Below are 238,704 nucleotides of genomic sequence, written 5' to 3'. Positions count from 1 at the left end.
CAATTTTGCATTTCAAACAATACACTTTAAGCTGTTCTGTGCTGGAAAAAAATATCCCAGTTCACTGGGATCCTAAAACACTCACAGATTGCTGCTCACTGTTTCCATGTGCTGTAATAAGATGGCCCAGTCGCCACAGCAAATATTTAATGGAGTCAGGTAAGTCTTGTTCTAAAAGCAACAAGTGATACTGTGTTATATAGAAGTACTTAACTAAAGTACATGCTTTTTTTGGAACCAGTTGGATCCCTTGCTGCCATAATGAGGACATTTTTACCTTTTTTCCAGTAGTGCAATAACACAGAAAAAGAAATCAGATGTAGAATAGCACGTCACAAGAAAAAGCTATAGAAATCATTCACTTCATACCTCCAAAATTAAAGATACAGCCAAGTGAAAAAGAAAGTTTTCACAGTCCTTAGAAAAATTAAGCACATCCTAATTTACACAGTAAGTACACACAAAGTGTAAGCAGCACCTCTGTAAAAGCAGAGGTTTCATCGGTTTGCTGCTCTGGAGCATTTAGGAGTATGTTACAGGTGTCCAGGGAGTGGACGTAACAGCAAATATCAGACTGTGCCATGCTCAGGCAAAACGCAAAAAAACGCCTAAAGATACATTAAAGACCTCAGTTAGCATGTCAGATATTACAGTTCATGACAGTACATTTGGAAAAAAGACTGAACAAGAGTGGCTTGTTTGTTGCCAGGAGAAAACCTCTTCTCTCTCAAAGAACATCATGCATCTGAGCAAACCACAAGACACAAAACAATGTACTTTGGGCAAATGAGGCCAGAGTGGAGATGTTTGGCTTTAATGCACAGTCCCACATTTGGTGAAAAGCAAACACAGAACATCAGCAAAAACACTTCATACCAACTGTCACGTACGGTGATGAAGTAGTGATGATTTGGGCTTGTTTTGCAGCCACAGGACTAGGGCAAGGGCACCTGACCATGAACTCCTCCAGGTCAAGTATTCTGGAGTGAAACGTGAGGTCTGACAGCTAAAGCTTGGCCTAAACTGGGTCATTCATCACCTATGGTGAGATTTGAGGTAAAGCTATGTGAGATCACCAGTGGTAATAGGATTCAGCACTTTGGAGATGAACTTCATAGAAACGTATCCAGTAATCTTTGTAATGTTTTAGCTCATGCTCACCCTGTCTGCTGTATTACACTTAATATTCTAGACCTAAATAAACCTTTAGTTTCTGACTTTGGCTCTCCATGTTTTACTCCACTGCTCTTCTTCCTCTCCTACCTTTATCCAAAACTAAAATCTGTACCTCAACCTCCTCTCCTTGCCCTCTTTCTCACATTAAAACAGGGGTTTATCAGTAGGTGACATCACAGTGGCTATGTCTGTCTTTTTTATACAGTCAGTGTTAACACCAATTTTGGTTAAGAACTGGATCTTCATTATCAAAGTAATGCAAGCTGTGCAATACAGTAACACTGCAAGTTAGTAATTCTTTCAGATGATGCTCAGCGAGGGGAAGCATCGTCAGCTGCAGATTCTGTGTTTAGCAGATTGTTTAAGATAAAACTGTATTTAAACCACACCACAGTACATTACAGGTTGGATTGCAGAGCTGTGTGCAAGATTCTGACATCTAGATTTGCTGCTTGTTTATTGCAAGCTCTGTGACAAACTAAATGAAAAGTATAAAATAGCCACAAACTAAGGAGCGGGCAACCATATTTATGTATTTACATCCACACTTCTAATTTATACCTTTACAGTCCAGCTGTAAGAGCCCTAAACACTAATTAAAGCTCTGCGGAGGTCTCTATTACAGCCTCTACAGAAAATGCTACAATGAGTCAAAATCACTAAAATGAGGGTGGAGATGCAGAATGCAGAGCTACATCAGTCGTTGGTCTGACTTTTTCATGAAAGCCTCAAATGCTCTTTGGCCTTTTGTGTTCCCCTCCCAGGTTTTTATTTTTTATTATTTTATATTTTAAACCTGGGATAGGGGCCCAAAATAGGTTGCAGGCTTCCCAGCAGAACACAAGCTAGCAACATGTAATCCTGGGTCCCACAGTAAGACGGGGGATATGAGATTTTAATAAAAAATCCTTGCTTTAATTTGAAGCGAGTGGTCAGATCTGTTGGGCTCCTCCAATGATTCTGTGTAATGCAGCCTGATGAGGCGGCTGGCTTGCTGCAGGTTGTTTATGAGACTCGCTCAAAACATCTGAGTCTCATTTTGGCCAAATAAAACAATGCTGTGCTTCACTGTCAAATGCATGGCAAACATAAGGGTGTGAGTGTGTGTGCATGTGCAAGTGCGTGACTAGGACTGTGTGTGTGTGTGTGTGTGTGTGTGTGTGTGTGTGTGTGTGTGTGTGTGTGTGTGTGTGTGTGTGTGTGTGTGTGTGTGTGTCCAAAAGCAGAGAATATGGTTGTCATTAAAATGACTGAATATGAGGGCGAGGTCCCTTTGGAGGGGTGGGTAGCTGCACATCTGGAGCATAGACACACACATATGCACAAACCTGGGATTTTAGCTGATGTTACTTTCCAGCGCCTCACGCCGATGTTGCCTCATCTACCTTTGACTACATCTCTCCTGGGAATCAAACCAGCATCCTCTCTAACTTCTTTCTGAAACCACAGACAAACAACTCTTTGTTCTAACCACAGACTTAACAATTACAAAAGCGCACACGCTCAGACCGTCACACACCTTTTCTGTCATTGTCTGACTAAACTCCTGTTCACACTCTGCCTTTCACTCACACGCGCGTGGAAAGATGTCTTCAGATGTGGGTGTGATGCTAGTACACAGTGATTAGTGACCAAGCACACTGTGTTGTATGTTTTCAGCTCCCCTCCTCTGTTTTGGTTACCAGCCCGGTCTGCTAAGCCTCACTAAGCAGTTCTGGTGTCCAGAGAAGAAACACAAGACCTGAACATATCATATACAGTGAACTTGCTTGTGACTCGGAGTATTGTCCTCACTCCATATTGTCAGTCTTCATACAGTAAATTCCCAGTCTAAATAAGCTGCTGTTCAGCATACAAAAGAAGAAAGACGTTACAGACACAAAAATCATATGCAGTAAGCTCTTTGAGCTCATGCTTAGTAGGTATTAAGCAAGATATTCATAAGCAGCCCATATTGACTGGCAGTTGATCGTATGGTGCTGCAACTCCTGGAGAAAACTGTACTCTCTCAAACGCTGCTAAAAATATTCTGGGAAAGAGAAATCAGATCTGGTGAAAACTGGGACGAGACAGACAAAATGAGCTGAGGTCAGGGCCTAATTTCGACATAAATGTATTAAATGAGAGCACGTGGAAGCCTCAAGTTCAACATGTTGTCTGCTATTCATTCGTACCTTGGAATTTGTTCTGTTCAGGAAATACAGGTTTGCATATTAAATGAACAAAAAAAACAATTACAACAATGCACTGATCTTTTTTTGTGAGCAGGGCACAGTAAGTATGTAGTGTGAACGACAGTAATTAACTCAAATAATTACCACTATTGTTGCATGTACAGTGTGCAAAAGTCTTGAGAAACCCCCCATTCCTTTATATTTTGCAAGGAAAATAAGAAATAAGGGCAGGAGTTTATTAAAATATGGGCAAGCTTGAGTCAGTCAGAATTTGATGTGACCACTTTTACGTTTTCTTCTCTGGCACTGTGTTTGGAATCACATCTCACAGTAATTTGTATTAAGAACTGCAGTAGTTTTTCTTTGTGTACAGGTTGTGATCAGCTGACCCGTGCTGCTGATGCTGCTCTAAGGTTTGCTGCTCCTTGTGGATTTACACAACTGAATTAAATAAAATGTAAGCAGATGCTTCACAAGCTACCTTTTCTGATTTCCGTCCTCTGCACTGACAGTATACCGTCAATGCTGTCTTTATACTACACAATATATAGTTGGTATGAAGGTGGATGTCAGTGAATGAATCTTTGCATCATCAGCTTAAACTGAAATTCTGCTACACTTGATGTAACCCAACTAACCATGAACACCATAACCTCTCTCCACCAGTCCACGCTCTCAAACACAGAGCCTTATTGTAAACTCACCACAGCACGACAAGCTAACATGTTTATCCTGCACTCAACTCCCAACAACATTCATGCAATTTTTTAGAAGCACTAAACGAGCAGAACTTCATATACAGATCAGATAACTGATTTAAAAATGAGGACATGCACCCATGAGCAGTCCTTACCTTTAAATCTAGTCCTGTCTTTCTCACAGATGTCTCCATTTCTGAATGAAGTTAGCTCCCTGGGAGCTACAGCAGCTGGACCTTTAACTAGCAGACATGCTGTGCAACAATCTGCACAGAAACAACTTCTGGACATCGGAACCAAAAAAGCCGCGCTAGATCATGCCAGCCCACTTTAACCAGTAAGTGCCGTTATAAGTTGAATGTAAGGAGTAGAAAGTACAGATATTTGTGATATTTCTATGTTGAAAATTCAACTCAAGTAATGAAGTATTTATAATTTCTTACTGTAGACATTCACTGTTGTACCACTCTCCTGACCTTCTCCTTGGACACTCAGGGTGATTTGCATTTCACATTTTGGATTCATCATTGGATTAATCACCCAGTTCTTGTGTAACTTGGTATGCCTCACTCTTTTCTCCCTGTTTACCTTCTTAAGAATGGTTTCTTAACAGTTATCCCTCCACTGAGGCCATTTCTGATGAGCCTTAAACAAAGAGTAGATGGAGCAACTAGTCCCAGATGCATCTCTCAGGCCTTTGCTGGATTTTTTTCTCCTATTTCTTAACAACATACATTTCAGATACTGTTCATCTGCAGTAGGTATTTTTCAGCCTTCCACTTCTGCTTTTTAATTTCTTAAAGTTTTTAGCTATTAGTTCTCACCAAGGAATCGCAAAGAACAAGGTATCACCTTATTGATGCAAAAATAGTCTTATATAGTGCTGAATATATCATCATGTTAATTGCATAAGCTCTTTGTGTTTGTTTCAGTGCTGTGTTGGCCTTTTTTGCGTTTTGCTTTTAAAAGACAGATAAAAATGATAACTTAGAGACTAATTTTATGACTATTAGATGGATGCACATGAAACAGACAAAGCTTGCTGAAAGGCAGAGACCAATTTATTAGTTTAGAAATTGGTGGAGACCAGTTTCAAAACTAAAAGTAGGTGAACACGGTGTGTTAGCATGCCACTATCATCTTAAAACCTTGCCGTATGGCCCTAAAATCTGATGCAGGAAATTGTTCCGTGATCATTTTGCTAGATCTTAGCGCAGCCTTCGATACCAACGACCACAAAATCCTACTCAACAGGCTGAAGGTTCTGGCCGGTATATCTGGCACCGCCTTAGACTGGTTTTCTTCCTATTTATCAGACAGGACCTTTTCTGTTAGGACTGATAGGTTCTCCTCTAACACTGCTGCCCTAACCTGCGGGGTTCCACAGGGTTCAGTTTTGGGACCATTATTATTTTCTTTTTATATGCTTCCTTTAGCTGGCATTATTCAGTCTTTTAGTGACCTGTCTTATCATTTCTATGCCGATGACATTCAGCTGTATATGTCCTTTAAGCCTCATCAGCTGGATAGGCTGTCCACCCTAGTCCAGGCTTTAACTCAAATCTCTGATTGGCTTTCTAACAATTACCTTGTTTTAAACATGAACAAGACAGAGACCATGATCATAGCTCCTCCTGATCTATATTCTAAAATCAGTCAGGTTCTTGCCCCTTTCTGTTCTTCTGCTAAGCCAATATTCGAAATCTTGGAGTAATATTTGACTCTTCTTTGGGCCTTGACTCACACGTAAAATCTCTGTCTTGTTCCTGTTTCTTTCATTTAAGGAATATTTCTAAACTGCGACATATGGTCTCCTTAGCTGAACTGGAAAAAATTGTCCATGCATTTGTGTCATCATGTTTAGATTATTGTAATTCCCTGTTTACCAGCTTGGATAAATCATCTCTTTCTCGCCTCCAAGCTATACAAAACGCAGCAGCCAGACTACTAACTCGCTCTAGCAAGCGAGCTCACATTACTCCTATTTTATATTCTTTACATTGGCTCCCAATAGATTTTAGAATTCGTTTTAAAATTATTGTTTTAACGTACAGAGCACTAAATGGCCAAGCCCCAGATTATTTATCCAAGCTTCTCACAAAATACACTACTGCTCGCCGTCTCCGCTCACAGACTCAGAGTTTGTTGGTTGCTCCCAGAACACGTCGGAAGAAGAAAGGGGACAGAGCCTTTCAGGCTGTGGCACCAAGGCTGTGGAACAGTCTACCTCTACAACTACGTTTGGTTGACTCTGTGGAATCCTTTAAAAAGCAGTTAAAAACTTTACTATTTAAACAAGCTTTCTGTTGACCAATTCTTTTTACATTTTTATATTTTTAATTTACATTTAAACTCTATATTGTGTATATTGTGCATTTTTGCTATTTATCGTACTGTTTATTTTAATCTCTGTGTGCAGCGCTTTGTGACTACTTGTCTATGAAAAGCGCTTAATAAATATACTTTACTTACTTACTTACTAAAATGGATTAAAAAAAAAATCTGTTTAATCACCTGCAAGGACAATAAAGCATCCTGTTGCTGCTCAGTGTTCCCGCTACTGCTGTTATTTGGAGCATCTGTGACTCTGGCTGTTATTAAGTGAAAGGATAAGAGCTTCCTCTCAGAGCAACAGCAATGAAACCCAGATGTAAACAACGTGGCTCAGTCCCATATACCTAGAAATGAAGATTTTTACAACATCTTTACAGGTATTTACATCACTTCAATCAAAATAACACTAGAGTCTGCATAAGCAGAACCGTGATGGAAAAGTAATCTGTGTTTGTTTGCAGGACAGCTATGAAGTTCAAACTGAAGAAAAAGACAAATGAGCTGCTGTGGTTATGGTAAAGATTAGGCAGCTAAAATAATACTGTTAAGGTTGGGATGCTTAATGCTGTGATGACAGAGTGATGTAATGATATGGATGACTAAGCTGCATATAAGTTTAAAAAAGGGAAAGGAAAGGAAAGGAAAGGAAAGGAAAGGATGGGGTCCAGACCCCTGATCCCAGCAGCTGCTGTTGTTTTGTAGGTCAGCATTACATCAGTAGGTTTATGGAAAAGGCTGAGCATCACTTCTCTACTTGACCTACTTAAAGAATGTTAGTGTTAGATGACATACAATACTCCCCCGGCTTCCCAGCACTCACTCACTCACTTCCTATCCAATGCAAAGCGACACACACTGTTTTGTCATCTTGTTTTATTAGCATTTGCTGAAAGACCACATAATTTAGGAAGCAGGACCTTAAAATGGTTTTGACTAACTGAAGTTCTGGAAGGAAAACTTTGGCAAGAGGGATTGTTTTGAATTTTCAAACCCTTTCTGATTAGTTTTACGTTCGTGATTATTTTACTAATATTTTTTCATCCAATCCTACGGGCGCTTGCCAGCTGGGGCTTTGGTAAAGTATCTGCACAGTTCATTGAGGTTGTTATTAGCAAAGAATGAAATACAGTTTCTAGAACCTCATACATTCATTCATAAAAGTAACATTTCAGAAGTTCACTGTTTATTTTCGACAAAGTGCTAGAAAAAAAACGCAGCCCACGCTTTTCACCTCTTATTCAAAGAGTGGCAGGGCTGTTGGAACCCCGGGTGTCAGAGCTCGTCGCGATCACGGTCAATTTAACATGCCAGCTGTCTTTTTGCAAAGAATTACGGTTTTAACATCTTATAAAAAACAGTGACAAACCCAAAAGAGTCTGAACAGTTTGAACTCAAATGCATTTTGAAAGAATTTATAGGTCTGGTTGAATTTATAGCATCCATATGTTGGGGGATTTTACAGTGAATGGATGTGGTGAGGACTCTGGGTGTGTGTGTGTGTGTGTCATGCAGAGGTTAAGTGGTATGGTTCTGGCCTCTCACGCAGCAGCTTTCCAACATGGGTCATGTCTTTTTCTTCACCTTAAACCACATTGGGCATACACACACACAGATCCTCAGTTCTGAACATATAGCACATATGAGATCATGAAGAGTGTAGAGCTGGCCTGAGAGTAAATGTTGGACTGACAGTATGAGTTATGAATCAAAGGATGTGTCCAAATTACGCATGTGTGCTGTCACTGTGGCAACAAAGCTGCCATGCACTTGTTCATACACTTCTAATTAGCCATATCCAGCATTTAATTTCCTGATGACATCATGATGAAAGATTTGTCTCTCAGGAAACTTTGTTGGTATTCACAAATCCAGATTGAAATGTGCCACATAAAACGGCCAGCACAAGGACAGAGTGTATTCAGCCAAAACTGGAGGAGATTCAGAGCTCTCCATGAACATCTGCTAAGAAGAGACTAATAAATGCCTATATGGCTTTTATATGTTGGGGTACTAAAAATCTAAGGAACCCAGAATAAGCTATTGATGAAGTTCTTTAGTGGAGTGCTATAGTGGAGTGCCCACTCAGGGTCAGGGACGAGTTCCTGCCCCAAGTTGAAGAATTTAAGTATCTCAGGGTCTTGTTCATGAGTGATGGGAGAAGGGAGCGGAAGATCGACAGACGGATTGGTGCTGCAGTGATGCGGAAGCTGTGCCGGTCTGTTGTGGTGAAGAGAGAGCTGACTGTAAAAGCGAAGCTCTCAATTTACCAGTCAATCTACGTCCCTACCCTCACCTATGGTCACGAGCTGTGGGTAGTGACAGAACGAACTAGATACAAGCGGAAGGGTGGCTGGCCACTCCCTTAGAGATAGGGTGAGAAGTTCGGCCATCTGGGAGGGGCTCAGAGTAGAGCTGCTCATCCTCCACATCGAAAGGAGAGAGCTGAGGTTGTTCGGGCATCTGACGAGGATGCCTCCTGGGTGAGGTGATCCAGGCATGTCCCACCGGGAGGAGGCCCTGGGGCAGACCCAGGACACGCTGGAGGAGGTGGCTGGGGAGAGGGAGATCTGGGCGTCTCTGTTTGGGCTGCTGCCCCTGCGACCCGGCCCCAGATAAGCAGAAGAACATGGATGGATGGATGGATGGATGAAGTGCTTTACCAGAAAATAAGCTTTTTAGACAATGAAAAGTGGACAGTGTCAGCAAGTGAAAAGAATAAGAACGAGAGGTATTAGGCTACTACTTCTCAAAAAAAAACCCGCTTTGAAAACACATCATATGTCAGTGAGTAAAGAAATCATGCTGGATATCTATACTGATATGGACTAGGCAATGTGTTATGAACAAAAGGATGCTACATGGTTTAATGGAAATGAAAGGGCTGAAGTGAAAAAATGATGCAGAAGGCTAGTCCATTTCATTGCAGCAACTAAAAATGGTACTCATTAGCTTGCATAGCCCCCACGTGCTTGTGTGCATGCCTGACAACATCAGGGTATGCTCCTAATCATAATGTTCAGGGCGATCTTCTCCCAGATGAGCTCCTGGACAGTTTGAGGTGCAACATGACGATGTCAGATGGACTGAAACATGATGTCCCAGAGGTGTTCAGCTGGATGTAGGTCAGGTGAGCGTGGAGGTCAGTCAATGGTATCAATCCTTTATCTTTCAGGAACTGCGAGCATACTCTTGCCAAATGAGGCCGGGTACTGATGTGCCATCGTGGAGGAGATGAACTACCTGTGTGACCTCTGTACAGCTGAGGCATCAGCTCCTGCAACCAGTCACACTGAACACAGCAAAATGCAAAGCTGGTGAAAAAACAGTGAGAAAAGATAAGGAGGGATAAAATGTCAGTGTCTTCCAACTGTAACATCATTTCTGTTTTGATGACAGGGTCTTTGTTGCCCCTCCAGTGCACCTGTTGTTAATTTTATTAAGGTGTTAATGTATGCTAAAGCATTTTGATACAGTGTTTTATGACAGAATTCGGATAATTCAGACTTATGAGTAGTTTTTGGGACGTGCCTAGCTAAGTAGAGTAAATTGAAAGTAAAGTATAGCTACCATTAGCTTTGTAAAAGCTAACTACATATGGGGTGCTTGTATAGTTCTTTGGCAACATCAGATCTAACGTTTTTAGGAAGTTCATAGAATTTTGTTAGCAGTTAAGCTCTCAGTTGCATGTGATAGGCTAACTTTTTAAAACAGTGCAGTCCATCTTTTTGCTATTCTTTGAAAATGTGTGCCAGCTAGAATGAAGAAATTGTGATCAGCTGATTAAAGAACAGAATGAACCTCATCGTTAAGAGTCCACAGTCTGCGTCAACAGCCATATTTCAGTGTATTTAACAGCTTGTTGTTATGGCCTAAAGTGAATATAAATAAACCCTAGTTTTATCCAAACATCAGTGTGTACATGATGCTGCCAGAGATGTATACAAGTTTCACAGAGGCTGTGTAGATAGTTCATTCTGTCCACCTCATTAAAACTGTTTATAACAGACACTGAGAGATGAAGCATACTCAAAATTACTGAATCAACATTAAAATTGATACCTTCAAAATCCTCATTAACAATGGCTGTGGAAACCTTTCTAAAATAACAGGAAGCTCTTTTTTGCAAAATCACAAGTATAAATAAAATGGCACATGGTCACCATAATGTCAACAATTACCAATTTAGGACAACTAACAGCTGTGTTACCCTGAGTATTCATAAACCACAGTTGCAAGCAGCTGCACACGGACAGGCTGATGTGTGTTTGTGTATTTTTAGACGCAGCGCAAGATCATGTGTGCAATGGACATCTGGGTATGACGTGAACATTTGATTAAGCCCATTAAAGTGACACATGGCTATAATTTGCGTTTACACTGGCAACACCTGTGTGGGTGTGGGTGATTTTAACTGAGACCCAACATTATGAAGTGATATTTTGAGGCTCACAACCTTTTTTTTTTTTTTTTTAATAGTTTTTGCCACCAGAGAACAGTTTAGGATGGTAGTTAATATTTTTTCCCAGATGGATTTTAAATAGATTTTGATGTCGATTGTGGTTTTAGAGTGTGTAACACTCAAAAGCTGAGGAAGGATTTATTTATTTCCAGATGAGTGGCCCATGAACATCTGTTCATTAGCATTATAACCTCCGTAAGGTTCAAATACTTAAAGTGACAGATGCAAAACTGCATGACATAACCTGTCATAACCTTATAAAAGTGCATTTACAGATTATATCATGTAATCTGTACATCTATTATTTGAATATTATCCATCAGATATTTGTTCACATGCTCAGCACCTGTCCACACTGTGACTGGATTTAAATTTGCTGGATAAATTGCCAAGAGAGTGCACAAAAGGAGTTGCAGACCTGCATTCATTGCTATTTTTTCCAACTTGCTGCTGTACCTAAATGTCAAAAGAGTGGCAACATATGTGATTGTTTGCAGATTTGCTGTCCAAGACCCTCTATTGGACGGCTAAAGGTAGGATAAGGAGTAAGAAAGGCCACCTTTGAAAGATGAGCAGTGTTGGGTGTAATGCATTTCAAATTAAAGTGCAAACTGCATTCACCTCAGAAACAGCTGCATTGTACAGCTAACATAGCTTAAGCTCTTTGCTAGCATCTGCGCAGACAGCATGCTAACACAAAGCTAGCCAAGAACTCAAAATAATAATAAAGTTAAGTGAATGAAGACCGAGATTGTTTTGTTCTTTTTTGTTCTTTGCGCTGGTTTTCATCTTCATCTTCGTGTTGTCGATTTTGTGTTGTACTTCACCCGTTGCCTACTGGTGGTGGTCAGAGGGCCCGGTGGCGCCAGTGTCTGGCAGCCTCGCCTCTGTCAGTGTGCCCCAGGGTGGCTGTGGCTACAACGTAGCTTGCCATCACCAGTGTGTGAATGTGCGTGTGAATGGGTGAATGACTGGATATGTAAAGCGCTTTGGGGTCCTTAGGGACTAGAAAAGCGCTATATAAATACAGGCCATTTACCATTTACCATTTTGTAACTTAAAAGCTTAAAGAAAGATCACATGTGTGTCCTCATTAGGATATGTATTTGTGTTGGTGTGTAAAACGGTAGCCTACGGTTTATGTGTAATGCATTACTTTTTTTGAGTAATGAACACATGAAGATCACACTTTAGATTAGTCATAGAGGCATGGGTCATATTTGCTCTTTTCTTATTTGCATGCATTTTATTTTTTACTCAGTAGCAAAAAAACCCACGTCTTTCAAAGTTTGAACAATCTTTGGTTTTTGATAAGAATCCACCCTCTAACAAAAATAACTGCAACATCGAAGATCTTCTTGGTTACTACAGTGAAAGTCCTTACTCATCACACTGCCACAAAAGTATTGGCATTATGCAACGGCTGATGTTGTATTTTGTTGTTTCCTTGCTTATCAATGTGATTGCAAGGGAGGCATCAGAGAGAACAGAGTCACTCGTTCAGCCGCATAACACCTGTGAGACACACTGTAGCGGTTCCTATGCTCAGATGCATTTACATTTATACTTTGCGTCAGCATGGGGTTTCCTTTGTCTAGATAAGTTCTTCAAACACAAAAGTTTGTGATAAAATGTGTAAATGAGATCTGAGTGACCATTGAAGGGACAATTGCAGTTGATAGACTTATAATAATATATAGTAATAAAACCATATATGTACTTTCACGTTTCAGAACACTGCGAAGTGAGTTTGAATAATATTAGAAATAATTGTAATACATTAGAGTTACAGTCAATCCCACTCCCACTGCCCACAATCCTGTCTCTTTTCTAAACACTTCTCTTGAGCTTGATGGAAAAGTCAAGACAAACGAAACGTGACTGTGAAGTCAAAGAAGACAAAAAGAAAACAAAAATCTGCTCAGAGAATTTGGCTGCTCATGCACTAGGCTACATAATTATGCCGTGGCAGGTGTTCTTGATGTGGCTCGAGAGCGGTGAACCTAAAAGCACCTCTCAGATACTTCACCCTGTGCACACTGCGGTGTTTTATGCAGGTCATAAAGACGGTAACCTGGTGAGAAATGTGACTTCATTACCAACATCGGAATTACCGGTCACAAACCAACTCTCATGCTCATTGCTCATCCTGCCATTTAATATGATTTTATGAAAGCAATTGTTACATGTATGAAAAATAAATAGGCAAGTGTTAGGTTTAGAAATCTTTCACCATATGCTTACAAGTCATCCAAGTTTCAGTAAAAGCTAGACACTGTGCTCTATTCAAACACTACAATGCTGTGTTATGTTGATCTGTTCATAAGTGTATGCTTATAATAACTTAAAAATCTCTACAGAACTTGCTGAACAAATGCTGGCGTGGTTGTGCTTGGGTCTTGTTTACTCGATACAGGCTGTGAATGTTAAATGCTGCTCGTGTGAGGAGTTTTGGGACGGCACGATCTCCTGTTGTTCATAGAATGATGCTCCTGTGTATGTCCAGACTAAAGGAGGAAGCCCCAACGAGTATTTAAAGCATTCAGAGAATTTGACAGACTCCCACACTCAAAAAAATCTGTTGTTGGATGAACACAATTTAATCATGGCACCTTTTTCCACGTGATTTAACCAAGTACAATAACCCATTTTTGACCATGTCAAACCAACACATTTGGCATTTCGTGGTTTAATGTAATCAGATTATGTTGGATCAACGTAGTATACTTGCATTGACTTGAAGTGATTTCAATGAAATCTTGTTGTTTGAACAACTACTTTGTTAATCAAGGCAATTACTGCTAGTCTTGCTTAATGAACCAATATGGGGGTTGATGATTTCATAGAGACAAACAACCATTTGCACTTACATTCATGGGTAATTTAGAATCACCAATTAAACTAACTCTAATTACACACTGCAAACCAGCCAGATTGTGGATTTGAACCCAGGCCCTTCTTGCTGTGAGGCAACAGCACTAACCATCACACCACCAAGCTGTCAATCCAGGCTTAACAAAAGTAGGAAAGCTATGATTACAAGGCTTGATGCAGAATTTCTGTACGTTTTTGTTCTTGACAGGTGAAACCACAATAAATAGCGATAACATGCACGTGGTGTGGGTGTAGTTGTCTGCCTCTTAAAACTCCAGTGATTTTCCTGCAGTTTGACATCTAATGTGATCTTGTGAATTTCATGAGTCCAGCAACTAACCACTCTTACTAGAATGTATCATGACATCTCAACAAGAACAAATTAAGTTGCTGAATTTCATGCAGATGCTACATGATTTAATTACGTTCACCATAGAAACATGAAATTATTTAGTTCAAATTACAAGTTTGAATCTTGTACATGTAACAACCACCCAATTTAATTTATTTGAGTGCATCGTGGATGCCACTCAGACACTTCTGGGTCATTACACTGTTAATCCTGCATGTTTCCAACCCTCATGCTGCAAGTTTGCAACCCAAGCTTTCTGTTACACATTTGTCGTATCAAGTACTCAAACCAGGAGAACTTTGATGTTATCGTCAGGGGTTATTTTCTCAAATGTGGCAAAGCTCCTGCAGAACCGTTAAACTGTAGATGCTTAACTGTTTTCACAGACTGAGCGGCACTTCTCGTGACTCGTCTGTTAGCGTGACATGTGAAAATTGGTTGACTGTCCCTTTAATGGTGACTATCTACTATATCCCTTGCAACCACAGTGGCTGTGGTCAGACGGACGTGTTTCTAAAAGTATAATGTGGCCAGAATGATAGAAATAGGGTTACTTTCTAGTATATTTCTCAGCCAGAAGACAAATAGAGCAGAATAAAAATATTTTTCTTGTGTCACTGTAACTTCAGTGCGGAAACAAATCTCCTTCATCAGACTGTTCACTTCTGACACAACTGAAATGAACCCTGTCCAAACCACAGCCGTCTTTCTGAGATGTAATATCCCTGTTATATATTTAGCTACTATTTGCACACTGCCAACTCTCCACTTGACATTCATGATGGAGCCAGATGCGGCTGATAGATTTGTGATATCCGAAAGCAGAACCCCGAGGATGTGGAGATGGATGGACGGAGGAAGGAGGTGAAGGGGGAACACAATGGGTTTGGGAGAAGGGGAAGACGGAGGCTCTCTCGAGACTGTGAGGGAGGGGGGGATTTGTGTGTGTGTGTGTGTGTGTGTTGGTGGGGAGGGGGATTTTCCTTCACCTCTCTATCTCCCATCCTCTCATTCTCATTGCAGCCTTGCTCTTTCTGTCCCTCCTCCTTGATTTAACACGTAGCTTTCCTTATCTCTAAGACACACACAAACACACACACATACATACATACACATACACATCTGCACACACACACACACAGATGAGGTTTTGTCTGGAGGAGGCAGCAATGTGAGTAAGAGCAACAGCTGCAGGGATTAGAGACAAGGGAGGGAAAAGGACGAGGGCGTGTGAGTGTGAGAGTGTGTGTGTGTGTGTGTGTGTGTAGAGTCTGGACGAGAGAAAATGTTGCAAAGTGAGGTGTGTGTGAATTTATAAGTGTGTGTGTGCAAGAGAAAATACAAAAAAGTGGTTGTGGGTGAGAAAGACAACAGAAAAGAGAACGAACAAACTTGTGTGTTAATTCAAATATGTGTGTGTGTGTGTGTGTGTGTGTGTGTGTGTGTGTGTGTGTGTGTGTGTGTGTGTGTGTGTGTGTGTGTGTGTGTGTGTGTTAGCAGCTCCACCACAGACCCTGTACATCTCACAGATCTATAGCAAGTGCCTATATAATGGTTTGTTTCAGCTGGGGGGGTTTGTGGTTTAGTGAGCAGTGAGTGGGAGATGTGTGTGTATGTGTGAAAGCATGTACTTTGTTGCTGGAAACACCTGTAATTTCACTCAGCCAAACATCAACAATGTCGCAGCGCAGAGATGTAATCAGCTCTCGTCTGCGGCAGCTCACTTCTCTCTGCAGAAGTTTGTGTTTGTCAGGAGAACGTCAGAAAAAAAAGAAAGAAAAACCTGGGTGTGATGAGAATACAGAACAGCTGGTATTTTGCCAAAAATCACAAATAAACATCTGGAGCGTGGATTTCTGCCATTAGACGATTATCTGTTTTTAATCATAACTACAAGGGGAGTGGGGATAACGGCTACAAATGTTACTCAGCGGACGTTTGCATGTTTAATGAGTCTGATACAGAGTGCGATGATTTCCTGAATTTAGTGAAACTGGAAACTGGAGCTTTTGTTTGGCTATGTTCACCTAAAGTCACCAAAAGGTCCACTGAGTAAGTAGTTCATATGATTAGATAGGATTCCTTACTGAGAGGTGAAACTGGTTCTTGTAGTCTTGAAGTTATCGGAGAAAAATGCGATTCCATGACAACTGGACAAACACAAGTTGGACGAATAAATGAAATCGCTCAAAATCTGTTAAAAGTGTCTAATTTTCCACAACCTAAGATGTTTGTTTTATTTGGCCTTATTTTATTCAACTCTAAAGCTATTTTGTTTAATACCACAAAGACAAGCATCACTTTGAAACTTCCCTAATGAGTGAGCTAATTATTAGCTCTAGGTGAAATTTTTACATGTTTGCAATCTATGTCTTGCTTTTCATTATTTTAAGCTTTCTGTTGGATTACTTCTTCTTCAGCTCAGTGTGATGGGGTCTTTCTGTGTGGAGTGAGCGTATTCTCTCTGTTCCTGTGTGGGTTTCTTCAGGCTCTCAGGTTTCCTCCCACAGTCCAGAAATATGCATGTCAGACTAATAGATGATTCTAAAACGAGTATAGGTAAATGTGAGAAAACAACCACAAAGGCCATTTGCACAAGCTATGATAAGGTCCTATCTGTGTAGAAGTTAAGTGGCCTCTCTCGGTGCATGGAAAACATGACGTCGTGTCACCACCAAAGATAATGTTAGCACAAAAATATTGACTCTTGTTTTGAGCTTCTAGTGCTGACAATCAGGTGCCTGATTAGCAGCACCTCGGAGCATGGAGCCTGCTACAGCGGTCAGCTGGTGTTTGCTACAAGTATGCCATGTTCACTGATCTGGATAGGGCCAGTGCCATAGGGTGACTTCAAGCTGGTGTTCTGCAAAACCCAGCTGCAGCATATCCTGGTCTGAGCCTTCATACCATCTCCAAATTGAAGACCAACTTTTAACATAACAGGGAATGTCAGAGACAGGCCATGAAGTGAGAGTCCCAAGAAGATGAGATCCACAAGACGACCGTTTCATCACTCTGCCAGCACCTAGGAACCATAGACTGCAGTCAATGTTTGCAGAATGATAAGGCCAACGGCTCTCTGCCCAGACAATCCACAACAGACTAGACGCAGCCAATGACCAGTCCCAAAGGGTTGCCAGGAGGCCTGCCATAGCTGCCTTTCATTGTTAGGCCCGTTTGCGCTGGAACCTGAACATGTGGAGAAACATTATGTTCAGTGATGTGTCCAGATTCAGTCTATGGTAGTTGGAACGTAGGGTCAAATTGTGGAGAAAACACTGAGCATGCTATGCTGATTGTTGCACCAATAGGGTAGCAGCTCTTGGTGGAGGCAGTTTTAATGGTACGGGGCAGCAGTGGAAAAGGCTTGTCATCACTGGAAGCATTACAGGAAGAGATTCTGCAACCACTGGCAATTTCATATCTCCACAGTCTGGGAACAAACTCGGTCTTCCAACATGAAAACGCTCACCCCCACAGAGTTGGGATTATCAGAGACTAACTCCAGACTTTGGGATGACCTGCCTGCAGTTCTGACCTCAACCCCATTGAACACTTGTGGGATCAGCTTGGGTGTGCCGTTTGTGCCAGAGCGACAACCACACTCATTGTGATGAATTCTGACCCACATATTACAACAGAGGCCCCTGATTGTCGAATAAATAAATTGTTAAATTGCCAATATGTCTTGTTTCTTCAAACTTCAATCATCCAATCCAATAAATGTTGAACAAGAGTCAACAGCAGAATACATTGTTAGGCATTAGCAGAGAAGATCTGGCAAGTTTTTCATGGGCACAACTCACATACTCAACTCTGCTGCTCAACCCACAAATGCATTTTCCTTACAAATGTGAAAAATCTGATAGATCATAGAAATATGATAAGTGCCTCTCACCTCACTCACACTAAAGTAAAAATAGGACAGCAGCCTCCTTGTGATTAGGAAAAATTTGTGGTTGCTCGGTGATTGCACTGAATGTTTTTTCATATTTGGGGACAGATGACACACAGCTGGTCGCCCAGAGGTTGAGCATGCAACACTTGACCATTGTTGATCCAGGCTATTGCACAGGTTGCCTGTCTCCAAGCAATCATGGTCCCACTTGGATTCACTGCAGTCACTCTCAGACAAAGTGGTTAAGGTTTGCAAATAAATAAAATGGTCATATTGTAACAACACGTTGCAGACGGCAACAGATTTGCAATTTTCACCAGTTTATCAGAGTTAATAGCTGAATTATCACAAACAAATTGCATGTATTTGTCATCCATTTTATTCTTGTTTTATTCCTGTCTTGAAGCACCAAAGTAGTTTTGAAGATGGCAACTGACTGATGGTTGCAGCCCCGTCTCCAAAACGTCCTCGTCCAAGGACATTATGCATTATTTCAAATATTTAAACATAGCGTATAAAGTACTGTGTTTAGGCCTGGTAGGGGTTTTTTGCAAACAGACAAACTGTGATGATAACATACTCCCTGTGTCATCCCTGTGCAGTACCATAAAAGTATCTGTCCTGAGGTACACTTCAAATAAAACACAGAGCTTACTTCCTGTTCTTGTAATAACACACTCAAAGTGCAGACAGACAAGATCCCATGCAACACAAACAAGAACAAGACCTCCATCACCGCAAACAAGCAGACCAGTGGGGAGAAGGTGCTTTGACACACTGATGGAAGCGGAAAACCATGAGTGAAAGTCTAGTTTATTTAGATGAAAATATGCACAATTTTTCCTGCGACCATCATTACGTGTTGCTCTGGGACTGTTTAGCTTGGGGGAACAGCTCAGTGAGGGAGTCATCAAAACAGGAAGTGCTTTATGTAGCTGAAACATTCCATTTTTAACTCTCACACAGGCTAGCTAAAATAAATAACACAGTCAGACCCAACAGACCCAGGAGATGACAGGCTGGGGTTAGTGTATTTAAAGTACATATATGTGTGGCTTCTACAGTGTGTGTGTATGTGTGTGCTGTCCAGCAAGCACGCTTTAGTATGTGTGAAGCTGTTGTGCACATTCTTGCATGGGCTTGCAGGTGTGCATGTGAGTTCATGTGTGTTTGTGTGTGCATACCAGCCTCCCTCCTGGCTCTGCAGAGGCCCTCGGGTCTCCTGAAGTCATTTCCTCTTTGATGGGGGACCTTGACTCGTTGCCTGCACACACATAGAATAACAGTCCCCTAGACAAAGGTGGAGTCTAGGACTTCAGTCTTCTAAAATGATCCATAGGATGCAATTAGATCAACAATAAAATTAATGTAGAGTAGAAACAACTAAATTAACTGTCCTAAATGAAAACCGTCACATCTGTCCAGTAGTTCCAGTAGTCTAGCAGCAGTAGCACACTTATTAAAAATAACACAAGTTCCTAAAAAGGTTAGTTAAAGAATTGACTCTACTCTGCTTTAAAACCTCCTAAGACCTGAACTCTTTTGTGGCATGCATTTTTAATTTCTCTTTGCTATTTGGGCTGATTGGGACCTGATGAATGTAAAAACAAAGAATTAACAGATTTTTTTTTCCCTGATTTTTTTTTTCTGAGACAAATGAGAGTCACATATGAGGGCATTCGTTTCAAATTTCGATAGAACAGTGGCGGTATAATGTCCTCGTAAGTGGATATCAGGCCCTTGTAGGGCAAAATTGTGTATTTTGGTCTAGGTAAGTTAACTTTGCGTTTTAGCTTGATTGCCAGGAAAAACCCAGCAAGAAATGACAAGGTGACAGAATTTACCTTGTTATAGCTCCCAGCAACAATGCTCACCGAAATGGTATTAACCAGCTGAAAAAGCACTTTGTGCAACACACACACACAAACACACATACTGTCCAGTTAAAAGGGTTAGCTCAGTTAGTCTAGCATAAACACTGTGAAAAGTAAAACAAAGCTAACCTGGCTACACTCAAAATTTAGCACGCTATATGTTCTTTACTTCATTCTTACAGTTGTATTTATTTATTTATGTAAAACAGTACTATATTCACTCTGTCACTACAGAGTGAGTTTTTTGTTTTATCCTTTGGAGAAAGCCAAGCTAGCTGTTAGCCACTGTTTGCAGTGTTTATATTATAATTAGCTTGCCTTCTCCTTCACACAGCTACATGTTTAACAAAGTGACTCTTCCTTCACTGTGAAAATAAAGGGATACACATTAATTACATAACTGTAATAGATACAATGTTCATGTTCTACATTTAAGTTGTATGTTCCCCAAATATCCCATGCACAAGCTGATTTTTCTTCTTCTCTTCTCTGGCCTAAAATGAAATGATCGTGCTATAAATATAATAAAGTTACAAATATTCAAGCTTCTCACAGATTGCTCTAACTCTCAGTTCAATCCAGCTTATGTGATTCACTATTCTCCTGGTTTCTGGGTCCAATAACTACTGGAGTCTTCACACAACTACTTTATATATCAAACAAAATCTCAGCTGCATTCTGGATATGATTTTTTTTTCCTGCACACATATGTGGATGTACTCTGTGACCCCTACTATTAGGAGTTTTTTTGTGCACCAGTCATTCTGTGTGCAGTATAAAATAGTCTGTGTGCCTGTTTATATTTATGGATGTGCAGATGCTTCTTATTAGTCACAGTGACAGCAGACTACTGAGACCCAGCCACTCCCAAGTGACCAGCTGAGTGATGGTGATGACTGAGCTGTGGTCAGCGCTGATGTGGACATAAAGCTGCGTGCTTCTGTGCCTTAAACTTTCTTTTTCTTATTCTTTCTTTCTTTTTTAACCTATGGGCATAGTCAGATTAGCTACTTTTGCATCCTTCTCTGGTGTTTTCACATATGAACTACAGTTTGAACGTCTTCCTTAGTTGACCACATATCTCCACTTTGCGTCATACTACCATTTGCTGATGCAACAAAAACTGATAACCACATCCCCTTTCTGTTTCCACTTAAATTTCTGGTCACAATTTTTACCGGCTATACTTAATTATTATCACTAACCCGTCATTCATAACCATATCGCTAACACTAACTAATGTACTCCAAAATAATATATTCATGTGAAAGAAGAGCTGTCACAGCACTTTATGCAATCCTGGGAAAAATTAAACACATCCGTACTGCTTCCACACAAATTCTGAGGATGCTGATTAATTGATGATCAGCAAAAGCAAAAGTAGACATTATTGCACTTTTCTGATCTGGAGCCCTTGGGTTTGTGTGTTAACTCTGTGCTAAAATCTCCCTAGGAGTGGATGCCCCAGCAAATTTGTTCATTCTCAGTTAGCATGTTAGATCAGAAAAAGACAAGTGTGACTAGCCTGAAAAGGGTTTGAAAGGACTGCCAGGAGAACATGAGAGTTCAGAAACAATGTCATTTTACAAATGGGAGAAAATTGGAGATGTTTGGCTATAATGCACTGCACAAACACCTCATACTGAGTCCAGCACGGTGATGGAGGAGTGATGATTTTGGCTTGTTTTCTAGCCACAAGCTTTTGGTACCTTGCAGTCACTTTAGTCGACCATGTAGTTCTAGAATCAGATGTGAGGCCATCTGCCAACAGCTAAAGTTGGGGCCAAACTGGACCATGATCATGCAACAAGACAAACATCAGGATTACAGCAGCAAAACTACAACATCATGACTGAAAAAGGAAAGAATCCAGGTGCTGCATGGGCCCAGTCACAGTCCAGACCTCAATCTGATTAAAATACTGAGGTGGGACCTGAAGAGGGCTGCACATAAATGAATCCTACAAAGCTCAATGACCTGAAGCAACCTTGTAAATAATAGTGGGCCAAAACGCCACTGATAAAGTTACAAGTTATTACTGCTAAAGGTGATTCTAAGCTACTTAATCATGTGGTGTACTTAGTTTGACTGCACAGAATCCTTATAAAGCCTTTGACTGTATCCAGCAGTTAAACCAACACCCTTTATGATATTTAGACTCAACAACTGCAAAAAAAGAACCAACAGTAATAGAAATGTGGGGGGAAAAACTCCCAATTTTATCATCTGAGTAAGAATATGAGTCAGATATCATCATTGCTGGAGCATTGCTTTGTCATCATGCACACGTTTAACAGCTTTTGAAAAGAGCCCCATCCTTAGTAGTGAAACTGTTCAGTTTTAGGTTGGAAGACACAGACATTATATGGATAGCAGTTGTTGAATGAACACCAGTAAGAGCAACCCAGAGATTGTAAAGGTTTCCTGCAGAGTAGCTATAGCCAAAAACAAACAAAAAAACCATGGGTGAACAAAGCAATTTGCTCGCCCACTATCCCCCTTGGTGCAATCCGAGCGGGTCGCCCACCCTGCAGAAAAACGATTTCCATGAATGTAGCAGCAGTAGTAGCAGAAGTAGTAGTAGATCACCATAGCAGACAGCATGTTGAACACAGGTCAAACCAAGAAGTCAGAGCGGAGGAGGGTTTTTTTTCCTATCCCAGAATTCCTTACAACCCACACGCACATCCTACAATGACAGCCATCGAGTTCAGCTGCGAGAAAATAAAAAGCGTGAAGGAAAGAGTTTTTGAAAGTGATGACAGAGATTAATGCCCTCTTTGGGGTAGCTTTACATAGGAGAGGTGGCGGGACAGCAAAGGAGTCAGAATGATTTGCTCCACCGGCGTTTATATAATTATGTGATGTTTTGGTGCTAATTGCTCCAGGAAATTACAGTCAGATTAAAAATGGAGAGCAGCGGGTAGCAGTGGTGCTTTTCTATTGTGTCTAAAATGAGACCAATTTGTCATTTTCAACATTCTCTGCAGAATGGGAAAAAAGATATTTAAAAAAGAAAAAAACAAACAAAGAAAGAAAAAAAGAAAAAAAGAGTTATGATCTTTGCCATCTTCTTGTGAGGGGAGGTGGGGGACCCTCGGGAGGCCCTCACTAATCTTTAATTCCATTTCCCCAAAAAAGACGTTCCTATTTTTACCCGCGCCTCGATGATCCCCAGAGGGAAAGCACCCGCTCTGGGCTGTTTGGTTTTCCCGCAGATATGTCGTCCCTCAAGAAAACCCAAAATAAACATGCGGAAAACCACGAGGATAAATTTGGCTGCTTGTGCGGAAAAGCTTGGAGTCTCCGTGATTGTGCTCTCACATGCTTCTTTAAGGAAAGAAGAAGGAGACAGATAGCTGAGAGGCAGAGGCGGAGATGAGAGGAACAAACAGAAAAATGGAGAAAAGCTGGGAACACATGGAAATGGGTGACATATAAAGGGCGGGGGCTGATGGGGGAATGTGGGGGACAAAAGTTTGTCTCGGAAGACTTTACCGTGGACTGAGCACTGGAAAAGTATACACCTTTCAAACTAATCCCACGGATGAGAGCCGTCCTGAACAGGATGATTATTATTGCAATATATGACCAAGCAGAACACATAAAATAAAATCAATCTTTCACTAAAATGAACAAGAAAGAACAGAAAAAGAAAGGTTACCTCATGTCACTGGAAGATTTCCATCCCCCATTTCTGGAAAACAAGAAGAAAGAAATGTAAGTCGTCAGATTCAACTAAAAATAGGCGTTCCTGTTGTGTACTTTGGAATTCCTGTTTATATGACCTCTGATCTGCACTATATCTGCCTTTGATAGGAAATAAGCCTCGTGCTCTACCAAAGGGACACGAATACCACCCTGTCGGGATGGTCGACAGGAAAGAGTCTCTGGAGGGGCGAGTTTCGATGGTGTGAGAGTTTAAAGATGAAAAAACACTCAGCTGGAGGAAAATAATGAGGTCTGCATTTGGTAAGTAAAAAAAGATGTTTACTGTATGCACTGAATCCATCCATCTGTCTGCTCCACCCAAGGCTTGAACTTTTCTTTCTGAACAAACAGAGCCTCTCGTAGCACATGATTCAAACAGCGAAGAGGAGAGTTAAATACCTTTAAACGGATCTTTACGCCAGCTTTGAAAGGGGTCTCTCTGTAGTGTAGATGGGGAACATTTTTTTTGTGCGGAGGATTTTTTTTTTTAAACAGGAAAAAGTCTTGACATTTTCAGTACAAAAAAAATGCATTCAGTCTAGTTTGACATCGAGGTTGGAAAGATCAAATTTGCAAAGATGGGAGGATCTGATAATCACTCATACTGTTTACTCTTCTTATCGGTATAAAAGCTGCTCTGCTCTCTTGTTTCCAGACCAACACGTCAACACCGTCTGACTTTTCAGTCAACTTTGACTTCAACAACTTCAAATTCAAACAACTGAAGCAAGTCCAAGTTCACGTCACGGAACATAGGAAAACATTCACCACAAAATTTAAGGAAGCAAGAAGAAGAAGAGGAAGAAGAACATTTGTCTGGTCTTATCAGCTGAGACCCCGAGACCCATAATTCAATCAAAAATGTGAAGCAAAACAGCCATCAAGAGATACAAAACAATCATAATGACAAATGAATTCACCTAAGTAAATAAATAAATCATCAAAAGTAGGTACTAAACTGCAAAAATGTGAACTTCATAGATACACCCTGAACATGTTACACGCAGGGCATCGGTTCACAAAGTACCTTTGTGAGAACTCATTGGAGTTTTACACCATCAGAGTGATAAGATTCTATAAAAGGTCAATTTGAGAGTTTAGATTTAAGATTTAGGCTCAATTTTGTAAAATTTAATGTTGTTGTCATTGCTTTAAAAAAATGATGCAAACTCTCTTCCTTAGAAAAACGAAGTACAGTTCACTAACCTTTGTTTTCTTAGTTCGTAGGGGTCGTGTTCATTATGAGTGGAGAGCACTTGGAGTAACTTGATTTTTCTGAGTGAGCAATATTAAATGAATGAGTTCAGCTGTCCAGATTTCTGGACTCCACATTAACGTCAGTGTTTTGATCACTGCCAGGCTGGATTTTTGGAGTTTAATTTAGGTTGGGGATTTTAACCTCAGTGCCTCTTTTTGGAGACACATTCAAGGAGCCATTCCAAGACCTGCAGGACCGGCACTTCCAGGTCAGCTGCCCCCACCCCCGGACAGCAATACATTTGAAAAATTGATCAAGTTATCAAGGTATACAAAGGTATTGTAATTTTCTTTCTTTCTTTTTTAATTAGGTAAGGGTATGTTAGGTTAACTGGGTCCATTAACTTGGAACTTACTGTTATTTGTGATGTGAGGAGAATGCAAACACACTCAGCCAACATCTCTGCTTAAAATCTGGGAATTCAGAAAAAAGAGATGGTTTATGACTGAGCTGACCTGTTGTTCCCCATATCCCATAATAACGTCTCCACCTGCTGCTGGGTGTCACTTTGTTTTTCTTTTTTTTTTTTTATAGTTTTGCTTTACTTCTAAGTAGTTTTGCCTTCTTGTGTTACCATGGTTATTTTGACTTTTTACCCCTTCCAGAGTCTGGTCAGGATTTTGTTTCCATAAGTGTCAGATTTATTTAAACCAAGTGGTGAGTCGCTTTGGTTTCATTGTTATTCGGAGGAGGAGGAGGAGTAGAGGGAGAGAAGGACGAGGAAGAGAAGAAGAGGAGTGTTTGGGGTTTGGTCCTAGTCCCTTGTGGTAATATTTAATAACAAACATTAAAAATACCACAGAAATCCTTCACCACATTCCCACGCTCCGACTGGCCAGAACATACACGCACATAAGCGTGCAACCACACGCGCACACACGTACCCCGCATACATACCAACGGTGACTTTTCTGCCTCTGGATGTACTTATTAACATACCCGTGCAATATAAAATGAATTCATATTCATATGCGTGCACGCACGCATCTGCAGACACACAAACTACAGCGCGCACATGATTATTACAACCTGCAGTTGACATTAAACTGCACGTGTGAGTGTTAAACACAGCTACACAAACAGCCAACACACAAACTAAGCGTGCAACACACTGGTTAATGTCAGAGTCGGTAAACACACAGAGGACAGGGACAGAGGACTGTCCCAGAAGTGGGAAATAACAACAGTGATACAACAAAATGTTTTAAAAATGATATCTCCAACCCACCCACACACACTGTTAAATATCCCACACATTATAAAGTGTGCGCAGAAGAGGTTTCACCCCCGTTTTCCTGTGCTCCACGTGGTTTTAAACGATCACAACCTCATCAGTGATTATCACCCATTAAACTACTATTAGATCTGTTATTATTAGTGCTGCTCTGACTCTAGTGTGTGTGTATGTGTGTGTGTGTTCATCATGTCGCCAGTGGCTTTCTGACCTCGTCTCGAGGTTTTGGTGATCCCAGCCAGAGATTCCTTTCCATCCCTCCCTCCCCTCCGTGTTTCACATGTGCGTCAGCAGCGTTACCGCAGCCTCTTTCTGTAACCCCGCGATCATTCTCGTTTTAAACACCCCACCCTCTTGTTTTCACCCGACACATCTCTTTCTCTCCCTCCTTCCTCTTTCTTCTATTTAATTAAATTATTATTTTTTCATTCCCCCTCTCCAAAAAAAAGGAAAAAAAAGCCAGCCCTCAAAACTTTGTTTCACATTTGCAACACTTGGCTGAAGCTCTTCCTCAGACCAATATGCAGTGGATGACAGATCCAGTCTGCAGCTTTATCATGAAATCGAAACATGCAGCCACAGTGAGCCTGAGGAAGAACACCCGCCACACAAAAACTGCCGGTGCTTTCAACTCAAAGTGGGATTTTTCCCTGTTCACTGTATACTATGCGAAGTCAAGTGATCAAAATGGGAAATAGGTGCAGCGATTTATTGAATTGTGCAAACATACAGGGAAATACAGTTCAGTATAGATGGTAAAAACAGAATTTACACAAATCAAACAAGGTTGAACGTCAGTATTTGGTATCATCCCCCTTATTCTTCCTGTAATACAAGGATGGGGGAACTCCAGGCCTCAAGGGCCGGTGTCCTGCAGGTTTTAGATATCACCCTGGGTCAACAGACCTGAATCAAATGATTAGTTCATTACCAGGCCTCTGGAGAAATTCAAGGCATGTTGAGGAGGTCATATAGCCATTTGAATCAGCTGTGTTGGATCAAGGACACGTCTAAAACCTGCAGGACACCGGCACTCGAGGCCTGGAGTTGGACACCCCTGCTGTAATGTCTTTAAGTAGTCTGCAGGAATAGTTCTCCAGGCTTCTTGAAGGCCAATCAAAGTTCAAAGGCCAATCCATGACTGATAGTGTTCTGTTGTGTGTTTCTCTATCCTGGTATGCTTTTACTGCAATATCAGCATGTGGGCTGCTGCCCTAAAGCATGACAAGACCAGTGTAATAACTTTATTGATAAGCTGTCACAGAGCTCAGTCTTGTTCGAGATGGAGGAAATTTGAAGACATTTAATGAAAAATGTCAGTGAAAGATTCACCAGGATAGGAGAGGCTGCTGAGGCTGTTTGGCCGAACAGAAAAGTACCGCAGTGCAATGGCAGGAGATGTCTTTGAAGCTGTTTAGTAGACAGCCAGGGGTAGCATATATAAAGGAAACAGAATTACACCAAGGATTGAGCCCTGAGGAACCCCAGAAAGGGGGAGCACAGCTCATTGTAAATATGAATCCTGAAGTATCTGTCACATAGGTATCATTTGAGAAGTGCCAGTTGATATAAAGGAACCTGCATAATCTGTTGAGAGGAATGGCACAATCAGTGGTGTAGATTCATCTAAAGAAACACATGATATGTTTTTGCATCAGGCAGCTATTAACAAAGAGTCTATTTAAAATGGAGTCTTTGGTAAGTTGTCTCTTTAGTGTAGACAGAACACTATTTCATCACTTAAACTCAGCGTGAAGTGGCTTAACGAATGAAAAGCGTTCCTCGGAAAATGATCAGGTACAAGGACAGAACTGAAAGTGAATAAAAAAAGAGGCCAATGTCCGAATGAAAACATTCAGAAAGCCTCATGAACTATCGCTCAAGACTACTTTAAAAATGACAAGCAAGTCCTTGGAAGCAAGACATAAAGAAACCTTATGTTTGCAAGAATAAAGGTTTTCGCTGCTCAGTTGCTTCTGCTGCCCTCAAGTAGCTACAAATCAAATCAGATGACTGGAGCAAATCCAGCTTTGCTATAGTTTTCACAGAACCTTAAAGACGCACAAAGTCTTTCATTTTAACTCGTCTTCCTCTCAAGCCACAACTTCGCTCAGGTAAAGGGATAGTACAGGGAAAAAAAGGCCTGGCTAATTATAAACTAATTAAACTCTTCTTATTTTGCTCACTTACTGAAATGAACCAGCTGGTTAAAACTGTAAAAGCAGCATGAGGAACGAAATCTTTAGAGCTCACACACCTGGGCGGTCGTGGTGTGTTAAATTTAATATTTAAAAGTGCAAGGTCATGCAAATTAGGGGCCTGAGAAACTGTGAGAAACATGAGGCATAAATATAAAAGTCATAATAAGGCTCGACCTCTTGTGCATTTGTCTGCCGCGACAGCTGTGAATCTCGGACATTTGGCCGGAGAAACAAGAATCTTATTCACTAAAACACTCCTCCTCCTCTGGGAAAAGCTGCACAGCACGGCACAATGGGGATGTGAAAATGAGACATGTAAGAAATACTGGAGGTGACTCCCTTCTGGGGCTGGACAGATAAATGGAGCCAATATTTTCTTTTTCTTTTTTTTGCTTTGTGGATTTTTTTAAAGTTGTTTTCATATATATATATATATATATATATATATATATATATATATATATATATATATATATATATATATATATATATATATGGAGCATATATATATATATGCTCCATGATTTGCAGCCAGTGATTTCTAATATATCTCCTTTCTTATTGTCAACACGAAAACACGAAAAACACACTGAATTTCCATTTTGTGTGTATGGACAGTCTGACTTAGTGCTTTTACTGCTTTTGAACTCTACTTCAAATGATTAAAACCATCTGTGGAGGACTCCCTGTGTGCTCAGTGACAAGCTGCTTTACTATGATGAATGTCATTTATTTTAAGTTGGTTCTACACACACCAACTCAGAGCCACAAATAACAATCCGTATAATCTGCTTTGCAAAATACCCCCCAACAAAAAAAAAAACCTTTTTAAACAAGTTCTATTTTTTTTTCTTTTTTTTTTTTTGGAGTACTGATTCATTGCAGTATTACAACATTCTCTGACATTCCAGTAAAGAGCATCTGGACACGTCACCATGTGCAGGATGTGACTAACGAAGCTCAGCAGGGATACCAATAACACAGTGTGTGTGTTCATGCCATGGCATGTCTCTATGTGTATCATGACTCTTTCCCAACACGGCTATGTGCAGCAATTATGCAGGAATGTGACTGTAGAAACACTTGAGACGCCTGGCTTCTCAGACTCATCCATAAACTGCAGCTCTCTTCACATGAGCCATGAAAGCCGGCGAGATAATAGTCAATCAACACACTACAGAGTGAGCTATTAGCATCTGGTTAGCGGTCCAGCGGAGAACTTAATATGGGAGAAGCCGTTATTATGAAAACCGCAATGAGCGCAAACATGGTGGAAGCATTTGTGGCAGCTTCGCTGTGAGGTTATTTCAAGGCTGAGAACACAATCATTCAGCCACTGGGAGCTGTGTCATTAACATAAACAAAGACAAATACCAGATTAAGCAGACAGCTGTCATAAAAAAAGCCTTTCCTAATTTTTGTCACGAGAGTGATTTCGTTTAAAGAGCTTAGCTTTTAGGATCTCAACTGCTCAGCCAGCAGCTGTTCTCATTAGAGGTGGGTGGATCGAGCCAAAAACAATATCAGTGCCAATACTGGTACTGGTATTGGATCGATACTAGCGTGATAGGATCAGTGTTGTGTTTCTAGCCTCTATGCTCAGTTTTCAGTGGGAGAAACATTTTGTCACTCATCCAAGTGACTTCTTCAGTCTCAGCTGACTCCAGGTTTCCCCAACGTTATAAAGTGAGGTCATCATTAATCATTAATATGCCAATTGACATGGCCATTGATCATCAACTACTGATCATCGATCAAAGCCCAATGATCGGTGGCCTTGAGTACCATTCACAGAGAGTTGGGGAATGGCTGCAAAGATGGTGAAAGATCTCCTCAATTCAGACCAGCGTTCCTCCCTGTCCAGCATGTGTACATCCTCATCAGTGAACTGGTTTGGTGTGATTGCAGAGTCCTGGCCTGACCAGTTAGCTCTTCTCCATCGTCCATCTGCTTCGCCAGAGGTTGTTTGGTTTTCCCGATGTAGAAATCATGGCAATCCTGCTGGCACTTAACAGCATACACTATGTTACTCTGCCAAAAAAGTTATTGGCGCAGCGTGTTTTGGGGTTTAAAAACCACAGAAATGCGGTGTTTAGAAAAAATGTGTCTCAGCTGTTCAGATACTCCTGAAAGGCACTATGAAAAATGTCTGAACGTTTTTTGTGTTGACTGTCACGTCTATGTTATCTATAGTCTATAGCACATAAACAACAGAAGTTGACCCAAAGTGCTTTAGAGATAGCGGCACATTTACATTCCAGTTTCAAGATAAATAAAAAGCTCAAAAGGTGTGTTTTGATGTATTCATTTTTCTGGAAAACCTAAATGACAAAGATTTAATTTTCAATAAAATGTGTTCAGATTTTGCAAATTCATGATGATTAATCTAATAAATCATGACACACTGCTCTCCCCTACATAAGCTGCCTTTAGAGGTTAAAAGTATCGGTACTGGTATCGGTAATATTGGCCCAGCATTTACTCAGACTGCTATCAAAATGTGCGGCATCGCACAGCACTGCTCGTCATTCCCGGGGGGTCACATGGAATGAGACTGTCCTAATGAAGTCTGGATGACTGTCATCACAGGCAGGCCAAAGCATCCTGCCATCCTTTGTCTCCTGCTCACGCTCACCTTGGTCATGCAGAGGCTGGCAATAAACTAAAGCATTTGTTTCATCGTGGTTGGGTGGAGTTTGTCACAAGAGGGGCGAATACGTTTGTGATCAAAGAGAAACTTAAAATGAGCCTCCCGGCTCTCCCTGAGTGGGAAGCCCTACTTATCTTGTTCCTTACATCTACTGCCCTTCTTCCTTTCATCGTGCCACAGCTGCTGTCTTATCATTAGATAAGGCAATCCGTCAGGGAGAGAAGTGAACGTAACACAGATCAGTCACGAGGAATGGCGCTGTGCAGATGAAAGGGAAAAAATGAAAGTGGTCATTTTTGGGGACAGCAGCAATTTGGTCATCACTCTGAGGTGACAAAGACATGTAAAGGTACTTGATTAAAAAAATCATGCGCATCTTTAATGCGCGTTAAGAAAATGGAAAACAGCTTCTCACTGAGGCTGTCACTAATCAGGATGTAGGTGAAGACGTTAAAGTGTCCAAAAGCTGAAAGGAAAATGGAAGAAAAAGTAGCTGAAATACATTAAATTTAATGATCCTTTGACTTTATCGGAGACGTGAAATCGGAATATTGTTCTATATTCGGTATGATTATTTCCACATACAGAATGACCCACTTCGATGAGTCTATCAGCCGCTCAGGACTACAGCAGCATCTTTGCGCCCTCTACCGGCCAAAGAAGTGTACAGCCATGTGGTAATAAACGAGGCAGTCCCACACTGTTCTTTGTTTAGTAGCTGAATTTTCTGGCTTTATTAAGTAAATTAAATACAATTATTTTAATTAATTCACTTATTTCCCCCAACATCAAGTGGAGGATAAAATGACAGAATATCAACAAACTTCACTCATGGAAAAGAAATATTGCTCATTAAATAGTTCCATATTTCTCAATGAGCAGTGGACACAGAAGAGCTTTGCAAGCTTGTTTGTCGATTTATTTCACTTTGAGTATAAGTGACTGTAATTAAGTGGATTAATAAAAATAAATGGCAAGTCTGGGGGTCTCTGGTAATTATAGTAAAATCAGTTAACTTTAAAAAAACTTGCATATGTGCCTTAAAGTATCACCCCATACACGTGCTCTGATGACATGCAGGGACTAATTTGTGCCTTTTTAAAAACAAAAAAAACAAATAGCATTTTAACTTTGCAGGGTTTTTTTTCACAATGATGGAAAAATTGAATTGAGGTAAAAGGAATTTGAATTATGCTGTTCCAAATTTTTTTCAAATGTGAAAACTGATGTATTTCTAGGGAAAAAAAATTGTTTTCATTCATCAGCATTAAGTTAGAAATAAGAGATGTTTTCTTCTACAGCACGACACAAAGAAGCAAGGACACGAGGGCTGTTTTGCGTCACTATGTACAGCTGTTTTATTTGTGTGATTTCCCCAAAACATTATCAGTATTTTACTAAATACAATGCATTTAATCAAAGTACAATGGATCAACTTCAAAGAGAAGAGCAAATAGAAAAGAGCAAAAAACAAAATAAAAGGTGGTGATTCATACCACACAGAGACATTAGTTCATGTATGTATAACACTATCTGTCTTTACATAAGGCTATTGATGGTGCCATCAACAGCAGCGCCCTGGCAACTGTGTATTCTGAAAAAGACAAATTTCTGCTCAAAGCACTGAGATCTGCTGAGTTTTACTGCATGGTGGTGTGCATGTGTGAAAGTAAAAGTACTTATTTTGGGACTCTGGTGAGATCAATTATTACTTAAACTTTTATTTTTATTCTACACGAAATACGCAGACCTACATAATAGATCGTTATCTACTGGAAACCCTTTAAAAAGAGTTTTAATCAAGCCAAATTAGATTAAATTTTTTTAAATCAGACTCCAAAATGTTTTTTTTTCTTGCTTGTTTTTCTGTTTGCTTTAACTCTAAAGTGTCGTCTGAAAGGGGAATAAATAAAGAATCACAACTAGCTGAAACACTGACATAGCACACCCTGTGGAGGATGCGCACCTTCCACATGCACATCGTAAAACCGATTGTGGAAATAAAGGGAGGGTTGGGGAGGGCTACTCGATAAAACTCAACTGTCCTCTATAGAACATCGTGTATTCTGGTTAAAACCCCTGATATTGTCCCAAAATAAGGCTGTGGGTTCTAGGCACACCAAGGTACAACTGAGCTGAGAAATATGTGCATTTATGTTTCTTTTCTCTCTTTTTTTTAAAGACATGAAACTTTCTAAATGGATGAATGAAAAACCTACTCACTTCTAAGCACCTGGCTAGCCCAGGTCTTACTATGGAGATTACAGGTTTTAAAAAAATAAAACTTGATGACTAATTATTTTTTACATTTTTTTTAAACATATGTTTTGCAGAGCATTTGGAGACAAAAACACAAGTGCATCATTGGCAAAAAACTGCTGGTGAGGGAAAAGAAGTGGGCACAAGTGTGCATGTGTTTGAGTGTGTGTCATGTGTTCACTGTCTTTTTACAGTCAGTTACAAATGGGTGCATATTGACCTTTGAGTGCAGCTTTTTCAGTGTGTGTGTGTGTGTGTCTGTGTCTGTGTAAGCGCATATTGAAAGAGGTAGCAAAGAAATGCAACAGATGACAATCTGTTTAGAGTGAAATCCATCTGTTAGACAACAGAAAAGCTGGCTTTCTATCTGTCCGCTCTCCTTAGGTTCAAACACAGGCAACATATGAATCAGAGTCACAGCCTGTTGTTCAGAATACAGCTCGTTTAAGTGTAAACTAAGACTAATCCTAATAATGGTTTTAAGGACACTATATGACATCAATCAGGAGGCAAATTGAATGAAGCATCTGCCAAAAGGTTTCCATCAGCAACAGATGAGGATACTAAATGAACCTTAGAAAACCAAAAGCACATGCTGTGAGCTGAAACATGACCCATTAATTTCTAGAATGCCACAGTGAAGTCTCGCTAAGTCATTCATATCATATATTTCTAAATGCCTGCTTTAATTAGAAAGCTAAGTGAGAGCAGCACATAGCTGAAGCATTCATAGTTAGAAGAAGGCAGAAGTGCTGGGCTGGTGCAGGTGTGTGATACTTTGATGCAAAAGAACCCAAAACTGTTACTGTATCTAAAATAGGATCCCAATGTTGTAAACCCTTATCAGACAACTGAAGGGCACTAGAGAAAAAGAAAACACACGCACACACAAACACACACAGACAGTAACGGGAAAACAAGCTGTTCGAGGGTCACTGTGGTGGGTGTTATTTTTTTACATTTTGAATGTTAGGGGGGAAACAATGTTGTCAAAGTCGAACTACATTTCTCATTATCTGAGCTGAAGCTGACAACATTTACATAAGTTTGACTGAGAGGTTTCTGACTGTGTGGGATGAATTCATCAACAACAGTGGGTCAGTAGAGACAAACATCTGTTAGCGTATTATTTTGATTAACTGAAGAGCAGACTCAAGTGGGACCAGCTTCCTCTTGTTTCGCAAAGCTCAGATTCTTTTGGTTTGTTTGTAAAGTTTGCACTTAGGTTCTCTGGCTTTATGCTACTTTCATACAACAAGCCATGAGACTCGATTCCAGACTGCTCATAATGAACTGTCTCTATTTTGACATGCGATCAATTAGCCTCATGAAACTCAAGCTTTTCAAGTATATTTTGATTTAAAATCACTCATTTGTATTTTGTCCCTGCTTTGTCTTTGATTAACTGCTCTCAACTTTACCTTTTATGCATTCTGTGACTTTGTTGTTTAAATGAATAGTCGGGGCAGCGTGATGCTTGCTTTCTTGCAATGGTATAAATGAGATTCATACCACTCTCATGTCTGTATGCCTAATATAAAGCTACATCCTGGAGACAGTTACCTTAAAGTGGACCTGTGATGCTTATTTCCAGCCCCATATTTTTATTGTTGGACTGTACTGAGTAGTTGGCATGATTCACGGTTAAAAAAAAGAACATCCTTTATTTTAGCTTATACTTGTCCTTGGTGCAGCGCCACAGTTCATCCTGTTCGAAACATTCCTTTCCTCTAAGGGAACCCTCCCCCTAAGCTAACTTTCTTCTGATTGGTTGCCCCTCATAGACACACATAGTGTGTACAGCAACTAGGTGAAGCTTACACCAAGACCAAAGGCATCATACAGATCTAGGAGTATAAAAACAGAGTCGAGGTTTTGGCTCACAATGATTACTTGTACATAAGCCATTCATTATTTGAAGCTTCGGCCATATTTAATATGAGTAGCTTCCATCATAAGTGTATATATAAATGATACCAAGCCCCACCCCCCAAACGAATAGAGAAAACATAACAGGTCCACTTTAACAGCAACGTTTGTATGGGTGGAGGTAAAATATGGAGCTTATATAACTTTACATCTTGTTACAGAAACAAAGTCACCATTTAATATTTGCACCAAGCCAAAGTGGTATTAATCAAACGTCTAACTTGCTTCATGAAAGCAAGAAAATGTACTTCCATAAATGTTAAACTTGTCACTATTATTTTGCTGAGTTTATGACACATCTCTCTTCAGAATTTTTATAAACTGTTTTTAGGTCCCGCACACCTCGCAGTAGAGCCTGACTGATACAGGATATTCAAGGTCGATTCTAAAATCGAGTGGTATGAAAATCCAATATTCCAAAATATCGGCTGATTATTTTTTTTTCGTATGCACGATACACACAACTTTCCTGAACATTTGTTATGTGTAGTTATTTATTTACTTGTTCACCTTCTATCCAGCTCACCTCAGATCAGCCGCGTGTTATTTGTGCCAAGTGCCCTCTGGTGGAAAAACTATGTAATATCACCATTCGCAACATGGCTGAAGGGTGTTTCTTCTGTTTCTTCTTTCCATTTCTATTTTCAATTAAAAATGCAGATAACAAAAAATAGCAAATACAGTCCAATAATATCGCCTTGCCAATAAATCAGTCAGGCTCTACCTCTCAGTCATTTCAAAGTTCTGTTATACGATGCTTCTTCCACTTCAGACTACAAAACGTCACCAATCGAGTCAGCTGTTGTGCTTGGTAAAGGGGACTTTGTAAAGTTACCGTTTCATCAAAATTATGTCTGTTCCACCAATAAGTTGCTCATTTAGATATTTACCTAAACAAATGGGTTTTTTTTCTGTCCTGGGTAAAACAATAATAATAATTATAATAATTTAAAAAACATAAATCTGCTCTTTGAGACATAAAAAGAATCCAAAAGAATTCTGGCACTTTCTGCTGCTCTGAATGTAGCCTCACTTTCATGCATCATTTTTAACATGCATCTATACACTTAGGTGAGAAAGTGGAGCTAATGAGGCCTCAGATTAGAGTGAGTTTAAAATTTGTAGGCTTATATAGAAATTTGAAGTAAAAAAAAAATAGATATCATCCAGCATTTTTTAAAAAAAGAGATAAAAAGGAATATACTGTACAAATGCACCAAAAAACTTCTAAATTAGTGTTAACGTAAAAATGGATGTTTTATATTAAGCACAATCATGCTGCGACAAAAATATATATATTTATAAATTTATGTGCAGAAGGGAGAGGTAGTATGTTTGGCTAAACGCACTGCTAAAGCTTAGCGGTGCGTCGTCCGTTTACAGAGACAGAGAGACGACAAAGTCCGAAGAAAAAAGAGAGCAAAGCAGAGATGACAGCAAGTGAGTAAAGAGAAAAAAAACAAGAGAGTGTGAAAGTTAACATTGAGAAACATTGGGATCCACTGGCCTACTCACAACAGGATTCTACCTAACAACCTTTTTACAACAATTGGCAACTAGTTTCCTGTATATCTTATGAACGAACACTGCAAAGGTTGCTGAGGAGAGAGTTGTAGTGTGTGTGTTTATATTGGTGTGTGCTGAGTATATCTGTGGTATGAGTTTATGTTTGGTTCCCTTCAAGGCTATTGTGAAAAGTTGTCCTGTACATTACTGAGGTATCTGTTAAATGTTTCCAGCTGAGTGAGGTTGCTGTAAGTAAGGCTACTGAGGTGGAGCTGCTGACCTGGGTTGAAGGGAGGAGGGGTAATGGTGCGAGAGACTTGAGCATTGTTTGGATTCTTTTAAACGCTAACGGCCTCTAGCATCAGCTACAACTATTAGGTTAAAATGTATAAGCCAGATGTTTCATGTTTAACCCTAAATATAGACATTAATAATGGCAAGTAGGGCTTCTCCAGAGAGGAGTCAGCATCCAGCAGCAGCATAGCAAAGTTAAATAGGGAATCCTTACAAGTGAGCAGACTCTCGCACCATCACCCTCTCCTTCATTCCTTTTGAAACAGATGATGTAGATGTAAATGTAAAAAGTCTGTCAACAACTGTTCTTTAGCAAATGACGATTACTTTAAAACAAAACAAAACAAATCTGAATTTAAACAGCTGCGATGCGAGAGGCAGAGCAGTGACAAAGGTAACATCCCGCTTTGGATTTTAACAGGCGACGTATCAGTCAGTCAGTGCACACTTTACAGTGTGTCACTAAGTCTGCACATCTGTGGCAATTCTCTTTTTAAAAAATCTTTTATCTCCTTTAATCCTCTATACAGATTCTACACAGTCTTCTAGAGGTCCACTCCAAAGGTTTCCTGGGTCGAGTCGGACAGAGGAGCCATTCTCGGTTGTCATCTCCACATTTGAGCGACCTGTACAATTCCACAGCAGTTGTGGCCCCTAAAACTTACACTCCCATCAGCCCTTGGTGCACCACAGTTTTCCAAAGTAGAGCTTGACTCGCTGCTGAGTTAAAGCTATGAAGAGTAATCCTGCTGTAACTGGTTATTGCAGAACAAGAGGTGGTTAGATGGTTGATGAAAAAAGAGGCACGCCCATGCTGTAGCTGCAACAGTTTGCGTTGGCTAAATCCTGTGAAAGTCAGTTGAGGCAGTGTTAGTTTATCACATGAGGGTTTGAAGAAGGAGATGTTTTTGTTTTTCTATACAGAGTTGGGGACTGCCTCTCCGTTCACAAAGAAATGATCCAGCTCCAGGTGGAAAACAGCGACACTGACTTCTTTCCTTCCATTAACAAAAATCAGTGTCAGTGTTCCTTCCCTTCCCCGTATGTGAGGATGAAGCCACTATGTGAGTTAAAAAAAAGCTATTCCATCTTCACTCACTTGATATAAGGGGGAAAAAAAGGGAAGAAGAAGCTTGTTCTTGGAAAACGGCTCCAGGAGTCCGCTTTGCTCATCTTTGCTTCACTAAAACGACACTGCAGCGCAGCAAGCCAAGCGCCAGCAAGACGGCAAACTCTGACACGCAATACAAGTGACAGTCTTGAAAAGAACAAAATTAAATCAGTAAATAAAATCAGATGTTCACCAAAATGAAAAGATTATGAATATACTGTATAATTGTCAAGAGCTTATCGATTGACTTTAGAAGGAGAGAGAAAAAGACATACATCCATAAGCCTGAAATGGACAGAGAAGACATTTACTAGTGAGAAGTTACTGAGCTGTTGGACACGTTTCAAAGGCCGCCAGTGTGTTAGGATGCTTACACCAACTGTGTGTATACTGTGTAGACGGAATGCTCAAAAACAAATGCCACTGGGAATGTTTAATCATATGAAGTGTTTGTAATTATAAAACATCTTTTTTTCAAAGTCTCATTGATGTTTGTCCACTATTTGAGACTATATTGGCCAATTCAGTAGGAAGAAGGTTACCTGTTTATAACAGGTGTTTCTTTAGCTGTGGTGGTATTTTACTAATATAAAACAGGTACAATTCTTTTCACTTAATGTCAAAAAGACAAAAAGCCAGCAGTCTTCTCCGGTTCTCCCTGAAACAGCTCAGCAACCTGTCCAGAATTGCCACTTCTGTCCGTTCTAGCAGAATAAAACATAAGAGTTCAACTCCTAATTGCATATAGCAGAGCATCTCGCCATTAACAAGTGAATTCTCTTCGTATATTATCCTACGTTAAATTCTAAATATGTACAGAATTAGCAAGTGGTATTTACAAAGTTTGTCCACAAGGGGGTGGTCCAGGTCTGCATGAGGGTGAGCAAACACTGTGTCAACAGAAATGTGATGTATGATATGTAGTGATGTTGAAAATTAACATTCTAAACCTCGCTTATGTGGCTGGTGTTGAAATGATACAAATGTGATAAAAAGATATGAGGCTTGAGTTTATCTTTTGTACAAAAAAAGAAAATCTTTCTCGTGCTTTGTATCGCTACTCTGCTACTAAGAGCATCTTCAGGATTTCATTCACAACATTAAACTACTGTATATTGCTACTGTTCTGACTTTGGGGGAAAAAAACAATCAGACAAACTAAAGCTAAGGCAGATATTTTCACACCAATGAGTCTGCATTTGAAATGTATTAATTATGACCCCTAATGTAATTTCTTTGATCAGATAAGCTTAGAAAACAAAGTCTCGCATTAATTATTATTTCAAAAAGTCCCTCTTTTAGCTTCCTCCTGCTGTTATTTAGTATGATTAGAAATCACAGTGATGCCTAGAGCTTCAAAAACAATCTCTGTCTCATGATTGTACGCTTACGCCGCACACATCGTAAACACCAAGTACACAATATCATCAGACAAACTTTTCCCTGAGGCAACAGCTGGTAGCTGGTTTCTCTCCAACTACGCAGCTCTGTCTTAGCAGCAATCTAACCAGCTGAACAAATACTTTTGGATAGTCACTATCCATGCAACATGAAGTTGTGTTTGCGTATGTCACTCTACAAACTTCACAGGTCCAAAAAAATGCTTCCCTGCACTAGACCCTCAGTCAGAGCCTGTACACACACCCCCCAGTGGTCCATCAATATTCTCCCTCTCTGTACACATATCTCGCGAATAAAAGGACTCCTCACACGCTTCTCAGTGTGTGTGTGTATTTGCCTTTTGAAATATGACATATACGCACACACACACACGCACACACACACACACACACACGCACACACACACACACACAACAGAGGAGAGGCCTTCAAATCCTCTACATAGTACAATAGTCAGAACTATTTGCTTCCATGGAAGCAACCATGTTTTCCTATGTATGTCAGCTTATACGTATCATTTATATTTATATAGATTTATACATACATTCTTTTTTACTGAATTCCTTTTTGTCCTGTGAAAAAGGAATTCCATCATCTGTAGCACCTCCCTCCATTTATCCAACCTCGTTTCCTCCTTCCTTCCCACCATTCCCATCCTGACGCTTTCCTACTTAAATGTCCTTCTTCAGTCTATTACATTATCTGAGACTACATGCACAGATTCACAGGGAAACACGCCTCCTCCACTCTCACTTTGTATTTCTATGAGATTACTGTAAGCTTGCCGATGGCTTCTGATATTTAATATATTTGGATGTCTTTGCTTTTGAAAACTGTAAACCAACAAGAGTTAATAGCTATCTAAACCGAGTTTATCACCCAGCATGGGTAATGAAAGTAAATCTGTGCATTTGCTCCTGTGTATTGTGGCAGTGGCCTGAACATGGTGCAATGTTACAAAGAGGATGAGACATTTGTGTCCATCCAACTGTCTCCACTGCAGGAAAAGTGGCAGGAATCTAGTAGTTTTTGAGGAAAGGCCGTCATGATTAAGGGGTGATTTTTCGAGTTTGGGGATGGAGAGAGGACCAGGATGTCAATGAGTCTGGATCTGTGTGATGTAATGAAATCTGATTCTGTACAGTGTTTGCAAATCCAGAAGCAAAAATAAAATCTGATTATCCAAGTGCAACAGAAAGCAAGAACCTGTTTAGTGTGTTTCATTTTTGTAAATCCAGAGGTCCAGTTGTCTGAGTCTTGTAGCTTGAGGTTAGGAGGATGAAGAGATGATGAAGAGGTGAAGATTACTGTCTACCTGTCAGATTATCCATCTTTCTCCCACATGCCCAGGTTTTTATGAGGGCAGTGGCGTTCTTGGGGAAAAGGCAGCAGGGGTTGGTTACTCATCCTTTGTGTTACGAGCGTGTGAATGCATACACGCAGGCCTCCTCCACCGCTATGACACCTCGCTGCCAAACACTTCCAGCACCAGCGGGGTCAGCTGCATGCTGTGCTCGGGCTGGAAGGAGAGCGAGCGGTACTGCTTGGAGTGCTCCTCATTCAGGCTGCGCAGGTCAGCCAGCTTCTGGATCATCTTGGCGTAGAGCAGACGTCCACCTGGGTGGTTGACTCGGATGTAGGCCTGCAGCACTTCGGACAGGTGGTCCTGGAGCTGCTCGATGCGGGTGTGGTCTTGGACACCGGGACGATCTGACATGGGAGAACAAAGAGGGTGGAGGGAGTGGAGAGGTGGGGACGTGGACGGAAAGGCAGAATCAGACAGAAGCACAGAGAAAATTAAAGAGGGAGCAGCAAGGTGAGATTGGAGACGGGAGGTGTGGGTGGATGGAACGAGAAAGAAAACATATGTCAGAACATTTAATTGTTTTGTTTTTGAAAATACTGAACTTAAATGTTAAGTAGTAATGCTACCAGCCTACAGACATGGAGGCTGGTATCATGCTCCCTGTTAATAAAAAGTTTGATTTGATCATAAAATTTATGTAATTATCATATCAATTACTTAACACTGTTGCCTACTTCTTTCTCATTTCTTTTGTATTGTGTTTCTAAACATTGGACAGTGTTAAATATGTTCCTCATGCTCGACTCAGACTTCAGGATCTTTATATACAGGTGTACAAGACGTGATTAATGACGTGGCAGAATGTCTCTTTTCAGGAATGTTTGCTGTTATCTTCACTCTGCAATATCCTCCCTGCACTCAGCAGAGACAGCTGACGCACAGACGCTCTTACTGTCTCTTCTTGTCTTTGTTTTAAGAAAAATGCACTAGTGTGCATTTCACATTGAACCATAAACAGTTTTTTCATAGATTGTACAACAATGTTGCTGCTCTAACAGAAAACATTTACCTGCTTTGTATAAAATGTTGTGCTAAAGTCTTGAGCCATCCCTCAGATTTTCTTGTAAGTTTAATAGTTTACCCAATCAACAATGACCTATCAAGCATTCAAGCATAAAAAAGGCCTACATAATTCTAGCACCAACAAAGTGATTCATCAGAAGATATTATCCATCAACCCAGTATCACAGCAAAACATGTAATAGACACGCCAGTACATCGAGTCCATTTCACACTTTGCCTCTTTAAAACATGAAATGGACAAACATGCAGAACCTGTGTCACCAGCAGGGGGACATAAGATATTTAAAGCAAAGAAGTAAGTAATGAACAAAAAATGTATAAAGTGCACTTCAAGGTCCTTAATCATCAGAAACGACTAAATAGGAAATTTAAAAAAAATAGGAAAGAAAGCTTGCCTTGAGATTTCAGGCTGTGTTTAAGAATAAAAGTTTTCATACCAAATACTGACCTTCAAGTTTTTCTGTGTGTGTTTGCAGATGTTTTAAAAGAATTACTCCACCTAGTTCCCTAGTTCCTAATGAGGGTTGTCTTAAAACTTTTGCACAGTATTGTATATGAGCAGGTTTATAAAACGAACTGTCTGCTCTCAGTTAGTGTCTGAGACATGTAAGGGCCACGGTGATGGGATGTTCTGGGTCTTGATCACGTCTGCCACTCCTCTTGTTAGTCTTTCTTATTACTGAATAAATATATTTTGAACCTTTTTCTTTTCTGTGCTTAGAAATCTGCACCACAGAGTTTGTACTGTAACTAAAGATGTGTAGATAACAAGTTTTTATTGGATTACTTTCAACATAATAGCAACAGACAGCAAGGACATAACTAATGATTTTTTTCCCTCCCTCAAAGAATTTAATTTCTAACTGCGGCTGCTTTCTAAGTGCTGTTGCTTTGATACAAATACTGTGTCCCTGAGGCTCTCGAGTCTCAAGGAAAACAAAACAAACTGTTTTTGAAATGGTGTACATTCTCTTCAAATGACCCTGCTGCTTGACAGATTCTTTCTGCGATTCAGGGATTTGATACTCCTTACTCAAACTTGTCATTTACAGCGTGCAAACTTCTGCTTCCCACGCTGTGTTGTAACTTCATGCTTTAATGTACTGAACAGCACATTTGATCTTCCAGGAAAAGCTTTTTCTTGTGTTACTGGCAGCACACGACTATAGGAGGAATCTAGGTCGGAAAGAGAATGCGACACACACCCTGCGCCATGCTGTTCACACTTTGATGATACGGTGTTGTTAGTAGTGAAACGAACCACTAACCATCTCTAATCTCTATTCTCAATCTTTAAAGCATGGCTCAGCTGGAAATACTCCAAGACAATGAAGGCATGAACGAACACACAAACAGCAGCGGCAGTACCTGGGGAGAGCAGGCAGATGGCCATCAGCAGCACGTGCTCCTCCTCGTGCAGGTTGAGTTTCTTCAGACCGACTTGGAATTTCACCAGTGGCTCCAACAGCTCCAGAGTGTGACCCGCTGTGAAGGATGACACACACTCACTGTTAGTACATTGTGCTTATGAATGAAAACACACCTGGTCTCCATGTGTATTTCTATTTTGTGGACAGAGAACATCGCTACCTGCCCTTCATGTACGAGTGAATAAGCACAGAGTGTGCGCTTGTGTGTGGCTGAAAATACCTGAAATCGAAACCTCACAGTAATGTGCAAGTGTGCGTAAAAAGCCGAGTGTGGGGGATCCTTGTAAGACTGTTATATAAACTGGGAGAAAAATAATCCCAGCTGTGTCACCAGCTTCAACAATTAACACTCTATACCTGGGAGTGTGTAAAGCTATGATTCACCAGTGCCTCCAGAGCAGTGACTCAAGAAGAGGAGTCCATGTTTTGAGAGTATATATAACAGATAAGCATGGTCTCTTACACGCTCTGTACATGCTTCTTTATACTAAGTAAATACATAAACATGAAATGCAGTCACCGATGCTTTAGTTCTACTGTGCAGCTACTACATGAATGAGAGGGAACCAACCCTTTGTCACATCGGTGATGCAATACTTAAAGTCAGGTCCTCCGCAGCTCCAGGACATGTCTTCCAGACTGAATGACTGGTTTGAACGCAGCATGATGATCTCAATGGCACTTGACTTTAAAAGAGCGATCTGGTCCTCTGCTGTCAGGTCTCTGTACAACACACACAGTTACAGATAAAAGCATGAGTCACACTACACTGTTTCAGTCAGGCACAAGTACTGTCAAATCAGTGAATCTGGACCTGGGACAGAAGAAGAAGGTGTTTTCTTTGGTTTACTTTACTTTTTGAAGCTCTGAGAGAAATAGTGCCTTCATAATGCATTAACCATATAAAGTTATACATGTATAACTTCATGAATAACTCATACAAGACCAAATAAAATAATAATAGATTATCATAAATTGTTAATTAATTATGGGTAAATATATTTAAAATACAGTTTTAACTGTAAAGTGTTTTGTTAAAAAACAAAAAGCCAAAGAAACAAATAGTGCATGTAGTAAGTTTGGAAATGGGTCAGAGTGTACTGTTATATAGCGGTACACGTGCACGGTAACAAACACTGGCTGCAAACAAACTTTACATTTTAATTGATGCAAATTAAGCGTGACAATAAAAAACCCAAAACTTTCTCGTTCCCAGAATACACATGACCCTGTTCCATCTGACGAGTTCCACTTAACCACCTATATACACAAATGACTGTACGTCTGTGAAGTAGAGAGATAGTAGAACAAGAAATAAAACAATGTATTTAACAGGTACTTTAGCAACAGAGATCTTCGCAAACAGAACTAAAAGTATGTGCATCTGCATTCACTGATGCAAGCACATGCAAATGTAAGAGAACCACAGACCTTTTATCTACACTGTTCATGCCATCACTGCTGAATGAAATCAGATTTTTTTTCTTTGTTTTTACATACCAAGGATCTAAACACTATTTAAATGTTTCTATAATTATGCCTACAGAAAGAAAAGAAAAAAAGAAAGTTGACAAAGAAATCCCAAACTTCTTCATTTGGGCCTCACAGCATACAGCTTACTCATGAGGAAATGCAAATAAAGCTAGGCATCCATGAGCCATTATTGTTTCCCAAGATGCAGACATGTATGCGTTATGCACACCCATGTGAGAGATACAGTATTTCATGTTTATTCTTCTGTTTCATCGTCTCTGTATGTGCATACATTTACAAATTTATCTCTGCTCTGCATGTATTTATAAAGCTACAGCCTGTTCTGGAGTATTCTTGGAAGAGCATGTTTGTTTGGGGGTTGATAATAGCATCTCGCCTTACTCGGTAATGCCCAGCAAACAACTGGGCCCTTCATGTGGGTGGGGCATCGTCTATGTGCTACCCATTAGATGCACCAGAATTTACAACGCATTGGGAAAGTATTGACAGTGCTTCACCTGTTCTACATTTTATCATGTTACAGTCTTATTTCAAAATTAATTAAATTCATTTGCCACCTCAAAACTTTGGTGAAAAGAGCCCATAGTGAAAAAGTGAAGAAAGTTTGCTTGAAATTCTTGCAAATTTAATTTTAAAAATAAAAATATAAAATGGATATACTGTAACGAGTCCATTAAAAAAAACATATCAGAAACTTAGTTAATGGCATTGAGAATAAGATTGCTAGAATATTAGCGGCTTTAAGGTATGAGACGTCTAGCAATCAGAGCCCTTCTGAGCCCAGCAATTTTCCTGCTTATCTCTAATTGGATCAGATTAAGCAGTCTGCTTTGTCTCTAAGACATTTCAATTACATTCACAACAAAGTATTCAAATTATATGTTCAGTCAGATTACTGAATAATCTGCCAATTACTTTATTGCTCTCATGTCTATGGAAATGTGTGGAAAATTGAAATCTATGTGGGAAAAAAGAAACTGAAAATGTTCTTTAGAATCTTCCAGAGCCAAATAAGCAGATTCAGTTAATCCGTACATGTTGGAAGTTAGAATGGCCAAATTTTTAGCATTTATGTTTATGTTTTGTTAGTGAATCAAATGATTAATCTACCAAAATAGCTGATCAGCTATTTCATCAGTGCAACGCAAATAAAGCTCCCATTATATAGTGTTTAGCAACTGTTGGTAAATTATGGCAAATTAGATGAATCCATCTTTTTAAAAATATTAGTTACAAAAATAACAAAATGCTTTAATGTACTTTCTTGGCAAATCTCATTAGAGGCTGTAACTGGTACCTGAAGCCTGGGATCATCTTGGCAAAGCCTATAACCTTCTGAATGCTGTAGGACACCAGGTCAGCCAGGTGGGGCAGCATGGAAAGTTTTGTGTCCTCTTCACTGGAGTCTGGACTACTTGCGCCATCTTGGTACATCATTAACAGGTTGCTGAAGTTCATTTTGGTGTCCACTGATTCTGCTCAAGGAGGGGATTAGGAGACAAGTTGATAAAGGAGGAAGGGGGGAAAAGGGAACAGGGCGGGGAAGGAAGGGAGGGATTACAAGAAAACATTTAGAACAGACAGAAATAGCAAAGAGCAAGTTACCGGTTACACAGGGGAGATGGCAAATGAGTTCACCTTGAACCGATGAGTTTAAATAATAAATGTGCCAAAGACTTTTAAGTAATTTAATGAAAGGTATTAAATGTATTCTGTTTGGCCGATATGGCAAAGAAGCAACAAATTCTAAAAAAGATTGATGTTTCACACACAGCAGCTCAAGATCAGTACAATCACTACAGCTTCACTGTGGCGCATCAGTGATTCAGTATATGACTAACAGTGGGCACAAGCACCCCTCATATTTCTTGTAACTGCAAATATGAGTATTCCTTTATTGGGTCTGTTTGTTTTCCACAGTGGGTATGATCCAGGAGCTCACTGACAATGCAGCTGGTGTGATACAATCGCAAAATGGAGCTTAGTTATTATTATTTTTAATCAACAGATCTCTTCACAGCTGTGTCCTTGTGTCCTAACCCTGATTGATAAAACACACAAGAGAAGAGGGACCCTTTATTGTCTCACCAGGTGAGTGGTTGAATGAGTCAGACGAGGCATCAGAGAGTGAGTGAAGAGAGGCAGCTCTGCTGGCACTGCGTGTAACCGGGCCTTCGCGTACCGGGGGCTGCAAACACACACGGAAACACAAGTATTAATATCACCCAGTGCTGCTGTGCTTGTTTTCATGGGCTCCAAAAGTCCAAGTAATCACAACACACCACAGGTCTGTGTCACAGGAGCAGGGACTGCTGGAACTGTTCTTTTTCTATTTGAGGTTTTACTCAGAATAGCAGTCGCAATAATAAAGTAATAAAGTTTCACATAATAGAATTAGAAATGTCAGGTTTGCTGCACAGTGTGCATGAACACACCGTGTTCTGAAAATGTACTGTATGTACTGGGGTTGCCAAAAAAACAAAGAACAAGCAAAAACAAGCAAAAACAGCCCCTGCCTCACCAGCAGCTGATGTAATCGCATCACTGAAGAACACTTTGATGAATTTCAATAAAGCCCGCGTTTCAACAACAGTGAGCTATTAAACAGCTAACCTGGTCGGCACACATGGCACAACACTGTTAGTGACTTTTTAACGGTGATGAGTAGCTCTATTTTTGTATATAAAACAATAACATTACCAAAAAGTACCAAAATCATGTTCTCAAATTCTCATTACTCATTCAAAAATGTTTGCTTCATTGTTACTTATAATTATTTTCTGTGAAAAATATGCATAAGTGGAAACTGTGATTAAAGTATGTCACCTCACATATACATGTCCAGCTAAAGTCAGTGTAATTGTGTAAGAGTTAACGCTCAGTAATAATGAATGGGGGTCTTGCTGTGGTGTTAACACATTGTGCAAAAGCACTGCAGCACCCTCACAGCAATTCCTGATGTTTTACTGCAGACAAATTTAATCTAATCATATTCATTAGGCACAAAGTAAAAGACAGCTCTGATTCCATGCTTTCATCCTGTGTGTACCAGGTCATGACACATGACACCTGGTACACCCATAGTCAGTTTTACAGTTTCTCCTCCCCCATGGCCGTTCATGCTAAATCAATGGAACTAAGTAGTACATAAACAATTACATGACAGAAATGTTTCTGTCATTAACCATCTATAGAAATATAGAAACTTTATGTTTTAGAAATACAGGATACTCTGGGCAGTGAGCTACTTTTTTCTGTAATTTTGCACATTTTTCATGTTGAAACCTGAGACATGCAGTTAAAATTGCACATCTCAGTGATTTCATGTGTAGTTAAACATCTTTGCACTGAAAGAGAGGAGATTTTCCCTTATCCCATAGTCTTAAGGTCAAACTGGGCTTTATGTGGCCCATGACGCCAGAGTGCCAGAGAGGTTTTTGTTATGTTTTCTTTCTTTTGAAGGCGATAGCAGCTCGTCCATCTCTTTCAGTTTAATTATTCATTTTTTAAAAACTTTAACAATTTTCCTTCCATGTCTCTTTTTTTCAAACCAGACACTTTTTACTTTCCCACACCCCTTGGACTTTTTCAGGAGAACTTAACAAGTGGGGGCTTGTCTCAGATTTTAACCCAGGACCTCTGGCAGGTGTGAAGAAAGAAAGCAACTTTTCACAGGACTAACCCTAAAGCGTGTGAAGTCAGAATAGGAGGCATCGTAGGTCTTGTGGTGAGCTTCCACCAGGCAGGAGATGATCCGAGCCTGTTCCTCGTTCAGCCGGGGCCTCATGGCCTCTCGGGCTGCCTCCTCCTCTTTTCTCTTCATTATCATGTCCCTTTTCCGTTGAACCTCTTCATCTGTCAGTATGACTACAATGGAAGATAGAATAAAAGACACATTAAAACATTTTACAAAGAAATTATGAAAAAGAAGCAAAATCAAGTTAGGAGTTAAAGGAAAGCAATTCCTGTGTGGTACCTTAGATAATAGTTAAGGCATCATTACCAACTTTCATAGATGAAATCTGAGAAAGTCAGCAATAAAAGTAGCTAAGGGGGATATAATGTAAGCCCCAAATATTTCCATCCCAGGTTACATTACCATTGCATCGCTTCAAGTTGGCAAGCCGTTGTCATGTCTCCTGTCTTTTCATTCAGATGATGCGGTTAATGTTAGATATTTAAGTGCCTTTTTCCTTATTCATGCGGCCCGACAGAAGCTGCAGGCAGTGCGGCGCAGTGGTGCAGAACAGAATAGACTTACTGCTTATAATGACTCTTGACTAGATGAGACGGTTGCTTGGGAATTCCTGGGTTTGCACGCACACGTCTTAGAGCCTTACATTGCTTTCTAATCATAGACTATCAAAACATATTATTTACTACAGATTGCCGCTGACCTGCATCTGTCTGCTTTGGATTTTAAACATGATATACAATGACAGATGGCCGTGAATCCTCTGACAAAATCTGACCCTTTGACTAGGCAAACCGTGATAGATGGCGCTGATAAAATTGTATTAGAAAATAAGATCACTGTCAACATTTCCTGAAGTGGCTAATCTCTGGTTTTACATTAAAATAAAATGGTCCTGCCACAAGGGATTCATAAATACCATATTTGATACATGGGTTTGTAAGTTTATGTAACATCTTGTCAGAAGTTTTTTTCCCCCCCCTAAAAAACACGAATAAATTGCAAAATGACACATTGCAGTAAATTACACAAAAATGCCAGCAATGGTAGCAAAAATGATACAAATTAAACTGATCATTAATTTCTTTTTTTTTTAATTAAACAAAAGGTTCAATAAACACTCCAGTTTCAGTTTCTCTTTTAAATGATCATCTGGATATTTGTCGAATTGAAGTGGCACCTGATTGTAATTTAAATTATTGAAGATAACGTTTTCAGAAATGATAAAAATACTGGTAAATATTTTTACAGTTAGTATTTGTGTTATCTGAAGTTGGAGCCCATGGGTCACTGTGGTCACTGCTGAAGCATTCCACTGACCTATGAATGCCTTGGCCCATATTATACCTTTGACTCTGCGCCATAGTAAACGATTACCCATGAAGAGCTCAACTGGGCAGACAGACAGTGTGATTGCCAGACAGACTGCGACTGCCAAGAAGAGACAGACTGTCATGGCTGAAGCCCAAAAAGATGAGGTTGCAATCTGACAGCTACAGAAAAACTGTTTTGTTTACGTTTTATGCACAATTAATTTAGTCTAATCACATTATGCTGTTTTGTTTTTTTTTATTGTTTAGTATTTATAGCATGTGCAGTTTTTAAAAGACAGGGAACTTTTGTAATTCAGCTGTAGCCTTTCTAATTTTAAATACATCTTTGGATCAAAGGTACAAGGATAGCAAATATTTATGTACTTTACAGCTTAAGAGACCAATTATATGTCATGGCTGACTGTAAATTAAATAGAACTCAGAAAACACACACTTCATCTTGAATACTGGTTGTTTCCCTGGAAGTTGTAAATAACTAATTTTAAAGTGAACTTTCTGTAATTGCACCCTGGACTGCAACCACAGAAGCAGCGTTACATAATCAAATGATTGGGTGATGCAGAGACCAACGACAACAACAAATACTACTACTTGAAGCTTAAAAAGGCAATTCAATAAACTTGACTGCTTAGCTAACTAGGTTTTACTAGGCTTTCATCTCTTTTAACTGACTGTAATTAATTAGGCTTTGGCTACACTCCAGTGTCCATCCAGTCACAAGCCAGGACTGTCTTGAACCACTCCTTGTGGTGAAGACATCCAAATAACTCAATCATGAATGGGCACAATTTGGTCAAAGTTTGGCACCAGCCGTCAAAGAAGCTATTCTAAAGCCCAGAACATGATTGAACCGGTTTCCAGCCAAGTTTGAGCACTGGATGGAACCATTAAGGCTTTCCACAAAAAACAACCGACCATCAAAGAAACATCTTGACCACCCCACAGCACTTGGCAGGCAGCAGCAGTTTACCAAAAGAAAGTTTGCTGTTTGGAAAGCCAGTGATTGGATGTGGTGAAGTGCCCAGAGTGGCAGAGGAGAGCAAAGAGAGAAAGGCCGAAAGAAAGAAAGGCAAACTGTGATGGGGGCAATTAATTAAAATCCAACAAGTTTTGGTCAACACCGGTCCTGTTCCCTGGCAATGAGCGAGCAGCAGAGTGCCCCTGTGGTGGAGGCCCAGAGGTTCCCAGCAGGCTTATTCATTAACCAGCCAACCAACCACTTAAACACAATTGAGACTTCTAATACTCCAATTTGGTGAGATATATGTCAAGGTGGTTCTGGTAACCAATACTGTTGCAGCACTTACGCCCTGGATGTGATGGATGAAGGGAAATTCAGGTCAGATAGATATCAGAGCATCGGAACATGCTGACTGTGATGCCAAATACATGGTGGCAGGAAGCCGTGCGGTATAAACACTGTTGTGTCTACGCAGCAAATTTAAAAAAAAAAAAAAATGTAACTGATGTGGGCACTAACCTAACTGCTCATGCACCTGGGCCTCTTATCAAAGAAAACATCAGGATTTGTTTTACTTTTGCAATAAAGCTGTTGGTTAAGTTACAGCACAACCAAATATACCAAAGAGTTTCAACGGAAAACAAATTATTTATTTGCATATCCAACTTGCGAGCATAAAGACAAAACTGAAAACTCAGTCATATTTAGAGAGGAAATAGCCCATTAGATTCATTCTATAATTCTATGCCGATGAAGCTGGGAGATCAAGCTTTTAGTTTTGGATCCACACCATTTCCCTCTGTTTAACATGTTTGGTCCACAAAGTGAGCATCTGGCAATTCTGGTTACATCGAACAAGAGTAAAGGTTGTCAAAGGGACAGAATACAAAAACATCAGAGAAAGGGTGAAGAATTTAAATTAGGGAACTGATGGGCTTGGCAACAGCAGGCGAGAATCCAGCCACCTAAATGGTCGAATGTTTCAGAAATTCTCCTTAACTTCTAATCCTGTTACAAATAAGCACCCGCCCAAGGATAAGCACACAAACATACACAAACACTGCAAGTATTATGACACACACACACACACACACACACACACATGCACACGCACACACACACACACACACAGGCATGAGGGGAGGGGTGTCCTGGCATCCACCTAACCTCTGTCAAATAAGGACAGCATAGGGGTGTTTACTACGAACTCAGCTGGCACAGCTACCAGAGGGCAAACACACACACGGAGCTCTAATCTGAATGGCGGTGAAGCTTAGACAAAGCCGTCAGTATAAAGAGGATAGAATACAGAGACAGAAACACATACACACCAAAACTGATGCTAAATGAACTGTGTGAATGAAAAGACTTTCATTTATTACATGTTATCCTGAAAAACAAAAGAAAAAAAATCCTGAAACCTAATCCTTATATTATTTTATTTCCATGGAAATAAAAGCTGACAAAGACATATTATTTTATTATGAAAATACTTTTGAGTCAGAAGTTTTAACGCAACCGCAGCAAGGCCGCCTGATGAAATAAATCACAAACAGCTGGGATTGGCGCATAAGAACCGCATGGAGATATATGCGCAGAACGAGTTATCAGAGTTATCTTCTTTGTCATACAAGCAAAATTACCCTAAAAACAATGGTTTTAAAACAACTACGAGCACTTGTTTGTTCTCCTTTATCAACTCGACATGTCACTTTAAATAAATAAAAAATAAATAAATGTTTGAGTAGACAGAATGCTGTATCTGGCTCTGTGTTGGGATCAATTTGAATTTTCAGTAATCTGCGGGTATGTTATCACAACAAAGACACATCAGTAAAGATAACTGTACTCTTTTATAACTGGAGGTACACACAGCAGTCCATATACACTTTGATCTTATCTTCTAGATAGCAAAGTGATTGTTTTCATAGTACATTCTTGTTCTATGTATGTATGTTGCTGAAGCTCCAAGGTAATTGGTGCATACACTACATAATTTTTATTCAATTCAATTTTATTTATACAGCGCCAAATCACAACAACAGTTGCCTCAAGGTGCTTTATATTGCAAGGTAGACCCTACAATAATACATACAGAGAAAACCCAACAACCATATGACCCCCTATGAGCAAGCACTTTAGTGACAGTGGGAAGGAAAGACTCCCTTTTAACAGGAAGAAACCTCCAGCAAAACCAGGCTCAGGGAGGGGCTGAAGGCTGCAGTGACCAGTTGGGGTGAGAGAAGGAAGACAGGAATTTATCCTGTACAAGACTGCATGCATTTTTGCAGTCTTGTACATGTTATCTATTGATAATATATTAATATTTTTAACAGTTACTCTATTCACAGAATGCTAATACTCTGATTTGATTCAGTCGTGTGAACTGGGCTTTAGTGTCAAGCTTGCTAGCATACAGTCCTGCTACATTTCTTTTCAGTGTCAGTGACACAATTGCAGTTGGTATTAATACGTATCTTCTATAACAGATTTATCATTACCAAAGATCTGAGGCTTTAACATAGCATACAACAGATATTTATTTGGAAAAATTGCTTCGCAGGCACAATAGAGACAAGCAGAGCAGCTGTAATTCCCAGTAGTGAATACAGTGGGCTTCGTTTTCCCCACAAACCTGTGTATAAGCTCTGACAAAGAGACCATTTTATCCACATAAGAGTCCCTGTCGCTCTCTCACTTCTCGCTCTCTCTTCGCTCTTCTTTCATTTGACACAAACAGACACTGCAGTGTAGTACGGCTATTTATGGTGAACACGGTGGCAATCATCAGTCTGAATTGTGCATCATCTCTCTTACACACACACACACACACACACACACACACACACACACACACACACACACACACACACACACACACACACAGTCTTTTTGTGAATGAAATGAAAGCTCTACAATTCCGTCTCTTTGAAGAAAGCGAGCAATTGCTGCAAAGTACTTTAACCCCTCCTGGCTTCCTTCCTTCCTTCCTTCCTTCCCACTTGCTCTCTTATTTACCTCTTGTCATCTACAACTTGTTACAATTATGCTCATGCAGTGATGCTGGTGGTACTTTCTATTACTATATAGTTAGTTTTAATGTGACTGAAATGCACACTGGCTTGTAACATTAAAGTCCCTATTTTACATTTAAATAAGTTGGATGCAGGACCGCTGATGTAAGCACTGTATAATATGATCATTTGTAAACATGCAAAATAACTATGATAGCCATTGCGCATCAAATGCTATTTTGTGTTAACAAAAGGTGAGGTGATGGCTCATTTTCCCTTGACAGCACCTTCTTCTTGTGTTACACCCAGGCCTGCTGCTGCATGCATAACCAATACAGTTAAATGCAGAACACTATCAAACTGAAAATATAAGAGAATATTACTTCAGTAACTGATTACAATGCTTTAATACTACCAACTAAACTTCACTAACTACAGAACCCCTAATCTGGAAGGCTATAAGGAGAATTAACAACATTATTAAGTTCAGCAACAATCTGACCCACGACTGAGTTTGCCATATGGTGCAAACCTTATGATATCTACTTCCTATAAATCTGATCAATTTACACCAAAACCATTTATGCTATTGGCTGATTTTCCATCCCAGATACAGAAATAAAATAATTATTACAGATCAATTGTCTTTTGTGCAGCGGTGGCCTTGGTTTCTAATTTAAGCAGTGACACGGAAGCAGCATCAGACCAGCTGCTCAGTATCTCAGATACTAACATGAATATTACATCAAAGGTAAGTCAAGCAGGAGCAAAGCTGTTAATTCTCGCTTTAATATCAGCCTCAGTATCACTCTGCAAAGGCATATATCAAAGTCCAGCACAAACATCGAATAATAGTATGATTTTTAATCATAATCTTGATCTTGAAGCTGTCATAATTTTTCCATCTATAGTGCATATAATTTATAATAATATAATTTATAATAATAATATAATTTCAGTGTATCTTACTAAAAGTGAAGAACATGTTTCCTATTGGTTTTATTGGTTGTAGTGTCCATCTCTAGAGCAGATAAAACTTCCCCACAGTTGAATACATAAACCAGCAGGTTTCACTCTTCATTTGATACCCAGCCCAGTAACTTACAACTAATCATTAAAAAAAGGATCACTTACATACAAGATACTTTGGTCATGTATTTACATGTCAAGCAATGGCACCAACAACATAAGTACTGTTAGACTATTAGAGGTCATAAATATCAACTTACACTCTTTCATCATGCCGATGTCAATGCAGCGTTTAAGACGACAGGCCTGGCAGTGACGCCGGTTGTCCTTAGTGATGGTGCAGCTCCCGTTAAACGGACAGGTGAAAGAAGCTTTACGTTTCATGCTGCGCCTATGAAGAGCCACAAAGAATCAGTTACTCATTTGGGATCATTTATTATTTATAACATAAGCGATATACTACTAAAAACAGCCATTTCTGGTGATAACCCAGCTACAGATGAACTGTACATACTACTGAAATGTAGACATCCAAAATTTAAAATTTAAAAAGAGAAGGCCTAAAGCCTAAAGATTAAATCCATTTTATACTGTACAGGTATACTCTGTGGTGCCAAAAACATCATTTGCTGGGGCATGAATAAAAAAAATCCTTTTAGTTTCACAACATGTCTGAAACTGGGACATTTGGTCTTTTAAGTCGTGTGGGTTACATTGTGAAACTTCTGTGATGAGACTAAGATCTGATTTGAAGACAAAGATAAGAAACACAATACAGATTAATTGAGTTGTTTCCGAGCAGTTTTTGTGGTTTGGTGTGGCACCTTGTGGGGAAGCCACTGCTTCTGTAACAATGGGTGTTGGTTAGCAACAGTGTTTAAGTGGGTGGTGCGCAACAAAGTAACATCCACATAAATACCAAGAGGCAATGTTTCCCAGCAGAATATTCCATTGTAACAAGACGGTCATTTACTTCAGCTGCCAGTGATTTTCATGCTGTGGCTGAATAGTATACATACATTTAAATATCACTGTTTGAGTAATGGGTGAGAAAAAGTAGAAGAGAGATGAAAAGAGAGGAAGAAAATGAAAAATAACAGGACTGTGGTGAACACTGAATAATTTATAATCTTCTGAAAGCACTGCAATTGTGGTCATGCAGACAAAGTGTACCTCAGCGTCAACAACAATGCACTCCTCATTAACATGCAGGCAGTAATATCTACAGTTATGATGTAAATCATGATCATGATGTGATCATTTTCTTTTCCCATAAGCTATTGAATATACAACTTCATTCATTTTAAACTAGCAAGACCCAAAAGTATATAACAGAAGGTCTCTTTGCTGTTTGAAAGTAAAAACATAACAGCTTTTATTTCTTATCTCCAACTTCTTATTTCTAAGTTTCACTATTTTTAACTTGATTAATGGTCCTCTTGGCAGAAATGTGCAAACAACATTATCAAGGGGGCAAACAAACCCCAAAACCAGAGACTGAAATACCCAGCAGGATGTATTCACATTGCCTGGACCCAGAAACACCCTACACTCAGCAGAAACATACACCAAAACGCAAAACAGACAACATGCAAAAACATCAACTGAAGTATGAAACTCACCTGAAGAACCCTTTGCAGCCCTCACAGGTCATGGCATTGAAGTGGAAGCCAGTGGCCTTGTCCCCACAGACGCCACAGATCCGGGGGGCATTGCGATCGAACTCCTCCGGCCCGACCACTGACGTCGTCACCGTCATGGGCTCCATCACTAAGGAGAAAAGGGAAAAGACAGTAGAGGTTACCACTGTGGCTCCACGCTGTCTTGGTCACAAAAACTCAAAAAGACATTAAAGTCAGCATAAATACTCTAAGCATAAAAAGCCAACCTCAAACAAAGCTTAAAAATCTCTTTGCCTGTGTCTTGTGTGGGAGTCTTTGACTGTGTGCTCGACAGAGAGGTGAAGTGTGTATTTTTCTCTCTTATACAAACAGGTGTTGGGATATTAGCATATTTAGCAAAAGGCATTGACAGCCACACTCTGCATTGTGCAGCTATTGGCTGAATGAGTCTGCAAGGACAGCCACAGCCACAACCACACACGCGCACACACACACACACACACACACACACACACACACACACACACACACACACACACACACACACACACACACACACACACACGTCTCAAGAATTTCCAAATTACTGTGTTAATGGCAAAAAGAATTAATGACAGAACAGCGTACATTTGAAGAGGCCGTGAAAAGACTGATGCATTTAATACTGCCAAGAAGAAACATTCTCTGCCATCGAAATTATTCCAGCACATACACCATCTGGCTTTCCTCTGAGAGATATGCAGGAGTAGTGTAACAAAAAGTTACTGGCAACTGTGACCAAAATAATACCAGCAACAGTCTTTTTTTTCTCCAAATGCAACTTTGTCTAAAGTCTGACTAAGACCAAGACTTTCTGGACGACAGTGCCCCTATTTATAGATTTTGTGGGGTTGAGGATTTTAAAATGATAGACACCAAATCTCCCCCCTTATGAACCAGCGTGTAAACTAGCACGATCGCCCACAATCATCACGAAAACACCATTTAAAGGAAAAATGTTTGGAGGAATGGTGCTCCACCTATCACCGTATGGGTTTCCAGAGATTTGAAGAATCAATGACAAGAATCACTAAAGCTGTTTTTGTGGCACACTAACTTAATAAATCACTTGATGTTTTTCATTTAATTTAATTCCCCATTCATCCGTGCATTGATTAAAGTATTGTATTTTCATCAAGTCAACTCATTTGGCTTAATGGTTAATATTTCTTGTTCTCTTTGTGTTAAGAAGATGTCATTTTTATTTATTCACTGTTTTCGCAGTGCACATATGACAAACACCCCGCTACTTATGCAAGTCTTAAAAAGCATTAAAACAGAACATAAACTTTTTACCGTCTTTCATGTTCATTCTATGACATGTTTATTGCGCCTTTAGACTCAAATTTAATTTCTCTTTAAACTTTTTATGATTCTGTCTTCTTGTGTTGCCTTTGTAATAATCGTATAGATAGTGGTGTTGACTTCCAAGAGTAAAATTTGAAACATGTTGAAATTAATTTGATTTTTAAGAATAAAGTTCTTGAAAAAAGTGAAACAAAACTGTAGAAAATACAAGGAAAAAAACAAAGATGGAGATTTCAATGTGACATATAAATGAGTAGTGTGTTGGAGCCTGCTGATAAACAGCACTACAGAGGGGGAGGTCAAGTTAGGGGAAGACAACAAAATGAGGACAAAGAGAGGAGGGGGCTGCATGCACTAAACTAAGGCGCAGCAGGAGTCACGTGGCTGCAGAATATAGCCGGGGGGAGCTGACGTTCATAGAAGTAGGGCTCTGATTGAGTCAAACGAGGACAAAGAGTTAGGAGGAGCTGGAGCTAAACAGCGATGGAAGAGAGCGATAAGGAAGGAGGGGAAGGGGTGAGACGGCATAGGTGAGAGCACAAGTGAAAGATAAAGATAAATATAATCAGAGTCCATTAGGTCTCATTACATCCAGGCTAGTGGGAAGCTGTAACACCAGTTCCCAGGAAAACATAAACCCACAGACACGTGAGCTGGGAGCTTCTGGCTGTGAAGGCATCACTCCACTTACCCAGAATACACTGCAGTGGGAGTGCAGGTCACACACCGGCAAACATACACACATACTTAATACTGGAGGAATATTACTTTAACACGTGTTCACCATCTAAACCTGGCTCTTAGTATCGGTGTTTACATACCAGTGATTTCCTCTAACAGTGCGTGTGCATGTGTGTGTGTGTGTGTTGGGGTGGTTGGATAGGACAGATCTGCACACACACACATACACACAAACACACACACAGACACAAGATCTCCACCATTAGTCATCCTGTCACAAAAACAGCTTTGTTTACTGATGTAGCAGCAGGTGAATAATGAAATAATTAGAGAAGGTAAAGCAGGGAGACAGTGTGTCAAACCTCTCAACAGATCTGCAAAAACACCATAACAACCCGCACTTTCATTAATAGTGCTGATTAACAACAATGCGATTCAGCCGCAGGTATGTAATTAACAACTCAAACGGTACTTCTCCTTTAAACACTTTTTTCCCTTTTGTGTTTTCTCTCGTTTATCATTTGTAACACTGCTTAATAACTCCCATTTTATTTATTCACAGCGAGCATGATTAACTGATAGAGATGACAGCCCTTTTTTCTTCTTTTTTTTTCTCTTGTCCCTCTCCTTTTTTCTTTTTCTTTTTACCTGGCAGGCAATTCAATCTCTACTCTTCTCTCATCCTGTTACTGAAACCACCTTAATCTCATCATCATTATCTTCCCTTTAAAACAGCAGTTAGATCTGCAAATCACTTTTTCCACAAATCTGGAATCATACTTGAAATGTGTGATAACTAAGATCAGCATAATTGATGGAATAGTGCTACTGCGGTCTGCCAGAAGTCTTTGTGCTTTGTTTGGATTCATTTTAGCAATTTTCAGGGTTTTGCACGCTTACTAGGTATAAGCTGGTATAACATTTACACCCATAAAACAAACTGAACTGGATTAAGGGAGTTAACACAGGCAATATTTCTGGACAAAACAGTTCAGCTGTGAATAATGGATTCCTCTTGGATTCATAATGTCTGGACACTGGAGGACTGATTTATTAAAGTTTTTACACGACTAAGGTCCCATTATCTCTGTATGTAAGCTGATTCATTCACATATAAAGAACTAACTATGAATACAATTTTGCCATGTTGTCTTTAATTTTTGTAAAGAAATATATGAATGTGAATATCTGACTCAGTCACCCTATATTATTTTTATACCTCAGTTACTTTAAGTTTCTTACTATTTATATTTAAACTATCAAGACGTAGAATGAATAATATCTGAGGGTCCCTAATCAGTCTAGTTAATCAACTGAAGTTAGCAATCAGATAAAACAACACTCACGTTTAGCAGTAGGAAAAATGATGTGAGACATTTCTAACTGTAGAGGCTGACTTATTAAACAAAACAACTGACAGATGTGCTGTGGATAATAACAGTTATCAGCCACAGTCTTAGTGTCAATATGACTATGTCTCTAAGTTCTTTTTTGACAGAACCTAGAGATACCGTGCATAAAGACGAAAGGAGGTCAAGGGTGAGCTAGTTTTTCCATAGGCTATTTCCATGTATAAGTGAATCTATGCTGTTTTTGAAATGAAAGCCCACCCCTGCTCACCACACTATTAGAGCCGTGTGACTCCCATCTCACTGTAAATACTCAGTAACAGAATTCAATGGTAAATCAAGAGTGTACCAAACAATCATTTTACTAAATGTTATCCAGAAGATTCATTAAAATTTCATGTCCCGGGTGTGTACATACGTAGACTGAGGCATGAAAATAAACCAAAAAAGGTCTGATCTTATTTATGCATCACATCATCTTGAATTTAATGACTTAAATAAAACAGAAAGACTCAAACAGGACACCAGTTCTAGAATCTCACTGTTCTTTTAAGGACTTCTCAAGTATATAAATATATAGGAATATAAGCCAATTTACATTTTTCGTGGCTTCTTTTTTTCCTCTTCTTTTTTGTAATTAACACTCCAGCATCAGCTGTAAACACACATGTCCACAATGCCTCTGAGGGCCATACAAATGACATCTAATGTCAACAGATGAAATATGTAGTGAGGGGGGATAAACAGGCTGGATTACAGTAGCTGTTTATGCTGATGCTGATGCAATTTTCCTCCGTGAAGCAGTGGGCAGTGCAGCTGAGAGCCATCTAGTCTTGTTAAAAATTCAGCAATCCCCTCATCGTATGTAAAAACTAGTTCCACGAAGCAGGCTTTAAAAGCCCATCGCAGTGCACCGTACAGAACAAACACTCACCAAAAGGACATTTGAAATTCTTTACTGAATCACTACTTTATGTGTTTGTGTGCTCATAATATAAAATACACTGAAGCTTTTTCAAAAGCGGCAGTGCCACACAGCTTTTAAAAACAACATCTATTAAAGACGCAGGCAGTAAAGGTCAGCGCTGCAGTACACCTGTGGTGATTACATGAGGGTGTTCGCTTCCAGTTGTAAAACCACATTTTTGATTACTTTATTAATCATGCACCTCAATGCACTTACGCTTAATTATATATGTTTCTAAAAATTGTTTTTACAGCCTATGATGTTAACACATGAGAAGAAAAGAAATCTTTTACCTGTGAAATGGATGAAAGAAAAAAAAACAACTAAAAGAGCTATGGGTGATGATAAAATTGAAGACCAATAAATACAACCTCTTGCGTAGGAAAACACTCTACTGGAATAAAGCCCGCCCACAACAGTTCGCCACAGGGTGGGTACGGTTATACCCTCCTTCAAGGCTGCATGCAGTTTTCTTGTGAATTTTTATCTGCTTTTCTTTTACTCCAGCCCCCTTCTGTGCCCCTTGGAGGCTGGCCAAACTACCGTACCGCATATGTCTTCAGGCTTCCCTTCTATCATAAATCACACTTTTTACTTAGAAAGACCTTTATATCCTACATGCTGCTAAAACAGCAAGACCACACGGTTGTGGAGGAAGAAATAGAAATGTGCCACATCCTGAATAATAATGAGAATCAGTGTGTATTGTATATACTGTTTAATACACTTCAGAGGAGCATGGATTGTCAGCTTGTATTGTGTGTGTGGCTCTCAGTTCAATGTAACATGGACGTGCGCTGACTTAACTGCCCCCCCGCAATCAAACATCATCACCATGATTGAACATTTTGTCACTACAACACTGAGCTGAAGCCTGATAATGATTCATGAAGATCTGGTAGCCTTTGCCCTAATGTGCTATGAAACAATAAGTTAGCTTAGTGTTTTAAAGGCACTAAAAATATCCCATAATACTATCTTAGGAGATTTTGTTGTTTGTTGTTAGCTGTTCATCCATCTATCCATTTTCTCCAGTGCTTATTAAACATGGGGCTTTAGTGATGCTGGAGTGCATTTCATCCGTCATAAGGTGAAAGGTGGGGTACACCATGGAAAGTTTCAAGATTTTGCCCAGACATGCCATCTAAGCTCCAAAGGGGAGTTCTTCTAGTAACAGTGACTGAAATACATGCACAGATTAACAAAGACTTAGGTGGAACAGTAAGGCAGACTGGCTTTCTTATAAAATCTTAAAGTCAATAAAAATGTTTGACTTGTTTGATCAGAATCATAACACACCACATGCTGCTGTAGTGTTTTACAGATACTGAAGCTTAAAGCTGGCCCTAACTGAGCACCCGAGTTCACTTCGCCCAACGAGCAAGTGCAGCACAGCAGATAAACTTAATTCCTACCACCTACACTGCTGCTGCTGACCTTTGACTATCTGGTGTAAACATCAAGAAAAAAGAACAATAAAGGGATCAATAAAGTATTACAGTATTACACTCTTTGAGTGACTGGTTGAAAAATAACTTTTACCACACAAACACTAACTCCTGAACTTCAGAATACTTGAAGCTCCTGAAAAGATGCATAAAATTAGAGATGCACAGTCCAACACCAGTGTAACTCCTACCAGACTCAATGTGGACACAACATGTTAATGAACCACGGTAACAATAAAGTCTAAACCAGTGTTAATTTCAATTGACAGCAAGCAACTTTCAATGGTTAAAAACATGACAAACCTTTACACTTTATATTTTAATTAACTGAGCCTTAGATTTGCTCTACTATAATCTTATGATATTCAGTCGACTAAAACTAGAGTAAAATATTGTCAAAATTTGCTATCAAAATTAACCAGAATCTATTTGACAATATTTTACTCCGAATCACAACTATGCACTGCACTTTGTAATCCCATTTTAAAATTACGAAGCAGTATATCAACATATGGGTTTGACTGTCCTGTATTTGTTGCATGCTCACTGAGGTTCCTCTTCCTCTCTGCTGTCTAAGGTGGGGCATTCTTAATAACAACGTTGGGTTAAATAGTTCAACAAAATACTTTCCATCAGCATTTTCTTCTGGTTAACAAAATCTTGCAAGGCTTAAGAGGGGCCTAACCTTTTCCCTCCAAATAGTTTCATTTCAAAGCTGAGCAGAAAAAAGTTTTCTCTTGTTCTTTATATGATATAGTGTGAACTCCTCTATACGCGGCACTACAGGGAACATGGCCTACTTTTACTACCAGCTGCCTCACTGTGGGCCTCACTAGAAGCTAACTGCCATAAACTCTAGTCCACTACATCACAACAGAGCAGCAGCTGAGCCGGAGCTTTAACTCGTACACATACTCAAAAATCCCACAACTCGAAAAATAAATGACTACTTCTAATGTTTCCTCACTCTGGTGATACACAGAGACTTCTGGCTGTGTCACCTCAGGGCCTGGTTTTGTTTACTGAGCTGGAAAGTGAGAAACTACAAGTCAAATTCTGTTTGACAAGGTGGGTTTTCTCTTTAAAAATTTCAGTCCAAAGACATTTGATTCCCATTTGGCTCCATGAATCCTGGACATCAAAACATACAGAGGGAGGTGGGTGATTTTATGATCTTATATCAAAGACAATCTTGACATATGATCTATGTTTTAGACACATTATGAAATAAATTGCAGTGCTGTCAAAACATTCTCCTTCAAAAGGAACAAGAAGAAAGACTGTTTGTGACAGAAGCAGGCTGACCTTCAATGCAAACACTAGGTAAATAGTGGATAGAAAGACAACCATAGGTAGAGGTATGATGGTGCTATCTGATAAGCAGAATCAGAATTTCAGTGATCTCAGAAATCAAGCACAGTGGAGGATGAAGTGCCAAAGGACTCATCACACAGGCTTAGAGAACGATCGGCAACTGCCTGGCAACTGCCTGGCAACCACCGGTCTCTATGGAAAAATGAGTGTCTATTGCCGACCGGTCTCTGGGTCTATGTGACTGGGGCCTAAAGGGCCAATATTATGGGGGAAATAAACAAACAAACAAACTCAAAGCAGCAGGTACGTTTAATGAATGTAGACACTTTAGAATGTAGAAACTAGTCAATCAATTCTTGAGTTATGCCCAAACATTGTTTGATAACAGAAAACTGAAAGTTTCAGACAAATTGAGAAAACTAATTCTGTTCAAGGCTACTCTAGATGGCTTCAAACTGACAAGAATAAATGGTCTGATCACACTAAAACACAATACCTCTGACTTTTGAGGAATGGAGGCTGTAAGGATTTAAAATAAACATGTGAACTGAATTCAATTTTTTTGCTCAACAAGCAAAATATTCCACTGACAACTAAAATAACAAGAAAATAATTTAACATGTAGAAATAACATGCACAGACACATAACAATAACATGAGTAAATTATCATCCAAGGCATGGATGTCAGCATTAATAAACTACAATGGGCTTGATTAAAGTAAGGTAAAAAATCGGCGTCACAAGATGTCAAACATTATGATTTTACACAAACAGATGCCTGAACATTGAACGCAATGAAAGCAAAGGAAGTTCTCGTCCTTCAGTGTGTCCAGGTCAGTTTGAAAGATACTAACTGGGGCTGCATGATTACGGCCAAAATGACTATCATGCTTATTATGATCAGTATTGAAACCACAATTACTGGTCATGTTTATTCATTGATTTTAGTGACAAAATGTTATTGTTGCACCCAATTGTGACACTGCTGTCACAATTATTGGACTACAGTGTGACTAATGTACAAATCTTTGCATCAAAATAAAATTTGTCTCCCTTATTAACTCTCTCAGGCTCAAATTAAGTTTTAGTTACAGGACAAATCTGATATTTGGGGAAAATTATCAAAAAAAAAAAAAACCTCATAAAATATGTATGTGGGGTAATCAGGTTGTTAGTTTTTAACTGTTGCAAATCGGCAACGCCTGCCTGGAGAGGGTTAAGCTAAATTTTGTACATATCTTAGGAGAAAACTATAAATAATTTTTTAAATTGCACCAAAATCTTAAACAAAACTAAACAGTCATTTACTCGCTTTCACTTTTTAATTGCATTACATTCCAGCTAATTAAAACAACTTTGCAGACACATCAGTAATTGTACCAGCTTGCAAATGAAACTCGTAGCAAAGTACTCCCCAGCTGTGAGATCCCTCTCCACTTCCCCTGCATGCTCTTGCACACAGTACAGGTACTGCTACTTTGGAAAAAATAATTGCTTTTGTCCAGCATGCTGACCATTTTCCAGAAGAATGGAGACAAAATATTTGTCCAAATGGAATATGGCTGTGTTGGTGATTTCTCTCCGTCTTTGTGAGCTGGACTGCTATGCAGACTCCTCTTTCTTAGAGACGACTGAGTTGATTTTGAATGATTTGCGTTATTAACCATTGCATTGCTTTTCTTGGCCTTCAGGCATAAATTATCCAGCAGTTTGTGGTGTGTTTTCAGTCAGTTGAATAAGTTGTGTTGCTTTACAGTTGAGACACAACTCTTCAAAACTCTTTGGATGATAACAATAAATGATGGTTCTTTTCCAGAGACAAGCTCTTCACTTTCTACTGTTGTAGACATTTGGATTTTTTGTATATCTGTCTTTTAATGCAGAGTTACTCATCAAGACTGTGTCCAAGAAACTTGGACAGCTGTAATTGGCACATACAACCCTGTGGTCAGGTACTCAGACTCAATTTAATTGTGGGAAATTAAAATTGAGATTAGGACTAAAATTCAATTAATTGTGCAGCCTAGTACTAATGGAGGCCCTTAGAAATTTTAATTGACGCAACAACAAAGTCTTGATCTTCCTGCTGTCAGAGCAAACTCAAACTTAAAAGTACTCAGTGAACACGTTGCAAAACCAGAGCATGTTCTTATCCCCTTTATATGTGCCTACTTGCCAGCATGGTACATGCTGAGCGTGTGCACAAGTTAGTAGGTCAGTTTGTTTTATTATTTTTTTTTATTACAGGTACCACAAAGATGGGGGCTGAAAGAAGATGTGCTGGGAAAATACAGGTGAGCACTTAGTTTACTCAGGTGGAGGCCCACGAACAATAGAGTACACACATCCTTGTGGCAAACACACTCACATTCTAACATTGGAACAACCCAGAACAACCCAGCCGTACAAATGAATAGATTAGTCACGCAGAAAATATGCTGGTATACACTAAGCATAGGCAGGATGTGGAAACATGAAAAATGACCAACCAATCAAAATATAATTCCTCAGAAAGTGGCTTTGAACATCGCGTGTTTGTTGGTGCCACACTGTTTTGGTCTGAGTAATTTAGAAACTGCTGATCTGCTGCAATTTTCCAACCATCACTAGTGTTTACAGAGAATGAACTAGAAAAAAGTGAATATCCAGCAGCCGTTCTACGTGTAAAAAATGCCTTATTGATGTCAGGGGTCAGTGGAGAATGGGGAGACTGATCCGAGCTGATAGAAAAGCAACAGTTACTCAAATAATCACTCAGTACAACCAAGCTATGCACCAGAACATCTCACGTTGAAGCAACTGGGCTACAGGAGCCACTGCTGTCATAACAGGAAACTGAGGTTACAATTCACACACGTTCATCAAAACTGGACAAAAGAAATTGAAAAATGTTGCCCAGTCTAATGAGTCTCGGTTTCTGCTGCTGGTCATGATGAGTCATAAACAACAATGACATCATGGATCCATTCTGCCTTGTATTAACATTTCATATTGTTGTTGCTTTTGCAGAGGGTATTTCCCTTATTCTGAATGCATTTAAGTCACAAGACTTAAGACAAAAACATTTTATTCTTTCACTATCGCATTTAAATAAAAATGTGTTGAGACGCTGGTCAAGACCAGAGTAAACGATTCCTGTTTTATTCACCCAATTCAAAGTGATTACGTGTGCTGTAATTAAAATGTGGTATCTGGTTAAATTCAAATTCCATCTACTTAAGACAATATTCAAATCTGTTTTGACCCAGGTCTGGCCTCTTTCTGTGTTCCCTCTCCTGCCACCAATCCACAACAGCAGCTTTGAACTTTAGACCTTGTTTTCTAGGCGGAGGACGAAAACGAACAGGCTGGGCTGTTGGGCTGTTGGCAGACTGACAGGGAGACGAAGAGGGAGGAGCGAGAGAAAGAGAGGGTGAGACAGAGAGGAGCTTGTAAAGAAAGGAATGAAGTCATGAAAAAAAATGAAAGCAGGGAATTAAGTAATGAAAGGAGAAAGTGAAAAAGGGAGAGACAGATGGAAACTGAAGGAGTAAAAGAGGAAAGAAAAAGTAGTATTTGAGAACACAGCGAAGGCCCACTGCTGAAAATATAACAGAAAATAATGAGGCAGTCGAGTGTGGATAAAGAGAAGGAAACAATGAAGATGATTTCTTTCCATTACTCACTGCATGAGCTTTCTTGCGGTAGCACCCTCAGGGCCAAATTTTGCAAATGTTTTCCACACAACTTATAGTTCTTCAGATATGTTAGTCAGGAAATTGTCCTCATAGTTTACAGCTGTCTTTTTTGGAGCCACAGGGTGTCACGTGGTGTGTCCAGCACTGGATGTGGAAGCTTGATTTTGCTGGCTTAGTGAGAAATGTAGCTGTGATGTACACACTGGCAAGGAGACCATTTATTTTGCACAAATCTTATCCACTTTTGTTTAGAGGGCATACGGGGTTACTTACACTCATGTCTGGGTAAAATGCAAAATGCCCAAAAGAGATCTGGGATAAAACAGAGGCTCTTTGCACAATATGTAGCTTACTCTTTCAACTGACAAGACACTTGCACACATGATGAGCTAAGGCTTCGTTATTAGTGATCAATATATTCTTATCATCTGCTGACCTGGAACATGTGAATAATGGCAAACAGCAGCTGATTGAGCTGTCATGCAGAGTCAGAGTACAGCTACAGTGTGGAAAACAGAGCCACATACAAACAGATAACGACGCAAGCAACAAATCTGTTTCAACTGTAAGATAGTTCTGCTGTTTTCAATAATGTCAGCATACATGGCGGTCCCTACTTCTGGATTATTTCCGAAATTGATTAAGTAGTGGGTCTTGTCAAAATACTACATCAAAAGAAATAACATGCGATTCTATTCAGAATTTTAGGACTGACTAAAGCATCTCTTATACTTTTAAACACAGCTGATTGCTAGCTTACAAAGCTAAAACAACATATACATAAAACTGTACAAACTACACTTTACAAAAGGGTCTTTGTCAAGCAGCTGAGTGGATATCAACATAGACATTATGCTATTTAAATTACCCATTGTTTCTGTTACAGACAAAATGGCTGTACCATATTAATAATGCCCCTGCCTTCCCTTAAAGCTGGGCCAAGTAAAGCAAATAGCACGTTAATAAAGGCTGCACTTAAGGCCAGATCACTGCTGACGTAAACTGTGATCTAGTGGAGAGATCTGATGGCAGGGCAAAAATGGTAGCAAGCACTGGACATACACCAGTGTTTGCTACATAGATATGTTTGCACAGTAGAAAATGATGTGTGGGAAATAACAAAAAAACCCGACAAGCTTTTAAAGATTAGACAGTAAATTAAAATGTTCTTCTGCATTGGATGTGTACTATTTTTGTGTTTTAAAAGCACATGGAGTATGATTAAATAAGAACAAAGCCTGTTTTCTACCACGGCACCTTTTAAGGATAAACACAGCAAAGTGCAAAGGAAATGCTGTACATTACATTTTGACTTAAGCATTATGACACATCCGCGTAATGCATTACATCCATAACAAAAGACCACAGAACAATGGAAAGTAGCTTATGCCTTCTTTCACAATGTCATTATCAGACTTGGCACACATTTGCTCAACTTCTTATTCCCATTCACTTCTAGATATGGGTTCCATTACGTAAAGCCAAATCTACTGCCGCTCATCTGAAATTGCTGTGGGTTTTATAGACATCTGTACTGCTTTCCAGTGTTTGCCTAAAGTGAATGGTAACTTCTAATGAGGCATTTCATTGCTTTGCAATGTCTATTCATGTTATCAGTGTCAACAGTTAGTGGAAAATGACTTAGCACTTACATTTTTATTACTGTTACCAGAAAGATAAAACACAGTGATTTAGGAGGGCTTCTAAACATTAGACCTGCAGACAATTTTACATTTTTCATAAACTCCCCTCAAAGCATGTTAGGTTCCACAGGACCCAGTCCTAGTTTATATCGGTTTCATCTGGAAAGGACTTTACTGATTACCTTCAAATCACTATGTAGTGACTCTATATCTCGGAAGTGCGAACATCTTACACCTCCCAGATGACTCAGACTACATAATCAATTACAGTTAAAAGGTTACAGGCTTAAAATAAAGGATCGTGCTTTTTCTGTTTTAGCCCCAATTCTGTGGAACAAACATTACTTATTTAACACCAGCATGATCAGTTCCTCATTTCAAAAAGCTTTCAAAGACCCACCAATACACAGTGGCCTTTGTATAACTTGCATTACTTGTTCTTTTCACTTATTTTATATGTATCAAAAGTTGATTATTATTTGTATTATTTTTAGTAGCACTAGTAGTAGTAGCAGTAGTAGTTTACCTATTTGCATAACAAGTCAAAGATCCCCAGTTCAAACCCAGGAGGAGACACAGAAAATCAGGAAGGGCACCTGCTGTAAAATCATGCCAAATCAAACATGTAGAACTGCCCACTATAGTGGTTCTCAGCAAGTAAGGGAACAGCAGAAATTAGCTGCTTCTTTTATTATTAGTTATATTGTTAAAGGACGCTCCAGTGATAAGGCAGCCAATGAAGAGCTTTGACTGGAGGACTTTGTCTGTGTTGGTCTAATTAAAATATAGATTCTGTATACAAAGTTACACTATACAGTGCATTTTTGAAAGCTGAATGTTGAAAGTGTAATCAGTAAAATTTATACATATAAGGGCGTACAAAACAGACAGGTTTCCATACTATTATTATTCTATCAGTTTACTGAACATTGACTCAACTAAACCCCTGAAAAATACCACATAGCACAATCTGCCTAAAGAACACAAAAACGAAACCTCAATCAATGGACTTTTTGAACTGCCAGTATAATAAATAATATAATTATTAAAGTCCTATTTGCCTATGTATCTCTGTTTTTGTTATTTTGTTTTTGAATTTTGGATAAGTTTTGCCTGGACTCATTAAGGCTAATTGTTTGTTTCATTAAAATGGGTGCCGATTTCCCTGCAATATAAAGGAATAATAATAGCCAAACATGCCTCATAAACTTGCTCTGTGTGAGTCAGACATTACTCATGTAGCATGGGTTCATGGCTGTTTTATGAGAACAAAACAACAATAAATTCAGAAAGAAATACTTTCTATTTAGCATCTCATATCTGTGGGGAGAAAAGACAGATAAAACTGTAACTTTGATGCAAATCCCAAGGATACCGCAGTGTTTGTCACGGTTTTGGGTCATTTTGACCCAGCATTTTCTGTTTCTTATGTTTTGGTGTTTTTCTGTATTATGATTTATGTCTGATTCTTTAGCTATCCTGTTTTGACGAGTATTATAAATTGATGTTTCAGTTTGGTTCTGGTCATGAGTTTAGTTTGATGTTAATTCTTCTTTTAGTCTCTGTCGTCCCTGGGTTCCATGTGTTATATTCTTTCAGTCTGCCTCTCAGTGTCAAGTCTGCGTCTTTGTGATTTGTTTCGTGTTTTCTGTTTTATTTTGATAGTCCCAGTCTGATGTCAGTGTGTTCAGTTTTACTTCTCCCCTGTCTCGTTAGTCTAATTTCTCCCAGCTGTGTCTCCCTCCTGTTTCCCATTCCCTGATTACTCCCCTGTGTATATAAGCCCTGTGTTCTCCTTTGTTCTCTGTCGCGTTGTCCCCTTACAATGCTGTGTGCCTTCTTGAGTTTCCAGGTTTCCCTGAGTTTTTGTTATTAGTTCTTAGTTTCTAGTGTGGTTTTGTTTTTTGCAAGTTTATGTTTTTGTGGAAATCTTTCTACTGCAATAAAGTAGCCTCTCTCAGTTAACCCTTTGAGTTCGAGTCCTGCATTTGGGTCTACATCCTGCCTGCCACACAGCTGCACTGTGACATTGTTGCTTGACTTAAATCAGCAAGACAAATGCATTTTGATAGAAAGCAAACAATATGACACCTAACCTAACCTAAGAGCACTGTCAATAAGAGAGGCTTGTTCTTTTCCCTTCAAACAGATAAACACAATAGCTTACAGTCAATACTCCAAAAAGAAAAAGAAAACACCCCAGGGACAAAAATATTAATTCAACTCTTCCTATGCTTTCCTTCCTCTACAAGAACTCTGCAGCTACTTCAATAACATTTATTGATATTCCCTTACTCCCACGGCAAGCATCTTCCTTTGCATCCTGACTATTTCCTTTAGTACTCCTATCACATCGGTAACTTCCCTTTATTTCTCTTCCTCTCTTATTAACAAGAGGTTTGCATACTGGAATCAGAGCAGAGTAATGTAGCCTGTGGCCACGTCAACGATGTCACAAAGTTAAGGACGAGCAAGGTAAAGCCTGAAGGTTAATGCTTAACCTGATAATAAGGCTCAGCAGGGAGAGTGGGAAACCTCATAAATATAGCCAAAGTCATGACCGCAAGGGAATTAGGCAGGAGAAAATAGCAACGTAATGACAACAGAAATATACAAGTAAAAGCAAGAGATGGGATGATAAAATGGCAATGCAATAAAAAGGAAATAAGCATGAATACTTAACTGTAAGGGAGGTGCCTATTAACAGATAAAAGGAAGCCGGAAAAAGGAAACAAATGATGAAAAAAAAGAAAAAAGTGAATGAGACAAATAACAGGTGCAAATGTGGGGAAAGAGTGAAAGGAGGAAAAAAAAAGCTAATGAAAACCAAAATAAACATGAGGATTCCCTGAACTCAGCAGGAACCTGACAAGAAACAACTGCTGCACAAACATTCCCAACACTTTGACTTGAGCAATAATTTCAGTGACATCATTAGATCAAAGGAGTGTGTAAATGCTCCTAAAAGTTCAATGAAGCTGCTGGAAACTGTTTTATAATCCACAATTTGGTTAATTTTTCAAGAAAGTTAAATTAGAAAAATGTGTTAGCCATCACAACAAAGGCTTCATTCAAATGCATGGATGCAGATGGAGACCTTTGATGTAGCTTTTACTACAGCAATTGTTGAACTCTTGAGATAAATAAGCTAGCAACTGCTTGTGTTTTGGCGGCACCACAACCTTTTTATATAATGCCTGTTTATAGTACGATGGAGAGTAAATAAGCAGAAAAATCTTTAATCTGTATATTGACGATAAACATACCTCCTTTGTCATGTTGGAGTGTGATGTAGTGAGCATGTAAATGCAAAGACTGAGAAGCAGAATACAAACAAAAAGTGAGCCATTTATTCAGGCTTGAAAGCCCATCGGTAACAAACAAAAGTGAAAAAACATGAGGATAAGTAGCTCAACTGACGTGAGAAAAACAAAAAGCAGGGAGCACGAAAGCTTAAAAAAATCCCAAAAAACAGTTCAGGGGGCTGGCCTTGAAGGACACCCTCTGGTGGCTTGGCTGGAGGCTGGTGTTGAAAGAGCTGATGGAACGCAAGAGCCCCACTTTCACCTGCAAAAGAGAGAAAAGTGGGAACAAAGGCTGGAGGCTCCTCATCCACTTAATGTGACTGCCAAAGAAGTGGCAGCATCGGAGCTGAAATGGTGGGAAGCACAGAGTCCGTGAGCCCCAGAGCCAAGTCCAGCAAGGCAGATGCCAGATAGAGTGAGCTGACAGAGGTCACTGGCTGCTAATTCCAATTCCACCTGAAGCACCCGAAGCTGGTTAGTTGGAGGAGCAATGTGGAGTTGGCTTGCTGCAATAGAGGGAAGGGAGCTGGCTGGCATGAAGCTAAACTAACCAAACCTCATCAACAGTGATTCAGGTGGTGGGGTAGGAACTGGGAAGGCAGTCTTTTGCAGCAATAACTGAGAGTAGCTGGGGTGCTGCAGTGATGGCAGAAAGCCATCACTGCAGCAAAGGGTTGGCCACCTTCTGCGAGGTCATGGACGCAAAAAAGTCTTTACAAAATTTCGTGAGTATAATTAACATAATCTGGATTAGCGGAAACTGCCCAGTTAATCTGGATCCTAACTGACTTCTTCTCTGTGAACAAATCAGATGACCATCCACAAAGCCCAATAATCCAGAATAAAAGCTCCTGAAAGTTACTGAGCATTTGAGTTCATCATCTAGTCACAGTGTGATGTAGTGGGGACTAGGGATGGGTACCGGTATCCGGTGCCATTATGGCACCGGTTCTGACATAAACAGTAGTAATCAGACCGAAAAGCAGCGCACATTTCGGTAGTTTATTTCGGTGCTTTTTTTTCCTGAGATGTCATACACTTTGGATTCTAGCCATTTTACCTTTCCAAGGATAGTAGGCAGGCCCAGGTACCTACGTTCTTTTAGAGCAGAGCTACAGATTAAAAATATCCAAGGCAAAGCGGTCAAAAGTCTGGCTGTACTTCACAGCAAAAGATGCAAACTCAGCACCCTGCAACAAGTGCTTTAAGGTGATACTGTGCAAAGGAGGTTACACCTCGAATCTGATGAAACACCTGGCGACGCATAGCGTTTTTTTAAAAGCCGAGAAATGCACTGTATTTGATAGCTTGCTGCAAGACCTCACACCGAGCACATCTACTGCGGTGCCTGTTATCGGACCCGGAGTTAGCAACATCCCCCAAGAACCCGAAGAGGAGAGTCCTGGCCCCTAGCCCTGCCAGTGTAGCAGAAATGATGACGGATGATGATGGCAGCAGCAGCCATTCTTCTCTGCGTGAGTAGCTTAATGTTGTTTGTGTGTAATTCACGTTGAGTACGCTAACCACGTTATTAAATTAATGCATGTAAGGTGAACTAGCAAACACCGTCGTAGTTACATGCGGCTGTCTTCTTGTTTGATGGCAGATACTCCCTTCACCCTGGCCAAAAAGGCTAAAATGACCAAAGAAAAAGTGGAAAATAGTTAAACATGAGAGGTTTTTGGACAAAGTTTGTGTTTTTTCCATTGTTTACGCACTGCTTCCAGCCAAGAGTGATACCATATATGCCCTATAGCTGCAGAAAAGGCTAACATTGTTATCTTTTTACAAAAAAAACAGCTGAACATGAGAGGTTTTTGGACAAAGTTTGTGTTCTCCATTCTTTAAGCACCGGTTCGAGCACCGGTTCGAGCACTGTTTAAGCACCGGCACCGTTTCAAAAGTACCGGTATTGGATAAAACCTAAACGATACCCATCCCTATTGGGGACTCAATTGCAAAGATGGAGAGAGGTGGAGTATAAACAAAAAGTGAGTCATTTATTTAGGCCAGAAAGTCTATTGATAACAAAGAAAACTGAAAATACCAAGAGGACAACTACAGCATTAGGACTCTCAAGGAATGAGTTGGAAACAAACAACAAACTGAGGGTTTAAATCAGGGAGAAGTGGAAACAAAATAGTAACACAGCTGAAAGTAATCAGAGATTAAAAAAGGGAAGTAAAAGTAAATGAGGCACAAGAGACAAACGAATACCAAAATAAAATAGGAGCACTAAGTGCACCTAACACAGACAGACACTTAACAAAAACATGAGGGGGGCAGGACAAACTGAAGCTCAAGGAATAAAAGATAAACTATAACCATGAACCGAACACAGACAGCTCAAATGAAGCTTATGCTTCATTTCTGATCTTTAATTACTCATCTGCCTGCTTTCCTGGGTGTTCAGATGCTTTTCTGTTCTTTACATGACTACAGCTTACCCACGCTGTCAATCTCAATACTGTAACCATTACTCCAATCATTTTCTCGCCCGCTTTATTTGAATAGAATAGAAGAATAGAGTAGAAGAATAGAATAGAATAGCCCTTTATTGTAATTTTACACGTACAACAAATTTGTGGGTGCTCCACAACAACTGTGCTGGAATAAAATATAAATAGTAGACAGCAGGAATAAATAACAAACAGGAGAATATATACAAAAATATGAGAAAGGAACACAATAGAGATCAGCCTCCACTTCACATGGTTTAAATCTGTGCTCTCTGTCATTCTCCCTTTCAGACTCTTTTGTGCAACCCACCTCCTCCTCCTCATCTCCACCTCAGACATCTCAGCCAGAGCTCTATTTAAGCCTCAGTCTTCATCTTCGCCACCACTAGCGTCTAGACTCCGGGGGGTCCTGTCCTAAATCCTATCACTGCTGGGATTATGTTCTGCCATGATGGGTCATTGGAGTCTAACTGCCAAATACATGAATTTCTCTATCTCGATAAATTATATTCAATTCTTCCTAGTGAGCTCTTCTTATTGAACTAAAACCAGAGAGTATAACATAAAGAAGCCAACAAGTAAGGACCTATAAATACCAAACCTCGGGAACGAAACCCTGGATCCATGACAACTTCTGATTCATAATGTGGTCCAAGTTAACGTATTAAATGATTTTAAAAATCCAGATAAATCCCCATAACTATAGTTACAGGAGATTCATTTTAATAGGGTAAATAAAATCAGCATTATACGAGAGAATATCAGGGATTTCTTATTAGTAGACAACTTGAATTAAAGCAGTAATAATAGATTGTTTGGGCCTTGGGGCCGCAGGACAACCTGTAAACATAACATTCACATATTATCACCTCATAAAGTTGATAAAGCACATGCATTATTAGTTGCCTACAGCTTTCCTACACATCCAGAAGGAAAGGAATTACATTATCATAATTCTTTCAGGCCACCTGGTAATTGTAAAGTGTAGTAATCACTTGCTTTTAATTCCTGAACCACGAAAAACTCAATACTATGTTCGGAAGCTAATTACTAACTTTGTTTGCATGCTATTTGTGTCTTGCCAGTTTGTGACAGTTGAGTTTTTGCTGAAAACAGTTCTGGAAACGGACTGAGTGCAGTGCACTGAGAATAAATCCAAATTTTAAAAAACGTCATCTATGCTTGACGAAATATTAGTATTCTGATCCATCATTTCTATAAAAAATTAGTTATTGCAGCTTTATCTGTAGCATGTAAATATGACAGACAACCACAGGCAAGTATCCTAAAATCACCTGGAGTCGTGTAAGCCGAATAAAGAGGTACTTGAGTTGGTGACTACTCTGCTCGGGTAAAATTCCCCTCATAAACTAAGGGTGCAAGTCACATGATAATGGAAAGCCATGGGGCAGCAAACATTAGATGTGAAGAATTTCCTAAGCCCCAAACAGCCTGAGGAGACCACGGTTAGTCTTTTTAAATGAAGACAAACTGAAGTTCAGATGTGCATTTTTGGATCAACATGTTTGCAAGGTAAAAATTCTACCAAATTGCTCTGACACATCTGTGTTAACTTAAGGAAATAAAATAGGAGTTGACTCATCAAGACTCCCTCATTAATTCTCTATTCATTAACTGCACTATATAGTTTTTGTGGCCTTACAACCATTTCACTTCACAGAGAGTTAAGCAGCATAATAGAAGTGTTTCCCACATATTGTTACTATTTGGACAGATTACTTAAGAAAGACTGCGGCTTAAATTCATGTCAGATGTAGTGATGCACAATATAATGGCAAGCCCTGCATGCATCAGCAACTTATGATTCCTGGTATATAACTGTACAGAAATAAAGAGAAAATGTCGGTTGTGTTGAAAAGAATGCATAGAAAGAAAGCAATATCACTGCCATTATGAGGGGTTAAATCTTGTTTGCATGCCAAAGTTGGAAACTCCAAAAACCAGTCCCAAAGAAAGTTTGAAAAAATAAACAAAATAGTTTTTGAAATTTAAAAAAAATAACAAATACAATAACGTAAGGTTCCTTTGGCCACTGCCAAACTCTCAGTGTCAAAATTAAAACGCAACAGGCCAAAACTAACATATGAGCTTACTGACGTGCAGGTTGCTCAATGTTGACAAAGACTAAATGAACTTTGTCTTACTGAACTGACAGAACCGTTTTTGGGATTCAAAACAAACTCATCAGGACGGCGTCCTCTGCAGCCATATTAAAGGGTTGCTGAGAAATTTGTGGCTGGTGTTTGTTTACCGCACCGTTTCTGCAAAGATGAAGGCATAACGCATGCACTAAACACGGAGCGAGACTTTGTAAGGGTTACTTACTGTTAATTTCCTTTCGAAACAAAAGTGTATTTAATTACAGTGTTTCTTGTAAAGAACTGCTACATTTAACAAAAACATGTTCTTTTTTTTATTTAAAAAAAAAAAAGCAAACCGTTTAGGAGGGTGGATGATAGACTATGACATCAATGGCCATTGACAGTCCCTACTAGGGATGGGTATCGTTTAGGTTTTATCCGATACCGGTGCCAAACCGGTACTTTTGAAACGGTGCCGGTGCTTAAACGGTGCTTAAACCGGTGCTTAAAGAATGGAGAACACAAAATTGGTCCAAAAACCTCTCATGTTTAGCTGTTTTTTGTAAAAAGATAACAATGTTAGCCTTTTCTGCAGCTATAGGGCATATATGGTATCACTCTTGGCTGGAAGCAGTGCTTAATCAATGGAAAAAACACAAACTTTGTCCAAAAACCTCTCATGTTTAACTGTTTTCCACTTTTTCTTTGGTCATTTTAACCTTTTTGGCCAGGGTGAAGGGAGCATCTGCCGTCAAACAAGAAGACAGCCGCATGTAGCTATGATGATGTTTGCTAGTTCACCTTACATGCATTAATTTAATAACGTGGTTAGCGTACTCAACGTGAATTACACACGAACAACATTAAGCTACTCACGCAGAGAAGAATGGCTGCTGCTGCCATCATCATCCTCATCATTTCTGCTACACTGGCAGGGCTCGGGGCCAGGACTCTACTCTTCAGGTTTTTGGGGGATGTTGCTAACTCCGGGTCCGATAACAGGCACCACACCCGCAGTAGATGTGCTCGGTGTGAGGTCTCGCAGCAAGCTTTCAAATACGGCGCATTTCTCGGCTTTTAAAAAAACCGCTATGCGTCGCCAGGCGTTTCATCGGATTCGAGGTGTTACCTCCTTTGCACAGTATCACAGTATCACCTTAAAGCACTTGTTGCAGGGTGCTGGGTTTGCATCTTTTGCTGTGAAGTACAGCCAGACTTTTGACCGCTTTGCCTTGGATATTTTTGATCTGTAGCTCTGCTCTAAAAGAACGTACGTGCCTGGCCCCGCCTACTATCCTCGGCAACGTAAAATGATTGGCTAAAATCTAAAGTCATCACAGCTCAGGAAAAAAAAGCACCGAAATAAAGCACCGAAATGTGCGCTGCTTTTCGGTCTGGTTACTACCGTTTATGTCAGAACCGGTGCCATCATGGCACCGGACACCGGTACTCATCCCTAGTCCCTACTCATCTCCCATTATAATTTATTAACTGGAAATTTTCCGAACAGGAAGCTTCTGCATACATTCAGTAAGTCCCTACACAGACAGGCCTAGAAAAAAGTTGACAACTGCCTGGCAACCACTGCTTGCAAAGGAAAAATTAAAATTCCCCAGCCAGTGAGTTGTTGCTGGAAGTAGTCAAGTCAATTGTGGAGTCCCAATTTCCATTGCACTTGTTCGACATCATGGTAGTTAGTCAGCAAATTAAAATACAAAGAAGTTAGCATCTTCCATGCAAACTATAGGCAACCGTGCCAATCTGCCTCCAATCAGCCCCCTCTTTGTGACTAACGTTAACCAGCTGTTGCTGGTTGAAATCAGTTGTTGATTTATTTATTTATTTATTAAAATAGTTGCTGGAGGCAGCAACCTCCAGCAATTACTCGCCAACTGTTTTGGAAGTATATATTTTTAATAATGGTGACCAGGACCAGGACGGTTGGGAGTTTGAACTGCTCTCTAGGCGTCTGAGATGCAAAGCAAATGAATATGTATTCCCTCAAGTTCTGCCTCTTTTCCTGTCGTTGATTTGGGGTAGCCCTGCTGCTCCATCCTCCTTTCCATTTTCCCATGCTGTTAAAAATCACTATATTTACAATATCAACATTACTGATCTCGTCCAATGAGCTTGATGCCCACGTCGTCTCCATCAGCTCTCCACCAGTCATGAGACGATGGGGAGGGGTTCCTGTCCCTAATGTCTACTTTTATATGTAACTGGTCTATGGCGTCCCTTTTCATCAGTCTAACCTCCAAAATTAGTTTTCAAAAGGCTATATTTGTCATACACTAACAAACAGAAATGCAGGCAGAATAAGGTTATTGTTTACACAAATTAGATTATATTTTTATCATTACTTGACAACAGGAAAGGTTCTTTAAATTTAAAAAAAAAGAGTTTTGAGTTGGATTTCATGGGGAAATATTACTCTATTTAGTCTTGAAAGCTTAGCAAGCTGATTGTGTTGGGTGGGGGTACACTGTATGTGTAGGAACTGCTACCAGCCAAAAGTACAAGATAAGCCAGCCCGGTATGCAACTCTAGCTTGCAGCTCCTTTTATTCTCTTTAAAGGCAGAAAGGTGAATTCCTTTGTGTATTATCTCGTTGCGTTAACAAAAACAGGCAGTGGAATGAGAAGAAAGAGGCCCACAGAAACAGTCAAAATCCCAACATTCATTATGATAAACACAGGTATTATCTGGACAACTAACAGTCAAAAATGCAGTGTCTCAGCTATGTGTTAATTATGTGCTGTAAATGAAAAACACATTCACTTATACACACTCAAACTAGACCAAAAACACGCCTCCTACATGCCTTCTTGTCATCCTCAGACTTGACACCCCGGGCACGTGGGGTGGTCCTGTGTACAGCTGCCAGATCCTTTGTTGAGTAGGTAATAGTTATAATGGCAGCATTAAGCCAAGTATCAGTTTATCTTCCACCACAGCATTGTGTGAGGACTCCTCCCAACTTGTCTAGACTGCCAAGTATGCAGATGTAAATCAATACCCCCATCACTACCACAAACACCACCAAATGAACTCAAAAGTTCACATTTAAACTTCTCATGAATCAGAAGTGCAGTTAACAGGGTGCTCTCAGCGAGCATTACAACACAAGAACAAGTGCTCAGGACAAAAAATAAATAAATAAATAAATAAAAAACAAACAGATAACACAGGAAGGACAGACAGATGTAAGAGCACAACCCCATAAGAAACTGGTGACTGTAACAGAGGACAGGGTTCAGGGTCAGGAAAGGGGTTAGGAAAATAAAAACTGAAGTGAAGGATCTTGAGTCTGTCCTTGAAAACAGACTCTTTCACATTCCCTGATGTGGTTGGCAAGCTGTTAAAAGAAGAGTCGCTCAGAAGGAGCCGGGTATGGCACTCAGCTAAGCAGAAGTGCCTCTCACTAAAGGAGAAGAGCCTGACTTTTCCAAGATCATAGTAGTGAAAGGGCAGTTTCTCCTTTTCTAAACCTCATTTCAGAATGCCTCTGTGATTGTTTTTTTTTTTGGTATCAACAATCTGTGGCCGACATAGCAAAATGTTACATGGTTTCTAATAAACAAGCAACTTTTTGTTTTGTGAAGCAAGAGGCAAGTGTCACTTTCACATGTGACACAACAACCTTGAAGTGTAAACACATAGGCTTAAATTTTTAATGCGTCTAATTCAAGCAAGGTATTACAGATAAGCGCATGGATACCTGATCATTTACTCGCTCTCTCTGCCTCACACACACACACACACACACACGCACACACACACGCACACGCACACGCACACACACGCACACCTGTGGGGACTAAGGATCAAGCAGCCTCTGGGAGTCCATTAGTCCAAAGTAGGTTGACGGAAAAAGAAACAGAAGGTGCATGTTTCACTTTCTGAACAACAACAAAATTTTAAAGGTGGCTATTTTACATATATACATTTACATATATTTTACAAAAGCCATTTGGTTACTTGTGGATTTTTCATTCATTATTTATTAAACAATGAAATTCAGTTTCAGTCAGTTAAAGCACATTTTTCCGTGTGCCTGTACTTCTCTATTTTGAGATAGAGTCACTTTGTATATGGCCATATCTTGTCCTAACACGTCTTCCTCTATTGGAAGGATCTATTTCTGTAAATAAATATATTTTTCAAGATTTTATTAAATTAAATTGACTGTGTTTGATGTGGCAACAGGCAGTTAAAAGGTGCAAAAAATGAAGCCCTGCTATATAGAAATATGGCTGTAAAACAAATAAAGCACAAAGAAGAAAATTAGGGTAGCAACATTGTGATGAATGACCAAAATGAACAAAAAATAAAAACAATGTTTCTTATAGGAAAAAAACAATGTATAGAGTTTACAGCTAAGGAGCTAATGACAACTCTGTGCTTTTCACTGAACTCTTTATAAACCTGCCTATCACAGGTTAACAGGTAAGATTATAATTATTCAACAAAATATAGCCTGCTTGCGACAGGTGCAATAACAGTGGTTTACTTCTGTCAAAAATCTGGCAGGTTTTCTAAAGAGTAAATGCCACTCTCTACAATGGCTTATGCTGTGAAAGCTTCAATCATGGAGAGAAAGAAGCGCTTACAGTGGAGCGATCAAACCAGAGATTAGTCACTATAATGAAAGGAGAGGCTCTCGCAGGCGGCTTAACGGGGTGCAAATGGTTTCTTAAAAGAGTTCCTTCAAATCCAAATGCAGACACAAGTATCTACTCAAACCCTGTTATCCAATTCAATTCCAGTTCATGTGTCATTTGAATTAGCTCAGTAAAAGCTGTTGGTGATCTAATAATACTCCATTCCTTTCTACTTAGTTCGAAAGATTTTAATGCCATCTTCCATATCAGTCTATCCAGCGTCTGTCCAAGAAGGGCCAAATAAATATTCATTGCTTTATTTTTCTTCCTGTCAGTAGTTTGCTTTGTGATCAAGAACTGTCTCTCCAAAAACCATGCCTGATTTTAATGTAGCTTTTATCCCCTTTAAAGTCATCTTGTGCACTTGCCCCATAACTCCTGCAAATTTTTTATTATTAATGTCTGGCTCTCTTCAACAGTGTGTCTTTTGTCCCGTCTCCCTTCCCTAATACCCAACTGGTCACGGCAGACCACTACCCTTCCCTGAGCTCGGTGACAGTGCGAAGGAAAAACTGATGAGCAGGAGGAACCCTCAGACACAACCACGTGCTTGCTCATAGCTAAAAAACAGATCGACCCTAAATTTCATCAATCTTTCAAGCTAACAAGTATCAATACTAGGTAGAGATCTGCGAATTACTGATTTTTTTAAGAACTCCCCGCATTAAGTATTGTAAGAACTATGAGCGTTTCACAATACATGTTTTGGTTCATGCAAAGTGAAAGGAACATTGGGATAAGTTCATAAAAAATATTTCAAGTAAAAACCACAGTCTGCCCCATCATAAAATTACACCAAATGTGAAAACAAAAAAAGATACTCTTTTTCCACCCACTACCTGGCATCCATTTATGAGCGAAAATAACAGGGTTTAGTGGAAAACAACAGCGTCTGACAGAGAAAATGACTCATCTCTCACTCCATCCCTCCATCTCTCACTCTCCATGTTCCTCTTTTTTCTCATTACCAGCTTGAGCACATCCTGTACATAAAAACAAAGCTCAACTTGAATGAGAACATAGACCCTAATACTCTACCCAGCATACTACCTCTGTTCGCAGAAGCAATTGAGCAGTCGGAGGAAAAAAAAGGTTAAATAACACAGTGTCTTAATTATATATTATACAGCACACATACACGCATTTAAACAAAAAAAAAAAAAGAACTAAAAACATTTTTTATATAACCATATTTCCACATATAATATATGAAGTGGTGGCATGAAGTCTGCATTGCTTGCCAAAGTTTTTCATGTAGTTGTGGCAGTTTGCCTCCACCATCAGCTGATTTATTCTGACGTTAGTAACAGCTAGTGGGAGGATCTACTGGGAGAGTTTGACTAGATAAGATTCATTTTCCTCCCTCATATAAGCCTCGTGCGAAGGTCAGGCTCCTGCTAAAGTACAATTATTGCTGAGAAAGTGCAAAAAAAATAAATAAATAAATAAAAGATAAGAAAGTGGCTCAGGTAACTGGCAAGCCTAGCAGATGTTGGAGCCTGATTAAAGCTTAAGCTCTTACATTATTCCAAGGGTAGAGGGAAATGAGACCCCTCAGACTCCAGCCTGTTGGTATCATCTGACAAGACTGTATATATCTCCAGGACACAAAATTTTGCATAGTGCTATATTTTTGGATTTTTGAACTCGAAAAATTGCACAAATTGATGCAGATCTAAAAGACTGTCAGCTTGAATGTCTATACATATTAATAAATTGAAATTTATTTGTTATCTTTGGTTGAATATATAAAATATGCTGAAGAAATGGGAACAAACTGCGTGGTTTTGACAAAGTTGGTTCTTTGCTAAATTCTCTGCTTCAACCCTTAAGTTTGGCGCCTTTCTGAGGCCTGAATGATTCATATTTAAGTGGGGGGAAAAAAACCCAGAAAGTCTTTAGGTTTCTAAAAGAAAATTTTGAAAGACCTTCAGAAAACCTTGAAAACTACTGCTCAAGAAACACTTTAGAAATATTACAAGAAGATCTGGTCCCTTGGAAAAAAAAATGTAAGTATCTGTAGCATGGCTTTTGTACAGTACTGTACTTTTTTTATTTTATTTTTTTATTTAACCTTTATTTAACCAGAACGATCCCATTGAGATTAAAAACCTCTTTTTCAAGGGAGACCTGGCCAAGATAGGCAGCAGCAAGTGTCTCACAGTTACAGAAATGACTCAATTAAACACAGGCAGCAACAACACACATGCAAAAATAAATGAAAAAATAAAATAAAATAAAATTCAGTAAAATTCAAATAAAAATAAAAAATCAGTTAAAATGACAATCAATCTAATTGAAACAGTTGCATGTTATGGACTTGGCCTCAAGGATTCGTAGTTTAGATTTAAAAGCACTTAATGAAATGAATTCAGTCATTTTCCATTCGTTCTGCAGTTTGTTCCAAGCCAAAGGTGCTAAACGGACAAAAGCTCTTTTACCAAATTCAGTTCGGACAAATGGAACAGAAAGCAACAAGTAACCATGCGGACGAAGAGAATACCGACCAGCATGTTTCACTGCAAGCAGGGAACATATATAAGAAGGCAGCAACCCAAGTATCGCCTTATATATAAAACTGTGTAAATAAGAGTTCCTCCAACTTGCCAAAGCAGGCCATCCTACCTGAGAGTATAACTCACAGTGGTAAGTCTGAGATTTACGGTTAGTGATGAACCTAAGAGAAGCATGATACACAGTATCAACCATTCGAAGACACTGAGCAGAAGCATTCATATATAGAATATCTCCATAATCCAGCACAGGCAAAAATGTTGCAGCAACAAGCCGCTTCTTTGTATTAAAAGAGAAACACAACTTATTTTGAAAATAAAATCTCAGTTTTAACTTCAGGTTTTTCACAAGATTCTCTACATGTGGTTTGAAGGTGAGCAAGTCATCCTTGTATTCAGTAAAAAAAAAACACTTAAATTTTACAGCATTTGCTTTTTGTTAATTATATCTTGTGGACAGATTAAAAACAGTGGGGGAAAAAAAAGTAGGATTTTAGTAATATGATAGGCTGGCACATCAAATGTAGCACATTTTGCAAATATTTTGTACTCCGTCATCTACAGACTCCAGCTCTAACAGAGGCCGGCTCAACACACACACTGCAGCACTTTGACATTACAAAACCTCAACCAACTCTGGTGGGGCAAGGAATATAACTTGGTCTTTTCAAAATACCCAAGTCTGTCCAGTTTTGGGTAACTGAGGCTTTCTCCTGTTTTCCAGTCCCTGAGACATAAACATTAACATCAGCAGCAGCACTGCTGCATAAATGCTTTCAGATTAACGCACTGAATTGAAAACAAGAAAAACTCTCTTGGAAAAAAAAAGGTTCACCCTCATCAATCTTACTTCAAATGTCAGCTCAAATGGCAAAGGGCAGGAATCAGCAGTTGGGCACACTACATCAAGAAAGTCCAAATCTATTGCCATTTTACTGGATAAAGAAAACAACAGTTTGACGACAGCAAATAAGAAACTCTAGAACCACATCTGATGTAATATAATGTAACGGTATTAGATTCACAGAGACTAAGGACAATGAATAATCTGTGTGTATGCGTAGGTGTGCCTGTGTGTGCACACTGGTGTTTTTGGGGGGTTTTTTAAACAGCATGTGAAGGACACTTGTAAGATGCTCGTTTATCGTAAAACCCCACTTAAAATAAAGGAGATCCAGATTGCAAACAGCAGGACGTCTTTCAACAAGCATGTGTGTGCATGTGTTTGCAAGCGCATGCTCTACGGCACGACGTCAGTTTTGGCTTTTTCTGGCAACTAACTAAATAACCTAGTCTGTGTCAACACCCTGGTTGCTGGCCCTGTCATGCACAATTTCATGGTTTGAAAAATGAAGTAAGACTTACATGAAGATTTATTTAAAAAGGCTTTGGGCATGAAAGGAAATAAAAGAGAATGTGAGAGGGGCAAGATAAGTAGCACCAAAACAAATTTGTGCTTGATTAAAAAAATATATTCTGCCCTTCATCTGTTTTAGTGGAAGCCTTCTGACACTCAGGTAGAGGTGCCTTTTGCTCATATTGCTTACACATTTAATCAAATGTCACAGGGCACTTCCATAAAGAGCCAAATACTCATGTGACATTTGCCACCTGGACAGGCAGGCAGTGGGGGGAGAGTGAAAAACAACGTTTTCACTTCACTCACAGGCTCCAACGCTCACTATAAAAGCCACCGAAAGAGCTCAGGGGACTCTCACTGACACTTTGTGATGCTGCATCACAAGGGGAATTTTGGTTTTAAAAACTAATTGTGCCAAGCTTTGCCTGAGCAAGTTAAAATTACTTCATCAACGATGTCAGTTTCCTCATTTAATTAGAATGCTGTGTTTCTCTCCTGCAAGTTTCACTTTGTGCTGCTGCAGCTTTTAGATTACACTGACAGCATTCAGTTAAAAAACCGAAACTGATCTACCAAGGCTGTGGTTAGTGCCATAATGCGGATAGATTTTCCGTTTGGCAAGTAAATCAGAGAAGGCTTTCTGCCGCTCTGGTGGGTAAATGTTTATACTGAACCTGATATGTGATAAAAGGCTCAGAGAATCACATGCAGATATGCTGCTTCTGTTTTTGTGTGTGTCATGATTTGAAACAAAAACACACAGCTTTTTGTAACCTTTATCTGTAATGCCACGCCCTCTTGGCTTTGATTAACTAGCACTGTAACACTAGCAACGAGTGTTGAGTAGGGCGAGTCATTGTCGAACACTGCACCGTGAGGTGCAGGTGGCCAAAATTCATTCACCATGCAAATTCATTTTAACATTGAGTGCTAAGCACATTCAACAGAACTTGGAAATTAAAACTTTTTGAGTTGTATTCAAGTTTGTCTAAAATTGTCCTCTGGCAGTGTGATTGGTTGTTTGTGTCAGAGGACACCTGTCCATCACATGGCTATCTTTAAGTTTTTATTTTGCCTAATTGCTTTTAAAGAGGATAAAAGGTTTAAAAAACAATGCTCATTGTCCATGTAAACAAACAGTCAGACAATCCTTTTAATGCTGTATGACCGCATTTGTTGTTATTCTGTTTTGTTTTTTTTAACTTTTAAACTGTTTTTATGACTGTTAAAAGATGTTTATCGATTGTGCCGTAGTATTTAGCTTGAATTTCTTTTGATCTTTAAATGGCATTTCCTTCTGCTGAGAAAAGCCACTCCTTTTCTTTTTCTTTTTTTAAAGGCATCTTTCTCTTACAGAGATTTCATTGAAGTTGTGCCATCTGCCACTGCTTTTATGGATTACTTTCTTGACATTAGTTCAGTAAGTGAGAGCTCACAGAGAAGAGATCAGAAGGGGGGGGGGGATTTGTGGCATAACAGACAAAGACGCACCCTTAAAGTTACACAAGGAGCCTCATCAACAAAAGATTTTACCATTTGAACATAAACAACTACGGGCGGCTGTCAAAATAGGATACGTAAATCTAAATCTGTGAAGGAACTCTGAAAGTGCAGGTCTGTCAAACAGGACGACTATTTTCTAAACAGGAGGTCGACATCACCACATGTGAGAGTAGAATCTGATTTTGAGTGGCAGCTTTGAGTCTGCGGTAACCAGTACAACTGTAAACAAGTGGGATATGGGAGGGAACAGGCTGGGCTAAATGGTGAGCGTGCAGACGTTTAGTCCTGCTTTCTTGACGCCTGCAAATGTGCTTGAATTAATGGATTTGTATCTGTTTGTGCATGCAGATGCATGTGTAAGTTCATATACCAAAAACAGCAGCCGCAAGGTCTACAGCAAATCATTACATACACAAAGAATTGCAGAATACAAAAACCACAACCACACAACAACATGGGGAGAACACGAAGAAACTGTGGGGAGAAGAGAAGCTAGAGGGAAACGATTAACTCTGTTTAGACTCGTGTGTGTTGTTTGTTGCTTGGTTTTTCTTCTCTGGGTTACTGACCGCATATCCAAGAAAAAACAAAACCGCTTTCTCCCGGTTTCAATGTCTCTCTGAACACACACAGACACACACACACACACACACACACGCAATAATGCACACGCAGACATACAAAAGTATGTACACTGAAATTCAGCTTTACGTTGTTTTTGCAAACACAACACAAGCCTGATGCACAGTGTCCTGCTAAAATACTCAGCTGATTGAGATGTCCAGCCCCAAATATGAATAGCTGTTGAATATTTATCAATTTTACTACAACAGTGCCAACAGCATTGGAGCCTTTTGGATCTTTGTACATAACAGACAACTGTCTGTTATATGCAAAATGAGGCAGATTACTTTTAATAGCAATCTAATAATAATGATTAGATTTATTTATTGCATTCATGGGAAATAAGCTAGAAAAAGGAGCACTGATTAGGAAGTTCTTGGCAGAGTAATTCTTGTCCATCAGCACACACTGCATAACCGATTAAGTTTATCAGTGTCGCTGCCCCCTCATTAGGGCAGATCTGATCTACAACCCTGGTGGTCTTAAACAGTCTGGGAAGCAAGAAAAATGTTTGTTTTGTTTTTTTGTTGATCAACAGAGCATTTTCTGTTTTATGTTATCGAATAATGGCAGTCCTTTAACATAGCTGGCAGACAGCAGGGGAAAAAAAGGGACAGAAGAAAAAGCATCACTCGTTGATGATCATCAGGAAAAATTAATCTGTACACCAAGGTCTGTGGGATTTTGTAGGAACAAAAATAAATCAGGTCATCAGCAGTCTGGGGTTGCTTGCTAGGTGTTTAGCAAAGGTTACCATGGCAATAAAGAAAGGAAAAAAACACCTTTGTGAAACTGAAAGACCAGAGATAAACCTGGAGATACTTCGCTAAACTCCAAATCCTACAGGTCTTCTTAACATCAAAGAAACATTTTTTCGTCTATATACATTATGAAGAGATTTTCTCTTGCTAGACTACATCACTGTTCCCCAGTGATATTTATCATATTATGGCCTGTAATTAGTGTGAACAATTTCTTTTGGTATTTTTTACAATTAATCAAACACCAAAATCAAAAGTATTCCATAGTTAACAGAACCTAACACTCAAGCAGCCAAACAGCAAAATCCAAAATTGTATAACTATACACACATCATCAGCATTACACTTTTTCAGCCAAAAAAACAACATACAGTGATATGCATAACACTAAACACACCTGTATACATTAGTCAGTGATATATCATGATGTCACTTCCTTGTAGAGGTTGGTGATAAAATAATAAATTGCGCAAAAATGTTCCTCAATAGCAATATTAAACATGCTCAGTGCTCGAGTTCATCTAATCTATAAATGGCTAGCAACAAAAAAGGCCAATGACAACGAGAATAGCACTGTGTGCTGAACGAATCAAGTAGAGTCACTTCATGTCAGGTTAACAGCATAGGAGTGGGCGGCAAGAGCATACGTGCTAATGTTTGGGCTGCTGCACACTAGTACATTAGGAGTGAGAGTTCAGGAGGATAGAAATAGTTTGGCCATTTAAAGTCCGAAAAAGAGAACTTAAAGCATTTGCTTAGTCAGAATTAACAGTTTAGTTTACTATATGTACTCATGTTTTCTATTTTAAAAACAGTTGTACAACGTTGCAGTACATATATCATGTTCAACCTTTGACAGAAAATAAATATTTAAAATAAATATTTTCATATGAATACACTTATGTACCACTTGTTTAAACACAACAAAAAGTGACTGACACACGGTGACTTAACTGTAGACACACCAATCAGGTTTAAGAGCTATAAAACAGCAACACGCGCGTTAATTGGGTGTAGTGATTAAAAAAAATAAGCACAATTTTGAAAACGACCTAAATTAAGTAATCTCAGGACAGGACAATCACCTTTATGCATTCAACTGAGCGTAACAATTAACTCCTTTACATCAGTAAAGACAGCAAGCGTCAAAATGAAGAGCTAAACATCTGATTCATAGGCCAATATGTAGAAATAATATCAGCTAAGTTACAAGGTATTTGTGGAATGACAACGTTATGTAACTGCTGCTGAATCCAGTCAAAGCTGCCATCAGGGAGTCTGGATGGAAAAGAAATATGAGCCCGAGTTCAATTTGGGTTCTTCAGATGTTTTCCTTTTTAAAATTGAGTTGACTTCACTTCTGACCATGGGCCAGGATCACAATATACATACATATACTTTATTACATATGTATGCTGCAGCTGAAACACACAAAAAAGTAATTAAAAAAAGAGACCTTCTCATATTACAAAAAAACAACAAAAAAAAAACGTGACCACACTCTCTTTTAATAAAGTAGAGCATCACTTAGATGCTATGCAGATAATGCTATTTTCATCCATAACCCATAATAACTAGAACTGAGGAGCCAGACCTTCAAACAAGTACAGCACTTAATATAAATCTACAGCGGAGATAGACACTGACGACTAACGTTTATGGCCTTCCTGCTTGCTTCAAGAGCCTCTCTACTTAAGTAAAACATAGGACATTCTCATTTTCCGACCTCCTAATATATAAACGTACCTGCATGCTGGGTTTTGGCATCGACTCTAATGTGAAAACCATATGAGACCCAAGGCTTAACAAAACAGCTGCTGCAAACCACCACCACAGGGGAAAACTTAACTAATTTACCTACACACATTCAAACATTAATCATGACATTACCAACTACACAATGACTCACAATTGTGTGCTTTTCAACCTGTCAAACTGCAGTTTGTATCCATACATCATTTCACCCATTTAATGAGAGCTGTCATCTGAGAAGAGGTTGTAAGGACAGCGGATGCTGTCCGCTGTACAAATTGATTTTTCCCTAAACCAAATTTTTGATGTGTAAAATACAGATAAGTGGTATAAGTGAAACAGATTTCATACAGCTTAATTAAGATTTTTTCTTTTCTGCTGCATGTCTACTGTATTCCTTGTATGTTATGGCCCACATGCTTTGTTCTGTACTCAGTGGACGAGTTATAACAACATGTCTGGAATTTCATATGCGTCCGTTTTGCACCGTTCAATCATAACACTATAATTTGCCCAATAAATAAATAAAGTATTTGTTACCTTGAATCTGTTTTCTGAAACTTCTCTGGCCTAACTACTGCCTGGTGGCATACTCACTATCACAAAACTTGCCTCCATTGTCTGCCTCACTGTGGTGCAAATAATTTCCTTTCCAATTTCCTTTCTAAGGTGAATTAAAATACCTCACCTCCCTGCTGCCCCTGGCTCCCAGCCAGCCCAGAGGCCTCTGAGGCTGGATGACGGGGGCGAAAGCCTCTACCTAACCCTGACTCTGTATCATTCATTTTCTCTCTTAGGATCTTTGTGAAATTTATGATCCATTAGGAAAAAGCAATAAAAATGAGTTAACACTGTCCAAACCTCTGTAACAGCATTTTATGTTTGCTGCTTAAGTACACTTTTTTCAAATAAGAAGAACATTCGTGAAATAAGTAATGATATATTTTTACTCTGTATGATACATCCCATCAGAAGTGTGCTAATCCGTCCTGGTGACGCTCTACCAGAACTCTACTCTGTGTCTGCTTTAGGACTTGGTTTCATTCTGGTTTCCAGCAAGTGGGACTGAGGACAGGCGACCTAACTTGACCAGTGTAAAACATTCCACTGTTTTGCCACAATAGTTAAAAAACACACTGGTTGTTTTTGCTCCATGCTGAATAACACTGGAATCTCATAAAACTCAGAACTGTGCATAATTAAAGGGCATTCAGTTGCTACTCTGTTCACCTAATATGGATGGAGAAAACTACAGCAAAATGCTAAAATAACACAATGTGTCACTGTTAAATACTACTGAACATAAATTTTTTCCTTCTTCATTGTGACACCAACACATCTTTACAATGTCCAGCCTCTATCATGCATGCCAATCAACCCACTGCTGCATCTGTTTGAAGAGAGACCCGTCCAGGGATAACAATTCATGGCTTTCCATTGGCTCTGTGTTGCACGAACACGTGAGAGAGTCAATGTGGTGTGCTAGCAAAAACTGAAAATTGCCTAAAAACTGCAGGGAAATGATGGAGAAGTTAAAAATATAAAGTACTGTGTAAAAGTCTTGAGTTAACCATCCTTTCTTTCCATTTCTATCTTTGTTCCATTCACTGCTTCAATGTTGAGGTCTAGGCTCTGGGGAGGCCAGTCCATGACTGATAGTGTTTGGTTGTATGTTTTCCTATTCAGGCATGCTTTTCCTCCTGCATTGGCAGTGTGATTGGGATCACTGTCATGCTGAACACCACTGTTGTCAACCAAATTCCAGTTATTATTGCATGGTGGATGAAAATCTGGTACGTTCCTGCGTTCATAACTCCATCAATTTTGAAATGCACCATGACACAGCCTCCACCATGTTTCACAGATGGCTGTGCAAACTCACTGCTGTACCTCTCTCCTGACCTTTAGATCCATCACTCCATGGGACGTGTTACCACTGATTTTCAGTCCAGTTGTCTGTAATTTGGCATCTTTTGTTTTCGAGTCAACTGAACCAATGTAATGGAAACAACTGTTGTGTTTTTGTTACAGGCTACTAGGAAGAATGACTAAAGATAAGACTGCTTCTTTGCCAGGTTGTCCATTATGTGTAGACACAACACTGGTTTAACGTTCAGTGGTCAAGTGACTAAACACACACACACACACACACACACACACACACACAAAATATTTCTCTGGAAGTGGTCAGATACAATTATTATACAGCACCTTATTTGCACAGCACTATAATTCCCTAATGTGATTTCTGCTGTTTAAATGTATTTTCTTCGTTGGTTTGTAATTTGTTTTTCCTCAACCAACAAAAAACAGGTTTTTGTCATTTGTTGAAAAATTTGAATCGTTTGATCACTTTTTACACAATGACTAAAAATATCCTTCCTTCCAGGCAATGGCTTTTCCGTTTTAGTGATCTTCCTGAAACTAGGCCTCACACAGCTAATTTGTATAAATGACTTCCTGGTAGACGTGTGCACAAAGAGTGACCAAAATGGCCATCTGAAGTAGCTAGGTGCGCCTGCCCACTGAGCAAAGTTGAAAACAAAAGGAACCATCTAGTGCAGTAAATATATTACATAACGGCAAATGGTGTAAGCTGACCAAAAGGACACAATAATGGCAATGTGAGAACACATTAAAATACACACACACACACACACACACACACACACACACACACACACACACACACACACACACACACACTCAGGAAGTGAATCTGCAAAACAGAGAGAAAGGAAAATCTGAGACTGAGAAAAACAGTGATGGGGAAGTAGCAGGAGGTGACAAAAAACTGGGAGAATTGTACATGGTGTGGAGAAAGTGTGGGGTTACTACACAACAGCTGTGTCAGTTTTAAGGATACAAACTGGATACCTCATGCACAAACATATAAACAGTGTGGACAAAATCAAACAGGAGCATTTTCTTTGCGAAACACGAGCTCGGAATACACACAAACACACACACACACAGACTCCGGCACAGCTGCCAGATCCAGGAATGTCGGATCTTGCAGACACCCACAGCCGCCGACACTGAAATAAATGTCATCCACATAGACTCAGGCTAAAGTATGTCACAAACACACACAAGCACAGGAAACATCATGAACGGGCAGACACCAAAATATAGTCATCCATCAACACAAATCTTGCTAAATGCTCAGAATGTGCAAAAAATAAAAATAAAATAAATAAATAAATGTATGGGACACAAACCATATGCACTAACTAATTTTGAAAAGGCAGGAAAAGGGTGGTAGTTTTGACACCAGTAGCTGACAAGCTTTAGTTATCTGTCAGCATGTGTAGCAGAGAGATAAATAAGTAGACAGAATCAGCAGCCTGCTTGATTTACAGTTTTCTACTTCATAAAAAATATTACTGTTAGCATAGTGCAAATATGAACATAATCGTAGCCTTTCTTCAGATTTCTATTTCCTAGAATAGAAATTTTCTCTCTTTGGCTTTAAATGTAAACCCTTACCGCTCCTGATCTTGCCAAACATCATAACAGTGCCATCATTTCAGACATGTGTGGGATAATTCAGTAATAGCAGGGTATGAGGTACAAAGCAGAAAATAAAACAATAGTGAAAGAAACTGATATATAAGATATGTGCATTATTAAATTCTTTGTGGTGCGTTTTGTATTTAGTTTTTTTACACTTTAAAAATGCGCAGTTATGCTCAATCACAGCTGCAAGTAATAAGTAATGACACTTTATTTCCTTCTAATTTGACTTCAGTCACAAAACTGCCACCAAACAACACATACCAGTAAGCCTGTCTACAAAGACAGCATTTTAGGCAGTTTTATAATTACTGGCGCTATTGGCTTTGCTTCATGAGAACAGCCTTGGTGGCCTGAGCCATCTTTTACTTCTTCACACACCTCCTGCTGTTTGCTGCCGACTAACCCCGTCTATACTTCTATGGCTGTGTTCTCTATCCAACTTTGTTACCCAGCTCAAAGAGCATAATGGGTAAACAAAAACAACAAAATATTCCAGCAACTCCATAAAAATTATAATACCACAAAACTAGGGACAAAAAGGGGACTTTAAGATTCATTTATATGTTTGAAACAGAAAGACCTTAGTCAACTGAAAATGTACTGTTTCACATAATATTGCAAATATTCAGAGAATACTTGGTTAAAATAGAGCACACTTATTTAAATAACAAAGGCAAGTGTAATAAAAGCAGCATCTAAGTGGCTACACACACATATATACACACACACACATCTCAGTTTCTTTTATAGAGTTCAAGTTGCATCATTTTCTAAAATAAATCATTTGGTGATGGCAGCATACAGTATACATACGTTAAAGAAAGAGGCTGCCAAGAGTGTCTCCGCAGCAGTCCACTGTACTCTCTGGAGAGCATACTACAAGCCTCTATCAGTGTAGCACTAAAACAAATGTGACCCAAGCAGACTCCAGCTACTGGCAGAAGCAAACAGAGCCTTAAACGGTACAAAATGCAGCGCAATGAGCGATGGAAAATAGCAACAGGACAGAGAGAAACCGGGGCAAAGAAAAACAAAAATTGTAAAACGCTGGCAGAAGAAAAAGAAAAGAAGAAACAACAAAAAAACAATGACAGAAGAAAAGGCAGAGACTGCATGATGTAGCGAGACAGAGCACATTTAAAGACATATTAAGGCTTTACTGCTAACAGGAATCTGACATAAGGACAACTTTGTAACCAAACTGAAACACACACACACACATACAAAGAAAAAAAAAAAACCAGGGAAAGCTGCTTTGAATTAAACCCATCCTGTATTCATTTGCTAGTGGAGAAGTATGCAAATAAAAATCTCTTACCACCTGTGGAACTAATTAACATAACACCACCATAGGAAAAACTCCTTTTCGAGATCCATTCTTAATCTGTTTGTTTCTCCCATTTAATTCAAAATAAATATTATTATATTATATTATATTATATTATATTATATTATATTATATTATAAGTATTAATGCAAGCCACAATTTATATTGTCTGATTATTCAAGACAAAGTTCTAACTATAAAGTTTATTCTTTGAAGAAAAAAAAAAACAGTTTTCCCGACACCTTCTTAAAAAATATGAATTTTATTAATGATTTTGACAACACTTTAGAAGAAGAGTTTCAGAGCTGGAGCTCACTGGAGAGTTAAGAGGCTCCAGCCATCACCATAACAATGTGAGCTCTTTGAGCAATAATGTGGACGAGCTTAGTGATCTGATTGAGACCCAGAGGGCTTACAGAGTGTACTCCAATGTGTTTCATGGAGGAGTTGCTACACTAACATTTCCTAAACGACAGTGTGACCGTACCTGGCTTCAGGATTTTTCGGGTGGAAAGAAACATTAATCTGAGCAGTAAGAAGAAAAATGTGGGAAGAAACGCTGTTTGTCTAAATCAATACAACATTTGGATTCCTCTTTCATCTGATGCAGAGGTCATCCTACTAACTGTGGTGAATAATTATGGACATTAAATGGATACATCTGTAACAACATTCTCAATTCAGCTGCCATAAAAACAGATCCAAGAAAACTTATTTTACTGTTTTATATTTAGGTTGAAATTTATTGATCTCATTGCTTTTACTTTTTTAGCTTTTTTTTTTTTTTAAAAAAAACTTATTTTAAACATTGACATCAATCATCACAGAATTTCACAAGCTGCTATTTCAAACTATTTTAGAAACTCTTGAACAATTTGGAATGGCAAAGAAACAAACAGAAAATACGAGTAAAAACAAAATCCAACTATAAAGAGCCGTAACTGACTATTACATGCCATAATATAATACTCTGAATAAGAGAAAATAATAGTGAGAGAGTGTGTGTTTCCCTGTGACTGTGTGTAAAAACACAGAATAAAAGTGCTCTGCCTCTGAGCCAAGATATGCTTTGTCTTTACTTGTTCTGCTGGCATCTGCCTGCTGTTTTAAATTTACACTGAATCCAAAGTGCTTATGTACACGTGTCAAAAAATATGCACGAAAGCAGAAGTAGTGAGAAGAAGGACATAATCACACCAGTAGTAATGACCACCATAGAACCTGTGTGCACATATACAGTGGATTGCTTGGTCATCCACTGCCCTTCTTGATGACTAATTATCTGACAAACAGGATGAGATGGGCGGAGTCTTCTGTAAGGGGCCCGTTAAGCAACAGCCAATCGTCTTCAGTGGGCTTGTCTCTCTGTCTCTGTGCTATGGTAGCATCAGGAAAGTGGAAATAAGAAATCGAGAATGAAAAAAAAAAGGGGGCTCAGAAGAAGGGTTAGCAGCTCAGTGAAAGCCCCTTACAGTGGGCCTCCGTAGACAGACACAGTAGGAGAGAACCATAAGACAGAAGCCTGAATCTCATTTGAGTGCTCAGAGTTTCATCCTCCAACATTTCTCTGCAACAGTCAGAAATGCTACGATCCTTTTAAAATGAAATACTGACATGATGAAAATGATATGATGTTACCCCTTTGAGGGACAGCTGAAGCCAACTGAAGCACTGAAGGCTTGGTGTTAAGAGCTGTCCGTCACTCTCCCTGTGTCTTCTGTTAAATAATAGTCCAGTTAGCCATATTCTCATGCACTCTCTGAAACACATGTGCTCCTCGGTTTAATGAGTGACTACAGTAATGAGCCAGTCGTGCTTTTAGTGTGGCTGTAAAACACAACCAAGTGAAGTCTCACATCAGTCTAATTAAAAAGCCCAAAGTTTAAATCAATGGAAAGTGTGTCTAATCTTCCACAGAGGAGGCAGCGATGGTAACAAAAAGCTTTTTTGCTGCTTTAAGAAATATCTTTTGCATTTTAAGTTTGGCTGCCTGACTTTAATTAAAATGAATCAAAGACACTGAATGATTTGTGCATGTCAGGATAAAGAGTCACAATTTGATTCCTTCTTTTAAAGAGTGTGTATCTTGTCCTCCAGCATGAGCTGTAGAAATAAACTGTGACTGGCTTATTTTTGCCAGCCTGTGGACAAAGTTTTTATTGCACAGACTGAATCTATGGCTGATGGACTGCTTTTCTGCTAGCTTCAATACCATTTGTACATATATCGCATCTCATCAACATTCAAAGCACAAAATGTGACGCAGAACCTCTAAAAGTCTGTTCCATGCTCGGGGGTGGGCAGGAAAACAGAAATGTGTGGATTAATTCTGTAATATCCTACAGCAGTACAATGTCTGACATAAAACACTCAAGTAATTCAGTTCCATCACTCCTTACTCACCTGTTGTCTAAGCTTATAAAGCATTTGTCTCTTTCTATATTTACAGGTATAAAGAATTATATGTTGCAATAAGTATATGTTTCTTGTATCGGGTGTTTGCTACTTATTATTTTAGACCTTGGCACGTTTTTAATCACCTGAACACCAATCTACCTCTGCAAAGACAGGATAGTGATTTTAGTTTCCTGTTGTCCTCTGGGCACATTAAACTGTGCAGGCCATGCTAAAACAAATGCAAGCCCGTGTTTTATTTTAAATCAGTCTAACAGGTAAGTGGATGATGCTGTACGTTAAATTGACTGATCTTAGATCTTTACCTGAAGACATAATTTCACCACCGCAGCAAATTTTCCAACTATTCAACAAAGGTACGGCCACTTTCAATTTAATTTAAATTGATCTGGCTGAAGGAAATGTCCAAGACCAAGAATCAGTAATAAATGTTTTGTTTAAAGCCAGAGTGCACAAACACTGAATGGTTGTTTGTTTTTCTACTAATACTTGGCCAAACATGGAAGCATCATTGAGTCGACTTTGCAACCCGAGCAGCTCGTACAAAAAAAAAAAAAAAAATCCTATGCCTGCCGTGATGGACACATGTTAACAAAGATGACACCGAACAAAAAACAAAGTCAAAAACGAAACAGCTTCAGCAAACAAAGTCAACACCACCAATCTGTTTCAATACTTGAAGCACAATCATATTGCATAATATCTTATGGGCAGGGATAGCTCAGTAGGTAGCGTGGTCACCCCATGATCGGAAGGTCGAGGTGTTCGAATCCACTGAACGGCTACTCTGATTTACCCTGAGCAAGGTACCATCCCTACACACTGCTCCCCAGGAGCTAGATTGGTGGCTGCCCACTGCTTCACTGAGTGAATGGGTTAAATGCAGAGAGGAATTTCCCCACGGGGATCAATAAAGTATACATTATTATTATTATAAAAAACCCCACCTTGATAGATAGATAGATAGATAATACAAAGTAGCAACACATTTATAGTACAAATGTACAAATGTTGTCAGTGAACAATCATTCAGTCAATTCAAGGCAAAATGTAATTGGGATTTTAATTTACTGCCCAGCCCTAGCAAGCTCTAACTTCAACTCATGCTGTCCTGTTATTATTATTATTATTATTATTTCATTTAACAGTAGCTCCACCACCAGAATTTTAATCTGTCGCTATGGCAGCGTGCAGTCTGATTTTTCTGTTAAATGAAAAAAAATATTCGGTTACTGTGACCTCTGACGAAAAACCCTCACCCAATATTCAACCATCCCTGCAATCTTGAAAACTACATCAAATTAAAATGGCTCCTGACAAAGCATTTTATAATCCCTGAGAAAAGAATTTCCAGCAAGAGCACAGAGGAACTGCTTGTCTCTTGATTGGAGATCTATTATCCAAATAGCTTTTTATTTCCAGTGGTACAAGCATTTTTGCCTTGTGGGAATTGCATTAGTGTTATGCAAAGTTGCCCTTGACCACAACATAGTGCACAGAGCCTGTGATCTACGCCACTGTTTACCAACATTCAGTGTGGGATCCAGAGAAGTTGCAGCTCTGTGAGTGCTACTTGCATGGTAGCCTGTGACCTTAGGCTGTGAGGTCAGCTGCTATTGACGTTTATCTCGCCAAATCCCTTAGGGCTTCAAACAAGACCTAATCAGACTAACCACAACACCAGAACCTCTCCTGCATTTATGTTGTAGCTACACAATTACCTCTCATAAGGAATCCATTAGCCCCTGTTGAGCATGTTCGCATTAAAAAGGGAGTAGGAGAGGAGATGTGGCTATGGGAATAAAGGAAAATCTATTACATGTGAACACCACGAAGCAGAAAAATATCTGTTTTCCTCAACTGAATTTCCAATTTATCATTCATAGCAGAAATCCAACTGCTGGCAGGCTTATGGAAGTTCTTAAATTTTGCAACTACAAAACACCTGGTGTCTTTTAGTCCTTTCCCTTGGGGAAAAAACTTTGCCACACAGGAAGTGATGTGTTTGTTTTTTAAAAAACAAACAACAAAAAAACAGAGGAGATAGTGGTTGGTGTGACCACCAGAGCAGCAGAAGAAAAAAAGAGAAAAGACATTATATTGAGTTTTTTAACTGAACAGAAAAAGGTCAGAGAGAAAACACTGAAAGCATTAACTACAATATATGGACAAATTAAAACACAAGAATGAGAACACTGCTACTGTCAGTATACTTTAAATTTGTGTCCACATACCTTTGACGGTATTATAAATGCTACCTAATAATAGCCTGATTCATTCATGTGTGGTAAAGGCCAGCAAGTGCTTATCTCTCTAAGCCCAAAGATGTCCGCAACACACCATCCTGATCTAATGACGGTGGTTGAGCTAACCGGTACTGCTATTGGCTAAAGTGAAGGACATGATATTTCGATCTGCTCTGCATTGTCCCCTTTTTTCTGATGATGTTGCACTGTTGGTCTCCTGTATGGTAGCAAGCTCTTCAGCATGAATTTTGCTGCACATGCAAGTGCGTAAACAAGGAAAACTATTTTTTGCGACCATGACTGACTCAAGCTGTAACGCTCTGAGAAGCAAAAAGATTAAAAATTAAAAATCGAGCAGAAGAACCTCGTCTCTGTATCTCTACTGGGATTGTGCCGATGGATGATGACAACTGTCAAACCAGTGGTGACAGTTTGCTATAGTTTTATGCATTTCCACTTACAAAATACTTGAATCACAGTAATGTTTTTCACACCAGTTGATATTGATATATATCATCATATAAATCAAATCACTATTTCTGTCAAGCTTAAAGATTCCTTGTTACTCCTAAGATATGAGGTTAATTTAATTTATTTTTGTCAGAATTTGGACATGATAAATATACTGCAAGACATTTACAACTGTAGGTATATATAATAAACTAAACTCTTAATTCCGACCAGTCAAAGGCTTCAAATGTTACAGAAGCATACAAACAAAATGGGAAAATAACTCCTTTGGTCAATTCCAAACAAATAACATGAACATGATATAATGCAAATTAAAATCTCAAGAGACTACTTTTATTATTTCCCTTATGGTCCAGGGTAAGCAAGCAATCAGCAAATTTAATGGATACTTTAAAAAATGTACAGGAAGTGCATCACTGTCTCAGTGACATAGACAATGAGGCTCATATATGGATGTACAACTTAACCACAAATCCATCTGGCAGCAAAGTAGAAGAAGACACAGCTATTCAACTGTCTCTCTATGCCTCAGCTGTGAAAATGCCCTCTGAAAGAAGTGACTTTGGCCAGGGAGTTGGCAAAGAGTGTCAATTACTTTAATCAGCCACTTAAATTCAACATGTGCTTACTGGCACCATGTCTTTTCAATATAGTAGTCTGCTACATTTGCGAAATCACTGTCTCTTTGTGTTATCATTTATTGTTTTGCTTTATTATTTTATCACCAAGCCCTACTTGCAACACAGATGCAACATGTCTGCTGGTTGTGCAGAGCCTATTGTCCAACCTTAATCGCTAATTTTAAAAGCTAGAGTGCCCAGGTTAAATGTAAGATTAATTAGTACAATTAAATCAAGGACATAGTCATTTTATTCAACAAGTTTGATCACTATTTGAATGAAGCAGCTTTAGAAAAATAACACTATTGCTTCTGCATGTGTTTTAATCAGTAAGGAGATGAGCAGAAGTATTCAGTTGAACTCACACCAGCAAATGGCCAATTCTCCAAATCAGACCCAAAAGTTTTTGTGTACAACATGCCGAATAAATCCCCCCAAAAAACAAACCCTTAAACAATCACCAAGTGTTGTTGAAAAATGCTGACAACCAGGGTATGGGGTTACCATCTAATACATACCCTGATATTAAAAACTGATTTTTATAGGACTGATTTCAACCTGGGGATTTGGTTTTATTTTGATTATATAATGAGCCTTCCCTCTAAAGTTTTATATTTTTAAAGTGATTGATTTTCTATCCCCATCAGAGCAATGACTCTGCTTATCTTATCTTCAATGTTTTTACCCAAGATCACTTTCAACATGTAAGAAAAGTGGTTGTGCCCGCATTGCCACGAGACTTTAGTACACAAATCACAGATGACTTGACCGGCATAAAGTTACACAAAAAAATGTAACACGCACTAACAAGTACGTGTGCAATTGCACATGTATGTACATGTGCATTTCATATTCCTGGGAATTTCAAAACAGCACTCTCCACCTTGAAGACTCTATGCATCTGTTATCATTTTACAAGTTGCCTGTAACTCTGCGAGTACAAACCTCTCAAGCACAATGTGCCCCACTAAGCACCTCATTACAGAAGAAAGGTTCTCTGTATCCCGCTAAGGTAATAGGTGGGAGGTAGGATCCTTTAAATGATGGAAATAACACTGCAAAGCGGCAGAAATTACGGTTTCTGCTTCTATTCAAATTCATCTCAACTTCTAGCTTCTCCCATACTCATAGAAGTGTAATAAAGTGTAATAAAGCGAACACAGATCAAGTGCATAAAGTGAACACTGATCAAGTGCATGATGAATCTTTGCTAAACCCTGTGATAAGTGTACCATCTCACCCTATGTGAGTCGATAGAGGTATATGGTATAGGTTGCACCCTGCAACCTTAAATTTGATAAGGTGTTAAGAAAATAGATAGATGAATCGTTCCTGGCAATATGAGCGTAAGCAGCCAAGAAATCATGTCATTGCACAGGCTAGCATTGTGTTTTTCCTCGGGACAAAGGAGACCAACAAGCAGGTAAGATCAGAAGAGCTAGGCAAAAAAAAAAAAAAAAAAACAGATGTACAAATAATGCAACAAAACCATAATATGACAAATTACCAGCTCATTTTCTTTATTTTAGCATTAACTTTCTGATGCCCTGGTTGCCTTGGCATGAAAAGACGTACAGAGACTTTAGCACTAAAAATAAAGCAAAACAGCTATATAAACAAATGATAATTAAGTCAAGGAAACCACTCTCTGCGAGGGTGGAAACATCCCAAGAAATGTGTCCTGCTCTTCCAGCAAGTAAAACATTTACCTCTTCTTATTTAAAGCAAGCCTAACAGTTTGTTGTTAAATTGAAACACATAAGAAACACAAATTAAATGATGGGCACTAAGGACTAAGGATGAAAGACGCACAGGTTTCAGGATAGTTAAAGTTTACTTTGTGAAAAACAAACACTGAAATTAATCACCGGATGGTGTAGCCTTGACCTTTTAGTGGCTCTTATCTGCTAATGCATATTTAACACATAAAATAGAATGGGACAGCAGACTCAGACAACATGTCACCTTACTGAAGTCTATGCATGTCTACTCTGCTCCCCTTGGCTCCATGCTAATCTGTCCCTTTGTCTTTTCCCTGCAGTCTCCTCAGCACCAGAGGCTGACAACCTCTGAGAAGGAAAGTATGCAACTCCGTAAATTATTGATGTGTCTAAAGCCACATCAATAATCCGCTTGCTGTTTTGCACACCGGGCTAACACATGTTCATTTTAATGCAGTGTAATAAAGGATAGGGATTTGCGCATTGGCCCTGCTGCTGGCCTGCAGGGGAGGCGAACATACACATGTGGAATGTGGAGTAACAATAACACAACACACAAAACGACACCGGGATGAGGCGAGTGGAGAAGCGGCAGAGCTTCACAAATATCCCGAACACGGCACAGCGAGCAAACAAAGCGAAAAGCTTATTTTTAAAAAAAAAAAATATATATATAGATTTCATTTTGTTTGCTCGTGTTTAACTGATAAGAATCGCCACGCATGCTAAGCGAAGCTGTGATGCACCACAAAACCAAGCCAGTGAGCTCCGTCTTACCTGATGTTGCATATCAACCTTCACTTTTGTACAGTAGCAGAGAGGTGCCCAGATGTTGCAGCCAGGTCACTAACTAGTGGAGCTAAAGGTGAACAATTTTCCCCCGCGTTGAAAAACTTTGCCCTCTGTATAAAACAAAAACTGTAAACAGAGAAAGAAAAAAAAAAGACAAGTGAATTAAGCAGGACTGTCTAACGGTCAGTCGGAGAGGTGGGAGTTGGGTAACGTTACCGCTGACGTGCCGTTATTTCGTGCATGGAAACACTGTAGCGCCAAACGTCATTCTATAAATCTGGCGATTTTAACGACCTGACGTGCTCGAGGTAAACACGTCCAGAGGAAGGGGCTTTGGACTTTTTCCACAGTCATTTCACGGGCTCGTGTGTGAGGAACACAAGTTACACATGATGCAACGCTTCATTCAAACTAAACTTTGCAACACGTCCACGCCGCTTTGCCATTAAACGCTGTTTTGTTTGCCCGAACAGGACTTGGAGCGTACAACCAAGTGCTTACGTGTAGCCAGAAAATCTAGCAAACTGAGCATTTGCGATACCACCGGAGGTTGCATGGCGTGTACATGTGTCGGTACATATTCAACTGACACATAATTAAAAAGACTCTTTTTTTTGCCCCTTTCCTTTTCCTTCACACACAAGCGGGCTGAACCTGATCGAGGACCGGACTCGGGGTAGTAAAAGAAAAAGAAGAAAAAACAGCGGTACCAGCGGTCACACACCGCCAAAGTGTCCTTTAATTTTCACACGCCACGCTTATTACTGAAGATATTGTTGTGTTACAGTAGCGGGACGGCTGTGAAAATGGCCTCTCTACAATGGCATTACACCTAGACTCACTGGACGCATTGTTTGTGTCAGCTGCATGTCAAAATAATGCAGACCGCTAGAGAGCAATGACAACAGCTAACGTTAACGGCAGCACCACTTTGCTGGCCTGAAAAGCGCGTGTACCACTCGGCTTGAAAAGCAGTTTTAAGCTAAACGAAACGAGAGGGGGGAAATGGCCTAAGTATAATGCTACAAAAGTGTTATAACACGTCAGACAGCGCGAGGCACGCCCAAAGGTACGGGAAAGTCTAAAATAACTTACATTAGTCCATGCGAAAAGCAACGTAGGCAGACGCTCCGTTAGTCCAGTTTTTTTCAGATCTGTATCAACATAGATGGACAGCACTTCTCCATAGTCCCGCCCCACACGGTTTAGCAGTCGGGCATATCTATACATATATATAATCCCCCTCCCCAGATGTCCAATCACAACTCTCCACTCTGGAATAGTGTCTTTTCCCATTGGTCGAGAAGCTTATCAGTCTCGTGCTGAGTTTCCAGCTGTCTCCGTACCATATAGGGGTGTGTCGTGACGTAGCTGACGGTCCGATAGATAGTAAACAATTGCGGCAGAAATAAACCTCAAGAATATAAACTGAAATAAGGGGTAAAGTCGAAAAAAGTAAGGGCAGCTTTTAAAGTTCAGGGCGTTTAGCTGTATGAATCTATAAAGATGTATACTAAATATACTACATATGTTTTGACCAATTCACGGGTGTGTGTATGTGTGGGTGGGGAGGTCTGTTTTAATACCGTTGCATTTGAAGCTTAAATGTGCCTTTTAAGTCCGCATTTCTCATCATGAATCATATATGGTTCACCTATACATAATATATGAAAGTTCCAGCTTCTTCTTCCCTTTGTGCTCGCTCTGTACTGGAAACTGGTGGTAGCTGATAGTATACCCATGATGACGGGATAACGGCTTAGCTTAGAAAACATTTTGACTGACTCGCCTATTGGTATGTCTCCATAATTTACCGTATATAGGGACACACGCCAAAGCTAATTTGTTTACTGGGTGAAAGAATTCTGTGGGAATGATAGGGCCTTGTGGTGCTATTCTGTGTCACCCCTGGGAGGTTACTGTAGCACATCAATCACCACATCGCCCACTCTGTAATTAGAACTGATTCTCTTCTTTTAGCTATCTCTTGCCATTTCCCTGGATGGCTCAGGGTATCACTCTGTATGACTTGGTTTATGTTATTTATTTATTTGCTTGATCTCATTGCTTTATGAAAATCACATGAGCTGGATTTCAGTCCTTCCAACCTATGCCAAGCTGGCACTGACAACAAGCCAGTTACATAAATCCATAAGTTTCTGTATATGTGGGACTGAAAGCACTGATACCATGTGAGCATACTGATAGCTTGAACTTTTCTGTAGAAGTAGGAAATTTTTAGCATTTGGCATACGGAAACTTGTTGTGCTGTGTTTTTGCAGCAGACCATGCTAACTTTCTCTGCTCTGTGCCCCTGCAATTGCTGATAGACCTCCTGTCTTAATACACCTACATGCATTACGTGTTCTTAGATGCACTGTAACACTGAGATATTTCTCTACAGAAGTAGCCACTGTGGTATCTCGATGCATTTACATGTCTTTGCGTCACAGTGTGATATGTGCCTAAGCCACTTCTGCATCCTGTACACTATAGACCCATGCTGCAACTTACTGAAACATCTTTCACAAGTGTCATTTATCAGTATGTTGACACCATTAACGCCTGATGACACACAGGTTGAGGCTGTGCAGGTCAGTCTAGCTGCCGGAGGTCAAAGGTATTCACGCTTTCCTGTTTAACCTTTCAATTCAAATGTAAGTAAACACTAACACATTGCTCTTCTCCTTCTTATAGGTGCGACTGAGCATGTCAATACACTATCTCGGTGAGTCATTCAGTCATACAGTTTATATATATATATATATATATATACACACACATATGTGTGTGTACATGTATATGTGGCATTATTCTGTCAAAGCCTGATGTCGGCTTGATTACTGCATTGAAAATCTTTACTTTTAAGCTCTGCGCCATGAGGATAGTCAGCAGTGAATGGCACTGTAAAGGTCATTCGAGCTGACGACTGCAGATGCTCATACTTCTATTCACGTCACTCTCCATTTTTAAGAGCAATTGAATTGTATTGCCTACTTGTAGTTTAGTGGTCATTTTCTGCAAATAAGGAAAAGGCCACCTTGGTTAAAATGATCTGTATGGTTGGATATCACATAAGGGAGGGAGATCAAAGCTTTTCTATTTGTTTCCAGCTTTTTCATTTAAATATTAACTGGGTTAGGCAATCTCCATTTACTAACCAAATATGGATGTCAAAAAAACTAATGTTTACTGAAAAATATAATGGAATCCTTCAAAACTGGATATGTGGTTCCTATCGCCAAATAGCCTTTGTAACTGCAATAAATGCATTATTCAAATTTACAGCAGCATGGCTGCTCCCATTTGGCTGATAACAGTAATGTTTCTTCTTCCCCCCTCTGACTTTCCTATCTCAATCAAGCGGTGCATGAATCAGTGCAGTCTGCCAGCTTTAACAGGGCAAATATATATGCATGTACATTCATAAACCAATATACGTGACAATCACGTGTACGGGATATTTCCTCTGTACAGCGTTGCCTGTGTGTGCATGTGCTGGAATCTAGGCCATCCCTTGTTGCTTTGTGTCTGAGAGGCGGATCAGTCTATACGATGGGCAGCGAGGCATATGGGCGTGTTTATGTCAGGGGCATGCGCACAAGTGACTTAGTCTTCCTCTGGGTTTGTGTGTGCATGAGAGGGAGAACGAAAAAGAGAGAGAGAGAGAGAAAGTGAGCGTGTATCACATGAGATGCCTGGATTTTCTCGGGGTGTTTTCACTGTGCAAACACACTACAGCAATAGGAGCAGAAGAAACACGAGGACTCCTCATAGCTCTCTCTTCCTCAATAGTTTCCTTCCTAGAACTCGGAATGTCTCCATCTCACTTTAATGCCCCCACCTACTAACCAACGCACACACACATACACACACAGCACTCTCTCCCACTCACAGGGTGAGTCTAGAAAACAGCTGGAAAAGCAAATAGTTGCAGGCAGCCCTGGCCCACTGGCTCTTATATATGACTGGACCTTTACTTGGATGAATGCAGTCCTCACACTGGTTTTTCAGCTGCAGTCAGAAGGCACAAAGACCAGCGCAATTGCACAAACCTAAAGGAATGCTGCAGTACTTGGCAAACACACTCTTTGATCAGCTTCACAGTGTGCAGCCAGAAGATTGGTTGCTGTGTCCCCTGAGTGAGCCACAAGATTCTCAGGGATGTTTTGGCACCTACACGGCCGCACACAGGAACACACTGTACGGGGAAAGGAGCGGTCTCAGTAACAATCAGGCCCTTTCCTCTGTCCCCATTTTAAGATTTTTTTATGCTCCTTGGCTCTGCCTCATCCTTCAGCTCTTCGACAATGTCATCACAAGCCTCCAACATCAATAAACTGGACCCAATATTCACAACAAATTTGCTGCATTCTTTCCATTCAGACACGAGGAAATTTGAGAGCTGAGCAAAAGTGGAACATGGGGTCAGTAAGTCAGCAAATTATTTTTGCCACTCCTGCATAGACCACGCTTTGTTAGCATAGTCTGCTCTGATTAGAATTTACAAGCCTGAACTGTAATGTTATTGGGACTAGATTACAGTCATGTAAATGGAAATCCATTTTACAGTTTTATTCAACCAGAAAACAGTTAAAAATAAGGCAACAGCGACTTGAAATGTGCTACATTTCATGGTAATCCATCTTAATGTTGAGACATTTCAGTCGCAATCACTAATGTCATTCTTGGGGTAAGACTAAAGCCCATGAATCACCAGAGTAAGCAGGACTGACTTATTTATTTCCTCTGTTTATAAATATCAGTATAATATATTACTCATGTCCGTATTATAACAAGCCATATTTCTTGTGGACAGTCTTCTTAGCTAAGTTCTTCTGCCCTGTATTGAACACGGTCCAGCAAGAGTGCAGTGTAGAAATGCAGCGAATGTGTTATCAGTGTAGCTTTGTCAGAAATCAGGGAGGACCTTACAGAAATCAGAGCCGCCGTGCAATCTGTCCATCCATCTGCCATACTCAAGTCTGGCACTGCGTTTCAACATAATTATGAAACTCGAGGAGTATTTCTCTCATACACAGCAGATAGTGCCTATTCAGCACCTTGCCCATTGTGCCCAGACCACACTGTTTAAATTCTTACAAACCACATAAAGGAAGTTTTGAATCTTGAGATTAGTGGTACCAAGTAAAAGCTCCGACCGCCAAAATCCCACTGACGCTGCAGTCCACTTTATGGAACATAAACAAGAACCAATCGAGCCGCAGAAAATGTGAAACTTGACCTGTTGTTTCTTTTCAGAGTTTTAAGTTTCTTTTTGATGACATGTTTTCTACATGCGCCAGTTTTACTTACTCATCTGGTTACATGTTATGTAAATGGTTGGCTTTTTTTTAACAAAGAGGAACCTATTCTGTTTATTTGACTCTGTTTTTTAAAAAGTGGTTTTTGTTCTGTTTACAAAATACAAAAAGCATTTACAAATGTGAGATTTTTCTTGTCTGACATGTCTGACACACCAGGTATTTATTTTACCAGTTCAAACAATTTGCTTCTTCTTTTTTAGATGCTGTTTTTTTCACCTTCAGGTTCCAACAGGGACATAGAATGTGCTCTATACAAGCAATAATAATATTGATAATAATAATAATGAAAAAATAAACAAAAAAGCACACACAAAAATATTTAAATATCTCTTAAAATTGCATTTGAACTTTTAATTAGTTGTAGTAAATGATTCCCTTTATCATTTAAATTCATTGTCAATGGAGATTTTTTTGTAGAAACCTGCATTATATATGTTTCAACACAATTTTACAATAAAATGGAATGAAATATCTAAATCATAATACTTCATAATATAATTTACTTTGAATTCATTAATATCATCAACAATTTTCCCTGTTTGTGGATATGAAAAGGAAAGAACCAGCAGAACACATGCAACTGGTTCCCCCCCAAAATAATGATTATGCTGAAGACATAAATGTCTCAAAACTATTGTGTAAATGTGATGCAAATATCTTTATAGAGTTACTGTAACAGTCATTCTTGCACTTTCCTTTTTCTCAGAATACATCCGTGTCTCACATTTCCTCAGGAAGTGATGCACTACAAAATATGTCGCCTGTGTAAACTGCACATTTAGACACACTCAAGCACTCCTTTCTGTGCCCCTGGAGCTCATTTTATTTGTTCACAATCTGAGAAATCCAATATGTTACGTTACTGTATTGCCACTTGGCTGACGAGCGTGGAGGGGTGGGGTTATTTGATGGATTATTTCCAGTCTTTTCAGCTCCTCAGGAAGCGTTTAATGTGAAGTGGCTGGGTGGGAGAGAGAGCGCAAGCACTTCCAGCCAGAGTGCGAGCAGTCCACTGCGAACACCTACACAGTCATAAATCACCTCTATCATAACACACCACCTGTGTACAGACAGAGTCTGCAAAAATAGTTTCCATCTGCGCTTAAAAGAGAATTTTATTTTATTTTATTGGTCAAATGATGGAATAATTATTGTAGAATTCTTCAATGTGGAAAAAACACAGGCTGCTGTAACACTATAGGCTGGTGTAGGAGTGTAGAGCTTAAGTAAAACCATATAACACCAATATCAGAGAGCGCTTAAAGCTGTATTTATAAATAAAAAGAATTTATACTTTTGCATCAATGCCTAATACACATAAATGTTGAAGTAGTTGGGATATAGGTTGACTGAATAGAAGCAGGAGGATGAAAACACAGAAGACTGTTCTTTAAAAAACAGATTTCTTACATTTTGCTACTAACAGTTATTTTAATTGAACCCTCAGAAAAGAATTATTCTTTGGTGTAATTACTAACAAGCTTTGGGTTTGTAATACTTGTGATAAAGAGCTCAAAGTGAAATGTTTTAAATAGTTCAAATGTTTAAAACCAAAACACTCGGAAAGCACCTGGCTGAAAAAATGCACAAGATCGCTATGAATACAAATATTTTGCAAAAACCCTGAGCTACAAAAACATTACAAAGTAAAGTAAAACCACACAAATGTCTCGGAGTAAAATAGCTTTCCAGAAAAGTAGTGCAGTTTAAGTATAGCTTAAGATAGGGCTTAATTGTAGTATTTGAATGTGTTTAACTACATGTCACCACTGCTTCAGTCAGATTTAAATTATTTGGCGAATTCACCAACATTTATGTTGATTTATGCAAATCAATTAGGAACAAATGATCAGAACTGTCAGATATTTAACGTGATAATTCTGATAAACACCAAATAACGACTTGAAGAAATTTATCAGTAATTTCTTTTATACATTATTTTCAGTAATGTAAGTATTAATAAAGATGCTGTGTTTGTAATAAAAAAAAAACCTCTCCTTGCCTTGTGTACCCAAATATGTATTCGAAGGCAAATAAAATAAGTCATAAAACAATAAATACAAAAGGAAACATCTATGTTGAAGTTAAACAACACTAAAACAAAGTAAATATTGCACTAAACAATAAGTTTGTTCTATATAGATTGTTTTTCTTTAGATTTAAAAATATAGTCTGCCAAGATTCAATTAACCTTAAAAATTTGTTTTATAATACATCTTCTTGTTCACATATTATATTGATTTAAAAAATATATAAGCAAATAATAACAGAAAACTAAAAAATATAATCATTTGAAAAAAGAAAAAAAAGAAGATATACATTGTACTTATAAGGGCTGCATCTTACCACATTATAACATATTAATCATAACCTGGCTAAAACCACAGAGGAAAGAGAAGTGAGGCCCTGGTCCAGAGCCGAGTCTCTAGAGTGAGAAACAGACATCCTTAACCGGCAGTATATACATATATATATATATGTGTATATATATATATATATATATATATATATATATATATATATATATATATATATATATATATATCTGTTTGGTATGGTATTCATTAAAGATGTATTCCTTAATAAAGGAATAATAAAGGATATTCCTTCATTATATATATATATATATATATATATATATATATATATATGTAGAGAGAGAGAGAGACTGGCCAGAAAAGCTTCAGAGGGGAAAAGAAAAACCAAAAATGGAATGAAATGGAAGAAAAGCAGCTCCCACATTTCACACATAGCTCTAAGACGTTCTGTGTAGAAATGAGAAAGATTTCTACAGATTTTAGATTGAGTGAAAGTATCCACGTTTTCCAGCTGTGGCAGTGGTGGTAGAGAGTCGGGATCATTTACACGGAGGAAAGTGTTGAGGACAGATAAATGACAGTTTGAGATTCTTGGGTGAAAAGAAATAGGAGGGAATGTGGTAGTTTGGGATACTAAAGTTGAAGATTTATGTGGGAAGCAAAGAACATTATCACCCTGTTTTACGAGGTTATGCCATGCCCTGTGGATACCGCTTGAACAGAGCAACTTCCTCTGATGGCAGGACACTGAGCCGAAGAAAAGGCTCACAGTGATGCAAAGACTATTTACAGAAGAAGCCTTCAGTTAGTATTCTCTTTATATTGGAGCTATCTATTGAGCTGTCGTAGGAACAGCTTTGCCTGTTGTACAGAAGAGCTAACCAAGCCAATTCACCTGCTGGGAGGTGCTTTAAGAAGAGCGGAGTGAAATATCACCACATAATCTCAAAACATATGCAGCTAGATTACCAAAAATCAGTAAAGCCTTGTGCTTGAAACACAAACTGATTTTTCTCAGTCAATACATGTTTTATTGCCTCTCTAATTTACTCGATAAATTAAAGTGTCAGTTAAATTTTTGGCTTAACTTAAGACTAGGTAAGATCAATTCTAGAAAAGCACAAGACCATTGCATGTGGTTAAGTCCACACATTTAAAACAACATCTTAGGTTTCTTTTAGAGCTGTGGTAATGTGGACTTCAACTGATTCTCTATCTAAAGTATGTGCACAAACATAAAGGAGAAGTTTCTGGGTGGGGAGGGAGAAGTCACAAAAAGAGAGACTGCACACAGTGCAGATGGATGAGACAATGGACTGCCGCGTCATCATTCGACAACCCTGATCAATGTCAAGCGGTTGCACAACACCAAACCCCCTCTCTTTTGTCCTCCTTTCTTGCTTCATCTCCTGTCACCCCGCAGGCTTGCGCTCGGTCCATGGAGGAGAAGTAATTACAGAAAGTTATTCTTTCTGAAGCCAAAATAAGAAAGATCCCAAACCGCTATGATGTGGTGACAATAAGAAATGAGAAGAAAACAGAAAATCTTTAAATGGATCATTTTGTCAACATTCGCAAAGTTCAAAGAGCCCTCCAAAGCCTCATCTCTCATCCTACAGCATTATATACTGCATTGCTACATTAGGTAAAGACTTTTAGTGTTTTTGTTGTTTTTTTCAATGCAGGGTTTCCCTTCTTTCTCAGCTGTTTTCATTCCTGTCACTCCTCCCTCTCCCACCGGTCCATCATGACCTCCACTGTACTCCTAAATGGAAGGGTGGAAGCCCACATCTCAGCTTCAAATGACTTCATCTGTATTTGAAAACACTGAATATCCCCCCCACACACACACACAAGAAACACAAGATATGGGACATGCCAGCCTAACTAATGCACTCTTCCGCGTCCAAATTGCTCACGTTCCCTTTCTTTAATTGCCGCACATCTTCCAAAAAGTCCACGTGCTGCGTAACAGCGTAATGGAATACCCGCCGTGTCAGAGGCCAAAATGGAGTGCCAGTGTTGGCTAGAAGCCCGCAGATGACATACTTTCTCATGAGCCCGAATAAGCCTGATAACTCCAGCTATAAACTTCATATATAAAAAAAATGGGGGTTGTCTTTTTAGAACTGAAGCTAGAGAACAGAGCAGCAGGGCGAGACCCCTTCTTTTCCAGCTGTATTATTCGCCCTTACTCGTGTTATTTTTCTCATGACATTTTTGTCCCTTTTTTTGATGTGATTTCACTGAACTATGAAATCATACACTTTGACTACTGGCAATTTCCTACCACTAAAATTCCTGTTTTTATGTACTATCCCACACATCCCACACTGGTTTCCCCACAGCTGGAAACTGGCAGCAGGTTTCAAAAATGAGATGGTGCCATTTTCCTTACAAGTTCTTCTTCGCCCTACTATTGTTGGACATGTTGTTTGTTTGTTCTTTATGTCATTGGCGCAGAGGCTCCTGCTGGTTTGCTTTTCCCTCCACTGAAGGTTAGGCAGTGTCTATTTGTCTTTGCCCCTCGTTTTTCCTTCTACAGTCCATGGAAATGATCACGACTCTCTACCACCTCTGCCACAGCTGGAAAACGTACGCTTTCACTCATTCTAAGTGCACAAAAGTTAATGAAACAACTGGAAATCTTTGTCATTTCTACACAGAATGTCAAGTGCTGTTTTCTAGCATAAGCTGCAGATTATTCATGAGCAGATCCAGGTAACACACATCACAATACTCTAAAGCACGTACTTAGCTCCAGGGGTTAAACTGAGCACAGAACATGTGACTCTAGGAACATACACATCCGAAAACAAACATGTGGGAGGAATTGTTACTCTGTTTGGCCATTAGGGTTTAAATTAAATTGCAGTGATCTGATATAACTAAGTCCAAACTGAAAGCAATAATAATAATAATAATAATATGAAATAAATGCATTGAATTACACTTAAATTTCCACGGCTTTTTAACATCACATTGCTGGGATGCTACATGGTGCTACTGATAGAAGTCTAAAATACAATGTCAGGGAAGATTATGAAAGTGAATCACCTGACAAACAGTTTTAGCTTTTGTAATGTGAAAATATTTTATTGTTTATTGACTTTTGTAGAACAGTAAACAACTTTAAGAAGTCTTAAGTTGAACTTTTCACTATTATTCTATATTATTATTATATTTTTATTCTATATTCTGATGGGGTTTTGTGTGTGTGTGTGTGTGGGGGGGGGGGGGGGGGGGTTACCACAATTAGTCTAATGACAAAAAAATCCATGTCTTATTTATAATTGAAATAATCCCTAGATGAAGACATAACTTCATTTTTGACAGTACTGTTTTAGACCTTTGCATGTGTGCAAACAAATGCCTGATGCATATTACAGCAGTACATATGGTTGGACGCCTCAGGATATGTTTCCACATGTTTGGCGGCATACACCAGGATGTCTGTGTGTGGCCAGGCATACTCCACCGAAGTACAGGCTGTCTTGTGCTGCTGATGTTTTGCTCTCCTTCTAAGACAACAGGTGTAAATCTGGATAAGCCCGAATGCTTTCTCCATTATCCTGTATAATTTCCACAGAGGGGAAAAAAGAGAGAAAGGAAGATCTGAGGAGGCATGAAAGGCTTGAAAAATCTCTGGCTTTCCCCAGCTGTGCAGCCAAATGAAGAGACAAGACGTGCATGAGCACACACGCTCGTATGCATATTTACAGTGTGTGTAAGTCCATAAATTTATACTTTGTGCATGAGTGGTGTGTGTTTATCCCATTAAAATAAAAGAACATCAGAAGAAAATCATAAACTGGAAACGCTGAAAAGCGTAAAGCCTCAGAGCCAGGGTTATACATAGAAAATTACACACTGGCGTACCAACACCGCCTTTCTTGAGCTTGGACATGCAAACACTGAAATTCTCCACAAACACGATTCCTACTGAGACAGCCAGTGCACGCAGCATTATTCCTTAACATCCCGGCTTAGTATTTACTCAACCGATGAAGGTCTGCCTGCCACTGCTGCTATCTGACCACCAAACTGTTATGTAATTGCAAGGCGGCTCTATTTTAATTTTTTAAACCTCTACTTTTAAAAGGCTTTGAGGTAAAACCAGGAGAAGCATGATTGTTGAAAGTCTCCAGGCAAAGCAATAAGCTCCCTGACAAGCTCAGGTTAAATGTTTAATGTGAGGGGGAAAAGGGAACTGTGTGTGTGTGTGTGTGTGTGTGTGCGTGTGTGTGTGTGTGTGTGTGTGTGTGTGTGTGTGTGTGTGTGTGTGTGTGTGTGTGTGTGTGTGTGTGTGCAGGCATGAGTGACAGGTGGGACATAATAAAGCAAGCTCAGTCAGTCGGTAAGTGACTGTTTGAGGCAGTGTTTCCATTGTCAGGTTTTGACAAAAGCATTTTAAAGCTGAGAGAAAATAAAACTCTTGCGTGTAAACATTCGAAGGTCGGTGTGGGACGGAGCGTCCGCTGTATCGACCCCTATTTGGTTCAGACTCATTTGGCTTACATTTTAAATGTTCAGCTTAAGAACTTGACTTGAGAGGGAGAAAAGGAGCAGGACTGTTAGGCCCCTAGACACTGCTGCTGTCTCCCTGAGTTGTCATGGGTAAATGTTTGACTAAGAGTGTCCCTGCTTGTCATATTTTCTGCATGCTAGCGTGCAGTGGAGGCCTGTGAGAGGGGAGCAGACTGTAAGCAGTGTAAGCAGGAGTAAGCATGCAAGCTAAGCTAAATTTTTTAATTATCATTTAAGTTCACACCAGGGTATGTACGCATACACTCCTGTTTCCGGATGTGAAACACACTTTTAGACACACTTTTTATTTCGCACTATTTATCACACACTTGTATACTCTGTATTTGCTTATTCATGCTCTTATTTATTGTATTTACCTAACCATAGGGACTGTGTACACAAGGTCAGTCTACACATATCTGCATATTTGGCTACACTTAACATGAATGACTAACATCATATAAGTGCTTTTTCTAATTTGATGACCATGCATTTAAATACTGAGTCTACTTATTATGGGGTTTTTTTTTTCATTCACTTTGGTTGAATTCTTGATTGACAGTTAATTCTGTTAAAACAATAAAAACTTCATAAATGTTGGTTTTTGTGCAAATCAACAAAATAAATACAATTTAAACAATTATTGGTTGTATCCATGGTATTGTAATTAAAGCTCCAAAGGAGCCTACCATTATTTCAGTCTATCATCCATGTCATTGCATGGAGTATAACCCATCTAATTCTCAAAGTCTGCTGAGGCCAAGGCATTTATAGTTTTTCTTGAAAAACAAACAAACAAACTTCTTTTAGCACTAAGAACACAGTTCAGTCCTGTGAAAAACAAAGAACACCCCATGATTCAATAGCTCGTAGAACCACCGTTCACAACAACAACTTGCATTATATGTTTTCTTTATGAGCTGGAATAGGCTCCAGCTCCACCGAATTGGCTAAACAGAAGAAAATGGATGGATGGATAGATTGTTGATTCTTTTCTTTTCCAGGTCTATTCACGGTAGATTTGCTGCCATCCTTGAGATCATTGCCCTATTACATGATCCAGTTTCAGCCAAGTTTTCGCTGTTGGATAGATGGCCTCCTCACATTTGACTCCTCTGGTATACAGAGGATTTTATGGTTCACTCAAAGACTGCATGGTGCTGAGGTCCTGTGGGACAAAATAAGCTCAACTCCTAACCCCTCCACTACCATGCTTGACAGTTAGTTTGTTGCATTTGGTTTTGATTTCCACTTTGATCTCGTCTGTCCAAAGGACATTGTTACAAAACTCTTGTGTGGTTTTTTTTGCAACTTTGCAAAGTGATGATCAATTAATCAAATACACTTGATTAGCAATACCTGATTTACTATTTTCTACAGAAGAAGAAAGAGTGAAAAGGGTAGTATTTCACAGGACTGCACACAGTCCTGTGAAATACTACCCTGTAAAAAAACTCTCTTTTTTTTACATGTTTGTAAGTTCTCATTTGCTTTTCAAAGTAGAATATAAAGCCACAACTGTTTGACTGTTTGACTCAATGGTCAAAGAATAGCTGATATTGTCTAAATAAAGTGTTAAACTGCTCACATTCTATTATTTGCACAGAATAAAATGTCTAATTCTTTCACAGCATTTGCAAATGCTTTTACAGAAATGTGTAAAATGTGAATGATTGTCCAAATATAACTTTTAAAATCTGCCAAGCCCTACAGTGTATGAATATTCTAAAACATCCTTAGATGTTTCTTTTCCATAAAACCTTTTTTTCCAACAGCTTATAGACCCTAAAACCTACAAAATACCGTTTTGAGAGAATGGCAGGGACTACATACATCTTCTAATTTCCTAAATGTCTTATATGACATGTTTTACCTGGCGCTGATTCCCTAATGTAGAAGACTATAATTTAAGGATTAGTGTATAATCTATCACAGTGAATAAATCCAACTATTCATTTTATTCCATCCATGGGTTTCCTGCATTATCCAATTTAGGGAGGCCCTGGAGCCGGGTGCATAGGGTGAAAGGAAGGATACACCCTGCACAAATTGCTAACATACTGTAAGGCAGTTAATAATATTAAAGGGGAAATAATGAAACAAGATTTTTCCTTTAGTGAACAGCACTTATAGTGACACAGTCATAGTAATGATTTACTCGGTCACATTTACACAGGGAAAAATTTTTTTACACTATCATGTCATCCAAAACAAAAGAAATAAATCTTGTTCCACAGCAATATTTGTTTTTATTTCTTATGCCTTAAAATAATAATAAGAAGAAAAACATGTATTCTTTTAAAACTTTGCTTTTGGATTTCGCGTAATTAATTTTGTCCTGGACAGAAAAGCAAAGCTTAAAAAGACTAATAATGTCTCTACCTTTAATCTAGGCAATCATTCTATAACACTCTAAAAATACACACATTTACATATACACTGGAACACACATTATGCCATTAGTGACTTTGTAAACAGAATACACCATCTAAACCAAGTCAGCATCGACTACTGCATGCTACTGCAACTGCAATAATTTATAACAGTCACAAAACAGTGCAGGGAATCACTGAACATCCCGTCATTCTTCTACCTTTGGCTACAAATTCTCATAAACTTCACACTTAATGCTGTCCTTCTGTAAAGTATTACCTAAAAACACGACAAATAAACAATTTGTTATCTTAAATGCTGTTGTCTCACTTCCCCATCGTTATTCCTCTTCCTTCCCCATGGGCAGGATGTGCTTATCTGACCAGGATCCTCCATGATTGCAAATTGTTGCATGTTTTGCAGTCGTCAATTTCATGACTTACGCCTGTAGAATGCTTTGACCACAAAATACAAATACTACCAATAATTGCTCTTGGAGTCTTTCGTCACATTCTGCGATCATTTTGAGATTTGAGCCAAAGCAACTGGGAAAAACACTAAGCTTAAATGAGTTACGAATGAATAATGTGTGAGCATGACTGAGCTACTCAGATAAACATTTTACATGGGACACCAAGGGGTGATGACATGTGGTGGTGTGGCGAGGGGAAGACAACAAATTATATAAAGATGCAGACGGTGCAGAGGATGGTTGCGGGATGCACATCACATTACAAGAGAAGTAGGTGTGAAGTTGATGACAGTCTGCGGCCAGAGTGAAAGCAATATTTTGTGACTTAAGTATACCTCTGCACATAGAAGGCTTATGCTTTATTTCATTTTGATAGTGTATGTATTTTTATGTGGTGTAGTGCAGCATAATTTTCAGCTTGGTTGTTATTTTTTATGTTTTGTTTTTTTTTGATACTATACTATACACAAAAACGTTGTTGTGCTTTAAAAAGCAGATTGTAAGTAAGTAAGTAAGTAAAATTTTATTTGCATAGCACCTTTCATGACAGAAATCACAAAGTGCTTCACAGAAAAGCTAAAACATAAAAATAGAAATCAACCTAAAGCAAGTTTAAAAAGATGGGGTTTTGGCTGTTTTTTAAATGAAACTACTGAGTCCACAGATCTCAGGCTTAAAGGAAGGGAGTTCCAGAGTCTGGGGGCCACAGTTACAAACGCTCTATCGCCTTTCGTTTTTAGCCTTGTATGTTGGACGGCCAGCAAGCCCTGATCACATGACCTCAGGGACCTGCTGGGGATGTACTGATGTAAAAGATCTCTGATATAGGTTGGTGCTTGTCCATGCAGAGCCCTGAATGTCAAAGTCAAAATCTTGAAGTGGGTTCTGAATTTTATGGGGAGCCAGTGCAACTGGCCAGTGCAGGGGTGTAACGTGGGAGTATTTAGAAGATTTGGTCAGAAGCTTTGCGGCAGCGTTCTGAACAACTTGCAAATGATCCACAGAGGCTTTACTTAAACAAGTGAACAAAGAATTGCAATAATCCAAACGAGATGAGACAAATGCATGGATTTTCCATTTCTAGTTCTGAGCGTGAAACAATGGGACTCAGCTTAGCAATATTTTTTAAATGATAAAAACAGGAGCGAACCAATAAATTAGCATGAGTGTCCAAAGTCAGAGCTGAGTCAAAAGTTACACCAAGGTTCCTGATAGAAGGTTTGGCAAATGTAGCTAGAAGGCCTAAGTTTTCCATAACCAAAGGTACCAATTTTTTGGGAGCACAAACAAGGAATTCAGTTTTCTCCTCATTTAGCTGAAGAAAGTTATCAGCCATCCATCCCCTAATGGAATCTAAGCACCTATGCAAAATCAGTGGTTTGGAAACATCTTGGGGCTTAAAGGAGATATACAACTGAATATCATCTGCATAGCAGTGGTAAGAAATATCTTTAAAAGTGCTCAATAAGTGCTGAAGAGGGAGTATATACAGCAAAAACAATAAAGGCCCCAAAACAGAGCCCTGTGGCACACCATATTCAAGAGAAGTAAAAGAGGACTTGTATTTAGAATTAGCAACTGAAAAAGATCGTTCACACAGATAAGATGCCAACCAGTCCAAAGCAGACCCTGATATACCCACCCAATGTCTCAGCCTATCTAGCAAAATGTGATGGTCAACAGTATCAAAGGCAGAGGTCAGGTCCAATATCAGCAGGACAGAGCATTCCCCTGCATCATAATTCATCAGGATGTCACTGGGGACTCTAATAAGTGCAGTTTCAGTAGAGTGTGCTTTACGAAAACCAGACTGGAATTTATCCAGAATGCTGTATATGTCTAGAACAGCTATAAGCTGCTTAGCAACAACCTTTTCTAAAATCTTAGCAATGAATGGTAATTTTGAAATTGGTCTGTAGCTGCTAAGAAGAGAAGCATCAAGCTTAGGTTTTTTTTAACAGTGGGTGAATGACAGCATGTAAAGCCATGTCCTCATGAAATCAGTGTCTCAACAGTATTCACTTGTGTTTAGAAAAATGTCTTTAATTTCAAAATGAAAGGAAATTCTTCTCCAGACTTCTGAAAAGCCTGAATAACTAGCTTTTTGATTGCACTTCATCTTCAAGGTCTCTTGCAATACAAGTTAGTTTTATATATCCATGTGTATTTAAGCTGGCAGCCAGAATAATTAAAAAGAGTAAAATGGGATTAAAGACGTTAGTATTTTGTCACTAATTTAATTTTCATTACACGTTACATTGCATTGGAAACCTCAAAAGAAACTTAGTTGGACTAGAGTGGAAAGTTATGGTCTCATAATAGCTAACGTGCAATCCAGAGGTTTTTCCCTTTCAGCAAGAAACACTGACTTCTTGTCATTTATGAGCTTAAAAAAAGAAACATCTTTCATCTTGTCTGACATTCTAACATTATTCATGGCTTACAAATCAAGAGCATAAAGTCCAGTGTGTGGCCGCAGAAGTCTTTAAAGTTCTAAAATAAGACCATTAACACTATACTTCTGTTTGCAAACCACCTGCAAAAAACCTGGAATGAATTACAGCCCAGGACCATCTAAGCCAATCAGACAAGCAGGATCCCAGGAGGACGCCAGCAGCTTTCTTTGTGAAAGCGTGATTTAAATTACCACAAGTGGAACTAACTAAATATAAATTCTTCTAAACTTTAGGAAAGAGCGTGACTAAATATTCATATCTCAAGATCCACTAAACTACTGTTCCAGTGAACAATCAATCTTTGGGGAAGAAGTTTCTTCAAACAAAGATGGAGTCATGCTTTAAATCTTACTTTAAAATTGAAAGGTAAAACTGTAGTCATCTATGTGGGAAATCAATGATACAACACTCTATTACTGTAAAGGCCACAGATTAGTTAGATATTTTGGGAGACTCTGGCTTATTGAATGTGTATGATGCATTTGAAGCTATATTAAGATAGCAGCCAGTTTTTAGCTTAGCTTAAAATATTAATTTGTTCTTGGTATGCAGAATTGGCCAGTTTGTCTACGTCCAAAGGTTAAACAAAACTGCTCCTAGCACATCAGAAGCTCAATTATCAACAAGGAATATGTTACTTACCTAATCCAAACAGCAAGTTTAAAAACAAGTGTCTGGTCATTCTGTATTTAGCATAGTGATGATCGGATAGACTCATTGCCAGCATGACTGGAGGTGGAGGGTTAAAAATGGAAGGTTAAATATATACTGGCCATACCAATGTTCACTGTACAAAAGAATTTAATTAAATTTAAAAGACAGTTTTGTAAAGACTGTGTTTTAAAGTTTTCGAGTTACACTCCTAGTCTTGTACATGCAAGCTTACTGTCACAGCCAAAACATTTAAAGGTACAGTGTGTAATATCTCAACACTCGATGTCAATAGATTACGGAATGCAGTCAACTTAATTTTTTTCTCAGCTCCCCAAACACCTCTGGCTGCTGTTTATCTGTAGCAAGTGTAAGTTGACAGTCCACTGTTACAAAACTCAGTTCACAACTATGCATTTGATTTACAGGTACAAAATATTTATGACCACAATTTGAGCCCATACGCTACGTCCGGATAAACAGAATCAACCATTTGGGATTTACTTACCTGGATGATTGAGCATGCATCAAGACTTCCTTTGAAGTGGATCTAACATTTTTGGACTTAAATAAACTCTCATGTACAATTTGTAATCAGACTGTTTATCGGATAGAAAGTGTGGTTTTTAGATAACTCAAACCTAACATTAGGTAGAATATTAGCTTACAATCGGTTGTTGTTGTTTAGCTGGCTTGTTGTCAGGTGCCCAGAGATGGTAGGGTCGCATCTCTAATCTGCTGACAATAAGTTGTTGTTTTTTAAAGTATTTTTATGCATATTTTCATGTAACAGAGCCCAGACTTTAGTTCAGGAGATAAAGCTTGAGCTGAGTAGGATGACATTTTATCCAGATTCAGGTCACATTGTGTCTTTCCTTTGCCTTTTTGCTTCTTTGATGAAGGGGACCCCTTCATTAATAAAATTAAGCACTATGCCAGGGACACCTCATGCAATCCTCACCACACCTGTAAATCGCTGAAAAAAAGGGGAATAATTCTTCATAGACCTGGCACTCTGTACACAGTGTGCTGTTGCCAAGTTCAGTTTAATCTCCACACCTTAATTATAAAAAATGACTATGTCTGACTTTGGTTACTGGGGAAACTGCATGCTGGCTAATGGAACATGGGGCACCATTAAAAAAGATAGTTCCTTTCCTGCTAACTCAAAAAGTTTTCAGTAAAAAATGTGTGTACCTGAATTCACAAAAAGCTGTAAGAATGGGCTGATTGATGATGGTGTGACTACAGTGAAGGGCAGCATTGACCGACTCACCTTCCTCAGAAACCCAAAGGTCACGGAGGCTGTCTGAGCTAACATTGGCAATACCTGTCACTAATCTCAGGTGCTCCGAGCAGTTGTTATGCAGCACGACACCACATCAGCCTCCCAAGTGACAAAAACCCTGCAGCCATTCATTTATTTTTCATAGTCTTACAAAAGTGTCATTTCATGTTTGGCTGAAGATAACTTTAAACATGTAAAAGTAATTCCCCTTATTTTTACTGACAGACGTCAGTGTGTCTATTTCATTGTAGAATATAGAACTACCAAGGGAAGGGAATCAAGCACCAGTTTTTGTAGACAGGATCATATGTGTCTCCTCATTAGGAAATGGATTTGTGTCGGTGTGGGACTGCAGCCTGTAGCTTTATATTGTTAAATGGTAATTATGAGGCAATATGTTTCAGGTCATTATACAGAAAAATGTGATTAGTGCATTACTTTTAAGAATAAGTGATATCAACAATGGAATCAGAATGACTAAATTCTTAGCAATTCCCATGCCTTGAACTACTGCAGTGGAGCAGCAATTTTAACACTATCCTGGCCACTTATGGTATATACTGTGTGTGTTATATTGCAGGGGGCAGTATTACAGATCTTGTGAAGCAGTGTAGCATACCAGGTTCAAAAACAAGCAAAGGATAAGATTCACTGGAAAATTAGCTCGTTTGGCAAAAATATATTTTTGCTTGTTTTGATCCAAATGGCCTTTTTTGTGTGATAGTAACTAATATTCAAATGCTGATTTGCAAAACGATTGTCAGAATAATACTCTGATGTGTCTTCTTGCCTTAGACACCTTCCCTTATGACTCCATTTCATTTGTAAGGCACGCTCACTATGTTACACACACACACACACACACACACACACACACACACACACACACACACACTGAATCCTTGCTTACAGTGTGAGCCTGTCTGTGGGAGTTCTTCTCAGTACAGTATGCAGTCTGTGGGTTTTATCAGAGGCGTCCCACCTGGAGGGAGTCTGGAGGCAAAAACACAGCTTCAGACAGATTTAGAGCTCTTTCTGCTCCACAGGAATGAACGAGCGGTGTTTGTCTTGCACCGTGTTTGAATAGTTCTCTTTTTGGGAGCGAGCCTCCCATTGGAAAGTGGCTCCTGGGGTGTGAGGATGCATAATGATGCCGTTGGATAAAAGTTTTGCATCTGTAAAATGGTGACAGAACACACAAAAGCAACAAAAAGATTATAATTAAAGGAAAGCAAAGTATTTCTGCACTTTTTCATTATTATTATTCAGTGAAAAGTTAGCCTTGCATAATCTTTGACATGCCAAAGAGGTTTTTTTCATCCTATGAATAACAATGTTAAAATGTGTTTTGCAGAATTCCAGCCTTTAATGAGTAAGAGAAATGACAAAGGCCTCAATGAAAAAACATTTTTTAAAAAGAAAGTTGGAGTCAAGCATGTTCCTGGTTTGTTAGCTATTAATCTCCCCATGCAAGGCTTTCCCCATAACTTTTTAGCACCTTGTTTAATGTTGGGTAAAGAGGACACTTAAGAAAAGATGGGACGCATAAATGTTCCAGTTTAAGAATCAAAATCAGAGCAGTCTGAATTGCAATTCTGGGCATATCCAGTCATATATTTTCTGTGGATGGATGAGGAAGACATGTGTTCGGCAGCTGTCACTACTGAGAACTGTGTATCTTCTTAAAATACAGTGAAGGGCCAAAAATAGGTCACATGCCTGTTTCTGAGGCTGATATGTGCCTCAGATTTAATTTAGTCAGGCTGACTAAGATTAAAACCAAAATTAAGCCTGGCACAAAAGCCTCACCTAATGTGGTTATTCTTTTTTTTCTTTAACACGTTTAAAATGCACGCATATATGCTTTTTTAATGACTTGTCAAAAGTGCCTGTGGTTACAATCAGAACACGTCTGTTTATAGTCTGTTTATAGGTATGCCACATTATAATGATTGCTCTTGCTCGCTCTCTCTCTCTGATATATCTATGTATCAATGGAGGGAAACCAAATCAGGTGACATCTCTATGAGCAGATTCATGAAGCCTCAGAATAAACTTATAGCACATTCAATTAATGTGATAAATGATCATTATAAATCCACAGTTCTCTGTGATCACTCTGAATGCAGTGGAGCTCAGATTAATATTGCCCCTCTTCATGGTGAGTGTCTCCAGTGTATTATTGAAATGTCTAACCAAAATACAATCCTAGTATATATATATATATGTATATATATATATATACACATATATATATATATATGTGTGTGTATATATATATATATATATACATATCGCAACAGTATTCAATAGTAGAAAAAGTATTTAGTATTTTTTCTTTTGCTTGAATTTGTGAACTTATTATAATTCTATACATTACGGCTTTGAGCAAGGTGCAAAAGTTGTGAAAGCTGCCGTGTAACTAATAATTTGCCATCATCTACATTTGTGCCTTTGTAGTGCAACTATTGTGTCCTTTAGCTCAGGTCCCCCAGGAACAACAGCAGACTGTGAGGCAATTTTAGCCCCCTGATCACAGTCTAAATTTCACATCACATGACCATCACAGAACTCGACATGTATTGTTCTCACCGATGGTTACAAAAGAAACGCAATTGGAGCCATTAGGCACACAAAAGTGTCACTGATATAAAAGGTTTGTGAAGTTTAAAAAAAACCAAAACATTCAACCTATGCAGGCAGGGATCAACTTAGAGGCAACTTAGAAGATTATGCCATGTGCTAATATAACATTCATGGCACACATATTAGCATTAGCACTGATAAGGATCTGATGTACAGTCATAGCTACTATAGAGAGTTTTTGTGAGTTATTTTTCTAGATTAAAAAAAACAAACAAACAAAATTTTTGATAAAAAGATCAAACTTTATTTATCCCAAAGGACAATTCTTGTACTGCTCAGAAAAATCACACTGAAAAATAATAAAAATAGAAGAATATATATGGAGCAATAACGTAATAGAATAACATCAACACCTAAAAGTATGACACTAAATATAAAGTATTCATTGTAGAATTTAAGAGAATCTTAAATTAGGATTAATGTAGGATTATTTATGTTCACTTTATACTTGTACGTGTCTGTTATGTAAAATAATGACAACACAAAAAGTCAATACGTGAAACAGCTGCAACAGACAAAAGACAGAGAACTAGGCAATCTGCACAAAGTCGTGAAAATGAGGTTAAAGGGATGTCCTGGCTGCTGTGTTTACAATATTGTTATTATTAGAATATTAGATAAAGCCTCAGAGTGATCTAGTAATTGAAAGTAAAGATGATACAAAAATAGACCACTGTGAAATCTGAGTAAATAAAACAGAAAGAATGCGAGTATTAGCAGAAAGGCTACAATTTGTGCTGCTTCTGGTTTCAATTTCATCTCATTATCCTGAAATGAGAACATTCTCAGAGCCTTATTTTGAAATAGCCCTCAGTTTTCTAGTGATTATAAATTTGCCAATCTTGCACATGCTTTATCGGTTGCATATTTAAGCAAGGATTAGTACAATTTCATTTTCATTTTGCTTTAAGTGGCCCTTTAGAATGTGGATTTCACTAAAGTGCTTACTGTGACTGAAGTTTAGTCATGGCTAAAAATAAAACCCCCAAAATTTCTACTCATGGTAGCAAGGAAGGTTTGATCTTTGGATGACATGTTCAGTTTTTATTATGTGTTGCTGCAGTATGAACCAGAATGGTATTGGTTTTTATTTATTTATTTACTTTTCCTTTCTGTTGCTGCTGTCTCCTCTGTGGCAATCAGGCAGGGTGACTCTCACCAGGGCCAGGCAGGCATGGAAGCACGGACAGGAAGTGACTAGATTACATGTGACAATACTGCACTGAAGGAGGCCTGCACGTCTACCACTGCTGACAGAGTGACATTACGGAGACATAGAAGGGGGTGGCAGTCGCTGCCCATGCAGAAGTGAACACAAAGGAAGAGGTTGTAATTGGTTCATAAACCATTTTTATCACCACGAAAGCAGGAAGAAAAACTAAAGTGATCTGTAACTGTGAGTCTGTGTGAAAAAAAAGAAAATCAATTTGTCAAGAGACCACATCTCAACCGCAGAGAGCGAGAGACGTGTTAGAGTGAGATCAGGAGAGATTATAAGAGCAAGCTGAGAAGGGGGGCGTGGGTCCAAAGGTGCTTATCTGAAGCTGTGTGAGTTACATAAACACTGACCCCTGCCTGCCTGCCTGCCTGCCTGCCTGCTTTGCTGCTGGATGGAAATCGGGTTGCAGCATCCAGTCAGAGCATTTAAGGTCACAATCACGGCCAGGACACTATGTACAGCCAAGAGGTGACACAGCAGGCTGAGACACCAATAATATCTACAGTACACCAGGGTACACGGAAGGGCTAGGAAATATGTTTTTGGCTTGTTGCCTCATAGCGGTGTTCACAAGTGCTCTACACTCTTTGCCTTTTGAAAACTAACCAAGATGAACAGATTTTCTGGAGATTAGGGGGGAAAAGGCGTAATTTTGTAATTGTTGTTAAAAGTTGTTTAGATTCATCCTGTTAGGGATACAATTTAATCTGTGAAGGGAGTCAGTCACCATCCCATCCCAAGACGCTGTACCCTTAGCGTGGTTGAAGGTATTGCTGTGCGATACTGCACATTTTGGCACCAATCTGATGCCAGATACAGGGCCAGTATCACCAATACCAATACTTTTGATATATAATGGCAGTTTATGTGAGGGAGAGCAGTGTGTTGTGATTCATGAGATGAATGGTCGTTAATTTGCCAATTTTGCATACATTTTAACGACCACTAAATCACTGTGATTTTTACTGTACATAATAATTAGCTAATACAAAAACCCCACATCTTTTAGCTTTTTGTGCATTTTGAAACTGGGTTGAGTTTTTTGGGGGGGGCTTCTGGATTGTAAATATGCCTGAACAAAAAGGTTCACACATTTTTCACAGTGCATGTTTGAGGTATAGTTTTTTTTATAACCAAAAAAGTGTCGTTCATGTGTGACCCATTGGACGCTGCCTGCATTTGCTCTTTCCTGCAGCACCTGCAGTACCCACATTGCTTGAGCCGCACACCTTACATTTTACGAGCTTGGCTAACATCACAGAATGGCAGATTAAATATGTGATGGCTTGCAAGGGTGAAATTTGGACACGCTTCAGTTAAAATGCCAAAGAGGGAGCGAGTGTATTCATACCAAGAGAGGCTGCACGGCCATCAAAGAGCTAGATCACAAATCTCAAGAAACGCTGCAAAGCACACCTGCGTACAGTAATGGGGGTTAGCTGAGGTGCCTGCCTGTAAATTTAAAGTTCAGAAGAAATAGTGTGCTTTACTGTCTTTTTCCTCTCCTTAATTTACTGCAAATCCTGGATCTTACTTCATTGTCTTTCGCCAGACCTTTCATTGACACTTTTTCCTGTGAAAAACTGAAATACTATCCCATTGTGATGTTGCCACAAAAGATAAGCCTTAATAAGACCTAGCCTTCCCTTTAAATCAATAACAAATATTCTCAAGAGTAATCCACCTTTTGCAAATCACACCCCTTTAAAATCAGACCAGACAAACCCCAGCTAGACGCTGCTATCTGCAGTTATGGCCCGTAGAGCTACCTGAAAGCTAAAGACGCTGTTTGCAGGATTTGAAATATGTATTTCACTATTGCAATGTACCTGAACTCCTTTTTCTGTCCATAGTGTGTTTGCAAAAAGAGACTTAGGTGATCGGAGCAAATACTTTATGCTGTCAGTTTTGATTGGTCAAAAACTAAGCAGTGACATTGCTCAGTTAGCTTAGACACTGAATTAAAGCTTTGACATTTATTGTAACACAGGTATAATAAAGCTACAATTTAGTGGCTAAAAATAATGTTTTTCTCAGAATGCCTTTCGTGAAAAGATTCACTTAATGCTTTTAAAACCTGTTACCTTCGCTCATTCTTTTTCCCCACTGTAATAGCGAAGGGCAGCAGCAGTTAGGCCGGCGCCATCATTTTACAGCTAAAAAGGACTTAAAAATGACAGGCAGCTCTTTTCTTTTCTCTTTGAAGCATGAACTTGCTGGCTTTGTCTGTCAGACATGTTCTTATAATGATAAAGCCTTAAGCTCAGCCTCCAATTTCTTAAATAATAAAGGTTGAACATTTTAGTGCACTGCACGTGTCATACATGAAAGAGGTTTTCTTTTTCTTTTTTTTAAAGCTTCAGAAGATTAGATGGTTGATTTGTAACTGATTTGTGTTGATAGAGCTGTTTTTTTAAAGCTGTTGACTCATGAAACAGTATTAAGTCAATAGATGTGAAAACTGGGTGAAAAATAAGTCCACTGACCCACTCACCAATAGTTTATGTGCTAACTTGGTAACACTGATCCTACCCCAGTTCAAACATGATTAAAATAAACTTTACTGAAAGCATGTATAAGCACTGATGCATACTATAGCAAACAAATAACTTAAAAATAATAAAACTATAAACATTGTAAAAATGAAACAGTGTATAGTGTGTAGAACAGACTGAAGGGCCACACATACCATCTTGTCTTGCCTGGACAAGAACTGAGGCTATTACTAAAACAGGATTTAGCTTAAATCTGACAGGCTGGGATTAAAGGAAAAGAACAGAGGCTCATCTACTCCTGTGCCTGCTCACATGTGATGTGCATATGGGATTTATTCATGCTTGCACTCAGCAGTTTTTCACCTTGAATGCTTCAAATGATCTTTGATCATGAAACTTTCAAAATGTCAATAAATGTGTGTGTAAATTTAAGTTGGATAGAGATAAACATAGCACATCTTTATTTACCCTGCATTTGATAATTGGGTGAAATGAAAACTATCAGGGCTGTTCTCGAAAGAAAGATTGAAATGATACCTTATTTATTTCCTTCTGTGTGGCTGACCTACTTCCTACATATAGGGGTTACCACAGTATAGGATGATCTGCAACAAACACTCCACTAAATTGATTTCAGTCACATTCCTGCATCCAAAGTTCAACACCACATTGATTTCCCTCTGATCCTTCTTAGGTCGAATGTGAGTGCAACCAAGTGGCCTGTTTGCTTAAACATACGTGCATTAAAACCAGTCTTTAATGGGGCCGAAGGTCAAGCGGGAGGCATCCGCTCACATGCTAGAGATTGTAATGAGTATGGCTGCTTTAAGCTGTTAGTATAGATAAGCTGTGGGGTATCAGGTGAATGTATCACCATAGCACCTCTCTATTACACTAAGGGTGGATGGAGCTGTATTGGATGGACTTGCAGAGCTTATACAGAGAAGCTCATCCACAGCATTCAGTAATTATCTAGGTCTGCACAACTGGGGCAAAACCAATCGTGCTTATTCGGCTGTATTGCATAAGCTCAGTGACCGTGGAAAAGTGGAAACTTATTTTTAGGTTTGATTCAAATATAATCAATCTCATTTAGGGGCAAACTGTCATTACAATAGCTTAAACAGTGTAGGGACAGAACTTGTAGCCTGCCTGATTGCCTGCATTTTCAACAAAGCATCCGGGGTGGTGATTTAATATGCGTGGAATTCCTTCCTGTACAATAAAGAGCACGGTTTTAGTGAAATTATATAATAAAAATGCAAACGATACAAAAACATAGAGAAGTAGAAGACGGTGTGGAGTGTGGTTAAAAACACATCCTCTGCTGCCTCCACGTGGCGTATTGTGTTACTACAACTCAGCAATAAACAACAACACCTAATGATAATAACATAACATGACATAACAGACGTATATATGTACTTTATTCTCACCCTGCTTTCTGGTTTATTATTCGGTTCATTTCTAGCATCCAAACTAATTTACGTGTGCGGTAAGAATGAACCTGGAAGCAACGGTTAAGGTTAGCGGCGTTTCATATGAGAACTCACGGTAGTTGTTCTCAGTCGTTGTGTTGTCATGCTAGCTAGTTATACTACTGAGTACACGTAAACTACTACGCATATAAAAGCGCATAGAATCAACTCTGCCTTTTCAGTCTTTGGCATGTTTGAGTTAGCTAAAGGAGCTCGCTTAAAACTTACAACACGTCTTTGCAGCTAACGTCACTCATATCCCGTTAGCTGTCTTTTAAAAAGCTATAAACATAAATTACAGTTTACTGTCATAGTTTCAGCAGTGTCGTTGTAATGTAGCTGAACTTAAATACAAAAATACATCTAAGATTTTAAGCAGCGAGTCTCTTCACTTTCTTCAAAAGTCGACGACCCAAACTGGCGATACCATCCGGTCCCATGGTGTAATGGTTAGCACTCTGGACTTTGAATCCAGCGATCCGAGTTCAAATCTCGGTGGGACCTCGTCCTTTTTCTACTACTATACAATAAAATACGTTTTTCTTTCAGAAAATCGACATGTACTTAGAAAACAGCGAATAACCTTAAAGCAGATATTGTATGCCCATGTTTAAGATATTTTACAAAATAATGTATTATACACGTAAACACTTGGGGGAGATTGCCCTGTCATATCCACCAAGTAATTTGTTATTTGATGATTTAATGGTCAATGGAATGGAATTATAAATGAATTATCAATTCATTAACAAATGCCTATAATGAAAAAAGAATTTACAGAAAAAAACTCTAAACATTAAACTGTCAGTAAAACCTAAATCTATTTAAAATTGCAATTTGCTTTCCCTATTAGCTGCAGGATTAACTATTCAATTAGCTTTAGCATTTCAGTGACTATTCTGGTCCTCGGAAATGATCAAACAATGAATTGGTGTATTAAAGGTGAAATATTAATGTGTACACAAATTTACTAATGCATATTTTACTGCACAATTCATTATTAAATCAGGAAACGTTTCATTTTGATGTGCATGACTCTGCTGGTCATCCTAGCAAACTGCTTATTTCCCAACATATAATCTCAATTAGCTGTTAAAGTTAATAGTACTTATTTTAATTACTTTATATAGTGTTGGTTTACACTAAATAAGGTATATTAAATAAAATAAATAATAAACAAATCAAAAAAGAAATAAAGTAGCACACAGATTACCATATTAAATATACGCCAAATAATAAAGTAACTAGCAAAACTTAAAATAGTTTAATGGGAAAATAGTTAAACATAAGTATGTAAAATAACAGCAGAAACACTTATGTAAAATACAAATATTCCCAAAATAACTCAAAGTATAGAATAGTAACAGACACAGCAGGATTATGTTCTCACAAATTTATTTCCACACATAAATGGCAGTGTTAAAAATATAAATACAGTATTGTGTTTGTCTGTGTAGGTTCTCAGTCATCCACGTCATGGCAATCTAAGCAGCTGTGAAAGAAACACGACTGGAGTTCTTTAGGTTTCTTAAAGACAGATGGCTTGAAAGAGGAGTGAAAGACGCCATCTATGTCCACTGTGAACGACCATCCTTGAGTCGCTTTTCTTTCCAAGCTCCTTAGAGTAATATGTTTGAAGTGAAAATTTGTTTTGGCATTTTATTGGAATGTTTCTCAAATTGCTTTGCAAATGCATCCATGACAGTTGTTTCTCTGCTGAGCAGGCACTTCCCAAGTGGGTGGGATTAAGTGAAATAGCTCTTTCACAGCACTTTCTCATGCTTAGTTAATTTCCTGTTACCTCACTATATTCACACTGGAGCCTTTGTTTTTCTATTATGATGTGTGTGTATGCATGCTGTAATAACAGCTAAATACATTTGCTAACAGCTCACCTTTAACAATAAGACTTGCTCAGTTTTCTAGTGGACTGTAGCCAGGATACATACAGTGCACTACTATTAAATTGTATTTCTGTAAAGTCACTGTAAATGCATAACTGTGCAAAGGGAGGGGGGAAGCATTGTGTAACAATAATAAGCACTCTTTGAAATAATAAAACAGCAACACTATGGAAAAACTATAACAAAAAAGGCACACACATATCTGTTACACACAAACTCTTCTCCTGTCTGCAGAAGTTAGACAAAAGCTCATCTTCATTTCATCTGAAACCTCAGGGTATTAAAGCTTTACATCAGATCAGTATAACCTGTTCCATTACAATAAAAATTAATATAATTATAAAAGAAACATTAATGGCAGACATTAAATAAGTGCATTTTTTTCATACATTGTTCACAAGAAAGTAGTGGGGAATTTGTGAAGAAACAAATCATCTGATAGCAATAATTGGTGGTTTAAAAGTTAGATATTCCTTTTTTCCCCCTTTAAACAAATGAAACATGAATAGATTTTCCTTATATTTTGTTATGTGTAGCTATTTATTTACTTTTATATGCTCTGCCCAGCTGGTTGTTGTGTTTGCTTCATTCCAAACAGGTGTGTTACCAACAGGGAAGTTGCAGAGTGCCCCCTGGTGGACAAAATATTCATCATCAACATTCATGACATGGTTGAAGGGTAGCTCTCCCATCTTGTTTTCTTTTACAAATTTGAATTATCAACCATATTTAATGTCTTCAGAACCAACAGATTGGCTGAGATTGGCTGATAGTATTGGTCTGCCGGTAAATTGGTCAGGGTCTAGTGCACACACTATTTATGGAACTTCTCTGAGCCTTTCCTGTACTTAAACCTCAGCCTCAGAGTTTTGAGCCAACCTAGTTGAGCCGTTCTAGTTCTTATTAATCTCATTGTAGAGAAACTGAAACTGGAGCTCAGCAAGAGACAACGAGAAAAGACGAGCAAAAGAAATATTTTTTTGCATATGTAAATATAGTTTGGATAATATGTAAATAAAGTTTCGAAAAATAAAATACCACTCCTGTATTTTAGCTCTTTTGCTGACTGTCCAAAAAACCCCAACATTCTGGCTGGTCAGTTACAGATTGAAGTTAAGGGATAAAACTCCAAACTATAACTAGCCCTGACAAGTCTAGTTAAACCACAACACACACAATATTGTTTAGTCTTTACCTTACATTCTCTTGAACTGAACTAACTGAATTACATTGTGTAAGAAACAGCTAGCATAGCAGTTGCTAGCTTCACCTTTTGCTAAAATCTAACTTGGTTCAGCTTTTCACCTCAGTGGGTTTGCTTGTGTCATTTACTTAGGTGATGAAGTACCATAACGCCACTTCAATTTACCAAAATTGGTATTTTTCGACAAAATGCTAAAGAATAAGTATGGTTTAAGTTTCAGATTATCCAGCTGCAGCTATTGGGCCAGCTAGCTTAAACTTTGGATAAAATTTTTAGATTTACATGTCTAGTTAGCTGCCTTTCTGTATCATTTGGTTTTGAAAAAAAAAAGTTAACATCTTATTCTTTTTTTTTTTTTTTTTTTTTTTACATTGTTACAGTAAAAACCAACTCAAACTAAATATTACTGCATTTTGCCTTTTTTTTGCATTTTGTATAGGGCACATTAGTTCTATAACAGTGTATTTTCCAAACTCTGGGCACAGCATTCCCTCTGGTAATAAATCCCATCTCTATTATAGGATTCACTGTGGTGTGAAATTTAATATGTGAAACAACTTAAATGAGGATGCTGGCTTTCAAGACAACATGAGGTGTTTTTATCTTTCTTAAATAAAAGTTTGTAAAAAAAAAAATCACATCTGTGGGCTATGACATTCACTTGGTCACTCTGATATACAGTTAAGCATTCGGTGGCTCTATGGGGCAACTAATGACACAAACACTCACCTGAAAATATGCATTAACTGTTTAGAAATGAGCAATGTTTTCATACACAGTTATCAGAGGCTTAAATAAGGCTTCAGATAAAATATCTGGATTGATTGCAGTTGCTGGAACTCTCAATATGAGGTCCCGCAAGGTGTCCATGAAAGTGAAAGAGGAAATCATTCCCAAAAAATAAACCTATCAGACAGATAGCAAAAGCTTTTCAAGTGGCCAAATCAACAATCTACTACATTTAGTAGAAAATGTAGTGCTGACCATTAACAGCACTAAAATATCTGGAAGCCCACAAAAGGCAACTTAAAGAAGATGACTCCAAATTCTTTCCTTGTTTAGCAAGACCCTTTGAATTTAGCTAACCCAAGAACGCTCTCAGGGAGGTAGCTGTATAATTTCAAAGTCTACAATCAAGCTAGTCACCACATCTCAGTCTAATAAAGCATGCTTTTCAGTTACTAAATACAAAACTAGAGGCAGGGAAATCCACAAACAAGCTGCAACTGAATGTGGCTGCAGTTAAGACCTGGCAGAGCATCTCAAAGGAAATGCACCACTGATGATATCCATAGTTTTTAGACTCCAAAAGGATTTTCATCCAAATCTTAAAAAAATGTTCAATTAAAATGAAAATTTAAAGTAATTGGTTTATCCAATTACTTAAAAAAAATAGGGGACAATGTATTAAAATGGCTGGAATTCCTAAACAGCTAATGCAATACTTTTATTAATCGCATCTTGATTGTTTGATTTGCTGTAGATCGTGTTTGGTGGTGTAGAGATGTGTCATTGTCCAAAAATCTATTTTCCTAACTGCATCTAAGATACAGCGTCAGGATTGTCATCTTTCTCTATTCTGATGAAAACTACAAAAAACAAACAACAACTGAAACTTGACTGCAGCAACATAACAAAACGTTACAATACGATTACTGGATATGATGAACGAGGATGATGAATGCTTGTTTTTTCATCAGTTCCTAAAAGTCCAAAAACAAAAGCGTAGAAATGTGCCTGTGTGAGCTACACATTACATGCTTTTAAATCGCTCTCCAGACATTATGTACATACATACAAAACCTAACATTTATTGTGAAAACTCACTGTCAGTCCCTGTTTTTTTCAGTGTGTGTGTTGTGTGTGTGTGTGTGTATATGGCACTAAAACCGTCACCTTTGTGTTTTATCCAATCAGATTTGAGTGGTCTCCAGCATGTTGCTTATCTCCCCGTTGGTGCATGCATTGCTCTTCTCCCTGCTGGCGTCCTGTGGCACCACGGAGATCGAGTCCTTTTTTTCCGAAGGTGCATTGGCAGGCGGCTCTACGTTCATGGTGACGCGGCTTGTTTCGGTGATGGAAGAGTTGGTGTGGTAGTTAAAGTGGTTGTTGGTGAGAGGTGTTTCACCCCAGCCGGTTTTGCCCCAGGCAGATTTACACTGAAACCACTTCCTCCGCACTGCTGTTTGAGCCTGCACATCAACAGTGAGTAAATGTCGTCTTATTTATGCTCTTCAGCCAATTCTAAGTCAACATTTTGGAAATTTGGACAGAATATCTCTAATAATTGGCTATGTACCACAGGCCTTCAAGCTGGCTGTAGTTAAACCTTTACTTAAAAAGCCATCTCTAGACCCAGCTGTCTTAGCTAATTATAGGCCAATCTCCAACCTTCCTTTCATATCAAAAATCCTTGAAAGAGTAGTTGTCAAACAGCTAACAGATCATCTGCAGAGGAATGGCTTATCTGAAGAGTTTCAGTCAGGTTTCAGAGCTCATCACAGCACAGAAACAGCTTTAGTGAAGGTTACAAATGATCTTCTTATGGCCTCTGACAGTGGACTCATCTCTGTGCTTGTCCTGCTAGACCTTAGTGCAGCGTTTGATACTGTTGATCATAATATCCTATTAGAGCGATTAGAACATGCTGTAGGTATTACAGGTACTGTGCTGCAGTGGTTTGTATCATATCTATCTAATAGACTCCAATTTGTTCAAGTAAATGGAGAGTCCTCTTCACACACTAAGGTCAATTATGGTGTTCCACAGGGTTCAGTGCTAGGACCAATTCTATTTACATTATACATGCTTCCCCTAGGCAGCATCATTAGAAGACATAGCATAAATTTTCACTGCTATGCAGATGACACGCAGCTCTATCTATCCATGAAGCCAGGTAACACACACCAATTAGTTAAACTGCAGGAATGTCTTAAAGACATAAAGACCTGGATGGCCGCTAACTTTCTGCTTCTTAATTCAGATAAAACTGAGGTTATTGTACTCGGCCCTGAAAATCTTAGAAATATGGTATCTAACCAGATTCTTACTCTGGATGGCATTACCTTGGCCTCCAGTAACACTGTGAGGAACCTTGGAGTCATTTTTGACCAGGACATGTCCTTCAACGCACATATTAAACAAATATGTAAGACTGCTTTCTTCCATTTGCGCAACATCTCTAAAATTAGAAATATCCTGTCTCAGAGTGATGCTGAAAAACTAGTTCATGCATTTATTACTTCCAGGCTGGACTACTGTAATTCACTATTATCAGGATGTCCTAAAAACTCACTGAAAAGTCTTCAGCTAATCCAAAATGCTGCAGCAAGAGTACTGACAGGGACTAGAAAGAGAGAGCATATTTCTCCTGTATTGGCTTCCCTTCATTGGCTTCCTGTTAAATCCAGAATTGAATTCAAAATTCTGCTCCTCACATACAAGGTCTTAAATAATCAGGCCCCATCTTATCTTAATGACCTTGTAGTGCCATATCACCCTATTAGAGCACTTCGCTCTTGCTCTGCAGGTCTACTTGCTGTTCCTAGAGTATTTAAAAGTAGAATGGGAGGGAGAGCCTTCAGTTTTCAGGCCCCTCTTCTGTGGAACCAGCTTCCAGTTTGGATTCGGGAGACAGACACTATCTCTACTTTCAAGATTAGGCTTAAAACTTTCCTTTTTGCTAAAGCATATAGTTAGGGCTGGACCAGGTGACCCTGAATCCTCCCTTAGTTATGCTGCAATAGACATAGGCTGCCGGGGATTCCCATGATGCATTGAGTTTTTCCTTTCCAGTCACCTTTCTCACTCACTATGTGTTAATAGACCTCTCTGCATCAAATCATATCTGTTATTAATCTCTGTCTCTCTTCCACAGCATGTCTTTATCCTGTTTTCCTTCTCTCACCCCAACCGGTCGCAGCAGATGGCCGCCCCTCCCTGAGCCTGGTTCTGCCGGAGGTTTCTTCCTGTTAAAAGGGAGTTTTTCCTTCCCACTGTCGCCAAAGTGCTTGCTCATAGGGGGTCGTATGATTGTTGGGTTTTTCTCTGTATTTATTATTGTGCTATCTACTGTACAATATAAAGCGCCTTGAGGCGACTTTTGTTGTGATTTGGCGCTATATAAATAAAATTGAATTGAATTGAATTGAATTTATATCGAATGAGTTAAAAAAAATCTGCATTATTTGTGTCATGACTGAAGTCTCAGTCAGTTTAGCGCTTTGAAAATTTCTTAGACATACCTCAGCATTGCAGAAACAGAAAATAGATGCCACCAGGAGTCCCTGAAAAGTAACAGCCACAGATTCAATAGCAGTAAAAAAACATTTCTCAGTGAGATCACTATATACGTGGTAAATTTGGAACAGGCTAATATTAATACACAGTGCTTATTTATGCAGTTTTAGGAGCAAAAAATGCTCTTTGTCACTGCATGTTGCAAATTATCGAAGACACTCTTTGGTTTGATCACAGAGTTTAATGTATCTCAAGTGTGCCATTGTTTTGAGTGTACCTGGAAGTGACTGAAGATGTTAAGAAAGAACTCATAGATGGTGCGGCTAATGCGTCCCTCCGGCGCCCAAGGGATGAGGATATATTGGATTCCCAGCAGAGGGATGAGGATGAGTGTGGCTCTCACTGCTTTCATGTAGGTCGTGGACTCAGCACAGTGTGTCTGTTTCAGTTTCGTTATCAGAACCCGGACGATATTCAGGAGAAAGAAAAAGTTCACCTGGATAGATGCATGGAGGGGGATAGAGAAAAAAATATGTGGTTAAAATAAATATGGAAGAGAAGAATGAGACATAGTGTTTATTATGAGGCTTTAAAAAATCTTTTATACGAAAATAAAACAAGTGGCCTGATGGTGGCACTGGAGTCCAGGAATTAAGGAGACTGAAGTTTAATACATGACTACTTACTGTCTACTTACTCTGTGTGCCTTTTACAGATAAATACAATCATTTTGGCACTCGTTTCAGAACCTGGATGTCATGTTGGGTACTACATGCTAAGGTGTAGCAGGCTATGAGGCCAAATCTGCTCCACAGTATTACATCAAAATTTCTCCCGTAATTATTCCAGTGGAATTGACACTAAACCAAACAGTGAAGGCAGAGACACACTCCTAACTGATGAACAAGAGTTGGCTGTGATCGGCTTCTTCTGCACCAGAAATTACACCTTACAGAAATCAGGCAACACATCCCAAACAATGAAGACATCTTCAACAATGTGGAAGCAGTAAGTATGCCAACCCCTGCACATATGCTGAAAAGCATAAAACAGCTCTACTATGTGCTTTTCGAGAGAAATGCAGACATAGAGAGGCAACATAGCATTAAGTATGTTCAGTTTATGGCTCTGGATGCAAGTAAAAACTCTCATAAGTTCATTTTTGTAGATGAGGCAGGCTTCCAACAAGCCAAGACAAAGAGCAAGGTCAGAATTACATTGGCCAGTGGACCACCATCACAGTATCTTGACAACGTGAGGCCAATATCACATGTCTGCTGCTATATTAGAAGATGGTGTGGTGGGATGCAGATCTTGTGTTGGCTCATACAATGCAGAGCTCCTTGTAGCATTCCTTATGGGCTAAATCTGGTCTCTGGGACTGCTGGGGAATTCTGTGATACTGTGTGGGACAATGTTAAATTGCATCATGCTTTCAGGTGCAGCCATGGTTTCAGGATCATCCACAATTCACCACCATAGACTTGTCCATGCACTCTCCTTTCCTCTCTCTGACTGAGGATTTTTCCCCACATGGAAGTAGAAAATAGGTGACAGGCATCTGTATCAACAAGTGATCATCCTCCAGACATGCAACATGACAGCAGACAAGTGTCGGGCCTGGACTTGCCAAAGGTTCTTTCCAATATGTTCCAATATGTATATTATTTTTAGTAAATTGCTTTCATTTAAAGGGAACCATGCTGTTATTTACAGTGTATTTTATCTATCTACTCGTCTATTTTTCTTCGCTTATCTGGGTCCCAGTTGTGGGGGCAGCAAACTAATAGGAGACCAAGTTTTTTCCCAAGCCAAACGAGAGATGTAATCTCTCCAGCATGTCCTGGGTCTGCCCCAGAGGCCTCCTGTTAAGTGGGACATGCCTGGAGCAACTCATCTAGGTGGTGCACAGCAGCTATGCTAGTAAAAAACCTCAACTGTCTCCTTTCAATGTGGAGAAGCAGAGGTTCTCCTCGTCTTACAGTGGATTTCATTAGTAAATTTAATATTTGTTCATTGATTCCACTGCATCTGTTGTATTCTCTCTACTGGTTCTTTTACAGCAACGACATATGTTTACTGCATGTACTCTAATATTCAATGATTATCTGAACAACTAAACAGTGAAACTGTAGCAGTTTTCCTTAAAAATACGAATGCAAATGCAGAATTTTGTATTTAGAGTTTTGAAAAATGACATCCAGGTTCTGAAACTAGTGCCAAAGCTATGTTTTAAAAATTGTAGCATTTTATCATTTTACTGTAATTATCCTGGCAATAGTTATCATGGCACTTAAAGGCTGACACAGCATATTTGATCTCTCTATTAATAAACGAATGTGTATCTGGTATATTGTCTGTTTCATGTATCAGTGTGTGCAGCAGTGTAATGAGGTGTGGCTCAATATTTAAAATTCAGGTAAAAGATATTTAAAATGCACTGTTATCAACTCACAGTGAGTGCAACCTGAATGGGGCCGTGTACGATGTAGACCAGGTGAGTGTGTGTGCTAATCCAGCACCTGAAACAAACACAAAGAGGAAATCATTGTTCATCGTTTGTGCCACACTCAATGAATAACGCAATTTGATGAGATAATTCTATACTTTATAATTCCTCTCAAGAAAAACTCTGGAAAAGACTTTATTATGAGGCTAGAGTAAAGACCTGCAAAAGCACTTTATTCTTTGAGTCCATACCGAGGCAGAACAAAGGATCACAGTGTTTTTTTTAATATTCTTATATAGTCTCTTATATATAAAATGTTTTATTGTATAAAAATATTTTACTGAGAAAGCAATTAATTGACAGATATTCTAAAAAAAACTCCCCAAATTTTAAAAACTTCTGAACAAAGTTCAGATGGGAGAAATTTCGTAATGGAAACTCTGATTCAACCGAAATTAGATGTGACAGTGGGCAGAGGGTTCTTCTACGTATCTGAAAAAAAGAATATAAATATCATGATGGACTGATTGAATAGAGCGCTACATATATAAAAATATAAGGATCAGTTAACACCAAACATTTTTTGGGGGGGAAGGTCTGACTGTGATGAATCCAGCAATATAAACCTTGTGACTGTATCAGGTGAACTTAATATTCTACAATAAAAAAGCACGTAGCAAGTAAAATAATAATAATAATATTTTACTCAACTAATGTCAAAGGTGTTCATCTGCTTATAATAATAACAATGATGATGGCAAAACATCTTTTACGAAGCTGCTGTAGATATAGTAACTATATAAACTATCCCTATAAGCCACAATCTTTATCAGTGTTTTCGCAGACTGTAAAGATTGTGGCTTCTGGGAATGGGTCACATTGCAGCTTGTACATGTGGATTACAGTGAATCAAATTACTCTCAGCGAGTCAGGCTTTGTCAGTCATTAGCTTATATTCATTATATAGTGACCATTAGTTTGTTGAACATTTTTCAGTCAAATATTTCTATAAAAGAATCCACTTCATAGTTTAGAGACTATAGAAAAGATGAAAAACTCTCTTGTGCTTTGCTCTACTTCCAGTACGGATATCTCTACACTTCTTACTACATTTCTCATCTTAGTCTGAACTTCTGATTTACAGAGATGACAATGGCAAAACAGTAAATGTGCTACATCTTACGGGTCGTTATGGAAAAGCCCACGAGCCACAGCGTATGTGACAGCAGGAACGATGGGAAAAACTTTGGAGAGAGAGAGAGAAAATCAGGAATGAATACTAGTCTGACACCCAGGATTTCTGCAGAGGCTGCTGCAGCTGCAGCAGTACATCTTAGTGTATTAGTGAATGAGGATGTATATGTATGTATAATACATGTTCACGTGTTTGGATACAGTGCCGTGAAAAAGTATTTACCCTCTTCCTGATTTCTTAAGTTTTGTTTTGTTGGGATTTTTTTATATATATTTGTCATGTATGTCATGTTTCAGATCATCAAGCAAATTTTAATGGTGGACAAAGATAACCAGAGTAAATAATTAAGAGGAAATAATAATCCCCTTAACAATAATATTAAGGGGGAAAAAAGCTATCCCAACCTACCTGGCCCTTTGTGGCCAGAGCCAGGTCTGCAAATTTGCTGCTAACATGATGCAAATTCCTGCACAACTAGACTAAGCAACTCCAAGAAGAATTGGAAAAGGCACAAATGTGTTTGATCCTCCTGACTCACCCCACCCCAGGATGTAGTACCAGAATAGCTGCTGTTCCCCAACAAAGACGGCCACTATGATGAGTGTGTGGAGGTAGATGCCTTCACACAGCATCCAGAAGTAGGTGGAAGTAGAGGTATACTGAGTCAGTACAGCCAGGATCTTACAGTTCACCTGATGGAGGGGATATCGTAAGTCCTTATATACTGAATATGTTATAAGCAGATTTTTTATAAATATGTAATTAAACACAAACAGAGGACCACAGGTGAAAGCTGAGAAAGGCACTAGACTATGGATTATAAGGCCTTTTTGAAAACAGAGAAATCATGAGTGTAATGAGATGAAGACTAGTTGGTAGCTCACAGAGTTGCTGGTGTCTGTGCCCTGGTTATTGACTACATTGAATGTGAGCCATATCATAGTAACAATTGAGTTTAAGATGAAGGAAAGAAACATGTTCTTATGAAGGGAGATTCTCTGGCAGCTAAGGCTCCTGAAAGAGAGCAGAGAGAGCAAAGGAACAGCATCAGTGGACTACCGTATTAGTTACGGGTGCTTCAGAGTGAACTAATACTTTTCTCAGGAGATTATTATTCCCATTCAAGCAATCGCCATTATTTTCTATGATAATTTAATCATATGATTATGAAGAGGGGAAAAACAAGAAGCAGTCAATTAACCCAGACAGAAGAAACCTCCCATGACTCACTTGAAGTAGGAGAAGATGGTCAGACTGATGACTAAGGACAGAATGGAAAGACTATGACCCACCATGGCCATATAGTAGACACTGAAGGCAAGCTGCAGGGAAAAAATTGCTTGTAATTGAATGTAAATAGATTTATCGCTGATTAAGAGTGATTTTCTTTTAAAATTAAGATGTTAGCCAGCACAGTAAAAGTAATACAATCTTTGCATCTTCTCTTCATAGTATGTGAAAGCAGCACACAGCAATGCAATACAACTGTAAACTCTCTTCTGAGAGAGAAAGTATTTGCTGGATGGCCATCAATTAAGATGCACTAAATAGTAATCATTGCTGGAGAAATGGTATGGGAATTTTAAATTGATTAAAGACAATATACAAAAAGTCTGACATGCTTTAGAGATTTGTTTCTGACAGGAATATTCTTCAAACAACTGGCTTGTTCAGTCTAGACATGAGGTAGATTAGACTAAAACCAGATTTGAGCAAGGTGAAAATTTCTATCAGAACTCTACTTAGACAGATTTTTGAGAGTTAGATGAGTTTGCAAAGTTTTATGGCTTTCTAATAGTTAAATTGGCATCTCCAAATCAGATCAAATGAGATAAGATAAAATGGCAAGTTTAAAGAGTTCTACCTCCAGTCAGAAAATTTCACAAAAAATATTCATTTATTCAGAAAAAATAGCTCCCGAAACAGTGGCACACAGAACCACAATTTATTACAGTAAAGGTCCAGATTACAGTAAAGGTCAATGCTCCAATTTGGTCAATCCAGCCAAAACCAAACCAAATTAAAGAAATGCAGTAAATGGTGAAAAATTTTACCTTGAGTTTGTTGTTAGTGTGTGCAGAACACATGGTGTAGTTAGACCAGATTCTCTTGCTCTCTGGGTGATGGAACCACTGGCCATCAGGATTACAGACTTTGGTAACCCTCTCTGTTGAATGAACAGATTTTACATGTTGTCATAGTTGGCAATGATAGGCCCATTATACATGAAATACAGCATGTGGATGATTTGCAGTACATGCAGTCAGGTCTGTTATTTGCTGCACAAAGGGACAATTTTTGCAGTTTTGCCCCTGTAACCCACCACAGTGGATTTTAAAGAAAACAATCAAATTGTCCTTGAAGTGAAGGCTTTTAGCTTTAATTAAAAGGGTTTAACAAAATTATTACAGTTTAACAATTGCAACAACTTTTAAACACAGTCCACCATTTTTGAAGTCTCTAAATTAGTTTGACAAACTAACTTAACTTTTAAATATCAGGACTGTTTTTAATACTTACATGAAGTCAATGACTGCCTTAAGTCTTTAACCCATGGACATCTTTAAATACTGTATTTTCACCCTTGAAATCATCTGCCATGCATTTACTGCAGCTCGTTTAAGTTACTGTTTGTTTGTGGGACTTCCTGCATTTAACTAGCAAAAGGGTTGTTTTTGCAGTATGCTTTGGGTCATTTTCGTCTTACCCAACAGTTTTGCAGCATTTGGCTGAATCTGAGCAGAGAGTATAGCCCTGTTCACTTCAGTATTCATCCTGCTATTTCAACTAAAAGTCAAAACACCATTCATCACTAGTGATCTAGTTCCACTAGCATACGGGCACATGCCATAACAAAGTCTCCACTATGTTGGACAGATGATTCCGTTTTCTCTCCCATTTCTAGTAAATTACCCTTAGTTTCATCAGATTTTTCTGGAAAGTCAAATGTGGTTTTCAGGTTCATTAGTGTAACCAGTGGTTTGCACCTTGTTGTAAACCATCTGTACTTCATTCATGAAGGTGTCTCTTGATTGCAGACTTTTGACAATGACACGCCTACCTCCATGAAAGTGTTCTTGACTTAGCTAAATGTTTCAGAGCTGTTTTTCTGAACCATCGACAGAATTCTTTCATCATCCTCTCTAGTTGTCTTCTGATCAGTGCAAACAATTGTTTTAACACTGCACAAGATTGTTGATTTGGCTACTCCTGAAGTTTTTTCGATCACTCTAATAGATTTATTTTGGTTTTGATCCTAATGACGGCCTTCTTCACTTGCACTGATAACTTTTTGAGCCTTACATTTAAAATGACTAAAAAAGCTATAAAACACAAATTCATTACTTTGAATAAAATTCCAACATTATGTGTCCTTTATTTCTCATGAAATAGCAAGGGAATGGACACCCGTCCAAGAAACTTCTTGTCAGTCCAATGAAAATGAAAATGGGCGACTATGTATAGACTATGTATAGAAATGCCTCTAATTCCTAAACAAATAATACAACATTTTTGTTAAACCCGTTTGATTGTGATTTAGAGTTCAATCACATCAAGATGTGATTGAACTCTAAATCACAATCATTACTTGATTTAAAATTAACTATGGTGGTGTAAATTCAAAACTATAACTATCTTTGTTCAATCTATTATTGACTTAACTGTATCAGTACAAATAAAAAAGAAAAATACAAAGAGACACAAAATTAACCTGTGTGTCCGTTACGGCCTTACCAGTAGGGTCAAAGTCCATAAAATATGCTGGACACATCTGCATGACAGTTCCTGGAGCTGAATCATCCCAGCATAGCCAGCCATCCCATGTACGGTTACAGTAAGGACCTAAAGAGGGCAGAGAAGAAATGTCATTGAAATTTGTATGTCTGTGCAATGGTAATTTAGGGAAAGATAACCATAAAACACACACACACACACACACACACACACACACACACACACACACACACACACACACACACACACAGAGAGAGAGAGAGAGAGAGAGAGCACCTGGATAGTGTAGTGGTAATGCTATAAGCCTTTTGGAATTTCTAACCAAGTGGTGGCTAAGATGAATAGGCACATAGACAGGGGTGCACATAAGTGGTCCGCAGGTGCGCATTCGCTGTCAAAATAAGTTGCAACGCGCGTTTGCGTACATATAAAAGGCACTGTTTTTGTCCGCTAGAGTGGGATTTTCACAGCATATTCTGCACCACATTTCTGTGCGTTCATCATTTGTTTGAAGACAGCTCACCTCCTGCAACCACTTTTCCGAGAATACGGGCTTCTTTTGCGGTTCGGACTCCTTCTGACATTCCTTTGGAGGTGGAGAAACACCAAAGTAATTGCTTAAATGAGCTTGCTTCTTCGACATCTTGAAGAGTTCTGAACAAATGTCTGTCCTCCTCCAGAAAATCTTATGTACGCAAACGCGTGTTGCAACTTCTTATCTGGTGCGCGTCTCTTATTTTGACAGCAAATGCACACCTGCGGACCACTTATGTGCACCCCTGCACATAGCTCAATACATGAGCGGCACAGAAAGGAATTGGCCGTAATACCAGAAGGGTAAAACACCAGGCACTTGTAGACAGAGCAGTTCCTCAAGACTGCAAGACCAGACTGACCAACATGTGCACTGCCCGGATTCTTGACTACAAGAAAGCATATTACTCAATGCCCCACACATGGATCCTAGAATACCTAACACTATACAAGATTAACAGGACCCTAAGAGACTTCATTACAAACTCAATGGGGACATGACAAACAACTCTAGAAGCCAACTTCAAGCCAACTGCATTGCTGTTCTGCATAAGCCTGAAACCCCTTGGTGAGCAATGACTATGGATACCGACTACGGAATGGAGCAATTGACAGCCACCTCCTCTACATGAATGACATCAATCTATATGCCAAGAGTGAATGAGACATCGATTCACCAATCCGCACCACTAGGATCTACAGCGGTGACATTGGAATGTCATTCGGATTGGAGAAAGTTGAATAGTAACAAAGAGAGCGAAGGTAGTCAGAAAAGAGGGGATCAAACTGCCAGAAATGAATTCCTCAGGCAGCAGAAACCCAAGAAAGAAGAAGAGCAAGGAGAAGAATCATCATGGTAGGACAGGCCCCTTCATGGTATGTATGAAGGCAGATTGAGGAAATTGTATCAGTGGCTGGATAAGGTTGGACTGAAAGACAATACAGAGGCCCTAATCATGGCACCACAAGAAATAGGTCTCAGCACGAGCTCAATAGAAGCAGGGTTCTACCACACCAAGCAAGATCCCAGGTGCAGGCAGTGTAAAGATTCCTTGGGAAACATGGAACACCATAAACAAGTGGCTAGCATAGTATACAGAAACATCTGTGCTGACTATGGCCTGAAAGTCCCACGGTCAAAATGGGACATGGTTCCTAGTGTGGTTGAGAATGACTGAGCTAAGTTCCTGTGGGACTTCCAGATACAGACAGACAAACTGGTGATAGCTAACCAGCCAGACATGGTAGTGGTGGACAAGCAGAGGAAGATGGCTGTAGTGATAGATGTAGCTATACTGAGTAACAGCAACATCAGGATGAAGGAACACAAGAAGCTCGAGAAGTACCAAGGGGCTGAGAGAAGAACTCTAGAAGATGTGAAGGGTGAAGGCAATAGCTGTTCCACTGGTAATCAGAGCACTGAGTGCAGTGACCCTGAAGCTTGGCGAGTGCCACCAGCACCACCAGCACCAGCATCCAAGATTTCTGTCCAGAAGAGCGCAGTCCTAGGAACAGCAAAGACACAGCTAAAAGAACACCCACAGGGGTGAGAGGCACCCTAAAGTGATTATACACCAACTGCTCATTTTGAATTTATTTTATCAGGCACAGGCAACCCTTTAAGTTATTATTATTATTTATATATATTTTCCATTCAATATAAATAGTGTGTTACTCTTATACAGAGTGTGTAACCACAGCTGGGCTACACAAATCTTGTCAACAATACTCGGAAATTCGCTTATACCAGGTCCCACAGAGGCATGTTGGGAATTGAAACACACAATAACATTTCAAAGGCAATGAAGTACTGAATGGGAGTAACAGGCACTGGGGAAATACAAAGGGCAAGTTTCCTTTCTTTCTGACTCACTTCCTCTCTCTCTCTTCCTCTTTCTCTCTGTCCCTCTCTCTTTCTCTTTTCCAAGGAATGTGCACACACCAAATAGGAAGGACTGCCAGTAATACACCTCACTTTCCTTACTATCAACTGCTATCAGTTACTTAATATGTTATATGTTGCTTTACGATATATATACACTACTGTGCTGTAAACAAAATGCTGTAAACAAAGAGTGCTTTCAGAAAAATAAATGATTGTTTATTGGCCCCAAATGTATTCTGCAGCAGGACAACGACCCCAAACACACAGCCAAAGTCATTAAGAACTCTCTTCAGCGTAAAGAAGAACAAGAAGTACTGGAAGTGATGGTATGGCCCCCACAGATCCTTGATATCAACATCATCAAGTGCCTTTACGTATTTTTACTTCATAAACAGAAAATACAGCAACTGCTTTATCACAGAGAGAGGTCTACACAATAGCAATGGACTCCTTTACTGCCCCCGAAAGGTGGAGGATGGAAAATATCCAGACTTTTGTTGATGGTGGTTCAGGGGTTTATTTCAAGCCAATTTCACATTCTTAAACAACTTAGTGGGTTAGCGGTAAACAACCCCACCTCCTGTGTATGCTTGCTCTACGGAGCTTTTAAATGCCGTTGCTAGCAACATTTAAAGTCTTCCGATATAGGTGAGGAATTTGAGAAGTTTTTCTTCTGCCTTGGTGAGATCATGAGTGAAAGCTGAGAGTTTTTATTTTCCTTTTCCCTTTCCTCTTCATCTACTAGTAATGCAACAAGTCATCTGTTCTAGCACTGGCTCTGATATAATTATGTGGAATGTTTTCCAAACACAATGAAAACAGATTAATTTTTATTAATTAATTTTATTAATTAATTGTTTCATGCATACTGTGCATGTTTATATTTGCAGAAGAAGGGATTTCAATGCTTCTTTAATACTGCAGCATCTTCCATCTACCAGGAATAATATACTTAAAAGAAATTCATCCAACTGGGATAAGTGCTTATAGTTTATGAGCGTATGGAACAATGGGTAAAGTGCTATCATCACCTTCTTCTGTTTCTGGATCGCGGATTATTTTCAAGTAGCATTCAAACTGAGCAGCCAGGATCTGCCGTCTCGACTGTCCAAGTAAGTCGGCCAAATCCATGTTAGCAAAATTCTCCTGCCGTGGCATTGTTTTTTCAGTGACCGCCAGGGACTCCATATCCTGACAGTGGGCCACCTGGGCAAGGTAGTCATCAAAAACAAACAGTATGTTAGAGATACTACTAATCTATGTCCTCTAATTAAATCAAAGCACATTCTGGCTTTGACATAAAGCATTAGACACTTAAACAGCTAATGGGTGAAAGGAGTACTCACCTCTGTGAAGAGTGCCAGTGCAACCAGCAGGGAGAGTGTTAGGGTTTTCCACATTTCTCTAAAAGGAAAAGAAGAACATGAACAATGTAACTGTGAAACATCTGTACGCTAAGTCTTCCACCATATGTACATGTTAAGTGGCTTCAGCTGCTTCATTCAAGTACGACATGAAACCACCACTAGCATACATGAAATCAAGTGCTCCGTATAGCGTCACTGTTGCAGGCCGAACCCAAATGCCTCTGTGTGAACGCACGGTTTTATAAGCACGTCCGTGTACGTTTATTCGCTGTTTGTGTATCTTCTCATTTATCAGCAAAGGAAGTTCATGCTCCCGCAGTCATTTCTCTCTACTGTCCACTCAGGGTCACAGAAACAGATGTGTGTTTATTGTTATTTTTGGGCAAAAGAGCAGCGAGTTCCCTTTAGCTTTTCATCTTTAATGAGCCAGCCAGTTACAGAGTCTCTAACAACAAATACACAGTCGGTGTCAAAAGGCTGTGTGCTTTAATTCTGTTGTTCTCGCTCTCTATAGTCAGACTTTGTTTCGGGGATTTGCTCAATGCAAAAATCTACAGCTGCATATTCTGTTTAATTTTTCCTTGAAGCAAAGTGTATTGTGAAACTGAGGCATCTACATTTTTTTTAAGATTTCAAATGACTAAAGTCAAACACAACTGATAAAATAGCAACATTTTATCAACATGGTTACAAAAACATTTTGCCAGATGTGAATATAAACTGAAGAGTGTATGAGAAAAATATCTGAAAAAGCAATACGAGTTCACATTATTGTCAATAAATTCTCTGTAGGGGACAGAGTAATGAAAGCATTTTGACAGATGCGAATAAGAGAGATAGAAAAGCAAAGGGGGAAAGAAATGTGTGGAAATGTTGTGAGTCAGCGGTGTAAGGGTTTGTGCATCTGGTGCTTTTAATGGTATGAGTAAAGCATTCTTACTTTAACTTGCTCTGCTTCTTCACATGATAAGCTATGGAGAGCATCCATGTCTCATCGAAGGAAAAACGAGACACAGTCTTATATGGGAGGAGCAACCAGACAGGCAGTTGCTGCAGAGACTGCAGGATCTACTGTGCAACCCTTTAAAATTTAAACATTTTATCAGTGCCAAAAATTGGTGTAGTTTCTCTAAATATTCAGTTTTATAATTATTTTTTTGTGTGTAAAAGAGCCTGGAAAGAAGAGCTCTCAGAATACAGGCAGACTTGATTTCATCGTCCAAAATCTTCTGCGTGACTGGATCATTTTTTTTCCTACTCAATCCAACAGACTCATATAAGATGAAAACGTTTAAGTTTACAACTGAAATATTCTTGTTTGATGCTTTTGGCTCTGTTGCTTATTTACTCATTGTGACAATAGAATATATTAAAAATAGTTTTTTATAATGTTTTTTATATATCAGTTTTTCTCATGAAAATTTAGTTCCCTTATTTTTGATTGCACATACACTGGTGATGAAAAGAAAGAAACAAACACTGAACAGAGTAGGTGAGGACAGTAAGCAGAAAAAGGCTTGGTAGACAGATTAACAAATAACAGGACCCATCAAATGCTTAGTTATTCAAATAATTAAACATTTAAGAAAACATGCTTAAAATATAAACTTAATGTATATCAATTAAGTAAATTTCATTTGACCAGATTCCATTAAATGTAACATTTTATATTCTACACAAATAACATGTAAAATTACCATATAATAAAATGAAGTTAAGTCAGCATTATGGACATCAATATATTTTAGTGTACTAAGCATACCTAAAATAAACTAAAATAACACAGAAAATTAAATGTATGCTGATTTCTTCACAGATTACATCTTGTTCAAAATGCTGTGGCTCACCTCCTAGCTGGAACTGGAAAGTTTGCTTCTATCACTCCAGTTCTTGCTGACTTGCATTGGCTACCCATCAAATATTGTATTGATTTTAAAATCTTGTTGCTTACTTTTAAAATAATAAAAAATATTGCGCCTAGCTATCTCACTGACCTTCTCAGCCTGTATACCCCTAGTCGAGCGTTAAGATCATCAGGTCAGTTACTCTTGGTGCAACCTAGGTCTCGGCTGAGGACCAGAGGACGATCGTGCTTTTGTCTCAGCTGCACCTAACCTCTGGAACAGCCTTCCTGCTACTACTATTCGTGCCTCAGACTCTATCCAATCTTTCAAATCACGGTTGAAAACTTACCTATTTAATCTGGCATTCTCGACTAGCTAGTGCCCTCATCTCATCTATTTTAATCTTATTATTGTATCTTTGTTTAGCCTCTTAGTTGATATTATATATGTATGAAATGACCCTCCGAATTGAGGATACCTACTTTATTTAGCCCACACGTCTGGTCTAATTAGTGCTTCCCATCTGTTAGTGTTAGTGCTTGTTTTGTATTTTGGTAATGCCTTTTATATAAATTTATTTTGATCTATTGTATTATTGTGAAGCACTTTGGGGTGCCTTTGGTTTTAAATGTGCTATATAAATAAAGTTGTATTGTATTGTATTGTATTCTTATAAGTCTGGGCACAGACTGGATGTCATGTACTTGTATTGCATAAAACAGCTTAAACTACACTTATTATAATTAAAATATCAGTTCGCCAATGTTAAATACTCATGAGTCAGTCGCAAGCATACAAAAATGATTTGTAACTAGGTTCGAAGTGAAGGCAACACACAGGAAATGTCCCAAGCTCATTACAGTAAAGCTTGCCTGCAAGATTCTTTCCGAACTGCTTGCTTCTGCAGTTTTCCTCCACCAACCCAGAGAAAGTTTTGGTATTGCTGAGTCTGCTAAGATCAAGTGCAACCACGGATTACTTTAGATTGTTAAACCACAGCTTTTTTCCCCAGCTGAGGAGTATTTCAAATTGACTGCAGCACAGGGGGAATTTAATGTGAATATTGATCTTTAAGTAACTTACAGAAGTAAAAAAGTCACTTGTGTTTTTGCATTCTTTACATTAAGAATCATAGACTATTATCTTTACTAATACCCTGTGCAAATAGGTTTCTGATTTGGTCTTTTAATGGCGTCCTACCAGCGAAGAACAACACCGTAGCCACAGGCTGTTGTAGCCTGCCTTTACTTTTTTTTTCTTTGCATCACAAACTGTGCTGTGACAGTTTTTCCCATGAACTTCAGTTCTGAGTTTCTGTCAGTGACAATGATGACACGCACAAACACACACAAATATTTATAATTATGATTCAATCCATCAAGAACCAAACAATGAATGCCCCTCTTTCTGTTTTGTACACAGTTGCCTCTCGTAATGTATTGTTCCCCATCAGAACATTGTTAACCCAAGGACACGCACCCGCACATATCATAATGCCTTGGCAAGTGCTCGCTATGTGCCATTGTCACCAATAAACACTGCTTGCAATCTATCTGTGAATTGTAGCCAAGTGGTTTGGTTTGTCTTTGTTTTGCGGTAACAAACTGAGATGCTATTGCTGATTTGTCACTTCCTTTGTCCCTGTGGTTTTGTAGTCTTTTATTTTCTCCCAGGTCATCACCTCTCAATTTGAACTTAGGTGATCCAGATGCATGCTGATTTGACTGTACCCAGAGAATTGTGTGTCCTATATTTGGCCAGACAAACACATTAAGACGCACACATACAATAAAGCCAACACCCTTTCCGCTTGATCTCTTTCTTTTTCTCTTACTGCTGCTCTTGAAGACTCTTCCTCCCAAACTATTTTTTGTCCTCTGGTTTTTCTCATCCTACACTGCTTCCTGTCAGCATTTATCTCAGTCACACCGGTTCATCAGGTGAGAACAAAAGCCCGAAAATCACTGACATGTCAGTGACACTGAAGAATGTTGTGACTGCTTTTCTTCTACGGCTATGAAAAAAAGCTGGGAATCACTGCTGACCAGTGTTTGAACTCAGAGATTCAAACAGTGTTTAAAAAAGAAAAGTCGTACTGAGTGCAGACATAAAAAAACACATCACTTTGACAAAGTATCAGCACATGCAGCTTACAATAACCTGGTTCATGAAGAAAACAATGAGTCTTTATACTGTAGCTCTGAGCGCCTTTACCACTGTAGCTACAGCAGGCCAGCTGGGACAGTATCACTAATACTGTGTAAAATGACAACAATAACATAAGTTTTCCCCCTAATTTAGTTAACCTTTCCACAGCATTATATAAAGAAATTTTAATTCATACCTCACTATACTGTCTGCTTAAGTATAAACAGCAATAAATCTAATCAATCTCCAAATTTTGACCATGTTTATTAAAAGTCCCGGCACTGTCTGCAGTACATGTAGCAGAGTAGCATAACAGCTGAGCAGACACTGATGTGGGTCAAGTCACTGTGCTTTTCTTGTGTTGCATGGCACCATCATTTTTCACTTTCAATATAAGTCTAAGACTCTGTATGACTATATTAGGGCATGCTCTGGAGCTTACTTGGATAGATATTTATATTGCACTATTCTACACTATCCCAGCGCTCAAATATTTACACTGTAAAACCAAAAGATCCCCACACATACACGGAGCAGTTTCTATGCCCTTTTGGTGCATTTTGTCCAGCACACGCGCACTCATTGCCACTACATGGTGGTTCAGTAACTTGCAAGGAGGTTCCCCCTGATTAGTAGACCTCCTAAGACACGGCTTTGGCTTTAATCAGCTGTGCTGTGATTTACACCATATTTATACTTCAATGATCAGTTTTCCACAGACGAGGTTTTTTTCTTATAAAAAATAATTAAAAGTCTGTTAAGGCTTTCTTGTGGTTCCTGGACTTTCCAAAATTAAAGCCTTCATCTGTCAGGCTCCTCACCTGTGGAATCAACCCTCAGTTTGACTCAGGAAGCAGACATCCTCTCTACTTTTCTGCTCATACGCTACTTATCCTTTTCTTTTCTCTTTCCTCTCAAACCCAACAGATCGTGGTAAAAGACTCCCGCCTCTCTGACCTTGATTGTGCTTGAGGTTTCTTCCTGTTAAAAGGGAGCTTTTAATTTCCACCGTCACCTACTGTTTTCTCACAGGTTATCATTTCCCCATTGATACTGTACGTCTTTACCCTACAGTATAAATTGCCTTAAGGCGTTGTTGTTGTGAGCTGGGGCTAAACAAATAAACCTGAATTAAATTAAATACTTAAAAGATTAGGTTTCAAACTTTCTTTTTTATCGGGCAGATCTTGTACACTTAGGTCTGTTGATCAGCACCTACTCGTAATAGCAATTTTCCAGTGGACTTGCACAGCTGACCTTGCATTCTCAGTCATAGCCCCAAAACTCTGGAATCATCTCCCTCCTCAGATTAGGTCATCTACCCAACTACCAATCTTGAATTCCCAACTTTAAGCATTCTTCTTTTCATTTTCCAGCTTCAGGCCAGCTTCTGTTTTATTTTCCCCACTGTGTCTCTTTTTCTTTTACTATCTTCATTTTTAGTATTTATCAAAGTTGTTATGACTTTATTTTTATTATTTTTTTTTTATCCTTCATTTGTATTGTTTTCTTTTTTGATTGATTGATTGATTTTGATTTTACTGTTGTGCAGCATTTTGGTCAATGTCTGTTGTTTAAATGTGCTGTAGAAATAAACTAGCTTGACTTGACTTTTTGATAAAGCTTACTGTTACTATGGATCACGTGATCCACTAGCTGCTCACATTACAGTCCTCCATGAGGCTGATCCTGATCTTGGAAAAACTTCCTTCCAGTCTGATGATCCTGGAATAATGACCTTTTAACTGGAAGTGTCTTCCTGTTAAAAAGGAAGGCTTGCTACACATAGTGTTTGCTCATAAGGGATTATTTGAATGTTGGGGTTTTCTCTCCAATATCATATCTCAATAAAACTGAATTTAATTGGAATTAGATTGACATGTATATAATTATTGAACTCGTGACAAAAGCACTAAAATTAGCAACAGCAAGATGATAAGACACCCATGCTATCAAGGTCTGATGGTATATATTTGCATTTTTTTAAAATAAAAATAAAAACATTAGCAAAATTACATAACAGCAACTAAAGTCCAGTATAGGTCAGGCTTTTTCCAATAGCTCAGTACATTCCTTTAATAGAGTTCTTTCTTTCTTTCTTTCTTTCTTTCTTTCTTTCTTTCTTTCTTTCTTTCTTTCTTTCTTTCTTTCTTTCTTTCCCTAGTGAGATGTTTAGATGGTCTGAGAGCGGTCACTGTCAAACTGGTATGCATTGCTTGCTTGTCTGGTAACAGCTGTAAAAACAAATCAGGGCCACCAGTTCACCACATGTAGCAGCCTCACACTAGTAATAATGCAAAGGAGTAACAGCAGAGAGTCATCACCTATTGGAAGTGCTAATAACAGAAAATACTAACATGAGTCCAAACACGTGTCAGATGCTGTAGCCTTTCTTGGCAACCACAGAACTCAAGGTGATGTTTTCAGTGGATGGCAAGGTTTCACTCACAGACCTCGCAACATATGCGCAGCAGTTTGAAGTAAATAGTCCAAACTGCTACTTCACAAGTGATTTTGGCAAATGAATTCTGACTACATTAAGATAAACTGTCAGACTCTAAAAGAAGGAGCGACCTAACAATAAAACCTAACACGGTTTATGGAATAGAAAATGAAGAAACATACCAGGATCCTGATGTCCTGAGGTCATAAAATGCTTTAAAAACAAAGGATCAGTCATCGTGAAATTGTGAGAAGCCTTTATTGCTAAAGACTTTTTCTCTCCTTAAACAGAAGTGTTTCTCATTATTTTTTGTTAAACCAAAGTGACTCTAATAAATCGTCCCTTTCCCTCTTTCTGGAAGACAGAACATAAATATGTCTACATCTGAAAAAGTACAAACTGTACCTCTTGATAGTTTATGAGAAACAGAAACATGGGAGTCTGACTGGAGTGGCCCAAGCAAAAAGTAAGAGAAAAATATAGATAATGTAGAGATAACTTAACAATAACAACAACCGTGCTATGTTTCTTTGGCCTGTGTTCCACCCTTTCATTTCCTTCCAGTGTTTGAATATCACCACACTGTAATGTTTTTGCACAAAATACACAAGAAGAGCAATCCTGCCCACAAGAAAACCACCACCCTGTAGCTTTAATGCTTCTTCTAATGAGGATCTTTTAAATGGTTGCTGTTCTTCAGATACAGCAGGCGTCAAAACCACATCAACATACTGAAGTTTGTGGCCCACATATAGGACCCCTTGAGCTCTCCTGCATTATCCAGGGCCCAGGGGAGAAAAAGCTTGACCTTGGCGCTTCTAAAACGAATACAATTGTTGTTGATTTCCATTTTTGAAGGAATGTATTACACCTTAAATCGGTGAGGTCATCTTTGCAAAAAAGCGAACAGTGCTTACATTTTCTGGGGGTGAAAAATGTAAAAATATACAGTCATTGAAAGAATTCTGCAGGTCTTTTGTAAGAGCTTCAGTGATAGCTTGATTTGTAGCTATGATGAACATTAGCACAATCCGCTTCCGAAGAACATTTGGATCAGGAATACAATAATCGTACTAGATCAGGAATCACAAAACCCTTACAGGAACAAACTACAGTTAAATGGGTTAAATGGATCAGTACACAGTTTCTCCAGCTGCACATAACCATAGTAAATTTCCCATCAGCCTCCTGGTACTTGGACTAGTACTTATACGTTAGAAAGGACTATATCCAGTCCATTTACTAATACTAGTCCATTTACAATATATCCTTTGCCTTTTGGACACTCACTGTTTTATATTTATCTTGAACTATGTCTATCCAGCTAATATTATTATATTTCATTTAGTTATTTCATTTGAGCTTTACATGACCATTTTAATTTGAACAGTATATTTAGTTTTATAGTCTCACAGTTCTTAAACCTGGCTCCTATTTTATCTTTCAGTGTGAACGGACGCTCTTTTCCAAAAATGAGGCGAATAAAGTCATTTCCATCTGAATCGAGCTATTTACTCACAAGCTCCCGAAACGCTTTTTCTCAAACTGCATTTTCCTTTAAATCAGTTGTGACGTCCTATAGTTTCCACAATGCCAGTTTGACAGCATCCAAAGAGTGGTCATTTCCATCATGAAGTTACATGTGCAACATGTGTAGGCAGGAGAGGCAGTGGTGATGTTATCAGCAGAAGATACAAGAAGACTTTCAAGTAGGGGGGAACTACGAGAGACACAGCATGTCTCATAACATCACTGCATTCCGGTCTTTTGAGGTAACTGTTTCTGAGAAATTGTGTTTCTGTAGTGTGGTCAGTATGCCCTGCAGTCTGAGCCACTGTTTTCCCTGTTTTACTGTGTTTGCTAAAATCACCTATCGTAGAGTAGGAGTTTAGACCTTCCCCAGTCCTTACTGAATAGATTTAATTCATTATTGAATTTTGTTCTTCATGATCAGTGATATTGTAGCAAAAGATATTTAATTCAGTTAAGTTTTATTTATATAGTGCCAAAACACAACGACAGTCACCTCTGCCCACATAGCAAGCAGGTCTGGCCTGTATCTGGTATCAAGCCGGCACTGCTGGTTGACTTCTGGCATGATAAGACGTATGTCATCCAGATATGGGCCAGGGCCTGTTTATGCAATGGCACGCCACATCTGGCCCGATTGTGGTTTGGTGTATGTGGCCCAGGCCCATAGAAAATAGGTCTTCCCTGGATCCAGCATCAAGCTGGCACTTCTGACTGACTGGTGTCATGGCAGGGTGTATGTCAAACAGATGTGGGCCAGGTCTGGCAATGATGGCACTATTTATCTTCCTATTTTCCTATTTTAGTCAGAAGACCTAAATGCCATGTTGCAATACTATACTGCTATGGTAGCCAATGTTTCAAATGCAGATTTGACAGGTTTGTGAGTGTACACTTTATCCCAAACCTAGTGACGGTTTGCTCATCTGTGCCAGTGGGTGGCTGTAGCTCAGGCGGTAGAGCAGGTCACCTACTGATCGGAAGGTTAGTGGTTTGATCCCTGGCTCCTCCAGTCTGCAAGTCTGTGTCTGAATATAGTTAGGAAGCACTCAGTCTAGAGAAAGTGTTTGTTTGGGTGAATGTGGCATGTTGTATAGAGCACTTTGAGTAATCTGGAAGAGTAGAAAAGTACTATATAAGAATCAGTCCATTCACTGTCTGAACAGAGTTTTGCCATGTTACTTTTGCACTATTATCTTCCAGCACATGTTGTTATTACATGGCTTGATTAAGGTACACATTAGGCTGACATCTGGGCCAGCACAGGGCCAGCAGTGTGTCTGCAACTGGCCTTGTGCTGGCCCATGTGTGGGCCACCCCTGGCAAACCAGATCGGGGCCACCAAAGGGCCGTTATTCTTTGCGGTATGTGGGCCATGTATAAGCACATTGTGTGGGCCAGATCGGGGCCATACCAATTTTGCTATGTGGGTAGGTGATGTACAAGTCATACAGTCTCAAATAATATATAATATAGACATGACTGGTATTATCACTTGAACTAACAAACATGTTATCCGGTGGCTGTAGATAGCAACTACAACTTTTTAGCCAGGATTTAAAATAAAAAATTCCAGTTAATTTATTTAAATCATTTCACAGTGAGGAAGGTCGTTAACAAAAGACATGGCTTTTAAATGTCTGACAAGACTCGGCTCCCCAGCAAATTCAGTCTGTTTAAAGAACTCCAAACTTTCATCACTGGATCTGCAGGTAACTCTTGTTAAAGTTCAAGTGTTTGAAACCAGGAGAAGACTGCATTTGTGTGTTTGTGCATTGATTATTATAACACTCTTCTTTCTGGGTTACCGAAGAAAGGTTTTAGAGGTTTACAGATTTACAGATGGTACAAAATGCAGCTGCTCGCATTTTAGCCAAAAATGCCAGTGCTGAAATCTCTTCACTGGTTGCCTTGTCAGGTTCGAGCAGATTTTAAGGTCCTGTTGCTCACCTACAAGGCTTTAACCATTTCACGCATAGTGGCCACTACAGTGGACAGCTATCTTTGTGGACAGCTGCTTTCTTGTATTTGTGTCACTGTTGATATACTTGCACATAAACCACTACACTGGACACTGATGTGTCAAATTCATAAGTCAAAACGTATGTTGTCCACCTAAGTGGACATGTAACCAACTCTTTGAAAAGTACATATTTTAAAAAAATCAAGTTCAAAAATCTTTTTTTCATGCCTAAAGATGAATAAAAATACTTTTATTCACTTATCTTTTTTAAAATCTTCAAATAGCTGTTCAGCACTTTGTTTGAAAGCGCTTTATAAATAAAGTTATCATTTTTATTATTAATGTAACCTCTATCAGAGGTCACATCTGCTGATATTTTTGATAAATAAATGAATGAAAATGCACATTTTTCCTTGCTTGAAGGTAGAACAAATTTCCCTGCCGTGGGATCAATAAAGTCTTATCTTATCTTATCTTATACTATCAATTTTGATAAAATGTTTGCTTCTTGCTCAGAAATGCGAAAAAAAAATTGGTTAAAAAGAAATTCCTATAATTTTCATGGGACATACTTGTTTTTTTGCATGACTATATGGTCTGTACTACAGCTTTTTGTTTTTGCTGTCCCAGAATTAGCTTTATTGGTTCTTTTACTCAGTAAAATGGACTGCAGATGCTGCTGTGAAATAAAACAACTTTTTTTTTCTCCACTGACCCTAGCGGTCATTATTGCATAATTGCACAATGGCTAATTTTGCATAAACAAAAATAGAATATTATTGTTAGTACATGTGTTATCAATTTCAGTGTTGCATTTTTGCAGGGTTAAAGGAATTTGAACTGTAGGGAAAAGAGCATTTTTGCCTTAAAAGCAGTAACTCGAGAAAGTTATTTTGGGAAGAATGCAGTTAGTTTGAGAAAATCCAGACCCCATGGGTATATATAAAAGAACAAAAGCTCAGACTGAAAGCTTAAATTAATTATGAAAAACCAATTTAAAAACTAACAGGCCTAAGAGCAAATAGCTGGCTGGAATTCTCACGCTGCTGTCAGCAACATAACAGAAAAAAGGACTGTGTAATTAAAATCTCTTCTTTGTTAGATAACTAAAACAAATGCCACTCAAAGCAACAATGAATGCACTCCACTGGAGATGAGAGAGTTTATCAGTGATAAGACAAAATACCACAAACACCATGGAGAACCAGAGGGAAGAAAAAGAAAAACTGGCCTTGATATTTATTTAAAAGCCATATTTCAACTGTAGCTGAAAACTGTTCTGTACATCAAAGCTCTAATAAGCTCTACAGCTTGTTTATGTATCAATAAGTACTTAGAGTTAAATATAAATGCCAATATTGCAATGTTTTTTAAAAAAACTAATTAACCTAAACTGCCTTTAACAAAAGTCTTTCAAACTACTGAGTGACTGTCTGGAAAGCATATTTTAAAGTATAAACACTCCTCATTTTGTAAATACTTGAACTTATATATTCATAAAGTTCTAATGAACTGTTGATGTTAACATTTCATTCTTACTTTTTGCAGGATGGAAGGACTTTAAGTTGCACGTACTGTAGTAGTTAGATATGGTAGAATCCAACCATAAAGGTCAACCTTCAGGGTCATAACCCAGATAACCCTGGAGGTGACGTAAGATAATAGGCGGGGGTGGTGGTGGTGGCTTTGGTTTGAATATCTCTCTTTTTTGTGGAATATCGGTTCATTTAACTCACCAATGCACAAGCAGAAGTGAATTTAATCTGCAGGGCAGGGCACTTTATTTTCCCAAGGGGTCCCATGAAAAACTGGGACTGCTGTGGAGGGCCCATTAATCATTCCCAAACACTAAAGCTACTGTGTCTACATTTTCAGGCACCTTATATGACTCTTCCATGTTTGACAATCAGGGGTATGAATTTAATTTTCTGAAGGGGCCATACGACTGGGCCTGTTGTGGAGGGCCACACCAAGAGACTCCAAAGTGCACACAGAATACTTTTAATTTAATAACATTTCATAAAAGTACTGTTTAAACTCAAACCTTGAGGTAGAAAAGTAACTAGTAACTGTATCTCTTAGGGTTGAATTTAGGGGTGGGCGATATAAACGATATACGATAGAAACGACATAGATTTGGCCAACGATAGAGATTTTGACTATATCGCGATATCGCGATATCGCATGTTGATGATGTCATCAAGCTGCGCCTGTTTTGGTAGAAAGTATCACAGTGGCTACAACCATTATCATCAGTAAATTATGTTCTCCTGACTGAAGTTTGGCCCGTGTATAGCATCCTGCTATGCGATTACATTTGTCCCTGACCACCAGAAACCCTCACGTTAACTTTTATCGAGTGGAAAAAAAGTTGCCGTTCATCCTCCAGCTTCACTGTGCTAATGTTATGCTAACATAGCTGTGTCGCTAGCAATCACGTAGCACAACATTATATACCAGGTAGTCCAACTTCGGTAACCCTGCAAACGGCACTGCTGTTTAGTGTTTCTGTCTTCACTTATGTTGGAAGTGGTAGCAGAGCTGTACGTTTTAATTAGTTTCAAAAATCTCTCAGTCAGAACATAGTATGAAATGTTTAGGTATAAACTAGCGAGCTAACTTCCTGTTAACTTCTAACTCCGTTAAATTTAATAAATTCTGTTTTCATGGATGCATGGATGTTAAACTTAATTGTTACACCCGATAAAGCAGCAACGCTGATGATTTAATTAAAGATGAAAGAATTTAGACTGTTTTTAACTCTCAGTGTTCGTTTGACTTTGGGACCTGAAGGGGACGGAGTTTTGGACCCAGATTACTCCTCACTACGGCAGCCGTAATGCTCTGACAATCCATCAAGCAGTCCATCAGCAGGCTTAACAAAGTTGTACTAAAACATTTTTTAACAGATTTCTACACGCCAAAATCGGTTCAAGGTCAGTGAGCACAACCAGAATTCATACATAAGGCACACTCTCGATTTTTGAGAAAATTAAAGGATTTTGAGTGTGCCTTATAGTTTGGAAAATACGTTATACAGAAGAAAAGAATATATCGTGATATATATCGTTATCGTACATGCTTCAAATTATATCGCGATATGAATTTTAGGCCATATCGCCCAGTCCTAGTTGAATTGTTAAATAAAGTGCTCATATACAGTAAATTTAGATTTGAATGAATTTACTTTGTTTCTAATAATGCTTACAGAGTCAAACAGGTATTTGTGGCTCATCCAGCTATATGTTTTATTCAGCTAATTCAGCTTCTCGTGTTTTCTTATCTGCTTGATGTTTCTTAAATATCCAACATTTAAAGTGAGTTTTTTCCAGTTCCTTTCAGTAAGTTGCTGTCAAACACTATCTAGTAGGTCAAACTGTCACAGCTTCTCTCCCATGCAGGTCTACTGTGGCTGAGGAAGTGTCCCTCAGTGCATCTGTTCACACATTATTCCTATTTATTTGTATTTCACTGGGGGTGGGGTGGGCATCACAGAGCGGCAACACAAACCATAGTAATATGTGAGGGAAGGGAGACAGGAAGGATGGATCCTCTGTCATCCTGCACCAGCTTCCTCCCTGCTCTCCCCTTGCCACTTCTAAAGAGCCCAACAGGTTAAAAATAAGCCATTGTTACGTGTACACAAAGGGATATGGAAAGGACTTTTATAGCGGGGGGACACAGATAACATTCTCAAAGCTTCTTAATATAAAAACACTCAGTTCGGTAGGGAAAGGTGAGGAAGTTCATTTGCAGAATTAGAAACTGAACAGTGTTGCATAGCCTTTGAATCTCTATTCTGTCGCCCTTTGTAGTTCAGTTTGTGGGTGTCGAGTACAAAGTAAAATGGGAGGGCAAGTTCGCTGTAAGTCACAACTTTGTTTAACATGCTAATATGTAAACATGCAATAAATCTACACAGTATGCTTGAACAGTATGAAAGGTCAAATAAGGCCTCCTTTGTTGCTCATGACTTACATCACTAGAAAAATAAGCTCTGCCTTAATTTCAAACAAGGAGGTACTAATTGAAAAAACAGACTATATGCAGCACAAAGCTGCTCAGCTAGTCCTGAACAGCAGCCCCGAGGTCATTTTTCTCACAAGTAGGCAGACGTTTACAGTAATTTGGAGTGTGCTTGGAGATATCAATACCATTACAGATTCATTTGTTTGCCTTAAGTAATAGAACACGTCACATAATTTTTATTATTATTTTTTAATAAACGGGAGGATGAGAATGTCTATTAACCACATCTGCACTCATTGTACTGTTCACTAACCCAGAAATAATTTCCATGAGCTGGTTTTGCTAAACCTAATCATGCTGTGCAGTCACACAACAGAGGTTATCAACTTGCCAATCACTTGTGGCCAGGAGCTTGTAAACATGGAGTGAGAGTGCACACTTCTTGTTCTCTTTCTCACAAAGAGGAAAAAACTATAAACCTAAACAAATATGAGGAATAAGCGACACAGCTGGTGAAGCCAAAGCCAGGAAGAAAAGCTGGCTCTGGCCAGACTGTGCAAGTTAAAAGGCTTATCAATAACACTTGCCCTGCATTAACAAAAAGGTAGATCCCTCTGTAGTTACAATTCTGTGTTCCACTAAATTAATGTCTTTCTTAGATGTGTGCATGTAGCATGGATTACACTTGTCCTTAATATTGCAACCATGTTGGTGCTGAATGGTGAGTAGTTAAACAACTAACAATAAAAACCTGTACAACCTTATAGTGACAACCTGCACAAGTCTTTAGGGTTTTAACTAAGATTATATCTAAAAACATCTCATTAAGCTGCTTGTCAGCAAAAGATGTGATTTTGCTGGTCTCTGAGTAAGCCACCTCTTAACGCTTAGCTTTGAAGAGAGCTGAATGTCTCACTAGTTCTAACTAAACTGAATTGAAAATATTCTGAAAAAAACTGCTTCATAAAAACCATTCATATTAAACCCGAGGTTACCTCGGTAGCACCCCACATCTTGCTTCTAATTTCAGAAATGTTTCCAAAAACACATCCTATAAAAATTTTTTCACTTGATTTGTAAGTCTGGCAAAAGTGGAAATATCTAGTGTATCTAGTATAGTGTCAATTCCATTGCATCCCCCCCATATAACACTGCTTTTACATTCAGGTATTTAGCTTGCTAAGCAGATGGTTCCTTATTTTGTCTGTTGTTTGATGCAGCTAGTGAGAGCCACGAGACTCAACCATATGATAAATGTGTTTTGAAAAGCAAGGCAATGATCTACAAGCATCATGGCGGTTCAGAGTTAGGAGGTCATTCTCAGTATGTTTGTCACTATGTTTGAATCATTTCACATCATAGCTGCATATTCGTATCTGATTCCATTTAATACTGATATTACGTAACAATGCTAACCCTGGATCCAGGCTGATCTGAGGGCTCGTGTTTCTGTTTTCCCTTCTATGCAAAGAGATTTTCATTGATATGTTACTGAGTCATATCTGCATGTTATGATCTGTTTACAAATGCTGACTCATTGCTATAGTTGGTTGTACACTGAAAAAAATATTTATGCCCCAAATACTGACTTTAAGTAATCTGATTACATTTCAGTTTTCCATGTTACATTAGTACAGTGTAAAATGTTAAATTTGATCAAATCTGGTCAAATGAAATTGACTTGATTGGTATAAATTCAGTTTATACCAAGCATATTTTCCTTAATGATTAGTTATTTGAATAAATGAACCTATAATTTTATATAATTAGTGCTTTACAGATTTTTGTGAGTGTATCTCTGTCCAGCTGCATCCAGAGGCCTTTTGGTGCACAACGGCTGATAACTCCTTTCAGAAATCAAAAGTGAACTGAAAAATTTCAGAGGTCTTTGCATTTCTGCATTTGTCTGGTGTATTTTTTAAAAAAAAAAAGCCAAGTCGAAAATGTGGAGCTACAAGGAAGACCCCTTGTGAATGTAGGAACCAAGTGAAGGTAGCTTCTTTCTTCTTTTGTCTGGCAATAGCTATACTCACACATCTTATAAGCAGCTATTTGGAAATAGAAGACATAGTTTAAAAACCTGCCCACTAACCTGTTGCAGAACAACAAGAGCCAGCAACTAGTCAACACACAAGAGCCTGTTATGCAATAACCACAAGGAGCTTTAATTACAGGTCAAACAGGGTACTTGAACTTACCGGCAGGGGGTGATGGAAAGGATGCACAGCACTTTCATAAAACAAATGCTTTCTACTTAGAGTGACCTCAAAGAAATATGATCTCCACATTGTAAAGTGATCCAGACAAAACGTATTGTTTGATTTAATACACTCTACAGTTGAGGCTCTGTGTTTGTTTAATGCTATGAACAACGGCAAGGTGTGCAGAAAGTGGTCTCTTAACATTATCTGATCCTGTAAATCACTTATGAGAGTCAGCCCACCAATAGCACCAGGATTTACAGCCACCATGCTGTCCATGTATGACTTATTGGGAGCTTGGTTATGTTCCCATAGCTGGTCCCAAAAATAGCTCCTGCAGCTTGGAGCTATGCCATGCGGTTCCTTTTTTGTTTCTTATTTATACTTTTTTGTCCCTGGGACCATAAAAGAAGCACAAGCAGCACGGACCAGTGAATAGAGGAAGTCTGACATCTTCTTAACTGCTCTATACAACCAAACACAAGCGCTCCCACCTAACAGATTACTGCCAACACCCGTGGCTAATGATGACACAGAGGGAAATTAAAACTAATAAAATGGTAAATATGCCAGGTTTAGCCATCCTTCCCATCTATCATCCAGCGTGGGAGCAAGCACACCCTGACACAGTTCCCAGATATGGTCAGCCTGACACCATGTTCACCACCAAAGCATCTACTATGATTCTTTTTTTCCCCCATTTCCCATATATCACACTAGAGTTCTTCTTTAGTTTCCCCTTGAGAATAAACAGACTCAGTCTTGTTCTTTCTTTCCTCCACTTATTCAACTTCCTAGGAAAAAGAAAATCTAATATAGCCATGTAAAAAAGGAATAATTCAAATGTGACATCAACAAGCTGGTTCCTGTTGTAGAAATAACCTTTAAAATGACCTTTATTTCTAAAGTTTTATAGATAACACAATCTAAAAAAAAAAGAAAATCCTATCTATGACTGAATGACAGGTCATCTTAGGCTACCTAACAACAAACCCTGCAACTCACCACCTATTATTAACATACAGCATGCAACCCAAACTGTCAGTTATCTACCACTGAGCCTAAAATAAGCTCAGATTTTTTTTTGTTTTTGTTTTTGTTTTGTTTTGTTTTATGTAGCAGTGGGGGGGTGGGGGTCGGGCAGGGGGGTTTGTTGGCCTGTTTGTGTTATGAAAACTGAAAAGCCAGTTGGGGGTTGGGACCAAAGTAGCAGCTCAAACACCTATTAATACACTGATAGCTGCCTGGCAAGAGCAGGCTGTTCCACTCAGACACACACTAGAGTGCAGGGGTGCAAAGTTTCCCACAGGCACATGCAAAGTCCAGGAAACATCTTAGAGCATTCACAAGAAATCAAGCAATGAGGTGGTCTGAGAGCTGAGAATGCATAGGTATGATGACTACACCTTGGCAACACTAGGTCGAGAGCACAGTGGGTAGTCTTGAAGAAACCTAATTCGAATGGCAAATATAAGAAACAAATGCACAAAGCAAAACAGGAAACTGTTGTTGACATAAAGGTTTCTTGTAAAGTTTTGATAGAAATGTAATAAAACAAGTGAGAGTCACTTATACAGAGCATGTGATTCTCTATCTCTCTTTTTTTAAAACACACACACATACAAAGCAAGTCCTACCAGTCTGCAGAGGTTTTCTAGTGATTGCTAATGTGCATGTAGAAGGAAATGAAAATCACCCGGGAGAAATGCAAATGGTAAGAGAAATAACAAAGCACTTGTCAGTCTGCTGTGAACAACTTCGAGCAAGCTTGTGTGCACCTCTGTGTTTCCTATATTATTTTACTCTCTGTGCTGTTAAGTCAGACTGAATGTCAAAAGGAGCACTTGGGGACGCCTTGCTTAATTTGCATTCTGTAATTAGTTTATCAACCAGCATTAGTCAAGGATGTGAAGATTTTACAACAGCAATGTCAATTTCAGCAGAAATCCCTTCCCCACATGGCTTACTGCTTTAAAAAACTGTTCTATTAGAAGCCATCTAGCGCTTGATTGAATCTCAGAGCGCTCCTAATGACAGGAAACACTATCACCTCCCACTAAAGCACTGCTATATTGTCCATCTTTACTGTCAGATGTCATTTACTTTTCATGCCATGCTGACTCACTGCAGACTCCCTGATATTGACCATCTGCCATCTGTGCTTCGCAGTAGTGAAGATAATCATGGCATACACTATTTTATCCCTCTGTATTCTATTCATATATTACTTAGAACTGCAACAGCAGTAGCAGCCAAGGAGTCAGCTCAGGGTGTGACCTTCCCTCAACTTGCATGAACCCTATATACAAAATGTTAGAATCTTTTAATATTGCATAAAATGCTTTCAGTGAGTGTCAGCTACAAAAACCTTATTGTTCTCTATCATAATAAACATACTCATAAATAGTTCTATTATTTTTTGCGAAAAATACAACGTGCATGATTATTACTACGTGTTACAGACACCTTGTATCGGATTTACATGCCTACATCGTGGATTTTCCACAGTCATGGAGTAACTTTTCTTATGCATTGCATTGGTACAGTTTTTCTTTTTCATAAGATACAACACGTTTGCATCTTGCGCTGTGTGGCCACAATTCAAGTGAAGGCTCATAAACATTGTAATAAGTCGTGCCCTGGACTGTTCCTAGTGCCTGATGTTGAGATTTGTGGCTTACCTTTTCTTTGAGTTAGCTGTCAAACTGTCTTCTCCTCCAAATATCCCCATGCTTGCATGATCCGAGCAGAGAACTGTCTCATGCTGTCTCTGTATCAACAGTGACCAAACCCGACCACCCCGCTATAGGAGTCAAGAAAAACGTCATAGCGAATACTACGTTCCTGTTAGCACTTTCAAAATAAAGCATCTCGGAACTGAACTGACATATTTGTATTCATTAAGTGTATAGTACAATACATCCTATTTTACATTTATGTTCTATTTATTAGATTGTAATATCTATGAATTATAACACACGCAGTATGTAGTATATTAACCTATTGTAATATTAAATTTAGTAAGCTTTAGTAAACACTCTTCTCTTTGTCCCTACAGCTCTTTGTCCTCACTGAGGAGGTGACAACGGTTAAGTCACCTTACAGTCAGCTATACAGCACAACACTTCCATCTGCCGTTTGTTGTTGGACCACCATCTGTAAATAGGAAACAGCCTCCATGAGAAATATTTCTAACCAAATTAGAAATATGACTACATTTAAAGTCAAATACAAAATATGTTGGTTATCAAGTAGTCTTTTGATATTTTAATGGCATGTTAAATTTTACATTGTCAAGAACTACATAGGACAGATTAAGATTGAACAGGAATTTCTTTTTGCACACAAGAGATGTGTGGATATTTGATTCTAACTGTATTTACCTAAGCTTATTTTCACTAAACACATCATAAACACATTTATGTATCAGGTTTGCCACAGAAGATGATGGATATCCTCCATATCAAGTATTAATATTTTGTATTATTACTCTTAAGCAACGAAAAAATATATTCGTTATTAAAAAAATGCTGCACATGGCATTAAAAACATTGCGTTAACGTAAGGTTTATGAGTAGACTGCAAGTACCTTAAATGCATCATTATGTTTACTGACCGTCTATTGGTTCGTAGCACTACAACTCTTGTCCAATCACGGCACAAGAGGGAGTAGCGTGCGCGCTCCACCTTGTTTCGATCACGTGATACGAGCTTACGAAGATGGTGGAAGTTTCTTCTTCCTTGAAGTGAAACCCCCAACAGAAACCCAAACATCCTGGTGAGCGAAGGCTGGGAGGACACTTTAGGTACAGCGCGTTAGTTTTACAGCTCCTCGCTCGGACTCCGGTAAGTAATGGGAGCCAATTACTAGAGTTCTCATCGGTGATATTAGCTTTTACCACAGCCGTTGGACTTTGGGATTTCCAGCCAGCCATGATGATGACACAAGCTAGCAGGCTAGTAATTAGCCTGGGCTGGGATGGCACCAGGCTGTCAATTCTGGTGGCCAGCTGACATTCAACACGTACTCAGCAACTCTGGATAAAAAGCCACAGCGGCGAACATAACTAAAAGTGGTCAGCTTCGTGGCTTTTGACTTTGGCAACCAGGACATACTGTTCTCCTTTCTCCGGCTAACTGAATTAGCGTTAGCTTGTTATCAATTCCTAGTTGGATTAAATTATGTAATCTTACGAACGTTTCTTAGCTTAGCATCCAAGACACGGAATGTGGAGGTACATTGAGTAGTTTCTTCTCAGCTATGTGCTGTCATTTGCGAAGGAAGGTGCGCCACACTCGATCTGATATTTTAGTAGTTCGATTAATTGTTTACGCTTAGACGTCATGGAGTCATTTCTCAGTACGCTATTGAGGAATGTTGAAGTGACTTGGTAGGAATTTATATTATTATAAATGGGTTCGTGTCAGTGAAGCAGTGAAAAGAAGTATTATTACAGGTATACGGAAGCTTGTTGACTCTTCGGGAAACTGACTGCACCTGTCAAACGTCACTGCTCCCAAGTGTCCTCCATTAGCAAGCTGTCCTGACCGCATAGTTTTCTCTTTTGACATAATTGCTTTGTAAACATAATGTAAGAATGACGTTTACCTTATTTTGTGCCCTCAGTCGCAATTGTTCTCAACAGTCTCCGATTTTTACTTATAATGACGGTTTTTGAGTATTGTTTACTTGAATCGTAATATTAGAAAACCCATTTGTCCCTTTTATCTGACAAAGATTTCGTGTTCGTCATTGCGACGGTATGTTGTTTTGATGTGCTGCATTGTTTTGCCCTCTTAGTCATGATGTAAACAGCGTATCCATGTGAGTTAACAAGGTGCTAGCAACCTTGACAATAGAAGTTCAGCATATAGTAATGAAAAGCTCCTCTTATGCGGTTTTGGTCATACTGTTCAAAATAGTTGGTTCAGCTGCAACACCACAGCACTAACAGGTAATAGTTGAATCAGTCTGAGTTCAGATTAGTTTCAAGAAACCCCAGATGTACTTTGTGAAATAGTGGGAGATGTTGCTTAGCTGAAAACACAAAAATCCAGTTTAGTATCCAGGAAATACACTCATCCATGATACACATTCAGCGTACTTGCAAGGATGCAAAGTCAGCAATTATAATGAATTATTGACTGAGACCAGTAGCCAACGTGAAAGTTTACCCGGGAGCTCCTCACTTTCTCCTGCTCTGCTGTGTGCGTAGACTGTTGGATGAGCTAGAGCTGAGGACCCTGCATTATTCAGTGCCACACTGAAGTAGCCACAATCAAGAAAAGATCACAGGGCCTGCTTCAGAGCTTTCAGAGTTCATATACTGTTGACATGCTTATAAGCAAACAGTATAACTGGCCCTGGCAACCTTATCCTCAGAACCAATTATTGCTGTTGTTGGTGTATTTTTGGCATGAGCTTTATGTAATTGCTCTCATGTATTATATAAATGAAATTGTGATCTTAAAGTGAAGACTGGTGACAAAGATCACAAGTTTTTTTGTTAGACCCATAAGATTTGTTTTTACAGCCACCTTACAGGTTTCACAGCCTGCAGCCCTGGCCTTTGCCTCCTTTTGTGGTCTTTTTATTACCTTCCATGATGACGCAGCATTTAGGAGATTTTTACTGTTGCTTGAACTGATATTCTTTTCATTTTGAGTTTACCGTCAGTCTGTTCTCTTGTTGCGGACGTTTAACAGGTCATTATACTGTTTAGTGTTGTTAAGGATGGAATCCTGAAAGGAAATACAATTTTTTTTTTTTTTAATGTAGACTTTCCACTATTCAAAATGACTCTCCAGGTGATGACATTATTTAGGTAGAAGTCTTTGTATAAAGGAAAAAATATGTATGCATGTTGCTGATGTCCTAAGTAGGGTGTCCGTTGAGCTGAGCTAAGCTAACTTGTTTGCACAGAATAAGAATAATGATTTGGCGTATTTCTTGTTTATCTTAGACTTTGAAGATAATCAGGTAAAGGCTGCTTGCTTCAAGCCAAACCCAGTGAAAGCATTTGCACTGTAAAATGACAGGAATATAGGAAGAAATATGCATTAGAGGTAATTTGGAGCCCACAGTTATGATACTTTTGTGTCAGCAATGGAAGATGTACGAGCTTGATGTGCTTTATGCATCTTGCAAGGTTCTTACAGTGACTGACTGTTATAGCTTTGACTGCTGAACTGCAGCTGATTAAATTGACATTAATTCAGTTTTAGTTGCAACAAATGTAATCTCAGAGCACTTTACAGACAGGTGTTGGAGCGAGTTTTCCATTAATCAAATAGTTAGTGGTTTGTTTCCCAGCTTTGCCACCAAATGTCTGTGATTGTGTATGAATGAAAGTCATTGTGTACTATTTTAATCTCAGATGTTGTACATTTTAAGAGTATTTCAGTAAGAAATATAGTTGCAGTATAACTCCTGTAGTTAATGAAAATTTGCTTAAAGCTCTGATATTTTTCTATTTTACGGTACAGTGTAGATTTGCAGAGATAATTTGTGAAATATAAATATTTTTAATGTTGTGTTTTATATTTTTTTTAACCTATTAATAGTCAGAAATCAGTTCAGCTCACAATGTAAGCTAAATATATTTGAGCTAAATGATCTCACCAGTGTGGTGCACATCTGCAACTTACAGATGAGATCATTTAGTCATATCTGTATGAGTTCTGCATGATTGTCACCAACCTAATGATGTGTCGTCTACAGGCCTTTATCCCAGCCCTATGTCATGGCCAGTGGAGCCACCAAGTCGGGCACTTCCAATGGATACCCTATTAGGGCACAGCTACAAATCGTTGGTGAGTCTTCAGTCTTCATCAAAGAAGACAGAGGTTAAAATAAAAGTCAGGTTGACTTATTTTATTTCTGAGCATTCAGATAGCTGCTTAAGTTTTGCAGATGTTCTCATTAGTAAAAATCTGTGCTTCTTGCTATTACTGCATATATTTTTTTTACTACCAGTTAAAAAAAACAAAATTTGTATGTTTGCTCACTCACAAAGAAAGGAACAGTCTCTAATTGTTATGGTAATAATAGAGTGAGAGAATACCAACCACAAAATCCAGAACAAACTGATTTGCATGTCATAGAGTGAAATAAGAATTTCATCCCCTACAACCACACCACAATTCTGGCTCCCACTAATTACAATCAGTCAGTCAATTATATTTATTATATTCCTGATCTCAACTCATACTGTGTATGAAGCACACCTCTCCACAGAATCAATTTCTTCCATTCCAACATATCCGTCACCACGGGCAAGACCAAAGAGCTGCCCAAGACGTCAGCTGGGTCGTAGACATGCACATGGGTCCGTGGATCAGTCTTCCATCATGACAATGTCTCAAAACATACTGTCAAGACAGCACAGAAGTAGCTAAAGAAGCAGCACATTAAGGTCACATAGTGTTCTAACCAGTCTCCAGTCCTGAATCCTGTAGAAAAATCTATGAGGGGAACAGAAACCTCAAACTGCCAAGCGGCAGCCTAGAAACCTAAAGAGTTTAGAGTTTTAGCGGTTGGGACTTTGTTTCTCTTCATTAAAATGACTGTCCATTTCTTTGTAAGTAAACTTGTAAATTCAGCAGGGGATCAAATAATTGTTCCCCCACTGCCTTCATACTAGTATTTTGTTCCTAAATTAAAGTTGTAAACAATTTATTTGTTTTGTTTTGGACTCCAACATCTGACTGCTCATTACTCTATGTATTCTCCCTGTTTAGTGCTATCAGCAAAACTGAAAGAAAACAAGAAAAACTGGTTTGGTCCCAGTCCCTATGTGGAAGTGACAGTCGACGGCCAGTCCAAGAAAACAGAGAAATGTACCAACACTCACAGCCCCAAATGGAAGCAGCCGCTCACTGTGTGAGTCAGTCTTGCCAGGATTACTGGACTCGTATATTAATTCATATCATAGATACTCCTATGCCATACTTCTATTTTATTACCCATAAAAGGTATTTAACTCGAGCCAAACCTGTCTAAATAAAACCTGTATTTAAATTGCAAATGTTTGAATTTATGAGAAAGGACACAGAATGAATTCTAATGTTTAAATGTGCCCATAAAACATCTAATAGCCCACTTACTCAGATAGGTGATAGATGCCATAGACTGTTTATTGTCATAAATGTTACTACTTATATTTTCAGGAAACCAAACCAACTGTGTATTTACCAAATCCTCAATTCTGTTCATCTGGATGTAGCGTTTTCAGAGGGAGAAACGAAACAACTAGAGAGCAGAGTAGAGTCATTCACAGTTTAAAAAGATCTGTATTTATCTTATGTTGCGACAGACCCTTTTCAGTCCTCTTCTTGCAAACAGGAGGTTTGAACAGTAGATTAATACAGCTGTGAGATGACCATATTAAGGATATCCCCTGTTTTTGACATCATACAACATCTAAAACCCTAATTTTTAACTCACCAGAACTACTTGTACAAATGCTGACCTCATTATTTGAAACTTTGCCCATGTTTGTATAAATATCCATTTGAAAATCAGCAAAAGTATAAAGGGCACCCTTTAAAGATTCTCTAAGCAGCTGTATGGAGTGAGAAATATTCAACTATGTTGAAGGAAAACAAAAGTTTTGGCACTAATAAAATGATAGTAGTTTATATTTGTAGCTTATAAAATATGCATATCAAAAAGAGAGCATATAGTAAATAATGCCTGTGCTCCTCGGTGAGAAGAGCATCATTCCATTGTTCAAACATTTTTACAGCCCATTTAATGGCTATAATCCCTAGAGACTGCATTAAGTGATTAATAAAAACAGTGTGGTAATTTGAGTTTTGGCTCAAAGGAAGAAGTGTAGCATGCACGATTACTGCTGACTGCACTGTGTGGTAAGACAAATCATCATTTCCCCAGCAAACTGTCCAGCAGTTTCTCTCATGAGAATATAAAAATAGAATTTCACTGAAACTGTGCAATTGTTTTTCCTGCATACGCTCTTGGGCTTGGTTTTCATAGGGAGTTTCCAGTTTAAAGAGAAGAGAAGTTTAAAGACCTGTGTGTTTGGAATTGGCTTCCATTAGCAATTACAGTCCCACACAGTTGGGTGAGTGTCCTGTGCATTTACAGGACTCCTGTTTCCAAGCATGCACTTCACATTTAGTGCACTCACACCACTTCGCTTCCTGCAGTCAAAAAATATTCACACATTTAGCACCCCCTTAATTTTAGCCTATCCAATGTCTCCTTCTATGTAAAGTGGCCTTCTTATTATAGAACCCTCCTACAGTTTCTTTTAGACCAACGGGGGAAGCGTTATTATATAACAAGTGTTTACTATGGGGTGTAACCGGACCCAGTCCACATATCCACTGTCTCTTTTCCTGGTGACTGTTAAACAACTGTCGTAGTGACGGTCATGGACACTCACTGTCCCTGAATAGCTTTTGAACTTTATTGTCTGTGGTTTGCTTTCAGGACAACACAAAGATTTTTGCTGGTCATACAGACAAAGTGGCTTTCACTGTTTTGCTTGGTAAAAACAGTTGTCAAATAGATTGCAGTGCTGGGAATTCCTGAGAGTAATTGGTTGTTATTTCCTATATTTGTAATTATTGATGCTTGTAGAACTTATCATTGGGAATTGTACTTAACACAAATGTTAGATTGGAGCTGTAAAAGGTTTTAAGACACACAAAATGGTATTCACTTGACATTGGCTAGCTAAGGACTTGTGATTGAGAAGTGGAATAAGAACTGCTTACAGATTTATTCATTTAGACAATGGAAAGTCTATAAAAACACTATCAGCACATATTAATCTGTCAACCTGGTTGTTGAAATGGTGTACACGACCATGAAGGACTTTCCTATGTTAGCTTTTCAATCGAAAAAAGCACGTTTGTTTGTTTTTTTCTTTCTCTTTTTAGTTTGTTTTTTAAACTTTCAAAGGTAACTGTTTCTAAATATATTGGTTTTCACAGGATCGTAACTCCATTCAGCAAACTAGTGTTTCGTGTGTGGAGCCACCAGACCCTGAAGTCAGATCTGTTGCTAGGGATGGCCACGCTGGATCTTAGTGAAACACTCAAATCTAATGACATGAAAAGTGAGTATATATGACACAAAGGGAAAAAAGGTTCTTGCATACAAGCGGTGCGCTCTGCCTTAAAGGTAGAGTAAGGAGTCTAGTCATTTGGGTGGGGTCAGAGTAGAGCTCCTGTACTTCCACACTACAAGGAGCCAGCTGAGGTGGTTCAGGCATCTGACTAAGATGCCTCCTAGGTGAGCTGTGTGGGGACATGTCCAATTGAAAGGAAACAGCTGGGAGATTATGCTTCATGGCTCTCTGAGGAATACCTCAACTTACCCCTAGAAGAGCTGCAGGATGAAGCATGTTAGCTTGGTAAAAACAGTGTCTTGTCACTCTGAGCCTTGCCTCAGAGTTGACATATATATGATTATAAAGATATATAATTTAGTAAAATTTTTGCGGAGGGATCAAATATAGAGAATAAATTTTGCAAGCATCTGATGACAAAAAAAGGGAAACCCTCAACCCTTTAAAGGATGTTTATCACATACAGACATTTGTCAGTGATGAAGCAAGATGTACTCAAAAGTACCACAGAAAGTGTAAATTGGAGAAAAAGTCCCTGTTTTACAAATTCTTGTGCCTTGACAAAGAAGTTTGATACACAAGTCAGACAGCTGTGATAGGCTCCAGCACATAATAATATGCAGCAGAAAATCAATGAATTGACTGATCCAGCAAATAAGGTCCTGGATACAAGCAGTAGAAGTGCGCCTTGGCTAACCCAAGTAACACAACAGTTGCACATAGAACAAAGGAGATTGCTACATATAAGAAATTATATGTGTAGACAATTAGACAGTAATGATTAACTAGTAATTTTCTACTGCAAAAGTAAACTGCTGCAAGTATAAACCACATCACTTCCTGCCCACCAAAGTTTTTGGCAGAGAATTTCCTGCTGTCTGTGTGAGTTGGTGCAGGTTTACATGGTTTCACTGCAGCACACGTAGCACAATAAATAAATAAATAAATAAATCAATCAGGCAACCGTGGAATACAGAAAGAATTTCAGAGCGCTTACAGATGTGGTTTATCTGACTTGCACCCAGTAAAACAATCAGTAGAGTATTCCATTTATAATCTTTGTCATCTGCTTGTATGCTGGAAGATTTTTGGTCTGTTTATCTTTTTGTTTTTCCCTCATAAAGACCCCATTCAGTTCACTGTGCGGTCATTTTTTTTATTTTTTATATGCATGGACCCTGTCCAGCAGAGCAGAGCTAATGACAGGGAGCTCTGGGAGCAAATCAAATGTCAAGAGCTGACTTATGTTTCATATCAGAGCAGGGAAACACATGCTGATCGCCATAACTTTGTAATTTAAATATTCAAGATTTCATGTTTGAAATCATTTGTTGTGTTTGTTTTTTGTGTTTTGGTGTTGTTTTCCCCCTCAAAAATGAACCTTTTCATTATTGTACTAGGTACAATATTTAGCCATAACAGAAACAGGAAAACAGTCTTTTAAGTAATCTTTCTCATTTAATTAAAAAATGTATTATAATATATAATTAAATCTCCTGGCGTTGAGCAGGGTAAACTGCTTCTGTCACTGTGCTATCAATAAATGGTTATAGCAGTACTTTTATATTTATTTATTTTTGTTAGTATCCAGTATGTGATCTCAGGAGGCTTATGGTGGGCAAAAAGTATTTTTTTTCTATTATGAGTGTTGTATAAAATACTACTGTGTATTGTTGGTTAGAATTTTTTAAGGGACATTGGCATCATTAATGGCAAGGTTTGTATTTCAGATGCCATAGTAGCACTGACTATCGTGTGTTTCTTGTATGTAGTTTCTGAGGTGGTGCAGACCTTACAACTGTGTGCAGACAGGGACGAGTCAGACGTGGTGGGGGACCTGTCTGTCTGCCTTGACGGCATGACTGTTGATCCTGATATGTTCGCAAAAGCAGAAGCCGACCATCACAGTGAGTCACAGAAGAGCACAAAGAGGAACTTACATTAGAAGCATGTTAAGTTTTTCATTTTATGTTGTCATTTTTTTGTTTTATTTTACAGGACCTTTGTTTTTTTTTGTTTTGTTTTTTTTACAATTTTTTTTTTAAACTGAAAAAGGGGACTGAAGATATTTTGACATGTTTTTTTCAGAAGTTCAACTTTTCATCCATATCAGCAGTACTAATAGCAGAGTTCTTAATTATTTGACTGGTTATGTTACATTCTAACGGAATCTCTCATTTTGACTCATTTCTCTTGCATGCTTTTATTTCAGGTACATCAAATGGGGAGTCGCAGCCAAATGGTGATCATTCCATAAGGTACAGTATATCTTCCTGTCTTTAGTCAAGTTCTACCAGTGTCACATTTCTGGTTTCTTCTTTTATTTTTTTCCTGCTTTGTTCATCAGTATCCACCCACCCTCCTCCACAGGCACAGTCGAGACAGCTCTCCGGCTGTGGACAGCATAGAGCACAAGTCCTCTCCTAGTGGCCGTAGATCAGTAAACAGCACAGGGTCTCCATCGGTATCTTCAACAGGGCTGAGGCCTGTTCGACCACCTAGGCCATCTAGACCTCCGCCTCCAACCCCACGCAGACCCACCTCTTCACCAGGTAAGAGATTTAATGAGTGAAAACTACTCTAATCTGTCGAGACACTGAAACTATGAACTAAAGGAAAACGAAGAAGAGACACTCTTTTTCTATACCCACTCTCTACCATCATTCCAGTGTCAAATATTTAACCCAGAGGTAGATCTGGAATTGAGCCAAAACACAACTTGCTCTGGATATGTTTGTACAACCGGTTTCCTTAAATATGAGCTTTCTTCATGCACAGCAACACAGAGATGCACAATAAGATCATTTCTAGCTAAATCCTCTCACACATGCGCCTTAATGATCTGTTATAATCATATTAATTCCACAGTTTTGTTCTTGCACTCCAAAATGGGGCCGATTCACACAATTCATGATTGGGAGCTCAAAATAATCTTTATTTAACTTACAGTGTTCCTTGTTTCAACTATGCAGTTCATTCGCTGTCTGAAACGAGCCATTTTAAGTTAAGTTTCTTCTAATTGGCTGGCCCTCACCAGTAAAAAAAGATTTGAACAAAAGTGCTCATAGTTAGATCCATGTCCCTAAGGTAAATATTTTAAGGAAATAGTGACATCACACAGTAGTGACATTCAAGAGCAGAAAAAACTGTCTTAAAATTTGTTTAGAGCAGTGTGAAGCCTGTTGAAGCCTTGTTCATATGCTCTGGCCATGTTTAAAGTGAGGATCCACCATTCTCTTTCCTCAGCATCTTCCAGCAATGGCTCTGCTGCAGCAGACTGCAGCGACGGCCAGTCAGGTTCTGATACCCCGGTGCGAGCGCCGGCCTCGGGTCCCTCATCAGCCCCAGACTCAAGTCCATCATGGGGCTCTGACAGGAACTCCACAGTGGCCTCCAGTTCTGGAGCTGCAGCAACCAGGCAGCCGACCAGCACCATCACCCCTGCTGTCACTCCCAGAGTCCCCGCAGTCAACACAGGACCCTTGCCTCCTGGGTTGGTGCTAATTTTCTAATTCTTGCAGAAGAACTGAGAGAGGTTTTCTGTACAGTCATAAGTCATGAACGTGAAAGAATGGAAACTATTATCTAATCTCCAAAGCCATGCTAAGCAATAATAGTGCCCAAGCCAAACTGCTAATTGCTAAAGCGGCTGACTGCACTGTAGTATAAATAGACCAAGAAAAGGAAGCTTCATCCAGAGAAAAAATGCTTAACTACTGAGGAAAAAATAAAGAAAAGGGGCTGTTGCTTAGCCGTAAATTAATGTTTTCTAAAACAGAACAGAAATACCTGAACAAGGCAAGGTCAGATGAGCATTTATATTCCATTCATCAATCTAATGACACATTAGATGACGGAGCATGCCGAAAATTGTAAAGATAAAAAATCAAACAAATAATATGCAGACATGAGTGATAAATGTGAGAGCAGCTTTTAGCATAGCAGAATCTTCTTACTGAAAAGACAAGGTGACATGCTACTTGTTTGTCTGTTGAGAGCAGATATGCCTAAACAGTGAATGACTTTATCTCACATTTTATATATTAAACATGGTTGTGACGATCGTGGTCTTTTTTTGGTCTGGCTTCATCCAGCCTGTAATTCTTTAAACATCCCTTTCTGAGCTCTGTGCTCCTATGACATCATTGTGACCTTCACTGGCTGTTAGCTGTTTTTCTACTAGGATGACTCATGTAGAAAATGCTAGAAATTATAAATCTGTACATAATCTGCTAGAGTAGTGTCTTGCACCATTAAGAAAAGTGTCCTGAACTTTATCATTGTTCCTTTTTCTAGATGGGAGCAGAGAGTGGATCAGAACGGCAGGCTTTATTATGTTGATCACGTGGAGAAGAAAACAACGTGGGAACGGCCTGAACCACTGCCCCATGGGTAAACAAAAAAACCCCTCTTTCACTTAGATTTTTCTTAGAAAGTCATCTCTAGTGTTATTGGACTGTTATAATAGTAGATACTGGTAATATTCTTGTTGTCCACTTCGTCCAGTGATATATTTGTCATGTCCTTTAGCCTGGAAAAAGTGTATGGTTTTTCTGTCACTAAAGCACTTACCTTCCTCTTCCCCCTCCCTGCCTCCTACGACTTCAGCTGGGAGCGTCGTGTTGACCAAATGGGGCGGGTCTACTTTGTTGATCACATCACACGAACCACCACATGGCAACGCCCCACTGTGGAGACAGTGCGCAATTATGAACAATGGCAGCACCAGCGAAGCCAGCTGCAGGGCGCCATGCAGCAGTTCAACCAGAGATTTATATTTGGGGTGAGACATCTTCTTTATCATGTGATGCATTGTGTTGACTTGGATGGTAATAAGCTGGAATATAGTGACTAAAGATGTGTCTCATCTGTGAATTTACAGAGTCTTGTAATACAAATACTAAATGATTAGGAAATCTGATTTTAAAGATTGATTGAAGGATGCAAGTTGAGAAAAAAAGCTAGATATCTTTCTTTTCTTGAAGCATTTTATACAAAATATATACATAAGTACTGTGCTGGATATAGCTTATAGTTTACTTTAAGTTGCCATATTTCTGTGACATTGCTATTAATGGAAAAAGGTGGCTCACTGCTTTTGAGATGTTACTTTGGCCCTGTAGTTACAGGTCTCTTGCTCTAATATAGAATAGAATAGCCCTTTATTGTCATTGTACATGTACAACGAAATTGTGGGTGCTCCACACCACCTGTGTCAGAATAAAATACAAATAGGAGACAGCAGGAATAAGCGGGGTGAGGGGGGACAGTGTTTGTTAACAATCCAAATGGCCCAGTGGAAGAAGCTGTTTTTGACTCTGGAGGTGTGAGACCAGATTGACCTGAGGCGCCGGCCAGAGGGCAGGTGGGTCTAGGTAAGGTCAGCGGAGATGTTAGTCCCCAGAAACCTGAAGGTAGAGACAGATTCCACCTGTTCTCCATTTATAATGAGAGGGGAGTGAACCTGTGACCTCCTGCCTGCCTCCTGAAGTCCATTATGAGTTATTTTTGTTTTAAGGACGTTCAACCTCTGGTTATTTTATGAGCAACAGGGGGACAAGTTCTATGCCTCCACCCTGTACTCTGACTTTGTTTGGTGGGTTGAAAACACAAAAAGATGCACAGTAGTTGGGATAGCTGTGCCACTGCATATGTCCTTACACGCCACTATCTTAAAAACATGCCAAGCTTGTTAAACACAAAGCTTGGCATGTCTGTTATGTCATACATACAAGTGAACACGCTTCATTAACGATCATCTTCTGCTGTGTAGGCCCAAGACCAGGCCACAGCCACTCAAAATAAGGAGTATGATCCTCTTGGGCCTCTACCACAGGGATGGGGTAAGGTCATAATGACTTTCTAATTTAAATACAAAAGTTTCTGTCACTGTTAACTACAATTGTTGCTAAGAGACATCCACACAGGAAGCCATTTGCTTGTTGTGCAATGCTTTGTTGCTGGTGGTGTTTTACCAGCGGACATTCAAGGTTCCAGTTGCTGAGATGAACTCTCACATGTCAATCAGTGTCCTACACTCTCATTGGAAGTGGCTTAAATCACATATTCTCATATTTTCTGTCACATTTGAATTTTTCATTGTTTTAGCATTTGAACATCAGTTTTCAACATTTATTGTGACTGTCTTCTGGAACCTGTTGGATTATATTCGTCTACATTGGGGACTTTTTTTCTAGCAGTAGCCTGATAGCTGCTGAGCTGCCAGCTCTGGTATAAAGTGTTATATCATGATAGCCACAGCAGGATTTATTTTTATTATTTAATATAACCCCTTTAAATTAAGCTATCTTTATATTTGATTATGGTAGAGATGTTTGTAGCATGAAAAAGACACTCGTCCCTAATTTCTCAATAATAATAAAGTTAATGAATTCAAAGGTAGCCATGCTTAGTTGTGGCTTTTGCATTAATCTATTATAATGTAAAGTAAAAATGGAGTTAGGTTAGGGCAATATAATGTCTCACTTTGTGTGCTTGCAGAGAAGAGAACAGACTCCAATGGCAGAGTTTATTTTGTGCATCACCCTACACGGTCAACACAGTGGGAGGATCCAAGAACACAGGGGTTAGTGTGTGTGTTTGCATATTCCACTGTTTTTGTTGTCAGATAAACATGTAAAACTTGTATATCTGTAATGTTTTTTGGGTTTGTTTTTTTTTGATAACCTTTACTGAGAACATTAAACAGGAAACGGTCTAATGTCGTTTTTCAGTTTGCTGAATGAGAAGCCCCTTCCTGAAGGCTGGGAGATGCGCTTCACTGTAGACGGTATTCCTTATTTTGTCGACCACACCAGGAGAACCACCACCTACATCGACCCCCGCACTGGAAAATCCTCACTGTATGTTATTCCAATGCATTCGTTTCCATTCTCCCAAAATTTTAAGGCTTCAGAAAGATATAGAAGACACAGTCACATTGGCTAACTAAAAGATGTACATTCTTTTCAAAAATAGTTTTATTGCTAATTACTGCCATAATGATACTTTGTAACAGAAGCAACAAACACGTCTATATCTCAAACCATCTTTGTGTTCTTCTAAACATAATCATGATTCTTTTAAAAGACATTCTGAGTATTTTGGAAACAACTACCAGGTTTTATCTTAAGAGTCTGGTTTGACCGAAGAAGGTACATACATTACTGAAGAAGGTACTAAAGAAACACAACAACAAAAAGCTGTGCTGCTATATGAATTTGTTTCTAAAAGAACTTATTGGTTTGTCTTTGGGATTTTGTTTTTCCTTTTAGTGGCCCCTTTTTAACTATCATTTGTTAGTGACATGTGATCTGGATTCACTGTTCTGCGTGCCACAGATAAGTAAGCAAGTGCGTTTGGGTTTCCAGCCAGAGAATACAAAAGACTGGTTTAATGTTATGCAGAAAGTCATTCCGGTGTGCTGATAAAGCCGTTACTGAAACAAAGGCAGGTACTTGAAGACCTTTTTTGTTTTGTTTGTTGTTGTTTTTTGTTTTGCTTTTTTTTTGGGGTGGGGAATCAACATAAATAGTTTAATTTCACAGTTGATCTAGCATCTCACAAGGTAGCTTTGATATACCTGGTAGTTATGTTTCAGCTGATTTTCAGTCATATGTGTCACTGTCCTAAGAATCCCTCTAATTTTAGAAGTCGTGACGCATTAGCCTAATATGACTAATGGGTCACCTAGTCTCCTACAGCATTCTCAGTCCTGATGGTTACTGAGTTGAGGCTTGGGTCTGGTTTTTTTCACTCAGGTGGAAAAACCAGTTTGGGTGGAAGGTAATGAGAATGTGGTTATGTAAACTAAGAGGAGCAGTGGCAAAATTCACGTTTATAACCTTCTCGTGTACGTTTTTGTAAGTGGATCGCTTTTTTAAAATCTATTGTGCAAGGACATTTATGTGGGCGATCATGGGAGTGGAAGCGAGTGTGAGATCGAAATATCTTAAATTAATATTTAAGGTATTAAAGAGTTAAATGAAACTCTGGTTTTTCCTTCTTTTTTGTCACAGTGAAAATGGACCCCAGATCACCTATGTTCGAGACTTCAAAGCCAAAGTACAGTACTTCAGATTCTGGTGCCAGGTGGGTGTCACTACAGGAAAGGAGAGTTGTTGTCTTTAGAATAAAAATCGGCAGATTCCTGGCATTTTGTGATTACACCATATCCACTGACACTATGTGGAAACTGGATTATTTCATATCTTTCTAATGGATCTGTCACTATCAGCATACCAACATTGAGTCAAATTGCGTGATGAAACAAAAAATAGCATCAGTTTCAGTGATGTCCTGTTTTTAATTGAAGACTGAAGATTTTTTTCCCTCGCTATCATTTAGTTTTGTGAGTAGCAGCAAAGTAGAGATGAATTCAGTTTAGTCAGTCATAAGTTTATTCACAGTGAATGACGACCTTAGGTTCATTTCAACTCAATTTGTTGTTATCAAGTCTGAACTCCCACCGTCTTCGATAGATAACAAAAAATCCCAAGTCATCATAAACAGAGGAGTGCACTGTTTATGCTTTATTTAGTGTGCATGTGTAATATTTGTGTGCGTACCATGTTAAATAAAAAAAAACGTAATCCTTCCTTTAAAGCGAACCAGTGAGTCTTCACTGCAAAATTAACTGTTGCTGGCATTTTTCTTTTCTCCAGCAACTGGCGATGCCTCAACACGTCAAGATCAACGTATCCAGAAAAACCCTGTTTGAGGACTCCTTCCAGCAGGTACAGCAACCACCTTAAGCCACACTGTTCATTGTATTTATTAATGCATAATAATGACAAAAGTGCAGGGCATAAAGTAAGCAGACTGTAAAATTCCTAATTATGATACTAGGGTATTTTGTTTTAGAATAATAGTGATTTCACAGGTGGTATATCAGTCTGTTGTCTTTGTTATAGATAATGAGCTTAAATGCTCAAGATCTGCGAAGGAGGCTGTGGATCATCTTCCCTGGAGAAGAAGGGCTTGACTATGGCGGTGTTTCCAGGTTAGTTATGAGAGGTCTCAGAATTCATAGCATAGAACTATTATTGGGCTGCTGCTGTCATTTTTATTTATGTATTTGCTGGATTTCTCATCCCACACTCACTTCTGCCTTGTCTTCTCCTCACTCACAGGGAGTGGTTCTTCCTGCTGTCCCATGAGGTTTTGAACCCGATGTATTGCCTGTTTGAATATGCTGGCAAAGATAACTACTGTCTTCAGATCAACCCAGCCTCCTACATCAACCCTGACCACCTCAAGTATTTCAAGTTCATAGGACGCTTTATTGCCATGGTTAGTCACTTTGTCGTATGCTGGTTTTAAAGCTGTAATGGCAAGTAAGATATTGTAAGAGTCAAAGTAGCATTATTTATAACATAAAATATAAAACTGTAAGGTGTGTAATAATGATGAACATGCATTTCCCCCTCAGGCTCTTTTCCATGGCAAGTTCATCGACACTGGTTTCTCACTGCCATTTTACAAGCGCATCCTCAACAAGCCGCTGACCCTCCACGACCTGGAGTCCATTGATCCGGAGTTCTACAACTCCCTCATGTGGATCAAGTGAGTTCACAAAACTGCTGTGTGTGTAAAGCAGTTTGAGAGATGATGCATTCTTAATTATTCTCGTTCTAAATGAACTTGTTGACATTTCTTATTACAAAGTTACTAATACATTAGATTGTTTATATGTTTGTATTAGTGTGTATCACCCTGTACATCTCAGTTTTTATTTATGAAGAGAAGAGAAACAGTTTGCTTAACCTGCTGCTCGTGTTTATTTGTGTGGAGAAATGGCACATCACTGCACTTTGTTACACTAACTCATTAATGAAACAAGAACTGCCCCCCCCCCCCCCCCCCCCCCCCCCCAAATGGCAGGGGCTGTAAAAAAAACTTTGATGTTTTATGATTTTTATTACAACATGCTGACGTCAGCCTGCTGTTATAGCAACGCGCTGATATCTGACCTTTGACCTGTGACCTTGAAGCACATACAGTCTAAAATGGTGTATTTTCTATCTTTTTCACCCACATGATTGGGGCAGAATTGGCTGAAATCTTTTGCTTTTATAAGCTGTAAAAACGTGAGATTTTTAAGATGTATTCATGCAGTGTGTGATTTTTGCGAAACATTATGGGTCCATCTTGACGTTGTAGGGTCTCATACTGGGGGGAGTAACCATATGCCCTTTCATATTGCACTGGTCAACTTTGACCTTGGTCACTAAAAATGAAGGTCAACCCAGTTGCTCACATCCCCAGAGACCCCGTTATTGGGAAGTTTGAAGAAAAAAAAAATTGTGGGTAAAATAAAGCTTTTTATGGTGGGGCCTTGACTTTGAACCGATAATTTTTTATTTTATTTTATTTTTTTACCAAAAATTAAATAGACTCAAGCTGTCATGGGTTTTTACCATCACATATCTTGAAAACTGTGGATGCTACACTGCTGACAAACAAAACAAATTAAGCCAATTACATATTTCCTGTCTTTGTGGGGACAGCTAATTGAAATGATGCCTCAAAACCCCCTCAAGACGAGTACTGAGCTCAGTCATTTGGGATTGCAAAGTCTAGTCCTATTAAGTAATCTAACCTACAAAGAACTGGAGAAAAAAATCAGTGAAGTCTTATCTAGCTTGAAAAGAAAAGTGGCTAGACTTCTTGAGTGTTTTTTGAATACGTTTCACCTCTCATCCAAGAAGCTTCTTCAGTTCTGGAAGTTTTATATTAACTGGCTACAGATGACAAATATTTTTATGCCATCATTAATTGTCAACAGAACCCCAGCACAATGATCAATAACCTCCATTAACATCCTGTTGTTAGCCAAACATCTCATGTGATTTTTAGTCCTTTTTAGTCACATGAATAACTGAGACTAGTATCTCAAAACTGAATTTACATTTTTACAAAATAATTGATTCCATGTTCTTCAGTCAATTTTAATTACCTTCTAATGCTAATCACGCTATTCAAGCTTAACATTTCCTGGGGAAACCCTGAAGAAAATGTTCTTAAAATTGGGCAGTGAGTAGCTCTAAATCCCCTTAGACAACATTTTAGCTGGATGAGCGGAGGAAGAAATGTCGTCAGCAGCATTAATAGGTCACTTCAATGTGTTAGTCTTTAACCCTTGGTCAGGTTTTCAAATCATTCTTGGCTGCAGCAAATTTCCTGTGGTGTTAGACTCTCAGAGCTTTAAGTGTAGAATGTGTCATGATAACGGAATAACATGACATGGATGAAAACTTGTTATAACAGTAATGCTGCAGGGACCTTGTTGCTCTTTAGGGATAACAACATTGAGGAGTGCGGGCTGGAGATGTTCTTCTCTGTTGACAAGGAGATCCTGGGGGAGATCTCCACCCATGAGCTGAAACCAGGAGGAGGTGACATCCAAGTCACAGAAGAGAACAAGGAGGAGTACATCAGGTGGATTTCAGGGTTTTCCATTTAGTTGTTAATTCAGATCATTGTCATTTATTATTATTATTATTATTATTACTATGTCAATTCAATGTAAGGCTCATATGACATGTTTATTAAGATAAGAGGTTTTTTAAGTTTTAAGGTTGGGCTTGTGTTTGCCTGTGCAGGCTGGTGGCAGAGTGGCGCCTGTCCAGAGGAGTAGAAGAGCAGACACAGGCTTTCTTTGAAGGCTTCAATGAGGTCCTCCCTCAGCAGTACCTGCAGTACTTTGATGCAAAAGAGTTGGAGGTATGCTTAAAGACAAATACTCAAGAATGGAGTGGGCGGTCTACTTTTTGTCTTAATGAAAATGTATTCCGTCCCAGGTCATGCTGTGTGGTATGCAGGAGATTGACCTGGTAGACTGGCAGAGAAACACCATCTACAGACACTATGCTCGCAGCAGTAAACAGATCGTCTGGTTCTGGCAGGTCAGTGTGAAGCCGAAGGAGTGACCCATTAAACTGAAGTGTATAATAATATGATAATATGGTCTTTAATCTTTCTTGTTTTGTTTTTTTTTTCTCCTGCAGCTGGTGAAGGAGATGGACAATGAGAAGAGGATGAGACTGCTGCAGTTCGTCACTGGTACCTGTCGCCTGCCAGTCGGAGGCTTCAATGACCTCATGGGTAAATATTGCAGGGATGACCATTTGAAGTGCCAAATGATTCTACATGCAGCATGACGCCAAAGGAAAACCTACAAAGTTTTTTTTTGTTGGTGGTTTATTTCAGTTGTATGTTTGTTCTCATGGTTGAGATTTAAGCCATTTGTAGCCTTTAGTGTGTTAGGTAGGAAACTGTCAAATTATTACAATTTGTTTTGAAAGTTCACCTTTTCTGTAAGGATCAAACTTAACAGTGAGTTGTGCTTCACCTCGTAGGAAGCAACGGTGCTCAAAAGTTCTGCATTGAGAAGGTGGGAAAAGAAAACTGGCTTCCCAGAAGTCACACATGGTGAGTTTATACAGAGGACTAAAGAAACTACTCGGTGTGGATGGATGATAATGGGCATACACCTAAAACCCCACCTCATGTAAAAGAACAGAACTGTTTTGAGTTGCAGAAGTGTTATGGACAGTGGTGAATAGGGATGGGTATTGATAAGATTTTCACGATTCCGATTCCATTTTCGATTCTCTTTAACAATTCGATTCTTTATCGATTCTCTTATCGATTCTTTTTTTTTTTTTTTTTTTTTAAAAAGGAGAACACTAAGGTCGATTAGCTTAGAACTTTGTTTTATATCTTCTCTTTGAACAAGATAGAAATTTAGGAGTAACATGGCCTTACAAACCCAACAGTGAGATCTTAAGAGATCCACAGCCTACGCCTCTTCAATGGGGTGTCACAGGGTCCCCGGGGAAAAAATTGTAAATGTAAAATAATAAAATAAATATTCTTCTGTAGCAATAACAAAGTATAACATAAATTATTCTGTAGCAATTACACAAGAATATCCAGTAATGTCCCTGCCTACAATTAAACACATTCACTTACCAAAAATCGGGGGCATCTGGTGTGGCAAATGCCTTTTACCACAAACTTAGTCACTGCTCGGTGACATTCTGGCCTGAAAGGAGACACTACCGGTAGACTGCAGCGAAAACTGCCAGCATCTGAGCCAGCCAGACTCTGTCTGTCTCTCTCATCATGGTCACCTAAATGCACAGTAATGGCAGGTTTTGTAATAAGGCAGATCGCACTAACATAATATGCACTGTTAGTTGATTATTTACCTGCCGCATTAACGGGAGAGGACGTGCAAACGTTACCGCTGCTGCTGGGTTGAGATTCACGAGTCCGGAGCGGAATTAAAAAGACGACATTCATTTAAGGTCATCGCGTGTTTTGTGAGCAAATGCTTTTGCATATTTGTAGTGTTTCCTCCCTTAAATGAAATATCTACTTTGCAAGTATTGCAAGTTGCCCTGTTGTCATCCGTTCTCGTAAATTATGACCAAACTTTTTAGCGTTTGAGCCGCCATGTTTCCTGCCAGGTAAATGACGCTCCGCAACGCGGTGACGTCATTCGGGGCGACTGGAATCGATAAGGGAATCGTTTGCAAAAATGGCAAACAATTCCAAGGAATTGAAACAGTGGGAACCGGTTCTCAACAAGAACCGGTTTTTGATACCCATCCCTAGTGGTGAAATGACTATGGAAACAGTACAGTTTTCCAGTGGGGCCTGGATATTATGAAGGCAGATTTACAACCTACTTCAGAGTTGTTTCAACTCTCCATAAACTTCTTTAGTTTTCATCCAAGCACACAGCTCCACACTGACTTGCAAACATAGGCTCACTTCAGAATCAAGCTAGGTTTGTTGTGGTAGCACCAGAATCAGCTTTTCAAGCTAAAATACATTTTTTTTATGTTCATTTTCCAGCTTCAACAGACTGGATTTGCCACCCTACAAGAGCTACGAGCAGCTGAAAGAGAAGCTGATGTTTGCCATTGAGGAAACGGAAGGCTTTGGACAGGAGTAAAGAAAACCAGGAGGAGCTGGGTGCAGGAGTCTGAAGGAATGAAAAAACCCCACCAGTGTTCAAATCAGGGAGCCTCTTTAGAATAGGCAGGAGTTTTTGGGAGTTTGTGCTCATGCATGCACTCACATGTGTAGTACTTCTATGGGAGCATGTGCTAGACTGTTGCCTGCATGTTGTTGGGTTTTGGGCATGGGCCCTGCACACTGCAGTCTCAGCAGGCCTCTGCACGCCCAACAGCTTGGAGAAATTTTTGTATCGTTTCAAACCAAAACACAGACGCTGCTCCCGTCTCTCAGAATGTGCACCGCTTTATGCCCGGTGAACTCGTCCTCTGTGACATCTGTTTAACAAGACTACAGTTTTTTGTTTTGTGCTTTCAACTCATATGATCATGTCAGGTAAGGGGGAGGGGTTAAACTGAAAACATCTTGACCTGATGGAGCACAAGAAGTTCCAGGAGTAAAACTTTTAAAGAGATTGAGAGGGTCTGCTTTTTCTTCTAAAACTGATGTGAGAGTCACCAAAAATCATTTTTAAATTCTGTTGTTTTAGAATCAAACTCACACTTTGATCTGCATCTTAATTATAACTAGACCTTCTTTTTTTTTTCTCAAAAGTAGTGCTTCAAACTTTTACTAACAGACAATCCTGGTGCTTCAGAGAGATTAGGTCACATGCCTATTTTGCGTTCCTGCTTCTTCTAGTATTTGATCTGGGAATCGATTCGATGATTGTGAAAAGTGTTGTAACCGCCATTGTCTTTAGTGGTGGGAAGAGTGGAAGAGAACTTAGAGGCCCTAGTTTTATAGGGCCAGAGTTTGCACGCTGTGATGTGTGATGGGGGACACTGTGGATTAGAGTATCCTGGGGGAGTCTTTTAAGTTATTCATCTCAGTATCAGCTTTAAAATGTTTTCCAGCTTTCTCCTTTTATTTCACGGGGTAGTCTTGATTAAAAATCAAATAAATTAACATCCTGAGGAAATCCTTTTAGTAATTAATGAATCGAGATTTGTTTTAATGCTATTTAAAGTTAAAAGTTTGAAAACAAGACACCAAAATCAAGTCAAACCAAATCAACTTTTAAATGATAATGGATATTTTGAATGCTCACTTAACAGCTTGAAAATAAGCAGTTTGTAGCTTTTCATACACATGTAGCATTTGAATTGGATCGAGCTCCTTGCCTTAGTTGGACTTTTACAAACCCTACAGCGAGAGACAAAATGAAAGAGACAAAGCGTTTTGGAATTGAAAAAGGTTGAATTCTGTCTTCCCTTTTCCACTTAGAGGAACATTTTACCTCTAAATGTTTTTAGCAGGGAAAGCAGTTTGTAATTCTATAGTTTGTGGATTTGGGTAATTCTAAGAAAAACAGAATTTTAAAGCTGTGCGAGGCATTGTACTGCTCCAAGGAAAAAAATAAAAGTCATGAATTCCTGGAAAAAAAAAAAAGTCTGAGATTAAAGTGGTAAATTTTTAAGAGGGGGAGGAAAAAATATTACCAACAAGTGGCGGTGGTGAGCCCGGACCCGAGATGACACCACCTGCTGGTTCATGCCTGCAGTGTATCACAGCTGACAATTATGGTCACAAAATGACCTTCTCATTATAAACATCTGCACTTTGAAGATACTCGCCCATGATTCAGGCCTGTTCAAATGAAAACAACATACAGACTGAGATGACGTGATAGTTGTTATCACAGACCAGCACTCTGTAATGTGACCACTTCTTACCCAAACTTTTTTTTTCTCCCAAAATAACTACTTTAATCTCAGACGGGATCTTGATTTATTTTTTTTTAAATCCTGCAATATTTTTAATGTCATGATTTTAAGCTTTTTGTTTTGTTTTTTTTTTCTTTAAAAATGATAAGTCTTCCATAGCTTCATATTCTTAAAATTTTTTACCTTGCCTAGAATTGCATTACGAAAGTGAAAAAGTGTGTTTGTGTGTGAGAGAGATTCTTGCTTCACCTTCTTGGTTATGTATCATGGAACAGCTGACTTGGGCAGATTGTTCTATTAAAATGTGAATGCACAAAGAAACCTCCTGATGCTTTACCAAGGTGGTATCCAGAGTTGTGTGTGTGTGTGTGTGTGTGTGTGTGTGTGTGTGTGTGTGTGTGTGTGCTGAGGTTGGTGTAGTTTGGCATCAATCATATGAAATTTAGAGCAGCAGGTAGTGTGGTTTCTCATTTTTAGAGCGCTCCTTTGAATGATTCAGGTTACACACTTGAAAGACTGTTGCAGTCACTGATGGGGGCATTGGATTCAGGCGGTGTTAGTCTAATAAAGCACGGCACTTTCTTTCCCAACACCCCCAGCGTGTGCGAGTTCCATCCTGCTTTGTCTGTACCCCTGGACTCACCGTTTCCACGTGCATGGTGAGATCATCTGTCATTAGCCTTCAGGTAGCCTTATTTCCACCCTCAGGCTTCAGGCATGCTTTGTTAGCAGCTTGAGGCTGGCAGAGATGATCCACCGCAGGTTGCTTTATGCTAAAGTGAATACTCTGGACTGCACCAGATTGAGCTGGGGGGGTCACGTGGCCTGTTTTTAAATAGTCAAGTGTGACCTCGGCTAGGACAACAACTACTGAGACAATGCTAGCATAAAAACTAATGAATGTATCAAGATGGAAAGTTGGTCTAGTTGCCTATTTACAGTTTTGCCTCAGATTGTTTTCCCTGATGCAGGATGACGTTTTGATCTTGTTCTGGGTCGATCGCATATTAAAATCTTGGGAACATAGTTGAATAGATATGTAAATATTAACTGCTCCTTTTTTTTCTTTTTTTTTTGGGGGGGGGGGGGGGGCGGTCATTTTTTTGTTTTATTTTTTGTTTTATTTTTTTTGTCTAGAAGCCTCCATATCCAAATAAACCACTGTCACTCCCCTGTACATGAAACAAAGTTGTAAATGGTGTCAATAACAAAGTTTCTTTTTTAAAAGAGAGGTTTTAAAAAGAGGTTTATGTTAACACTATTTTCTTTTCCCTGTTTAATTTCTGATGTATATGAACGATGTGTAATATAGATAATGCCACCTTAATAAATTAACTCAAAAATGTGTGTGTGCGCGTGCCTTTACTGGGATGCAGTTGGTAAAGAAGACATTTTGTATCATCTTGTTTATCACTTTGATTTTCTTCCAGTTTACAGTAGTCTTGCTTGCCCTGGCAGGTTTAAGGACACAGTTGTGGTTTGGTTCCTTATCCTCTCTGATATGATAAGCATTTTCTCCTTAGATGTGGTGCTTCACTACCCACACTATCATAATATTTACTATGCCAGATGCATCCTGGTTGCTTTTTCTATTAAGCAAGCTTGCATGCTTTCTTGGGACTCTGACCTAAAATGCAACTGCAACTGCAGTTACCCAACAGCAAGAGGGTCAAGGTCTAAGGCAGCCATTCGCAAAGTCAAAGTCAGCGCAAGCCATCTGTTATAAACTGCTAAATCTACCCAGGCATATGCAAATTGTAAAGGCCGATGTGTGACCCACCTGTTACTGGGAGACAAACAAGATCAATAAACTTTGGTCAGAGTAATGGGTGAAATCACAAACTAACCACCTTTATTTACCTATTTTAATTGACCTTTTTATATTAATACATTTCAATAAACATGTAACTGTACGTGTGTTTAATTTCAAGCCGAGTTTCTTCCACACTTTGGGAATCACTGGTCTAAAGCATAATGTAATCTGGATGAAAGAATATACAGAAGTAGTTAAATAAGTGAAATTTGGTGTTGGAAACATTTTTGGGTGATTCACCATTATGAATGAAATGGCAATGAATCACTCTAAAACTAACAGAAAGGCTGATTTTAAAGGAAAATTTACCATCTACTGAGAGTTGAGCTGAGGTTAAGAGCATTGGTAAAAACTGGTCATTCGGAATAGTGTAGTTTTTTTTTTAATCAGTCAAAGATGACTGGTGTAAATATTAGTTTTTAAATTATTTTATTTATTAGGGGAATTTCTTAAACCTACCGGGCCCTGTGTGAAAAAGTAATCACCCCCTATTGTTAAATCATGAATTAAATGTAATTAACCCCCCTTTTTTTTTTTTTTTTTAGAAATTTGAAATAAATTTCATTATCTAGACCAAGAGCTGTTGAATCAAAGTGAAGCAGGTAAAAGAAAGCCATTTCTAAGACTTTGGGACTCTAGTGAGCCACGAGAAGAACCATTATCCAAACAGAAAACCTGGAATTGTGGTGACCCTTCCCAGCAGTGGCCAGCCTACCAAAATACTCTGAGTGCATTGACGAGGAGTTCCCCAGAAGTTCCCCTTTCTTCCAGAGCTGCTTTGAAATGCTTCTCAGACTCCCTGAGTGGCCCAACCAAAACCAAAACTGAAACCATTATAACACAAAGCTGTATGTGATGCTAAACAGGGCTTTTACAGACTAATGAATCAAGAGTCAGAATGTCTCTGTAAGACATTTCTCTTTCTGATTGTTACTTATGCAAAAGTATTAGGCTCTGTCTGTCATGGGATATAAAGTGTGGAAAATGAAGTGTATCTAAAATGAATGCTGCAATATATTGAAGTGTTTGGTGAGCTATGAGCACAGCAGCTACATGCGCTGTTTTCCAGTGTCTACTGTTTATTTAAACCTTTGAATGGTTTGAATGTGTGTCCAATATCAAGCCACACAGAGATTTGAAATAAATGTGCCACAGTATATTAGTTAGATCTGAGAGATTACTCATTATCAAGAATTTTGGGCTATTTTACCAATATTTTATTATTTTATGAAATGTGGGGAACGTCAGCAGCTTTGGTGGCACCTGCACTAAAACATGCATTTAAATAGACACAAATACACTGTGAGTCATGTACAAACCTTAAAGTAATTTTATTTGTCGTTACATGAAATGACATGAAAACAGAACATTTTGGCAAAGGTTTGAGATTATGTTGTGACGGAGCCGGCGTGGTCTGAACTTGCACATAATACAAGAATTTAGAAACTTTCCACTGGGCACCATCCTTAAAATCTTCCAGTTCCTGTTAATCCAGTGTAATAATTTAAATGACGTTTTAATTTAAAACAAATAATGTTATGTAAATGTGTGGTTTAAATAAAAAAAAAAAAAGGATAACAAAGCTTGTCGACTGGTCCTGGAAACATTCGGACTTGGCATTAGGACTACAAACATGGCTGCTGCAAACAGTTTTGGTCATCGCTTGAAATCTGCTCCAGTCCTCCGCCATCACGATTCACCCCGTCATCCTCCTCCTCTTCTCCCTTTGTCTGCCTTTCGATGGTGCTGATGGACAGCGCAGCCTGACAGCCCTCATCATTCCTCCTCTCCTCTCCCGCCTCCCCATGTGTTTCCACTTGCTGCCGGATGCCATTTATGCCATCGCCCTCCTCTCCATCATCTCCCCCTGTCTCCGTCCTTTTTGCTTTTCTCGTAAACCCGTTTCTTCTCTGCTCATCCTCTCCGTCCTTCTCCTCAACCTCCTCTACCTCGTCTCCCTCCGTTTCTCCCATCCCCATTTCTGCTCCCAGCTCATTTCCTGCGGCGGGACATTTGTGATCTCTGTAATAGCTCTGCCTGGTGAAGCCCTTGTTGCAGGTGGAGCAACGGAAGCGGTAGTTATCTGTGTGGGACTGCTGATGCTCGAGCATGTGAGCCCTGCGGCTGAACGCCTTCTGACAGAACAGACACTTGTAGGGCTTGATACCTGGAAGAAAGTTCATGTGATGATGCATTAAAATATACGTATATACATACTGTATCTGGAATACAGAAGATCCCTAACAGTGCTTCTTCATCTTTTTCCTCAACAATATTCTTGGTGTTATCCACTCACCAGAGTGTGACAGGATGTGGGCCTTGAGTTTGTCTGGTCTGTTGAATTCTTTGGTGCAACCAACATGTGTCCTGATGAAAATGAGAAAAACAAAAGTGAACAACTTCTAGAAAAGGAAAAACAAACAGAAGAGAACAGGGTTTTCCCACTTAAAGGTCTCACCTGAAAGGACACTTGTATTTCTTAAAGGGTTCATGAATGAGCATGTGTCGCTTCACTTTGTCTTTCCTGTTGAACGTCGCCTCACAGAGGGAACATTTATATGGCTTTTCACCTAGAAAATGGAATCAGCATTAAACTTACGCCTTTACTTTGACGACTAAGCTGTATGCACAGTGAACAAAATCGGGTGTTCACATCTCATGAGATGCTAAAACCAGTCTAGAGTCACTGCACATCTGCAGACCACCTTACAACCCACCCCTCCCAGCACCTTCTTGTCATGCAGCCTGACTTAATCGTTACTTGTCTGTTGTCTGCTCTAGTCTGTCCTGTTATTCCAATCCCATAGTCTTCCATTGTATTTATCTGTATATATTAGAGCTATTTTGTAACATTGTAATACATTGTATTAATAGTTGCTGTTCTTAGTCACTTGGAGCAACTGTGACCACCTAATTTCCTCTGACATTAATAAATACCTCCTTCATAAAAACTGAACAGAAGGGAAACAGTGCATGTTTTACATATAGTCTGCGGTGCATGAGGTCATATAACATAGCCAAACAGATGGAAAGATAACCTGAGTGAATCCGTGTGTGCAGTTTGAGGTAGTGCTCCGTCTTAAAGGCCTTCTTGCAGATCTGACACTTGAACCTGCCGCCAACACCGTGAGTGGGGAGGTGGCGTCTGAAGTATCTTTCACATGGGAAGACCTGATGGTCGCAAAGGGCGTGAGTCAGAGACTGCACTGACACGGGAAACAAAAAGCCTAAACAGCTCAAACCTATGTTCATGAACTAAACCATTCAAGCCAAGTTGCATTAGGCACAGGGAATCTGAAGCCTACTTTAACATGTGCATACACAGAGCTTTGCAAATGAATAAAAGGTGAAATGTCGGGTGTGTCATAGTGTACCTTTTGACAGTGTGGGCAGGGAAAGCTGTGCGATGCAGTTAGCAGATGTTGCTCTAACGCCTCTTGCGTAGAATATCGGCTTTGGCATTTCACACATCTGAAGGAAAAACGTAAACTGTCGCTGTTAACAAATCCTATGAAGAAGCGCATTCAGTCTGACAACTGTAGAAATGACTAACAGACATGCAGTTCAGAGTAAGACATGATATATAATTTTTGCTACAGGCAAAAGTACAAGTGATTATTTACAGCAGCAGAACAGTGAGCATGAGGCCTGCTCAAGACAAACTATGCAACAAAGGAATATGATATATCTGTTATGGGATTTATGCAAGCAGGCTCTCTCCACCTCTCCAAACTTCTTCTCTCTACTCCTTCTTCCACTCGAGGATAAGTGCTTGAGCTGACCTGTACACGGTGGCCTCCTTGCGTGTGTTTTGCTGCGGGCAGAGGGAGTGGGAGTACTGGTGGAGTCCCAGCTCAAAGAGCGAGGGGAACACCTTGCTGCACAGGTGGCAGCGGTAGGTCAGTTGCTCCTGGTGCGTCCGGATGTGTTCCAAAAACTGATCCAGGATCTGGAAGGTCTGGGAGCATGATTTTAACACGCACTTATAAACCTGCAGGAAAACAGTCACAAAGGCCAAGTGACTAACCCCGTGAGTGTCTGGACGTTTTGAGTCAATCCAACTCATTAGCAGTTTTCTAATGTGTACCCATCATGTCTTTATGACTCACCTGCTCCCCCTTGTGTTGGGTCAGGTGGGACTTGAGCTGGAAGTAGGTCTTAAACCTGCTGGCACAGAACTGGCACTGGTAGGAGCTGTCTATCACCACGATCTGTTTGGTTTGAGCCGGGCACTGCTGGTTCTGCCTGCTCTGCACATCCTCCACTTGGCTGCCCTCTGGGTCAGCCCGAACCTCAGCCACTCTCTCCTCCAGCTCCCCAGGTGCTTCTGCAGTCAAGCATTGAGTTTACAGTGAGGGCTGTGAATGTCCACATGTGTCAAGAAACCATAACCGTGAAAAGACAGTGACAGTCACCCTCATTACTGACAAAAACACAGACTTCCTGAGGAACACCACCACATCTCTACAGCTGAGGGACACAGCAGCAATCTGCCCGCCTGGTTTAAATCTGGCTGCTGTCACATTCAACGTTATCTCCTTAGAATCACTGGACTGATTTCACTGATGCTGCTATTTCTGGCTCGCTCATTCACTCTGACTTGGTGTCAGGCAGTGTCAGCATCAGACCTATCAGCTGTCGTTTTGGCGAGGACTACAAAGGAGGTGAATGTGCTGAGTAGTACTGAGCGACAACTGCATTGCTCCAGCAGTTCAGAGCGTTTGCCTAGAAAGCTCCTACTTAGATGTCACAATATTAAACAGTAGAACTTTATCACAGGACCTGAGATGGTAAAGTGTCTGTGCCTGGTCATGGTCCTGACCTGGAGCACCACATCTGGGCTTGGACCCTGTGAAAAACTGCAGTTGGGTCAGATCACCACCGGAGAGTCTCAACATGACAGTCAGGTTGGTTCGACACAGGAAGTCAGTGGTACAAAGGGTCAGAACAGGACTTCCTGTGAGACACGGACTGGAAACAGTCCAGAAGTATGCGAGGATGCAATCTCAAAGAGAAGTTTGACCAAATTTAAATCAGGTACATTTTTTACTTTACTTTTAAAATTGTCTCATGTTGTAACTGATCGTTACTCCTAACTTTACATAGCTCTTTTCTCCTGAGTTTCAATTGATGTTCTGAATAACATTTTAAGCGAATTTTTTGAAATCCATTGATTAACTCGCGCTTATCTGGAAATCGGGTCGCAGTGGCAAAGTGTCCCAGACGTCTTTGTCCTCAGCAACATTTTCTAGTTCCTCTTGGGAGATCCTGAGGTATTCCCAGGTCAGACAGGGCATATACGGCAAGATTAACTAAACGTGACAAAATACCATGCAAGTACTTTCTCCAAAAAGCGCTCATATGTGTGGTTAGTTTTACAGATGATTTACAAAAGCTGTGCTGCTTTCTAAACACAGGTGCAGTCAGTTCATTTTAATATGAAATGCAAAAACATGCTTTTGTTCTGCATCAAATATCAGCACAGTTAGCAAATGTTAGTAAATCAGAAAGGAACTCCCAAAAATACATAAAGGGAGAGTAAAACAAGCCCAGGTTTGTACTGACAATGTGTAAGTAAATTGGGCCTTAATCTCTTCAGTGGGTTCTGGATCTACACCGGGCTCTGCTTGCAGTTGGGTGTGCCCAGAAAACCTCCAAGAGGAGGCAACCAGAAGGCATCCTAATCAGATGCCTGACCCTCAACTAGCACCTTTCAACCTGAAGAAACAGCGTCTCTGCTCCCTCTGGCTGACCATGCTCCACAGCCTCTAATCCTGAGCCCAGCTACCCCACTTTAGTGAGGAGCCAGAGATGAGTTATTACTAACAGGTAGTTCTCCCTCACACTGTGAGACAGTTTATCAGTTTAAAACATTTCCAGCTTTTAGCCTGTTTACAGTGATGACATCTCCTTCCTACTCATCATCAAATGAAGAATTCCTGAGCATTGACCCACTCTTATTTCACGACCGGCTTATGAGCGTTGGTGTTTATTTCTCTTACGCAATGACAGCAGCTTGTCCATTTCTAAGTTTGTCAGTAGAATCTTAGTCTGCTTTTTCCACTTGGACACTTTGATTTTTTCTTCCCAACATTCCCAGGACATTCAAATGCTGGAATTTCCAGAACACTGATATCCTTTTCACAGTGTGTTATTTAATAGATGGTACCTGCTTGCGTCGGCTCCTCTGCTTGTGTTTCCTGCATCCCGTCCTCATCCCGCTCACTTTCCTGCTGCCGTTCCCCGCCTCCTTCTTCCTCACTGGGGGGCACTGGCACCACCTTTACTGTGATTGGTAGTCTAGACACAGTGCTGGCCACACTCATAGGCCACACCTGTAAGATAAAGACAGCTGTTGTTAGTGTGTTGATTAAAATGTAAATACATCATGCAGATACCTCTATATCACAGCACCTTGTGTGTCTGCATGTGTTTCTTCACATTGGACTTCTGCGCGAAGGCTCGGCCACAGACGATGCACTGAAACGGTTTCTCTCCCGTGTGGCTGCAAGAGGGAAATTGTTTTAATGAATCCTTTATTTCAGCTTTAAAGTTGGTCGAGTCTACATCCTGAAAAGCAACTCACCTCCTAATGTGCTGCTGGAGATCAAAGTTTTTCGAGAAGACTTTGTCACAGAAGTTACACTTGAGCTTCGGACCTTTTCCCTTGAGCTGCTCTGCTGAGGAGTCCAATTCAGACAATTAATATATTTTATATAAACATCCATCATGTTGTCCTCTACAGTTCCATTAGGTAAAAACTGTAGCCTACAAATTTAATCTTTTTCCACACGTACCTGCGACTCCATCTGAGCTTTTTTTACAGTTCCTCGGTCGCTTGGGAACAATAACCTTTTCAAAGTCACCCAGCTCCGTCATGCTGGCAGTGATGCTGCAGGTCTTGGTTTTGGTGCCCTGCTTCCCGGGGCTGTACACGGGGGGGGTTGTGAACGAATGACTCTCCACACCCTGACTGGGCACCTGAGAAAGACACGCATGGTCACAGAAATTGGAAATGTATAATTTTAAGCACTGCGACGGCAACCAAACGGCAAGCTTCACTTACTTGCACAGGATGGAAAGGCTGCAGACCCAGTGTGTGGATCTCAGCTCCGCCCCCGCCACCCCCGCCACCTCCGACCATGTGGGGCAGAGTGCTGTACACCTGCACCACTGAGTTGCTGTGGCTCGCCGGGACCTGGGAAGTTAGTGTCTGTTGAGTGGGCTGTGCAGGTGGCAGGGGATGGGAGGGCGGCTGCTGTTGCTGTTGCTGTTGCTGCTGCGGGGGCTGCTGCTGCGGTTGATGAAGGTGATGGAGGTGGTGGTGGTGATGGTGCTGTAAGTAGGACACACCGGCTGTGTGCATGCTCAGGTTACTCTGTCATAAAGGAAGCGGACAGACTTGATGACAGGATGTAATAAATTCAAATGCTGGGGCGTGAGGGAGAAAAGGAAGCAAACAGTACCTGTATGGGAGTCTGCATGGGGGCCATGGGCTGGTCGATGGAGGTAAAGGCTGAGATGGCGGACATGAGGACGTCATCGCTGACGAGCACGTTGCCTTGGACCAGAGTGTGCGTCAAAGGGGAGGGAGGGACTGTGATGTAGGTGGACACCTGTGTGAGTGCCAAGTTAAACAGTCACATCAGCTGCTTTTTGAATCATTATAAGAAAATCTTTTTTTCCTTTACAGTCCTGGCCTCTTATATAACGTATTTATAAAATACTTTTAATTTCAGGTCACCTTTACCTCAGACCATTACCTCTTTCCCACTTCTCTTTACATTTCTTATCAGTTTTATTACCGCTTTACGCTCTGCACTCTGCACAACTAACTTATTAAACCGAGCAAGTTATTTATCACCCCCACAGATAAATTGCCCTTTTGCTTTCCTCACCTGTCTGTTGGCAGAAGTCTGCGGTACTGAACTAATAGATGGGACAGGCGTGTAGGCATTGGTGGAGGCCAAGGACACTGTGGACAGAGAAGGGGTGCTAGACTGGCACTGCTCCCTCTTGTGCGTCATGAAAGCAGGCAAAGAGTTGAACTGTTTTTTACACTTCCCACACAGGAACACATCTTCGTCGTCTGTAAAAAGGTTTTAGGCAGCAAGAAACAGCAGACGGGGAAAAAAAAGACACAAATGAGTCCATTTTGAGGATGTTAATGCACTTTTGGACATTTAATGGGTGGTGACATTCATCCTTTAATGTTTTTGCAGTGATGCACTTGGCTTTAGTAGCTATTTTAAAGGAAAAGTGTTTTTCGAAGACTGCACACGATGACATCGTTTCACAACAAAAAGTGTGCACCACCAGATAAATGAAACTAGCAGTCGAGTCTGTCACGAGGACTTCATTTTGGTTTGATGAACCAGCTAATAGCTAACTAACTAATAACACAACCATAATAACGTGACTGAATCCAACCACCAGGGTCACTGACCGCCACCCAATCCACAAGGCACCGAACCCCTGTGGTACCTTCTGTTTGTGGTGGGCTCATTGTTGCTCATTCTGGCTATGCCTGGACAGGCCCCATGAATAAGGTCTGACCACCAGGCGCCTCAAGCCACATGTCTGACTCCATGGTTGGGCCTTGGTAACCCTCTCCTAGGCAGGGTAAACTGTTCCCTATTTTTAGTTCTTTTTATTGGGGTTTTCTGAATTGCTCCTTGTCTGATCCTCTTCCACACTGAAAGGAACCAGTTGAGGTGATTCTGGCAAAAACACCTGCTACCTGAGGGATTTTTCCGACATATCCTCCCTTTAGAATGCACTGGGCAAAATCCAGGACAGAATGAAGAGAAATATCTCAGCTGGCTTAGGAATGTCTTGGTGTCCTCCTGGATTAGCTAGAAGAGATGGGCGGGCATCTCTCCTTCTGCCCAACAACCCAGACCCAGATAGGCGGCAGAAAATGGATGGATGGATGACATGTCTCTTGACATAAAAAAATAACAGGACAATAACACAGCCTGTCCCACAGCTGTGCATGCCATTACATACCCATAGACTGGATTGTTGGCGTCCCAGAGACGTTTTGGTTGTTTGGGTCAGGAACACCTCCTTGGCTGTCTAGCAGTGACTGGACTGCCAGCACTGTCTGATTGTCCATGCCTGAAGAGTAAGAAGAAGAATTCACCTGCTGCAAAGATCCATTTTAGTCTGAACACTCAGTGATGCATAATTTACTGAAATGTCTAAATATGAATTAGTATTATTATATAGTGTCTTATTAAAAGAAGAATCAACTGTGATCAGAAGCAATATTAGTGTGGAAAACTAACAGCTTTCGATAAGGATATCTCTACATCCACTTCAAATCTGCGTACAGTAATCTCCTGATACGGTACTCACTTACAATAACAATAATAGTAATAATTCATTTACAACAAACAGGCTGTTAGTCCAGTAATATTACAAAGTCTTGTCATTAAGAGGGCCTGAATGAAAGAAAATCTCCCTGAAATGTAAATACATTTACCATCTGACAGCAATACGATTACTACGATTAATAATAAGCTGTCCGTTAGGTCGAAAAAGTGTTTAATGACTTTGTTTGTTTACATTCATACAGAGTCCTTCCTATGTGCTGTTTTCCTTATTGAAAAAAAACCAGAGGCTCGTACGTGGATTTACGTAATTTTTCTGCGTTTCCAAATGGGCCTACATCAGTGAAATGTCTAAAGTAGGAGCAAACGTTTTGGGTAACTGTAATTACGCTGCCAATAAAGAAATACTCATACCTTCCAGCACCTCAAATATTGCCTGCGCCATCTTGTAGCACTCCTACTGCGTGGTAGGCGCTCGATTACCTATGGCTGCCTCTTGAGGTAACTCTGCTCAACTAAGGAAAATCGCTTTCACCCAGACATGTTTTATTATTATTCATGTTATTATTATTATTATTATTATTATTATTAGTAGTAGTAGTATTATTTGTGAGAAACTCTTCTCGAACACGAGACCGGCTAGAAGAACTGCGGTTAATAGTTTTTTTTTTACTCCGACAACAACAAAAATGTAAATTTATATTAATTACAAACAACTTGCTTGACATCACCCTGATAAACTAAATATATTTGCTTCAACTAAAATAAAATGCTTTATTTTCCAAATTCCGCGAACGCGCTTCTCATCGATTTATCTGCGTTCGTAACGTGACAGACACCCGCTTCTGCTAATCAGAGCTCCTCGGCCCCGCCCCGCGAAAAGCGCACAGCTCGGACCAATCCCAACCGACTGTTTGGCGCACGTGTTGGTTTCGCGGCAAAAAAGATTTCGCGCGAAAACCGTCAGGGGCTTGTTTAGATGTAGATCAGCTGAGACAATAACAACAATAAAGGACGATAACGGGGTAATGACGGCGGTTTAACGAGTGGATTGCGGCCGGGGTGAGCAGGCGAGGTCCACCGATTGTTATGTTAAACCGTGCGCTTGTTTTTCGCCGCTTTATGTGCTTATATTTCCAGTTTTGTCGGACTGCTTCCTGCGTGCCCCAACAAAACAAGGGGATTGAACAACTGCCGCTAATAAGTTAGCTAACATGCTAATCTGCCCTATATATTCATATTCGACCACATCTATGTACTATCCGCTGGACTGATGCTCGCTTTTATAGATATAGTCTCAAAGATGATTTTAAGTTCCCGTGATGCTTTTTGCGGCGTGGATATTTTGTTCTGATCGCTCACTTCTGTAAGCTGCTGTAAAGTTTTAATAGCCTCTTAACTTCGCTCGGTGTTTAATACAAGGAGAAGTAATATTGTTGTACCGGCGTGACCTGCGAGTTTGGCGGCTGCTCGAGTTTGTTTTGTGATCCTGTTCGAGTCTTTGTCATTTGGTTGGAAGCTAGCTCGTTAGCCGGGGTGGTAGCTGTTCAGGGGCAGTGTGGCCAGGCCTCGGCTCTACTGTACTGACAGGAGAGATGAAAACAAAAGGTTAGCTTGCTCCCTTTGCTAGCTTGCCAGAGTGGATTTCTCCCACGGCCAGTTTCGGACTGGTTCTCTGATAACTTATTCGCGGCGGAGCTTTTATAGTATGCATTTAGCAATATTTCATGTGCCAAATTTCCTGTTTGGCAGCACACCTTGGCTTGCTGTTTCAGCCTCAGCCTGAGTTTTAGGACGTGGCTTTACATTGCTGTGGTGTATTGAAAATGTTTAACAAAATAAAACAGTTTATGAAATGAGAGACAGTTTTCACGAGAATTCACCATTGTTGCCTTTATTCACAAAAAAATGGCAGATGTGAGTCGGTGCTGATACTGTCATAACAGCATCTTAGTTTATAACCACCACAACCACCGCCACCCAAGTCCAGTGAAGAGGGGCTCCTGGTGACACACTGCAATGTCAGAGACTCTGATAACAGGGCAGACATCGGAGGATCTGTTAGCAGACTTTGAGACTTTGCTGAACTCTGGGAGTATCAACTTGGATGAGGACCACCAGATAGTGATTATCACCAGCCCCAGCAATGAAGGACTCCACCCAGCCCCTGCCCCGACGAGCACGGGGGAGATCCTGCTGTTCGCCACTCCGCAGGGCCCAGCTGACGTAGGGATCCAGGACAAGAGGAGACCGCCTCTGGGAAGGCCACCGGTGAGGAAGGGAGGTGTGGGAGGAAAGGAGAGAGAGAAAGTGAAAGAGCAATAAGGGAAGTGGTTAAACTGAGAAGTTGTTCGTTTACATACTGCACATAGCAGAGCTGCTGTAAGTTACCCACCTGTTGCTGGTATCAGTTTCACATTTCTCTGCTCGTAAACAGTGCGTGTCTGTGTCAGCAGTTAGTCTGTTACTGTCTTATGTCTGTTTCTTACTCCAGACATGTGTGTTCCTTCAGGTAAAAAGGAAGTTGGACCTGGACAGTGACCATCAGTATGTCAGCACCACTCGACCTTCCACAGGCCAGGCACCGCTTTCCACTCCTGCTCCTCCCAGAGGTACAGCTCACAGCCCACACCCCACTCTAAAAAATCCTCGCCCACACATCCTTGCTCACCTTTGCTCTCAGCCATTGTCATAAAAGCAGCTGTTCTTTTATCAGCACGGCCTGTCATCCTGTCTCCTCCAGGCTTGCTGTATTGAGAGATACAAATATTTGTCTATTCAAATAATGGAGAGACTGTTTTTTGAGAATGGAGCAAGAGAAGAGGTGTTGCAATTTATCAATTCATTTGATCCCTTTCATTTGCAGTATTTGGGCTCACTGCATGCACCAAAAGGATCAAATGATGGACTTGAAATGGAAAAGCTACACGTGACACACACATTATATTAACTGGTATAATGCAGAAATATGAGTCTATCCCTCATGCAAGATAGACTTCTGAATTGTTAGAAATGCAGTCCATGTGGATTTCCACTGGGATCTGTTTGGAAGGAGACGGATGCAAAGCAACTTTTCAGTATCAGTCATTGACGATATGCACAGCTGGATAGCAGAGAGGAGCGAGAGGGGAATTCTTTATTTTTATATATCAAAAGCACGGTGGTTAGCACTGTTGCCTCACAGCAAATGGGTCCTGAGTTCAGTTCCACCATCAGGACAGGGTCCTTCTCTGTGGAGTTTGTGTTTGTTTGCCTTTGTGTTCTCTCCAGGTACTCTGGCTTCCTCCCACTGCCTGAAGACATTGTAGTTAGTGGGGTTAGGTTAATTGTAACCCTAAATTGCCTGTTGGTGTGACTGAGTGTGTTGTTGTCTGTCTCTATGTGTTAGCCCTCCGACAGACTGGCAACCTGTCCAGGGTGTACTCTGCCTCTCGCCCTAAAGGCAGCTAGAATAAGTGACTGATAATCTTCATTTGAACCTTTTGCCCACCGCAAACCGCTGCCTCAGCTTACACTCTAGACCAGTAATCTGTGCATTTCTTTTAATTCTTGTATGTATTCTCTTTCTGCCCAGTTCCTCGGACCACGGCAGAGAAGTCTCGGTATGACACTTCTTTGAACCTGACCACCAAGCGCTTTCTGGACCTGTTGTCCCAGTCGGCCGACGGCGTGGTGGATCTAAACTGGGCGTCTCAGGTGCTCGATGTTCAGAAGAGACGCATCTACGACATAACCAATGTCCTGGAGGGGATCCAGCTCATCTCCAAGAAGTCAAAGAACAACATCCAGTGGCTGTAAGTGTTCAAAGACGCCTAAAACAGCAAATGAAAGAAATCTGGGAATGGGAGCAACAACTGTGGCAGAATAAATTTGAGTGCTTGGTGTGTGTGTGTGTCTGGAGACCCTAAGCAGTCAGTTTTTCTCTCGTCTACCCCTGCAGTGGTAATCGCATTGATGCGGCTCTGGTTTCCCGCCATAAGGAGCTGCAGAGGGAGGTGTGTGACCTCACAGATGCTGAGGAGCAGCTGGATGAGCTCATTTCCAAATGCAATCTGCAGCTCAGATTACTCACAGAGGATCCACAGAACAAAAAATATCCTTTTTGTTTTGAGTATCAGGTTGTCTAAAGTGGTTACAGAGCTCGGAGTGTTGCCATGTGCAGACTCGTCACGTGTGCACAGCTCTGTGATCTCTAAGTGATGAGCTGCGATCTGTTAAACGGAAAGCGGCTCTAGCAGCAGCAGTGGAGCCGAGCTGGACACGTGATGCTCGTGATTTGTGCTTCACTCAGAAACAGATGTCAAAAAATAGATGGCCTAAGCATTTACATTAATGAATAAATGAAATTATTCCTTAATCGCTGAGTTCATCACACTGGGGTATGTGCGCTGTCAGGACTTGAGGCAGTCGTTCGATTCCCCCGACCAGCTGGTTATGGTGATCAGAGCTCCACCAGAGACCCAGATGCAAGTTTCAGAGCCCTCTGAGGTAAAAGCTTTGAAAACATTTTGCCCAGGTCACTGGTCTCACTGTTGTTGGAGTTTCTGCTAACGGTGCACATCTGCATGCACATCCCAGGGTTACCAGGTGTCGCTGAAGAGCACGCGAGGCCCGATTGACGTCTTCCTCTGTCCAGAAGACAGCTCTGGCGTCTGCAGCCCTGTGACAGGGGGCAGTCCCTCTAAACCCATTGCTGACCCTTCCCTTGTTCAACCTCCCACACAACCCACCGACCAATCACAACCCAGAACCTGCTCAACAGCCCTGGAAGTGGGTTTATCATCTCCAGCATCCACATCATCCACTGTAACAGCAGTGTCGCAACAGGACCCCTCATCACTGGTGTTAGGTGGCGACACAGGTGAGTGTTGTAAATAAACCACATTTATGTATTAATTTGTATAATTATCATCATGAACTCTTTTAAGGCCACTTCTGCATAACACAGTCTGTTTCCAACATTGATATTTTAGCCAGTGCAGACCAAACGTGAGGAAAATGTTTGCCTCACCTTTCTTGGACTGATATATTTCCTGGAAGTTTTTTTTAGACCACAAATATTTGCTTCACAGGTAACCGAAGAAGGAGAACAGCAAATAGGTGGAATTAATAACATATCAAACTTGGCAGGAAGTCCCACAATTTTGCTTAAATTTCTCCAAGGACATTTGTGGTCTGTCTCTAAAATAGAGTGAAAATGAATCATAGCTTTGTGGCTGACCACGACAAGAAGCGTTTCCTCAGGTTGGGATTATTGGTGGGCTCGGGAGAATCCACAGTTAGTGGGAGACTCTCAGCTGACAGGGTTTTGTGGCATGGTTTCAAAGTTTTATTAATGTAACCTACTACAGATCTCTTCACACTGAACTTTTTGTGTGTTCCTTGGACATGTGGAAAGCATCTGTGTTGGAAAAGACCTTTTATTTAATTTAAAGACTTTTATTTATAGTATTATTCATTTTATCTTTATTATATCACTATATATAGTGAGAACACTAAACAAATGAATAATAAAAACATATTTATGTTTTTGTGTAAGCTATGTATTCAGTGTATAAGACAAAGTATTGAAGCACAGGCAGATATGGATGGCGGCACACTCCACGACTCATAAAGTGCCACTGCACTAAAAATTAAAAACATAAACACAATGTCAACAGTGAACATGTAACATTGACATGATGTCACAGTTTGTTCTGAGCTATTATACAGAACTTGTAAGGCTTTGAGTTTTATAATAATAGGGTTCCCAAAAGCTGTATTGATGATGATAATCCTTCCCATATTGTTGTCCATATTGATGTAGGATTTAACACAGCAAAGCATAACTACATCCTGTAATCATTATTGTAAAATTAACACATTTTAGTGCTAAAACCCCAAAAAGGTAAATGAAGCTTAGATTTCTGCTTTAATTTCTGTTACAGATTTGACAAAGTAAGACTAAGTTAAAACTACTGCCAATTATCCTAATATATACATTTAGTCCGGCTCAATTCAGAAACTTTGTAACACTTTTTTTTGTAATAAGAAAGTAGACGCTTAGTCTTGTAAAATGAGACATTTTGTTGTTGTGTCGGTCGGAGCGAGTTGTGTATTTACTAGAAATGGCATTTGCAACAGTTCACATTGATTGTTGTTCAAGCTAACTACTGCATTTGATCAACATTTTCAACTTGCAACACCTCTGACTTTACATAATACTAAAGTCTAACAGTGAAGGTGACACAATGACACCACAACACTGTCGTCCTCTACCTGCTAGCTAGCTAGCTGGTGTGGGCATGAACATTTGTGCTGATGACTTATTTTACTATTGCTGGAAATTGCTTGCTGGTTGCTATGCAGATGTATATTTATCTCTGGTAAAAAAGTGAACTGCAGGTTCAATTTTAAGGGTCTGAAAAAGTAGATGCAACACTTGAACCCGTGCCTGCCTTCCTAGTGTTTGTGGGATCTCTTGAGTCCTTCTTTTAAATGCAGAAACTGTTTTCACTGCTGACACTTTGTGTCATCAGACAGGTGACTTTAATTGTATTAATCAGTACTTGCAGAATGCAGTCATCCTCTTCCTGCTGTGCCACGTCAAAATGTCTACAGTGGAAAAAGCTTTGCTTGAGGCACTGCTGGTGAAGTGTTCCTGACTCCCATAGATAAAATATTATGCACACTGGTACCTAATACAAAACTAAGAATAAATTGTTTTATTTATGGTCTTCAGCTTGGTTTTGATCATGGTAATGGACTTACTGTGCTTATTTCCAGCTCCATATTTTTTATTCTTGCGCTTTTAATGATTCATTTTGAAATAATTCTCACTGATCTTATACTGTAAGTTGGTGCAGCTCTTTAATCCTCTCTTTAATCTCTTACTATTTCTTACATTTCTCTTTCTGTGACAGAATCCATCCTGGGAGGCGACCCATTCTCCAACCTCGGAGACCTACCTGATTTTGATCTCTCACCGCTCTCTTCTACGGACTTCCTGAATGTAGAGGGCCTTCCTCTCCCATTGGACGGTTTCATCAACTTGTCCCCCCCTCACAGTCACGACTACCACTATGGACTAGAGGACCATGAAGGCATCAGTGAACTGTTTGACTGTGACTTTGGTGACCTGTCACAAGTTTTGGGGGACGATTAGAAGTTAAAAAACAAAAGAAGAGGAGCGTGTGGGCAAATGATTAGAAATTCAGGCCTTCTCCTCAGTGATCTGGAGCTCCTTTAAAACAAAAAAAGAAGAAAAAAAAAGAGTGGGAATCAATATTTTATGGACACATAATTATCAAAAATGTATTGTTTTCATTGTGGGAGTTTGGAGAAATGTTTTGTGTATTGTTTTAATTGTGTTCCCCGAAATACCACCCTAACTAAAATCTCAAATAATTCCCCCTAAATTGTACAGCACATCATTAGCACTTCTCTTTGGCCATTCAAAAGTTTTAGACCAAGAGTTTAGCTTTAGAATAGCTATTTAAATTATTTATATGAATGTTATTTTCATATTTTGTACCTTGTGAGGTTTTCGTGTTTGATGTTTTTTTCCAAGCGGATTGTGTGTGTGTGTGTGTGTGTGTGTGTGTGTGTGTGTGTGTGTGTGTGTGTTTGTTTGTGTGTGTGTTTGCGTGTGTGGCGTTGGGACTCTTAGGGCTGGTTTCCTAAACACTGACATGTTATACCTCTTCAGGTTTGTTCCTCAGATGGCTCGGACTAAACGAGGAACTTCCGCACGCGTCCAGGACTTTTAGCCCAAAGCTGCTTCAGTGAGGCCAGCTGGGCTTTACAGAAGCATTTTGGCGTTGCGGTGTAGTTTAATATTTTTCTTTCACACCCACAGAGATCATTAAAAACCCAAATCTAAAAGGCTTTTCCCTTTTAATAATGTGGTTTCAAATACTGGAGTCTTGATAGAACTGGATCCTGTAACATGGCTTCATTGTGAGCTCCAAATTAGATTTGCACAGACCCAAACTCTACCACAGTCAGTGGATTTGGATACAGTGTTACTGTTGTTAACACAAACTAAAACTGTGGGAAACTGGAACTTAATAAATGGTAAAAGATTTACCACAACACTTTAAATTTCTTTTTTGTAAAGAAAACATCTGCACAGTAGTCAAGCGCTTTAAAGTATGAAAATGGCAAAGATAGAAACTCTACTGCATGAGAAAAAAAAATGGCCGCTTTGAAGGACCAATGTGAACTTAGCCTGAAAACTTAAGGTATGTTTTGTCAGTGTGCAGGAAACCAGGTGGGTAAAAACTAATACTGATTTGTTCTCTATTAGTTAGCTAAGCGTTTAGCCATAGTCTCAGGTGTTCGGAGCAGAGCAAAGTCTTAAATCAACTGTTTTGATGCAAATGTGTGTGGGCGTTACGTAGGTTAATGGTAGAATTTTAAAGGTATGTGTTTTAAAAAGTTGTCGTTTAAATATTTTAACTGTAGGTAGGTTCAAGTGAGTTCACCGGATGTCTGCAGATGGAAGTTCCTGAAACAACCTGACTGTTCGTGTCGTGTAGGTGGAGAGGAACTTCCAGCAGGTCCTGAGCCCCGGACCTCCCAAACCTAGTTATTGTTTTCTAGGAGCATTCAGTGTGGTTTGTTTATCGTCCTGGGTGAATCAAAAGACAGCTGGAGCTTTACTTTTACCAATCCAATCAGTGTAAAGCAGTTACGACTCCAGGAAGGATTCTTGAAAGGAGTTCAGAGCAGGCGCATCCTGTTATTGTTCAGTACATGCACATCGAGTCAGTTCAGAAAGTTGTTTGTGATGTTCATGCCTTAAATCCATACCCAGTCAGGTCAACAGGGTGGTACATCTTATCTTAAGTGCGAGTGATCGATTCTGTGTGTCTTCTGCAACGGTCACACCGGCTTCACTGCACGTACTACTTTGTTTTATTTTTTGTTTTGTTGTTAAGGAAACCATATTGATTTTCAGAAGTATGTGGCAATAACAGACATTTTCACATCATGTACTCAAGAGTATGAGATGATCATTGTAGTTAGAAATGTCTGTCGTATTTTCTCGTCCTAAGTTATGTAAGCTAACTTTTTTTTTTTCCGTTTTTTTTTTCTCCCCCCTATCATTCTTTAAATATTGGATTTTGTGTGTGCAGGTGCATGTGTGTGGAAAATGCACATTTTGTTTTTATTTTTTGGAATTTAATATTTATTTAAAAAGGGTACAAAAAAATTTTGATCTATTTTCTGTCAGGAAGGGACTTTTATTTTGTAAGTCCATGCAAATCATTAATTTCTAAATGTGCTATTTGTAAATTAGCTTCTTATTCATAGCACATTTTTAGATTTTTTGCCGTGTTTTCTACTCAGTGCATTTTCCTGCCTTAAGCTGTTGTCCATGTGCAACCTTTGAATTGGCGTGTGATGCCAAAATTTGAAAAAGAGAAGTCTTTTTTTTTGTTTTGTTGTTGATTGATTTATCTGTAACTTACTTACAGTTCAGATTTAAGTTTTTGTCATGTTGCAGGCAACATTGCTGTTCTAAGGTTGTACATGAAGTGTTTTGTAGCCTTTGGGTGCCTCAGTCTCATCCAAATGTTTTAAAATGTTGTAACTGCTGTCTTGTTTCCATATAACTTCAAAATACCATCTGAGAGGTTTTCAACTGTTGTTACAAGCAACTAGACTCCTTTTATAACAGATGATGTAACACGTTTCGTCTCCGTGTTGGACTTCAGCTCCCATCTGCAGCTGAACCGACCAACAAATGTAAGCATATTGTGTTCGCCGCCCCGCTTCACAGGACAAATGCAGCAAGTGCCTTGCTGAGGTAAAGCAGTAAGTCCCCAAAAATATTCAGATCAGGAAATCTTAATGTGTGGCGTCCTGATTTTCCGCTAGTTGTATGTAGAATCTGTTTGATTTTTGTTTGAAAAACTTTGCACCTTCAGTTTAAACTCAAATCTTTTGCAATTGTAAGATCCAAAGCACGCATAAGGACACAAGTGGGATTTTTCTGAAACAATGGGCTATATTGAACTCATCATGAAATGACATTTGATCCTAGATTTATAACACTATAAAACGCACATTTTGAAAGGCAGATTTCTTTCTGTTGAAGTCACCTTAGAGTACAAAATAAAATAATCCAGATCTACTGACAAATCTTTAAAAAATGATGTGGTTTAATAGAACAGAAGTGAACGAAGTGCAGCCCTGACTAAGTTGCTGTTCTCAGTGCTGGCTTATCGAGAAACTTAAGAATCTTCTTGGGTTTTTTTTTCTTCCTTCATTCTGGTTAAAGTTTGTACTTGTGATTTCCTTATGGATCCCAATATGCCCTTTTGTATCAAAATGTCTTTTGACAAAATAAAAATAACTATTTTCATTTGAATCATTTGTCGCAAATTGTTTTTGTGTGATGTAAAGAAAATACGAGGTGTAGCTATTACCTAAGACTAATGATGCTTTCTTTTACATTAGGTAAATCTTGTTATTAAGTAGTTAAACCTTCACTAGTATTCTATTTGAACCATGTTTGTTAATTGTTTAATTACTTCAGAAGATTGGTTGTAATTTAGTACTATCAAAAACATTTCCCCCACAAAGGTTAGCAGTGGAAGTCGCACAGGAGCCACATAAAATCTGTGCTATATAATTCTGAGCTAAAAAAAAAAAAATAGAGGTGGGTGGATCGATACCAACACTAGCATTGGTATCGGATTGATACTTTGCTTTCATCCTTCAAGTTCAGTATGCAGCCCCCTGAAGTGTGTTAATTATTTTTTTGGGGAAAAAGGAAACCTCAAACATGTACTATGAAAAATGTCCAAACCTTTTTGAGCGCTTTAGAGACAGCTGCCTGAATAACCTAAAATTGTTGGTACTGATATCGGCAATACTGGCCCTGTATTTAATTGCTATTGGATCAATACCAAACTTTGTAGTGTGGCACAGCACTACCGTGGCCACCAGACTGCTGAACATTGACCACTTACACTTCATAGACACTTCACTGTCACTTATTGAAACTACAACACGTATGCACTCCATATTGTACATAAATCCCATTTTTGCACAATATTCATCTGCTGACTTCTGTATAGATGTATGTATGTGTAGATGTATGCATAATTAGTAATGTGCATACATTCTTATATTTGCACATATATTTATTCTTATATTTCTCATATTTCTTATTCTTACATTTTGCTTTGTTTCTTGTGTTTCTTGTATTTTGCACACCACTGTTGCTTGTGAAGCTTGCACACAAGAATTTCACTCACATGTGCTGCACCAGTGTATCAGCAATGATGTGACAATAAAAGTGATTTGATACATGTTAAATGACAAGATATATGTGCTCAAATAGCATCAATTAACACACAACTTCAGTTATTTTATTTCTATGTAATAATTCTTCATAATTAAACAATAAGAACAAGTAGTCTGATGTCCTGTAATCATTATGACACTATAACTTGAAATACAATAACACATTAAGTTTTTGTACAAAGTATCGGTATCAGATCAGTATCGTAGATGCCACCCTGAATTTTACTTGGTATCAGATCGGAAAGGAAATCAGTAGTATCACATGTCATTAGTTAAAAAAATGTGTATTTGTGACCTGGTAGTGTAACAGGCTACACCCTCAGCATTTTCCAAGTGGCATGTGAGGAATCTGGGTTAGACTGGCTGTAGATCAGTCCTGAAGTTAGTGATAACCATATGTATATATGCACAAACAGGCATTTCTCTCAACTCCCTGGCATTTTATACTGTAATCAGAACATTCAAAATAGGCCTACTCCTTGTATGAGCAGTCACTTTTTAGACGGTGACTTTTTCCTCTCCTTTCTTGTAATTTGAACTCTACAGCCAAAGCAGTCTTTAAATGACACAATCGAAGGCAAACTCTGCACTTGCTATAGTCTAAAGACCTCGTATGACTTCATTTTAATTAAACAATGAGGAGACAAGCCACAATGAAATTTCTCAAATGTCCGATTAGTTTTTGAGCCTTTGAAAATGATGGCACTATGCAAAAATGGCTGTAATTCCTGAAGGGTTCAGTCCTTTATATTGACTCTAAAGGACTTTAAAAATATATCTGAAGTTCTTTGTGATATAAAAATGATAAATCATAAATGTATTCATCTAATACTGCAAGTCCATCAGCACACATTTGACTGGCTGACTCACAGTGCTGCTGCTCAGCATTTGATAACTGACATTATTGTGTTTCTCTTATAGTAATAGGTTATGTGGAAGGTGTTTTTCAGACATCAGGAGATTTTTTTTCCTGGGTAGACTCTGTGAATCTAACATGCATGTGTGGGGTAGCGAGTTCTCGATGAAAAGGCATCGAGAACTTCACACAGAGATGCCCCAGCTGGCCTGCGAGTTCTTGCTTGCACGCTAACCACTGCACAGCTGTTTATCATATTGACGTAAATGCAATGTCGCCCCTATGCCACTAGAGGGAGCACTACACTCTTGCAGTCCACTTGCAACATCATTCAGGGAAATGTGTGATGTGTTTGTGTTACAGAAACAGGTGGGGCATACCCTGAAAAAAAAAGTCTGTGCAACCTTTCTGCTGATGAAAGTCAGTCCTCTGTTAGTGCTTTATTTTCCGGACCCACTAAGTGAAAGGTATGAAAATAGGTTTTAAGGTTTGGTTTAAAGCACACAAACTTCATTTCATACTGTTTCATAAACTCATGGATGAACTTTGAGTGTCACCAAAATGAACCACAGTATTTTATCTCAGAAGCTAAAGATGTAGACTACTTTGATATTAGAGTTGTTCTGTTTGATTGTGTTTTAATAGAATATCAAATAACAATGACAATGCGCTTCAAGATTTTCTCGGTCTATATTTTAAAATACTGAATATTTCATGGAGTACATAGAGTATCATTAATGACTCAGAGGCAAATGCAAATTTCATTAGGGTGATCATTCTGCAGAAGACCTTGGCAGGTTTTAGTATCAGCGAGCATCACATGAAACCTGTGTCATTTTCTAGAGAAAGTGAATCATAAACTTAATAATAAATCACGCAGTTTCTCTGGAAATTTAAAGTGACATCACTCGAATGCTTGAATAGTGAATACTTGAAAAGTTGGAGGGTGTGTCTCCTGCTGGTATGAAGTCTCATGGACAGGTGTGCAGAGTGAAAAGGTTAAAAAGCCAAGCAAGAAGAAGAAGGAGGAGGAGAAATGTTTTTTGTGTTAGGGTTGTTGACTTTTCTGTAGGTTTTGCACTTTGAGTTAAGAATAAGGACACTGACACAATTTCCTGCTGTGCTTTTGCAATTTGTGATTTGTGTGCAATTTGTTTGTAATGTATGACGTACACTTTGTCAGACACCTGCATAATTAAAATCAGATAAGAAGAAAAAAAACCTGAATGGTGATTGGGTAATCACTGGAGAGGTGTGAGATGTTTAGCATTGGGAAGGGCTACTTAAAGCATGCTTGACATTCTTCCAGACACTTGCAATTCTAGCTGTCACACCATGGACAACATGCAGCAGACAATACACAGCATCAATGGTAAGTGCACTCTGCCACTCAGATGTAACTTTAATCTTTTTCTTGTCCATAGGAAGGCACATGTGTGCGTTTGAGTTGCTTTAGAGTTTTGCTTAAATGAATTGATTAAATTTCATATGATTTTGTTTATTTTCCAGCTGAAAGTAATCCAATTAAGTTTTATTCCAGCAGACATTAAGTGCAAAGAGTAAAGAAAACACTAATGTTCTACCAAGTAATCTGATACATGGAGTTTATGTAATAAATATAAATATTACAGTTGTGAAGCAGAATAGGATAGTTTTTAACATGAATGAGAGAGGCAGCATCATTTGTTAAGTGATTTAGTTTGTTAAGTAGAAAGAAACCATTTTAAATCATTCATTGCATATTTTTTCTTGTGCTGTTGTTTATTTTTTGTGTTTTCTAAAGTTCATTTTACCCAGCGGTAATCCAGAAAACCTGTAATTCCTTTAACACTGATTTGTAAATTAAAATTGATGGCTTTGCTGAAATTCATCTCCAAAGCTCCCGTCTTACCTTCTTATCCCCGTCTGTTCTCTAATTCTTGACAGATCTTTGTCATGTGTACTGTCTTCAGATCAGTATGGGTTGTGCCATCTGTTTTACAGGTACCACTAATGGCCACTGCCGACTAAAGTCCATGAACTTTGAGGTTCCCGAAAACAGCTTTTCCCATGAAACTCAGGGGCTTAGCAGGAACCGACTTGTGGTTCGACGAGGGAAACCCTTCAAAGTGACGCTAAAGTCTGACAGTTGGCTGTGGAATCCCTCCACTGAGAGGCTGGTGCTGGAGGTTTGTTTAGGTATCAAAGACTAAGACTGTTCACATTTAAACTAATACTTCTGATTTATAAATACCACACTCATACTTCTTCAAATGAAAAATTGCACTCAAAAGCATTCAGGAGCACCTTTGCACCAGGGCAGTGCTGATATTAGAAGGACAAATTTGTCACATTCTCTAATTATATAAATATATGACAAAATTTGAATATGTAAATACCTGTTTTTGTCTATTAGAATTAGAATTGGAAACCTTGATACAGCATATAACAAAATTACCAAGTAGCTACACCATAAATACAACAAGTACATAAAATTAAGGTGATAAGGTAATCATTTAAAAAATGTGGCAATATTTTATTTACTGGTAATATTGGGTGGAGGCTTTATTTTTACTGATGACTCACAGTGAATTTACCAGTAAATAAAAGAAGCTTTTTTAAAGACTGTTTTTCCTTTATTTGAGGAAACTGTAGCGGCTGTCAGACAGCAACAGGTCAAAAAGGGGAGAACCACAATGTTTTGGCCCTTCTGAGGTATTGGGAAATGTACAGGTCCCAAAGGCAGGGCAGACAGAGAGCAACCAGCACTCTTCAGAGCTATGTTGATGATCTGCTGAAGGCTCCTCCTCTCCGGTTCAGTGCATATTCATGTACCACACTATAATGCCAGCATCCTCCCTATGGGGAGGCTGTACAATATCACTAGCAGCTTTTGGCCCAGGTGGTTCTTCCTGAGCACTCCCAGGAAGTGAAGTCATTGCTGTGCTTTTTTAGTGACTGGTTTAGTCTTAGCAGTCCAGGACAGGTCATCAGAGATGAAGGTACCCTACAATTAGAAGTTTGGGACCCTTTCTACATACTAAGCATCGATGTAGAGGGGGTTGGATCTATGCCATTCTTCCTGAAGTCAAAGGTTTTTTTTTTTTTTTTTTAAAGATTTTTAATTTGTTTTTAGTGTGCAATATGGCTCCTTTGGGCCTGCAAAAATACTTCAAATTTGCAAAAACAGAAGTCCATGCCAAAGGGACTTCCACAAGAGAATGCTGCCCGTCTGGCTGACACACCTTCATTTTTGATGTTGCTTATCTCACTGTGTAAGACATTTGCATATTAAGAACCTGGGGATTAGTTTGTCAGTTATGCAACAGCGTGGGTTCTTTAAAACAAGAACAAGTCATCAGTGCACACCCAAATTTATTTGATAGTCACTCAAAGGACTTCCAAATAATTAATCACTGGTTAGAACTTGTTGTCTTTAGCACAGACTTCATATACAAGATGGTTGCACCATGACATCATCAGTGGTTTGTGGATAGCCATGCCAAGGTCCAATTTTAGCATTTTGGCCATTGGCATCTGTTTTTTATTTTATTTTTTTTAAAATTCATTTTATTTTATGGTAATTCTACTTTCAGTGTGTCATGTGAGAGAAAAGAACAGCTTTCTAGAACAACTAGTTTTAGAAAAAAACTAGCTAAGTTTAGCCATTTTTTTTTTATTACAAATTCAAATTATAAGGTGGAAATGATGCTGCTGTTATTTTTATTTATTTATTTTCTTTACCACACAGGTGGCCTGTCAAAGAGGATCCCAGTTCTGTTCTATGAAGAACAGTCCCACCCCCAGCTCTATGACTGGACAGCTACAATCTACCCAGGGAACATGCATCCCCAGTCAGTCATCATCCACATTTGCGCTCCTGTTCAGTCATCAGTGGCTCTGTATGAACTCCTGGCCCACATAGAGACCAGACGGAGCAGAATTACTTATGTATTGGGAACATTTGTGCTACTGTGCAACCCTTGGCTGAAAGGTGAGTCAATGTAGCAGCTGCCACTTGCTGTTCTTGTCCACAGTCTGCTGTTATCCTTTAGTAGACATAATTCCACCTATCACTGCTTTTCAGATGATCCAGTATACATGCCACTGGATGCCCATAAAGAAGAGTACATCAAAAGTGACTATGGGCTAGTGTATATGGGGAGCAGTTCAAATGTTAGCAAGCGTCCATGGTCATTTGGTCAGGTATGTGACACCCAGAATCATAGAACAAGTCTGCATAGATCATATATAGTAGCATTATTAGCAGGCAACGTGCTAAATTTCCATCCACATGTATGCAGTATGAGCCTGGAGTCCTGGAAGCATGTCTGAAGCTCCTGGAGTTCAGCCCGCAACACCTCACTGACAAAAACAAAGATTATACATTACGATCTGATCCTGTCTACCTCAGCCGAGTGGTCTGTGCTATGGTGAGAGACAATATAATATAATGCTAAGCAATTTTGTCCACAGTAAAAGGAAAAAAAGTGAAGTCATTAATGTGTTTCTTCCTGCTCTAGGTAAACTGTAACGATGACCTGGGTATTCTGGAGGGAAAGTGGCAGGGAAGCTACAAAAATGGTGTGAAGCCTACAGATTGGAGTGGCAGCGCTGACATCCTTCTCCGCTGGGCCTCATCCAAATGCAGACCTGTGCGTTATGGCCAATGCTGGGTCTTTGCATCCGTCCTCTGTACAGGTAGGATGTGTGTTTAGGACGAGATCATTGGTGAAATTTGTGTTTGATTGAGTTATCTCCTGTGCAGAGCTGTTGTTCTACGTCTCATGGAGTTCTAGATTTGTTGACCTAAATCTGTCTTAATTTCTCTACAGTACAGAAGTGATACCAGTATTAGTCTCAATAATACTTTGGTTGCTTGTCCTTAAAGCAAGAATTGTCCAAACAAGTCAGCACAGACCCAAAATCTAAATATATACAGGCGAGTCCACACAGGATGGATTAAAGTTGCTCTTGTGATGCTTAAAATGCTGTAGATTGACAGAATTCCATCATATGCCTCTTGACTGTCAGACACGCATCAATTATTGGATCTATTTTCTTTCTTTGAAGGGACATACTATTTACACTGCATTCCCATGGTAACTTGCCATAGGCATTATGTCAGCATTGCTATATGATTATTGAAAATATGGTTTTTGAATGATATTAAAGCCTGTTTTTTTTCTCTCTCCAGTAATGAGAGTTCTGGGGATTCCCTCCAGGGTGGTAACAGTTTTCAATGCAGCTCATGATGGAAATGGCAACATGATAATTGAAGAGTTTTACACGAGAACAGGGGAGAAGTTCGGCATGTCAAAGGACAGCATTTGGTTGGTGTCACTTGCTCTTAACCATAAATATACAATTTCTTTTTGTAACTGGTTAAATATCTGGTTCTTGCCATCTGCAATCGGTGACTGCTTTATTAGCTACAGGTGTTCACTTTCTTGTTAACTCAAAGATCTAATCAGCTAGTCACATGACAGCACTTAAATGCATATAGGCATGTTAGACATGTTCAACAACCTGTCAAATTGAAACCAGGTATCACTCAAACTGTGAAGAAAGGTGATTTAAGTTATTCTGAATGTGGCATGGTTGCTGAGGTAATAGGAGAATGCTTCAAGGTGGCAGCAAGGCAACAGTAACTCAATTGACCAGTCATTGCAACCAAAGTTATAGAAGAACCGACTCTCAACAGCAGCAGAAGAGCGCACTTGTCAGCAGAGAACAAGAAACTAAGGATACAATTCACACCAAAATAATACACATAAGAAATATTGGAAAAATGTTTTCTTGTATAAGAGTTGGATGGTAGGGTCGGGATTTGTCATAAAACATCATGAATGGAAGGATCCATTCTGCCTCGTATCAATGGTTCAGGTTGCTGCTGGTGGTGTAATGGTGTGGTGGATCCTTTCTTGGAAACTTTGGGCACCTTAGTACCAACTGAGCATCATTTAAACACCACAGCCTGCCTGAGTATTGTTGCTGACCAAGTCATCCACTGAGCACAGTGTCCCTGTCTTCTGATGGCTGTTTCCAGCAGGATAACACACCATGTCACAAAACTCAGATCATCTTAAAATGGTTTCTTGACCATGACAATGAGTTCATTGTACTCAAACGGCCTCCACTATCACCAGATCTCAATCCAACAGATCACCTTTGGGATGTAGTGTAATGACAAATTTACATTATAGATGAAGCGATAAATCTACAGCAACTGAGCGATGCTGGAGTAAAATCTGTGAGGAAGCAGCTTGTTGAATGTGTAACACAAATAAATCAAGGCAGTGCGCAAAGCAAAAGAGGGCCCAACCTGCTACTAGCTCAGTGTATCTAATAAAGTGGCTTTCAAAACAAATGTGTGACTTGCTAAAAGGACTTTTTACTGCTACAAATATTTTTCTGTTTTGTAAAATTAACCTGACTGTTCTGTATATTAATTGTATATGCACATCATCTGTAGTTATCTCTACTTGACCTCTTGCAGGAACTTCCATGTGTGGGTGGAGTGCTGGATGAGGAGACCAGATCTTGGTGCAGGGTGTGACGGTTGGCAGGTAGTGGACCCAACACCGCAGGAAAAGAGTGAAGGTACATGTAGGCCCCTGCTCCAAATAGCTGTCAAAATGATGCTCTTTATAGATTGGATTGATTTCTTTCTACTTTTTTGAGTAACTAAGTAAATGATTTGAGTTCACCTACCTGATTAAAACTTTATGTTTGACAAAAGAGTGTCTTTCTTGAGGTGGAAAGTGACGAAATAATGCAACAGATATGAAAGATACTGACTGATATTTCTCTGTAAACACATTGCTCCTCAGGGATATTTTGCTGTGGACCTTGTCCGGTTGCTGCCATCCAGCACCACTGGTTGGACGCCCGATATGACATCCCATTCGTCTGTGCCTCTGTTGATGCAGATGTCGTAAGGTTAATTGTGCACAATGGACTGGTGGTGGGAAAGACGGTGGACACCGAGTGTGTGGGAAAGCTCATCTACACCAAAAGCATCGGATCAGATAAACCAGAGAATGTGACGCTGACATATAAACCTGACAAAAGTAAGAGAATGTGCTCAATCTATCTCTGAGGCTCGTCATAGCAAAACGTTTCTCTTATAATTTTTAAAAAGCTAAAGATCTTCAGCAATTGTTCGTTGAAAAACAGACACTTTCTGTAATGAGAAAAGGAGTACAAGTAGTTTTATTTCTGCTTTTTCTTTCAGGAGGAAAAACATCACACTGTGCAAGAACACTGCAACACCAAGGTCAGTGTCTGTACCTCAGAGCACCCCCACCAACCTTTCAGACTCCCCTTATTTCAGTGGCAATATTAATGAAAGAATTTCCTTTGCACAGATCAAAATAGCATTCATTTCATATTGACTGTCACTATTGGGGACAGTTGTCTTTTTAACACATAAGAGTTAAGGGTCGTAAAAATCAACAAAAGACATGCCTGATACTGAGAAAACAGGCTTTTATGGTTGCTCACTATTGCAACATAGTGACTAACAGGAGCTAGTTCACTGCCAGTGTTGATCAGTGGACTATGCTGAGGCAGCAGAAGTCACTAACAGGGGAGGAATTTCCACACACCTCTAATCACCTAGGGCAGGGGTAGGCAACTCCAGGCCTCTAGGGCCGGTGTCCTGCAGATTTTAGATATCACCCTGGGTCTACACACCTGAATCAAACGATTAGTTCACTACCAGGCCTCTGGAGAACTTCAAGGCATGTTGAGGAGGTCATTTAGCCATTTAAATCAGCTGTGTTGGATCAAGGACACATCTAAAACCTGCAGGACACCGGCCCTTGAGGCCTGGAGTTCCTTACCCCTGGTGTAGAACAAGCTAGATTGTTCAAGGGGTGAAAATCAAACCAACACTAGCTGCATATCTTTAACCTGAAACAATGTACATGTTTTCACCAGGTATAATGTCACCCAATTTGAACATGACCCTAAAAATAGTTGGGGTGCCTAAACTGGGTGAGCCCATCCACATATGTGTGACCATCACAAACCAGTGCAAGAACCCCAGGGTTCTGGTGGGACACATCAACGCTCAGGTGAAAGAGTACGACAGCAGCCCGAGTGAGGCCTTCTGGGACGCACAAACAGAGGTGCAGATACAGCCATTTTCAGGTGACTGAAAACATTCACGATTCCAGTACATTTACTGTTGCACTGCTTATATATAGATTAGTGTTTGATAAACCAAATAACTAACCTTCACCTTTGATTTGCTTTGTTTCTTCTCTTTCCCATGACATTTTCCTCATCTCCAGTGACAACACTCAATCACACCATCTCTCATTTTAAATATCAGTCATTCCTGGCTGGCGATGATATTGTGAACTTGGCAGTGGTGCTAAAGGACATGACAACCAAAGAAACATTTCTGGCTGCTGAAGAGTTCAGCATAAGCCCTCCACAAATAACCATACAGGTACAGCAACATCCCCCCTCCTGTCTCTGCAACTCACAAAGTATTATATATGAATTACATAGCATTGTCTTCCTTTCTCTTCCTTCCTCATCTTCCCCACTTTTATCTATTTCATGGCTGTCAGCTGAATATGACAGGATCAGGTTATTATTGTAATGAAGAACAAAGTGAAAATCACATCAAAAGAGCATCCACAACAACAGTCTCTCTAACATAGTTTGGTGACCTAAATCAAATTACCTTTCACATTATGATGTCAGTCAACTGATAATATGTCGGCCTTGCAGGAAAAGATTCAGCAAAGAAATTAATTTCTTTTGCTGTTCCCTGACCAACTATATTCATTCACATTACACCATATATTAAATTCCAAAGCCTATTTAGTGTAATTAATGAGCTTTGTTAGGCTCACCAAAACTAGAAAATAAAGACTCACTTTCTGGTCAAGCATTCAGATGGTAGGGTCAAAATTTAGTGTAAAAAATCTGAAAGCATGGATCCATCCTGCCTTGTATCAATGGTTCAAGCTGATGTTGGTGTAATGGTGCAGGGGATATTTTCATGAAAAAATCTGCTAGCCTTAGTACCAACTGAGCATTTTATTTTAGTTTAAACACCACAGCCTACAGTGTTGCTGACCATGACTATCCTTTTGTGTGAGCACAGTCTACACCATGTCACAAAGCTCAAACAATGTCAAACTGGTTTCTTGAACATAATGATGAGTTCACTGTACTCAAACAGCCTCCACAGTCACCAGATCTCAATGCAACAGATCAAGTTTAGGGTGTGTTGATATAAAAAAATTCACATTATGGATGTGTAGCCGACAAATCTACTGCAGCTACGTGATGCTATCATGTCAACATGGACCAAAATGTCTGAGGAATGTTTCCAGTACCTCGGAAACTAACTAATGAAGTAGTTGATGACTGTAAAGATGACATGCTTTCAGTATTCAGTAGACTTTAGATGTTTCTCAATAATCTTTTTCTTTCATTTTCCTACTTACACATTATTTTCATTTTTATCAGGATGTTATGGTATTCAAATTTGGAGTGATACAAGTGTTAGAGTAAAGGTCATGAAGTGTTACGATTACAGGCTCACTAAAAACCATATTCTTTACTCTCAGTCAGTAAGCTCTCACAGTCTTATCACTGGTCCTTCTGGGCTTAACAGAAAACAACAGCAATAAAAACTAAAATTTACAAGAAGAAGACGGGCATTGTGCAGTGTACATATGAATATATAGAATTATACACTGCTTAAAAAATTAAAGGAACACTTTGAAAACACATCAGATCTCAGTGCTATCTATAGTGACACGGACTGGGCCGTGTGTTTGGAAAAGGTGCCACATCATTTCATGGAAAGTGAAAAAAATGATACGGTAGGGTAGTCATTTTGATGAAATTTCATAGCGTGGCAGATGGTGTCCTGGGGGGGATCTCCTCCCACATATGGACATGGGCTTTACTGAGCTCCTGGACACTCCGAGGTGCAACTTGTTACACCCTTTTATGTCTGTTACATGTGCTCAGGATGAACTTGCTCTTATGTGTCAAAAGCACAGGACACCAGTAGTGGACCTGCCAACTCTGGTATTCTATGGCAAATGCCAATCAGGCTCCATGATGCCAGGCAATGAACACAGGGCCCTTTAGAGGTAGAGGATGTCGGGCCCTCAGGCCACCCTCATGAAGTTTGTTTCTGATTATTTGGTGAGACATTCACAGCAGTGTCCTGCTAGAGGTCATTTTTATAGTCTTGGCAGTGCTCATCCTGTGCCACCTTCCATAAAGGAGCAGACACCGGTCTTGCTGATGGGTTAAGGGCCTTGTACGGCTCTGTCCAGCTCTCCTAGAGTACCTGCCTGTCTCCTGGAATCTCCACCATGATATTGAGCTGGTAGACAAAGCAAGCCTTGTGGCAATGGCATGTATTGATGTGCCATCCTGGAGGAGTTGCACCAGCTGTGCAACCTCTGTGAGTTCCAGGTAGCACCTCATGCTACCATTAGTAACGACGACTCTGGCCAAATGCAAAACTAGTAAAAAAACAAACAAAACAGAATCGATGAGGATGGAAAGAATGTCAGTGGCCTCCACCTGTAAAACAGTTCCCGATTGTCTCACTGTTGTCCCTATTTTACAGCTTTTGTTCATTTCATTAGGACCAAAGCAGCTGAAACTGATTAACCACCCTCTCTGCTACTTAACTGACCAAAAAAATATCCCAGACTTGATGTTTTACTCTGATCAAAAAGTATTAATTCCTTGATTTTTTTCACACAGAGTATAAGTCACTTTGCTAAAGAGCAGATTAGGGCCCAAAAATTCTAATGCCTAGTGTCTGGTGAATCATTTACAAAAGCCAAAAGAAAGGTGGATCCATGTAACTCACTTATAAAACACTGCAAGATAATGTTTGGTGCCAGAGAAGATATTGGTGAAAAATGCTGTGTGAAGAAGAACACCACTAGCATTCAAAACTTTATAAAACACAAGCTTCCACCTCAAACTCATATGAAAACTTCTCACACTTCTTTAAAAATATCCATATTTATTTTCCTTTTTTTATTGGGTTAAAAACAGTAGTATCTGCCACAATCAGTTTTACAGATAATTTTTTTTCCCTGTGTGCTCTTGTAATTGTGGCTGCTCTGCAGATTGAAGGAGGCAACTCTATCCAGCTGAAGAAGGAGCGCACAGTCCTTGTGTCCTTCACCAACTGCCTCAGCACAGCTCTGTATGAAGTTGTGTTGACTGTGCAGGGAGCCGGCTTGCTGGAGGGCAAACAAGTGGCCAAGTAAGTGTGTTAAAAAAACAAAACTATCTTCCCTTCAAATCTGAACTGGGCAGATGTCTGAGGAATGTGGCCTGAGAATGCGGTCAGGTATGTTACTGCAACAGTAGGAACAAGTTGCTGTCATATATGTCGTCCATCTTGGAATATACGTTAGTGCACCATTGCCCACAGGCAATTAATTTACTGTTCCATTTATTTAATGATGGCTTGTTTACATTATCTCACTTTTATTAACGCAAGATTTCTTCATCGAGAAATGAGGTTGCTCAAGGTTCATGGTTGGTGTTTAAGATTACAAGTACTGTAAATCTGTGGCTGATGGTAGGGTGGAATGTCTTGAGGAATGTTGAGAGGTCAAAAAGTCTTGAAAAGTCTACAGTTGTGCAACACCTCCTTTAAAAACAGTGTTGTTTCACTCATCCCAACTAAACACCGAGCAGTCTATTTTCAGGTTTGGCAGTGAGTCTATTTAGCTTCAGCTAATCTGCCTTGTTTTTTTAACAGTGCCAAATATAGTTTTAAAAAACCTAAAAACAACATGCCTCTTCATAAAACCCATTCAACCACTTTTTTCCTGCATCACACAAAATATACAGCACCCTGCTGTTGCTTTTTCAGTATTTTTTAACTATCCATAGTTTATTTTTTCCATTTCACTGTTATTATTTTTACACACTGAATTTCACTTGGTTAATTCTTCTTCAGTTTCTTTTTTATGGGCTTCAAGGATGTGTAAGGTATTGTAAATCTGTATCCATTGGCTTTTTATTTGCACAGACACCCCGGGGAGGAATAAATTAGCTAACAAGGGAAGAGATTATGCAGAAATAATGTATCTTGTTAAGATGTTATACATCAGCATCACTAAGCCTGGTTTGGCATTGGCTTTTTGGCTTGATATATAGTGGAGAAGAAGAGTAAGGTCTGTGAGCCAGAAAAAAAAATCTCTACCTGGCAAAGGTTTCCTTGAGAAATTGGTAGCATTACTCAAAATTCATCATCCACAACACATGGAGATATTAGGATCATTTTGTACTGTGGGACAGAAAATCCCTCACCAATTTCTCCTTTATTCAGTTTGTACTATTACTACCTGCTTTCGCCTGTGCGAAACATTAGATCTCCGAGCTCTGGAGCTGTACTGTGCGTCTCTTTGTGTGAGGTGAGATGTGAAAAGAATACATTTGTCTGCTCTGTCTCTCAGGATAATTCTCCTGCAGCCAGGCGAGAAGATATTGAAGACGGTGTCCATCACGGCTACTTCACCTGGCACCAAGCTGCTGATGGCCACTTTGTCACACAGCAACAACCCCAACATCATTGCCAGGTGGTACCACAAAGTGTCTGTCACAGCATAATGACTACGAAGAGTTCATGAGCGTAAAACAAATTAAAAACTAACATTAAAGTAACACTTTAACCTTTTGTCTATTGAAGAATACAAATGATGTTACATGAAAGAAAAAGTGTGATTTATTGTTATTATTATTCTGTCATGAACACAACTTAGGTGAAGATGTCAAGTTTACAGAGTGTGTTGGTTTACTTTGCAGTCACTACTTTAAATATATTCTACTTATTGTCCAAGATATTGTTTCTTTATTTAATTAATTTTTTTCCATCACACCAATGTTTATATGGTGTGCACACATATGAACACTGCAAGGTCAAAGTTCTGTTTTATGTTACATTAATACATCTTTGTTTGAGTTACCTGCGGGTTAAAGTACTGCTGACCGACTAATTGGACAAAACCACCTTCTTTATTGCCTGGGGGATGTTTCAAATGTGTTCAATTGTTTTGTATTAGTTGGTTATATAGTAGCCATTTTGTTTCCCCCTTGTGTGTAATTTGGTTTAGCTAAGCCAGTATTTAAGTTCCCTCCTGTGTCATTTCAGAAGGTCAGTTTGTCTCATGTTTGTTTATTTTGAGTTTTGTTTATTGAGTTGACCTCTTTTATTTGTCTGCCTGTTTAGGTTTTTGGCTTGTCAATTAATTTTCATGTTTTGGGTCAATAAAACCCTTTTTTTGAATTAAACACCTGTGTCCTTTATGCCTTACTGCTTGTTCCCCGACACAGCAGCTCCTGAATGTTGCATATTTAGTATACAACTGTATGTGTTGTCCTACAAAATGTGATTATTATACTGTACCTCCTTCTTCTATGACTAAATAAAGACATAGACCAGCTTCCCCCCCCCAATTGCAAGCTATTCTTATTTAAATGCTGTCCATAAATATATATGTAGATTATCAGTGCATGATATCTGCTTCAGGGAGACAATAAAATTCCAAAAAACTGACGCTGGCACCGACTGCTCTTTCATGAAATAAGGCAAAGCTGCTGTCAGGGGAATCAAAGCGTGTGGTCAAATTGTTATCTTAATCTTGTTTTATCTGGTTGATTGTAGCCAACGCAAAATTTTCCACGTCCACTAAATCCACGGGCTTAGTGGGATTAATAAAATATGACACCAATTTGACCTTTTTTGAACAAGAGCGTTTGAAGTAAGGAGATGATAGCGTTGCAAGTTTATGTAATACACACTGTACATTATAAAAACTGAAATGATTATAAAAAATTTTAAATGGAGAGAGTTTGAACTAAAAATAATATTGTAATATGTAGTTTGTGAAGAGATTCATGACCTATAAATGAACATTAAGTTCATGTTACGTTTCTACCCATGCAACAGGTAATATTCTTATATTTGTTTTTCTTTTTGAATCGAAAATGTAAACCAGACAGGCTCGGTTTTATCATTTTTTTGTCCTTGATACAGGCCAAAAACCCCTTCAGTATCATGCCTGTTTCTCTATAATAAGAACTATGAACAACACATGAGTACAGTCTTGACTCCCCCCTTTTTGTTTTTATCTGAGGCTGGACTGAGCTGCATTGCTGTAACACAAAAAGACCACCAGGCGGCAGCAGCGGCTTTCCCAGTTGTCTCTGTTTTTACTTTCTCCCTCATGCAGCTGTTTGTTTAATAAGAGGAAATGAAAGTTTGCCCCGTTTTAATGTCTTTAATGTTGCCTCTGAGGTTCCTTTCATCTTTTCCCTACCCTGGCTTTAGTTTAGCTCTTCCTCTCATGCAGATGCAAATAAGAGGCTGAAATTTAGGCTGCTAAACTTACTGTTGTCTTTGGCTTTGTGACCCCCCCTCCAAAAAAACAAACCCAGTAGATTTGTGGAGGTCAGAGGATATCATCAAAGGCTCCTGATATAGCTGAATTTTAACATTTGACTTTAGGTTATTTTTCAGCTTCCTGCAAGACCCAGGAAGCTGAGAACTCATGGTAAGAGAGATGTGCATTCCTTATTCTGTTCGGAAACAGGCCCATCAGCCTGTAAAACTATACCTAGTGAGCTTGGATAAGAGCTTCTTTTTTTCCCAGCACTACCTCCTCTGTTCCCTGTCAGTTTAATGGGCTTCTAAATGGAATAATATAGAAGATCTTGTCTGCGTTTGGGCATTTCATTTCAGGCACTTCTGGGAGATTAGGAGATGCTTTACACAGAGATACATTGTGTCTGCACGGGTGCAGCCTTTAGATGAGGAGTGTTTCAACCTAAAGGATTTCCGGCTGACGTGCGTACTGAACAGCTTGTGATCTCACCTCGGTGTCAGAGATTGAGGCAGAGGCGTTGGCAGACGGAGACGATAATCAGACTCCACACTCGCTGATTTCCAGACAAATTAAACGTCAGGGGAAAGCAGGGAGCGGGACCGCTGGGCTGCTTTGGAAAGTCGAGGCTATCATAAATTATTAATGGCTCCCCGTCACGGCCTCCCTCTCTCTCATCATCCCTCCCTTTTCAGCCACCCCCTTTCTTCATCCATCCCTCACATTTCCCCTCGTTAAAAAAAAATCTTCATCTTTTTTTCTGGCTTCTTTTTTGCCTGTCACCTTATTCCATGCCTCCTTCCTTCCACCTTTTGTCAGTTCGTATCTGTCTTCCCTTACCCCTCCTCCCTGCCTTCTTCTTGACTTCACTGATTTTCATCCCTCCCATCCATCTGCTCTTCATTACCATCTCCCCTGTTAATCTTGATCACTTTTTCCTCCTCTGAATATCCTCTTCTCATCCCTCCTTCCTGTTTACAATCTTGCTCTCCATCCTTCCTCTCTTTATCTCCTCTCCTTCCTTTTGATAACGTTTTGTCTTCTGGGAGTTTTTTTTTCTCTCTGCCATCCTCTCTTCTCTTCTGGCTTGTTCTGTCTTTTCACCTTTGACACGTGTAAAACAGACCCGCGTGATTTTGCATTGACTTTGTGTTTTCAGTTCTGAAATATTTTGGCACTATAGCTAAAACAGAAAAGCCTCATTATACACAGCGCATACGCCTGGCGGGAGGTTCGCTCCTCTTCGCTCCTCTTCGCTCTCTCTCTCTCTTTGTTTTTTTTTTTTCAGAATGCTGAAAGATCCTCAAGAAAAAGAGTTGACAGCTTATTTAAATTTGTTATTTTACTATACACTACATATTGCTTATCCTTAATTTATGTTGTAGTCAGTTTATTCTTAATTTTTAGCTACTAAAAAAAAGCGAAAAATTTAAAGAGTGAAAACAGTAGGCGACATTGCAGAGGACACCACTTCCACTTTTTTAACGATGGCATCTTGAAGAAAATATTATTTGATGGAATACTAAATGCTCAGAAACTAATTTATATGCTTATTTGCGGTATTTAATTAAGAGTTTATTAAATCTGTTCAATCTGAATTCAGGGTTGGGGTTGCTAGGATGCGCCATGTGGATTTTTGATTGACTAATCACCCTCGCACAAAAACTTTCACCCTTAATAAACTTTATATAACCTAGGCTAGTATTCTAGGAGTATTTATACTGAACACTGCTGCACTTTACAGTTTCCATCCAGTGCAGTTACATTCTGTGCAAAGTAGGTGTAACAAGCTGAAAAGGGTGCAGGGTAACCTAACCTACAGGCTGTGTAGGTTAGGTATATTGTGACACAAGAAATGATGCAAGTGATAACAAAAGAGACAAGGATTTGTTCCTTGTTTGTGTTACCTGCATAGAAGAAATTTCCATGCACAGATATGTAGAAAATATCTGCTGTCAGAGACATTGTAAGTCCTGTGACCATTTTAACCTTGCACATTGTTGGAAGCTATTTGTGTTGAAATGCGCTCAGTAGTGCTGACTGTGTGTTTGTTGCCAACTGGTACTAGTACTTGTACCACAAATACTTCTTGTCCACCAGTATAAGCAGTGTGGCTAACTCAGAACCTGTTGCATACATTTCCACACATGCTGCAAAGAGGCAGGAGTCATTTTCAGTCCCATTTTGTTTTGGTTTAGGCAACCAAACCCCAGAATGGGCTTAAAAGCATGATCTCCATGACATTTACTACATCTTAGAGAGCCTGCTTGACAGAAAGCATCGAAGGTAAATGTGTTGGGGCAAGAAACCAATAATTTGCTATACTGCCTGCAGATTTTGTCTGCTGTAATTTTGTCCTGATGGAAATTATCCCAACTTTGCTGCAGTAGATTGTTAAAGGCACTAAAAAGCCTCTGCACCACACAACACTGTACTGATAGCAGCACTGTGAACCTGTAAGATTTGCGAAGTGAATTCAAATTAACCCACCATCTTTATGTTGGCCACTTTATGGAAACTGAGACTTTTTTCTGCTAGAAAAGCAAAATTAATTACTAGTCTCCTAATTGTTCCATATTTATATTCTCAATTAGCAGGGTTGTCTGAAAAACAAGTTGATATCATGTTCAAATAATCTGCAGATGGAGTATGTCATCCATCTGCAGGTAGCACAGTATTTAAACCAGGACTTCACTACTGCTCCTTGCCTGAATGCTAACTTGCTCATGTGGTAGCACTGTTTCGTTACTCACGATAAATGGGCTGGTACTCATATAGTGCTTTTCTACTCTGACGAAACAATCTGACATCCATTTCCACAGTGACATCTGTTGGCCACTTTTGGTATTGTCACATTACACCAGACTATCAGTAACGATGATCAACACTTATTTTGGAGTAACCGTCTTTATTTGTAATATGTAAGATTTTTATTCAAAAGCTTTTTGGCTTTTTCCTTTATTCAGCTATTAGGTTGAGATGGTTCGAAGGGCAACACTTTGCTTCTGCCAATAAACCAGTGGATCATGTGGCCTTGAAACAAATGCATCATCGAGGTATCGTTTGACCTCTACAGTGCCATTAGCATAGGCACTGTATCTCTACTGTAGGTTTCACTAACTGTCAAAAAGTTGCCACTGTCTTTTGCTATGGTTATTCCAGCCGCTCCGCTACTGTTGCTAACTCTTAAGCTTTCTGGGAGTTTGTGGTGTCATCAGGTATTACTGGGGTATAAAGACAACATGCTGTGGTCATGTGACAAGGATCTTTTGTAGCACACTTTGGAGGAGTGTTTCAAAACTGTTGGAGTCAAATTGTTAAATGTTGTCATTGTGTTACTTAAATTTGTAAGTCTTAGTTCAAGCAGCATGATCAAAGACATTCCTTTGTCTCTGACTCCCTCCCCAGCCTGTTGACCGGTGGGGGAGGCTGTAGTGTTTTATTATAGGCACATCCTATGTGAGGGTTCTGTTTTCTTGTTTAGTAAGCTTCCTGCTTTTATGACCCTTTGGTGAGCAGGAGGTCACACATGCATACACATAGTACCTTATCTTTTGTGACCATAGGGGTTTTTTTTGTTTTTTTTTACAATGGGTGGTGCTTGTGTATACTGTAACTGTTTTCAATAAAAGGCGGCAAGCGGAAGCTGGTTCTTCGAAGTGGTCTGACCGAGGGCAGAAGGGCTGCTCTGAGATCCTTCCCTTGCTAGCAAGTAAAAAACGGTTAAAGCTGATTGTCTTGCTTCCTTGTCGTTAACGGAAATAAGTTTCTAAACCAGCGGGGCCTGTGGAAGCGCAGACCCAACAAAAACTTTCGTGCTTTTTGAACTAGTGACAAAACATCAGTATCGAGCGTCTCATCCCCAGTTAATTCTGCATTGTAGAATTATCCTTTGCTTGGAGCTGCTCTCAATACCTGCAACACACTTGTTCTCTCTTCCTGCAATACACTTACTTACCCACAATCTGTACCTGTTAAATACTTACCTGCTAGAGTATCAGATGCATACCTATGTTTCCCTGCTCTTACTCATTGGCTCCATTGTTGGCACCAATGAGTAAGTTCCCTGCTGTCGTGAAGCCTGAGAAGCGCAAGTTTGTAAACTTCCCTCTGCCGTTTGACAAGAGAGGGAGCAGCAAGAGGGACCGTTGATAGATGACCATTTGATAGATTCAAGTGAACAGATGGAACAGCTGCAAAGCATTGAAGTGGCTGTCCATCCTCAAATTCATGTGAGACAGTATTTATACGGCATCCTTGCACACAGTTCTGAGCTCAATGTTTGACTCTGTTATGTCAAAAAGAAAAAAAAATAGAATATTCATTCAGGATTCAGTGGGGCTATAAATGGACTTGTCCAAATGTTATTTGAAAGTACAGGCCTCCTCATTACAGCCTATAAAATATGAGAGAATTCTAGTCAAATTGCTCCAAGCTATTGCACAGCACTGAGATAATTTTTCACAGTGTTGTAATGGTCTCTAACTACTTGTAATGCTCTCTGTCTTGTGCTTTCAGTCACACAGATGCAGGTTCGCACACAAGCGTGTATCTCGATCAACAACCCCTGCGAGCTGCAATAAAGGCGGTGCTGATAATTATGATAATGAATCTAGCTTCTGTCTGGCGTCTATTGTCACCTGGTAATGAGTTTGTCCCGGAGGTCACTGCTGTAATAGCTCATTAGCAACGTTGGCTAATGCTGCACGGTGATGTAGCCCACAATTGCTGGAGGTGCACTGGTCAGTGAGGCTATTTGTTTGCTGTAGTGGTTGAATTGCTGCTCGCCTGGACTGTCATTCAGTGTTGATCAGTGCAGCTTTGGTTAATCCTGTGGAAGAGTCTGATTGCAATACTCAACCCCCCCCCCCCCCCCCCCCCACACACACACACACACACACACAAAATCTAATACAAAAAACACTAACAAAACACATCTCACAAAGCACAAAATGGAATAAGAATTAGTACTTTTATGAATTAGAATATGTTCCAAAATACCCATTGAAAGCTGTTAAATACATATTAAAGACCAGCCTACACGTTCTCTCACTCTTTATATATATATATATAAAACATATGCCCCACATGGTACTGCTTATGTCGATACACATTACAGCTGCTGTTCCCATGCAATGTTTAGCTTTAAGCACATGGTTGGCACCTTTGTAAGTCATAATTAGATTATGTTTCTAAGCAGCCTGGAGCTGGAGGTGGGAGAACTTTAGTTGTAATGTAACCCTCCACTGTATTGATAAAATATGACATGACCCTCTCTATTGTATAGATATTTTCCATTAATGCCTTAACCACTTATGCAGCTTAGGGTTGAGGGAGCCTATCCCGGTTGTCATAAAAGGAGAGGATGGGCACACCCAGGACAGGTCTGCAGTGTGTCAGCAGAGAGCGAGACAATTATTCAAGCTCACATTCAATTTAGAATCACCAATTAACTTGACTAGCCTGAGTATCAGGAGAGAACACCCATGTATGCACAGACAGAACATGCAAACTCTAATGTAATGCTTTACATTTAAAAGAAGAATAAAAACGTTATTTATCCCAAAAGTCGGGAAATTAATGTCTTACAGGAACACAAAGCAAAACAAAAGAAAAGAAAAAAGATAATAAGGCTCTTAAAATAAACAGCACCGAAGGCCTTTCTCCACGACTGCCAGCTCCATCATCTGGTGAAGATCTATTACCAGGAGTGTAATGTGAAGAAAGATCATTAGTAGATTTGTGTAAATAATGCAGTTTCCCTGTGCTTGGGGCAGAAGGTCATGTTGGATCACTAGTTCCCAGAAGTATCCGTGAAGGAATGGTGCAGTTGCTCAGAAAAATATCTTCTAACTAGCCACAAGAAATAAGGCTCACTTGTTGCACCAGGACTCTATTGAGTAGATGCAAGAGACTGAAAGGAAAGGAGGCACAGAAGTCCCTGAGATGTTGATGTCCTAGCGAGCTGTCTCTCTGGAACCAAAGAAGATAGTAATGTCATTCCAAGATCTTGCTTTCTTGCTTGAGATTGAGAGTATAAGCAACATGTTATGCCATCCAACCTGCCAGTGGCTGATGATAAATGATCCCTGTCCATAGTTCTCAAGTGTGCCTGGGAGGCATCAGATTAGTCTTTTCTTGTCTGAGGGGCAGAGAAGAACATTTCTGCAATCGTGACTTCAGAGTTGGTAAAGATACTGACCAGGCACACTCATTGCTAAGGCCAACACATGTCTGCTTGACTTTAAAATGATGGAAATCAAAGACTTGAAGAGTCCATGCATATTTGGTTTTTATATAACTAGGGCTGCCAGCCAGTGTGCAGCCACCACAGGTGATGTGTCTCAAATAGTAGCCATTTCAAATGGGAATGGTTGGGGTCAGTCCCTGTACACATGGAATATGCAGGGTGGAAAGCTAGTCTTAATCTTTGGGAGGTTAGTCTAATTGTTTAGCTGACAGCCTTCTCATTATGTCAACAATAAAAATAGCAGTTCATTTTCTTGTTGGATGTTTTCTTCCACATTAAGCATAATTATGGACCTGTGAGCTCAGTCTACAGCTTTTCTTATAAAAGAAAAAAAAAGAAACAGTGACTCTCAGCCCCATCCAGAAAGTTCCTATAATCTAAGAAAGTATTAGACCCTTGACAGGGTCTTAGGGTAAGACCCTAGTTGTCCATATATTTATAGACCCTAACCCTATTTTTTTTTTTACATGAACTGTCTAACAAAACATATTTAAGTTACAGTTATTTAATGATTAGGGGTTTAATTCTTCAAAAATTATGTTTGGGAAATCTTGTCCCTTCCCACTCTATTACAGGCACAGCTGTTTTCCTGTCATTGCAATTAAATAGCTTTTCACCAGCTAAATTGCATAACCACTGCTATAGCTGTTACACTGCCACCTCAACTTTACCAAACAGTGTTTATAAGGTACAGATAGAAAACGTTTTATATTGACCAAATTTCTATACACAGGCTTATTAATTTGAATACTGTGCCTTTTAAGTTTCAGTCTGATTTTTACTCTTGGCAATTTTTACTCATTCTGTAATCTTCCGGCATACAGTGCATCCAAAAAGTATTCACAGTGCTTCACTTGTTCTACATTTTTGTAAGGTTATGGCCTTATTCCAAAATGGATGAAATTCTTTTTTAACTTCAGAATTCTACACAGTATTCGAAGCCTTTCCACCTTTCTATCCTGTTTCCACTGATCGTATGTCACATGTTTGGACAGGAGTTCACCTGTGGTAAAGTCAGTTGACTGGATATGATTTGGAAAGGCACACACGTGTCTATATAATGTCCCATAGTTGAGCCATGAAGTCCAAGGAATCGTCTGTAGACCTCAGAGACAGGATTGTATCGAGGCACAGATCTGGCGGAGGGGACAGAATAATTTCTGCAGCATTGAAGATCCCAATGAGAAAAGAGGCCTACATCATCCATAATTGGAATAAGTTTGAAACCACCAGGACTCTTCCTAGAACTGGCTGCCTGATCAGTCTGAGTGATCTGGGTTAAATGGCCTTAGTCAGGGAGGTTACCATGAACCCAATGGTCACTCTGACAGAGCTCTGGAGAAAGGAGAACTTTCTAGAAGGACAGCAATTTCTGCTGCGCTCTACCAATCAGGCCTGTATGCTACAGTGGCCAACCTACATGACAGCCCACCTGAAGGACTTTCTAATCATGACAAACTGCCAAAAATCATATTTGAAGGAAACCAGGCAAAGCTCATCACCTGACTGGAACCAGAAGACCATTCAGGGTCAAGGGAAAGATGAATGCAGTAATGCACAGAGACACCACTGATAACAACCTGCTCTGGACCTCGTGCTGGGGTGAAAGTTCATCTTCCAACAGGACAATGACCCTAATCACACAGCCAAGACCACAAAAGAGTGGCTTCAGCACCACTTTTTGACTGTGCTTAAGTGGTGCAGCCAGATCCCAGACCTGAACCTTAGTGAACATCTCTGGAGAGATCTGAAAATGGCTGTGCACAGATATCTCACTATCCACCCTAATGGAGCTTGAGAGATTCAAAGAAACAAGACTGGAGAAACTGCAAAGCTTGTATCATCATACTCAAAAACCTGTTGCCAAACGTGCTCCAAAAAGTATTGACCAAAATCTTTGAATACTTACGTGCATGTTATATTTTTTCTCACTTTGTCATCACGGTGTGTTGTGTGTCCAATTCTGAGGTGAAGAATGAATTTAATCCATTTTGGAATAATGCTGTAACATGACAAAATGTGAGACAAAACAGTGAAGTGCTGTGAATACTTTCCAGATGTACTGTATGTCTGATCTGCTAATTTTCAACAGTTTCAGACAGTGTTGTCTTTCCACAGCCAAATTGCTCATTATTGCATCTTTAATGAGAATTTGGCAGCTAGGGTTTCAGTTCTCTTTTCTAATGTACCCATATCAACACCTAATTATTTATATATCAGTGACTTATCACTCATCAATTACGTGATTGATGTAATATATTCTTCATTATGTAGCCCCATTAAAAGCCAGCTTAGCCCCAGTTACCAATCCTTTACTGTGGATCAACAATAATATTTGTCATTAGAGAAGCATGTATAGAAAGGCAGAATGGAGATGGTACAACAGAAACCTCCATATATATACTACCTTCACATGAAGAAATTAGATGCAGATGTAAGGTTTGGTGGTTTGTTTGTAAGCACAATCCAAGGTTTTTGTTGAAGACCAGTAACAGAATCCTTAATCCTGCTCAGTATGCTTTCCCTGCCATGTGCTCTGATGACTTCTACTTTTCTTTGTTGGAAAGATCAGTAGTATGTGACTTGAACAGGTCACAGTCACAGTTCAATACAAGATCCTATCAACCTGCCCAAGTGTATCATCCAGTGCTATTATCTGAGTTTAATCTCATTTCCAGGACACATCTCCTTGATAAAATTTCTGAGATGTACACATCTTCCTGCCCAACTGAGATTATATCCCTCCTAAATTTATTAAATGAGTTCTACCTGTCATCTGTCCCTGGCTTCTCTCTACTATTAATCAATCCCTTTCATCTGGGTGCATACAAGATTGCTTGAAAACAGCCAGCATTTTCACGTTACTTAAAAAAACCCATCCAGCGTTGGATGCCACATGTTCCAAAGTTATGTATTACTGTAATCACATTACATTTTTCAGTAATACACAAATGCAATACATTACCGCACTAGATTAAGTAATTAACTACAGTTACAATTAGGCCAGCCCTAACTACAGACCCAGTTATAAACTGCCGTTCATTTCAACAATTCTTGAGCAAGTTGCTGCTCATCAGCTCTGTCAGCTGGTTGATGGAAACTATCTTTGATAAATTTCAATCTATTTACCAAAGTACTGAAACAGCATTGCTGAAAAGTGCTAGTGATATTCTTATGAACTTAGATCAAGATGAATATTGCATTTTAGTCCTGCTATTCTAATCTGCAGCCTTTGATATCGCTTTTTCTCAGGGTCATCTGCATGACTGGTTCCACACTATTTCTTACCATTGCTATGCTGACAATATACTGCTGTACTTCTCTGTTAAGCCAACCAACCTCAGCAGCCTCTCAGTGAAGGCTTTTACAGGCATGTCTGTCACTAATTAAATATCTTCAAATTTCCTTCATCTCAGTCCTGGCAAAACTAAGACTCTTACTGAGAACCTTAAAACAGATTTGTATAGGTTAGCTTTTCCTTTGTTTCTCCCATTATTTTTGTCCATAGTTCAAATCAAACATGTACCTGGAAATGTGTATTTTGGAATGAATGTAAGACCATATGTTTGACAGCAAGCACACTTGTCTTTAAAACATGGTTTTATTCAAGTTTTGTAACTATGTTTTTTTATAATGTGATTTTTTTATTCATAACTTTTTCCATTAGCACAACACTGAAGAAAATATATTTCTTAAAGTCCAGTAATACCACAGATTCAGAACAGATAACACTGAATCAACATTTCATAGATTATTTTAGAAACTTCAGAAAGAAAAAAAAGAAAGAAAACCATCTCTTTTCTGAATGCTGCCATGAACACCATAACTTTCTGCCCTGTTTCTATATCCTGTTCACAAATGCATTGCTTGTGAGTAAGAATGTGTGTGACTATGTTTTGCTAGGAGAAGTACTCACTAACTCTTTGCTGCCTCATTAGCTCAGTGCAGATGGATTTCCCTGGCCGCTATATTTTCCTGCATTTTCCTGTAGACAAACTCTTGCCATGGGGGATGCTAATATAATGAATTGGTCCCAGCGGGTTCTTGCACAGACACTTGGCAGCCCACAGGTAGCACATTTCCTCTCCAATGCAGGCCTTATTTCTTAACCTGGGACCCATATGACAAATTCATCCTCATTCTGGGACCAAGGCTTATGAAAATATATTGCTAATTTTGCCAGCGAAGAAGAGGTCATTTTGAGTTTTCTCATATTTTATTGATGGAGGACAGAAGGC

The 238,704-nt window shown here is 39.3% G+C and overlaps 6 protein-coding genes and 1 non-coding gene across 9 annotated transcripts; 4 read left to right on the top strand and 3 right to left on the bottom strand.

Moving 5' to 3' along the window:
• Nucleotides 1-32,232: 32,232 nt before the first annotated feature.
• On the bottom strand, nt 32,233-104,058 carry LOC134618992 (vitamin D3 receptor A). Its single transcript, XM_063464660.1, has 10 exons — nt 103,974-104,058; nt 102,864-103,004; nt 56,301-56,448; nt 54,939-55,069; nt 48,389-48,573; nt 46,795-46,894; nt 46,004-46,181; nt 43,784-43,935; nt 43,151-43,267; nt 32,233-41,103 (listed from the first exon to the last, which is right to left on the bottom strand). The coding sequence occupies exons 3-10, from the start codon at nt 56,444-56,446 to the stop codon at nt 40,850-40,852; spliced, it is 1,263 nt and encodes a 420-aa protein (XP_063320730.1). The 5' UTR covers nt 56,447-56,448; nt 102,864-103,004; nt 103,974-104,058; the 3' UTR covers nt 32,233-40,849.
• A 26,502-nt stretch (nt 104,059-130,560) lies between these two features.
• On the top strand, nt 130,561-130,632 carry trnaq-uug (transfer RNA glutamine (anticodon UUG)). The gene has a single exon. It is a non-coding gene; the product is annotated as a tRNA-Gln (tRNA).
• An 874-nt stretch (nt 130,633-131,506) lies between these two features.
• Nucleotides 131,507-167,517, bottom strand: calcrl2 (calcitonin receptor-like 2). 2 transcript variants are annotated; one of them, XM_063464160.1, is made up of 14 exons: nt 167,420-167,517; nt 148,620-148,677; nt 148,305-148,479; nt 144,855-144,962; nt 143,174-143,286; nt 142,350-142,441; nt 142,004-142,133; nt 141,658-141,811; nt 141,108-141,168; nt 139,931-139,997; nt 137,753-137,971; nt 137,481-137,522; nt 135,133-135,428; nt 131,507-132,664 (listed from the first exon to the last, which is right to left on the bottom strand). In XM_063464160.1, exons 1-13 carry the CDS (start codon nt 167,467-167,469, stop codon nt 135,150-135,152), a joined length of 1,548 nt encoding a protein of 515 aa, XP_063320230.1. In that variant the 5' UTR covers nt 167,470-167,517; the 3' UTR covers nt 131,507-132,664; nt 135,133-135,149. The 2 variants fall into 2 exon arrangements, with proteins under 2 accessions (XP_063320230.1, XP_063320229.1); XM_063464159.1 differs by having other exon boundaries at nt 131,507-135,428.
• Nucleotides 167,518-168,445: 928 nt separating this feature from the next.
• On the top strand, nt 168,446-191,620 carry itchb (itchy E3 ubiquitin protein ligase b). The gene is made up of 24 exons (XM_063463805.1): nt 168,446-168,584; nt 171,460-171,551; nt 172,479-172,620; nt 174,702-174,826; nt 176,611-176,745; nt 177,051-177,096; nt 177,209-177,390; nt 178,085-178,331; nt 179,135-179,230; nt 179,447-179,621; nt 180,612-180,681; nt 181,340-181,424; nt 181,573-181,701; nt 182,857-182,929; nt 183,502-183,573; nt 183,751-183,839; nt 183,970-184,129; nt 184,269-184,402; nt 186,137-186,277; nt 186,442-186,562; nt 186,640-186,744; nt 186,847-186,943; nt 187,198-187,270; nt 188,705-191,620. The coding sequence occupies exons 2-24, from the start codon at nt 171,482-171,484 to the stop codon at nt 188,802-188,804; spliced, it is 2,667 nt and encodes an 888-aa protein (XP_063319875.1). The 5' UTR covers nt 168,446-168,584; nt 171,460-171,481; the 3' UTR covers nt 188,805-191,620.
• A 2,069-nt stretch (nt 191,621-193,689) lies between these two features.
• znf341 (zinc finger protein 341) lies at nt 193,690-202,137 on the bottom strand. Of its 2 annotated transcripts, none has more exons than XM_063464040.1 (16): nt 202,096-202,137; nt 201,356-201,466; nt 200,245-200,435; nt 199,813-199,962; nt 199,413-199,724; nt 199,144-199,327; nt 198,933-199,026; nt 198,761-198,851; nt 198,516-198,681; nt 196,456-196,673; nt 196,129-196,337; nt 195,721-195,817; nt 195,385-195,517; nt 194,805-194,916; nt 194,643-194,713; nt 193,690-194,513 (listed from the first exon to the last, which is right to left on the bottom strand). In XM_063464040.1, the coding sequence occupies exons 1-16, from the start codon at nt 202,124-202,126 to the stop codon at nt 193,972-193,974; spliced, it is 2,712 nt and encodes a 903-aa protein (XP_063320110.1). In that variant the 5' UTR covers nt 202,127-202,137; the 3' UTR covers nt 193,690-193,971. The 2 variants fall into 2 exon arrangements, with proteins under 2 accessions (XP_063320110.1, XP_063320111.1); XM_063464041.1 differs by having other exon boundaries at nt 198,933-199,023.
• Nucleotides 202,138-203,566: 1,429 nt separating this feature from the next.
• Nucleotides 203,567-209,149, top strand: e2f1 (E2F transcription factor 1). Its single transcript, XM_063464489.1, has 7 exons — nt 203,567-203,952; nt 204,194-204,293; nt 205,256-205,475; nt 205,622-205,774; nt 206,055-206,169; nt 206,260-206,542; nt 208,584-209,149. Exons 1-7 carry the CDS (start codon nt 203,701-203,703, stop codon nt 208,823-208,825), a joined length of 1,365 nt encoding a protein of 454 aa, XP_063320559.1. The 5' UTR covers nt 203,567-203,700; the 3' UTR covers nt 208,826-209,149.
• Nucleotides 209,150-215,170: 6,021 nt separating this feature from the next.
• Nucleotides 215,171-226,444, top strand: LOC134619300 (protein-glutamine gamma-glutamyltransferase 2-like). Its single transcript, XM_063465062.1, has 14 exons — nt 215,171-215,207; nt 215,819-216,013; nt 217,566-217,808; nt 217,902-218,020; nt 218,119-218,247; nt 218,338-218,515; nt 219,012-219,147; nt 220,314-220,417; nt 220,648-220,897; nt 221,052-221,152; nt 221,759-221,971; nt 222,115-222,275; nt 224,947-225,086; nt 226,291-226,444. The coding sequence occupies exons 1-14, from the start codon at nt 215,171-215,173 to the stop codon at nt 226,442-226,444; spliced, it is 2,160 nt and encodes a 719-aa protein (XP_063321132.1).
• The last annotated feature ends 12,260 nt before the right edge of the window (nt 226,445-238,704 follow it).

This window comes from Pelmatolapia mariae, linkage group LG20 (genome assembly GCF_036321145.2).
Source record: "Pelmatolapia mariae isolate MD_Pm_ZW linkage group LG20, Pm_UMD_F_2, whole genome shotgun sequence".
Classification (NCBI taxonomy): Eukaryota; Metazoa; Chordata; class Actinopteri; order Cichliformes; family Cichlidae; genus Pelmatolapia; species Pelmatolapia mariae.
The sequence above is the reverse complement of the archived record's forward strand: the minus strand, read 5'-3'. Positions and strand labels throughout refer to the sequence as shown.

Excerpts from the sequence above, each read along its gene's own strand:
- LOC134618992 (XM_063464660.1), bottom strand. The coding sequence starts at position 56,446 with ATGGAGCCCATGACGGTGACGACGTCAGTGGTCGGGCCGGAGGAGTTC. Across the intron at positions 46,895-48,388 it reads CTGACTTCACACGCTTTAGG|CCCCCGGTACGCGAAGGCCC; the intron begins GTTAGTCCTGTG and ends GTGTGTTTGCAG. Across the intron at positions 46,182-46,794 it reads CTCATTCAACCACTCACCTG|AATCAGTGGACACCAAAATG; the intron begins GTGAGACAATAA and ends CTCCTTGAGCAG.
- calcrl2 (XM_063464159.1), bottom strand. The coding sequence starts at position 167,469 with ATGGGGATATTTGGAGGAGAAGACAGTTTGACAGCTAACTCAAAGAAA. Across the intron at positions 143,287-144,854 it reads TATGGACTTTGACCCTACTG|AGAGGGTTACCAAAGTCTGT; the intron begins GTAAGGCCGTAA and ends TTCATTCAACAG. Across the intron at positions 137,523-137,752 it reads ACATCTTCAGTCACTTCCAG|GGACTCCTGGTGGCATCTAT; the intron begins GTACACTCAAAA and ends GTTACTTTTCAG.
- itchb (XM_063463805.1), top strand. The coding sequence starts at position 171,482 with ATGGCCAGTGGAGCCACCAAGTCGGGCACTTCCAATGGATACCCTATT. Across the intron at positions 183,574-183,750 it reads TTGAGGACTCCTTCCAGCAG|ATAATGAGCTTAAATGCTCA; the intron begins GTACAGCAACCA and ends TCTTTGTTATAG. Across the intron at positions 187,271-188,704 it reads CTTCCCAGAAGTCACACATG|CTTCAACAGACTGGATTTGC; the intron begins GTGAGTTTATAC and ends TTCATTTTCCAG.
- znf341 (XM_063464040.1), bottom strand. The coding sequence starts at position 202,126 with ATGGCGCAGGCAATATTTGAGGTGCTGGAAG. Across the intron at positions 199,725-199,812 it reads CCATGCAGACTCCCATACAG|AGTAACCTGAGCATGCACAC; the intron begins GTACTGTTTGCT and ends CCTTTATGACAG. Across the intron at positions 196,674-198,515 it reads AGAGGAGCCGACGCAAGCAG|AAGCACCTGGGGAGCTGGAG; the intron begins GTACCATCTATT and ends GCTTGACTGCAG.
- e2f1 (XM_063464489.1), top strand. The coding sequence starts at position 203,701 with ATGTCAGAGACTCTGATAACAGGGCAGACATCGGAGGATCTGTTAGCA. Across the intron at positions 203,953-204,193 it reads CGCCTCTGGGAAGGCCACCG|GTAAAAAGGAAGTTGGACCT; the intron begins GTGAGGAAGGGA and ends GTGTTCCTTCAG. Across the intron at positions 204,294-205,255 it reads CACTCCTGCTCCTCCCAGAG|TTCCTCGGACCACGGCAGAG; the intron begins GTACAGCTCACA and ends CTTTCTGCCCAG.
- LOC134619300 (XM_063465062.1), top strand. The coding sequence starts at position 215,171 with ATGGACAACATGCAGCAGACAATACACAGCATCAATG. Across the intron at positions 218,021-218,118 it reads GTCCATGGTCATTTGGTCAG|TATGAGCCTGGAGTCCTGGA; the intron begins GTATGTGACACC and ends ACATGTATGCAG. Across the intron at positions 225,087-226,290 it reads GAGGGCAAACAAGTGGCCAA|GATAATTCTCCTGCAGCCAG; the intron begins GTAAGTGTGTTA and ends TCTGTCTCTCAG.